Source organism: Sturnira hondurensis, unplaced genomic scaffold (genome assembly GCF_014824575.4).
Source record: "Sturnira hondurensis isolate 20B ecotype Veracruz unplaced genomic scaffold, ASM1482457v3 Scaffold0016617, whole genome shotgun sequence".
Taxonomy (NCBI): domain Eukaryota; kingdom Metazoa; phylum Chordata; class Mammalia; order Chiroptera; family Phyllostomidae; genus Sturnira; species Sturnira hondurensis.
Genome location: NW_028089248.1, coordinates 4695757 through 4977459, shown reverse-complemented (window position 1 = coordinate 4977459; position 281703 = coordinate 4695757). Strand labels below are relative to the sequence as shown.

Genomic DNA, 281703 nt, shown 5'->3' with positions numbered 1-281703 from the left:
GGCCCTCTGAAGGCGGAGTCGAAGGGAAGGGAAAACCACCCGCCCCCTTGGAGAGTGGGGGTCTTCCTCAAAGGCGTGTGGCAGTAACAAGGATCTTTGTCTGTCCCCTGTGAAACATTCTAGAGACCTCAGGGCTTTAATTCTCTTATTTTGAGGTGTGGCCATGTTTTCCATCACCTGGCAGGTAACTGGAGCCCACTGGCCCTGCCCGCCCTGCAGGAGGGAATATTCTAGCAGGTCCCCAGCCCCTCACTGCAAGATCCCCTCGGGGTAGGGCTGCCTCTCTGCTTCCCTCTCTCTTCCACGAAGTCTCAGAGGCCAAGGCCAGTGCCTGGTGACTGTCAGGGCAAACCTGCTCCGCCTCCAGCCCCGTTTGCAGTGGGGACTCATCCCCTGCGAATGTCACGGGGCTCGGGGAGGGTGGAGTGGAGCTGCGGGTTGGGGTCTGCACTTAGTGGAGACGCAGACCTGGCCAGGGGCTCCCTCGTTCCTGCCCCGGACCCCAGCAGGGACAGGAGGTGGCCAATGGGCAGCCACCCCCAAGGAGTCCCAGGGGTCCTGCGGGGAAAGACTGCTTTCTCCTGGACACGGAATCTGAGGGGCCAGCTGATTTAATTTAAATTTCAGACGACAATGCAGCAGCAGCGTCTGTTTCTTGCGCACGACTGCGAGAGCCGAGGGGGATTGGCAGTGCCCCTCCCCGCCCCGGGCAAGTTCAACCCAGAGGGATGGAGACACTCGCCCAAGGCTGCTCACTGAGGGTGGTGCTGTGGGTTGGAGCCACCTGCTCTGAAATCATTCCAAGAAGACATGCGTCCCCCAAATACCGTTCCGGGCACCAGGCCCCCAGGATTTTGTAGCGCCTGCTCTTTCCAAGGTGGGGAGGTTCGTTCAGCTCTGTCCCTTCAAGGGCGAGGGGCCAGGCAGAATACCCTATGTAGCCCATGTAAGCCAGAGGGGTCCCTTGGCCTGTCGTGCAGTACCCACCCCACTGAGCAGAGGGGCAGGAGGCCTGCCCAGGGCCCTGGGAACACGGGCCCCAGAGTTGGGTGGGGAGGACACAGCTGCATTCAGAACGGGGCTGTTGGGGGAGGGGGTGGGCATGGGCTGCCCAAAGCCTCGGCTGAACTTCCCTTTACCGTTATCCTCAGGGAGCTGGGGCCAGAGCAGTGGGGAATGGGAGAGGGGACAGATGCCTCTTTTTTGATGGGACTGGGGTTTATAAATACGCGGGAGAAATGTAGAAGAGAGAGGGGGAGGGAGAGACACGGAGAGAGTGCTTGGTGACCTTTTTCTTCCTTCCAAGACAAGCTATTTGATTTTACTCAAACGGAAAAACCAGAATCCGCTTTGAGTTACCAAAGACTCTATTCAGCCCCCTCAATGCCACTCAGGACGGCTGCTGGTGTCAGGGGGACAGTGAACACCAGGCCCCTTCCCTTCTCCTCAGCAAGGCCCCTGGAAAATGAAGGCATCTACGCCCGCAGCCAGAGGAGAGAGATTCATTAGCAGACCCGGGTTGGCTAATGCAGGAGCTGGCAATTAGCAAGCGCCGTCTGCCTGTGTCCCTCGCTGTGATGCATTAGAGAGAAACGGAGGCGAACGCAGGCTCCGGCCCCGCAGGGCGCCAGGGACGCTAATTCATAACAACCCTGATAAACTGCCAAGGCGACCTGGTGCGTTCCCCCACCCGCGGTTGCCTGCTTCTTCCTCCCGCCGGCCACAGGGGAAGACGAGGCCGGCTCAGTGTCACATTCAATGGGACACGGACGCTGTGACCTGGGCAGGTGTGGACAGCCGGGGAGGGAGCTGTCCTGGGAGCTGCCTGTCTCTCTGCCCACTTGGCGTGTCCACCTGGCGAACTCCGGGGGCCAGTGCAGGACCAGGGAGAACCGAGCTCAGGCAGGACCCACAGGTGAGCCCTGATGGACCACCCACAGCTCCTCAGTGCGGTTAGATTTCGGATCCAGACTTTAATGAAAGCAAAGTCCAGCTCTGGGAGACAGGGAGGTGCGCCACCCAGCTCTCTGTGGGGAAGACTCGCTGCGTCACTGCAGAGGGTGACCAGCAGGCGACTCATTCTGCAGCGGCCAGGGAGCCGCCAGGCCCGGGTCACGCCCCTCCCAGGGCAGCACCAGGAGGTTCTGACCCTGGAGGCACCTAAAGCCCATTCTATCCCCACGTGGGGCCCTTCGAAGGGCGATTTTCCGTCTTGAGCTTCCCCACTGGCTAGACTGGACCTTGGTCAGGGAGTTCGACTTTTCCTGTGTCCAGTCCTTCTTCCTTGTGCCTGGTTCGCAGGCGCACCCCAGCTTCCATCGGCTTGTGAGCCCCTGAGAGCCCAGCCTGCGGCCCCGCCCGCCCCTGTGCAGCACAGCAGGGACGGTTCAGAAACGTCATCGCCGCATCTGTCTCCGTGGATCTCTCCGAATAGGTACTTGTGTATGGAGAGAGACACGAGGTGTCTTCATCCGGAGGTAAACATAGAACTCCTCCACACAGGGGGGCACACAGAGACCGAGACAAAATAACTGTGGCGAAATGGTGCCATTCGTGAGTCTAGGAGAAATGTTTATGGATTCTCATTCTACTATTTCTTCAACCCCCTGTAGTTTTGAAACTTTTCAAAATAAAAGTCAAGAGGGAGAAAAAGGAATCTGTGTACCACCCACAGCCTCAGGAAGGGGTTCAATAGGCAGTAAATGGTCTAGGCTGGGCCCACTGGGATTGTTCTCAGGACTGTTTCTTTTGTCATTGGAATAAGGTTCTGGAAGGAGGTAAATGGGCACATGGAGGGAGCCTGCCGAGGGGGGTGAAAACACGGCCCAGAGAAGCGGATACACGTGGAGAGGGCCGGGGCGCGTCCTGTTCCAGGTCCAGCCCCGGTTCCTGCAGGACTTCCAATGACGCGAGCTGTCCGGGCGTCCCTTCCCGCTGTGGGAGCTGTGTGAGTCTCTGCCTTTCCTCGTTGTCACGTCCAAGTCCAATAGTCCTGACTAACGCAAAGGCTTTGGGGGTGACGGTGGGGAGGCGGCTGTCTGACCCTTTTTAATCTTGTCCACTCTGTCTCCGACGAGGAGGAACTTTCTCCCCCAGGGGGTGGCACCGCCAGGACACTGAGCAAGGTCAAGGGGAACCCTAGGCTTTCGGGGCTTGGCCTTGTGGGTTTCCGGCTCAAGGCCCCAGACTGGAGTGAGTTGTCCCGTGTGGTAGGGAGTGCTGGTATACCTGCTCTGTGCCTATTGCCCCACCCAGCGCAACTCCGTCTCTCCAGTGTCAGCTGCTGCTATTTGAAGGAACTGTGCCTTTCAGCCTCCGGGTTCCGGGCAGCTTGCTCTGCCCCTTCCTCCCCAGGTCAGCACCTCGCAAAGGTGCCCTGGCGTGAGGGCCGGGTGCACTGCCCAGGGCAGCTCACCCAGCAACAAACGGGAACGAATCGCAGGGTGCTCATATCCCACTGCCTCCATCATCCCGGGCTTTTTGTTTTGCTGGACACGCCTGGGTGGATGGGACATCCCCAGGGGAGGCCCGCGCTGCCCTCCCTGTTATGTGGGAGCGCAGGAAGAGGGCTGGTCCATTGCAGTCAGAGATGCGACGGGCTCCCGGCTTATGCCTGGCCTGCAGGAACCCCTGCGGTCAGAGCCTTGCTGCGGCTCGGGAAGCCCGCCCGCCTCCTCAGCAGGAGCTTGCTCAGAACCCGCAGGCGGCCTTCTGGCTCGGTCCCCGTGGGGGCCAGTTCTCCCAGCAAGAGTTACATGTGCCCTTATATCGCTCTCAGCCCCCCCCCCCCCGGGGGCGTGGGGAGGAGTCTCAGTGCACTCTCAGACTTCCTGTGAGAACATCTTGGAAGCAAACACAGGCTAAAGGGCCCACGGGTCGTTTCACAGATGCTCGAGCGTGTCTGGCGCTCCATCGTCAAGGCGGGGGGTAGAGGGCAAGGCATGAGCTTCATGGCGTGTCCTTCCTTAGGGAGAAAGGCCGAGAGTCCTGTGACTGATACTTACGGTTTTTGGTTTCACAAAATTCATAAAGATATTATTGACTTATTTTTAGAGAGATAAGAAGGAGAGAGATAGGGGAGGAGGGAGGGGGAGAGAAAGAGAGAGAGACTTGTCCCATTTATTTAAGTACTCATTGCGTGATCCCTTCATGTGCCCTGAGCAGGGATTGAACCCCCAACCTCAGCGTTGGGATGACACTAACTAGTGGAGCACATGGTCAAGGATATTTTTTTCTATTCACCGTTTCATTGATCTCTGCTCTCACCTTTATTATCTACTTCCTTCAGCTACAATCTGTTAATTCGAGATAAAAAAACTATTTTATTATTACTATTTTTTTTAATATTTTATTTATTTATCTTCAGAGGGGAAGGGAAGGAGAGAAGGAGAGAAACATCAATGTATGGTTGCCTCTCGTGCATCCCCTGCTGGGAGTTGGCCTGCAGGGAACCGACCTGCAACCCAGGCATGTGCCCTGACTGGGAATCGAACCTGCGACTGTCCTGTTTGTACAAGGACACCCAACCCACTGAGCCACACCAGCCAGAGTGAGACATCCCATTCTCTAAGATAAGAAACTTTATTATTTTTTTAACAGTCGTATTTTCTCCCTCTTCCCTCTGGTTGACAAAGGAAATGCCACACTGCTGCCTTGCCGTCCACGTGCAGCAGAAACAACGCGGTAGGAGCAGCACAGGACCAGTCGCCGCGCGATTTCGCCCACAGTGCAGGAGCAGAGGCCTCCCGGAACGAGTTTGCGGCTTTCGGCTTCTCCATCTCCAAGAAAGGGAGCACGAAGCCACCTGAGAGGGAAGCAGTGTCTGCCTCTCGTGCTCTCACTGGTGGCACATTAGTATTCGACAGTGCCTGTGCTCGATTCTGCGGCCACCGCAGGAAGAATGTCCTTAAATGCCACCTACGCCCAGCCAGCACTGCGCCTGCGCGCTGCTCGGCTTGGGCCTGCGAGCAGACGGCCGTCCAGCCTTCGGCGCTCTCGAGCCCCGTGCGCCACCTTCTGTGCAGCCTGCTGTGCCGGAGAGACGCCAGCTGTTCCCCGGGGGTGCCAGGCGAGGGCGCCCTCTGGCAAGAGCGTCGTCCCCAGTACAGACAACGTGCCATAGAACTGAACACCTGAAGCCGACATCGTTTTATTAACCAGTGACCCCAACAGACCCAATTAAAAGGAAACAGCACCCCCAGGCACTGCCTCGGGGACACAGCTTTGGAGCAAGGCTGCCCCTCCGCCTACTACTGACCTGCGCCGTTCAGGGACGTCCCCTCGTTTTTATCGACAAACTTGGCAGTTTCTTCAGAAACGGTTTGGTGGTGCAGTGTCTGCTTGAAAAACTCTGTGAGCATTTGGGGGGTGCAGGGAAGGCACGGCAGGGACCCTGCGGAAAGGAGACAGGACCAGGAGGGTTTGGGACCGCCACGGGAGGGTGTTGCCATTTCAGAGTGGTTGGGGGGGTCGTCTCCAGAGCCCCCTGGTGGGAGGGCAGCTGGTCCTCAGTCTTGCACAGTACAGTGAAGAGCCATGTGGCCCTCAAACGAGGCAGGATGGGACACGCACTTGGGGCCCATCCTGCAGAGTTCAGGGTCCGAGGCTGAGCTCCTGAGGCAGTGGGCAGCATCCTGTTTCTAGAGGCTGGGGTCGGCTGGCCTAAAGTTAGGAAAGGACTGAGAAGGCCATGGGAACCCGCAGGGCCAGGCGCCGTCGGCACCAGCAGCTTGGAAGGAACCGCGACTGGTACAGACACCGTGGAAGGGGCCCTTCGGCCTCCCAAGCAGGTGGCTGTGGCTCTCAGCCAGCCGTTGGAGACAACTGCGGCAAGACCAGCTTTTCCGAGTTGGGTTTCTGATCATTTTGAACAAAGCCAAGCCAAAAAAGAGCATCGTCTTCCAGGACATGTTCTTTTCCTTTTCCTTTTTTTTTTTAAATCACAGCAGAAAATCTCTGTCATGTCTCAGCAAACACTTCTCACCCCGGGGGAGTAGGGTGGGTTCTGGACACGAGTGGCTTGTTTCTTTCCTCAGGGACAGTCCCCTCCACGCATCTACCTCAGTGGCCCCAGCACCACCCTTCCTTGTGGAGAACTGAGGCAGGCGTACACAGCCTTGCAGCCTGGGAGACCGAGGGCCCAGAAATGAGAGCGATGTTGGCAGAAACAGGGCAAAGCCATGGAGAAGCCGATGGAATTTTGACCTTCGGTCACTTTGCAATGATGTCATTTTACTCAAAGGAGACTTGGTGATTAATGTGAAAGGGTTTGGGAGTTCGGATTTAAGTCTGCTCTAATTCACATCAAACGCAGAATCAAGTCTACGCACCTTCTGCCATGCGTGAGAGAATGGATGGAGGTATTTCTGTTAGAGCCCGGGAGGCCAGAACAGCTGCCAGGTGCTCACGGCAGGAGGAAGACCAGCTCTTGTTGTCCTTGCCGCTGAACGATGGTGACACGGCCGCTGCTTGGGTAGCATTTCTGCAAACAGAAAGCACCGTGATGTTCGGTCTCCGTCAGATGCTTTTACTCCAGGGGTGGAATGAGACGTCCGCTTGTCCTTCTCCGCCTGTGTGCTGGCTGTCCATGGCTGTGTAACAACGTACCCCCAAACGTCACGGCTTAAACAGCACCCATTCTTTGGGGTTTCTGCGTGGGCACTCCAGGAGTGGCATGCCGGCTCCCACAAGCTGCAATCACCGTGTCGTCTGGGGTCACCTCGGGGTTCCAGTTGGAGGAGGACCCCACTCCACACCCTTCATGTGTTGCCGGCAAACTTGCTCTTGCCATGCGGCTGATGGTCTCTGCACCACGGGACCTGTTAGCTGGAGGTCCCCCTTGTCACCTGGGCCTCTCCATAAAGCGTCTCAGAGCAGGAAAGCATGGGTACTGGGGGGCAGGTACGGCAGAGGCCAGGCCTCTGTCAGCCGATCTCAGAAGCGACAAGCCATGCTGGCCCTATTCTACTCATTAGAGGCAGGCCGCCGGGTCCAGCTCATACTCACGGGGAGAGGCTAACGCAAGACCGTGAATACGGGGAGGCAGCGAGGACTTGGAGCCACGGTAGGAGCTTCCCTAACACAGCTCTCTTCTCCTGTTCTTCTTGACTTTAGAGAAAGAGAGAAACATCCGTGTGAGAGAGAAACATCTATCAGCCGCCTCCCGTGGGTGCCTGACTGGGGATCGCACCTGCAACCTCTTGGTATACAGGACGACACTCCAGCTGAGCCACCCAGCCAGGGCTGTTCTCTCTGTTTCTGTAAAGAATTAACGGCTGCGTCAGTGAGGCTGCCCCATGACCCAACGTGAAGGGTGGAGGCTCCGTGTCCGAGCCCTTGCAGCAAGCTTGAGGTCTGCTCCCGGTGCAGGCTTCCGGAGCCGCGTCATTGTCACCCGCAACAGAGTGAAAAGTGTCTTCTGCGCACGGAAAGAGCTGCCCCGGCCCCACGCAATTCCCATGGCTATTTTTTGGTTCAAAATGTGTGACTGCTCCTGTGATCAACCACTTAATACAGTAGCACCAAGCCAGGATTGGAAGAAGGGAACCAGAGTTGGGAAGCCCGGCTGAACACCGAGCCTCCTGACGCGAAGCCCTTCTAGCTGTCAGGAGCCCCAGGGATGTGTCGGTAAAGCGTGTGCTGGCTCAGCGGCCTGCGGAGCAGGCCTGACAAGGCGTGGACAGTGAGAGCTTTTCACTCTTGGGCAGAAGCTGTTTCTGGACCCTAAATAACACAAAGGGAGATCGCCCCGTCACTCTCTGCGGGGACAGACCTGCGCTGCCTGCTGTCTCCTTTCTTCTTCCTTTGCCCCGCAGCCTCTGTCTGGGTGACTGGAATACCCCGGAGCTCTGGCGTCTCTCTCTGCTTGCTCCTCAGTGCACACCTTTGACGGGGCTCACTCATCCGTCCCCAGCCATGTGACCGATGCCCTGTGCAGCTCACAAGGACAGTGTGCCATGACAGCCACTCACTCTGGGACCCCGCGTCAGTGAGTCACTGCGGTAGACTGTATCCTGCAGGAAACCGAAGATGGACTTATTTTTTAACAAGTTCATCTTCACTTGAAGATTTGAAACCTTCAAATGGCTTTTAGTGCAGTAGCCTGAGGCTGCTTTAAAAAAATATATATATATATATATCTCAGAACTACAATTATTTTACTTTGGAGGCTTTTAGACAGGAAATGCCAACTTGGCCCTTCGAAGGAAGGGAAGATTCGCGGCCACTTCTCCATACTATGGAAACTGAGGCCACCAAGTATTTTAATCAAAACATGAGTTTTTAGGCCCTGGCTGGGCTAGCTCAGTGGATTGAGCGTGGGCCTGTAAACCACACAATCGCGGTTCGATTCCCAGTCAGGGCACATGCCTGGGTTGCAGGCCAGTTCCCAGCAGGGGGTACACAAGAGGCAACCATACATTGATAGTTCTCTCCCTCCTTCTCCTCCCCTCTACAGATAAATAAATAAAATCTTAAACAAATTATTCTGCCCTCGTTGGTGTAGCTCGGTGGATTGAGCACAGGCCTGCAAACCAGAGGATTGAAGTTCGATTCCCAGTCAAGGCACATGCCTGGGTTGCAGGCCAGTTCCCAGCAGGGGGCGCACAAGAGGCAACCATACATTGATATTTCTCTCCTCCTTCCCTTTCCCTCTAAAGGTAAATAAATAAAATATTTAAAAATTTTTTTTAAAAACACGAGTTTTTATTTCAGGTTCGGGGCAAATTCTTTCCTGTGCAGTGTCAGATCCAAGATTAGCATATGAGAATTCTCATATGGTCTGGAAGGTCACCTTTAAAAGGAAAATCCATTATTTAAAAAAACTTACTCAAGCCAGTCCATACTAAACACGCACCCCAGTTGTTTAGTGTCTTGGGCTTTGGTTGTCGTGAAGCCAATCACAGAAATACATCAAAAAGTTACCAAGGAAAGGCAAATTTGGCATTTAGCATTTGTTATGAGCAGAGGCATACAAAACACAGACACCCGATTTTGCTGGGAGCTGGAAAAGACGGCCACCGATGGCCCCAAACTCAAATCATTCCCCAAACTCGAGACATATGGCACATGAGTGTTTCGTTTCCAGAGGACACACTGTTCCCTTTAAGTTTAGAAAAGATCACAAAAGCAAAACACTGATGCTCCAGTCAGTTCTATAACTGTTAGCAAACATTGTTTTATTAAGAATTCACAGTAATTGTCTTGCCGCGTTTGTAGGTGCCGAGAAATCCCGGCTACACAAATTGCAGAATAACCCAGTTTCCACAGGTAAAGAGCGAAACGGAGAGCATGATGTTTGGATAAAAAACGGTTACGAGATAAATTACACTTTAAGTCAGAACGACAAGCTCACACGGACCATGGGGGCCGCTGTTTAAAACCACCTGGCTTTAAAAACGGTGAGCAGGGAGACAGCGGGACCGAGGGGGCTTGTTCTGAGACCTGGGGCCCCTTTGTCTTCTCCAGCTTCAGCCTCCGCAGCCATGAAGTTGGACCAAATCATCTTTCTTGGATCTTAAAAAACCCAAGACCCAAGATTCCCTCTCACCCGTCTGATGAGTCGGATCCAAGACACGTTCCTTTCAATACCTGAAATAACGACGCAGCAGATGCCATCCTGCAGGAGCGCGTCCTTCTTTGGACCGAAAATCCTTCCCCGAGCCACTCTGGGCCTTTCCTGCCCCGGCTCACCCGGTGACACGCTCCCAAAGTGAGGGAGGACCCTGCTCGTGAGACATCCGTGGATCTAGGCGACCGTCCAGAAGAGCCTGACCCCCACAAAAGGATCCTCACGCTTTGGTCCAAAACACGTTAGACATGGCGGTGCGGGGAGGAGGCATCAGGTTTCCTGGGTGCGCGGGATGCACTGTGTCCCCGAAGGAAGACTGCCGATGCTCCCGTACAGCTGCGGTGAGTGCCCTCCTGCGTGGAGGGCGTGCCCCAGCCCGGCGTGTCCTCGCGCACGTTAACACTGGTCCCCGCGGTCTCTGTGATGGGTGCGCTAACTCCTGAGAGATGGCGGATGTCCACCTCCCACTCGTAAAATGTATGGCTTTTACTTTAGTAAACAGTTGGGAAAGTTCCCTCGCTGACCTCGAAGATAGAAGACTCTATGTACAACAATTGGCGTTACGCTAGTGATCCTGCCCGATGTGTAGGAGTTGTGTCCTCTTCCTGTCGTGCACTGCTGGACGCTGACCACGCGCTAGAGGCGATGCAATGGCCATCTCTAGGCCAACGCAGGCAGCGCCCCAGGGCGGCCTGAGGCTGGCTCAGCTGGCGGCCACCAGTTCTTCAGCCCCGCCCCTGCGGGACGGAGGGCGCCACGACCTGCCTGTGCTGGCCTGAGGAAGGTGTGCCCTGGGCCCTCTCTCTGCGTTTTGCATCTTTTTTAAGTTCTGAGGAAACCGCATCCTGGCTAACGACCCTCTCTTTCTTTAGCTTAAGAGAACACCATCCTCAGCAGGCGTTTGGGTTTTCTGTCGTGAGAAGCAGAAACTGCGTCGTCGGTTCTGCCAGCTGTAAAATGCAGAGCCGGATTTGTCGTCTCAACTTAACCTGCTGTGTTGGGCTGCCTTCGTCGAAAACGTGTTCTTTAACGATGGTGTTTGACAGGTCTCTTCCTGCCCGTTACACGCATGATACAAACTTCGAAAATAAAGCTATAGTGATTATAGATAATGCAGTTCTGCACACTAGGTTATTTTCTACTCTAATTTAGATGTTAAAGATGGAGAACAGCTGTTTTTATAACGATAGTATTATATTTTACATAGCAATATGCTAATTTCCCTTCCAGTATCGTGAAGAACAGTTGTCGTTAAATATTTACTATGTTGTCCCCATGTCGGCTGAACAGTTACCTATGAAAAGGCCCACCTGACACAGATATTGAAAGAACTGAGCTACCTCACCTGGCCCTGGTTCGTGAATTTACTGAATACTACATTTGTGAAGGCGTCTCGCCTTCCCAAGCTGCGTTTTTGAAATGAGAAATGATGCTGACCTAAAAAATCCTCAGATCATGAATATGCAGTGTGTGCATGTGTGCATGTTTTTCTACCCTCTGGATGTTACATACTTTTTAAAAAGTAAAACAGGTGATAAAAGGAACATTTTGAAGGAGTATTATATGTGTATCATTAAAGGTCACAGTTTCCACTAATCTGAGACATATCACACAAATGTGGTATTTAAAAGAATTAACAAAATCCAGTGAAATCTCAATTTCTCAATTCATTGAGAATTTACTACAAAGACATAGGAAATGAGAATGTACTCTGTTTGGATGGCATGTCTGAATTAGTTCTAATTCAATAAACAGATTCCTTTCCCCATCTAAGACCCCAAACCTCAGCGCCATGAATAACATGACTGAAGAATCATGTAACAATGTATAAACCAGGTTTCTGTAGTGATGTAGAACAATAAATACCACACAGTAAAAATCTGTATCATAAACCAGAGCCTGTAACAAAAGGACCCAAGGAGCTGACGCACACAGTACCGAGGTCTTTACAATAAATGACAGGGTGCTCTCCCCGCAGAGCTGATGTGCGCACCAAGCTGCTGCTGGGAATGGCGCCAGAAAATCGGCTGCGTCGGGCGTGCATCTAGCTGTTACTCATCAAGTCTGTCCCGGATCAAATGACATCCAAAGTCTGAAAAAGCGCAATGAATTTTTGCGTCATGGTTATAAATGATTGTTTCTATACCATTAAAAAAAACCCCAGAAGGTCAAAAGTGCATTTAAAAAAAAGGGGAAACTGTCATTCTTGGTTAAGACCTAGAGAAACGCATTGTCCAAGTTCGAAGTGATGGAAAGGCTTCCACGGTTTTGTGGGAGTTTCCTCGAACTCCCAGACATCCCGGGGTGCCGTATGCTACAAAATAGACCAGTACAAAGGGAGCCAAGTGATCTTTTCATGAAAATTACGGGAAACGCATCTCCTGATGAGAACCGCTGGAAATAAACAAAACCACCAGGCTCTCCCCAAATGAAATCAGTGTGACTTTGCTGACAGGGACGGACGGGCTACTACTGGGTGTGACCAAAATTCGGGAAATTTCAAAGGATTTCTAGAAGTTTTCATTTTTTTAAAAGTTTTTAGTCATACTTGGCAATGGTACATACAACCCAGAACTGTGAAATTTTGTACGATAACTAAGACAACATATGGACTTCAAGGCCACAAAGCACATCGTATCATCTGCTTCTCACAGAAAATAAAGACTAAGGGTCCAGTAATTAGAAGGGAACAATCTAGAAATCAGTCAGGAAGAAACAGATGGAGGAAGCTCAATGCTGGGCCTTAATTGGGCTCACCATGGTAACGAGCATATTTGACAGAGTCTAGAACAAATGCTGATGTGGAAATACGTGCAGGGCTTACGCCACGTACACTGACGTAAGAAAATGAAATGGTAAAATCTCTGGCTTACACAACCCATGAAATTGAAAGAAAAAAAAATAAAAGGAACGTAGAGGAAAATCTTGTCTTTAAACTTATTGTGGGGTCAAAATATCGACCGAGTGGTGTCCTCCAAGAGCAGGTTCCTGCCTGGGGTGGTGTGGCTCAGTGGACTGAGTGCCAACCTGTGAACCATAGGGTCAGGGGTTCGATTCCCAGTCACAGCACCTGCCTGGGTTGCGGGACAGGTTCCCCAGTAGGGGGCGCAGCAGATGCAACCACACATTGATGTTTCTCTCTTTTCTCTTTCCCTCCCCCTCTCTAAAAATAGAATGTCTTATTAAAAAAAAAAAAAAAAAGCAGGTTTCTGTCCCCAGGCCCTCAGATGCCATCCGGCTGCTGCGGCGCTAACAGGACACCAAGCAACACAAGGCTACTGTTTCTCACCGAGCGGAGCACCTTCCTTGGTTCATTTAACACACATCGACTGCCTGAGATAATACGAACGTCACCACTGCGGGCAGGTGGCTGGAAGGGAAGTCCTCACAGCCGGATCAGGCAAGCAAGGCTCTCGGCGGACCACGGGGGGCGCTCCAGGGGGAGCCGCCCGTCTGTGCGGGTCGCCTGCGGCCGGAGGCTAAAAATCGATGGAGATGGACGCCTGGGCGGCGTCCTCCCGGCCGCGCACGTAGATCTCGCAGGGGATCTCCTCCATCACGCGGTCCTCCGGCGCCTGCTCCGGGCACTCGCGCGCCTGCTTGAAGGAGTAGCTGCTCTTCTTGAAGGTGCTGTTGAACGTCTGCATGGGCTGGGGCTGGGCGAAGTCGTTTCGGAAGGGCAGCTCCACCGCCGCCAGGTTGGTCCTGCTCGCCCTGCCGCCCCCGCTGCTGCTGCCGCCGCCGCCCGCGGGGGCCTGCGCGCCGCAGTGATGGTCGTGGACGCAGCGCGAGGCGGACGACGTGCGGCGCAGCTGGTGGTAGCCGTCCAGCTCCTCGGCCAGGTCGGCCAGGTCGGCGGCCAGCTCCTTGTCCCGCAGGGAGAAGAGCTCGTAGTGCGGCGGGTCGAACACCTCCTGGAAGCCGGTTTTGTTGAAGGCGCTCTTGCACGCCATGACCTTCTTCCGGGGCTGCTTCACCTGCACCAAGATGGACACGATGAGGAGGACCAGGACGACCCCCGACGTGACCCCGATGATGGTCCCGTGCGTTCGAGTGATCTGCTCGAAGAGGCCTGCCTGTTTCTTCTCTGCAGGAAGAGAAAGAGAAACACGGGGAGTTCGCAAAAAACGGGAAAGGACGCAGGTCTTTGCTCAGAAGAAGACACAGGAACACAACGTGCAAATCTAAGGAAACATGGGCATGGAGCAAACGGCAGAACGCACGCCCCTGTTCCCTCCCGGTGGGCCTTCTGCGCCAGGGCAAGTTTGAGGACCTTCCGGTGTCTCTAGGGACCTCACGGGAGAACCGGAAGCCCAGACTGACCCCCGCAGGCCTGCTGCCCAGGCTGATGTTTCAGATGGTACCCAGGAACACTTCGTGTCCAGTCCTTAAGACGGCAGCATCAGATTCAGTCACTTTTCATAGGGACATATTTACTGGGCCCTTGACGAGCAAAAGGTAGGTAAACTTGAGTCCCAAGACACAGAACAGGTGACCGGCGTGCGGACATTCAACGACCGCTACACCCTGATTTCTCCCTGCGGAATACTCCACGGAGAGAAGGCGCAGGGACCTCTAAGAACTGAAAACAAACCGTTCTTCCAAGGAGCCTGCTTTATATGGTAAGACCGAATCCCTCCATTGACTTTTATTAAATAGTGTTTCCATATAATTTAAAAAATAGTCATACTCAAGGCCCCTTTCTAAATAATTCTGAGAATAGGATGTCTCCACAAGACCAATGACTAAGAGAATAAGGGCAAGGATATTAGGATAAACTTCAGAACAGCTTACGATAAAAAGCAGAGTCTGAGACTAAGTATTTTTTTTTTATCACATCCAGAGGCCTATGATCCATTTCAAAGAATATTAATACACAGGTCTTGCTCTGGCTGGTGTAGCTCAGTGGATTGAGTGCGGGCCTTCGAACCAGAGGATCGCAGTTCGATTCCCAGTCAGGGCACATGCCTGGGTGGCAGGCCAGTTCCCAGCAGGGGACTCACGAGAGGCAACCACACATTGATATTTCTCTCCCTCTCTCCTTCCCTCCCCCTCTAAAGATGAATAAATTTAAAAAATTTTTAAAAATTTATTAAAAAATACACAGGTCTCCATTTCTGCGGCAGCAGCGACCCCGGCACAGGGGCAGACGGGGCCCGTGACGCCTCTCCCGGGACGGCCGAGTGCCGCCCGCTCCGCGCACGGGGCCTCACCTCTGCAGTGGCTCTCGTCCCACGGGTAGGCACAGTTCTGCACGCCGTTGCAGACCAGCGAGCTGTTGATGCACATGCTGCTGTGGCAGAAGAAGGTGCTGCCCGTGCAGGGCGCTGCGGGGAGAGAGAGAACCGCGCTGCCGAGGCCGGGAAGCGCGCGTGTGGCGCACTCACGCCGACTCCTTCTGCACCGACTGCCGCGGGGTCACTGTGTTGCCGCAGGGGTCTCTCCCGGAGTCCCCTCTGCGCCGTGCACAGGGGGAGACAGGGGCCAACGATCCCGGAGGGAGACCCGGGGATACTCCTACTTACCTGGCTACCGAAAGACCACAGATGGTATGGATGCAGTTCCCACAGAGCGCAGCCCGGCACAGTTTGTAAAGCCATTAAAGGACAATGCTGGTGCGGATGCAGAGGCAGGGGAGCCCCTATGCCCTGCGGGTGGGGCTCTGAGATGGTGCAGCCGCCGTGGGAAATGGCCTGCCAGTTCCTCAGAAAGGCACGGCAGTCCCCACGCGACCCAGCACCTCCACCTCTGAGCTCCGCCCAGAGGACTGACGGCAGGAGCTGGGACAGCTTCCTGAACCCGTGGCCATGGCCATTCCCAAGGGCCGAGGGTGGGAAGGACGCCGTGTCTGTGGACGGTGGACGGAGAGCCACCACGTGGGGCACACACACAATGGAGTGTGACTCCGACTCGAGTGTGGAGCAAAGCACGGCTGTGGGCTGCCACGCGGATGAGCCTTGACAGCATCGGGCTGCATGGAAGAAGCCACACGCAAAAGGATCCACACTCTCCCATCCCACTCACCCGAGGCAGCCGGAGGACACAGAGTCGAGGCTGTCCGGGAACAGGGTGGAAGGCGGACAGGGAGGGGGCGTTTGACGGGGATGGAGGTGCAGTGTGGGCAGAGGAACGCACTGGGGTGGGGGTGGCGGTGGGGGCACAGTGGGCACAGCGCTCGGTGCCAGGGACTTGCACACTTAGAAACGGTGCATCTCAGGTTGCACAGATTAGCACGAGAGCAAAAACTCTTTGGAATTTCAAATTAAAAAAACTAAGGTATAGGTGGAGGAGGGCAAAGGGGGAAAATCTGGGACAACTGTATCAGAATGAGAAGGAAAAAATAAAGCTACGTGATCTATGTGCCGTGTGCCCTGGTATTTATGCTGGCTGCTCTTTTGGTCTGATGCGACCCCTTCCTTCCCCGGTGGGGACCTCCTACTCCTCTTCCAGGGTCACCCCAAATGTCGTCCTCTCAGTGAAGAGTCCCCTAAGCCCTCCTACATGGTCTGGGGCACCTGTCCCATTCTAGCCTCCTCTCGGCAGCTCCCTCCTTGGGTGTATAAACGTGTGTTACACTTGACCACAGTGCATGTGCTCACCTCCGTGAGGGAGCAAGTCCTAGATTTCAGCAAAAATCCCGCATGTCAAGAGCTGGGACGGCTTGAATATGATCAAACAAAAGGTAGTCCCTGCCTAAAAAGTTCTCGTTCTCAGAAAACCCGTTTCATCCCGGAGGAAGGGACTGTTGTCAGGCTGCCAGTGGAATGACCGAGGGACCCGCAACCAAGAGAGACGGGCCTGCGTGTGAGCAGCACAGTGGCCCCGGCTGCCTCTCGAACAAGTGGGTGGGCTGCAGGTTACCTCCGGCTCCTGGGGCCACCACCGGGTGAGACTGTGAACGACCCCAATCGGGCTGGCACTGTGGTTCTCAATCTGAGTGCGAGAAAGAGGACGTAGCAAGTGACCCACTCCGAGGGGGGTAACCTGTCAATATCCCTTAGACTCCAGGTAAGCTACATAAGAAGGTTCCGTGGAAGCCACTCACAGGGGGACAGGAGCGCCGAGGAAGGCGGAGGGTGGCATTTCAAGTACAAAAGTAGCCAGTGCGCCCTCTTCAGGCGCGCTGTGGGATCGTAAAACTGCATCGCACGGGTGTGTGCACTTGACAGCTTTTTTTAGTTTATTGATTTTAGAGCGAGAGAAGAAAGAAATAAGGGTGGGACACAGGGAGAAACATCGATTTGTTGTACCGCTTATTCATACACTCATTGGTTGACTCTTGTCTGTGTCCTGACCCAGGACTGAACCTGCAACCTTGGCCCATCAGATGGCGCTCTGACCAACTGTGCCACCCGGCCAGGGCAGCATTCTGAAATGTGACAAATGGCCTGGGGCAGCGATTTTCAACCGGTGTGCTGTAAGAATCTGTAGAACTGATTATGTCGTAGGGGCCTCGACCTCTTTTCCCGTAGATGGTCCAATAAAAAAAAAAGACAGACTTCCGCCAAGATGGAGGCATAGGTGGAAACACTGTGCCTTCTCCCACAACCAAGTTTGAATAAAACAAAGGTTTGGAGAAACAAAGACACAACCAAAGGACAGAAAACTGAATTATACAGAAGTCCGACTACATCTAACCGTTCAACGGGGACGGTAAGAGGGGCGGAGCCAGCAGCGAGCAGGGTCGGGCAGGACAGGGCCCCCGACACAGGCGGGCAGGCAGACGGGAACCAGTTGGGGTGCGGGGCAGACCGCGGGCTCATATTCGCGCACAGTGAGACAGACCACGCAGGCCCCAGGGGGCGAGGGCTGACAGCGGTGGCACACTCGCGTGCAGTGGGACGAAACGCATGGGCCAGGTGACGGCAGCAACTGCGGCACCGGTGAGGGCCGTGGCGGCAGGCAGCGGACAGGACGCCAGAGTCCCTCTTTGACCCCGCCCCCACATACAGTGTCACAGCCCAGCGACTTAGTTGCCCTGCAATACCGGTGAGAGCCATTGTCCTCTTTGGCCCCGCCCCCACATACAACGTCACAACCCAGCGACTTAGTTGCCCTGCAATACCAGTGAGAGCCGCTGTCCCTCTTNCCCTTATTATATGAAATGTTAAAGGGACTTATCTAAAAAAAGAAGATAAAAAATATGAACAGTGAAAGGACAACAAACTCAGTTATTAACAACCACACCTAAAACAAAAGCAAACTAAGAGGACAGCTAGATCAGGAGTGGAACCATAGAAATGAAGAACACATGGAGAGTTAGAAACAGGGGGGTGGGAGGGGGAGAAGGGGGGAGAAGGCACAGAAAATAGCATAGATGGTAGGTAGAAAATAGATAGAGGGGAGGGCGAGAATAGTGGGGGAAATATAGAATCCAAAGAACTTGAGACACGTGGTTATAAACTAAGGGGGGCAGAATGGTGGGGGAGGGAGGGTGCAGGTGGAGGGGAATGAAGGGGGGAATAGAACAACTGTAATGGTATAATCAATAAAACATATTAAAAATAAAAAAAAATGACAAAAACTTCCACAACTATAGCCATCCGGTGCGAATGAATCAAAATTGTACCTATTTTTTCATCAGATCGGCAAAAATACATTTTCTGGTGTGCCGCAGAATTTAGTGATTAGATCACGTATGTCATGAGAAGAAAACGTTGGAAATTGCTGGCTAGAGAACACGGCAATGTTTGAATTCCTCATTTCTAAAACCTGGAGTTTTCTGGGTTTTTTTGTTTGTTTGTTTGCTTCTTGTTATACCAGGATGCTACAGAGTGCAGCACAAATAACGCCCTTTTTTATGACAAAATCACAAGCATGTCATTCTGTAACTCGACAATATCCCACTCAAGTGCACCACAGGACATTGTATAGGTGACATGTTCCGATTAAAACTGTAGATGGTCACACCCGTGGTGTCACCCTCCCAGCCGCACTCGAGCCGGCCTTCCCGCTGCCGGACCCCGTGTTTCGCGCCCTCTCCGAGAACACGCTGAATTCTAACCTCACCGTCTCTTCCAGTTCACAAATGGGGACACAGGACAGAGAGACTATTTTTAAGCCAAGCGGAGGGAGGTTATAAATAGTCCTGGGGCTGCTGGGTTTTTTGAGTCAAACAATCATTAGCTCTTCACGTTTTCCCACAATGCCATTATGTGGCTGCATCTGGGTGGCTCTTGTAGCTTCAAAAGTGGCAAAAAAAAAAAAAGAGAGAAAGAAAAAAGGAAGAAAGAAAAGAGAGCGAGAGACAGACAGGTTTTCTGCTCGGTTTTCCCCACGGGTGGAGCAGCGAGTGGGGAGTGCCCGGCTTTTACCACGGAGCTCTTTACAACCGTTCTGCACGTTCATTAACCCGGTCGCCGTGGCGCTGACCCGTCTGACTGTTTCTCCGACGTGCGTGGCAGATCGGTCATTCCAAGTGGATTAAGCTTTATGGACTTCTGATGGGCAAGCTCAGCTGTCGGCCAGGTGTCTGTTATCCATGTGGCTGCTGGGGACACGATTCAGTGGAGAAGCGCACCAAGGGACAAAGACAGGAGCAAAGCCAGCCTGTTAGGAGCTGCTCCTGCTCCCAGGCCCGGGGTTCCTGCCGTCCTCTCTCTTCCCTGCGGCCCCGCCCGGGAGAGAGGGGCTGGCATTTCAGCTCCAGGTTTGACGAGGTGAGGCAGGGAGGCTGGGAGGCAGTTCCATCCTCCGGCGAAGCCCTCGGGGCGCCTGTCAGCCACGTGTCACTGGCAATCACATCAGGGACTTATTCTGACAAAAAATCTCTTCTCCGGCTTTCACAGTTCTAGTCCTAGAAACCGTTTTCCTGAAACCACGCCGTTCTTGAAGCGCGAGGCGGGCGTCCCCAAGTCTGGGAGGACGCGGAACGCATCCTGGCCGCTGTTCTATTTCGGTCCCCGTAGCCGCGCTCTCCTATTTCAGTCTTGGTGGCAGTCTGCCACGGCCGGTCTGAAGCGAGCTTCCCGCGCAGGGCCGGGCCGTTTACATAAACCTGTCCCGAAACCGGGCTGCCTCCGAGGCCGGGTCCCCAAGGGTCACACATCGAGAGCAGCTCAGAGAAGAGGTAGTTTCACAACCTGAATTAATGAGGAGCCCATAAAATGTCGGAAGCTCTCCAATGTGTTTATCGGAAGGAGATCTTCAAACAGAAACTTTTATAAAAATGTATGGAATACTCTGATCTCCTTTGATATTAACTAAAACGCATCAAAGACTTTTTCACGGAAGATTTGGGCTAGTGCGGCGCCGAATCGATGGAAGGCTGCGCGAGGCGAGGAGGCTGTGGCAGAAACGCTCGTGGGGGTTGAGGACAGAAGCCACCTCCACGCCACGAAAGTGTCAGGGGAGGCGGCGTGGTCCCAGAAGGCCTGGCTGAGACAGTGCACAGAGGTGCCCGTGGTGAACGGCAGGTCATTGGAAGAAGACGCCAACTTGGTGTTCGCCGATACCTAACTAGACTACCATGTGATTTACCTGGCCAGGCGGCACCCCCACTTCCAGGAGTCCTCCTGAGGATTTGCCTCGGAGAAGACAAACACACACATGCATGACATTATTCTCTTGTGACTCAGCTTGTCATTGCAAAGCATTGGGAATGACCTCTGTGCCCGTACACAGGAGACAGACGGAACAAATATGCAGACTGTGCACTGCACGGAGAGCACAAGAAGGGGGACCCCTCGGAACGAGTGTGGAGTGCGTTCCAGGATCCACTGTGGAGTGTGTAACGAGCTTCCCTTCGTAGAAGAAAAAGGGGTGCAGGAGTGAATACGCGTGCGTGAGGAAGCTACAGAGAGAGGGGGAGGAGGGGCTGCAAGGGTGGGGAGGGGCCAGGACCCTGAGGCCAGAGGGGAGGTGGGGGGAAGCTCTCTCTCTGCATAGCTCCCTGCCACTGTCGAGAGCCTGATGATGAGACAGGGTAGCAATTTCTGCATGAACTCAGCTGCTTTACCCACGGCAGGCAACGCCTTAAGAAGAGGGTGAGGACTCTGTTACGTCCCCACCCTGTGACTTGCAGGCTTTGTCAAAGGAAACGCTCAGTAACAGTATCTGAATGGTAACAGTATCTGAATAGTACCAGTATCGTGAAACTGAGGTCAGGGTGCGCAGTGGGGAGGAGCCTCGCCCGTACTTACGCTCCACGAAGGAGGTGAACAGCATCCGGAACCTGCTGAGCCGGCTGCCCTCGTCCGCCCACATTCGGATCACGCCGACTCCGGTTTTGAGCGTGACGTCGTTGGCCACCGTGCTGCAGAACTTGGCCTTGAGGTTTTCGATGGAACTGCTCCCGTCGTAGACGGCCACGAAGTTCCTCTTGCATTCGTTGGAGTGCTCCATCTGGTAGTCCAGGAACCTCAGGTAAATCTGCAGCGGAGACAAAGACGAACACGGCTGCTGAGGAGACTCGGGGACCTGAATTCCCCGGTTCCGCTGTCCGGTCCACACCGGAGATCGAACTGCGTTATGGCAGCTGACGGAGAAATGGAGAAGAGGCTGAGCAGAACCAAGCACTCAGGAACCCAAAGTTCGTCTGCAAGAAGAGACTTTTTGCTCCATGAGGCACAAGTGTGGCCCGTGTTTTCCTCATAAACGCAATCGCACGGTTATTGGCAGATTGGGAAAAAAGAATCAGGCTGTTACTCCCGCCTCTTCAACCTCCCTCGCCTCCAACGTGCATTCTGGGTAATTCTCTTGGTCTACCTTTCAGTAACTACACTGTTCACTTGCAGGAGTTCTAGCTGGTTTTTATTTTATTTATTTCATTTTTTTATGGTTGGTTATTTCCCAAGTGTCCCTGGCCATTGTCCCTGCTCACACCTTTTAGTCCCTTCCTGGAGGGTGTTTAGGGTCTGGCATCCTTCTGACGTGTCCTGTCTGCTGGTGCCATGAAGGGCCGCCCCCTGGCCGTGTGCTCTCACTCCAGCTGTGAGCCATGCTCAGTGGGATCCTGTGGCCTCCACGGTGAGTCACTTTGTTTTTATTGCCTCAAAGGTTTTGTAAGCCCAGTTCCATTCTGTTAGTTTCAAGGCTCAGTGACTCCTGGGTTGACCATGGCCCGTGAATGCCTATCTCAAACTGTGAATAAAGACAGGGTTTGAGGTACAAAGGTGTCGGGGAGACCCCAGACTCCCCCACCCAGAGACTGAGCCCAGGAAGATCAGCTCGCTTGCAATCAGCTGGTGTTGGTGGAAGGATTTTTCCCACCAGACATTCATGGCAGCCATGTCCCTTTGCGGGTTCCAGGTTTACGTGAGGGGTGTCGGTCATGGAGGTCCCCTGAACCCCGGGCCTTGCTACACCTGTCTCCGTGTGGGCTGTAACAGCATGTGCCTGCCCCAGCTGGGTCCTCAGTCCCTCACAAGGCAGCGAGCATTTGTATCTGCAATTGCAGTTTACTGCTCGAGGTTCTAGCTCTCTCCCTTCATTTCTAGTCCATACAAATTACGAATTACGTCTTTTTCGGGGAGCTTATCCATGTTTTGAAACAAATCCGTTACTTTGGACCCGATATTTCACAGTGCTTCTCAAAGGTGGGTTTCTAGCTTTCTACCCTGTCCTGTTAGCCTGACTGCAAACTGGGTTTTCATAATTTCTAAAAGGTGGGCTCCCCCTCTGTGCCCTCTTTTCTATTTTTACACAAACACATATTAAATATAATTCTAACTCTGCTAACTTCCTAGAAGTATAAATTCAAAGCAAGAAACAGGAGTAGTTAGCAACCCGTCTCCATCTGTCAGTTTCTTAGAAACCCCACCCTTGCATGCCCTCCAGGGGAAGCTCTGTGGAGGGGGGGGTGCAGACTAGCAGGGGGGGAACTCGTGGGGGGCACAGACAAGCGGGAGGAGGAGACAAGCGAGAGGAGAAGACCAGCATGGGTGCAGACTAGCATGGGGCACAGATGAGCGGGGGGCACAGAAGAATGGGGGATGCAGACTGGGGGAGCAGACTAGCGGGGGGTGCAGACAAGTGGGGGGTGAAAACGAAGGGCTGGGGAGCAGATGAGCAGGAGGAAGAGATGGAGGGAGGAAGAGACTAGCACCGGGCTCAGACTAGCGGGGGGTGCAGACAAGCAGATCGTGGACTCGGAACCCAGACCCCCCGCGGGTATGTGGGTTCTGATGCACTGAGACCTCTGACAAGACGCCCTAACTTCTTGTGACCCAATATTTCTTCTCCTCACAAAATGCTTTAAATGCCTCCATGAGCACCCTGACCCACACTTGCACGCTTCAATTAGGAATCCACATGTTTTTAAGACCTTAAAACCCTTAAAATGAGAATCTTAATGCATGTGTGATACTTCTGAAATTTACACTGTGGCTTTTCTCATGGTAACAATGCTGAGATCTTAAGAGGTACCTAGTCATGTGACAAAGATACCTTTTAAAAAGTGGGAAGGCAGTTCACAGAATCGGTAAGTATCGGCATAAAGCACAATAAGCGCCTCTGACAAACCACGCCTCCCGTTCCCCTCGGAAGTGACCCGACACCCAGCCACACCTTGGCTTTCGGGGTGGCCCGGATGGTCCAGATGCAGTCCACCGCCTGGCCGGGCTTCGTCCTGTCATCCTGCTCCACCTGACTGGAGCGCACTATCCCATCAGCGCCCGAGAGCTCGAACTGGCAATCTGGACGGAACAGAGAGGCACGGTCAAGGGGAGAGAAGACTGGTCGAAAATGGCGTGAGGAAAAAGAGGTAATATACTAAACCTGGGATGGGGTTTAAAATACCTCCTAGGTACGTAAAGTCTGGATCTGGAACAGAAAAGAGCAGAAGGTCATTGGCATTTGGAGACACGGTTATAGTCACTGTAAGGCTTGAGGTTTAACGTTATGGCTAATGGTGCGTGCGGTAACTATGCAAGGAAGAGCTCTCTGCTTATAGACCCGAGAGCGCTGGTTATTTGTGAGCAACTTCAGACGCTCACTGATAGGATGAATGTTTTTTTTCAAGATGTTATTTATTTATTTTCAGAGACGGGAAGGGAGAGATAAAGAGAGAAGGAGAAACACTGATTGGTCGCCTCTTGAATGCGACCCGGCTGGGGACTGAACCCGCAACCCAGGGATGTGCCCTGACCGGGAATCAAACTGGTGACCTTTTGCTTCGTGGAACGATGCTCCAACCAACTGAGCCACACCGGCCGGGGCAGAATCAATGTTTTTAAGTGGTAACGTATATACCTGAGATCCCATCCTGAATTAATAACTTATTTTTGCTTCCTGAAAACCCCCTACTCTGTCAATGGCGGTGGACAGCCCACAGGCAGATGAACAAAGTGTGGTCCGTACATGGAGTATTTTTATTCAGCCTTGAAAAGAACGAAATCCTAACACATGCTACAATGTGCACAAACCTTGACACACTGCTCGGCGACATGAACCAGACACTGAAGGACAGACGCTGTATGACTGTACTCATTCTAAAATACCCAGACTGGTCCCAGTCAGAGATGGCGAGTCCCAGGGGCTGGAGGGATGGGGACTGGGGACTAGTGTTTCATGGGGACAGAATTCCAGCTTGGAATGACCAAAACGTTCTGCACACGAGTCCTGCAGCCGTGATGGTCGCCGACACTGTGAATGTACTCAATGCCAGTGACTCGTATGCTCACGAAGGGTTAAAAAGATACATTTTATGTTCTGTTCCCGAACTAACGGCAGGGGAAGAAAGGTGACCAGGTGGCATTGTAAGTAAGATATTCTGCCCCATGAAGCAATTCATTGGAGACCGAGAACACCAGTGTATGTTAAAAGGACTGATTTAATTTAATTGTCAGAGTTTGGCTTTAGTTTTAATCCTCACCTGACGATACATTTATTAATTTTAGGGAAGGAGGGAGAGAAACATTGATTGATTGCCTCCTGTATGTACCCCAACTGGGGACTGAATCCGCAACCTAGCTACGTGCCCTGACCGGGAATTGAACCTACAATCTTTCCCTGCATGGGATGACCCTCCAACCAACTGAGCCGTGTCAGCCAGGGCGTCACTGTGATTTTTAGGAACTAAATCCAATCAACCGGAGTAAGTCATCCATGAGTGTCAAAGACCCATGTCGTGAAATCTCGCATTTGAATCAGATCTTTGCAAATACACATAAAAAACAATGCCCTTCATTATTTAAATGTTTCAATATATTAAACGAAATCAGGCAACTTTATATGTGAAGATTCTTACTTCGAAGAGAAGTAGCTCTCTCCCTCCAAGGGCTGTGTGTATCGCGAGAGCAACCTTCTGTGGCTTGCGGTTAAAATGTAACCAAATTAGCACAAAGTGCTCGGGATTTCTAGACTGCATTACCCTACATTTGCATTTCACAGTGTTCCAAGGTTTGACATACATCATGTTTAATATCACGCTAACGAGAGCAATGCCAGGAGGATTAGGTAATGTTCGAGTTTACAAATGAGCGTGAAACGGAGTCAGAGGGACCGGGGTTTTCTCGGGTCAAACTGACGGCGAAGCCGGGGCTCCTCTCCAATTCTTTACACGGCTTTTCTCATCCTGCCACGTGGGTGAGGATGCCGTCGTCTTACCACTAAGAGGAAAAAACACCACGTCACAATAAACAGGCAATGCGTAACTAGCTACATTATAGCTGTCTAGTTAAAATCGCGTGTATAAGATATATTTTGTGTAGGAACTGGTAAGTCTGGGAGAAGCCTACTAACGACGATGAGAAATTATTTAAAAAATAAAAAGAAATTCCTACGCTGCCGGTGATGACTGTTGAGACAGGGCTTCTCACACATGGCCACCTCCTGGCGAGGCCTGTCCAGAAGGTGACCAGCCACGGACTATGAAAAATAGAACATTTAGTGAAGAAGATAGCAGATACAAGGAGCATAGGACATAGGACAATGACGCCTCAGTCCCCTTCCAAGGAGGCACCTTGGGACCTCCTGGTTTTCCCAATGGGCATCAGCAGCCGCGTCATATTTTCCTGACTCTCATCCCTTTCAAAGGCGATTTTAGTTCTGGGAAAAGCAAGAAGTCCAGGGTGCCAAATCTGGGCTGTAGGGGGGCCGAGTCACCTGGGTGATGTGATATTTCACCAAAAAGCTCCACAGGAGACGTGATGCATGAGCAGGCGCGTTGTCGTGATGAAGCTGCCCATCACCAGGTGCCCACGGCTGCGGCCTCTGAATCGTCCGAATAGTTTCCGCAGAAGATTGTTCGAGTTCAATGCAAAATTGTTGCTCTACACCACAGGTGGCAGACACAAGGCCTGTGGGCCTAATCGGCCTCCACCTGGTTTTACCCGGCCCAGCACCTTGTTTCTACCCAGTGGCAGCACTGAGCTCTCGCTTGACGGTTAAGGGTAAGTTACACGTACACAGTCCTGAAATTATATTCGGCCCTTTGAAGGCAATTGCAAGGGTGGTGTGGCCCCCGGTGACAATGAGTTTGGCACTCCTGTTCTACACACGCAGTCATTTTGTATGTGACGGCCACATAGTACACCTGCTCCCTCAAGTGTCTCCTGCCCCTGCTGACCAGCGCAGTGCAGTCGCCATTGTTCACACACACGCATCCTGGTCCCCTCTCCTTGGCTGCCAGGTGACATCGATGCTGTGCAAACCGCTGTCGTTATACCAAGTATGGCTGGACTTTCTCTGGACAGACCTTGTATGTATGGGACTGGGCTAACTGTGGAAGTTTTAACGCAGTGAGGACACTGAGAACGCCTGCCTGCCTAGGAGAAATCCTGATGTTTGCCAGCGGCAAACGACTTTTATTCCAATGCTGTTGAAAACTTAAATTTCTCTTTGACATCTGTCTGCAATAGAGCTGAGGTTTCTTGGCCGCTTCTGCTGGGCTGGGTTCACTGAGTCAGGGCAGGGCCTCTGAGGTGCACTCTCAGTGAGGCCCCCACTTCCCTCCTACTGTTTTCAACGTGGAATGAAATAACTGCGGGAAAGGATCAGCAGCATTAGCAAGAACCAAGCACCCAGTTACACACAATAAACTATGTATTAAAATAGGTTTTTCCTAGCTGGTGTGGCTCAGTTGGTTGGAGCGTCCTCCTGTAAACCAAACGGTTGTGGGTTCGATTCCCAGTCAGAGCATATACCTGGTTGTGGGTTTGGTCCCCAGTTGGGGTGCGTGTGAGAGGCACGTGATCAGTGTTTCTCTCTCAAATTTGATTTTTCTCACCCTCCCTCCCTCCCCCTCGCTCTAAAATCAATAAGCACATCCTTGTCCTCGAGTGAGGATGAAAGGGAGGGAGGGAGGGAGGAAGTCTTAAAATATCTGCCATATGCTAAGTGTGCTAATTGCTAAAACAGGTTCTGCGGTGTCATTAAAGATTCCGAGGCAGTTCAGACTAGCAATTTTTTCACTTTGGCAGGTTGGTGCGTGGAGGCCCTATCTGCATTTTCCAAGGAAGTTCTTCCAGGCGCCTGACTATGATTTTTAAACATCTGTCTTTACGGTAGTATATATATATTTATGACCCTTTAACCGCGTGGAAGAGCACAGGTCAGTGGAATCAAGTGTGTCCACCACGCCGTGCTGCCAACGCCCCACCCACTTCCCCGAAAGTTAAAGACATTTTTAACGTGATCCAGCAATTGTGTCTCTTGGTTAGCACTTGCCGACCCCAAACCCCAACACGGATGTTTATAGCAGGCTTCTCCATAATTGTTATGGCTTGGAAGCCACCGAGAGGTCAGACAACAGGATAAGCACACTGGCCCACCCAGGCGATGGGACATCCTTCGGTGTGAAAAAGAAATGCGTTTCAGGCCATGAGAACGTACACAGGAACCGTGAATGCACGTTACTACGTGAGAGAGGGCCACGCCCCGTGTGATTCCGGCTGCACGGCCTTCCGGAAAGGGCAGTGAAAAATCAGCCGTTGCCTGGGCTGGAGGGACGAAGAGGCGAGCACGGGGGATTTTAGGGGCAGTGAAGCCCCTCCGTGTGCTAACGGAGCCCCCCAGGACACCCACTGCTGAGAGTGGCCCTTACGGCAGGTGTCAGTGCTGCTCATCGACCGTCACTCATGGGCCACCTGGTGGGCGGTGCTGGTTCGGGCGTGGCTGTGTGTGTGTGTGTGTGTGGTAGAGGGTGACTCTGTGTTTTCTGCTCAGTTTTGCTGCGAACCTAAAACTGAACAACGTCCCACTATCGGGATTATCTGTTCTCCGGCAGGACACCTGGGTCGCCTCCACGTTTCAACCATGACAATGAAACTGCTACGAACATCCACACACAGGTTTGGTGTGGAGAATCTATCAGACAAAGCCTATCGGGTACTTTTTAATTTTTGAAAATATGAGACTCCTGGCATTGAGCCTCTAAGTAACAAAGTGACACTTAAAATTCCCATAATATGTTTACGTCGAGGAGAAAAACTGAGTATGCTGTTCAGGCAAAACCAAAACAAAACAAAACAAAAAACCCCCACAGGTAACTGACTTGTATGTACACAAAACAAACAAAATCAGGAGGCCCGGAAAACAGCTCCCCCAACTGCTGGCACTGGTGTTTCTACATAGAGAGAGGGGTTACAAGGTGGACATTTTCTTATCTTCTTTTCATTCAGATGTTTTAACTTCTTTCAGTTAACAAACTTCTTGCATGAAAGCCTAAATAAAAGCAGAAGGAGGGCACACGGGTTACGCTGCGTTACGTTGTCTCCTTGCTACAGTAATAACGTGTCTTTGTGTTTCCATTAGGGACTCGTGTGCTTTCCCAGCGCACGAGGCTTCTCCCTTCCAGGGTGAACAACTAAATTCCCCTTCTCCAGCCTTAGGGTGCGAAGCACAGAGGGGGCTCCTCCGCGGGCAGAGCGGTCTCCTCACCTGGAATAAAGGAGTATTTTGCGCGAAATCCCATGCCCTCGAGTTCGTCGTCGGAACTGAACTTGACCCACATGAACCTCCCGGTCGACCTGATCAGCGGAGGGCTTCGCACGCCGCAGAACCGGTCGACGAGCGGGGAGAAGCCGAAGGGCCCATCGCGGACCTCCAGGTGGTCGAATCGACATTCGAAGGACGGCTCTATGTAGAAGTGCTCATCGAAGGTCAGCTCTACTCTCTGGCGCGGAGCAGCTGGAAGACAGGGGTGAGCGAGTCAGGGCAATGCACCCAGAAGAAGGATCAAGGTCAAAGCCACGGGGCTGTTGCTTTGACCACTTCCTCGCCAAGCACTGTAATGAGGATGTTACACATTAAATTCATAGTAAGTGTTTATTTTACGTGAATAATAATGGTATCTTATGGAACTATAGTAATCTTTCCCATTGGCCTATACTATTTATGAAATTAGTGAACGTATTCAACCGATTAAAATTATAGTCCAGCCCTGGTTGGTGTGGCTCAGTGGATTGAGGTGCAGGTCTGCAAACCACAGGGTCGCTGGTTCAGTTCCCAGCCAGGGCACATGCCTGGGCTGCAGGCCAGGTCCCAGGTGGGGGCGTGCATGGGAGGCAACCACACACTGACATTTCTCTCCCTCTCTTTCTCCCTCCCTTTCCTAAGATTAAATAAATAAAATCTTGAGAAAAAATTACAGTCCAAAAGCTAATGCTTGGTTCATGAGGTACAATGCACCACAATGAACAGAAAAACAGAAGAAATGAAAGGAACTAATGTAACTATGGGCATGAATTTGCATAAAAGCCTAATAAGAGCTGCCAGCTAATTTAAGTTTCTTATCAGAGAAACTTCTCATATACACTGATGCATCTAGATAAATTATATCTCAAGAGGTTTAAAACTCCTACATTATTTCAACTATAATCTTGTTAATGTGTTTGGTATTCAGGAATATTTATAATTACTAGAGTTCAATTCAAATACATGTTTAATTTTGTTCAAATTGGTTTCAATGGGTTATTTTATCAGCGTGTTCAGTCTCACAATGAAGTAAAAGTCTCTGAATAAAAGACAGAAATTGGCCACACACCTTCCAGAACGTAGACACACTCCTTGTTCGGCGGGTAGGAGTCCGGGTAACTGGGGGACGCGAAATGCCCTCCGTTGCTGGTTCGGACCCAGATGCCACACTGGGTGGTGGGAATGTGCCTGATTCCGATATTCTGTCCATCTTGGAGACACAGAGCAGATTAGGGAACCATGGCGCAAGACGGTGCGCTCCTCCCTGAACCCCAGAGCTTCCGGAACGCCCGCCCACCCTGTTACACACACACATACACACACACCCTGCAGGGGCCCCTGGCAGCAGAGAGTGAGGTGTGAGCCTGGGCAGCCTCTGCGTGGAGACCCCCAGGAGGAAAGTCCTCGGACCCCACAAGGGCCCAGCCATGTGGGAGAAGCCGATAAGCCAGTGAACGATAAAACTCAGGACCGACTTGAAATGAAAAGGATCCCAGGAGTTCAGTCAATCGGATTCCAAGCTTCCAAGGGGGTTTTAAAGACTGTAGACTGGACACACGCATTTAGCTCCGCTCCTTCCTCAAAGTCGGCTCAAAGGACGGTAAAAGGTTCTTTCCCAAGGGCATACGCCTCTAAGTAACAGTCAGTGGTGACAGACGGTGGCAGCAGCCCCCTGTCCAGGGGTCTGGGGGAGGCGGGGGCCGAGAGGAAGGGGGGAGAGGCAGAGAGGTGGGGCTTTCTGAGACCCCATGGCTTGGTTACAGTCCATTTAGAATCAGTCTGCGTTCTAACACCCTCCGCACACCACCGACACTTGTAGGGCTTTGCCGCCTCAGAAATGAGAGGATTTCTTGGGAGGGGACAAAAGAGGGTGACTGGGCGAGAGCACACTGGACATGACCGAGGGTGGCCACGCCGGCCTGTGGACAGGGTGGCGAGGTGGCTGCCGACACGCTGACCGATGTCCCTGCCTCCCCCACAGCTCCGCAGAGGCTCCATGCAGGGGACGGGGAGCTCTGTGAGCCCAAAGGAGAAGACGTTTGCCGCTCAGTGACCCAGCGGCACAGACGAAGGGGCGGGGCCCCGATGGCACGTCACTCGCCAGGGTGCAGTGAGCAGTCCCCCAGCTGCTCTTGCAGACAGTGGTTGGGGTGGGGAGAGATGTTGTTCCACGTACTAATGCATCATCGGGTGATTCCTGTACGTGTCCTGACTGGGGCTCGAACCCCGAACCCTGGCGTATGGGGATGATGCTCTAACCAACTGAGCTACCCCGCCAGGGCAGGCAGTGGTAGAGTGTAGTGCTTCTCTTGTACATACGGGCAGACAGTCAGAGGTCACCAGACATTTGTGTAAAACCTCTAATAGGAAAAACAGATAACGAGCAAACAAACAAACAAAAAAGCAACACCAAGGAAACGAAGATTATATAATATAAAAAAAATTATAACAACAAAAGCACAGTGACAGCCACACCGAACAGAACGATGCTTTCATGTCCTCGGACAAAAGGACAGCACGCCCACAAAACAAGAGCGAGGGCACAGGGAACCTAAAGGGAGGGAAGCGCCAGTGGGGAGGTGAGTGCAGAGGCCTGCCCCCCGGGGCCCCGGCCCCGCCCATGCCTGTGATTACAGGGGACATTTTCCTGGACCACGTCCACCTCCACTCTGGTGCCTACTGTCCGCAGCTTTCACATGATGACAGCAGAGAAAAGGGAGGGAAGCATTTCCTGCCTAGAAAGACCTTTTCACGTGGAAAATGTGCGCTGAGCGTCCTGGAGGAAGTCCCGAGCTCTGATGTAACCGGAAGGAGGGCATGACGGTGGGGGGACTGGGTGCAGATTGGAAAGAGCCGTGTGCCCAGAGAGGGGCAGTGGGGAGGGGCTGGGGAGCTCTGTCCTCATCGTCCACCTCGTGGGAGGTCTTTCCCTTTGGCTACCCCTGACGTGAGGAAGAAGTCGCAGGAAGAATCTTGTTTAGCAACAGGCAGGAAACACCAAGAGTCAGCCCCAACGGGGGGCCAGCCTCGGGAGGGGGCGTGGGCGAGGGCGGGGCAGGGCGCCAGGTCTTCCTGGCTGACCATTCAGAATGCTCGAATTCTTGTCCCGGGCATGCATGACTTTGATGAACAGGAAAAGCTAAATCAGACTATACAAGAAATCACTCAGCTCTCACAGGACAATCTGGCTCAGACACCACACTCATTAATCCTCTTTCATAAAAGAGGGGACAATGTGACTGGGCCCACAGACCCCTGAAGTAGACACTGGTGGACATGCATCACTTGCCTATGTGGGAAAATGGGTCTTCGTTTTTGCTCAGTGATAAAGCCCCAACCCCATGCGGCTTTCAGATAAAACCGTGGTGTCCTTGGGGCTCCCAGAGATGCTGATTTGGGAGGTTTCTCAGGGCAGACTTCACCTTTGACAATGCACTTGAGGAAACTGCAGCTGGACCCAGCTAAGTGGGGGTGGACAGCTGGACAGGGAGCCTCAGGCCACTGGACCCCCCAAGCTGAGGACAGAACCAGCTCCCCCAAAGCTGCAGTCCTTTCAGATAAGCCACCCCCGCCATCCCGAACGTGCCCGTGGTCCCCGCCAGCACCCTCCCTACCTTGCGTCTTCTGGGCCACGGCGATCCCTTCCACCACCAGGACCGTGACCAGCAACACTGGGGGAAGAGCAGAGAGACGCCGTTACGGAATCGAACCTACGATGCATTTGACTCGGTTTGTAAGGAGAATCAGATGGCAAAACGAGAGGAGCTAAAACCGCTGTCTCCTACGGACATTCCCTCTCCAGGCTTCTAAGGGTTTGGCCGATTCCCTACTCGACACTTAAGACAACCCGCGAGAAAACAGGCTGGGTACGGTACTCACTTGTACAAGCCCTGAGCACACGTGGCATGCACGTTATTTTTCAGTTTACGATGGGTTAAGAGAATGCACTTTTTTTTACCACTAGTTTGCTGACCCCGATTATTCTCATATGAGCTCTCTCTTCCATCCCCAAGAGCCTACAAGCCCACAGCAGGGCTCTGCCGCGTGCTGTGCCAGGAGACATTCCCCGAGACGGCCCGACTGTCGGGAGCATGTATAATAAAAGCAGAAGTAAGGGGGCAGCAGCCTCCTAGAAATGGAGCCGGCATCTTCCAGCTCCGCCCCGCGAGGCTGAGTCCCGTGTGACAAAGGCTAGAGAATGTAGAAAATGAAGCTCGTCCCCCGACCCCCGCCCCGCCACCCAGGCTGAACATTTCTGAGACCCAATTGAAAACACAATGAATTTTGTGTGCTTGGAAGTTTCTTTTAAATGTCTTATTTTTATGAACGGTGCCCTGGTATCTTTCATGATCCGTCTGAATGGAAACCCCGCTACCGGCCAGCCTGCCTGGAAGTCCGGGGCCGACAACAGTTGTTCTGATGCGTTCGGTCGCTAAGCACCTGCAGAGAACTGGCCCGGGGACTCACAACGTGGGGGAGGAGCCCAGCACGACAGTCAAGAGGGCGGACCGCAGGGGGACCAGGCTGGGGTTCAAGTTTTGCCGCGTCCCCAGCTGCGGGGCCTCTGAGCCCAGTTTTCTTACTATGCAAACATCGGGTGGGAAGTTGCCCAAGGCCCCGGACCCCGTAAGGTGCTCGGGAAGGTAAACAGGATGGCGCACTTTTTGTGGGCAAGGCAGCTGGAAGACGGGGCACTGGGACAAGTCGCCCTCCCTACCGAGCCGCTGCCCTGAGACGATGCCCAGTGGGCGGGGAAGAGGGTGTCGGGGTTCACGCAGAACGTGAGATGGAAGCGGAGGGGGGCCCGTTTGTCCGGCTGTGGCTGGAGACGAACAGGGTGAGGACAGTGCAGAAAGAGATGGCACAACCTGGTTGGACCTCCCGGGACATGGGACGGGAGAGGGAGAAAGAAACAGCTGGAACCCACGCAGAGGCGCGGGCACTCGGGGAGTGAGCGGGCTGAGCGAGGCAGCTGGCAGGGGTCAGAGGGCTGCTGGCGTAGGGGCGCTGGGTGCCGCGCGGAAAAACTTGGACTCCTGACTGTAATGAGCAGCCGCCGTGGGTCTGTGAACCAGGGCGACGTCAGACCGGTCATCTGGACAGTGGGGTGGAGTCCGAGAGGGTCAGGAGACATGAGGAGGTCCTACGGGACGCCCAGGTGACAAGGTCGTGGGGCAGAGTGATAGTGGCAGACACAGCGGGTTCGTAACACAATTCAGATGCAGAGTCCGATGAAGTTGGCGCGGGACAGGAGGGGAGGGGCGCGGCGGCTGGTGGCACGAAACCAGTCACCAGGGGTGGCGCACCACCGCACAGTCCATGGCGGGCCCCGAGTGTCTGCCCCCAAAGTCACCAGCGGGCACAGGCAGCCCTCGCCATTAAGCTGTTCCTACCTTATAATCCAACCCTTGTTCTCTTCATCTTTGGTCCCCCGAATCCTGGTGGACCTTTGTCCCCTCCTAGCGACTTCAAGGTCCCCTGCCTCCCTCTGGTCGCCAGCGGTGTCGAAGGTCTCCTGTTACAAGTAACAATCCTGCCTCCAAACCCTTCACGGCTTCTCGCTGGGTCAGAGTTAGAGGGATGGGATCTTGAACGATGTGTAAACTTAAAAACAGGAGGCTTGGTGATGGAGAAGGAAACCGGGATCACATCAGGTCTCTGACAATCCATTTGTATCAGTTTATCTGGCCGGAGGATGCTGGTTGCCAGGGCCCACCCTTCAGACGACAGGAAACTGGTCGGAACTGTGTACCCAGCATCCCTTTGCTCCTGAGTCACAGGCTCGGCAACTGACCGGTCTCCGTATTTATAATTCACAGGGTGTCAGCAAGTCACGCAAAGCCAGGCAGGCCGGGAGAGGAAGAAATCGACACGCTGAAGACCAGGAGAAAAACAGCAGAACCACGGTGGGAAGATGAACTGTGACAGGAAAATCCTATTCCGTGATGACCAATGAAATTTTGGCCGCGTGCAATGTCCGGTTTATGAAATCTGCACAGAATGCACAGGGCACGCAGGACAATCATCACAAACCTAAAACTGCAAGACCAAACACACCTGCGTTTCTATTCTACTTTCTGCAGAGGGCCGCTCATAATTTTTTCCCTCCAGTTTAAAAAAACCACTCACAACGGACCCACACACGCCAGGCCGGTCAACATGAAAACGATGCGTAAGGACCCGGGCCAATGGGCACAGCCCTGAAGGACAGAGGTCATTCTAGCTCCTCAGCCGGACAAACCGTCTCCTCCCGGCCGAGTGAAAGGACCTCTGCAGGTACCTCGTTCTAGTCGGGCGGGCACATTAAAGCAAATTTCCTGAATGCCAAACACGGGGATGAGCCGGTATGAGAGGCGCCGGCGTGGTGCTGGCCTCTGTCGTTAGTCCCGACCTGGTGCTGCTGCGGACGCAGGCGCCACCCGCCCCGCCGATGCACCTGCACCGCGTGTGCAGGGTCCTCGAAACCTGCGCAGGCCCCTCGCAGCGAGTCCCCTCTGGTCCGGGTGCAGGAACCGAGTCTCCGGACGGCGGCTTCCGAGTTGCTCTGCATCGTGTCACTGCGGGAAGGGGCCACGGAAACACAGATGGGGGGCTTCCAGAGATCCTGACCTGGGGGGGTGTGGGGCTGGCTGGAGCATTGGCTTTGGAACCAGCGCCCGTGTGACGCCGACGCTGCCGGCCCTGGGGTCACACCCTGAAGACCAAGGCTCAGGGCCAGGACTGTGTCCTGAAGGACACGGAAGGAGGCCGCCTGGTTTCTCCTTGGGTGACGTGGCAGGGGCAGAGGTGGGTGGCGCAGGGTACGGGGCGGGGGGTGGTGAGAAGTTGGTGAGCCAGTTTTGGAAACTCTGCTGAGTGCCCTGCCGTCTAGTCTTATAAAGTCCCTGCCGACACCTCCTGTCTCCCCACACCCGCCCCACCAGGGACATCCCTCTGCTTCTACAAGTCCCTGTCCCCCTGTGGAAACCCTGCTTTCTCAGACGCCTTCCCGGTGAGTTTCATCTGACGGCAGCGAGACTCCCCTGGACCACTCAGCCATCCCCTCGCCTGGGCTCACTTCTCTCACCGACCACACACCCCTGGGATGTCAGCGGAAGGAAGAAACGACAGCAGCCACTGCTCCTTCCTTTAAAAACACTTGCCCAGGCCCTGGCCGGCGTGGCTCAGCTGGTTGGAGCGCCGCCCAGTAAACGCCAAGGTCGCGGGTTGGATCCCCGTCGGGGCACATGCCTGGGTTGCGGGTTCAGTCCCCAGAGGGGGCACGAGAGAGGCCACCAATTGATCTTTCTCCCACTGATGTTCTCTCTCAAAACAATGAAAAAATATCCTTGGGTAAGGAGACAAATACAAACACACACACAAAAAACACTAGCCCGGAATTTACAATTGATCACAACATAAATGATTCTGACTAAACGCAAACGCAACGCAAACGGGGCCGCGTCCCCAAAGCGGCACACAGATCCGACCGGCCGGCCGGGTCCCGCAGCTACGCCTCATCCCGCCAGGACCGTGGGAAGGCGCGGCCTTCATCCGGGATGACTGTGCCCGGTGGAAACTCAGAACTACTGGAGGGTCAAATGGAGACAGGGAGGCCGCTGTTTCCGCCCCAGACACTACGTCCTGTTCCCTCTTGAGCCAGGGAGCCTTCCAAAACACAAGTCAGACCCCCTCACTGCCTGCCACAAGCCGCCCGGTAAAGTCCCCTGATACTGAGAGTAAATCCAGACCCCATCCCCCAGCTGCAGAGGCCCTGCAGGATCTGGGACCCGACTGCCCAACCTTCCAATGGCCACCTATGGCCGCCTGGGTCTTCTCTCCCCATCTCCTCAGCAGACCGAGCCCACTCCTGCCTCGGGGATTAGCCTGCCTTCCGCCAAAATCTCTCTGTGCAGCGGGCTCCCTTCCTGCCGTTCGGGCCTTGGGGGACCTCGCTGACTTCTAAAGAAGCTATGCATTTCCGCTCCGTCCTGTTTTATTATACAAGTAATTATTTATTCTGATCACTTATACAAGCTGGATTTTCTGGTTGTTTCTCTGTCTCTTCCTACCAGAAAGAGGGCCTGGAGAGTCTGATTCACTGATGCCCTTCCAGGGACCAGAAGGCTGCCTGGCCCCCAACGGCCCTCAATAAATACTGGACGGAGACAGGAGGGGCCTGAGTGCACCTTCGCTGTGCCCACGCCACATGAGCAGAGAGGCCGCCGCACCAGGCGCGCGGGCAAACCTCTCGGATGACAACCGCCGCCCAGATGAACCAGCTGCTTTCTATCTGAGCATAAACCAGGGGCAGGAAAAGGACTGGTTTATTTGTCTTTCCCGCCACTCAGCCACCCACTCCTCTTACTTTTCTCGAGCTCAATTCACCTTTGTTGGTAACGGACATGCTGTGTCAAGCGCCTAAGTGGTGAACGTAGGTTTGTGAGATCGGTCAGGAGATGCCAGATGTAGCGACCGCCCGGCTGGTCCCCCGGCTCCATGCTGTTCTCAATCATGAAAGCAGAGCAGAGTCAGTTCTGTCCGAGTCCACGGTGCATCGCGGGTCGTGGCGACTTGCTCTGACTAGGGCACCTGTCAGCTCTTTGACTAGGAAGATGTGAGCCATCAGAAAGAGAAACTAAGAAAACAGTCTCGCTGGCAATGGCAATGGTGAAAACATCCCCGGGAATAAATGTAACCACGGATGTAAAAGACCTGGACTCAGAAAATCATAAGGCGCTGAAGAAAGAAATTCAAGATATACATAAGCGGAAGCATATACTGTCTTCATGGCTAGGGAAAATCAACACCACTAAAATGTCCATATTACTCAAAGCCATCTATAGATTCAGGGCAATTCCTCTCAAGATACCAATGGCATAAGTTACAGAACTAGAACAAATATTTCAAAAATGTATATGGAACCACGAAAGACCCAGAATAGCCACAGAAATCTTGAGAAAGAAGAACACAGTTGGAGGAATCACGCTGCTTGATAATCTAACTATACGGCAAGGCTGTAGTAATCAAAACAGCATGGTACCGGCATAAAAACAGACACATAGATCAACGGAATAGAACGGAGAATCTAGAAATAGACCCACACCTTTATTTCAATTAATATTTGACAAAGGAGGCAAACACACATATTGGGGTAAAGATAAGTCTATTCAATAAATGGTGTTGGGAAAATTGGACAGATACATGGAAGAAAATGAAACTAGACCAACTTCCTACACCATACACAAGAATAAACTCAAAATGGGTCGAAGGGTTAAGTGTGAAAACTCCAGATTGTACAAATCCTAGAGAAAAACACGGAAAACGCAATCTTGGACACTTCTCGTAGCAATATTTTTTTCTGATAGGACTTCTTGGGCAAGGGAGACAAAAGAGAAAAGAAACAAATGGGACCACATCCAACTAAAAAGTTTTTACACAGCAAAGGAACCCATCAACTAAATACAAAGTCAACCCACTGAATGGGAGAATGTATACATGCCAATGATGCATCTGATAAGGGGTTAATATCCAAAACTGAAGAAGAACTTAAACAAACAACTTCAAAAAACCCCAAATAAGCCCATTAAAAAACTGGCAAAGAGCCCTGGCTGGTATAGCTCAGTGGATTGAGCGCGGGGCCTGCGAACCAGACGATCGCGGTTCGATTCCCAGTCAGGGCACATGCCTGGGTTGCAAACCGGTTCCTTGCAGGCTAACTACCAGCAGGGGATGCGCAAAAGGCAACCATACATTGATGTTTCTCTCCCTTTCTCCTTCCCCTCTAAAAATAAATAAATAAATAAAATCTTTAAAATAAAAAAAAAACTGGCAAAGGACGTGAACAGGCACTTCTTCGAAGATGCCCAACAGACACACAAAGAGACGCTCGGTGTCGCTCATCGTCAGAGAGATGAAATTTAAAACCACGATGAGACAGCACCTCGCACCTGCCAGAATGGCTGTCGTCAGTGAGTCAGCGAATGGAACGTGTTGGTGAGGATGTGGTGAAAAGGGACCCTCCTGCATGGTTGGCGGGAATGCCGACCGGGACAGCCACCATGGGGAGCAGTGTGGAGATGCCTCTAACAACCAATGGGTCTGCCTTACGGCCCAGTGATCCAACTTCTGGGAATACAACCAAAGAAACCCGAAACACTGATTCAAAAGGACATAAGCACCCTGTGTTCACTGCAGCGTTATTTACAGCAGCCAAGATCTGGACGCAGCCCAAGTGCCCATCGGCAGGTGAGTGGCCAGCAAAGCCGTGGCGCATTCACACAGCGGAATACTGCTCGGCCGTAAGAAAAGAAGGAACCCTTGCCCTGTGTGACAGCCCGGATGGACCTGGAGCATAGTATTCTTAGTGAAATAGCCAGTTGGTAAAAAGACAAATACAACATGATTTCACTTATAACTGGAATCTAATGAAGAAAACAAACAAACAAACTAGAAATAGACATCACAGATACAGAGAACAGACTGACAGCTGTCAGAGGGGGCGGGGGGGGGAGGGCTGCGTGAAAAGGTGAAGGGTGAACAAAGGAAGAAAAAAGCCCTCATGGACACAGATGACAGTGTCATGATGACCAGAGGGAAAGAAGTGGGGGGAGGGAGAGAAGGGTCGGGGGGGGGGTAGGTGGTGACGGAAGGAGACTTGACTTGCCGTGGTGGACACACAATACAACATACAGATGACGCATTCAAGATTTGTACGCCTGAAACCTGTAACATTTTATTAACCAGAAATGCCATCACCCCAGTGGCTTTTCAGTCCCGCACTCGCTCCTGTGTAGTTTACTTTCTTAGGTAAGAGGCTTAAGAATAAAGGACAGGAGGTGGTATTTCTCACGGTTTCACAAAAATTTTTTTTGAAACATACTGCCAAGGGATATGTATGCTTCATCACACCACAAATTTAACCCCAGTCCACGCAGATTTAAATCTAACGGAGTCTAACGGGATTCTCCTGCAGCCAGTGCGCAGAATGAGCAAAAACGGTAACGCAGCGAGTTACAAACCCCACGGAAGCCTTCACGCGGCTATGATGCCGAGCTGTGGCAGACGGCACACCAGACTCTGTAAGGCCTGGAGCGACTTGGCGGCAACAATCCTGGGAAGGTTTAAAAAGCCCGGAGTTGTTCCTTTGTTCTCTTTCTGCTGAAAGCAGCTCGGAGAGCCCTTCCCTCCTTCCCTCAAGCTCTCACACTCGTAACAACAGCCCAGTGGTTTTAGAGTTCCCCGACCGCAACGTCACAAACAAGGCTTCTAGTGGGTAATGTCTGTAATTATGCAAATGGTGAAGAGCTGTTTCTGATAAGAACCTCTTCATGTTGAAGCAATTCACCCGACGGGATACTTGCAAGATACTTCTCCACATCCTGGTGCACACAACGAATGGAAAAAAGCCAATGCTTTTAATAAAAGGCGATTTTTTAAAAAACTTAAAATGTCAATTTTTTTTAAAAGATTTTATTTATTCATCTTTAGAGGGGAAGCGAAGGAGAGAAGAAGAGAAACATCAATGTATGGTTGCCTCTCGTGGGTCCCCTGCTGGGAACTGGCCAGCAACCCAGGCATGTGCCCCGACCGGGAGTCGAACCTTGATCCTTTGGTTCTCAGGCCTGTGCTCAATTCACCAAGCCACACCAGCCAGGGCTGAAGTGTCAATTTTTGTATAGGTCACACAGGCCTCTGGTTAAAAAATTCGAGTGATCAGAGCGGTGTGTGGCGGTATATTCATGGAGATCAGCAGCGCCCAGGGAAGCCTTCCCTGTGCTCGGTGCTCCTGAGACCGGAAATGGGCTTTATTCCGCCTGAGCTGCAGAAGCAACTTTGTCTCAGTCTTTGGGATCTGGGTCTACATTTTGATCTAATGTACACACAGTTAACTAACCTAACATACAGGGTCCGGCACAAATAACATAAAATCTTTGATTACAAAATCATGAGCATGTCATTCTGTAACAGGACAGTATCACACTCAAGCAACCACATGACATTTTCGGTGACAGGTTCCAATGGCTGTCCATCTCATGCAAGGCACCCTGCCAGCCACACTCGGTGGCGGCGTTACTTCTGCCACGCCCTGGAGATACATGCAATCTCACGTTTATATGTTTCACTCCTGCTTCTGGGTGTCAGCAGACTCCCTCCTCAGAAGGCACGAGTGTTAATTCCCCGATGGATACTTGCATCCCCACCTTTACAATCGCAGACACACACATTTTAGACGACTCAACAATCCATGGCTTGCTTTCTGACCAGTGAGCCTGGAACCCCAGCAACCGTTTAGCCTGAGCGTGTAGGAGCAGCGCGGGCTGGGCAGCCCTAGAAGGAGAAGAGCCAGACACCACGCCGTTTCCACGGGAGCCTTTCCTGAAAGTGCAGCCACCACGCGCTTCCGCTCCTGGGCCAGAGAGGGCAGTGGTCACCGGGGAGCCAGGCGCAGGCTGCCGCCTCGACATCCAGGAGCAGGGCCATCGGTCCCGGCCAGGTCACTTTCTGCGAGTTCCGCAGGCAACACAGGGCAGCAAACCCAGGGACTTCTCCCCAGCGCCCACCCCCGAGGACCGTCAGGAGGCTGTTGATAAACCCACTACGGGAGGGGCGATGGAGAAAATTCCGAGGAGCAACACTCGCAGAGAGGCGACTCTGCGTGTTGTATTGTAGAGCAAAAGCTTCATTTCCAAGCAATGGCTATGTAACGGAGGCGTGACGGGTGGGAACAGCTACGGAACTCCTGCGTTTTCAATTTTGATAGAACGAGGGAGTCCCTAGGAACGTACGGGGTGAATGAGAAACGGACGAGCTAGAGACTAGTCCTGGGTTACCTCCGTCCCAAACTGTGGGAGAAGTACACAGCCGGGCAGTTAAAGGCGTCACATTCCATTACTGAAATCTCCATTCCGAGTTGAGGAGTGTCCGGAATAGAGGTCTCCTCCGACTCAGATTTGAACGCAAAATCACACTGAGTTTTCTAATAAAAACAAATTCAAAAAAGGCGTTGGTACGGAGTGGGGGGAAAAGCACCATTCGTCACTGCACACACATCCAGATTCCAGGACAAGCGCCACACGGCACGATTACGACGCCACCCCGCACTCCTTCCCGGGTGGGGAAAAGGAGCGTATTTCACCATGTGACGGACACACAGCTATTCCACGTTCGATCCCAGTCGGCGGAGGACACGGAAGGCTCCCCCGCGGTCTGCGTTCCTTGGGGGACTGGAAATAGGGTTTATCCGGTCCGAGTTGCGGTTGCAACTTTCTGTCAGTCTCCGCGATCTGAATCTACATTTTAACCTAAAACGCCCCCGGCCCCGGGGTGCGAAGCAGCAGTGGGCGACGCGTTCCAGCGCCCGCGCACTCGCCCAGCCCACGACCAAGTCGAGCGCGGACGCGGCGGCAGGCGGGGCCGAGGTCCGGGCAGCGCGGGGCCGAGCGGCGGCGGCGGCGGCGGCCGCAGTGGTGCCGCAGCCTCCCGGCCGCGGCAGGTGGGACCGGGCCGGGCGCGCAGGCCGTCCCGCCGCCCGCCCACGGTGGGCTCTTGGAGACGGGCTCGGCGACGCTGCGGCGGGCTGCCCCGGTCCGCGTGCGCCGACTTGGACGTTCCCTGTCCGGAAAGACCGGCCTTCGCCGCACTGACGCGAACCCGACAACTTTACGGAGCGTGGCCCGCCGCCCGGTCCTGTGGGTCCCACGTCCCCGGCCGGGAGCCCAGCGCTGCGCCCACAGACAAAGGCGCGCGGAAGCCGGAGGGACGGAGAACCGGCCTCGGCCCGCAGGGGGCGCCGTGCTCCGAGCCCCGGGCGCTTACCTTTGAGGACCGAGCCGAGCTGCTCCAGGGCCATGTTCCCGGCGGCCCGGCGCTTGCGAGGGGCCCGGGCGGCGGCGAGGCGGCGGCGGAGCGCAGCGCTCACGGCCCGGCGCAGCGGCGGCCCCGCTCCGCGCCCATCGCGGCCACCAGGCGGCCTCCCCGCCCGCTGCGCTCAGGTCCCGCAGCGCGCCATCCCCGAGCCCCCCGCTGGCCCCCGCGCTGCCCGAGCCCCCCGACGGGCGCCGCCTCGGGCCCCCCGGCGCTCCGTCCCATGGACCGGCCCTGAGCCGAGTGGTGCGAGTGCGAGGGACGACACCAGCGCGGGCCCGACTCAAGTGGCGGCGGGCGCGGGGAGCCCCGGCTCATTTAAGCGGGGAGCGCGAGCGCCGCGTGTCGGCCGCGCAGCCTGCGCGCACGTCCCGCCCCGCCCCGCCCCGCCCGCGCGCCCCTCGCGCCCTCCCAGCCAATCGCCCCTGGGGGCGGTGCCTCCGACTGGCAGCCGCTGAGCTCGGGGCGGGGGTCCCGGGGTCCACGTTTCGGGTCCGGATCCTGCGCGCACCGCCGCTGTGGGGGTCCGGCGCCCCAGGAGAGCGGGCACGGACTCTTGGGCCTCCTGGGACCTCAGTTCAAGGTCAAAACTGTCCAGCTCAGACCTGCTCCGCTACCTGCCTCAGGCAGGGCTCGGGGGCCTGACATTTCACCCGCCCTTTGGCACCAGGTGAATTAACACCAACCACGGTAGCGGCTACTAGCACTCGGTGAACGCTTCCTGCGCCGCCGGGCACAGGGCCAAACACTGTCGGGCCGGCTCCTCCGTCCTCCGGCTCACCTCCTGCCGCAGGCGCCGTTGGAGGCCAGGAAGGCGAAGCGACGTGTCCAGAGCCACACAGCGGGCGGCGGAGGCCGGGCCGGGTACCCGGAAACCCGGCTCCGGACCCTGCGCTCCTAACCACAGAACCTCTTGACATCGCTTGACTCCGCCGACAAAAATATCCAAATTTGCAAACTGCTGCATAGTGTTTGGCGTTAATGACCCTACTTCGTTTTCTCCGTAGTAATTGGATCTCGCTCTGAAGTCGTCTGGCTCCTCTACGTATTTGTTCATCACCTGCACCCCATTGACTCTGTGAAAATATAAGGGGCTTGAAGGCCACGCGAAGCTCCCATATTCACTCACTCGATACTTGCTTGCTGAGTGTTAAGCATGTGCAGAAAGCAATGCTTTGGTCAGGGCTGGGGAACGCCCCTGATGGAGGCCCCTACCGAAATGCCCAGGATTTAAGCCGGAGTCTGACACACAGTGGGAGCTCCGCGACTATTCGTCTCACAGGTTAGGGCTAGGGACAGCGTCAGGAGAGTGAAAGGAAGCTTCCAGGAGTGGCCAGGTCTCCTCTCTGTCCTTCTATCCCTCCAAGAAAGGCAGAGAAGTAAGTATCCACCGGGTCGACTGGTTATAATACACGTTTAACGCCAACAGATACCAAGGTATTGACCCTGTTACCGCGTAACGGGAGGCAGCAAAGCTGTTGAGGTTCAGGTTCATACTGAACAAATCAACTACAGCTAAATTGAGACTGTGTACAAGAACCAACTGAGCTGAGAGATAAAACATAGAAACGCCTTTTCCATACATGTAACAAAGTGACATTTTGGGAGCCCAGGGCTAAGAGTGTTCAGTCTAAGCCGTGGACAATGGTGGGCAAAAAAGAAAAATAGGGAGGAAGGGGCTGCCTCCACGCCGGTGTGGAACGCAACAGGCGCAGTTGTGGACGGAGGGGCTGAGGTCCGGGAAGCGCGGGAGGACTGGGCGTGTGGTGTCCCAGAGAAGGCCGCTCGTGAAGGGGGGGCACACAGAGAGCGGGCAGGCTGTGGGTGCGGAGTGGAGAGGAGAGAAGGGGAGCCTCCTGTTTAGGGCGAGTGTTGTGTTGGGTGGCGGTAGTTACAGCTGACCGGGTGGGCTTCGATTGAGGAGGTCCTTGCTTGAATCTGGGGCAGAGGGCTCTGCACTGGGTTCAGGAGGCCAGAGGCAGCATGGTTTGTTTGTGTTTTTTTTTTTTTTTTTTTTTTTAAACAGTGGAAGATGAACCTGGCAGCTGAGTTGAGGCTCTAATAAAGAAGGAGCGCTGGCTGGTGTGGCTCCGTGGATGGAGCACCAGGCTGCAAACCAAAGGGTCGCTGGTTTGATTCCCAGTCAGGACACCTGCCTGGGTTGTGGGCCAGGTCCCCAGTGGGGGGCATGTGAGGGGCAACCACACATGGATGTGTCTCTCCCTCTCTTCCTCCCTTCCCCTCTCTCTAAAAATAAGTAAATAAAATCCTTTTTAAAAAAGGAGAGAGTAGAGCAACCATAGTAGTAAAGAAGCACACCCCCAGCACTTTTTTACTCGGCCCACTGTCACGCCTCAAAAGTCTCCTGTCCTCCACTACGGCGGCTGGGGAGCAGCGGATTCCCAGGGCGGGGGATTGCAAATGCTCGTTTCGTGGCTCCCTTTTGAGACACTTGCCTCCGGGAGGTACTCGGGTAGCAGCGGCGTTTCCAAGGAATGTGGCGAGGCCCAGGCCCGTGGCTGAGACTACCGTGTGGCCATATGCACACAAAACCCAGAGGACAGCGTTGGCACGGCCCTCTGCTGGGGAGTGCTGCACTGAGTGCCGCCCCCCCCGCCCCGCCGGAAGGCCCCCACAGCACCCAACCTGTTCCCAGATTACCTGCCAGGTCCCAGCTGCCTGGGCTTCCTGGCACCTACCCGGCCTTCCTGGCGTAGGTTGGCCTTGCCAGCTCCTCCCAGAATGGGTCCTGCAGTTTACCTTGGGTTTTCCCTGGCCAAGTCTCCTGATGGGTGGTAGGTACCACCGGCTTACTGTCGGAATAAGTTGCTGTGGAAATGCAGCATTTTATCTCAATGCTTGTGTGCTAAGCAGAGTTTTTTGCTCCCCCCCTTCTCTTTTGCTAGAATTTGGGAGCTTTAACAATTCATTAAAAAATAGTCTCAGGCCCTGGCTGGTGGGGCTCCGTGGATTGAGTGCTGGCCTGGGAACCAGAGGGTCTCGGGTTCGATGACCAGTCAGGGCACTCGCCTGGGTTGTGGGCCAGGTCCCCAGGAGGGGGTGTGAGGCAACAAACCACTGATGTGTCTCTCCCTCTTTCTTCCTCCCTGCCCCTCTCTCTGAAAATAAATAAATAAAATATTTGAAAAAATAGCCCTAGAAGGCAGGTTGTTACGTGTACAGATCCCCACAGAACGAGTGTTCATGTCCCTGAATACTGCTATGTCGAAGCCCTAATCCCACCCCCCCAGGGTGATCGTATTTGGAGATGAGCCTCGAAGGTGAAAGGAGGTCCCAAGAGAGGGGCCCCGATGAGACCCATGTACCTGATGAGACCTGTGTCCTTATGCAAAGAGCCGGCAGAAGGCCCACGCGCACAGGCAGGGCCGCGTGAGGACGGCATGAGGGGGCTGCAGGCTGGTGCCCAGAAGGGAGCCCTGCCCAGAAGCAAGGAGCTGGGAGCCTCGATCTGGGACTTCCGAGCCCCAGAGCCGTGAGAAAACAATGTGTTGCTGGAGCGCGTGGTCTGCGGTCTCCATCCCGAGAAGACTGGTGTGGAGACACACCCGGGGTAGGGCCAGGGGTAACGCAAACTCATGTGAGGCAGAGCCCTGCGCAGTGACGTCAGCACGGGGACACTGTCCACGGGAACAGAAGAGCCGGCTCTTCTGCCTTCAAGGAGCAATTAGCTTTAATGCTCCCTCTCTCCCCTGCCCTCCTTACTGTGCAACTGTAGGGTTTTGAGGGAGAAGGGAAAGAGGGAAATGGTTCATTTTTAAACTCGCTGCAAGAACCTGTTCGGGCTGCCATAACTAACCACCACAGACGGGCGATGTAAGCAGTAGAAGTCGATCTTCTCACAGTGCTGGAGACTGGATGTCCAAGGTCAAGGTGAGACTGGTGTGCAAGGCTGCACGCCGCCTGTGGTGCTTTCCCATGGCCCTTCCCAGCGCCTCCCTCCTTTCAGGGACACTCAGCCTATCGGCTTAGGGCCCCGGCCTTAAGGCCTCATCTGACCTTAATCACCTTAAGGCCGGTCTCCAAATATGGTCAGCCTGGGGTCAGAGCACCCACGTGGGCACTGGGGGCCACGGTTCAGTCCTGCACCCCTGAACCCATTACCCATGTATCAGTGATGATGGGAAAAGCTGCCTCCAGGGAGTCAAAACGGGCTGTCACCTAAACTTGTCTCCACACTTCCACTCCGCCCGATTCCAGAGCAAGGACGTTTTAGAGAAATACTGCCTACTCCGGGGACGAAAGGAATTCAGCCGTGTCAGGAAAACTTCTGGTCATCCGGTCGCTTTCCTTTGATTGTAAAAAGCTAAGAAAGGCCCCAATTCTATTTCTTAGAATAACATCGCTAACATTGATGGTATCTCTTTTTCAAAAAGCCCAAGTCCCGTTTTGAAAGGCGATCAGTTTACTTTCTGCCGAGACCTGTTCATTCACAGCCGAAACTCAAGCCAAGTTAACTGGGACAATGTGAAATCACCACAGTAAAGTGTAAAATTCTCTTTTTTTAACTTAAAAAGATTATTTATTGAGTTTTGGACAGAGGGGAAGGGAGGGAGAAAGTGAGAGAGAGAAACATCCATGTGTGGTCATCTCTCTTGTGCTCCCATATGAGACCCAGGCATGTGCCCAGACTGGGAATCGAACCTGTGACCCCTCAGTTTGCAGGCCGGTGCTCAATCCACTGAGCCACACCAGCCAGGATAGAACACTTGTTTCTTTAAGCGCTTTACTATAGTCCAACCTTTTCCATTAACATGAGGAATAGGTTCGCCAAACCTTTTCTGCATAGAAAGCACAAACAGGCAGTTAAGTCCACAATTCTTTAAATTATCATAAGTTTCAATAATTAAGATTCGAGTGATTTTTATTGAATAGTTCTTTGCAATGCCTTGGTTACACCCAAGGCAAACCTTCAGAAGCACTGGAAAATTTTTGAAGGCAGTGGAAATCTAACCAAATTCTATTTCACTCTTTTCAGACAGTGCCGACATAACTGGTGGAGATTTGATCAAATTAGTTTGTTGAAACAAAATAAAACTGACAAAAAGCCCCCAGTTTGTTTGATGGAATTGAAGAGACACTTTTTTTTTCTTTCAAATTGGCTGAGCCCATACCATCAAAAGAGCCAAATGGATTTGGTTTCTCAAAATACTATTTATTTGAACCGACAGAGTTTTTTAAAAAGAGGTAATGTGGTTGGTTCTCTTTTAAAGGATGCTTTGAATGTTCAGATTACTCCTCGGTGCCCAATAAATTATCGAGGTCATTCTGTGTGTTAAGGAAAGAAATTCTAAGATGTTCCCTCTGCTTGCAGGTTGCTGACAGCACAGTAAACAGTATATAACTGTGTGTGTACATTCGTGTGTGTGTGTGTGCGTGTGTGCATAGAATATCTGAGAACAAAACAGGGTAAGCTCCCTTCATTCTCCTATCCACACATTCAACTCAACTAGCATGGTCTGAGCACCTGCTACGCCAGGTTTTTTTCAATTGCTGTTCAGTTACAGTTACAGTTGCCTCCTTTCCCATGACTCTTCTCCGTACCCACCCCACCTCCCACTTTCAATCCTCCCCCTCCCCCACTGTCCTTGTCCATGGGTCCTTTATACACGATCCTTGATGACCCTTCCCCTTCTTTCTCCTTTATCCCCCTCCCCTCTGGTTCCTGTCAATTTGTTTTTTATTCCCACGTCTCTGGTTCTAGTTTGCTTGCTTGTTTTGATGATTAGGTTCCACTTAGAGGTGACAGCAGAACCCAGACTCTCTCCACCACGGTATTCAAATGGATATGAAGGTGTTTGCATTTGGTTCTGGATGTTCTGCACCTGCTGGCCCTTGATAAATGACCTTGACATTGCATTTGGAAGCTGGTGTCAAGACTGGGAAAGGCGCTGTGCGGTCGCCGTGATGGTCACCAATGTTTCATTTGCCTGCAGCGCTGCACCCCGCAGACCTGGGCTCCCGCGGGGTGTTCAGTCGGGCTGGGTCAGCGGACGGGCTCCCAGCTGTCCTGGGGGACAGGGCTTCGGGTCCGTAGGAGGTGCCTGTCCCGCCCCGACTCAGCCCCTTCCCCTCTGTCTCCAGGTCCAGGTAAGTGGTGTGGACCTCATAATGCCCCTCATGCTCCTAAATACTGACGATTACTCACAGACTCCCCTAAACACTTTGTCTCAATACAGAATATTTATTAAGAGGACATTACATGCTCAGACACAGAGTTAATCACCGACACACCAGCCGTTCTCAGCGAGCAGCACAGGACACAACTGCACAAGTCACAGGCCGAGTCGGCGGCGGCCACGTTTCGGAGCCGCCGCATGCGCGACCGCATGCACAACAGTACTGGCGCCTACCAGTCACAAAGTCCGCCCCCCACCCCAGCCCCGATCCCAGAGTTAAGTCTCAGAGCAACTTTCTGGCGAGGTGAAGTTCTCAAAAAACCCGCTCTGAAGTCTGACTGCAAATCACAGGCCCCAGCGGGCCCTGACGAGACTTGTGACGGAGACGTACCTCCCCAGGTGGGACCGCAGTCCCCGTCAGGAAGTTGGTGCCCTTCGCCGCGTGGTGGGGGTCAGGGTTCAGGTGACATGTGGGGCGCGTTCGGGCTTGGAGGCTGCGGTGTTTTAGGTACTACGGACGCGTGACGAGTCCTTGTATCAGCTATCGCCCATCAAGGATTTAGGTTTCCCAAATATGAGTGCTTAGTGCCTGAAAATAAAATTCTTCGGAGTTTATATCTGTTGATAATTAGCTGTGAAAGTTTAAAGAAACCACCCAAAAGTAGCGATGACCGTGACCTCTCACGGAGCGCTTCTCTCTGCTGGACCCCGAGCTGAGCACTTCACACCCGCCATCGCCGGCAACGGACCGGGAGGGAGGGTCCCGGGGGGCTGTGTGCCAGCCGAGCTCCAGCAGCTGGGGAGGGTGGGGCCGGGAGTGGAAGGCAAGGCTGGCGACGGCGGTCCCAAGGCCGGGCCCCCGCTCACTGCTCTGTCTGCCCCGAGACAGCCCCTCGCCCGCCGAGACACAGGGGAAGGCCAGTAACTGAGCCACCACAGGAGGGCCGTCCGCCGCGTTCGAAGAGCAGAGCGTGGCCAGCCCTGCTCACGGAAATATCTTTATTCACAGTCTTCCCGCCACCATTGCTCTGACAAGCATGTAGAGAGACAAACACCTGAGCACACGCGCCAATCCCCACGGAGGAACAGACACGCAGAGGGCGGCGAGTGGAGCCCCGCCGCTGCACGCAGAGTGCCCCCCAAAGGCCCGCGGCACATTCCCACCGCGTTTATCCGGGCGCTCTCCAGTAATCACCAGAAGAAGCATCAGTTATAAATAATTTCAAAATCCCCTATTTTCTTCTCTAAGCCAAAGGTAGTGTTTCGTGAACCACGCAGAGGCTGGTCCACGATACGGCGTGAAAGGTGAGTCACATGGCGTCGAAGTGGAACCGGTGGGCCTCCTGCCGCTTCTCTCTGTCGTCTGCTTTCTGAAAGACAACATCAGACCGTGACAGACGCCAGGAAATATTGGGAACGGGCGCGTTTCTGAATTGGAGGCGTCAATTAAAAAAGCCCCCAGCATTGAGCAGACAACAGGTGTGACCTCTGTAATAGGCTAAATGAACTATTTTTGAAGTTTACATAGTGATTTTATAAATTAATGATCCACTAAATTGAATTTAAAAACCAATAGGAAATGCTCCTTAAACGCCCAGTTTGTTACATTTCTCCTATTCTTAACACTGAGGTTCACAAGCAAACCTAAGTTAATTAGATCCAGCCATGTTACTTATTTGGGGTTAACCTATAGATTTAGCAGGATTTACTGACTCTCAGCTCCCAGCTAAGCACTGTGCTTGGTATTTTGAGGGATTAAAAAGACCCTCAGTTTCGTGTTTTGTTCTCAAGGAGCTTAAAGCCCGGAAGGAGAGAGGCCAACACGCTGTGTCAGGTCACACGGGGAGGAACGTCCCTGCCATCTGAGACAGGCTACGTCGGGTGGGTGAGGACAGGGGACGTTCGAAAGGACAGCACTGACGGCAGCGGGGGGAGGACGGGTCCCGTGGAAACCTGGTGAGAGGTTGGCAGGGTGCCCCTCGGGGTCCCTGGAAGGGCAGTGAGGCCAGCAAGGGGACAGTCACCGGAGGGCTGAGCAGAGACATGATGAGGGCTGGCAGCAGTGGGGTGAGGGGCAGGGGAGCAGATGGAGGGGGGCGCCCCTGAGGAAGTGATTTGGGGGTGACCACTCTGTAACTATCATACAACCATGAAAATTTTAAAGTGTCCTGCTGTGATTTGCATGAACTGCTAAGACACACAGGAACTTGAGGGTAAAAGAAATGATCATCAATTAGACAGCATTTCAGGCGGAACCTGAAAAATGAGGACTGCAACCGTGTCAGTGGCGACCGGGGTGCGGCAGACACCACACGCTGCCCCACCGGACCCCCGTCACGGCCCCGCGTGAGCGCACCTTCTCCTGCCAGTGCAGGGCACCGATGACGGCCAGGATGAAGACGCAGACGCCGACCAGCGCGACGGCCGTCAGCAGCACGATGTTGCTGGGTGTGAGGTACAGCTTGGCGCTCCAGCTGCGGGCGGGAGGGAGTGGAAGTGACACTTCACTGAGACCAGAGAGCGTACCAATCAGGCCACCCACTGCCGCCATTCGCCCGTCCATCCATCCATTAGAAAGAAGACAGAAGCCACTCAATCTATGCAGAGCCCAGAACAGAGGGGACCCTGCAGGTGCAGATCCACTCAGCGAACTGAAGGAGAACAGGTTTCCCGATGAGGTGCTGCGGTATTTTTCTCTGCTCCTGTGAGGATTATTCTCATGTACGTTTGCAGAGGGTACTTCGACCACTGAGGCACTGTTTTCATATCGCGCCTGACTCGCTTAATTGGGAACCTCAAACCCTACGCCAGGTGGCCACATTTCGGTAAGATTTCTTTGTTTTTTTTTTTTAAATTTTATTTATTTATCTTTAGAGGGGAAGGGAAAGAGAGAAGGAGAGAAACATCAATGTATGGTTGCCCTTTGTGCATCCCCTGCTGGGAGTTGGCCTGCAGGGAACCGGCCTGCAACCCAGGCATGTGCCCTGGCTGGGAATCGAACCTGGATCCTGTGGTTCCCAGGCCCGCGCTCAATCCACTGAACATTTCGGTAAGATTACTGTACCATCCTTTCTGGCCTCTGCTCACTTGCCCACCGTGACCAACTGGCACAGCCACACGTCCAGGCGGGCGCGGGTGGGGACCCGTGAGAACCTTCGGTGGCTCGTGCGGCATGGTGCGGGGTCATGTCACTGTCCTGACACGGGCCTTCTCCCGCAGCGGCCGGCCACCCCGAGCCCGTGCGAAGCCCAGGGAGCCCACAGCTGGGCTTGGGGCTACCTCTGCAGGCGGCTCCGCAGAAACCGGCTGTTTTCATCTCAGGAGGTTAATAAAGGTCGGATCGTTCTGAGTGGTGGCAAGTGGGAATGGACTTATTTGGGGATAATTAAAGCTTACGGACCCATTAGTTGGTCTCTCGTCGCTAAATCTCAGACCACGCCGCAAACTAAAGTCAACTTGTTTTCATATTATGCACATACATTGGAAAAAACATTCCTTCAGAAAGATCGAGAGAGATGTGAGGAGCCCTAGACCTGGAAGAGAGCCGTCAGAATTCTCCCGAATTCGGAGTCAGAGAGCAAGCGTGTCACGCTACCTGTGAGGGACGCTGTGCGGGAAGNTGGCAAGTGGGAATGGACTTATTTGGGGATAATTAAAGCTTACGGACCCATTAGTTGGTCTCTCGTCGCTAAATCTCAGACCACGCCGCAAACTAAAGTCAACTTGTTTTCATATTATGCACATACATTGGAAAAAACATTCCTTCAGAAAGATCGAGAGAGATGTGAGGAGCCCTAGACCTGGAAGAGAGCCGGCAGAGTTCTCCCGAATTCGGAGTCAGAGAGCAAGCGTGTCACGCTACCTGTGAGGGACGCTGTGCGGGAAGGGGATGACGATGAGCTGCGAGTTCGGGATGATGGCCGTCCACTCCTGTCTCCGCACGGCCTGCAAGAGGAGTGATGGACACAGTCTGTGTCGGCCAGGAACAGACCGGCCCTCTTGGGGTTCCCTGAAGCCCTGGGCATGGGTCGGACTGAACCCACGGGCACTAAGTCCCAAAAGGCCCCTGTGCCCTGCCGGCATTTACTGTTTTCATCCTTTTAGGGAAGGATTTCCCCCGTCTCACAATTCATTAACTCTACAGACACCCGCGGACGCCCTCCCGCAGCGGTCACTGCCCTGAGCGCCTGGCACAGAGGCCGGGCCCAAAGCGCAGGCGCGTGTGTGGGGGAGGGCGGTGGCAGGGATCACTCGGTTTCGGGAGGGGTGGTGGACGACTCTACTCCAGAGGGTGATGCACCCTTACGTGGGACAGAGAGGTCACTGCCGGTCAGTTCTCTTAGTTCTTTAAGGGGAACACAGTACCTGAACCACTGCCCTTCAAGTCCACTGAATTCAAAGGACCACATTCGGATGCCTGGCAGGGAGCGCTGAAACACAGACGGACAGTAAACAGAACGTGCTGCGACTCACCTTCTCTCCGGAGGGCCGGGGGATGCCCACGTAAAGGTGGTCGAGGAAGTTCGCGCTGCGGCCCAGGCCGAGAACGCTGTACGGCAGCTGCAGGGCCAGGTGTGCCGACTGGCTGAGCTGTCCCGCTGCGTGGCCAGAGAGAGAGACACCTTCAGAAATGCTGCTCGCACCAAGCAGCAAAGCTACAGGACGCCACCCGTTCAGGGGCTAGAGCTTACTCTTCAAGGACAGAAACGCGACACGCGGTGTCTGGTTCACCAACGATTTGCTTTCTAAAGACAGCAGCATTATCAACATACGACCCAGGCAGTGTGACCCACACTCAAGGAACGTGTGTGGCCAGCTGGCTGCGAGTGTGCTCACCAAGCTGCCAATCCAGGCCAGGCCAACGTTCGGAGTACGTCCCCTGTCCCCGAGAAGCCCATCCCATTAGCAGTTGCCCATCCCTAAGCCCGGCTTCCCAGCGATGGGGAGGCAGCCCTGAGTGTCCCTGTGCACTGGCCTGCTCTGGCAGCGCCGCGAGCCCAGCCACGCCCGGCCCGCCCCAGTGCCGGGACTGCTCTTCCAGACAGTCTGACCGCAGCTTTCTCGGGGCTGCAGGTGGCATCCTGCTGTGCCTTTAACATGTAATCTTGTCGTATCTGCACTCGCCTAAGGATGCTGGGCTTCTTTCCAGGTGCTTATTGGTCACTTATGTAGCTTCCTTTCTTTAGTCTGTAAGGTGGAGTGGTCCCTGCTTCCATTTTGGGTTTTAGTAATTTTTCTTTTCTTCTTGGTCAGCTTAGCTAAAGGTTTGTAAATATTGTTAATCTTTTAAAAAACTTGCTGGTTTTCCCTATGTTTTTCTCTCCCCTACTTATTTCCTCCCATTTCTTGCCTTCTGTTTGCTGGGGTTTAGTTTGCTTCTCTTTTTCTAGTTTCTTAAGGTGGATGCTTAGATCACCAGTTCCAACCTGCTCCTCTCCCTTAACACAGGCATCCGCAGCGTTGAATCCCCGCTGCCCCCGGCGGCAGCGACATCCTGCGCAGTCTGGCACCTTGCGAGTTGCTCTCATTCGTGCAAGTAGTCTCCTTTGTGATTCTGCACACTAGTTTTGATTTCTGACACCATCCAGCTGCTGTTGGGGAACACGCCTGGGGCGCCCTCGCCCCTGCCGGCCACAGGGACTCTCGTTCTGTGGCCTGGCTCGGCCTGTGCTGCAGGAGAACGCAGGGTCCCTGCCTCGGGCACCGCGCCCTGTGTGCAGCTGTCGGGCCGGCGGTTTGCAGCGTCGTTTTCTTTCCTCCTCGGTCCCTGCCCAGCTGTTCGGCCCATTATCGAAAGTGGGATACCCAAGTCTCCAGTCATTTACTGTTGAATTATTAATTCCTCTTCAATGCTTCGTGTCTTTTGGGGTTCTGCTGTTAGATACACACATCTTTATAGTCGTTATATTTTCCTTATGGATTGATCTTTTTATTGTTATAAAATGTCCCTCATCTCCAGTAACAATTTTTGTCTTAAAGATGAGCTTCCTCTGATAGGAGAGCGGCCGCCCAGCTCTCTGCCGGCCGCTCCGCGCCGTGCGCCTCCCCCTTCCCTTCCCATTCTTTCTCCTCGTTTGTGTCCTGAATCTAAAGTGTGTCTTGTCGCCCGCACCCCGTCGGGCCGTATTTTGTTACCCCCTCTGCCCATCTCTGCCCTGTGCCAGGAATGTTTCTGCAGCTGCTGCCCCGGCTTGGGAAAAACCATCAGCTCTACAAAAACGAGGGAGCAGGACCCGAACGACCGAGGCCTCGTGTAAGAGCCTCTTCTTGGGAGCAGACGGTCCTGGGTGGTGCTCCTTACTCTCAGGCCGGCGGCTCCCAGACGAAGCCGCCCTGGCAGCAGTTAGAGGGAGAGCAGGGCAGCGGGGAGGACGAGGGGCCACACAGACCCCTCCGAGCAGCAGGAAAACCAACAGCCGGCGCCGCACCGCAGTGCGTCCCGTCTCATTCTGGGGCCGAGGGCCGCTGTTACCTCCCTGCCTTGAGGAGCAAACCGAGGCAAAGCAGTTTGACCCAAAACACACAGCTGCCAAATAGGGGGCCGGGGTGTTGGTTGCAACACTCTATACACAGTCGCCCCCATTCTCACAGTCATCTGCGGATCTCGGGAGCCCGGGCCCTAGGGCCGCATCTCACAACCGTGGGCCACCTTTGTGATGTTCCCTTTCGGCACCTGAAGCCCGGGCCACTGAGCCGTTCTGGGAGATGAGGCTGGTTTAGCTTGTGGCCCTGCCTCTGATCCGATCACACCCACGCAGGACGAGGGTGAGAGAAAGGCAGCCCCCTGGGGCTGGGCTCCCTGGGACCCGCACAAGGGCCAGCTCGGGCTCCCCGCTCAGCCCAGGCAGTCCACCGGCAGAGCGCGAGTTTTAGGGTGACCCTCTCCCCTGCATGGGCACTGAAAGGAGCACCGTGTTCACGGTGAGACCACAGCAGGAGGCTGTCGGGTGGAAGTCGCGGCTGCTTCCTCGGTGAGAACCCGGAGGCTCGAGGACAGCGAGCTGGGACAGTGTGAATGGAGAGGTCAGCATGGCTGCAGCCGAGGGTCTGCGCAAAGTGGGGCTTCGTAGATGGGCTCAGCGCGGAGCCTGTTTCGTCATGGGGCTCTGACACAAAACCCCTGGGCCTGCGTCTCCCTCTGACCAGCTGACGCGTGCTCGGCGACGGCCTGTGTCTAGCCTTCCGGCTGCCAGAGGGGTCAGGCCGCTGCCCACCACCACCAGGCCTGCCCAGGCCTCTGGGAGTGAGATGCGTCCCTGGGTTCTCGTGCGGGAGCTGGCGTGATGGGTTGGGAGGTGGGGGTGAGTGTTCTGCAGTCCAGTGGCTGGGTCTCACTGAGCCCGTGACCAGGGACGTGACTTCACAGCTGCCTCCGAGGTCCCGCCCCGCAGGACAGGAGGAGGAGAGCCGGCCGGGCCCTGGGAGAGCCCAGCAGCGCAGGCCTGGGTGATGAAATCCCACCTCCGGTAAGGAGAGGGGCAGCCCTGGGAGCGGTGGGGTGCTCACGCCCCCTCCCCGACAGCGGCCAGGGCGTCTTCCACAGACCCAACCCCGAGAACCCGGTTACCAGAGGGGAAACCCAACCCTTAGTCTCTGCAACTGGTGCCAGACCTGCCCTCCAGGCAGGGGTCGCTGCCCTGTGAAGGTCCCGGCGGTGGCCGCAGTCCGCTGTGGCCAGCGGGCTCTCTGGGCCTGCCTGTCTCCTGTTTGGGGGCAGTGGCCGGCCCTGCGCCCTCAGTTCTCTGATGGGTCCAAGAACCGCTGATTTTCACTTTGTTCACCTTTTTGGAGGTGGGGGTGGTGAAGATGGGGGTATGACTTCCAAGTCTTTATCATGTTGGACCAGAAACCAGATGTGCCCGACAATGAACTTGTCAAAAGGAGATCATCTCTCTCCTCCTTCCTTCTCTCTGCTTTCAGAGACAGTTCCTCCTTCCCCTCCGACCGGACGTCTTTCACGCCTTCCCCCGTCTGAGTGAGGCCTGCGGGGAGGACTTCCAGGGCTGCGGGGGGTAGAGGCGGTGACGGTGGCCCCCTCGTCCTGGTGTCAGAGAGGCTTCCGGAATCTCACCGCTGAGGACGATGTTGGCCGTGGGCCTGTCATCTGGGGCCTTTGCTACGCTGAGATGTGTCCCTTCCGTTCCCACTTTGGTGACAGCATTTATCATAAACAGATACCAACTTCCGCCCAGAGGCTTTCCGCACCGTTGAGACCGTCACTTGATTCCGCCCTGGGCTCTGCTGCTGTGGCAGGTCCCGCCGACTGTCTGGCGGGTGCCGGGTCGCCCTTGCACCCCTGGGGTAGGTCCCGCTGACTGTGATCATGTGACCTCTGATGTGCTGTGGAATTCGGCTTGCTCGTATCAATATTCTGTTGAGAATGTTGGCAAAAAATGGGCAACCAGGCCTATTTTAGATTGCTCATTGATTTTTTAAAAAAATATGAACTCTTGAAATAAATTAAGTAGAATTCATATTCTCAATTACTTTTTGTGAACATACATAATTAAGTAATTAAGCAAAATGTAATGGTTAGTAAATTGCTCACTAAAATTTTCAGAGATAACAACTATTTTGTGTAAAGAACAATGACCACACTCAGCCCCAGGTGCCAAGTCACGGGAAAACACCAGAGCAGACAAATGGGACCGACGGCGCATCGGTCCGGGAGCTCGGGTTTTCCCTGGAAAGTATTAGAGCCATTTCAAGGTTCCCAAAATGATGCTTTAACGCCTACAGCTTGGAGTGGTGACCATCTTCTTACCGCACACTGCGGATTTGAAGGATTTTGTACTTCTCCCTCTACAGATAGAGACTGATGGATTTTAGAATATAATTCGCCTCTGTTATGTATATGACAACATCAGAGTTGCAATTTTTATATTAGTAATCTGCCTTACAGCCAAAGCCATTTTATTTCAATAAAAAATATATGGTTAGTGAGAAAACTCTAGTTAATGTGAACAGAGTGGGAAAATACTTTTATGCCTGAAATACACTTAACAACCAAACACTGCATGTCTTTTCCTAGGTGGTGGGCATGTAGACAAAGTCTCCATTTTTATCGTGAATCCGTATCTCCCCATCTTTTGAGAGAATGAGGTGGGTCTCATGGGAGCAATGCGGGCACTGCGAGGCGCTGCGGTGAGCAGGCTCGGTCCAACTCTGCACCACGCATCAGTTTTCCGTGACCTCTGATTCTCTCATTATCTTGGGCAAGAAAGGCCAGGTTAATCACGGGAAAACCACACGAGAGACTAAAACTGCAGAAGTTATTTCAGGGTAGGACTCGACTCAAAAAGCACACGCCTATGAGTCAGCTGCTAAAATCACAATTTCTAATTAAGTCAGCACCTCTGTTCTCTGAGTTCACTGCCCTGACTCTGCCTGACCCTGCATTCTAGTGAACTTAGTCAGTGGTAAAAATTAACTGAGGAGATGCAGACTGTGGTTTTTTTCAAATACTACTCCATTTCAACCTGAGACTCAGCTTGCACTACACCTTTGTAGGGCCAGTCTCTACAGAAGCGTGCGTGGGGCAGTCGTGCTGGGCATTTTACTGCTCCCTTGCATTTGCTCGGTCGGGGGCCGAGTGTCCCCGGTGCCGGCCCTGCGTGCGCAGCCCACCCAGGGTCTCGGCCCTCCCCAGGGAGCAAGGCCGCTTCCCACGGCTGCTCGGCTGGTGCCCGAGGACAGCGGGGACGAAGGGGATGAGAAGGGACACGTCCATGGTGTTGCTCAGCGATGAAACGAGATTTTTAAAAAAGCACATCCCTTTGCAACAAATATACTTGCACAGTAGGGAGGACTGCTGAATTATTTATAACGCCCTGCAGATGACAAAACATTTACCAGCAGAGACCACAGCACAGACACCCCCCCCCCCAGCCTCGGCAAAGCTCTCGTGTAACAGTTTCCTCTCAGTATCGGCATCTACATCGACCGGAATATTAAACTAGAAATCAGTGTGTAAACAGAATTTCATGAAGCAAATCTGTTCTTGCCGGCACTAAACCTTCTACTTTTCTTTCTTTGAATTTTCAGTCTTTGACTCATTTACATCTGTGCGGATGGGGTTCTAACAGCTGAGCAGCTGAATAATTTGCCCACTTTCTCCCAGTTTCTCAGACTTTCTGCATGTTTTGTAATTCACTCACTCATGCACTCATTCGATTTTGGTGGTTATATAAATAGAATCTATCAGCTGTGCCTGGCGCTGTTCCGCATCCTCCCCCTTTCATTCCCCTGGCTGCCCCGCCCCTCCCCTCCCCCGACCTGCTGCCCTGGCGGTCCCGGTTGGCTCTCTAGTCGGCTGAGATTAAGCTGAGGGGCGATTTCTCTTGCAGAAATTTGTTCTTTCAGAGAAGAACAACACTGCGCCTATTCCAGGAGGCGTCACGACTCCTCCCATTTTCTTTTGTTATCAATTTGGTTTTTTGAACCGAAAACATGCCCAGTTAATCTTTGCTCAAGGTAAAAAAAGGCAATACCAGCTGGCCCTGGAATGTTTGGGATGGTTTAACATGTACCCAAACTGGGGTGTAAAGAAACAGTTGTTCAGATTGTCCCTGTCCTCACCCCCTCCACACACCCCCACCGACGCTGCAGACGCGGCCAGGTGACCGTGACCGGCCCACCGCGCCCCCTCAGTCTCCACGGTCGCCTCTGGGTGGGAGCAGGGCGGTGACCGAGAGGCGGGTGTGCACGATCAGCCACGCAGGAAACTGGTGTGTTTATGGCAGGCCAGTACGTCAAGTAAGAGTGGCCACGAGATGAGTCTGTCCTTGTTTGGGGCCCATGAAAATGGAGACGGAAAGCGACTGTCCATCCCCGTTCTCGGTTAGGACCGCGGGCGTCTCAGAGCAGCGCGTCGGCCGTGAGCGCCCTGCCCTGGCTGCGCTCACTGTGACCGGGTCTCCTGGCAGCCGGGAGCCATCTGCCAAAGCACAGTCCTAGGCTTAGTCTCACTGCCTTTTTGTCTTGACTGTACTTCCCTTTATCATCTATTCAAATTATAACTAGACTTTTCTTTATGACCACACACCAAACCACCTTTCTGTAACATTCCGTGTAATGCTCCTGCTCCTACCCCACTAGGAGGGAACGGGGTTAGTTGAGGTTGTGGGTCGGATCCCTCCCTCTGCTCCCAAGACGAGCTTCGTGACCTCGTTTGCCACTTCGCCGTCGGACCGGGACGCTCAAGTGGTCTCCCTCGGTCTCTGTGACTGCGGCTGAAAGGCGGGATGGCGCCTGGGCTCCGTCAGGGCAGGGTACAAGAGGAGTTAATGTCAACACGCCTGTCACGGGCCCTTCTGCACTCTGCTGACGTCAGCCTACAGAAAGACTAGGTCTGATCCGAAAAGGGGAGATTTTTAAGGGGTGTGCAAACCCGCCGGCTGCTGTCACCTACTTCTCCCCGTCCATGTGTCGGCGGCAGGGGCCTTGACCCTGACACCCGCCACGCCAGCCTTACCTGACCCGTTCTTCAGGAGCCCATTTGCGTCCACGGTCGTGTACATGATGTAGGGTCCCGGCTGATTTACGCCAAAGGGCTGCAACAAAACGGAGCAGTGAGGCCTTCAAAAGGGAGGCGTCCCTCTGGGGGGGTTGCCGAGACGAGCGCTGTCTGTGACCGGGGCGGACGCGTTAGGCTGCTCTCCCCAGAGAGCCGTCCCCACGTGCTGTCCGGCACGCCCCGGACAGCGCCGTTCCACCTGACCGCGGCCTTGCCCTGAGTGAACAGCCCGCACGCCAGCCCTCACACCGCCCGATTGTTAGAAACAATCCGTAGCGATTGCTTACACTGAAGCTGCCTCGGGCTGCGCTGTCAGTGGGGCTAAGGAGGAGCTGACCACACTGACGAGGGAAAATGCAAATGAGAAGTTCAAACGAGGGCTTAGAAAAGAGCGCTGACGCGGCCTGAGGTTCTCGCAGGCCACCCTGCCCATGCACCTGCCTGTTCCCACACAAAGACAAGACCCGCCTGTCACTGACAGACACCCCTCTGCAGCCACGGCTGACCCTGAGCTGAGTGCACAGGGCAGGCCCACCGCAGGGGTCCAACAGCTGCGACAACCACCAGGGACCATGGGCCCAGGAGAGCGCGCCCCGGGCTTTAGTGTTATTTAAGACGTCCGGTTTTCAACAGTGACAAAAACCGCACCCCCCGACACACACCCACACCCCCACCCACCCACCAGAGCGCAGTGGAAAAACCCACTGCAGTGGCTCAGCAGCGGATCCCGGGTGTGAGGAAAAAACGGACAAAACCGAAGACGGCCCCGTGAGACCCAGAAACGAAGAGCGCCCTAAAGAGAACGAACAGCGCCCGAGACGGAGGCCAGCGGCCTACGGGACTGCACTGGGTGCACCGGGTGAAACTCGGCAGCTCCCGCCTGGCTGGTGTGGCCCCGCTGGCTGAGGGTCCCCCCCCAGAGACAAAGGTCGCCGCTTTGCCACCTGCTCGGGGCACGGCCTGGGTTGCAGGGTGGTCCCAGAAGGGGTGTGTGCAAGGGGCAACCAACCCATGTTTCTCTCTCGCTCTTCCTCCTTCCCGCCCCCTCTGGAGTCGGGCGGCTCCCCACCACACGTCCCACGGTGCCAACGCAAGCCTCCAAGGGAGTGAGGGGGCGGGGGGACAAAAACACGCGGCTGCGATCCCAACAGCGCGCTTTGCGTTTTCGCTGCACTGCCTAATAGCGCCGTGGCTCTGGACAATTTAATTTCCCTGGGCCTCAGTTTCCTCATCTTTAAATGGGGGGTAATTCCTTATAAAACAAGGGTGACTATGAGGACTCAGGCAAGGGTATACCAACACACACACACACACTTTCAAGTATAACATAACATTCTTATAATTTACACAAACAGGCATTTTAAAAAACTAAGCCAAATTATTCTCACATTTTGTTACTATATTTCACTGAAATATTCCACTAGACAGTAAGTCAATACTAAGACTATTCAAAAATTCATCGGAAAATTCATCAGCTTGACCCTGTGCTGTGTGCCATGCACAAAGACGGCAGGTTCCTGACCCCCAGGGATGACAGTCTAGTTGGGGGGGTTGAAGGTCAGCAGGTCAGGCTGACGGAGCACCGACTGTGCCTGGGGATGAAGGGGTGACCGCTCCCCGACAGTGTGAGCAGAGGCTGTGGGAGGTGACCCCCGAGGGGCGGATGCTTCAGGGAAGGCCTGTGACTTCAGGGAACGTCTCTGGAGCACCGACGGGTGCCCAGGGCCCCCGAGGAGGGATAACCCGCCCTTGGCCCAGGTGGCCATGGTGCTCACTCACCGTGATCCTCCGCGGGCAGTCGCTGGAGCAGAGGCCGCTGAGAACTGTGGGGAGGGAAGGGAAGGCAGCTGGTTAGCACTGGTTAGATGGGGCCTGTGGCGCTCTGTCTCCGGGCAGACGTCCCCACTGCAGTCAGAGGTCCTGGTCTCAGAGTCTGGGCACACTGGGCACCAGCTGGGAGACTATAACCACAAAACCATTGATGGTCTACAGGAACATACAAAAATAACTTAATGACACATTTATTCTACAGTCGCCATAAAAGAAAAGGTTAGAATATCTGAACAGTCTTTACATAAGTGACGTGAGCTCTGAAATAGCCACCCTAGCGCCACTTCTTGCGAAGGGACGCCTGTGGGAGAACGCGGACACAGGGTGCCGGGCGACGTGGACACAGAGTGCCAGGCGACACTCCACATGCCAGCAACTGGCGGACGCTGGCGATTCCGCTCAGCGTGCAGGAGCGGCTTTGGTGACAGGACTGTCTGCCAGTGAGCACACCTCCGCAGGAAGAGGGGTCATGGGCTTGCCTGGAGCCCATGGCTGGGGCAGGTCCCGTGTGTTCTGAGACACGTCACTCGGGCAGGGTCCGAGGGACACGGGCTCTCAGAAAGGACCGCTCACCACGGACGGAGGCGCTGGCCGCCTGCACTGAACACGTCCATGTCATCATTTCGATGTCTGCACCAGACGCAGCGTGAGGAAATGGCCAAGTCACGCTCCACACGTGCACAGCAGCTTTGGGCGTGTATGTCTTTTACCTGGGGCCCGTGACTGGTTCTCACTCTTGTTCTTCAAGTTTTGGGGTTTTTTTGGCCAGTGTGGTGGGGGGGACAGTGGCGGCATTTACCTCCAGGCAGACACTAGTATTTCTTCCCCACTTGTACCAAAATGATCTTCGTAAACCTCCATCTAAACCGTCATTTTGCTGAGTGGTAACTGTTGCTCCCAGTCTGTGTCGGTGACGAGTGTGTGACTGTGGCATTTCTGTCATTTTCCCAGGGCCCGCGCCAGTGTGTTTGCTCAAGAAATACTTGTTAAGGCAGGAAAAAGACAGATTATTCAATAAATGGTCCAGGATAATTGGCTACTTGGAGGAAAATGAGGTTAGACTTTAACTCATAACATAAAAATTACATTTGGCCATGACCCAAATAATATAAAGAACCCTTATACTTCAATAATGAAAAGACAATCAATTAAAAACTGGGCAAAAGATCTGAATAGGCATTTCTCCAAAGAAAATAAAGAGACAAAACTCATGGAAAGATGAGCAACATCATTAGCGATCAGGGCGCTTCAAGCCAAGACCACAGGGTGGGTGTGCTATTCGAGGTACCTGGGGTGGGGGGGGTGGGGACGACCCACACACACACCCGCGCCTCGGGCAGAACGCAGTGCCATCCACACGCATGGGACCGCTCCTGGGCTCCAACCAGGGAAGCAGTCCCGCCACGCGCCAGTCTGAGGACGGCCTTGAGGACGTTGTGCAGAGGGCGACAGGCCACTTGCCACAGCACCAGCCTGGATGGTCCCAGCTCTGGGAGGCGTGTGCAGAGGGCGACAGGCCACTTGCCACAGCACCAGCCTGGATGGTCCCAGCTCTGGGAGGCGCCCAGAGGAGCGAGCTCATAGAGAGTGGGACGGTGGCCACCAGGGGCGAGTTCCTAGGGACTGAGTTATTTCTGGGCTCCATCCTGAAGCTTTGGTGTGTACGGCGTTTTAGCGGCACTCTTTCCCACCCGTGCTAAGTGAGCGCGTGTGTCTGCCTCTGCACAGGCTCCGTCTCCGGCCCCACAGGAGTGCACCTGGGTGGAGAGTCCGGGCCCGCGCCACCCCTTGTTCCAGAAGAGGAGGCAGGAGCTGGGCCAATGCATCACTGGGGTCGCAAAGCAAATGGAATTCTTTCGAAAGACCACGTGGCCACTAGGCACCAGCTCATTTAAAAAACACATTATCCTACTTATACGGGAGATGGGAAATCAATGGACCGTTGGGTTATTTTATTTTCTGTACAAGGGAGAATATCGGTGTGTTGTTTAGCATAGTTGAGAATATTTACTCAAAATTACATAATAGTCTCTTTCATTTTGCATATAGCAGGCTAAAAATTTGCTTGTATCTTGTATCTATTTCTGATTTTTACAAGACTTCCTCTGTCAAATTTGAAGTTTCATTTGCAGCGATGGAATAGAAATGATAAGATTTAAATCATACTTATGTACATATCATATTTATGTCATGGGTGTTTACTACACACATGTTTTAAAAAGAGAGAGCTACCGAATGCAAACAGAACACGCATTCCCTGGTTTTACAGGATTCAAGGAGGAACGATGGTGATGCTTGAGCCTGATGAACATCCGTCCCGATGACACTGTTGAATCAGGACTGCAGAACCCCAAACACCGTCACCGAGGCTGACCTGCTCCTGGTGCGGGACGGTTATTTCACCTGCAGGGAAACCTGACCCTTCCCAGGCGACAGGCACGGAGGGCTGGGGCAGGGGAGGCCCGCGCTACGCGAGGCGGGGAAACTCTGCCGCGCGGTCAGCAAGCGCACCGCCCTGGGCATGAGGGCCGTGGGGCAGCGAAGCTTCGCTCTCAGCTTTGTCTCCATCCTCACATCCCTCTGTGGTCCACTGCTAGTTTCCTGTTGGAAAGGGAAAGGGACCCGCCCACTGACGTGCCTTCTTCCCACGAGTGGACAAAATCAGAAAACGCTCCACAGCAGGCTGCTTTATTTTTGTGACCAGGAAACAAAATAAATCCCCAACCAAAGCTTTAACAGTAAAAAAGAAATAATGCTCTAAAATTCACTTGCATAACCCAAACCACAAAGGGATAGACTCTTACGACATTTGTACAAGTGTCACTTGAGATGACAGCTTTAGGACTCCATAAAACACAACTTAAGAACAGCAAAAGGCTCTGGCTGGTGTAGCTCAGTGGACCGAGCACAGGCCTATGAAGCAAAGGGTCGCCGGTTCGATTCCCAGTCAGGGCACATGCCTGGGTTGTGGACCAGGTCCCCAGTAGGGGACACATGAGAGGCAACCACACATTGATGCTTCTCTCCCACTCTTTCTCTTTCCGTTCCCCTCTAAAAATAAATAAATAAATAAAGAAAGAAAGAAAGAAAGAAAGAACAAGCAAAAGGTACGAGTGGTCTGTCGAATTAGGGTGGGAACGACATTTCTGCAGGGACGTCAGCACGCCACCCCCCCGCCGGCCCCCACATGCCTGTGTCAGAACAACCCTGGCTGCAGCAGGCTCCAAGGCAGGCTGTATCGATGCCACGGTGACAATGACAAAACTGGCCTCCCAGGAGTGGGACGGTCACACTTTTCACAGGAAGCACAGGTCACAGTGATGTGGATGGTCCCCTCCTGGCACTAAGCACCGAGGGCAGGTGTGCAAATGCCTAGAGACTCCTGCATGCAGCGGGGACCCTGCACAGCGCCGGCCCACGACCCTGGCCCCTCCCTGCTCTCTGTACGGCCATCCGTGAGCTTCTCAGGTAGGGACAGTTTTTGTTCGTCTGTGTCTCTCTCTCTTTCTCCTGACAAGTGTCAACAAATGTCTTCCCACCAACTTGCTGCTGTTGGCTGGATGGTGGTTTGATGTTTAGACATTTAAGGATTTAACCATTTCATAAACTTTAGTAAATGATTCGCATTAAGAATCCCATATAGATCTGTATTGCAACATTTTATAATACCCTTTTAAATAAACTGGTCTAAGCAGTAATTTCTGATACTCCAGGATTTTAAAGACAAAGCTGTTTTAGAAGGATTAATGAAATATGAAAACTTAGGCTATTCAGAGTTAAATGAAAAACCATAATTAAAATAATTAATGAGCTATGTGAATTACTGGTTATTAGCAGATTAAATTAGTTGAAAACTTGACTAATGGGAGGTCCAATTCATTAGTTTTCGTTAAAATGACAGTGCTTAGGATGTGACCATTCGTGGGAAAATGACACATTACAACCCAGGTGTTCTCAAAGGTATTTAGGGTGTAAAACCTGCTCGCTTTGTGACTCAGGTGGCTACTTAATAGCAATCATCTTTGAGCATAAGCCTGGCCTGCCTGGGAGGAGGGGGGGGAAGAGGAGGAGGAAGGGGGGAGGGGGGAAGAGGCAGCAGCCAGTAGGAGCAGCAGCCAGCAGCAGTGCAAGGGATGAAGTGGCCTCACTGGGGTTAAGGGTGACTGTCCGAATTCATTCTCTGAAAACGCCTTTAGTTCCTGTTTCTTTAATACACGTGGATACAAAGCAAACAGCCCACTCAGCCGCCCTGTGTGAAACAAGGCCTCCCTCCCGGCCGATCTCCTCACTCAGCCCCTTTGTTGGTTTTAGAGTGCAGTCCACGCTGGGCGTTGGTCACGGCCTGGGCAGGGAGACGGCACAGCGGCGACTGAGAGAGTCCAGGCGAACACCAGTGATGGAGGCAACGGTGGAAGGGCATCTCAAAGCAGCCAGAAGGTTATTTTCCCCAAATGACTGCTTGAAATCGCGTCTCATTTCCCACGGCCTCTCTGTCAAGCACGTTATTAATGTCTAGATAACAGGGCTCACGCAAAGCCGCCTCGCTTTCCAAAACTAAAGCCTCTGGCACCAAGTGGGGGTGTCCGGGTCTGAGTTTCCCAGATCGCGGTCCCCTACCTGACCTGGGCTACAGGCTATAGGCCACGGAGGCTCCAGAGACGCTCTGATTTTTAAAACTTTGTACATGGATTTTTTCAAGTACACAACTTAGAACAGTAGAAGGAACCCTGTGACATGCCACAGAGCTTCTGCTGTCACCCCACATGGCTGACCACGCTCGCCTGTCATTCCTACCCTGGGACCCTTCGGAGAAAAACCTTGGATGTGGTGTTTCCCTTTCGAGGGGTTTGCTGTCTCGTGACTTAATTCTCCAGAGAACTTGACCTTGTCCTGAGCAGGACGGTGACATGGCTGCAGGCGTTCGGTAACTGCAGTCCTGATCTGCATGTCAGGTGGAGGGCAGGCCGGCGCAGGTGGGAACGGGTGACGGTGAGCACGTGAGTGAGTGAGTGAGTGTATCATGGAGAACGGGAGTCGGCCTGGCTGCAAGAGGAGATGTGTGCGCCCAGGAAGACCCTCGGAAATGTGCTTGGCCAACGCCAAGGTTAACATGGTGGTGCATGTCAACTCCACGTGCCGCCCGGTGCGAGGCACTGAGGGGCGCACAGCGCTGCCCACGCAGCAGGGTCTCTGCAGGGGACGCAGGACCCGAGCTGCGCACCAGGCCTGGGAAACTCAGCGCGAAGGGCGCCCCTGGTCACAGCCGCGGGCCAGGAGGAAGAAGTCGCTGCTGGAGCAGAGGCGGGCACAGGACTCGGGCACTGTGCGGAAGCAGTTCCCGATGTGCAGAGCCGCCCAGAGGTCACCGAGGAGCGCAGCATTCCTTCAGGACATTTGCATGGACAGAGAGAAGACACAGTGGAATGCTGATACTCGATAATAAAACATAAAGCACCACTCACCAATGACTTTAACAAAGTAAGCATCTGCTTCAAAGTTATTTTTCAATGCGTGGATGGCGAAGTCACTCTTTGCGGATCCTTTGCTGAGCACCAGGATGTCCAAGATGCCCTGGGAAGGACAGAGACAGACGGTGAGTGTGGTGGGCCGGGCCAGCTGAGGTGGGTGCGCACAGGCGCACTCACCGTGTGCATGCGGACTTCCTTATGCAACTTGGTGTTCAAAATAAAAACACTACTCAAAAGATAGAAGGCCCTGAATAGCAAAATACAAAAAACCGAAAAACACTGGTAATTTTAGTCTCTGGAGAGATCCTGGTATATTTCCTTCCTGTCACATCTGCATGAATTTTTAAAGCCCATAGTCCGGACTCCCGAGTCATCTCCAGGCCCAGAGACACAGAGACCTCTGCCTGTCCCCATCTCCCCTGAGAACAGAGAGGCTTCGCTAATGTTTTCGGAGGGAAGGGCGCACACCCTGAAGTTTCTGTGCCGCCGCCTAACGAGGCGGGTCACTTGCTGCGGTTTTCGTGTTGGCCACTCGGGCTTTCTTCTGTCAACTGGCCACGTTCTGCTTCTCGGGAGGGAGTCTCTGGTGACTGATATCGGCATGTAAACCCTTCTTATATTAAGAATATTCATTATTTGATTCTTTCATAGCAAATTTATTTCCCAGATTTAAAAACAAGTTTAAATTTAATTCATTTAAATTTCATTTAGGATGTGTTTATGTATGGAAATTAAAAACTGACTTGTAGTCAATACCCATGGGATGTTTTTGCCAGTTATTTTTAGGCTTGAAAGTGGCTAATAAAAGGGAAACAGAATGAGATTTGATAGCACAGAGACAGGAAAACAAGGACCTCAGTAACTGTATAATTGAGAATCAGCAGCTTATGGGAAAATAAAGCACCGATGGAATATGGAGAGACAGAAAGGTCCTCGTGGGCATTTAACTTTTTAAAGTAATTTTGCTGTTCTACGGGCGCACTGGGCTACATTAACGCTGGGATTTAACACATTCATACCAGAACTGACTACTTTTCTGAGTGGCAAAGTGGTTGTTTACACTCAAAAGGAGGAAACTGGGGGCCTGAGAGGTGGACTGGCCACCGGAGACAGAGTCACAAGAGCCTGTGGCACTGGAGCTGCCTCCGGCGCATGAAGCTGAGACAGGGCTGGACTCACTCTTTGTGACCTTGAGGGAGTTCAGGGATCTGCTCCCTGTGGGCTGTGCCTCCGTCTCCTGGGGCCCCACACACCTGCAGCCTTGGCTCTCTGGTGGCTTAAATGAGCACAGCAGGGGGTGGAGGCCTTTTCCTGTCTCACTGTGCTAATCAGACGGGTGGCAATGGATCTGTCCCCACTGCCATCTAATGTCCGAGGGGGCTTTCTTCCATGCATGCGTTTGCTTTCCTGACCTCGTCTGCATTTTCTGGTCCAACAGGGTGGCGGGGGCGGGCAGAAAGGGAGAGAGAGAAGGAGAGGGGGAGAGACGGAGAGAGAGATGGGGGTGGGCAGCATTCGGACTCCCTCCCAGGAGAGCTCGGAACTCACATCTTCGTAAATGTCAAAGAAGGTGGCGACCACGGCGTCTCGGACTTGACTCAGGTCCATCAGCTCCCAATAGACCTTAAACATGCGACGCGCACCCTCGCAGCTCGCGTTGGTACAAGGGACGTTCTCCAGCAGAAAGGCCTGCTGGTTGCTGCGGGACAGAGGACAGGCAGGCGGTCAGTGTGCCATCCGTGTGCATCGTGCATCTGCAGGAACAACGCTGTGCTGCGTCCCTGTGGTCACCGGGGAGCAGAGCTGTGATGTTCTCACCGTGACAACAAAACCAAGCAAACGGTAGTTACGTGAGTGGACGGCTGCGACCTTACCAGCGCGAGTATGTCACTGTAGACAGTGGCAGAACTCATGACATCGTGCAACTCAACAAGGCTCCGTCAATGACACCTCACGGCACGGGAACGAAAGCAGTAACAGAGGTACAGGGAAAATCCCCGAAGTGTGGACGTGAAGGCAAACGCCACTACACAGTACGGAAGCAAAAGAGGGAATCCCAGGGGAAAATGACAGGGACCGTGAGCGCAGTTAAGGTGCAGATGGGGCCCAGGACGGGTGGCATGTCAGTCATAACGTGGCATCTACGGGGGAATTTCTACCACTCAACAGCGGGTTAAAAAAGGAGGTCTCACACTGGTGACCTCAGTTTCTCCCTTAAAAAACTGGAAACAGAGGAGCCAATAAAATACGAAATAAGCACAAGGAAGGAAAGAATAACAGAGGAAAGCAATAGTGTAGAGAACAGGAAAAACAACACAGAAAATCAATAAAACAAAAGCAGGTTCTCTGCCTTAAACAATTTTAAAATGGATAAACCTTCACCCAGAATGGCCTTTAAAAACACTACAAAGAGAGAAAACACATAATAAAAACAGCAGAAATGAGAGAAGTAACATTACTACATGTTTTGCTGACGTTAAAAGAATAATAAGGGAACGTGACCAAAAACTTTGCGCCGATAAAATGAGTTATATGACACAAATTCCTTGGAAGTCATAAACTACCAAAGTCCACTCAAGAGGAACTAGATCAACTGACATTGTCCTTTCAACCCCCCCCCCCCCCCGCCGAACTCCAGGCCCAGATGGCTTCACTGATGAATTACGCCCACTACTTAGACAGGAAATGACACGCTACACAACCGCTTCAGAAAACACAGGCGGAAGAAATGCTCCCGACTCATTCCACGATGTCCCCCTGCACATCCAAATCAGACCTTACCGGAACTGCAGACAACATTCCTCACGAACACGATGTAAAAAGGTTAACAAAATTCTAGCAGATCAAACCCAGCAATAAATAAGAATTTGCTTCGCACAACGGTGTTCGCCAAAACCCGTGCAACTTGGAACCGTGCCCCTGCCTCACGGTCATCAGGGAGCCGCGTCCCGAGAGGAAACGGCTCTGGAACGGACGTGTTTCAGCGAGCGCGGCGCCCTGCAGAGTGAGGACGTCGGTTGTAAGAAAAGATAAAAATCATGACCAACCTGGGTTTTTGCAGGGAGGCAAAGTTGCTTTAATGTTTTAAAATGAGTATCACTCACTTCCTGGTCGGGTCTCCGGGGCCTCAGGGACCCCAAGCCGCCCAACTTAGGGTTTACGCTCATCGCCCGACGCTCTTTCCCACCCTGCCTGGGGCGGGACGAAACGGCCAAGTCGTGGCACAGCTGGGAGCACGGAATCTACAGTGAACGTCACGAATAAGCCGTGTGTCCCGTGCCAGGGACTCGCGGCCCCAACTGTGTCGTCAAGGACACTGAGAAGAGACAGCAGAGGGCGAGACCACCCTGCCGGAAGCACCGGGAAGTCAGTGTGAACACCCAGCTACTGACCTAAGGCCAGAGAGCAGGGTGCAGGCAACCGGGGCCCCTGCCTCGGCCTGCAGACGGTGACCGCGGGGTGACGCCTGCCGCTTCGGGGCGCCACTTGGTCTCCGACCCCCACTTACTCAGAAGGGAGGGGACTAGGTTGTAAGACCTGTGAGCAGCAGCGTTTCAAAGCCTCGGCGAACATGGACTTCCTGCCTCAGGATCCTGTTATGTTAAGTCTCCCTTGAAGTTCCTAGACCATTTGCTGAATCTCGCACAGGCACCTGAGCGCGCGTGGAGCTGCTGTTCTGCTGTTTTGTCGGCGAGGGCCGCCCGCCTCCTGAAGGGGCTTGGAATGAAGAAGTCCAAGCGCGTCCCCGGAGTGTGAGGGCCCCGGGCCTCTCCCTGCGTCTCCTCCGCCCCGTGTTTGTGTCACGGAAGACGCCGTGTTTGAATGCTGCCTGTGGGCCCAAACAAAAACGCTAGCAAGTAAATACCCAGATGAGGGTTCGTGAACTACGGTCCTTCCTACACGGGCGCAGGCGCTCGCGTCAGCAGGAAGGGCCATCTCGCGCCTGCCGCGGGAGGCCCACGCGCGGGAGGCCCGAGTCGTCCCGTGGCCAGGGGGCCCTCGAGCGTCCTCGGCCGCTCGCCAGCGCAGCAGCCCGTGAGGAGGCCAGGAAACCGCACTCTCACGCAGCTGCTGCTTTTTCATTCCGCAGTGCAGACAGGGAAGATTGCACAAGTGTGCATATATTTATTTTGTATATATGATCGAATGGACTTTTAAGAGCAACTGTGCCATTTTTAGACTGATTTTAAAGCCTGAACTGAGATTCTGCCAAATACCAAAACACAGACACTGATCATCTCTGGGTGATGTGCTTACGGATGATTTCAATTTATTGTTTTATTTGTACTTTCTGAATTGCTATGATTTGTGTTTGTTAGGCAAATATATGTTCTATTAAATCACAGAATGCCATATTTGCACTCTAATAAGTCATGCCAGCTTCTGTCACACATTAAAACAAACTACTCTTCTGAACAGAACCATAACGTGCAGTCACGGACACGTCAGTGATGCCAGGCAACAGCGTCACCACGACGATGCACGTCTGGCCCTCGCGGTGGGACTGGAGAAGGGAACAGAGAACAGCCGTGTGACAAGCGATCTCACCATCCTTGTTTCCAAATGAAGGGACTGTATGCCCGAGACACACAGGAGAAGCTGCAAGCTCTCAGAGTGAGAGGCTGAAACGAGAGGAGCGAATGCGAGACCCTGGTACCAAAGCCCGCAATCTCGCCTACCAATAGTGACCCCGAGAAAACAGACAGCAAGGGGTCTCACTGGTAGTGACCGTGGAGCCCGTGACCCAGCAGCAACCTAACGAGAGGTGCACAGGAGTTTGATGAAGACAATGACAAAACATTGCCAGAGAATATTTTGAAAACAGGAATAAATGTTATGAACTGAAAGATTCAACACCACAAATAAGCCAGCTCTGCATGAATTAATCTTTAAATACAATACTGTAATCAAATCAGTTCAAGGGCCAACAGAGCTTTTTTGTCAAATACGAAAAGTTAACTTTAAAATTTGTGTGGGTGAACATAGGGACAAAACAAACAAGATGTTTCTGACGAAAACGGTGACATAGGAAGGCTTTCTCTAGCACCTGCCAAGACTCCCGTTAGAGCCACGAGAGTCGCCACCACGCAGAGCCGGTCTGGAGGCTGAGGGCACGCAGCCGGCCCACGGCACAGGGGTGGGCGTGGCCAGGGGTGGCGCAGGAGGTGAGCAGTGGGCAAGACCAGCCAGCCCCTTGATACGGCCCAGCCTGCGGTCCACAGGGAAGGTCAGACAGATGCGTGTGGTGCCACACAGAATACGGGCTGGCTGGAGCGTAAGATGACGTGAAAAGAAGAAAGTTAAAGCTTTAATGAGAAAACACAGAAGAACGCCTTTCTGGCCATGGGCTGTATGAGTCTTATTGAAACAGGGTCAATGGAGCCCAGACTGCGCACATGGTGACCTGTCTCCACTCCCCTCGGACACCCCTCACGTCAGAACAGAACAGACGCGGTTGTGCAGGCTCCCTGCAGTCTGTGCCACACGCGCAGACGCTGCTGAGCACCAGGGGCCGGCATTTGCACTGCGGCGGCTTGCACTAATGACACCAACACACGCTGGGTTACATAGCCAGTTTGGCTACACACCCCACAAGGGACACGACTACATTAGATCAGTTTGCTGGCTTGACCAGAAACCGAGTTCACTTACTCTTAATTCCCAGTTACAAATGTTAAATACAGAGCTAGACCCACAATAAGCACAGTGTCCGAAAGCTCAAAGAGGAGCCCAGACATGGCAAGGTTAACATGCTGTCTTAAATGGCAGTCATGAGTCAAACTGGCTTTGTGACTGTGAATTTGAACTCTCAGGCTGCGAAGAATGAGGACTTGGTGTGACCCTGCTGCCCAACATGGCAGCCCCCAGCCCACATGTGGCCACTGAGCGACTGAAATGCGACTGCCCAGTTCAGACGGGCCACAGTGTGAAACCCATGGGCTCTGAAAAATTAGCACGACAGTGGAGACACACACAGCAGCGACACCCTGGCTTGGAGACCACGCCGTCCACACTCCCGATGCGGCAAGGAGACGGCGGGGTGGCGGGCAAGCACGTTCACTCCAGCCTCCGATGTGGGCGGGAACTCGGGCCCCGGTCCAAGCGCAGAGCTGCCCGTGACCAGGGAGAGCCCGTGAGGGTAATGCATGACCTAACAGTGCACCAGGAGTTTGCAAGTGACACAGAGGAAGAAGTCTGCTTTGACTTGACACCAAACACTTATTCGAGTGTCCTCCTCCATCCGTTTCCTGACGTCCCTACCATCTCTCTCGGTTCGATACACATTTCAGGATCGCTCGTTCTAGTTCTGTGGAGAATGCCTCTGGCGTTTGGACAGGGACCACACCGAACCCGCAAAGCACTTTGGCGCATCGTAACAGGGTCAGTGCTTCCTCTCCAGGACAATGGCGTACCCTCCGTATTCATCTGTGTTCTTCAGTTTCTTTCACCAACGCCTTCTAGTTTCCAAGGTGCAGGTCTCTTGCCTCTCGCCTCCTTGGTTAAATTTGCCTTCTAGTTTCCAAGGTGCAGGTCTCTTGCCTCTCGCCTCCTTGGTTAAATTTATTCCTAGATATTTAAATTAAGTGGGACTGTTATTTAATTTCTCGTTCTGGTAGCTCATTATTAGTGTATAGAAACACAACAGATTTTTATATATTGACTTTGTATCCTGAAACTTTACTGAATTAATTAATTACCTCTAACAGTTTTTTGGTGGAATTTATAGAGTTTTCTGTACATAGTGCCATATCGTCTGCAAACAGTGATGATTTTACTTGTCCCTGTCCTACCTGATGGCCTTTCTTTCTTTTCCCCGTGATCACTGTGGCTCAGACCCCACACTATGTTGACAGGATGGTGAGAGTTGACGGGCCTGCGTGTCTTGTTCTTCGTCTCAGAGGAAAAGCTTCCAGCCGTTCACCACTGAGTGTGTCATCCGCTGTGCGTGTGGGACTTCACTTCGTCGAGGTACGCTCCTTCCACACCCCTCTGTCAAGAGGTTTTATCGTAAGTGGATGCTGAATTTTTTCAAATGGTTTTTTGGCACCGACTGAGATGATCATATGATTTTCATCCTTCATTCCATTTATGGGATGTCACACTGTTTCATTTGTGGATGTTAAACCATCCTTGCATCCCTGGAATAAATTCCACTTGACCACGGTATATGGTTTTTTAATGCACTGCTGAACCTGTTTTGCTGATGTTTTACTGAGGATTTTTGTGTCTGTGTTCATAGGAGATACCAGCCTGGGACCTCCTGTCCCTGGTTCTGGCATCAGGGTGATGTGGGCCCCGTGGAGTGAGTTAGGGAGCAACTCCTCCCCTTCAACTCCCAGGCAAGGTTGACCAGAACAGGTGTTAATCCTTCTTTGAATGTTTGGCAGAACTCGCCTGGAAGCTGTTGGATCCTGACTTTGGTTTGGGGAAGTTTTCTGATTACTGACTCAATTTTGTTCCCGGTAATAGGTCTGTTCAGGCCCCTTTAGCAATGTGACTGCTTTGTCCCCTGCCGCCTCACTTTTCACCCCGCCCCACGGCAGCGGTCCACCCCCTCCTCCCACTGCACGGGTGAGGAGTCCAGGCCGCCTGCGCACGCTCACACCACCAGGCCGCCTTGCACGCCTGTGGCAAGCAGCTGCGCTGGGATGAGGCCCGGTCTCAGCTTTCAACCATCATGATCTTCAGTCTCAAAATGGAACGGGCCCAAAAAACAGCCAAAATAGTAAGGGGTCATTTACTGAGCAAAACGTTTGACCTTTTAAAGACGAATTTTGTTGAATAACAAACAGGTTTTTTACTCTATAGTAGATATTCACTTTTGTCCTGTAGAAGATAAACTGAGCAGGCATCCTAGGCAGCTGGGAGGAGGCAGGGACCTCGCACGGACACGGGTCCGAGCATGTTCCTCCCTAAGAGCGCGCCTGGCGCAGCTGCTGTTCTGGCACAGACGCCGTCGTGACGCCGGCTCCCCACCGCGCCCCGCCCGCTGCGACTCCCTACCTCCCGGACGTGTTCCTCAGTATGGCCAGGGCGTCCGGGTAGCCGTCCATGTTGTAGTCGCCGATGTGAAGGGTGATGGGGATCTCCATCGGCTGCTGCTCCTGCTCCGGCGGCACAAAGCCCCAGAGCGCGCCCTTGTTGCTGAAGTCCTGCAAGACTGGAACCCACTGCGAACAGGAGCAGACGAGGAGACTTTACAGTTATTTCAGAAAGAGTTCAGCATTGGCAAAACAAGCAATCCATTAAAGTCCTCAAGATAAAAATCATCTTTCCGAAGTTCTTCACCCTACAATGTGGCAGGGGTTACCATTTATTTGAGGAATGGGTAACTGATACCCTGGAAGGAAAAGGTCCCCTGTCAAAATGATCGCCAGGGGTCTCCCTCCGAACTGGCACGTAGGGCCTTAGAAGGCACTTCACAGAACCACGGAACTTTAGGGTCCACGTGACGTTAACAATGACGCGGCTGGACTGCCCACTTGAAAATCCGTGTTTACTGGAAATATGACCTCGAATCACTCACTATTTTTTAATATTAGAGCAAACTGTAGTTTCTGCCGCTGCTGTCCCTTCAGGGGACCAGTTGAGGAGCAGCAGAACGCGGCCAAGTTCTGAGGGCAGCACCTGGCCCTCGGGCTGTGCCTGTCACACCTGGCTCCCTCACCCTGGAGCCAGGCAGTGGCTCCGCCACTGCCCAGGAGAGTGGGCCTCGTCACCAAAAGGGCCAGAAGCTACAATCTCAGTAAACTCTTTATTTCTGTGTTCATTACAATGAAGAGAACAGAGAGAACAGGTTGATTTTGAAGGAAGCTTTTGGAAATCCTTCTCTCTCCCAAATGCCCAAGTCTTCCCTTTTAATAACCCAATGGGCGCTGAAGTCTAACGTGTGGACAAATGCCACTAAAATTGTAGCAGTGCCACAGCTAAGAGTGGGGACATGGGTATGTCACCTGGAGATGTCTGCACAGAGCAGGCCCAGCTGGCGGCAGGCCCAGCGCACCCCAGACGGCTTTTCCCTGTGGGCAGGTGAACTACATTACAAATGGCTTCCTGCAAAGGACACAGCAGCCGCAGGCCCCCCCCCTTCTGGGCGTGGTTCACCACGGGAGTCAAGGAAACTCAGTGACAAGGACAAGTTTACAAAGAACAAGCTGCTGTGAGAAACTTGTCCACATCTTTCACCAGCTTTTCCATCTTTCGCAAAGCAAAAAGCTGCTGTGAGAAACTTGTCCACATCTTTCACCAGCTTTTCCATCTTTCGCAAAGCAAAAAAAAAATACTAAATGTCATTAAAATGTTTTAATGTTTCACCTGACTGGGAAAAAAAGTTTCATTTTGGAAGACAGGAAACCCCAGGCGCCCCCCCCCCCCCCAAGGAGGCCGGGACTTGTTAACGAGGGTCAGGGTTCCTGTGTGGGGTCAGGTCAGGGTCCGCACAGTACGACGTCCCCTCACTGATGCCGCGTCCTTGCGGATCACCAGGGGACTGTGGGGCTGCCTTCCCGCGAGAGGCGACTGCGCCCTCTGACGCTGCGCCCCTGTGGCCTGTCACCCGAGGACGGGCTGTCCGCACTGGGTCTGCTCTGCCTGCGCGCCAATGGTGAGGGCTGTTACGCCCAGCAGCTTCAGGGCTTCCGAGTTTTGAAAAGTTCAAGATAATAAAACTTAGGAGTGTAACAGTTACGTGTTTTTTAGAATGCTGAATATAGGAAGACTTGTTTTCTTTTATAAAATTTTTACGAAATTTACTGGGCGACCCTGGTCAGTAAGATTACATAGGTTTCAGGTGTACAATTTATAAATACATCATCCGTGTTACAGTATTTGCGCTCACCATCCAAAGCCAAGCTCCTTCCATCACCGTTTACCCCCTGCTTCCCTCTGGCCATCACCACACTGTTGACCACAAAGACTTGTTTTGTTTTCTTCAGTGTCTTAGTACAAAACGCGGTGTCTCTACTCGTAATGGCTGCGAAAGCCGGTGTGTTATTCTATCCTTCACAGCCCCAAGTAGAAAAGAGAACAGGGTAGTTCCCCTTTCGGGCGCTATCAACACGGAGGGGCTCCCCATGTCACTGCCTGTCTCTCCCGACGGTCCCGGGCTGTGACCCCCCGACCCTGGACCACTCACCTACAAGCTGCGGGGACGTCGGCGGGAGGGAGCGGAGTAGAGCTCACACCCCAGAGAGAAGCAAGGCCAGCCTTGCAAACACGCAGGGGCGACACCCCGCCCGACCCTGTCAGGGTCATAGTGCTTTACCTTTTCCCAGCAGATAAAACGCAATCACGTCATTTAATTACGGGATCAAGAACGGGTTTTCTTCACTAGAAACGATTCTAACAGCACTTGTCTCTCAATAAGCGAATAAAAAAGTAGATTGGAATGAAGTTCACTAAGTGAGGAGCTCGGTAATTTATTTTTGCTTTCTCCGTTCTGATCTTCAGACACCTTTTCTAACCTCCGAGAATTTTTCACGAACGGAAGCCCGTTCACGTTCAAGCCCAGCTGCCGTACCTGCTGTGTCCCAGACCTTGCTAAGTAGATGGTGCTTTTCTGGCAGCTTTTGTCCTCGCAGCCCGGGAGCAAGTGATCCGTGTGTCCGTCTCCATCTGCCAAAGGAACGCGAGTCTATTAGCGGCCACGACGCCAAGCGGTCTCGCACCGCAGGCTCCATCTCCCGTCTGTCCTCGGTTTACACCGGTCTGGGGACGGGAAAATGCGATGCGTAGCTTTGCAGTAAATGGGATTCAATTAAAAAGACAACTCTGGCCCTGGCTTCCTATTACCTGGGCTGCTTCTTGTTTTAAATTGCTCACTTTTCTGTGGTTAAATATTTATCCAGTGCTAGAAAAAAAGACCCCATTTCAGGCTCTGTTAAAATCATCAATTTTTAAAAATGCGGCTTTTGGCTTATTTACATAATTATCACTGCTGCCACAGGAGAAAAACAAGCCTGTCGAGAGTAACCCATGATTATGTGGCATATTTTAAATGTGTGTTTACACATAATTTATCTTTACATGTATTTTTAAGTGTCTTTTGTAAAGCATGAACTTCAGCCCCTGGCTTCTAAACAGCAGCCGTCAGTTTTTATCAATAAAGAAGCCAGTGAAGGGGATCCAGACGTCATTCCCAGCTGCAAGGTTTCTGAAAAGCTGCACGAGGCCCGCAAAGGTCCCTAGGACAAGCTACAGGGGACCCGGAGGCAGCCCCTCCCCCCTCAGTGCCCCCTCCCTTCCACTGTCCCGGTGCCCGACGGGAGGGCCATGCACAGATTTTGATGTCCTCGAGCGAAATCCCTATAGGGACCGTCACTGGAACCGTCACCTAGGCTTTAAATGTGGGGCCTCAAGGCGCACTGCTTCCATCCCTGACGTCTTTGCCGTGGCTGGGGGCATTGATCAGCCAAGGCCAAGGCCACGCCTCCTCTGGGGAAGGTGTGGGAGGGNCTACAGGGGACCCGGAGGCAGCCCCTCCCCCCTCAGTGCCCCCTCCCTTCCACTGTCCCGGTGCCCGACGGGAGGGCCATGCACAGATTTTGATGTCCTCGAGCGAAATCCCTATAGGGACCGTCACTGGAACCGTCACCTAGGCTTTAAATGTGGGGCCTCAAGGCGCACTGCTTCCATCCCTGACGTCTTTGCCGTGGCTGGGGGCAATGATCAGCCAAGGCCGAGGCCACGCTTCCTCTGGGGAAGGTGTGGGAGGGTCAAAGGCGAAGACACGTCCTTCGGGTGCAGGTGGAGGCGCAGAAGCACAGTGAGTGTTCCGAGGCTCCAACACTGTACGCAGGAAAAGAGGACCGCAGGCCCGGGGAAGGGGGGGGGGAGTCCAGCCGATGGGAGCGGACCTCAGCAAGATGCCTTTCACCTAAACGACAGGTGAACTTTCCCACCGAGTTCCACGGCTTAATTACTTGTGATCCACATAATTAGCACCAGTGGCGGTGACACACCCTCCCCGAGAGCGGTGAGCGCTAAGCACAATGCTGACCCGGTAATGGACGGCCCAGCAGGCACCCAGGGGGTTTCTCAGAACTGCGCCTGGCCTGTGTGACTCACCAGGACTGACACCTCACGGGCTCCAGGGGAACCCAGGCCCTGATGGCTTTTGCTGTGGCAACCGCTGCCCACAATCACCGCAGGGACGAGGGACGAGAAGGACATTTGCAGGAGCTGGGCTCACGTGAGAAGACGACCCGGAGGCTGGCGACCCTGCCTTCATGCGCCACATGGCAAGGTGTGCACAGAGAACACTTCCATTCTAGCTGGGCTTTCTAACAGTCTCATCTTCCTTTGGTGGGGTGGGGCGGGCTGAGGGGGACACCGGTCCCGCAGGTCGGAGCAAGAGCTGTTGGGCCTGGTTGCTTTTACTTCGATCGAAGTGGGCACTGGAACCACCCAAAAGGGTGTTCGGAAGCCGTGCCAGTGGCGGTCTGCTCGAGTACTAAAGGTCACAGGTGCTCAGGGTCATGCACATTCTCAGAATTCAGGAACTAGAGCCCGGAAAGACAAAGACTCAGAATCACAGTTTCTACGGGCCTAGGATGTCTCCCACTAAATCAGCACCAATCTGTTTTAGACATTGACAGCAATTTTACTTCAATCAAAACGAGGAAAATCAATGTTAGATCAGTCCTTATCATGTGAATGACATTCAAAAGTTTTGTCTGAGAATTATGGTTGAAGATACTTAAGACATGTCCTAGATTTGGGCTCCAGTCTTAAAAAACCAATTAGTTAAATTAAGTAGGAAGCTTTTCATTTAATTATTCGTTCAGAATCATCCACCGAGTGTCTACAATGGGGCTGCCGCCGCCGCCGCAGGTCTGGGCTGCAGCAGGGAACCAGACACAGCCGTGGGGTGGGGTCTGGAGAGGGTGCCTCCCTGGCATGGGCCCTGACCGCTGCCGTGGAGGAAAACGAAGGGGGAAAGAGGTCCGAGTGCTGGGCCGGGGTGCCCACTTTAAACAGAGCAGTCAGGGAAGGCTTCCTGGAGAAGGAAGCAATTTTAGCAAGACGAGAAGAGGGTGAGGGAGTGAGCCCCGAGGAACACTGGAGGAAGAGCACTAAGCAGAGGAATGAACAAAGGCAAAGACCTGGGGTGGGGGTGGGGCCCTTTGCACCTGGCCTGTGGGAGGAATACCTAAGAGGCCAGTGGGCTGCAGTGCAGGGCCACTGACAGTGTTGGGAAGCGGGGACACTGTGAGGCCCACACTCCCCCACTCGTTATCCATCCTCTGAAGGCATTGAAACAGGGCCGTGCTGAGGTCGAACCCTGTCTCTCCAGAGCCTGTTCCCCACTAGTACCTGGGTTTGGTGTCTAACAGACCCCTCAAAGCTGACCCGTCCAAAACAGAACCACCAGCGGACTGCAAAGCTCGCTTCCTGCCCCACCCCCACCCCTGGGAAGGGGCCGCCCTGTGGACAGTGGCTCCAGCCCCACACCTAGAAGCCGTCCTCACTGCTCCTCCTCTCCCCACAACGGCCACTCCGCCGCAAGTCCTGCCAGCTTCACCCGCAGTCCAGCCTGGATACGACTGCTGCCCTCCACCCCCGGGGAGACCCTGGCTCAGTCCCCCGGCCTCAACTGGGTTGGCCGCACGTCCTCTTAGCAAGTCTCCCCAAAGCTTCCAAACACACCCAAGAATGAAATCGCATGGAGCAAGCTTTGCTCTCGACCACCCGAAACACCACCCTTAAGGGGTTCGATATTTTCCAATATGTGAATCACGGTCATGAAAGGACAACAGCGTCTCTTTCCACTAGAGCCTTTGCTTTCTATAGGGTGGTGCAGGGGACTGCCTGATGGATTCCCAGGCTTCACCAACAGGCAGCCCCCCCACCCCACTTGGAGAATGAAGCGGGATCCCCCGATGGTGGGGATCTACATCTTACCAATGTAGATCGGTAGATCTACATCAACCAGGGACTTGAAGGCATATCTACACAGGTGTCAGCAGACTGCGACCGGTAAGTGTATGTGTTACGAGGGACACAGTGTGATTCCACCTGCAGAAACCGCTGACGTCCTGCTAGGGTTTCTGTCCTCAGTGCTGTAGCTTCTCACTGATTTCCAGTACATCTGGTATTAGATACGAGATTAAAACATGTTTACTCTAAGTCTGGTTGTGTGTCATTTTTCCTTTAATAGAAAAAAAATGCACCTTATTCTTCTTGACTTTTCGGTCCTCTGTAATTTAATAAAGACATAGCACCTAATTTGTAGAAATTCTAGAATTTGACATTCTGACCTACCTGGGAAAAGACTCGATACACAGTTTAAAAGGGGAATCCACGCAGTGTGTTCCCGGAAGATGCCCGCCGACCTGCGGAGGGCACCCGGGGGCTGCAGACGCCCGCAGGAGGCGGGGCCCAGGCCCCAGCAGCACCAGCAGCAGCCACTTCCAGCTCAGGGACGGCCAGCGAGCCCTGTCTAAGGTGTCTTTGAGATCTGCACGTTAAAGCAGTCTAAATCTGCCTCTCTTCGGATATAAAAAGCCTCAGGCATCTTAGAGTTCAAATAACCTTCCCCCGAGTCCCCACTCCATGCGCAGGAAACACTGGTCTCTGCGGAACCCACGGGACAGGAAGACTCTGCCCCACCGCACTCTCTACAGCTGATCTGAAGACTCTAACAAAGAGCGTCCCAGCTGCTGCCACGGAAGGAGAGCAGCACTTGGCCCCTCTGCAACTGACTCAGTCACCCCATGTGTCCACGGTCCACTTTCACTTTTCCACACTTTTACAGACACTCTGCTTGAGCCGGACTGGCTTACCCACTCCCCTCGGTCACACCCCCATCTACATGAGCCAGGCCTCGGACTGCCTCTGCAGCCCAGCCAAACCCCGCCCCCGCCGCGAGCCCTGCTCCCACTCAGCCTGGACTGGAGTCCCTGCCCGGCGCCTTGTTCGAGGCACCAACCGTGGGGTGCATGTACACATACAACCGTGGGGTGCACTCTGGTGTGCCCTGTACGGCAGCAGCTACTTGTGCCTTTATCCTGCTGCTTTTTTCACGTTTGTCTTTTGTCTTCCTACCTAGGCCGCAAATTTCCTAAAGGCAAAGCCCTCACCTCAAAGACCCTGGCTGCCTTCCACGCAGGCAGCGCACCCTCTTAGCCACAAGAGGGGTCCGATGCCCCCGTGAGAGCTGGGGTGCAGGTGCGTGACCTTCTCAAGAGGAGGGGTCAGGGAGCTCGGAGGAGTGAATCGAGGGTAAGACTCAGAAGCAGTGTGACAAAAAACCCAACAATGCTTTAAGGACACACTTTGGTTTCTTTCTGGCCATTATTAACTACTGGTCTTTTCTACTTGACTTTTTCATTATGAAATTAATATTTAAAACAATCGGAACACGTAACAGAAAGTCTGGAAAACAGGAACTAACCTGTCACCCTACTTTAACACGGCCATTATGATTTCGATATATTTCTTTTTGTCCATCTTTTAAAAGGGTGATTACACTGGGCACCGTCTTGTTCCGCTCTGTTCTCTAACAGAATCTTCGCGGTCATCATTTTCATTGGTTCTGTAACATTCTACGGAGTCACTTTATTTTTACCCTCACCGGAGGACGTTTTTTCATTGCTTTTAGAGAGGTAGGGGAGGGGGAGGCAGAGGGAGGGGGAGAGAGGGAGAGCCACGTGAGAGAGAAACGCCAACCAGGGACCGAATCCACAACTGGAGGCGAACCAGGGCCCTGACCGGAGGCAAAGCTGTGACCCTTCGATCTACGGGTTCTCCAACTGGTAGATGCTTCAACCGAGGCCGGGGCTCTGTGGTTTTATTTGGCTGATTTCTGGGAAAGTATTTCTTTGTCTTATAAAGGAAATAACATATCATTAGTTTGAACACAGTCCCTCGTCACATAATGACGTTTGGTCAACGACGTTTGGTCGACAACGACAAGCCCTGTGCATGACTACCCTGCAAGATGAAAGGGAGCTGGAAAGACCTACCACCGAGTGACGTGGCAGCCGCAACAACGTCACAGCGCCACGCAACACGGGTTTGTGGACAGACCGACCACGCCGCCAGTTGCGGACGCGCAGCACGTGCAGTCCCCACAGCACCCTGCGCTCGGTTATACGCAGCCGTGCTGCCGGCTCACGCGTTCACTACGCTGCACTTCCCACCGCAGGTTCAGGGCGTCCTACTCACGTAAAGACAGAGCCCACTGTGCCCCCGTGTGAACGCCAGCAGCTGCCTCGCACGCCATGTGTTCGCCACATCCCCCGACTGCCTCGTTTCCTCTCGTGCTCAATTTGATCTTGTTACTTCACGGATTCCGCGGTGCCGAAGTGCACAGCGTTTGCGAAGTCTACGGCCGTGCGCTGTGACCACGGGCCTTTGTGTCCACGCATCCTCACTCGCCCAGAGCCACCTCCAGTCCTGCAGGCTCCACTCGCGGTAAACACCCTACACGGAGCACTTTCTTCATTTTTTATATGGTGCTTACAAAGGCTGAGATGCACATGTATTCCCCATCGTGCTGCAGTTCCACAGGAGTCAGGCCGCACGCCGCGCCGGCCCGGGCAGCCTACGCGTCCGCATAACGCCGCCATCACCTGACCGCCACTTCCCAGAACACACCCCTGCCGTTCAGCAGTGTGTGACTGCGGTTATTTCCTTTCTTTATCTGCTAAAGAATCCCGAAGTAATTTCGAACCATGCTACCCACATCATTTTGGATATACCAGCATGGCCTATTTTTAAAGCAGATTTTAAAAATATCTTTTAATATTTTATGTTAGGAGCTAAAAACTTCATCATAGCTGTAGAAAACTTCTGTTCCTAGACAACCCAAATGAGCTGGGAGCCGTCCAAGCCCGCAGTTCTGGAAGGGCTCAGCCCGTGAGCTGCAGCGTCTGCTCATTCCAGCGTGATGAACGGTCCGTTTCTGGGATCATGCTGCCTCCCCGCCTGTCAGCCACCCCCCTCGACTTGGTTCAACGGAAGGAGGAGGGTGGGAGGTAAAGGGCAAGATGCAATTCTCAGACTTATCCAAATGTACAGGAAAACGCGTATTTTGTACATATTAATATTCATCAACATATTCAGTGCCATCTGCTTTTCGGGACTCATGCAATCTTACTTTTTGATAACACTCAACTAAGAACACACGGACTTTTAAGCAGACGTTGTGGGAACTCACTTAAAGTTTACTGGTACGTTAAAAACGCCTACTCATACCCCACCTCAGGTTATTACAAACAGGGAAGAGCTACAGTGTTTCTCAACTGACTATATCCTGTATTCCGCACATTTAAAAATACCAACTTGTAAGTGTCCATGTCTAGTGCAATTAAAAAAAATTTGAAGCTGCTAACAACTTTGTTAAGGGCGGGCCCTTAGCAGCCCACGCACAGCCCCAGACGCACGTGGGCCCACCTGCAGACAGGCCTGCCATCACTGATCTGGCCACTCAGGTCAACCAGCAAGTGAGAGAATGATGGCACGTGTCCTACTACGGGGCAGTCTGTGCCAAAGACCGTAAACTGGGCACCAGAGATGTGCTCTAGGTCAAAGTGACACGCAACACGACGAAACTGAATTCCCACACAGCAGGAGACCCACGCTGAAATCTCCGTTAGGCGACTTGTACAACGCCTGCTGCGGCTCGGCCGTGACCAGGCTGCAGTGACGTTCGGGCGCAAGGAAGGACCGCGACCGGGTCGCCGGGAGGGGAGAGTGGAAGGGGAAGGAAGGCCTTACCGAAGTCTGCGAAGGCCGACTGCCCGACCACCACCAGGGTCTGTGGCGCCTGAAGTTCGGTGCCGAGAGAGAAGCTCCCGTCCTGTGCAAGGCGGAGAATACTGGATTAGGCCATCGTAATTACCAAGTGTGAAATACAGCGTCTTAACTAAAGCGGGGAAATAAGTAATTTCAGGCTTTTGCTGCGCCACATAAAGACCGTTGCAATGTGCGGCTCCCTTGTCACCAGGAAACAAGTAAGTGCCACACATGGGCGAGCACGTGTGTCTGCACCGCTCCCCAGGCCGCCTCGTGTCGCGCAGAGCTGAACACCCGCCCTCCACACTGCCTCCAGGGACTGCAGCACTGCCCACTGGGTTGTTAAACCTGCAAGTGTTTACCACTGGAAGTGTTTGCACACGTGACCTCACAGCGTGTCCCCACCAAGGAGCCGCGAGCACCTGCCCGGCACTGTGCCCAGGAGCTCTGGCCACCTGCAAGCCAAGCTCTGCCCCTCCCCCTGCACCACCAGGGATGGCTACTAATGAATCTCTCTCCACAAGCTTGTGCTTCGCATTTCTTACATCGGCTTAGTTTTCACCAGTAACTTATAAATAAAAATCAATAAACGGTAAGGACTTAATGTGGACTGAATAAAAGACAATCACCAGGAAACAGCTGGAAATGAAGAGATATGCCTCTAAAACCTGCCGGTGCCCACGGCATGCCGGGCCCCTCCCACACAGCTCCACGTGGAGCCCTGGCCGGCCCTCCGTGGCGGAGGCCCTCTGCGGGCCGGAGGAACGTGCCTGGGACTGGGTGTGCGGCAGCCGGCCCACCTGGCCCGTCCTCGGGCCCTACCTTTCCTACGGAGCCTGAAATTCAGCTTTAAGATCTAGCTGGTTTATTCTTCATTGATTATTCTTTCATATAATCTGTATCAAGCTACAAATAAAACAAAATCATGACTCCAGTTTGGGAATCTTCTACTTGCAATTAAAACAAAAATACACGTGTGCACACACACACACATACCGAGAAAGACTCCTTAATCTTGGTCACCTAGGCGGTAAGTTTAGTATCTGTTTTCTTCTTAGTTTTTTTCTATATAAGCCTCATGGCAAAGAAGAGGAATTGATCTTTCAAAAAGGCTTTTCTTCTCTACGGCATGGTGGGGACAGATGAAGTGCCAGTCCCCTCTCTCAGCAGCTGACAGCCCAGCAGGCGCCCTGTCAACAGCGGCATGGGCGTCAGCGCGGACCGATGGAGAGACCGGCAGGCCCGCCCAAGCGCCTGCCGAGGGCTGGTGCTGAGTGATGCATTCTCTCCGGCAGCACGGCCGGCAGCCTGAACGCAGCCACGCAGCCAAAGGCTCTTAAAGTTGCTCTATTTAGTGCCGAGACCAAACGGCCAAGCAACCGCTTTCACTCCATTGTCGGAACCTGTGTGCTCTCACTGAAAGTCATCATTTAAAAATGCTTCAGAGAAAAGGCTTCTTACCACGTTTTTCCATATCTCGAACTGGGAGGTACCCGAGGCAGACAATGTCGTGAGGAATAAATCTAGAAGGAAAATAACCGCATTGTTAAGTTTTGTGACTGATGTGTGTGTTTAAAAACGGAGGAAATGCAATACATAAAAACAGCTATTCATACAGTTGTGCTCAAACATATTTTAAGTTATATTTTAATGAGCTTGATACCATCAAAGAAAAGATGACTTTGTATGACTACAATTAAGGAAAATGCACTTAAAGGGAGCGCCCCAGCACCAGGGGGGTGACCTAGGTAACAGGTGGGGGACCTCCATCCCCCCAGAAAGAAGGTGCAGTGTAATAACACCCTTGCCTTTCCCCTTCCCCGAAGAAGAGGTGTCCAGGCGCCCAAACCAGCCCCTCTTCCAGGCCGCACAGCCCTCCGGCGCCCTCCCGGCGCCCTCCCGGTGGCTGGGCGGAGGCTGCCCAGGTCACCCGCCGCTGGACAGAGCCGATTACAGCTTCACGCTTACTCGGTTGAAAAAAATCTTAAACATACGGTAGGCCATATTTTAAGAAAAGACATTCTCATCATAGCCACACTTTGCTTCCTCCCCTAAAGCAGCATCACACTCAGGTTTGAGCACTATTTTAAATGGCACCATTACAGCCCCCACAATCGTCAGCACCCATATTAAATGAATGGCAGGTTATATTTCAAACTTTGAGGAGCAGAAAGTCATCTCCATATATTCTAACTGAAGAAAGTTGTTTTATTGAAAAGCACAATAATGTCAACGAAATTAAAACAACAGGCCAACAGCGAGTTGTATGTGCCACTCCGGCGAAGCTGGGGCGGCCCACAGACCCCTCCCGGCGGCCGAGATGCCCGCCTGGAGGCAGTCCCACTGTGAGACTTCTGAGGGTTTTACAGCGAGGGGTTGACTCACAGGCATATTGCAGTGGCATTATTCTATTGGGCTGTAAAAACGGAAATTATCCAGAGTAATGTAAGACCACGGCTACTTTAAAGAAAAGGTTTTTCCCCCATTAAATACGTTTAGAGAACTGTTACTCGTATTTTAATGTGCTTTCTGTAAAGATTTCATGTGAATTTAATGAAGCTAGTTTAGGTAGTAATTACAATAAATATTTTGCACCCCCCCCCCCCCCCGTGAAGCTAAGTCATTTGCTGGCTTCTATTACCAGTTGGACTCAGCACTCCCGACATGGTGAGTGACCCTGCCCCTGAGGCCCCCGGGTCGCCATCTCTGCACGTGTCCTCACCACACCAAGGTGGCTTTGCCCAGGACGCAGAAACACAGTCCTTTATGAAGACGGTTTCTCTCCTCTGCCAAATGCATGCCCCAGGGAGGGTTTATTCTGCACTCATCTAGGACAGGGGTGTCACACTCATTTTCACTGGGGGCCACACCAGCCTCGCGGTCGCCTTCAAACGCCCGAACTAATTTCAGGACTGTGTAAATGTAACTACCCTTAACTGTTAAGGACGTGAAATTACATCTGGCCCTTTGAAGGCACCTGTGGCCCCCAGTGGAAACGAGTTTGACACCCCGATCCAGGAGGTCTCCCAAACACTGTCCCCTTCTGCACCCCTCCAGCATGACAGAAACAAACAGGTACAAACGAGGTCTCATTCCTGTCTTCCGGGATGCAGGGCGAGCCTCCACACCTGTCCCAGGAAGGCCTGCACCTGCACCCAGACTCACTTCCTGCCTCTCCCTTGCCAGAAAACACCAGTGACTCTGCGTGGCGCCCAGTCACCTGGTGAACTGAGCCTCCAAAATGAGCGCACATGTCCCCGCCCCTCCTGGGGGGGCCCCTGTTCTGTCTTGGCATAGCTTTCCCTGTGCTGTCGTTCCAGGATCATGTCCCCACTGCCCCGGGGCCGAGGACACACTGCACTGTGACATTCTGGTTTCGTTCCCTATCACCCGAGCTCCTTGCGGGGAGGAGTCATGCCCAGTGGACCTTCCTATTTCTCCGGTTCCCATGTGCAGGGACCTGGTGTGTGTTCAAATGGCTGGCGAATGACTGAATGCTACATTGAGGCCGAGTCGCTTAGGCTGTCTAAAATGGTTACTTTGTTGCATCTTCAAGTGGGAAGTCTTGGGAAAAGAAGGGCCTGATGCTTTAGCATTTCATGAAAATGAGTTTTTTAATCTCTACTTATGACAGTGACTACTGTACTAAGAATGTTTAAAAGCTGTTACATTTTTATATTATCTGAAACTGTAGACAATCAGCATTAGGAAGTGATTAGGGATTACCGGCCACAGACATTTTGCAGAATCTCGGAGAGCTGTGTTGGAGCAAGCGCGGGGCGATTTGGAAGAAGCCAAATCCGGGAGAGGGGCAATTATGCTAGTGCTTAATAGGACTCGGGCGAATCGTTTCAAACCGGCAACACCGCACTGTTAAATTCTTAACCCATCTGAGGGGAACCGAGGAGGCGTCTCTGCAGCAGGGGATCGAAGGCCTGCCGAGCAGGCCGGTGGCTGTGCTGCCTCCCAAGGGCCGACTCCCTCGGCACCAGCGGCCGAGCAGAGGGAGGGGGGTGGGGGGGGTGGGGGGGTGGCTGGCTCCCAGCAGCCCATCACCATCCTGGGAAAACGACGGAACGTTTTTTCCTGTTGATGTTGTGTTAGCCTCAACATAGCTGCATAAAAGGTGAAACATGATGGGACTCCTGTGGTTTCATTCCTGTTTAGAAATTTATGAGTTATAACACCTGGTCTTTGCCGATCGTATTTTCATAGTTTCACTAGCTATTTACTAAGACTTGAAAATCAGTGACATGAGACAAGGGATTGGAAGTACCTTGCAAAATTGGTTTTAAAAATTCATTTCACTATTCAATCATGTGCAGAGCTTACAGAAAATAAATGATTCATTTTATGGAGAAATAAAAATAGTGACAATTAATTATTAACAATTCAATATGAAGAACGATGCCTCAGGCTTTGAACAGAATGAGAGTAAAATGAGAGCCAGAAAGTGTCCTGGTCCACGACGCAGTCACACCCTCAGCCTCCCACACGGTTCAGAGCAATTATCCGCACAGCGAAGGGGAAGGAAATGTTCTTAGTGCCCGCCCCGCCCCTCGGGGCTGCAGCACGAAGGCCCTGGGCACTGGAGGTGCTGCTGACCTCGGGAAGCTCTGGCCTTCGGAGCAGCTCTGGCTGGAAGGGCCCCCTGGCCAAAGGCCGCATCCTTTGTGCTGGTCAGCCCAGGGGGACGGGGGCCAGACCCCAGGCACGGCTCCGCAGCCCTGCAGGGCGGCTCTGCCCACAGCCCGACCCTGACTGGGAGCCTGCCTCTGCTTCCTCCACGTCCTTCCAGCGGCACTGCCAGTAACAGTGCTCCCCAAACTCGGCTTCCGGCCCACTAACCCCACCTCAGAGTGTGCTGCCCAGGGAAGCTCCGCCACAGTGGGAGGGGCAGGGGTCGGGGAAGCAGATGATGGGACCCTGGGACCCAGGCACGGCACCCGCTGGCACAGGGCTGGCCCAAAGCAGCGCGGACGGCCTTGCTCTTCTCTCCTGGGGCTGTCGAGGGTGGTGCTCGGTGGGAGGCGATACACCAGAGGGCACAACATGTCAGGCTCCGTGAGAAATATGAGGTTGACTCTAAGGGTGCAGACCACGGAGCCACTGCTATGCTCCACTGAGGAAACGAGGACACAAAGGCCGAGTGTGGCGACAGGAACGCAGAGCAGAGCGTGACGGCCAGAGGCCTCCCGGGCAGCGCACACAGAGGCTCTGTTCTGGCGGGAGGACCAGGAAGCTGTGGACCCACACCAGGGCTTCACGGCAAGAGCAGAGTTGCTCCCCAGAAGGTTAAATGCTCAACCTAAGCAGGTCTGCTATGCCAAGCGTAGGGCCCTAGCTGGGGCATTATGGGCAACACAAAGGAGCCGTGCCTACAGACTCAGTGTGAAGCCTCGGACAGAGCAGCTTCAGGGCGCACTTGTTTGCAGAGGACCAGGCCTGCATCCGGACTTCCCCTGATCAAATCACGCTGCCCACGTGCTGCCCAGGTGCACAGACTCCTCAGGTCAACCCAGGGGCCAGTCTGAATAGGTTCCTGGTGACAAGGTCCCGTTCTTAGAAGGAATCGAGTTCCAGAAACCACTTTAAAGTCTCAGTTTTTAGGTGCATGAGCTCCTATCTAGACTTCCCTGCCCTCTGTCTCTCTCCCCTGCCCTGAAGCCCCCGGCTGGCGGGAGACTCGGATGCGCAGCGGAGCTCTGATCGCCTCTGACGTGGGAGCACAGGGGCACAGGGAGAGCCTCGGATGCGCCCTCTGGGGCAGGTGCATGTCACTGGGGACCGAAAGCCCTTCCTGCTGGGGGGAAGTAAGCGCACTCCTGCCCACCTTCCCCCTGCAGTCAAATCATGGTCAGAAGTCCTTCCGTTGTAAGGAAGAGAAGTTGAATTTACTTCCGATCCCGCATGAACATGAAAATCGTAGGTGAACACAGTCAACTGCAAGCAGCGAGCTGCTGGCCAACGAGCTGATGGACGCCTGTCCAAGGTCCGGAGTGGCACGTGGGAGGGGGGACCCCTGGCCACTGCACGAGCACCATCGGCCGATGAGGAAGGGGTGTGTCCTGACCACTGCGTTCCTATCTCAGGGGCTTAATTCTTACGACTGTGAGTTGAGGTTTTAAGAGAAATGCAGCCAAGGTGACGATGGAAAATTAAAGGGCCTCAAAGGCTCAGTAACTGTTGCAGTCCTGGAGGGGTCTGCCTGTCTCCACGGAGGGCACACTTCCCCCATTCCAGCGAGGGCAGGCCCGAGGAGCCTGGGGGAGTCTGCGGGTGCGAGACTGCCCATCTCGTCAGCTTTCCTCGGATTAACGGACATTAATTCAAAGTCCCGGCAGGGGAAGACACGCCGACTGCCCGCAGAGCCCCGTGTTCCAGGCGCGAAGGAAGGGCCTCATTGGGGTGAGGACCCGCACCACGGCGAGAGCTGCAGAACAGGGACGCGGCGCCAGGCCGCGGAGATTTCCAGGTTTCCTGTCGGTGCTCATCAGAGCGAACTTCCCTGAGTGAACCGGACCGATGGTCAGCACCACAAGTTCTAAGACGACGCTGGCACAGGCGCTTTGTTTGGGCAGGCAAGTCTGTCTGCATCCATTTGGTTTACACGGCACGGTTACCCACCTGCATTAGCCCCTTTCACTCAGAATCCAGATCTGCTCTTACCACAGGTAAGGACTGCTGAGTCCACCTAGGCCTCACCTACAGCTTCATAAAGATGTCACAGCTGCTCGTTTTTCAACAGCTGCTCGCACAAACATTCCTACCCCAAAACGGCTCCTCAGGCAGCGGAACAGGCATCTTGGGTTTCTGGGTACCTGCGGCTCTGAATGAGAAGACCGTGTTTGTGCTGATGGTAAAGTTCTTTCCCGTCAAATGTTACCTTTCATGCATTTCTGTCTCCTGAGTCATTTCATTTCTAACAGAATTTTTAATTTTCGCTACCCGACGGGCTCCTACTTCCGGGCGTGTGTGTTACAGAAGAAACCTCAGTGTTGCTCACAGAAACAGTGGCTAGTCACCCAAAGTCAAACTCAGCCTGAAACAATTTGTTTAAGTGGCACGAGTCGCTCAAGGCGATGAGCGTTCTGCCACACATGTGTGGCAGCTGTCTCTCTGTCTGTCTGTCTGGGACAGCCCCGTCCCAGCACGCCGTGGAGCATCAGGCGGGGCAGCAGGCAGCAGAGGGCGGCCGGCCCTCGGGCGGTGCAGGGACACACACCCAGCCAGTCTTGTGGGTGGCCTGCACCCCTGTCGCTCACAAGCGGGCCTCTCGCCATGGGCCGTGGGCCGCGGGCCCCGTCCAGCCCAGACACCCCCGACGCGTGCGCCGTCTCCTCCCCCAACTGGTCTGTGTCCTTGCTGAGCACCAGACACCAGAGAAGAGCTTCCTGCCACTGACGACAGTGCCCTTAATGAGATGATCCATCTACCGGTTTCTGCACTTCGCTTCTGGAACTTGCTGGAAGGAAGATCTGTGCTGAATCCAGAGCAGTGTGGTGAGAAAACACCCACAGCCCAGTCAGTCCCCGCAGGTTGGAGAAAGCACAGCAAAGCGCCGATCTCCCCGGAGCCGTCCGGCCTGTGGGGGGCGTGGTCGCACAGGAGGGCCTCTAGGGCTCTCCTCGGTGGCGCACCCCCAGCCACCCAGCACCCCCTGCGCCCAGGTGCTGGAGAAGCGCAGCTGAGGCACGCTCCTTGCCTCGAAGGGATGTCTTGTCCCTGGAGGACACGGGTGGGGGGACAAGCCATGTGGGCGAGGCTGTGCTGGAGCTGTGACACATGTGACAGGAACTGAGAGGAAGAGCCCCCACAGCCCGGCCAGTGCTGACGGCCGAGCCAAGAAGGTGACACTCCTGCCGAGTGGAGCCCCGCAGGCAAGGGCAGCGTCCGACGGCACGGCACTGACATCAGGGACACCTGGCAATGACCGACATGTGACGCCGGACTGTGTATGACCCTCTTGATGTATGGAATAAGCCTAAACTAAATAATCATTTAGAAACTTCCAGTTGACGCAACTTATTAAAACAACGAGACATGCTTCTGGCTTCTAACTCACTCAGAAACGAGCACCAGGTAGCGTTCACCTTGTTACTATAACACGCACACCAAGGGCACCCGACCATGAACAAACTGCTCCCCCTGGTTGGTGTGGCGCAGCCGACTGAACGGTCGCAGGTTCGACTCCTGGGCAGGGCCTGGGCTGGGGCCAGGTCCCTGCCTGGGGGCCCCCGAGAGGTACCCGGCTGATGTTTCTCTCCCTCCCTTCCTCTCTCCTCTCTCCAAAAATAAATAAATAAAATGTTAAAATAAAATCGCTCACAAAGCCATACAAAATCTGAGTAAATGATAACTGTGAGAAATAAATAGTTCCTCAAGATTATGAAATTTAATTAAACCCCATGTGTGAAATGATATATTTTTTGAAGCAAAAACAAGTACAGCAGTGATTAAACATGGAAATTAGGTACATGTGAGACGCAGTAAAGCTTCCTTTCACACAGCTACGTGAAGTAATTTAAGAAACTTAACATCAACCCCGAACGTGTATCTTCAGCGACACGGAGAACTGACAGCTGTAATATAAATAGCAAACCTCAGCGACGAGTAAACCTCTGATGAACCTTCTCTTGGCTGTCTTCTCTGCCTTGGGAAGCGGAGTGCAGCCGTAACGGTGGACGCTGTTAAAGGTCATGCGAAGAGCCTTCGCGGCAACGAGGAGAGATTTAACCTTTCTTTTTTAATGTCAAAGGGCCTGACGAGAGGAATCGAACACCACCTACTGAAACTGAAAACCCGACGAAAGCCCAACCAAAAACGAGAGAGAAACGGCTCGTTGAGCCGGACAGGAAAGCTTGGTGAGTTTCTCCCATGTTACCCGGAGAGCGACCCCTGCTGGGCAGAACCGGCCCTGCTGGGCAGAACCGGCCCTGCCGGAGTCGGCGCGGTTCCAGGCGCCGGCAGACGGCCCAACGATCCCATAAACGAGAAAGGTTGGAGGGTCCACACCTTCCGATTCAACACTGACCCCGAAGCTGCAGTGATGGAAACAGCGTGATATCAGCATGAAGACAGACACAAAATCCGCGGACCGGAATGGAGAGCCCAGCGATACGCCCTCAGAATGACGGTGAAATGATTTCTGACACAGACGCCAGGGCTGCCCGGCGGGGGGGTGACAAGTCGCACTGAGATAACCGACTCTCCACAGGCGACAGAACGAGGCTGGACCCCGGTCTAAGGCCGCACACAAAAATTAACTCAGACCCGACGTGGAAAACCCGAGACAACACAGAGGGAAGGCTTCACAACACTGGATCTGGCAAGGATCTCCCGGCCAGCACACCAAAGGCCAAGGCCACAGAGGCAACCGAGGACCAGCTGGGCTTCACGAGAGACTTGAAAAATGGCATCAGAAGGCAGTAGCGACGGAGCAGAGGCCTCCCACGGACTGGGAGGAAACACACACACGTCACGCACCTGACAAAGGAGCAACATGCCGGGTCCACACAGACCCTGCAACTCCGAGCACCGAAAACCGCCTGATTCATACAGGGACAAGGGGCCTGAACGGGCGTTTCTCCCAAGAGCCAGTCAACAGCCAGTAAGCGCCATAAAAGAGGCTGAGCCTTAGGGAGATACGCTTCGAAACTACAGGGAGACCCCGCACTGCACTCTCAGGATGGGTGCTACGCAGAAAACAAAAAGTAACAAGTGTTGGCAAGTCTGTGGGGAGATTGGAACCCTTGCACCTTGTCGGTGAGAATGAGAATGGTAAAGCCATTTTCAACTGAAAACAGGATTGCCAAGTGATCCAGGGATTCTGCTCCTGGATATCCACCCAGACAGCTGAAAGCATCATTCAGACAGCGGAAGCGTGCAAGCAGTCCGGGCGTCCGCTGACAGACAGAGCTGAAAGAGAGAGAGGTGGCGGGTCCGTGCGGTGGAAGGCAGTTCCACCTTGAAGAGGGGATTCTGATACGCGCCACGATGTGGGTGAACCCGGAGGATGTCAGGGCAGTGAGATGAGTGGACACCAACAGCCGGCTCCCTGGTGAGTCCACTTCGATGGGTCGCTCCGAGCGCTTGGAACCCAGGAGGCAGAAAGCGGTGCGCCGAGGCTGCAAAGAGCAGTGGGGGGAGCGGGGAAGTTCTGCTTACTTGGGGGGGTGCGGAATTTCGGGGTGGTGGGCCCTACCAGGAACGCAGTTCACGCCACTGAAATGCACATGTCAAAATGGCTGGGCGGTAGATGTTTATGAACATAAGTAAGCAATAAAACGAAGTGTGAAATTTTCATGGAAAAAGTGACTTTGTTACAATGAATGTAAAGTTTGTCATTACAAGACTGCGGAATTCCGGACAGACTCCATCAAGCGCTCTGCTGTTTCCGCGTTGGGGGAGCGAAGCCGCGAGCAACCAGGGCTCGTTGAAAACAACTTTTCACTGAAGTCCGCTCCGCCACACCATGCCCTCCACTGTGAACACGGGTGGGGCCTCATCCTCCGGGACAGTGAGCATGTGTGTCCTTTGGCATGTGTGCTGGAACGGCCCTGGGCCCTGGGGGGACCCCAAAGATGCTCTGTGGTCGGGGGGGGGGCTTCCCCGGGAGCAGCAGGTGCTCAGAATGCCTTCCTCCGTGTTTGGTAGTTCACACCCACGTGGTTTTGTAGGGGAGCCCACTCAATCCTCTCACCGGTCTCGCATTTTTAATGGTCATGAAAAAGTAACTCCGGCCTGAGAAGACAGAAGTGTTAAAGCTGGGTTCAACCGAGCCACCCTGCAGACAGGGTCAGTGTGGCTTTCGAGAAAGAAAGTGTGCGCACGTTTGGCACACCGATCCTTGTTGCTAATGGATAGGCACGGGGAAGGCAGCTGCCGGCCGCACCGCCCAGACTCGCTCTGCGCTCCTGACAGCTTTGCTTTGAACTCTGTCGTGACTCGCCGACACAGGCTAGTGCCACTCAAGGTTTATTTCAGAANTGGTTTTGTAGGGGAGCCCACTCAATCCTCTCACCGGTCTCGCATTTTTAATGGTCATGAAAAAGTAACTCCGGCCTGAGAAGACAGAAGTGTTAAAGCTGGGTTCAACCGAGCCACCCTGCAGACAGGGTCAGTGTGGCTTTCGAGAAAGAAAGTGTGCGCGCGTTTGGCACACCGATCCTCGTTGCTAATGGATAGGCACGGGGAAGGCAGCTGCCGGCCGCACTGCCCAGACTCGCTCTGTGCTCCTGACAGCTTTGCTTTGAACTCTGTCGTGACTCGCCGACACAGGCTAGTGCCACTCAAGGTTTATTTCAGAAATAAAATCCCACTTCACTTTAGGTCAAGGCCGGAGAAATCAGAGACACAGCGGTCTTGTCCCAGGTACCACGTGGTTTCCCAGAACAGGGCAACTGTCCGGGACGTGTCTGAGGCCCTGCAGCGAAGGTTCTTTCAGAAAACGGAATTAAAAAAAAAAAAAAAGATGATCTCTTGAGTGTGTAGAACTGTCTGTGTTTAGCTCAGTTTGCCCTGGTTTTAACGACCCTATTCCTACACGTGGGGGCTGACGGCACTCTCCAACACTCGCGCAGCTGCCGACTCCCACGTGCGGTGTCCGAGGTCCTTGGCTCTGAAACGACGAGAGGGGGTCCGTAGTCACTTGCAATTCAACGTCTTCTCATTCGGTGACTGCAGCGGGCTTTCCAAGATGCGTCAGTGGGAAACCAGCCCTCGTGGTTTTAGGGAAGGGCAGGAATAGTGCAGCCAGAGGTTCCTTTTTGAAATCCTGGCTTTGCAGGCTGCTGTATGTATGATTTGAAGGCAGAGTCCACTCTGAGCATAGGTAGCTTCTACTACGAGAAATGTAAACATATGGCCAAAATGACTTAAGTAGAGCGTTAGTTTTATATTTTTCTCAATGCACCGATGCCAGTTTCAAGGTCCGGAACATTTAAAATTAACAGACTTGAAGTTCATAGTAAACCAACTACGATGGATAGAAATGGACTTAGTTCATCTTGAATGTGGATCAGATAATAATCCGAACAATTTAAGCTCCTTATTGTACGTCCATTACACTGGGCATTAAACTACGATGAACTACTATGGTTGCTTGAGTCAATTGGCATAACACCTGCTGCTCAGTGACGCCATCAACTGTCACTCGGACGAAAAGACCCAGCAGTCACACTGTGGACTTGGGTGGGGGCTTGGGCAGACGGCCCGACCTGAGTCTGTGCTGCAGCCTGAACCCATTAAGAGCAGGCCAACAGCTGAAAGGTCGGCGCAGATCGACGGGAAGGGGTTTTCAGGAGACGAGTGCGTGCTGTCTGGGGCTTATCCCCCACGCGGGAAGCGCTGTGTGACGAAGTACAATGCCGTTTTTATTGTCATGGAGCCAGTGCAAGGCAAGTATCTAGGGGAACCGAGTGCTGCTTAAAGATCGAGTTTCTCCTCCAGGGTTCTATTAATAGTAGAGATATTCCGTTTCAAAATGCCGTCAAAGAGGCTGAGTCTCAGAAACTCCCCTCCATTGGTGCAGAAAGCCCGGTCCTGCTGTCTGCGCTCACGGTCAGCAGCACGCATCTGGGTGTCCGATGAAAGACACGTCTACATTGAGCGAGCAGGTGTGGGGAGCCGCCCAGCCACGTGCCGCAGCCTGCTCCTGATGTCGCCCCGGCCCCCGGCCCACGCCGGCCCAGTGTCCGAGCTATCTGCTGATGCCCTGTACATCGCACAGTTGCCAGGAAGACTCCCCTACTCAGTGCACCTGCCAGCAGCAGGTCCCACGCGGGGGTCCCTGTGCATCCTCTTAAGCATGTGGGGGCAGGGCAAGGAGGGAGGCCTGCGTCTGCCTCTTGGGCTGCTGGGAGCAAGCACGCATTGCTAACTGCCACCCCAGGACGGAGCGGGCGGGCAGCTGCTGAGACGCGTGCGTCCCCTTCTTCTCCAGGGGAGGCAGGTGGAGGGAGGGAGAAGGAGGAGATGGAAGAGGGAAGGGAGAGACAGCGCACCAGCACGTGTCGGGGTGGGAGCGGGGCCCCCCATTTCAAACTGACAAAATGAGGACACAGCTGGACACCACGAGAGAGCGACAGAGGGCTCGACTTGAGGCTGGTGACCGCATGTGCTCTTGCAGGTGCTCGGGTGGGTGTATGCGGACAGAGTGTCTGCACGTCAGAGTCCGAGGTGCTGCCAGGACGCCCACGGCCGGGGCGAGCAGAGGGCCGTGGTGGGGCCGGGGGCATGAAGCACGACAGCCCCGGGGTAAGAAGGTGTCCAGGTCCCCATGTCCGGCTGAGGGACCCCAGGGAGAGGAGACCTCGGGGCTCAGGCAGGGCAGCGAGAAGACCAGAGCCCACAGAGGAAGCAGGGCGGAGCGCCTGTGGGGAGCTCCGGGAGAAGGCTGGCGCGGAGGCCAGTGGCCCCGGCTGCAGACTGAGGGGCCAGTATGGACTCGGAGGACAGAGAGGAGGCCCTGAAGGTCCCCGAGCACAGCAATCACACGGCACCTTCGAGTTGGGAGGCTGCGTGTCAGACAAGGGCCTTCGAAGGAATTTCTGGTTCACCAGCACGTGGAAGCATGACCTGCTCTCTCGACACTTCCCTGACTCCCCGTCCTGCGGACAGAGTGGCCTGCACGTGGGCGGGCCCTCCTGTCCCACTGGGCACTGGAGGGGGCGGCCTGGAACCCAGGCTTCTAACAGCACGCACCCCTCCACTCCTGCACGTCGAGAGAAACACGGAGAACTGGAATTCCCTCTCTCTTCCTCCCTAGTGCCTGTGCAGAGGCGCTGAGGGACAGTGGTCGGCGGGGGCACGAGGCAGGGAAGGGAAAAGGCGTGCATTCACACGGCGTCTAAACACTCCCGGGGAAACTGCAGCGCTCAAGTGTGGGGCTCCTCGTGAGAGGCAAACACGGCCGCTGAACTCCCTCAGTTGCTCTGACTCTTGCTCTTGAGAAGAGCACGAGCAACCCCCACTCGGGGACCTGCTGCTCTTTGCTTGCTCTGTAAGTTCGCTCAGCTCACTTCGGTTAGCAGTGACTTCCTCTAATGATGGTCATTTGTAAAAGCTGGAAGAGAACCGAGGCGGTCTGTCCCTACGAAGAAAATATTAACTTGATTCAGGTTGCCTTCTCCGTTCCTCTCCCTGAAAATAAATTAGACACCCAGCAAGGTCACCAAGACAATACGCCCCCAGATAAATCAGATCCTGTCTGACAGGCAAGAAATTCAACTCACTGGCGGCACCCCGTTCAGAATGCTAATTGGGAAAGTGCCACCGCCACCTCTGGTGACCAAGTGGGGCCCCGCGACACGGGAGCCGTGATGGTTTCGGTGGCACTCCTTCTACCCCCAGGACTGCTGCCACACCAGGCTGTTTTGGCGAACGCGAATCCGACACAGGAGCCTGGTTCTCCGAACCACATGCACCAGGAAGAACCTTCCGTGTCAGGAAGGGGCGAGGGCTCCTCCCTGCGCTTCCGATCAGCGTGGGTGTGTGGCCCCCTCACAGGTCACAGGTCGAGGGCCACTTGGGCAGGCTGCACAGCACAGGACAAATGCTACCAAGGTGCCAGTGAATTAACCGGTATCATCTGATAACAGATAATAAATAAGCTCAGTGAAAATGTGAGAAAGGGTAAACGAAGCGAGGTCACTTGGTGAAGTACAACAGAGCCACACGCCATTTTCCTTCAACAAGGAGTCACCGTAAGATGCTCGCCTAGGTCACCAGAAGTCTCCAGCAGGCTGAGAAGTCAGCTGCCCTCTCCTACGGTTTCTGGGGGCTGAGGCCCACCTGTGACGGCCTGTTGCGGGCCTGCTGACCCCAGTGTCTCGAGCCCTGCCACGGGACTGTGCAGTCCGCTTCAAAGAGTGCTCTCCAAGTCCACGAGGACAGTGACGACTGGACTCCACCCCAGACAGGCTGTGTGTGGAGCGAGGGTGCGGAAGGGGCTTCCGTGGGGAAGCCCGGGTCCCCACAGTGGGCACTCACTCCCAGTTATGAATGAGCAAGGGCAGGCAGTCTCATTAAGGCAGATGAATGGCCCCGGGGAGTCTCACTGTGGCGTGTCGGGGACACGCATGCAAGTGCCAGGGACGCATGGGCACCTGCACAAGCTCGCCCTGCTCCCCTAGGGTCGCCGCACACTGTCCTCTCCGGGAGCAGGGGACGGCGTCGGGGACTGAGCCGCAGTTCTCAGAAAACAGGGCTCTTCATCTTTCCTGATAAAGATCAACAATTATTCACAACAGGATTTGAATCAGTTCAAGAGGAATGCATTCAGGAGGGGGCTGTAAGGTAACCTTCCGCTATCTTAAGGACTGAAACGGTTTAATTTGTATTTTCCAGAAAAATAGACAGGATTCTTGAAAAAAGGTCTGTTATTTTCTGCATCTGTTTAGATGAAATTCCTGCAGCCCACATTCCAAAGCACTGTTTGCAATCCTGAGATACTCCTCGTGGAACTTTAAATGAAAACCCGTTCAAAAAGGCACGTCTAAACTTGGACAAACAAGTGCCATTTTCAACAAAACTATTCTTTTTAGCCACGAAATCTCGGGTTGAAACAGGCCGGCCAATCAGCGACAGCTGCAGCACCGACCCACACGCTGAGGGTCTTCGGGGCCTGTTCTGGGGCCCCAGTTGTGACTGTGTGTCCCACAGACACCCGCCAAGCTTCTGTTTGGTACCACGCACCAGAGAAGCGGAGATGAGCACAAAAAAACACCCCGCCCCCTTGAGGAGTTCATGCTACAGGGCGCGGAGACACAACAAAGCAGGCGTACAGTCGTCTAGCAAACGCTGTACGTGCCGAGTGTGGAGCGAGGGCCGGGCGGTGCAGGGGAGCTGCGGTTCCGAACCGCGGCAGGCCTCCGCAGGCAGCCGGCGGCGCTGCAGTGCGGCAGGGAGGGAGCGAAGTGCACTTGGGATGCGCCTGCAGGGAGGCAGCAGGGGTCCGGGCAGAGGAAACAGCTACCCGGCCCAAGCCCTGAGATCGGGCCTTTCTTTGTAGTGCTTACCGAAATCGGCAAGTGAGTGAAAAAGTACTTCTGACAGTAAAGACATTTCTGGAACCAGAAAGACAGAAGACTGGGTGTCAGGCAGGACTGCGGCTTCGCCACGGGGGAAGAAGGGGGCACGGAGGCTCCTCAAGGCGCAGAGCTGCCCCGACCCGCATCCCCACCCCTGGGAACAGGCCCGAGGGAAAGACGACACTGTGGGGAGGACTCCTCTGCGCCCCCACGGTCACCGCAGCGTCGTGCACCAGAGCCAGCACGGGGACAGGACCTGAGTGGGTGGCACACAAAAAGGATATTTTCAGAAGAAGCCCTGCTAACACGGGCGGCCCCTGAGGGGCGGCGCCTGGTGACAGGAGCCACTTGTGAGATCAGAAATACAGGGGATTTCACGCACCTGAAGTGTGTGGAACTGTCAAAACCGGAGACCGGCAGGAGAGTGTGTGGCGTACCAGGAGGGGAGATGAGAGCTGGAAGGCAGGTCAGCGAGAACAGCACAAAAGCCCCTTCTCAGGCCCTCCTTCCCAGAGTTGGCCGGCCCCAGAACGCATGGCTGACCCCAGTTCCTTTACGAGCCTTTGTCCTCAGGACCAGAAAGTCACTGCAAGCGCCCTGTAGGTGCAGAGGCTCTGGGGACGCACCGAACGGAACACACCAGGGACACACTGCAACCACCACGACCAGGCCCTCGGCCCCTGGCCCACTGACCACATTGATTGCAGCCCGAGGGCAGCTCCCTGCCTTGGCCCATCGGGGCTGGCACTGGAGCAAAAGCTCAACTCCACCCCTGGCCCGGCCCCGCCCTTGGGAGAGTAACACAACTGTCACTCTCCCGCCCTCTGCCCTTCAGGAACGCTTTCACTGCTGCGCCACCCACCGCCCGACAGCCAGGTGCTGATTCAGTGTGCGTGTACCGTACTACCTGGTTTACTTTTCTAGGTTTAAAATTTCCTATGATAAAGTGTTTTAAAACCTTTGAAATTTTAAATATGTAAACTAAATATTTTTCTTATAATTAAATTGACAGCATTCATTAGCCAATACTTTTTAAGTGGAAAGGGAAGGAAACGTGAGGCAACAGCTGTCTGAGTTGTCACGGATGCTCAACCGCCAAAACGCTCAGCCTCTCGAGTGCCCCCGCCCCAGAGGTGGGGGGCTCGTCACATCCAGTGCTTTTCCACGTGTCCAGCACCACAGGCTTCCTCCTGACCTTCAAATGTTTTGGTTTGAACACAGTTCAAGAGAAAATGTTTACTAAGAAAACAGTAAAAATCCCACAATGCTCTAGCAGTTCAAAAGAAATATTTTACATTTATGTGCAACTCACCTGCTGTGAAGTCTTCGGTCAGATCAATAAATGCATGGGAATGTGGAATTCGCATTTTCCTCTTAGTGGTCAGGGCGGGGTGCCACGATAAGTTCCTAGAAAAGAGAGATTTTCTTGAGGTGCACATCAAACGAGCATTGTTTTAACACACACACACACACACACACAAAATCTGTGCATGCAAAATATTTTTAAAATTCATTTATTTTCACTGGGCTATTCTACATATCCTAAAATTCACTCTTTTCGAGTGCACGATTTACTGTTTTTAGTATGTTCCTGGTGAACGACCATCACCAATATTTAATTGCAAACATTCTCGTCACCTGAAAAAGAAACTCCACCAATTGTCATTTCCCAGGTTCCCCGCCCCCCAGCCCCTGGCAACCACTGGTTTGCTCCCATCTCTGTGGGTCCCCGTCCTCGACGTGTCCTCTCAACAGAAGCACGCAGCAGAATGTCTCGGCTCATCCGCGCTGTCAGACGCAGCAACACGTCCACTGTCCCTGCGGCTGAGTCGCACTCCAGTGTCCGGCTGCACTTCCGTTTACCGGTTCCTCTGTGGGTGGACACTGGGCTGGTTTCCGCTCTCGGCCGTCATACGTAAAGCTGCGACACACATTTACGCCCAGGCTTTCAGGTGGATAGCTCTTTGGGGCACATTCCCGGGAGGGAACTGCGGGGGCATTTGGAAACCGCAGTTTGGTATTTTGAGGAACTGTCACACAGTTTTCCCAAGTGGCTTCAGCACCTTCCGTCCTTGCTAGCTATGCAGGAGGGTCCCCATGTCTCCATTTCTTTGTCAACACTTATTGCTGTCCATTTGTCTTATCAGAACTCTTCTCAAGGGTGTGGTATGCTTTCTCATGGTTTTAATTTGTATTTTCCGAACGGCTAATGGTATTGAACATGTTTTTACGTACTTACTGGCCATCTGTATCTTCTTTGGAGAAATGTCTACTCAAATCCTTTGCCTATTTTAAAATTGGGTTCTTTATTGCTTTATTGTTGAGTTGTTAGAGTTCTTTACACAGACCAAATAGTAGATCTTTATCCAATATAGGATTTCCCAATATCTATCTTTTTATTTAGTTGCCTTTTCTTTTGTTGTCATATGTAAGAATTCATTTTCAAATCCAAGGTTATAAAGATTTACTGGTATGCTTTCTTCTAAGATTTTTATAGTTTTAATTCTTATTTATATATTTTATTCTCTTTTAAATAGAAGAAAAATGATTAAATGTTATAAATTATTTCTTAGACTGTAGAGAATGGTTATCTTTCATGAGTATTAATTCTGAGGTTCTGAACCATGACAAAGAATGAATCCAGAACCTACCTCACACCAATAAACAAAAAAATCAACTTGAAATGGATCCAAGACCTAAAACTATAAAATTCTTAAAAGAAAACAGAGTGATAGGACTTCCGCCAAGATGGAGGCATAGGTGGAAACACTGTGCCTTCTCCCACAACCAAGTTTGAATACAACAAAGGTTTGGAGACAAAGACACAGCCAAAGAACAGAAAAATTGAATTATATGGAAGTCTGACAACGAACTGTTCAACTGGGACCGGTAAGAGGGGCGGAGCCAGCAGCGGAGCAAAGTCAGGCAGGAAAGATCCCCTGACCCAGGCGCACAGGCAGCCCCGGACCCAGTCGGGGTGCGGGGCAGACTGACCGTGGTCGCACATTCACGCACAGTGAAACGGACCGCGCAGGCCCCAGTGAGCGAACCCAGTGGTGGAGGGCTGACAGCGGTGGCACATTCATGTGCAGTGGGACAAAACGCACGGGCCCTGGTGAGGGTGGCAGCTGCGGCGGCAGGGGCGGGAGGCGGCAGACAAGACCGCCATTGCTCCTCTTTGACCCCATCCCCATGTACAGCGTTACAACCCAGCGACTGAGTTGCCCTGCTCTGGTGAACACCTAGGGCTCTGATCCTGCTACGTAACAGGCACGAACACTCCAAAATATGGCTCAAGAAGAACTCAAAGCCCCAGAGCTGATAACTCTAAGCGACCAAGAAATAGCCAGCCTCTCAGATGCACAGTTCAAAACACTGGTCATCAGGATGCTCATAGAACTGGTAGATTATAGTCACTAATTAGAGGAACATATGAAGGCTACACTAATTAAAATGAAGGGAAATGCACAGGAAACCAATAGTGATGGAAAGGAAACTGGGACTCAAATCAATGGAATGGACCAGAAGGAAGAACGAAACATCCGACCAGAACGGAACGAAGAAATGAGAATTCAAAACAATGAGGAGAGGCTTAGGAACCTCCAGGACATCTTTAAACGTTCCAACATCCAAATTATAGGGGTACCAGAAGGGGGAAAGAAACAGCCACGAGTGGAAAACGTATTTGAACAAATAATAAAGGAGAACTTTCCCAGTCTGGCAAAGGAAATAGACTTCCAGGAAATCCAGGAAGCTCAGAGAGTCCCAAACAAGTTGGACCCAAGAAGGAACACACCAAGGCACATCATAATTACATTAGCCAAGACTAAAGTGAAGGAGAGAATCCTAGAAGCAGCAAGAGATAAGGGGACAGTCACCTACAAAGGAGTACCCATCAGACTATCAGCGGATTTCTCAAAAGAGACCTTATAGGCAAGAAGGGGCTGGAAAGAAGTATTCCAAGTCATGAAATCCAAAGACCTACAGGCAAGATTGCTTTATCCAGCAAAACTTTCATTTAGAATGGAAGGACAGATAAAGTGCTTCTCAGATAAGATCAAATTCAAGGAGTTCATCATCACCAAGCCCTTATTATATGAAATGTTAAAGGGACTTATCTAAGAAAAAGAAGATGAAAAATATGAACAGTGAAAGGACAGCAAACTCACAGTTATTAACAACCACACCTAAAACAAAAGCAAACCAAGAGGACAGCTAGATCAGGAGTGGAACCATAGAAATGAAGAACACATGGAGGGTTAGCAACAGGGGAGTGGGAGGAGGAGAAGGGGGGAGAAGGTATAGAAAATAGCATAGACAGTAGGTAGAAAATAGGGGGGAGGGCAAGAATAGTGGGGGAAATATAGAATCTAAAGAACTTGAGACATGTGGTCATAAACTAAGGGGGGATGGTAGGGGAGGGGGGATGGTAGTGGAGGGGAATGAAGGGGGAATAGAACAACTGTAATGGTATAATCAATAAAATATATATATTAAAAAAAGAAAACAGTGATAAATCCTCATGACCTCAGATTTGAAAATGGATTCTTAGTTATGATGCCAAAAGATCATGCAATAAAAGAAAAAAACAGATGAACTGGATTCAATGAAACAAAAACGTTTGTACATAATAGGACAATCTCAAGAAAGAGAAAAGACAACTGCACAGAATGGGAGAAAACACTTGAACCCCTCATCTCGCTGAGGCCCTAGACTGCACAAAGAACTCTCGCAGCTCAGCAACAAAGGACACCCGGCCTAATTCAAAAATGACAAAGGACTAGACAGGTCTCCTAAGAAGATATGCAAATGACCACCAAGCACAATAAAAGATGCTTAACGTCACCAGTCCCTGAGGAAACGGAAATCAAAACCACAACGGGGACCCCCTCCGCACCTCCAGGACAACAAGAATCGAAGCCAGAAGCCAGAAAGTCACAGGCGTCGGAGAGGATGTGCAGGAGCAGAACGCATCCTTGTCGGCGGGAGTGAGAGACGGTGTCACAGTTGCACAAGACAGCCGGCAGCTCCTCGGAAGTTAAACACAGCGTCGCCACGCGTGGGTGTGCGCCCCAAACTGGAGGAGGAGCAAGCTTCGATACAACCACGGCCCCACAACCCCTCCTCGCAGGCGGTCCTATTTACCAAGGCCCCACCAACCCGGCTGCCTCCAGGGCCCTCCGTTCCTCCCTTACGGCTCCGGGACACTTGCCCTGCCCAGGAGCGCTTGGTTACGGGAGGGGCTGCCTCCTGGAGAGGGCCGACTCCACTGGTGGGGTCTGCACCGCCATGCTGACCTGGCCTGGCCAGGCTGAGCCAGCGTCTTTCATGGCGTCTCCTATTCTCTCCTGGGGGTCAGAATTTGCTACGTTTTTTCAAAGCACAGTGTTCCAGTCCCTATGGGAGTGCAGATACGTCATCTCTGAGGAGTAACTACGACTAATTATGTCCAACTTAATTATCCACACAGTGTCCAATTGACTGTGTGGCAAACAAGGTTTATTTGAGAACTTAGCTTTGATGTGTTTGGAAAGTGGAGAGAAACAATTCACTAATTTGTTCTTGGCAGGCAGAATCTGGGAAGAACATTCATTAGGAGAAACCTCCCCCCTCAGGGAGGGCTGAGTCCCGCAGACAGGGACCTCCTCCCAATGGTCCCTCTGCTCCGCCCCCCACCCATGCACACCGGGCTCACCTGTGCGCTGAACACGGGGGGGGGGGGGGGGTGAGGGGGACAGGAGCCAAGCCCATTCACGGCCTGTAACTTTATTACTCCACCCCAACCCCACGACATGGGCTTGTAAGAAAACACTGAGACACATTGGGAAGCCATATCTGGCCTGTGTTGTGGGTAACTCATCACTCAGCATTGGGGTCACGTTCTTCTTTCAGATGACACTGTATCAGAAATGCTTAAGATAATTTCAGTTCAGTTCAACTTAACGATGGCTGGTTCACTTCTTTTTCAGACAGGCTGCTCACTCATCAGTTCTTTAAACTTAAGCATTCATGTATTTTTAATCACTAACAAAACAATCAGACTCAGGCTAGAGATTCTACAAGTTTAACCCAAAGTCATCTCCTGGTGTTCCCAACAAATTTGTAATGACAGGTCAAAAGTAAGTTAGAAAAACACGCCTCTCAAAGCAGAGACCAGAGGGCTTGACCACACGGCGGACTTTAATCCCCGCCGGAGCAGTTACCGGTCTGGTTCCCTACAGAATTTCTGGCAAGTTTGCTTTGAAGCAGGTTATGACCAGCGTTTGGGAAAACGTCACATCGTTGGTAACATCTGTCTTAGGAACTGGAGGACAAGAACGCACACTTCCAACACAGACCCTAGAGCAGGGTGACATGGAAGCCACACAGACAGCGGCCACACTCAGCAGAAAGGTGTGTTCCAGTGGACCCTTGCGTTGTTTTAGAATTTTCAAATTCACTTAATTGTCAAACTTATATAAAAAAATCAGATTTCACAGAAAAACCTGGGCTTCCAGCTTCTCTTGACATCTCGGAAGGCCTGGCGACCAACTGGCGAGAGCCTGTGGATGGCGGAGGCCCAGGCCTTCCCGCCGGCCTCCGGGCCTGGGTCGCCCTCCGGCCCCTGAGGACAGAGAGCGCCCCCGCCTCCCCCAGACACCCTGGACCAGTGCTGGTGCTCCCCCCAGTGCCTCACAGTCACACCTGTTGCCTGCACTCAGTGAGTCTACACAAACCCTCTGGGAGGCAGTTAGCCTTGAATTTTATGTGGGGTGACTCTTCACCCATGTAAGGTGTACCAAGGGGGGTGAGGGGGCTGCTGCTTCTCCTCCTGGTGTGTTTTAAGATGGTTGAAAACAAAATATGTGCAGTTGCCTATCAGAATTTAATTTTTAAAAATCGTTTAAAATTTCATAGTTCAAAATAAAATTTATTTCTCCTTCACTGTAGCTCGTTGTACACATAGTTTTTCAATATGAAGCAGACGCCGTACTTTTCAAGCAACTGTGCTCATGTAAACTATAATCTCATCTGTGCTCGGTTTGAAGGCCAAGGTCGCAAATACAAACTGCTCTGGTTACAAAGGAAGAAACAGCAGGGATGCGGAAGTGGGCAGCTCTGAGCCGGGCTCAGTCTATTCACTGGCATCTCTTGACCTCTGTGGTGAATGCCAACCCCGAGCTTCCCCCCAACAGGACACATGGCCGTGTCAAGGTGTTCTAATCCGTGGGCATCGCTGCCCCTCATCTCAAAGGACAGCATTTATCAGAGAACAAACGGAGATGTAATTAATGTCAACCGTAGCTCTTGGTTGCCCATGGTAACTGTTCTTTGAAACGACTGCTAATCCGCCCACTGTCCGACGACGGCGCTGCACTGAATGGTCACTACTGAAGGTGCTCCCAGTAAAGGCCGTGACCAGCAGGTGGGTCCAGTTAGCAACAGGGTGGGTGCAGCGGACTGCTCCCCGCTGCCCAGTTCTTCAGTGCGGTGGTCTTCGTCCACTGTCGCTCCCACAGGCTCTAGAGGAATTCTGAAAATCTCTGTACCCCTTCACACATTTAAAGTCATTTCTAAGAACATAATCTGTTTTCATTAGCTTATACGGCTACGAAATAGGCAATCTTCAAATCTCGGGATTGTGGAGATTCTAGAATAAGATGGCTACTCTTACACAGACGCGCCCGGTGGAGTGTCAACCCTACTCTGAGGTGTCGCAGGTGCCTCTGCGCACACACACACGAGCCACCGGACAGACTCCTGGTGACAGCACAGCTTCCCCTTCACCCTCAGCCGGTCCTTCCCCTTTCTCAGGGAGCTTTGCCTTGATGTGACATCTTCCTACCCTGAAGTCTCCTTAGTGATCACACTGTCGCATGTCTCTGAAGAAAGCGAGGTGTGACAGTGTGATCACCTGTTTTATTAAGCTCTCCTTGGAAGTACTGAGACATTATTCCTAATTTCTTAAGTATGATGTACTGGGATTATGTATGTTTAAATCTTTCCTTCTTAGAGGCACATACGCTGAAATCACTTGTAGACAGACGGTCTGGGCAGAGGCTACAGGCGACAGGGGTGAGGGAGAAGGCACCAAAGAACCAGGACCGGGCAAAGCTGCGGTGACGGGCGTGCGCTCTAGGGGTCCCTCAGTCCCGTCCCTCTGCCTCTGTGTGTGTTTGCAGTTGTTTGTAACAGGGTGCGCCCAGCGCTCCTCCGGCACCCTGCCCAGGCCTCGCCGGCCCGACCAGCAGACCGTGGGAGAGGCACGGCCTCACCGCCCGGTCTGAGAGCCCTGCTGCTGCCTGCCCCCACAGCTCCTCCTTGGGAAGCAGCCCCCGGCTGGGAGGAGGCCCAGGCCTGCACCAGGTCCCCGGATGCCCGAGGTGGTCACTGCGGGGTGGCCGGCTGGCTGTGGGTGCACGGCTCCCACCCAGACCCACCGTGCGTGGATGCTCCTCGAGTGTGCCAGGGCCCCTTGGCCACCGAGAGCGCCTGCTGTGAGAAAATCCAGAAAACTGTGGAAAGGGCCAGCCCAGCCCAGCCCAGAGTTGCTCAGGGGCCACCTCTGCTAAAGGCTTATGGAAGCCCCTTCCTCTGGACCCTCCCCCACCCCGCCGAGTCCCTTCTGGAGGGGCCCGGGCAGAGCTGGGGGGAGAGGGGCCCTGGAGACAGTGCCGCCCACTCCTTCCCCGACAGCCGGGCCAGCCCCTGGGCCTCTGCTGACCCTCGCTGGGGGCGGCCCAGAGGACCCTAAGGCGCTCTCCTACACAGCGTCTGACGGTCACCGGGAAACACGCACAGGCCTCCATCCACAGACCCCGGGTCTCGTGCCCCAGCGGCTGCCCCGGGGCGCCTCCCGCTCTGCTCCGGACCCGTGGGGACGGAGCCCAGGCCTCCAGAGGGTGAGAGTCTGATGTTTGTGGGGCATCTTCAACAGTACACACATTTTTAAAAGCTGCAGCAGGAATCTAATGAAAGAGGACTTGTATTTTCAGAAAGTGTATTTGCCTTTTACTCCAAATGGAGATGATGACACACCCTAGCCTCACTCAAAGCGTGCTGCGTCAGTGGTCTCTCCAGCTACCCTCGCTTTTTTCTTTTCCCAGACGGCGTTACTGCGATACAGTAACGCACCGCGCACCGTCCTAACCACTGTAAGCGCACAGTTCCGTGGCATCTGAACCACGGGGCGGCCTGTTTTCAACACACACGCAGACGGTGATGGGCCAAAGATGGCTTCTCCGTAAAGAAGAAAAACACACTTTGGACATATGCTAATAGGAAAGCGCTGACTCAAGACACTTTTAAATACCAATATTCATGATGAAGTTCTACAAATTTCTTTGCATAGAAACTATAAAATCATGCTTTTCTCAAGAGGCTGATACCTTTCTGAACGATGACTTCAAAGGATGTATGTCTACAAATGGTCAGGTTGAACTGGGAGCAAAGCGAATGTATTTTGAGAAGAACACCTTACGTCACTGATTGAGCAGCAGACAGGAGCTCGCCTGCACCCGCCTGGGACAAGGCAGCGGGGCGGGTCCCCAGGGGGACCGGCAATGGGCCCCTTACAGCCCCAGGGGGCTCCAGGAGATACAAATACGAGTCCTTCAGTAACGCGGGGCAGGCGAAAACCACGGCATGTATCGTTTTAAGTCATCTGCTAAAACTTTTCATTACTTCTGCGGCTTGACTTTGAAACAAACAAACAAAACACATCAGGTGAGAAACAATGGGAGAATAACTCATCTCCAGTCACAAGATTCCTTAGGAAAAGATCAAAGTTAAAAACGGATGCAGTGTTTCTATGGAAACGCCAATAAAAGTCTTATTTCTCAAGTAGGAAATACGAATGGTGTGTGAGGGGGCAGGGAGGGGCTGCTAGGGAAACCCTAAGAGCCTGAGCCTCGAGAGCCCCCACTTCTGCCGCAACGGGGGGGTTCCGACGCTAGGCACCACGGGAACAGCTCGCTGCCTGGAGGGTTATTTGGTTTTCTTTTGTGTGACAGCCTTATCCTAGTTTTCATATTCTTTCCAAACAACAGAGCTAAGTGACATGGCATCGTATTATCATTCCATTAAGAATAACTACTTGCAGCATTTTCCGGGATGCACCCGCAGACACAATCAGCGGGAAGACGAAAGAAAGGTGCCTGGATAAATGAGTCCCCGGTTACAACAGGAGGCGAGAGGGAAGGCGGCAGGGGGAACAGGGGTGCCTTCACTTCGAGCTGAGGGTGCTGCCTGTGCCCAAATAAAAGGCGGGGTCTTTTCCAGGGGCGGAGAAGGCCTCGCCCAAGCCACAGACAGCTGAAGCTGTTGCCCTTGATGCGACACTCCATTGAGTCACGTGGTCACCGGTGAAGCGAGCAGCACAGCACAGCGGCGGTCCATCACACGCCTGCATCGATGCCCCGAATGCAGCCTGGGCCCAACCCCGCCGTGGCTCTGAGCCCCGTGTGCCAGTCAGAGAGTGTGAGCTGACAGTGCACTCACTCACTGGCTTTGATGGAAGCTCCTGACGCTCGCTTTCTCCCTCAACGCTGAAAACATCCTTCTGGACGCTGGCACGATGCTCGTCTCCAGCGCCCTTTCTGAGCACACGCTCCTGACAACGACCTCCTGCCCCTGCGAAGGCAGGCCCAACGCGTCACAGCTGGGCTGCGCAGTGTGGGGCACACCCACATCGTTCCCAGTTGTTACACCTGGAGGCCTCGCCTCTGACCACTCGGCCCACTTCGCTGGCCCCTGCGCCCAGCAGACTCAGCGCCATCCGGTCCCCGTCCGTGACGTCACTGCCAGGTACCAGGAGCCACCTGCCTGTACCCCTGCCTGCCACTCTGACCTGGGTGCTCTTCCCGCGGCTGGACCGGTTGCACTGGTTTGACTTGTGGGAGTCTCCGGTTTCCGAGCCTGCGCCATGCCAGGGGACAGCCAGGGGCTTTCCAGCACAACCCTGTGGGGACACTCAGCGCTCTATTTAAAGATCACTGCAGACTTTGCGTTAAAGCTGAGCTGCTGGCCACACCGAACGAAATGTGTGGCACTCTGGGCTCCGGCTTACCCATCCCTCGTGGTGTCGACACTGCAAACGGCAGGCTGGCTCTTCTGACGAGTCAGACCGGGCTGCCACAGAGGCCCCATCCACAGTCCCAAAGGCCACTGCTGACGGCTCTTCCACGGACGCCCTTGTGCGTGTGTCTAAGCCTCATGCGGCTGCCACGGCCTAAGTGCATCTTTCTTAATTTAGTGACACGTCCCTGCTCGTCCCCGTGGGGGCACATCCCTTCCTGCCGTCTGCACCCCAGTACTGCTGGGCCCCTGCCACGCTGACGGTGCTGTGGCTGGAAACCCTTTCCAGCTGAGTTATGCTTCTCCATTTGTTAAACTGGCATCGGGACGAGGCTTAGGAACAAACTCGTTACTTGCAATATGGTCAGCTACTAGTGTTTAATCTGGAACAGCGATGTACATGAAAAACAACATCGAACTCAGAGCGCCACTCCAGGGGCCGCAGTACACCAGAGATGGACGCACAAAGACCAAAAGCGAGCGTGCCCTCAGGCAGCACCAGCTGTAGAAGCTGGAGTGCGTCGAGAATCCGCAGGGGGGTGGATCTAACGCGCGCTCCCGATGTGTCAGTGAGCTCAGCCACTGACACGCGACAGTCGAGGCGGGCTTCTCAGGGACTCAGCAGCACGAGCACGAGGACGTGAGACAGGCTCCCGGGCCATCCCGGTGCGGGCCAGGCCACCTGGCAGGCCTTGCCGCAGCAGGAGCGGCCGTGCTGTCCCCAACCCACCCACACTCGGTTCTCAGCCACAGAGGCAGCACAGGGCCTGCACCCGACTGGCCTCAAAGCAAGTCCTCCAGGGGCTTTTCAAAGTTTGGGGCAAAAACAGGCTTCCCATCCGGGATTCAAAGCAAATAATTCACAACAAATTCTTTCAAAGAATTCCATCTCTGTGCCTGTGACTCACATGTCAAATGCTATTCATAAAAACACACGTCCGCTGGCCAGGCCGCTCGCTGGCTAGAGCCCGGCCCACAGGCCCAAACACGCCCCTCTCCGAAGCAGAGGGGGAACCGGCACTAGATTTCCAAACACCTGGGAGGACAGGCTGGTGAAGGTGCTTGTCCGCACTTGCTGGGGAGTCAAAAAGGCAAATACACGTGTCCTGTCCTGAACTGAAATCCTGCCCTCTCAGGTACGAAACAAGTTTCCCGGGCTGAAGGTGTCTAATGAAAAGCATCTTGTCACGAGTTCTTCGGGTGGGCGGTTCTATTTTAAGCCTGGAGGAATTATAATGCAGATCTTTGAGGTGCAAACCTCCAGGCGGCTTTTGCTGAGGAAGGCACTCTTGGATGGGAAGAGTACAGGGCCCACGTTGGTGAAGTGCACCCTGAGCACAGAGGAGGAATGTTTACACGTGTGGGCAGTTATCCACCGCTCACTGAACAAATCAGAGAAAAAAGGAACAAAGCTTATCACCAAGAGCCTGGGAGCTAACGCGGCCACGGTGGAGAATCCCGGCAATATCCATCCCGTTTGAACTGCAGTTTTCCATCTCTGAAACCATCCAATGAGCCACCAGGTAAACGGAGACCTGGAAAGCCTGTGTCTCCCCCGCCCAGATGGACAGAGAGGCAAAGCTGATTCCCTCTTCCCAGAGTATGCTCGCCGATCAGATCCAGACTGTTTGGGAAAGCTCATATTGACCAAACACAGGATTTCTGGGCCCTGGCCGAGTAACTTGGTTGCTGAGAGCATTGTCCCTACACTCCAAGGTTGCGGGTTCGATCGCCGGTCAGGGCACATATATGAGACTCAACCAATGAACGCTCACTCTAACTACTCTGAGGTGGAGCAACAACTCGATGTTTTTCTCTCCCCCCCCTTACTCTCTCTTGTTAAAATCAATCAATAAATTTTTAAAAATTGGAAAAAGAAAAAAAACAAGGATTTCCAATGATGTGGGCCTTTCCCAACAGCTAGAGCAACCGCTCACACAGACACACAGACGCGCAGCCCCGCAGCCGCGGCGCCCACGAGGAAGCAGGCAGTCACTGCCTCGTTGTCTACTCACCCTCCCAGCAGGATCTGGGGCTGGCTGGATCCGTTCGTGACCCCAAACACGTCAGGAATCAAATCACCATTGAAGCTGAAAAGACAACACCGGGCAGCGTTTTATTGAACTAACTCGAGGACCTATGGGGGCGGGGCGGACATTCCCATGCTCACCAGCACCTGCTGTGGTCCGTGGAGGTCAGTGGAAGGGACATGTCACTTCCAGGCACAGGGTGTGATTTTTGTGCCTGGACCCTCCAGCCCCTCCCCCATGCGTCCCACAGCCCCGCTGCACAGACGGCGAGGCCACTGACAGCTCGAGTCTCTGCGTGACGGCCCAGAGCAGGGCCCAGTGCCGACCCGCATGGGGCATGCAGGGTAAGCAGGCAAGGAACTTTTGTTCCAGTGTTGTCTCTGACCCCTGCCTGACCTGGCCCAGCCCCGAGTGGCAAGGCGGTGGCTCTTATTTCAGAACCATGGCCCACCTTGTCTAGTTAGATGGACCTGGGAGAATAACCCACAGGCATGACCCTGGGCTGGGGGAACAGTCCAAACCGGCAACAGTGGAAGAAGGGACCCAGGGAAGGAAACCCAGCCGAGTCCCTGCAGGAGGAGCCCACGAATCTGCAGACCTCCAACAGCCAGTGACCTACTGCTACTGTGACTGCGACTTCAAAAAGGACGAAAGGACAAGCATGTGGCCCCAAAGGGTCTCTACCCTGTCACCAAAACCCCTGAAATCTGTATGCATTTTATGCTGGTCCGAGTCTATCTGGAGGCAATAAATGACCACACTGAGGAAGAGCTGTAAAAAAGGACAAAAGTTTTTCCTCGACACAGAAATCTGTGTGAATCCTCTGATACCTGTCAGTTAAGCACGGACAGCCTCACCCCCGAACACTCTCCTTAATTCTTTGATTTGCGACACGGGTCGAATCGATGCCGACCCCTGGCAGACGCACTCACAGTGACCAACACGCCAACCAAACACAATCCCCTCTTCTTCCTAAAGGACTGAGTTCGGTTTTTCTCTTTCCTCCAATGGGGAGAACAAACACCATGTAATAGAGAGCACAGGCCCCACCAGCTCTAAAGGGAGAACGAATTCAGTGTCCGTTCTACAAGGTAGTTTTATGTGAAAAGCTTTAGGTTCTGTTTGCCGGTTTAAAACCACCCGAAGGGACGCAGCATGTACTCACTCCATAATCAGAGGTTCGTCCTGGAAGGTCCTGCTGAGCACGGTCCTGTTTCGGGGGTCTGTGAAGAGCAAACACACAGATTACGGGCGCTTTGTGTTACTTCTGATATCTGCCCTTAGGGAAACACATTCTCGCATTTTCTTCAAAGTCATCTCCAACTGTCTCCCTCTATCACCGCTAATGAGACCGTATGGATCTAACTTAAATGGATGCCAGGTCTGTGAAGACTGAACCCTGGGGGGGTCCACTCCCCAGTGAAGACTGGCACCCAGCAACTTCCATGAGGGGTTTCACCCTGGGAACCTCTCGGTGAGTCTTCTTTCCATGCAATGTAGCAGGAGAGCAGGTGACAGTTAAGGTTTCCTGGGGGAGGAGACAAGGCACACGAAACTCGAGAATGTCCGTGTCGGTAGACCAGCTGCGCTTTCCCCACGGCCCTCCTGCCGTAGGCCCTCCCCGACGGAATAAATCTGGAGTACTGAGATAACTGTCTTCCCCGATGTTACAGAAAATGCAACTGTATCCTCCGTGCTGGGCCTTGAAATCCGACTCCATGGACAAGGCCGTTGACTCTGGTGTGATGACTGGCTTTTCAGGTAAGACGCGGAGGTAAGTGTGCCCGGTGGGCTGACCCTTGACTCCGCTTGTCCTTTGTGCTTTCCCGCATGGCATTTCCCAGACAGCCTTGTGGCCGAGCCTCTGAATGGGACGCGGGCCTTGCCCCCCTGACACACTGAGTTTTGGAAGGCAGGGGTGTGGGGAAGTAGTGGTCCGGCTGTATCTTCTCAGCATCGGACCGCTGAACCAGGAGTCTCGGGCGGGTGCAAGGCACTGGGCACGTGGCCTTCATGGCCACGTTCTGACAGCGAAAAGGCAGTAGCTTCCGGAAGGCCGGGGATTGTTCCAGAAAGTTCAACTTAGAGTCTGTTCTTCTGCAGGCCACTGACACTCTTTAACAAACCTCCCTCTTCCTTACACCAGACTGAATTCTGTTTTCTGGAACCGACCGCAGACCAGCTCTCAGGTGATAATGGAAAACCAGAAAGTGGACTTCCGCAAAAGCTTGTACAGACAATCACTGACACTTAAGAACACTTATTTCGTTTCAAATGGACTCAGAACAAAATTTCTGGTACTTAGCAACAGCAGGCATGTTCTTTCTTCAATATCCAACCACAACTATCAAAGACCCCTCACACAAACTCACCTAACGTCTGATTCTGTCCCCAGAAGATAACAGCTCCTAATTCGCTGCTGGCATGATTCTTGGGCAGGTACGTCAGGAGGACGTCCATCTGTGAGTCTCCGTCATAGTCCCCGGGGACGACGCCTGTGATCAAGGCGCTGTGGTTCCTGGAGAAACGAGCGGGGACACCGGTGAGGTCCCCGTGGGAGAGGGTGCCGCCCTACTCCTGCTGCGGCAGACGGCTTCCGGTGGTGACGGGCTTCACGCCCTTCTCGGTGGCCCAAGTCACGTGTGAGGCCTCTCTGGTCTACGGAAGAGTTTGGGGTGGACGCAATGCTGCCTTATGAGATGAGACCAGTCTGCATTCTACCAAGAGGAACCTCGGTTTTACGTTCAAGCACTGGCCAAGATGGAGCCTCTACTTAGTTTTTCTGTGCAGGGCACTGAGATAGTTGGAAGGTATTTCCAGCCAACGGAGGCTCCTAACGAGCTGCTAAAGCAGCATTGCGTACCACTGTCAGTGGTACGTCAGTTACAAGGTATTTTTAAAGTATTTGGTTGGGGATTTTAATGCAGATTTGAGATATGGAGTAAAGACTAAAACTCATTTTGCTTCTGAAAGCTAGTCATGATTCACGATGGAAAGTAAATTCCTTTATACCGAAACTGGCAATACAGTATCAATACACGCACACCTAACTTTACATTTTTAACTTAAAAACTTAACATTCTGAAGCCTTGTCACATGTTTGAGTGACCCAACCCAAAAGAAAAGGCCTTAATTTCAATTTCTAGTTATTTCTACTTAGAGCAAGCAGCAAGACAGCAAGTTGCCAAGCAGACTACGAGAAATTACTTCCTGAACATCAGCAGAACCTCTACACGCACATGTACACACACAGTTTAAATGGAACTAAGGGAAACACTGAACAAGCGCTGCAGAAGCACCACACAACAGCCCCGTCGTGCTGCGGCGGCTGGTCTGCCCCAACACCACACCAAGTGCTCGGCAGCCACGCGCCATCCCCTCGCTCAGCCCCCACCCCCAACAGGAGTGTCCCTCACTGACCAGACAGGACCCCGATGTGCAGAAATAATTAAGCAGCTCCCAGTGTTACATGAACAGCTGGGATTCAGACTCGGTGTGTCGGCCCCTGAAACGGCTCCTTATCACCACGAAGCGTTTCTGGCTGGCCCAGTGTCCTCCAGGGACTCCAGCAAAACCGGAACCGCTCCCCCCCCCCCCAATGGAGAGCACCTGGTGTGTACAGACTACGCCGGATCAGCCACTCGTGTGCCTGTGCAGCAAACTGTGTTTGACCCATACACCTCTGCGCGGGTGCCTGTTTGTGTGCGAGATTGCAGTAACGCACCCTGCACACACTCGCCAGTAACTGTCCTAAAGCACTCACCATCTGGTGGCAAAGAGTGCCCTGAGACAGATGGGAATGTGGGATGCAGGCTTAGTGGGAACACCGACAAGGGCGTCAGGAAAGGATGGAGCAGACGAGGGTGCAAACGGCCTGAGCAGGGCGAGGGCACCATTGGCTGCAGCGTCTGGAGAAAAGGGCTCAGGAAGGCGGCTCTTTGTCTGAATGCACCCCAGGCTCAGACTGGAGGAGTCGTCAGAAATAGTGGGAGGCAAGAGTCCGGCACCAGGCTGCAAGCAGGTTTAACTCAAAGTCTGCACTGTGAATGACGGTCCCTTCCACCTGTCCCCAAGGAAGACAAGAGCAAGCAGTTTCTTTCCGGTAAGTTTTAGGAGTCGGAGATGTAGGTATAGCCATGGCCAACGTTCTGGCTTCAAGCTAACGACAGGGAGGTGATGGAAAGGCTAGGAAGGTGCAGTCCGACACCTTGCCCCCCATTCCTGGAAGCGCAGTCAGCCCAGAACACACCACAGGGCACGAGATAGTTACCGAATTCGCTTTCTGGTGCCTTATTCTTAATTATGAACAAACACCCTGCCCTTTGAAGAAAGCTGGATGTTAAAGATAGCCAAAAACAGACAGTAAGAAATATGAAGAAAATTGAGATACTAGAACAAAAGAAAACCTCAGAACTACCCTTTGAGACATAGGGAAGTACGTCCACTTAAAAAAAAAAAACATCCTAAGGCCAGCATGGTGAGAGAAAAAAACCAGTAAGGGAAGAAAGAAAACTTCTTGCAGATGAAGGAATATGTCAGGTAACACAAACAGTTCAACAGAAGGATTAAGATAACATTGAGCCCTGGCTGGCGTAGCTCAGTGGATTGAGCACGGGCCTGTGAACTCAAAGGTCACCAGTTCAATTCCCAGTCAGGGCACATGCCTGGGTTGCAGGCCAGTTCCCAGCAGGGGACACACAGGAGGCAACCATACATTGATGTTTCTCTCCCTCTCTCCTTTCCTTTCCCTCTAACCCTAAATAAATAAAATCTAAAAAAAAAAAAAAGATAACACTGAGAAAAACCCCTGGAAAGGAACAGAAAACAAAATGACAAAAATGCAGTTAAAATAAAGGAATAAAGGAGGACCCATGTAGTCTAGTAACCAACTGATAGGCATTCCTTAAGGAGGAAACAGAAAAATTACCAAAGAAATAAAGCCAGAACCTTTCAGAAAGCCCCCAGGACAGAGACCTCCGCTTGCAGGGGCCCAGCTAATGCCCAGTGTGACAGTGACACATGACACACACCGAGACACACCACCATGGAATCGCAAAGCAAAGGGGTGACAAAGAGACCCTAGGAGCTGCCAAAATTTAAAATAAAACAAGTCACGTTTGAAGGATTCAGAGAAAGAAAAACACCGACTATTGAAGCAGCAGCCAGTGGGGCGGGCAGAGAAGGCCTCAGACTGAAGGGCGAGCTGGGCCTCCTTTCCCAGGAACCTCCCCAAGGACGCGCTCCCTGATGGACCAGAAGATGCCAAGAGCGAAAGGGCCCAGGATCCAAGGGACCAGGACGGCAAAGACCAGCACAGGGGTCGCCCCACGGGGTGACTCGGCCGAAGGCCTAGAGCTGGGCCTGTGGGGGCACAGGCACGCAGAGGACACAGTGGGGACACGAGGTGCACGGAGGGCCTGTGGCAGCACGAGGGGCCACCTGCAGAGAAAAGGAGCACGCGTGCACAGAAAACTGCGCTTTATCTTGTCCAGAGCCATCCGTTGCTCCAGGAGGGGAGACTGCACGGAATGGGAACCGTGCGCCACCTGGCTCTGCGGCACAGAGTCTCCTGGTCCAAACGTGAGTGATGATTACGGCCCCAACTGGGAACCTGCGACAGCGCCTCGGAGATCAGTCAAAGTGACAAATCCTTATCCACACTAACAAAAATGCCAACAGATGAAGACGGGAACCCAATCAGTGAAAGAATGTGTTTTGGGGGCAGGGCTGGGAATATAAGACAGAAAACAGTACTTGAACAGTTTTAAGAATTAAATTAAATTAAAATTAATTAAGTTAAATTAAATTAAATTTTATTTAATTTAATACTTAAATAAAAAAAAAGACTGTGTTTTAATGTATGGAAATAAACACCGGAAGAAACAGCCCAATGTTTTAAAAATGTCTGCAGCTGGGGGGAGGAAAAGGGTGAAAAATACTAATTTTTATTTTAAAAAATACTCTAAATAAATTAAATTAAAAACAAGAGTTTCAAAATTTTAAAAGGACAGTAAGTCCTCACTTGATGTCACTGGTAGGTCAACATATGACGAAACCAGTTTTCTCACAGGCTGACTGATAGAACGAGAACTAAGTCCCTACGGCATTTCATCGACGTTACAATGAACAAAATAGAACAAAACAACACTATCCAGGGACCTGATACATATAAAACAACACCGCACTAAAAAATATTAATTGGGATTTAAAAAGGAACTTAGTGGAATGCAAGTCCTTCATATTCCATAAATTTCTTTAACTTTCAATCGTCCAGGAATACTCATTTCTTGTATACAAGACAATTTCTTGCACACGAGGCAATTCACTTCTCGTATATAAAATCCACCAATTTCTGCCCCCTCCCCACTGCCAGGATGCTGACGTCCAGGACTGAGAGCAGTTCTCCTGTTTATTCACCCACGACTCCCCCTCAAAGTTCTAACTCAAGGCCACTTCTTGTTACACGTTCGCAGTGAAATGCTGTAAAGTCTGAGCACTTGTTAGCCCATATGGGGATGGATTTTTTTTTTAAATAGAAAGGAAAGGAAAAAGATAGGGAGAGAAACATTGACTGGCTGCCCCCCACATGTGCCACAGCTGGGGACAGAATCCACAACCCAGGCGCCTGCTGTGATTGGGAATTGAAACAGCGCCCTTTTGCTTTGCGGGCTGATGCCCAACCAACTGAGCCACACTGGTGAGAGGTGAAAACATGTTTTAAATGCTTCCTAAGTAATCTTTTATCTTCCCATGTACCCGTTCATCCTGCACGTGGTTAACAAGTACATCACCTTAAAACACTTTCATCATCCCTCCTATCAACAAGAACCTGTAACGATTGCCCACATCTGGGGGGGGGGGGGCTGAGTCCAAACTCATGCTGATATCGAAGGAGGTGCCTCGTGGCCCTGATGGCGCCTCCCCGCCCCCAGCTCCCCAGGGTGTGCCCCTGGCTCCCATCAGGGACACCCTCACAGCTCCTCTTCCCACTGCGCTGCTTTTACCGCTGCCCCTTGGTAGGGCTGAGTCTCTAGCTGGCAAGTCCTCACCTGAGGTTTACTTAAGGTCAAGCTGACGTCCCATAGATTTCTAGAAGCGGCCCCTGCGGCCTGCGTTGACTCATGGCTTCTGCCCAGAACCAGCCAGCAACCAACCCTTGCTCTTGCAGCCTCAAGAGTATGTGGGCTCACCATTGGTGGCGGTCATTGGGTTTTACACAATCCAGTCACATTAGAGAAGAATTGTTATTTGGACATTTAAAAAATTTATCCTGATTCGAATGTGTTCAAAATTGACCTTAAAAACTCACCACCTACCAGTCAATAAACAGAGGAAAAATAAGAAGAGGGGGACTGGCCTTTCCCTTGCCCCCATGGAAAGCTGCCCCCCCAAACACAGCTGACCTGGTAACCCTGTGAGTGAGCTGCACACTCAGGCTGAGGGGCAGGCAGCCCGCAACACACCCAGGAAAGCCCACCGGGCTGCAAGGGAGTGGCGAGGGACAGCAGGAGCTAACCTGGGCCCACTCACTGCGTGCACTTGCAGAGAAAGCCACGTGTAAACCTGGACACAGTCAGCACTGTTCCAGACCAATGACATCCCATGCACTCCTTCGCGTCAACACTGCGGGTGGGTGGGTGAAACTGACGTCAAAGACCAGCTATTGCACATCTCTTATCACACTAACGAGCGCCTCACAGAAACAAATAAACGTGTACTCACTTCAAGGACACCTTCACTCTGGGTTTAAAATAGGGTGCGTTCTGGTCTGCCAAAAAGACGATCAAATCGTTTCCTAAAAGAAGCGGATATAGGACATTAGAATAAGGTTCCTTGGTAAGACATCCGACTAGTGTTTCCAAGAATTTTCTGGGCACCGTTTTCAATAAGAAAACTTTATTTGACTTCAGTTCACCTGCCCTCTCTGGGTCAGCCCTACTGTCCCACAGAATAGAGATTCCCAGCAGCGGGTCACAATCCAGTCGTGTTCAGAGGTAGCTCGTCAAGACAACCTGAGCCGATTAATGGCCTCTGCCCCAAGTCAGAGCGGTTGACTTAAAAGAACCATAGAAAGAGCCTGCCTTGCAACTCTGTGTCAAGCCTCGACTTCCCCAAACCCAACAATGAAGACCCCTGTTAAGGCTGTTTAGTTCATCAGATGCATCACGTGAAGGACACAGAAGCTCGGACAGTAGGCATCTGACTAATAAGAACAGGATTACGTATTTAGACATAAAAAGTTTAATCATGTAAGACCCTCTTGTGGCTCCTATAGAACCTTCCCCTGGGGTGATGCATTCTTGGAACTCAGTGAGCATTCAGGGGCCCAGAAGTTTAGAACTGTTCAGTCAAACACAAGTCACCCATAACTTTAAAAGCCTCTGTATCCATTGTGGATGGAGTAGCCTCAGGTTGGGGAGTATGCACCCTTTTTGCAACTCATGGAGCCCCACAAAGACAGGGAAAACACCCAGGGGCCTGAAGGGGCTCTGGGGCCTTTGCCGGGAGGGGTCTGGGCCAGGATCCTGTCTGGGAGGCTCTGCACTTCAGTCCTTTCTTTGTAGCCTTGGCCTTAAACAGCACCTGGCTCTGCGGGTTCTCAAGAATGACAAGACCCTCTAATGCCTTTTGCCAGCATCGAAATAAACAAAACAAAACAGAACATTGTTTTGGGATGGGTAAAGCCTGGAACTCCCAAGCACCTCAAGTTGGCAGAGACAGGGGAAAAAACTAGGGTAGCGACGGAAGCAAGGAAGGAGCCCAGGCAGCTGAGAAGGGGGGCGGGTCGGCAGGTGGAGAACCCTTTCCCAAAGAGTTTATCCGCAGTCGGGGTCCCTGCAAGACGCGCGTGCCAACTGCGGAGAGTTTGGGGCGTTGGGAGGAAAGCTGGGACCCTGACAAAGGGAGGGGCGACGAATGAGGACAAGGTGGAGGCAGGGAAAAGGCGCGTCTTTTGGGGGAGAAAGGGGACGAACGGGTGGGGGTGGGAGAGAAAGGAAGGAATGCGGGGGCCTTGGCGGGGGGGGGGGAACCAGGAAGGGCTCTGGGAGGTGGGTGATTCCATGGGGAGGAGGCGGTGCAAGGGGGAAAGCCGCGGGCTTCTCAGGAAGAAAACTGGGGTGTTTCCAGGGCTTTGGGGCGGGGTGGCCAGGCCGGGACCTGGGGGAGGGGGAGGGGGAGGGGACGGAGGGACGGGCCAGCTATCACGGATGCTGTCACGGATGCTGGAAGGAAAGGGCGAGGGAGCCGGGGCTGGGAGAGAGGTCCGGGCGACCGCGGGGGCCCGCGAGGCGCACGGGGACCCGGGGGAGGGAGGGAGGGCCGCAGGCACTGACTTTCCCGCAGCACGAAGAGGTCCGTCTGCTTGTCCGAGTTGAGGTCTCCGAAGGCCGCCAGGGTGCCCCAGGCCTCGGCCCCGAAGAGCTCGGCCGTGACGTTGTGCAGCGCCCGAGCCGGGGCCGGCCCGACTCCCAGCAGCGCGAGCCCCGCGAGCAGCGGCGCCCACAGCATCCAGGCGCCCGGCAGCCGGCCCGCCGCCGCCATGGCCGCCCCTCGGCCCCGCCCGCCGGCCCCGCGCCGCGCTTGACGGCAGCCGGAAAGCACCGCGCTGCTCTCGCCCTCCCGCCGCCGCGCGCCGCCCCGCCGCCCGCACGAGCCGCTGCCACCCCTCGCCCTCGCCGCCCCGGCGGCCCCTCGGACTGACGCGGTGGCGGCCGAGCGGCGAGCGGGGGGCGCCCTCGCGCGCACTTCCGGCCGGCGCGCCTCGCGACAGTGTCGCGCGGGGGGGGGCGGGGCCGGCCGGGCGGAGTTGACAGGCGGCCCCGGGGACGGTGGCCCAAGCGGCGGCCCCGGCGCGATGGCGGGGGCGGCGGGGCGCATGGCCGAAGTGAGCTGGACAGTCTTGGAGCGGAGAGCCCGGGCCAAGCGCTCAGGTTTGCCAAGCTGGGGCGCCTCTACCCCCGAGCGCCCCGGGCGGGGGGCAGGTGGGGTCTGGGGGTGCCCCCGTGCCCCCGTGTGTCCCCCTGGAGAACAGTCGGCCGTCCGGCCTTCCGCCGAGGTCTCCCCCGCGCCCCAGGAGTGAGGGGGTGGCCCCAGCGTCACTCCTTGTGGATCCCCCCATAAAGTAGTGGTAGCACCGACTTCGCCCGGAGGCTTCCTCCTTAGAAATCAGACCCCCGTCCCTGCCGACCAGAGGGTGTCCTTCTATGTGTTCCCAAAAGTCAGATGGCTTCACTCTCGGACAGGACTACGACCTGCTCCTTGCCTTGTGTCAGGTGTCTTTTACATTCCTCTCAAATTCTGAGCCCCCGGGCAGTTTGAAGGGGGACAGGGCTCAGGCCACGAAGGGGGTCACGTGGACCGCAGCTAGGGCTCAAGCGGGTCCCTCCCCAGGCAAGTGGCCTCAGGGCGCCTAGTTCCCCGGGCGGGGCTCGAGCCCGAGGCCACCGCGGTCCCACGACGCCGCGCGGGCAGGCAGTCTTCAGTTCCAGTGTCCTGAGCTGGCTCCTCCAAACTGCAAAGTCACACTTGGAAGTTAGCACTTGTGGCTGACAAGTCCCTCTGAGAGCCAGGATGGGAACGTCCCTGACTCCGCGCTGGCTGCGAAGGATCCTGAGCTGAAAGCGAGCCTGTAAACAGGAACGCCGAGTCTGCAGAGTGCGCAGCCGAGTCTTGGTTACTATGTGTCGGGAGGGGCCACTGTCAGCGTTGCCGCCCGGAGAACAGACGCCCAGGCCTAGGAACACTTAGCTCTGCGTTGGCATTGACGGTCAGAGAGAACAATTACTTTCTCAGCTCATGGAATGTTTTGGGCTATTCCCATTTAAGAAGGTCTTAGCTACCTGTTGTTCATTCTGCCCCCCCCCCTTTTAATTTGAAGAAATTATCTAATTTCATAAATCACACAGAAAAAATGTACCCAATCTTTGTCGCTAATTTCATTGTTTTTAACCCTTAGAAAAGTTCCGTGCTTTTTAGGCTGATAACAAAACTCCCAAGAAAGTAGAAGTTCTTAAAAAGTTGTACATTTGAGTCAATACAGGTACTTGGGAAGCCACATATATTTTTGTTTCACACTTTTTCTTAAGACCATTGTTTCATACCGAAGTACTGAGTTAACCACTAACAGCATATGTGCCTGTGTTATAAAGAATTAATGGATTGATAATATTTGATCACAGAGACCATCTGAGTTTTTAACAGGAACTGAGTTCGGCCCTCAAAGTATGTTTCAAAAACCTTTCTCATTCCCCTTAATAAGTATACAGGGTTTACTTATTAATAAGTAATAATTACTTAATAAGTATACAGGGTTTACTTTCTCTTCTAGTCTTTATTTTCTCTGAAGTGCACGTCATAACAATAAGCTTTGAAAACCTAACTCCCCTTTCTTAACTGAGAAAAAGAATTCCAATTTTATTTAAATGTTGTTGAATGCAGTCACTTAAATTCAGTTTCATGTGCAAAGTAGTTCAGCACTCTGTATAAATGTTGGATGTTCTCATACGTTTACAGCATCACAGTAAAAGAGATGCCATTTGAAGTCATTACTCCAAATTAGTTGAGGTTTCAGATTCTTCTAACTGCAGTATAAACTACAAAGTTTCCCCAGTGAGTCATTGACATCCTGTGTCATTAAAAACAATCAATCTGACTCTCGTTACTTTTAGGAGACTATCTAAACAGAACTTTGTTGGAAACTCGGACTAATCCGATTCTGACAGAGACGTCACCGCAGAGTTCTGAGCTTTGTTACGTAGATATAGTAACGAAATCGTAGACGTAGTAACATAATCGCTTCACTGCTCAGTGGAAAAGGATACTCTTAGGTAACACTTGATAAGTGGATGTTTTGTATCTCTGCCTAATTTATGTAAGCAACTGTAACTTACCAAAGCAAAGCACATTTTCAAGTCATAGAAAGAAAATAAAATGATAATGAACCTTGATTATTGTCTTTGTTGCATACTGCATCATGTTAACAACTGCTCACATTGCTTTCAATTAATCTAATGCTGATTGCTTCTAACCCTCACTAAACAGTCGGGAAAATCGCTGTAGTTTTAGCCTGACGCTTATGATTAGAGCCAACACACTGAAATGGCCCGCTCGCCTGGTGCAGTCGCCTCTTCTCCGCCAGCTCTCTTAAGGTCTGGTAAGTGTGGAGACCCCCCCAAAGGGGTTCATTTTAAATACTTTTGTTTCTGAGGTTCGATGTCACCAAATGGTAGCATTTTGCTTCTGTCCGTCTTTGGTGGGCCCCAGCCCGGACCCCACTGCTCTGCGTGAACTGCTCGGCGCAGTTGCACACTGTGCCGAGTGTGGTCTCTCATGTTGTCGGGGTGTGTGGGGGGGCACGAGAGGTGACGGTTGAGCCGCAGTTGTCCAATGGGGACATGGAAAGCATGTTTGGTGATTTCTGTCTTCTTGCACGGCGGCAATGGCTTTCCTAAGTTAGGAATTTGCGGTCAGCGCCCAGTTACTGACTCTTCACCAACCCCCTGTGAGTAGGGCATCTTTATACGTTTTCACGGGCAGGGGAGGGAAGCTCGCCCGGCACAGAGAGGCAGCAGCTTGCCCCAGGTCCTGAGACACGTTTCAAAGCCCCGTGCTTTTTTGCCCTCCCACGGCTTTTTGATGTGAGGCTGTGGGAGACAGTGGCACAGTGGCTCTTAGGCCGTCACACTGGTAAGACCCCTTGCAGACAGGGTGGGAGCTGTGGAATTGCCCCCCAGATGCGGGCCCAGTTTCGAACACAGGGTGGAGGAGGCTCAGGCGTCCAGGGAAGACCATGTGGGGGTGGATCCCCATTTGGAGCCCAGGCCTTTGGACGCATCCGGCCATTCCAAGTGGCCACGGAGCAGAAACTAAGGCGGGGGTCTCCACGGCTGCTCTCTGCAGGCTGTGAGCCACCTGTAACCTGCTGGTGGGTGAACATGCCGGGAGAAGCCGGTTGGCAAGACGCTGCTTTGCCCTCAGGTACGCAGAATATTCAGGCCTTGGGCCCCACTCACAGGTCAACGTGAGGTGAGGTGAGCCCGCCAAAAAGTGACAGGAAACGCTTTCTCTCTAGTTTCATCGTAACCATTTATTTCCATTTGTATTTTGAGTCCTGTTTTGGCAAGATGGAGGAGACAAATCTCAAAGAGAAGAAAGAAATAGCACAGGGAAGAATCATGAACGGGAGATAATGGAGCTTCTACTTTATCCCCAGTTGTCATCGGCTAAATGACAAAAGGGTGTGCGCAGCATTTCCAGGGTCTGGTTTCTGATTGAACCTTTGAGCTGAGGCAACGGGGGAGCATCTCTGGGCTGTGCCGTCCTGCTCCAGGCGCAGGTCTGGCTCCCCTGCTGGCCACCTGCACGGGGCGGGTTTGCAGCAGCAGTGGCGTCGTTTGGCCGTTATGGGGAAACCGAATGCTCAAGATACGCTTTCGTGCATCACGGTGCTGAGAGTTCCGACACCTCCGAACGGCGCTTTCGCACCACGCGGTGTTCGAAGGCACCCACAGGAAGCCTTTCCAGTGCCACGGCGTTAGATTGAGACGGAATGTGCTGAGAAACAAAACAGAAAGGCTCTGACCTTCACTGCTGCTGGCCGCTTTAAAGGCTGCTTCTTATGAATGACTTGCAATTTTCACCCTTTGCGGAGGTTCCTCTAACCACACTTAGCAGTGACTCTGAGGAAATGCTGAAACCTTCTATCTGTTAAATGCGCAGGGGGCTTGCATTTTTAGGTTATTTACTGTTTCAGAAGGACTGCCTTTGTGATAGAAATGCTTGTTCTCCCCACCACAGTTCCTGGGACATTGTTGTCATAGGAGAATGTTTTATGGAGCTGTTTCATTTAACAGTGATTTTAAAGCATGGGGTCACAGCTGAGTGTTCCCTGCTGCTTTTGGCCAGAAACTATTCCATGTGACCCAAAATGAAAGCCATGTCTTGCTTTTGGAAAACTAGTTTTCTGTTTGCCCAGGTTATGTTATATGTTTTGGTCCCTTTATTCCTCCCGAGTTCGTGATCGTGTCTGTCTCTGCTCTCTCGCGCATCAGTGTGCCTCCTGCGTGTCTGCGTGTGGGCCGGAGCCATGCTCTGACTGCCGGGGTTGGCGTGTGCTGTGCGTGAGTGTGGCTCGTCTTGTTTTCACTGCTCACACCCAAAGGGAGCTCTGGGCATCCAGGCCGGCCCTCCTCCCTCCTTCCCTCCCTCCCTCCCCTTTGTTCGTTCTTTCTTTTTATACTAGTTCTCTTCAATCTCGGTCTCGGTTGGTGCACAATACTGTGGCAGTTCCAGGTGTGCGGTGCACTGATTAGACACTTATGAAGTGACCCCCCCCGCACTGGTCCAGTGCTCACTGGATGTCCAGGTTTTCCTTTAAAGTGCCTTGGAGTGAAATGGACAAGATAAGGAATTTATGGGCAAGTCTGCAACCAAAGGGAGCGGATTATTAGGGAAGGAGCGTGACGCCTAGCTCGTCCGGGTGCTGTGGTTCTCCTGCGGCCACGGCAGGCGCCCACGGCTCGTCCGCCTGGCGGAGCCACTCAGCCAGAGCGGTTGGTGCTGCAGCGATGGCGCCGTGGGCCGAGGTGGGAGGCGTCTTGGCGTTCTCACGTCTTGGATGATACTTTAACAATGAGTCTTTCTCGAGAACAAGAGGCACAGAGTTTCAGTCGCAGGGGTGTGTGTCCAGCATAGAGAGGGGAGCAAATAGTATCGTAATGACTGTGCGCCGTGGCAGACGGGGACCAGACTTGGGGTGGCGACCTCGTCGAGGCTGGCAAGGGCGCGGCTACTGCTGCACCCCTGACGCTAATGTACTGTGCACGTCGACTATGCTCCAGTCCAAACTATATGTTAAAGAAGAAATTATGTCCTTCAAAACTGAAAAGAAATGACTCCGTCTTAAAACGAACGCTCAGCTTATCTCTGTCTTGGCTGCCCGTTTCTCAACATCTAAGTGAGTTTATCAGCTTGTGACTTGAGTTTTTTCTTTTACAGATTTCTTTTTACAGGTTCTTTGAATAGTTTCTTTTTTTTCTTAAGTCAAGTCTCCTTCCATCAGCACCTACTCGCCCTTTGCCCTCTTCCACCCCCAGCCCCTCTTCCCGCTCCTACAGATGGCCACGCTGTTGTCAGGTCTGGGAGCTCTTTGCTCCCTACTCAATCCCTTCCCCTTGTCCCCTTGTCCCCTTGTCCCCCCAGGCCCCGCCCCAGCCCCACCCCCACAGCTGTCAGTCTGCTCTGCATCTGTGAGTCTCTTTCTATTTTGTTAGTTTATTTTGTTCATTAGATGTCACATATAAGTGAAATCATGTTATACTTGTCTTTCTTTGACTGGCTCATTTCACTCAGCGTGATAGTCCCCAGGTCCATCCGTGCTGTTCTCTCCTGTTTGGTGGCCGAGCAGTGCTCCGTCGTGTAAAGGTGCCAGCTACTCGGCTACTGACGGGCACTGGGTCGTTTCCCGATCTTGGCAGTTGTAAATAATGCTGCCATGAACACGGGGCGTATTTTCTTTTATCAGTTTGATTTGATGGGAATATCAATATCTGGTAAAGCTTTTATGGTATATCCTGGACGAAACTCAACTTTTTATTTTAACACATGGCATTCTTTTCTCTTTAGACATGACACGGTAGCCCTATTTTGGGCCTAACTTGGGCAGTCAACGAATCACAAATTCTTGTGGCATAAAGAGACTGTGGGCCTGAGGCTTTCGGGATTTTTCCTCTAAGAGCCTAAGAAGAACCCGTGGTTTGTGTTCAGCTGCGCACGAAACTCACCCCGCCGCTGCTCACTGCCTGTCTGAGCTTTCGCAGTCTTCTGGACTTGGTCTCCTTGTCTGTGAAGGCAATCCCAAAGGGATTATCGCGACGGTTAAGTGAAACATTGCATACAAAACACTGAATATGTGGACGTTGGCCAGTACATTGTGAACACGCTCTTCTCTTCCCTGAAACTGTGTCTCGTGCAGCGCTGCTTACGTGTGTTTGGAAGCGGGACTTACACCGACCCCAGCGTGGTCGCTTCTCTCTCTCCCTCCCCCATTCTGGGTCCTACCCTCTGCGTAGCCATTTGATTCCGAAAACTGGTCATGCCAGGGTCCAGCGAGCGTGAGTCAGATTGCTCAGAACGGAGCGTTTACCATCCTCTGAGTCTATTTCGCTTTTGTGGATAATCACTGGAAGTCTGTAAATCGTGGTAGTTTCCGCAGGCACTCCTGTCAGACCGCAAGAGGGCAGCCATCATTTCGTACGTGGGCAGCCGATATTTTTGTCCTATGTTGGATGTGCCGGGCGTCTTAGAGTCGGGTGGCATTTTCAGAAGCACTGGCAGAGTGTGTCCTGCTGGGCGCTCTGGTTTCGTCTCCCTGTGCCCTGCCATCTCGAGAGAGTTAGGAAAGAGAAGCCACACGGATGGTTTCACTCCCTGGCGTGAATCCCATTGACCTTGAACCTCAGGCCTTGTCCTCAGCAACAATGATGCTTTTCAGATCATGTTGGTGACACGGTTTCACGAAGATTCTAACGGCTCATCCCGGTGCTTTACATTGTTCCGGAATGTTCACGCCGCGCACCCTAAGAGCTGTTTTTTCTCTTGCTGTTTTCGTCATCTTCAGTCTTCCATGAAGCCAGGCAAAGGGTGAGCGGAGCCCCCTTGGCAGGGGCTCCCAGGTGCCTACCGAGCATGTGTGAACGTGTCTGCACTGGCGTCTCCCGTGTGACCGGCCAAGACGGGGCTCTTACTTTTCACCCCACTCCGGCCGCGGAGGCCCTGCCCGTGCCTCCCCAGGCTGCTCAGTTCAGCGGCTACACTGTGACTCTTGCAGCTGCTCAAGCTAAAAATAGAGAACTTACTCTTTCCCTCTCCCTTTTTTGTTCAGTTCAGATCCTTTTGACATCACCTTAGAAGCGTGTACCAGAATCTGTTCACCTCCAGACGCCCCTGCTAGTCTAAGCCGCTTACCTCTCTGGTGCGAATTACTGAAATAGCCCGGATTTCTGTCTTTGTGTTCTTGCCTCTCTGAAATAGTTTTCCACCCCATCATGATGAGAATCTTTCAAAAATGTCAGTCCGGTCACACCACTTTCCTTTGCTTCTGAATTGCCTTCAGCAGGAAATTCACAGTCCCCTCGTGGGGGCCCTCGGGGTGCCTAGCCCCGGCCTGCGTCTCCCGTCTTCTCGAGGACCACTCCTCCCTCCCCGCCCTCTTCGGCCGGGCTGGGTTGCTTGCTTCCTGAAGACAGTCTGTTTCCCTGCGCGTTCTCTGTTGCAGCTGTGTCCCTGCCCAGAAAGCTCGCAGCCCTGCTGTGTGGTTCGCTCTGTCCCTCGTCGTCGTCGTTCAGGTGTCCATCGTGAACTCAGCCTCCTTCGGAAGGCTCAGACACACCACTCTTAATCTGGACTCTCCAGCAGTGCGCTCGCACTGCCTGACTCTCGTCTCCAAGCTCTCCTGTCTTCCCCGGCTGGGTGCGCTCCTGCGCCCTCAGGCTCCAGAGGCACGCCTGCTGCAGCGGGCCTGAGGTCAGTCACAGAGCTCAGCGAGTCCTGCCCCGCATCCTGCCCAAGTCCCTCCTACCCGCCTTGACAGTGGCACAATGCGGTTAGTGCAGGGCCTGCGATGCGCACAGACGGGCCCCACCCCCAGTGTGGTGCCGCTGAGGAAGCCTGGTGAACCGCCCTTTGGACCTGCCTTTCTCCCTGCTGAGCACAGGTAACCTGTCCTTTATGAAGATGGAGTAATGCCTTCGGGGTCCCCTGGCGGTTGTCTGGTGTTGTGGTACTAATAACAGCAGTAATGATGTGATGTTGATGTTGACAGTGGGGACAGTTTCAGTGGCTGCATTTTGCTGATAACTGTCAGCCGACGGCCCTTGGCGTCAGCACCACCAGGAGCCCGCAGCCGGGGTGCCGTGAAGGGAGCCTTATTCACAGTAGCGCCAAGGGCTCTGCGAGGGTGCAGCTCGGTGACGAAGCAGCACAGCCGTGCGCAGCCCTGGGGTGGGGGGCCTTGCTGTGTCCCGCTCCGGGGAGACGTCCTTGGTGCTTCAGCTGCAGCGGGGGAACCGTCCTGTCTTTGGTGGAAAAGGAAAGTGTGCTTTTGGAGGCAGAGGGGAGCCAGCTTACAGAGAGAGAAGTCCCCACTCTGGTCTCTGATTAGTCTTCCCTCATGCAAATGGGGAGTCCAGATTCTTGTAGTTTGGTCTAAAAAGCTCTGTTCTCATTGGTCAACATGGAACCACTCTAATTGGTTGGTGAAGATGCTGATGGGGATATAGCACCCGTCTCTGATTGGAGAGAGAGCCCCAGCCCTGTTGGTTGAAATACAGCTCCAGAGTTCCCTTAGGCTGGCTCAGAAGGCAGGGACCCGGTGCAGGTGGGCGGTTCAGGGCCGCGGAGGCACTTCAGTCCGTGCACAGGCAAACCGTGCAGTGCCCGCTGCTCCCCGGAGGGAGGCCCGTGCAGAAATGGCTGCTAGACTGATCTCATTTGCTGGCTTGCTTTTAATTTGAGCCCAGCCGGCCACTTCTAGGAGGCAGCTCCTCTCAGAGCCCACACCACTCACTGTGTGATGTGTGACGGGTGGTGGTCTCAGCACCTCACGTGCCAGTCTCGCAGCGCTCCTACTCTGTGGGAGAGAAGTCAGACCAGAGGGGTGAAGTCACGGACCTGAAGTCACGGACCTGAAGTCTCGGCTGGGATGCGAACTGGGGCAGAGCCCTGCTCCCTCCTCTGCCTCCTGAAGAAGGGGCCCTGATTCTGACTGCGCCCCAGGCGTGTTCACCACCCTTGGGTCTCTCTGATGTCAGGGAGCTTGGGGCCCGCCAGAATGGTGCCCTTGCCTGCGCACAGTCCCCGCCTCCCTCCTGGACGCGTCCAGTTGTTCCTGCTGCATGTCGCCGCCTCTGCCCATCAGCCTCCAATGTGTCCCGCTCTGGCTCCCGCTCTGCAGTCCCTCTGGGGATTTTTCTCATAAAGCGCTGAGCTGTGACTCCCTGGCCTACCTGCACTCATCAGCTCCCCGCTCCCTGCAGGGCTGTGGCGGGGTTTCGGGGGGCCTCTCTGGAAGTGACATTTGCGCTGACCGAGAAGATAGGAGCCCAGGAGGAGTGGGGTGAGGAGGGTGCTGGGGTAGGATCGTGGGCATGGGGAGAGTGGACAAGCGAGAAGCACTGGGAAGGCCGAAGGGCCGAGGCTTCTGCCCAGGTTGGTGCTGCGGGTTTGGGCGGGCGGCTTCGTCGGGAAGTGTGTGGCGAGAAGCCTGGAGAGGTTCTGGAGAAAGCGGGCTGTGCGTGGTGAGGCTGTGCTCGGGGTATCGGGGGCACTTCACACCTGTGCACTCCCACATACCTGTATTTAAAAATCACAACCGTAGAAATCTTTTTTTTTTAAGATTTTATTTGTTTATTTATCTTTAGAGAGGAAGGAGAGAGGGAGAGAAACATCCATGTATGGTTGCCTTTTGTGCATCCCCTGCTGGTAGTTAGCCTGCAAGGAACCGGCCTGCAACTCAGGAATGTGCCCTGACTGGGAATCGAACCTCGATCGTCTGGTTCGCAGGCCCGCGCTCAATCCACTGAGCTACGCCAGCCAGGGCGTAGAAATCTTTAATGTGAACAGTTCCATTTGGTGTTAGGCTGGGCATTGGCAGAGAGTGTTAGTCGTTTCTGTTGGTGTGCTTTCTGCTCCGAAGGGAGTGTTTTCCATTCAACTTGAACTCCTTGTAAATATGGCTCATCTAAGCTGGGTGGTTTCAGACTTTTACTTCTTGTTTGTATTGAACATCTTTTAAATGGCCTTTACAGTAGAGATATTCAAAATAAGAGCAGCTTTCTTAATTTACATATTTCTGAGGGTAATTATCTTTGCTTTGTGGCATCTTCCTGTGAATTTCTGTGTTGTTTCTGTCAGTTCAGAGATCCTTGGGTTTGCTTGTTATCTTGTTTTCCTGGAAAGGCACAGTGAAGCTCAATTAATTTTTTATATCCATTTAATCCCAATTCTCAGTAGGCTTGTAGTTCTAATAATTATCATTTGTTCGATAAGCCACAAGGATAAAAAATACCTAGCAGAATGTAAAGCTCATTATTATAATTTAACAGATTCAAAACTATTTGAGAGTTAGAAATCATCACTGGACTTTTTCTCCCGCTGTACCACACTGTGCAGCGTGGATGTTTGTACCAAATCTAAGCCTTGCCTCAGTCTTATTTATTCTCCCGTTTCAATATTTCTCGACTGTTTCCTCCCCTCTGCATCCCTGCTGTCACGCTTTTAATTGAAGGCGTGGGGATAAGCGCTGCAAGGAAAGGAGGGCCCAGCACCCACGGCTTACCGCCACACTCACAGCCCTTCACCTCCTCCAGTTGGGGCCAGGGCGCCCTTGTCCTAACCCCCCCAGGGCTCCCGTCACCCATCCAGAGGATGACAGCAGCCTGGCCTAGGGTGTGCTGTGCCCTCCATGGTTCGGCATGGCTCCCTTCCCCGCGTCCCCCAACCCCTTCTCTGCTGCGGCGCTGCCCAGCCCGCTGCAGCTCCCAGACGCGACACCGTCTCCCTGGCTTCGGCCCCTCGATCTGAGGCCCCCTCTGGGGTAAGGCGCCTTTCCTGGAAGCTTGGTGCTCGCCTCAGTCTTTCACTCCGCTCCAGTGACCGCGCCCCTGTGCGTGTTCTCTGACCAGCCCTTCCCCCACACCTGGGGTTCAGTGACTTGCTCTGCTGGTCCTGGTGTCACTTCCTACGTGCTGCCTTTAGCTCTGAAGCCATGGCCTTGCCCTCAAGATCCGTCTTTTTCTAGGTTATGAAGTCCTTCAGGTCAGAGACTGAGTTGATTGTAACTTCGAGTCGGTAGCCCTGGAGACAGGGCCTGGTGCTGGGGACTTGACGTCGAATGAGTTAACCCATCACGCTGGACGGAATGACTGCACGTTTGATATGGAGTGAACTCTCCAGAACTTGGCGTTGCCTGATCATTTCACCTTTTTATTCGCTAAATGAACTTTGGTGAATTTATTTTTCAGCTGTATTGGTAAGGACATTTTCAGAATACATTTCCTCTACTGGTCAGTCCAAAAAGGCTCAATGTTCAAATTCAAAAAGACAGAATGAGTGAAACGAATAGTGACCTCGGTGTGTGACAACCTTATGACTCGGGGGTCGTCCTCGCCGTGGGTGGTCCCCGCGGGCGGAGTGATGGGCTCCAGCCGCCCGAGCCCCTTGCAGAACAGCCTCAGCAGCCTGGGGGGGGCCCGTTTCTGCCTCCCCAGCGGGAGATGGCGGCATTCGTGCAGGTTATTCCCCGTTGTCAAACTGAGTCATCAGGAGTGTGTTTGTCTTCACACTCTTTAATAGGCTATCACAGTGTAGGCTTTGCCCAAGGTACCACGAAATTTGAACTTAGTACATTTCAGAAATACAGTGAAGAGGGAGGGTAAAATGAGAGACTTTGAAATGGGTTGGGAAGAAATTAGCTTCCTGAATCTTGCCATTGGGAGTTCAAAATTTGTCAGAATAAGAAGCGATGTGACGTGTGTTTCTGTGAGAGTCCTAAACGCACGGCTGACTAGTGCGCGGGAGAGGAGTCTGTGTTTACCCAGCCCTCTTCCGAGCAGGGCCACACAGCCATCAGCCCTCTATTCTGGGAGGGGCTCCCTTTGTCCGTTCGCCTGCGGGGTCCTGCACCGACAGAAGAGGGAGGGAAATCTGGGTGGTGGGCGGGCGCACACGCCCCGTGTCCCGTGGCTGAAGGACAAGGCAGGGTGCGCAGGAGTGCCAAGTGTGCTGGGGGGCGGCTGCTGGTGTGTGGAGGCACACATTGCTGTGAGTCTGTTATTTCCATTTAAGAAACAAAATTTCTAAGAAGAGACCCGAAATGCCAGCTTTGTACTCATCTCCTGGTTTCCCCTGAAATGATAGCAGCAAAGCCCCCAGCCACACCTCGGTGTGGAGTCTTGGCTCTCCCACTCTCTAGGGCTGTCGCCCTGGGGGCTCACCTGACCTCAGCTGCTTCCATGGGTGGCACAGGGACAGTAACGGTGCCCACAGGGCAGAGTCAGGGGGGTAAGTGGCGCTGTGCGCAGGACGCCCCCGGCACAGCGCTCTGCACGTGATGAAGGCGCAAAGCGTCTCGCTGCGGTCATGCTGTGCTGGGATTAACGCGACTGCTCCGCTCTTTGCCTATAGCATCTCCTGAGCCGGAAGTACTGACGTGTCTGCGTTTGCACTCCCTCGTTCCCACCCAGTCCAGCTTGGGTACTGGCAGCTCTCGTTGAGAGTGGCCTTCTGGGTTCACGGGTAAATTACATTAGGATTAATAGAGGCTGAAATAGTGAATGTGAATTTAAAAAAAACCAGACCCCTGAAGAGGGCATCAGGAGATGTGGCTTCTTACACAGAATAAGGGGCTCAGACCAGACGCTCACTCATCATGTTCCTCTCGGCCATGAAATGCTGTGGCTCTCGGCCCTGCCACCAGGTGGTCAGGTGGAATGGTGGTGGGCGTTCCCTGCCCTCCACGTGGTCGGGTGGAATGGTGGTGGGCGTTCCCTGCCCTCCACGTGGTCGGGTGGAATGGTGGTGGGCGTTCCCTGCCCTCCACGTGGTCGGGTGGAATGGTGGTGGGCGTTCCCTGCCCTCCATGTGGTCAGGTGGCATGGTGGTGGGGCGTTCCCTGCCCTCCACGTGGTCGGGTGGAATGGAGTGGGGCGTTCCCTGCCCTCCACGTGGTCGGGTGGAATGGGGTGGGGCGTTCCCTGCCCTCCACGGGGTCGGGTGGAATGGAGTGGGGCGTTCCCTGCCACCAGGTGGTCAGGTGGAATGGTGGTGGGCGTTCCCTGCCCTCCACGTGGTCGGGTGGAATGGAGTGGGGCGTTCCCTGCCCTCCACGTGGTCGGGTGGAATGGGGTGGGGCGTTACCTGCCTGCCACGTGGTTGGGTGGGGCCTTAGGCCCGGGCCGGGTGGTTCCAAGGCAGATACCTCGAACTGGGAAACCAGCTGGGATTACACAGAGTTGGTGACGTGACAGTTTAGGATTGATTGTTACAGTGACTCAGGGTCTCAGGGAACAAGACTTAGTGTTGATGTTAAGCTCCTTTGCTTGGCTCAGGGTCTCGCCTTCTGGAAGTAGAGTTGGGTTTCCTGAAGAGGACATTNTGGTGGGCGTTCCCTGCCCTCCACGTGGTCGGGTGGAATGGGGTGGGGCGTTCCCTGCCCTCCACGTGGTCGGGTGGAATGGTGGTGGGCGTTCCCTGCCCTCCACGTGGTCGGGTGGAATGGAGTGGGGCGTTTCCTGCCCTCCACGTGGTCGGGTGGAATGGGGTGGGGCGTTACCTGCCTGCCACGTGGTTGGGTTGGGCCTTAGGCCCGGGCCGGGTGGTTCCAAGGCAGATACCGCGAACTGGGAAACCGGCTGGGATTACACAGAGTTGGTGACGTGACAGTTTAGGATTGATTGTTACAGTGACTCAGGGTCTCAGGGAACAAGACTTAGTGTTGATGTTAAGCTCCTTTGCTTGGCTCAGGGTCTCGCCTTCTGGAAGTAGAGTTGGGTTTCCTGAAGAGGACATTTTTTATGTCACGGAGTGACCACCTCCCTAGGTACCTGGATCTTCTTAAAGTAACCCGGCAGGTCTGGGCTGGGACCCCGGCGTCTGGGGTTCGAGCAGGCACCCAGGCGGGCCCTGCTACTGCCCTCAAAGGAGGAGAAGTCCGTCTGTCTCCCCGAGTGTGTCCCTTATAGCATCCTCGTCTCCCTGCATCCGTATTTCGGAGTCCAGGCTGCAGGCTCCGGTGTAAGCTGCCTCACATTCCCAGCCTCCAGCTGAGTGTTTGCGTGGCCATGTCGGTACCAGCACCTCTGATTTACAGAGGTGCGGCCCCCAGACCCTGTGTGTGACCCTCGCTCATTCTAGGGCGGCTCTCGGGCCCTGCCTGCGGGTCTCTAGGCTTTGCCTCCTGGCGGGTCTGCCTGCACCAGACCCCGAGCTGGGGAGCCGGTGCTTTGGTCAGCGGAGCCGGGCTCCTGATGGGAGGCCACTCTCCAGCAGGCGTTACTGGAAACGAGGGGGCATCATTCGCAGGCCCTCCCTCTGGTCCCCATGTGGGAGTTCAGTGGCTGCCCTTGGCCTCCAGGGGGTCGTGCAGGCTCCATCTCTGCAGGCAGCTCTGCTTCCAGAAACGGCAGCTGCCTGCATTTGTGGACGCTGCCTCGCCGACTGAATGGAAGGGAGAGGCATGATTGGTCAGCACTAGAAGTTAAGCTGATTTGCCCCGGTCCAATTTACTTTCTACGAGTATTTCTTGGAGTAATTGAAGTGCCGATGGCTCTGGGAGGCCCTCGGTGCGCGGGGCAGGTGGAGAGGCGGGGCTTTGCCTTCCTTGCCGCCTTCCGCAGCTCACCGCCATCAGCAGGACGGCAGTGGACACGGCTCCGAGGTCTTCCCTCCCCAGGCATCCTGTGAGACCGGGCTCAACAGCCATAGAATAAACTGAAAAAAGAGGCGAGGCATGTCGAGTAATAGAGTGTAATTGTGTTGGAAAGGACGGGAAACAGCAAGCAGGCTTTCCCTGCGAGAAACTGGCAAGGTCCCGCTGCCCTCCATGCGGGGGCTGTGCCACCGCGGCATCCGGGCCATGTGCCTTCAGCATCCATTGTCACCACTGCTGTTTGCACTTCAGTTCTTTGCGGCAGTAAAATCCTTATAACAAAATTACAATGCAAATTAAAGTGCAGCAAAACCTTAACCGTCTTAGTGTTCACCCAGAGGTACATTCCTCCAGTTCCACATCACATAAAAAACTAATAGTCCATAAAATGTGCGGCTAAGTTAAGCTGTTACTAGAGCAGACACGGAACATTTTAAGCCAGACTCAGCGGTCAGGGCGGAGCGTGCCCCACGAGCACGTGGAGAGCTGCGGCACGCCCGGTGCAGGCGTCGGCCCGCAGACTCAGTGTGCGCACTAGAGAGGGCGGTGGGTTGCGCTTAATGCATTTACTACAACATGGGTGTGGCCGCCTGATGCTCATCCTGCACTTCTTTTTTAAAAGTTTTTTTTTAATTTGTTGACAGAGAGATCAACTTGTCATTCCACTTATTGATGCATTCACTGGTTGATCCCTGCATGTGCCCCTAACTGGGGAATCAAACCCGTGTTACATTTGTTTCATCCTGCCCTTCTCAGTGAGAGATTTGATTCTGCTCCCAGGGGTCTCGAGTGTGCTCTGTCTCCCCAGAGACAGAACGATTTTCCGGAGTGCTGGACAGTGGCCCTCATTGGGCTGGGAGGCTCTCGGGGACTTCTCGGTGCAATTAAGGTTAGCTCTGACTAGGCATGCTCCAGCAGTAATTCATGGTGGTCACAGAGTTTTCTTGCAGACCCGTTAGCGGCCCTCTGCAGCACAGGGGCGGGTTTCCGCGGAACTTCTGGCCTCCTCCACCCCAGGGAAGGCTGTGTCTCTGGCCACTCAGGACACCGGCCATCTTGGTTTTCGGCAGCCCTTGCTCATGGGCACTGACCCACCTAGCGGCCCAAGGAGAACTTTGTATCCATTTACAGTTCAAATTCTGCTCCACTAACTTTTATATTGCTTAGCAATTGCTGATTGTCTGCACTGCTGACCCAAGCTCACTGTGGGGCCCCCGCCCGGACCAAGAGGGCTCTGAGGCTGACCCAACAGAGCCAGTCCACGACCAAGTCCTGCGTTTCTCGTTTTGTGGCCCGTCCTGTGCTCAGTGTTGGCGGAGATTCAGAACTCTATGGATGGGCCCTGGCCACGTGGCTCTGTTGGTTGGAGCGTCGTCCTGTAACCAAAAGGTTACGGGTTTGATTCCTGATCTGGGCACTTACCTAGGCTGCGGGCTTGGTCCCTGGTCTGGGCGTGTGCAGTCCCCAGTCCAGGCGCCTAGATCCCTGGTCCAGGTGTGTACAAGAGGCAATCAGTTGATGCCTCCCTCTCATATCGATCTCTCTCTCCCTTCCTCTCTAAAAAGCAATGAAAAAATGCCCTCGGGCGAGGATAAAATGAAGGTGAAGGATGGGGAAGAGCAGACAGTTTGCAATTAGTGTCCCAGATGGGTGGCTGCACTGAAAATATTCATTTAAACCTCGCAGCAGCCCCGCGGGGACATGGAGCGCCCCCACTTTGCGGGTGAGCACACCCAGCTGGAGAGGGCCCGCGCCCTGGAGGCTGTGAGGTGACGTGGCTGTGACTGCAGCCCCGGTCTGTGTGCGCAGGTCCCCGGTTCTGCCTAGAGCCTCTTGGGAAGGAAGACAGTCTCTCCGCCCAGGAACATGGTGCCTGCTGGGGCCAGGGGTTGGGAGTGGCAGGGGTGGAGAGCAGGCAGCGCTTTTACGTGATGGGGTCTGGAGTTTGCACTCATTCACCGAGGAGGGGAGGCTGGCTTGTGACATGCGCGCCTCGGAGTCCCTACCAGTTCAGTCAGTGAGTGATCGTGGCGCAGGAGGGCCTTCACAGAAGGCCGTCCGTGGACCGGAGCCTGGGGACGGCCCCGCAGCCGGTCCCCGAGTGAGCGAGTCGGCGGAGTGGGACACGGCAGTGCCGGCCTGTGTGCGGCGAGGGGAGCATTCGCTCGCAGTCTGCACCGTAGATGGCACAGAAGGGTTTTCAGGTTTTTCCTGCGTATGGATGGTTTTATTGCTACAGTCATCCTACTTTACTAATTCATGGCTTCCTGATTTTTTTTTAAAGTTTATTTTAGTTGTTGTTCAAGTACAGTTTTCTGTCTTTTACTGCCATCCCAGCCCACTCCCTCCTGTGATGTTTTTGTTGTTGTTTCACATTAAAGACTTTATTCATGCCTACTGTACAGAGTGTTTTTAGGGCAACTTTTAACTAGTAATAATAACATTCATATTGGATGCATTGTTGAACTTGGCCAAGACCAGAAATACCTGCCTGATTTCATTCCAGTGTGAATGAGAAGTGGAAATGGCTGGTTTCCCCTTCTCCAAATGCGGAGTGGCTTGGAAGTATGATTTCTGTGGGACTTGTGCAAAGTAACATATATATCAAAGTGCCTAATGTCACATTTTTTAACAAGTTTAATGAAGATGGCATAATAAAATTAAATATCTCTTGTAAAGATTGGGAATGGTAGATAGTGAAGTCTTTCCCCGTCATGTAATTCAGTTCGTATTGAACTAAGACTCTGCCATTCAACTCAGAAATTTGGAATTTAAAGCTTTCACTTGTAGTGGAAGTATGAAATGATGACGCCAGGCTTCTCTCGAGAAACCTGGTATCTTCAAATTTGTAGTGTCCTTTATAAAGTGACTGACTCCCTTGTAAGGTGACGTTTATTCTCGTGATCCAGTAACTTGTAACTCACGCCCTCTTATGCCGTCGTTCACATCCTCCGTACCAGCAGCGGGACAGACCCAAAGAGACGAAGGGGAAGGGGACAAGTCGAATCGCCTCATGGTCACAGCCAGGTGGTCGATGAGTGAGGCCTGGTTACCTTCGTCTGTCCGGGTGAATCACATTAGCATCACAGCCAGTTCTGAGTAACTCCAGGCAGAGGTTGGATATCACAGGGTGTTCACTCTTTTTGCTCAGTAAATATTGACTGAGTGCTCCCTGGCTGCCGGGTGCTGCTGGCCTTGGGGTTATAACAGAGAAGGACAGACTGCTGTTGAGAAAATTAGTAACGTGCTGAAGAGGAGTTCCGAAAACTCCTCAGAAAGATTAGAATTGTTGGACTACGGCCCTGACCTCTTAGAAACCACGCTGTGGCCAGGCGCCGGACTGGCCTGCCAACGAGGGAGGGAGGGAATGGCTAATTGGGCGATTGGTATTCACGAGGTCAGCCTGTGAACTTCACCCACATTTAATGCCCTAAAGTGGGTTTTACGGGCTGCGCTCCTTCCGGACAGGGCACCGGGAGGGCAGCACGCGTGTTCACTGGACATGAAGTGGGAACGGCCTTTTCATGCCTTATTTGTTTAACGGCAAATTTTACTTTATTTTTATGAAGTTGTGTGGTTTCCTCTTTGCCATTTCATATTTTACATTTAAAGTACGCGTCTTACCCAGCTTGCCACACAGAAACAGGGAGACTTAAAAAGTTGAGGTTTGGGTGAACTGGGGTAGTGAGTTGGGGTTCAGGAAGGAAAGGTGTACGTGTGTGTACACACATGTAGGTATAATTTTGGAGCAGGGGGGAGTTTGAGGCAGAAATTGGCAATGGGGAAGGGGCTCTTAGCTCTGCTCAGCCGAACCCCTGCGTGGGGTTCCCTGGGGCAGGAGGGGCAGACGCGCGGTTTGTCCTCACGGAGCCCTGGGGTCCGGGGCAGACTCCCACCGAGTGGCTCTCTCCCTTGTGGCTTGGTGCGGTGGGTGCCGACCTCACAGCTCCGCTGGGGAGATGCCAGGGGACCGTGTGTGCCCAGTGCGGTGGTGGTGGGAGGCCTTCAGGGTTCCCCTTCCTAATTTGAAAAGGCGTTGTGAGCAGTAAAAGGATGCTTTCTTATGTTGCATTTACACCATCAGAAATACGTGGAGGAAGAGTCCCGAGTGGTAATTAACAGCTTGGCGTGTGTCCTTTTAGACGTCCTAAAGTGCTTAGTTTATCTGTTATGCAAATACATTGGTAGGAAGTGATTTTTGCTTGGTTTGCAACATATATAGTGTCATACTGCATGCCTGTTCTATGACATTGCTTTTTCATGCTGAATTTTTTTTGGTCTTTCATGGCATTAAAAATGAATCTGCCTCATTCCTTCACTGATTCAAGGTGTTTTGGTGAATGGAGATGCCATAACTTATTCGTTCCTCAACTGGGGGCACTTCTGGTCCCTAACGTTGTGCATTTCTGTGCGTAGACAGGCCGGACAGTGAAGACGGCCGTGGTTTCCACCTCGTGTCCTTATTCTGCAAGGAGACGTCCACGGTCTCGGACGTGCTCAGTGCGCTGACTCAGGCAGAGTGCACCCAGAGCTTTTCACCGCCTGAGTCAGCAGCAGCCTTTGTAGAGCACCTGTGAAAAGGATTCCAACTTCCCTGGTCACGGAATCTGAGGGCGTGGGCCTTGACTGCTCGCCGACTCAGTGGGGGGGTGGGGCCCAAGAGAATCCAGTTGCGACCGGCCATCGAAAGCTGCCTGAGACATGGTTTTGTCAGCCTCTCTCCTTTCTCTGCCCTGCCACCAGACATCACTGCCATCTGCCGTGTACCAGGCACGGCCCCTGCTGCCGATCAGCCTCCAGTGCAGCGAACTCGCGAACACACGGGGATGGCCCTGCCGTGACAGGGAAGGGCTGTCGCCGAAGGCGCTCGCTCGCCAAGGGCTGCAGGAACTCGGAAGGCGGCACGCGACCTCCCCCGCGTGAACCATGCGGTGTGGCTCAGTGAGCATTCGTGGAGAACTTCCTCGCGTCAGCGTTGGGGGTGGGCGGAGAGTGTGCTGGCACCCCTTGGCCCCTGTGAGCGGTGACCTAGTTTGAACCAGCGGAGGGGAAAGGAAATGGCACAATGAAGGTAACGACGTAACAGATGTCAGGGCTGTTTGAAGACGTGTGTGTCGTGTGTAGGTGTCACGTGCTGTGTAGGAGAAGCACACAGATTGTTGTCCTATGGGGGCCCTTGCTGTCCTAGTAGCTCAAAAATTGAAGTTCTAGTGGTTTGCAGATGAACCACAGGTGCGGTTTGCCTACGTTTTGCGTGTCCGCGTACACGGCTCTTTGCCTTCCGTGCCTCGCCCTTCCCGCCCGGCCTCGTCCTTCCTGCCCAGCTCACCTCCTCTCCGTGGGTACACGAGTGCAATGAGGATTCTGCAGACCCGGGAAGCGGGGGGCAGCGGGCCCTCCACAGCACAAGGTCCTCGGATTCTGCTCCGTCCTCTGGGAGCTTCTTGTGGGACAGGTCCGCGCGGGGATTTTGCTTCTCCACTGCTCATACACACCGGCTGGCTCGTTGCTTTCTTAGCCTCTCCCGTCAGTCTTCAAAACTGGATGGCTAGGCTCCTCGCCTGACCTCCGCCTGACCACTTACGGCTCCCAGCGTGCCTGCGCCTGGGGGAGACGCTGCTCGGCCCAGCTGCGGCGGGAGGCGGTCCTGAGTGTGCGGCCCCCCAGACTGGCCAGCTTCCCTTTGCTCACTCCCCAGTGTCGCGGGGTCATTGATAAACTGCAGATGGGAGATACCGGTTGGCTCCTTCCTTGGGCCGGGGGTCTGTCTAGTTTCACCCGTTTTGTGTGGTTTTCTGCTGGCACCCGAGACCCGTGGAAAGTACGCTGCTCACTTCCTGCCTCAGCTCTGTGATGGTACCCAGCAGCGAGGGCTGCCTTCGATGCTTCCATCCAAATCAGGGTGTGTCGCCCCAGGTGACGGCGACTTGGGGGGCCTTGACTCAGGGACGTGGAAAGCTGACTGTGGCACCGGCTCCCAGTGCACGCCCTGCGTCCACGGCAGGTTAGGAACCTTCCAGAAAACTCCTCCAGCTGAGAAAACGTGTGGGCCGAGCGCTGCACTGGTAGATACTAGAGTTGTAATAGAATTTTTGAAAATTAAATTGCAGTTATTTCTAGAGGAAACGCTCTATTTGAATCCCATAATTTGGGATGTTCTCTGCTTATAATTAGGGTGAATGGATCTTTGTATTCAATATTTTGTAAACTAGAAAAAGAAAGGGGCCAATTTGATTTTTAAAAAAGTTCAGACAACTATTTATTTTGAAAGCAGTTTAGAAAAGAAATTCTTAGCACATCAAATACCTAAGTGGAAAAATGTATTTACCTTTTTTTATGTAATAAAAAACTTAGCAGAAAATGGAAGTGGCTACAGAGGTGACCTGGGGGTCGTCAAAAACTTTTCTGAACAGAAAGGACAACTGGAACCCAGTGAGGAGAGTCAGAGGCATTCGATCATTAAAACTTTTTATTGTGACGTTGGTGTACTGATGAAAGCTCAGGGGACAGGCGGCAGCTGACGTGGAAATGCTAAATAACCACCGAAGTGCCTACAGCCCCTCCGAGAAACTGGCGAGGAAAGCCCCTGCAGAGCCCCGGCCCCTGGCGCCGGGACCAGGCCGTTGGTGGAGGGGGAGCCTCAGGCCAGTTCGAGAGCCGCACGCTCACCGCCCCGGGGAGAGGCGAGTGACGGAGCGTGCGGGGTGCTCCTGTCCGGTGGGGGCGCTTCAGACAGTGGGGGGCTGAGGTTTCTGGGAGGAACTCGAGTTGTTTCCGTCCTTTCAAAATGTGCAGGTTGCCATTGTGTCGTAGAAGCGCACTCACCGTTCAGTCAGTGCTGCTCGGGCACTGAGGGCGGCGGAGGTGGGCAGCCCCCCCCCCCCCCCCCCCCCCCCCCCCCCCGGGATGGTCAGGCAGCACCTGAGACCGCGACGACCCTACTGGGCTTGTCGAAGCCTTAAACACGGAGCGCGGCCGTGGCGCTGGGGTGGGACGAGACGCGCTGTGAGCCGGCGCACGGCTGGGGACTTATGTGCACGTGTGCATGTATGAATAGACATACATGTGTAGACGAACTCGGGGGCGTGCGTAGCAGTGAAGCAGGCGGACTAGGGCGTGTTGTGTTTTCACTGTCACCTTCGTGCTCCTTCACTGTGTAGTTGTGCTTTTACGTCACTCGGTTTTCAGCTCTGGCTGTGTTCCAGAGCCAGCCCCGGAGCCAGGAAAAGCGACCAGACGCGCCCCCCCCCACCCCACGACCCCAGCTGGCACCTGCTGGCGCCAGCATCTCCACGCTCAGGATGTTCTGCAGTCTGTGCTGATGGCAAGCTTTGGCGCAGCTGGGCGAGCCGCACCCACGGGTGTTTAGTGGCCGGGCGCCTTGGGGGGTTCCACAAGTGCCATTCAGTGACAGGGTCAAGAGGCAGGGATGGCTGCAGGCCGTGACCCCGTGCTTATAAACCAGATAGTGACGTGTTCCGCACTCTTCCGAGCGGCCACCCTGGTGCCGCTGTGGAGACTCAGAGCACCTCCCCCCTCAGGGTGGGTCATGTTCTCCCCCGCCGTGTCCCCCCCACCCCTGTGCCCAAGTCACCCCTTGCCAGCAAGAGATAGTGGGACTGTGGCCTCCATGGGTGGACCCTCACCTCACTTCATCACATTGACTGTCTGCCTGGACACGGAGGGGCACCCAACACCTTGGCTTCCAGCAAGTGTGCTGGACACAGCAGTTCTATGAACGTGAATTCTGTGATTTTTAGAGTAACAGATTGTTAGCGTGTGCCAACAGGACCCCCATCAGGCAGACCGCAGGTGTGTCCTTGTGCTGTGTTGGCCAACTCTGTGCCTCCGTGCCCTGAACCCGGTAGGGGGACTCGCTGTGACCTTGAGTCGGGGATTTCCGAGTGCCTTCAGCACAGCGGGTGCCAGTCCTTGGTCCGACGGCGAGGGTCCAGGTGATTCCCTTCCACTCGGCACTTGAGGGAGCTCAGCGGTCAAGTGAGCGGTTTCTGTGTCCGTTTGGTGGCCCATCGCCACCGTTGCTGTGTGTCCTGCAGCTCTGGGTGCTGTGCTCTGCGGATGTGTGGGAGCAGTTTGCGTGGCGGAGAGGGAGAAGTGGCGTCTGCCCTCGGTCTGGGTGACAAGGCCAGAGCGCCACCGACTGGGGAGGTCGTGGGGGCTTCAGACCTTCAGTAGGGAAACTTCCCGAGTGTTCGCGGAATGATGGCTTCGCCACGCAGCAGCGTTGTCTTCCTCCCCTGAGGTTTTTGGGGTGCCAGCGTCAGACAGAAAGGTTCCTGAGGGAGCACGGCCGCAGTGCGGGTAAAGTTTGGATCTCAGGGCACGAGAAGACACATTTCTCGTGTGGAACAGAAATCACCGAGCTGGTGCCTCGCATCCGGGTACGAGCGATGCTTCAGTTTTGGGGACCGGTGTGCTGCACGGGTGAGGCGTGAGGGCCAGTGTGCCATGTGAGTGAGCTGGCAGGGTGAGGGGGGTGTCATCACATCCAAACCACCTGAAACCTGTTTTGGGGGTGCTTTCTTCTCCTTCCCACCAAAAATGTGAATAGTAGTGAAATATATATACATCAGATTGCTAAGTAGCGCATCTTCGTCTGTCTAGAAGTGTTCTTGGTTTACCTGGTGAAAATGACTGAATTTGAGGAGTTTTCCCTTTTCTTTTAGGCTCAGTCTATGAACCTCTTAAAAGTATTCATCTTCCCAGACCAGACCATGAGACTCTGTGGGACAAGCTGGATCGCTACTACAGAATCGGTGAGCAGGCCGGTGGGCCCCTGTCCTGGGGGCCCCGCGCTCCGCCTGGCGCGTGTCACGCACGTCCACGTGGGGCGTCATAACTGAGGAGGCTGGCTGGAGTGGCTGAGCATGAGGCTGTTTGTGCCCCTAAGCTAAGGATCGCAGAGTCATCAGAAGTGGGTTGAGGCCAAGGCCAAGGCCAAGGCCGCGGGAGCCTGGGACATGGGTGGGTACAGTCCGCGCTCCCTCTCTCACCTTCCATTGCAGTCAAGTCGACGCTGCTGCGCTATCAGAGCCCGACCACAGGCCTCTTCCCCACGAAAACATGCGGCGACGACCAGAAGGCCAAGGTCCACGACAGCCTGTACTGTGCCGCGGCGGCCTGGGCGCTGGCGCTTGCGTACAGGTGAGCCGGGTGTGCGCTCCCACTCGCTGCGGTCTGCCCGGGAGGGGCCCACCCCGATGAGCCACTCCGCTGTCCTGCAGCTCTGCCACCAACTCACTGTGTGCCGTGTGACTGCTGACGTCTCCTTCCAGGCCTCTAGTTTCCCTACGGGTCACATGAGACTAGGTTTAACAGGTGACCCAAATTTCTCGTCACTAGGGTCTGCGCATCGGCCCTAGTATTGGCTGGGGGAACAGCCATTCTCGTTAGGTCAGCTGGCGTCACGTCACAGAGGGACTCGGTGGTGGCTGGACTGTGCGGATGATGGAAGATTTGTTCAGAACTGCACGGCTGTTATGGCGCAGCGGGGCTGGGCCTGCTTCCCGTCCCCTCCCCACCCCAGTACAGCGTCTTTCTCTCTGTGCTTCATCGGGGGTCACTGGTTACGTCTGGTTGAAAGTGAAACCATTTTATAAATGAGAAAAAATCTTCGTACAATGGAGAACTTCTCCTTACTTTACTTATTTTATTACACATCGAAAGCAGCCAATGTGGGCGGGCCCTGGCACGTCACTCAGGTGAGGTTCCCGAAGGTCCGTTCTCCGCAGGTGACCTGCACTGGTGCCTCTGATGTAAAAGTCACATCTTTCATGTGAACACGATTCCTTGGTCTGAAGTCCCCGACCTGTGGCGTTTGTGAAGGGAAAGCAAATACCAGGATGGCACAGAGCACCCTTGTTCCAAGGGTCACTGCAAGCATTTCTTCTCACAGTCCGTGGGAGCACAGTGTGACAGTCAGGCTGCCACTCAGCCTGGAAGTACTGGGCGCTGTGGGCACCTTGCCCCCGGAATTAGGCTGGTCACGGGGCAGACTGGCACCCGGCGCCTTCTGCTGTGACACGGCGGTGAGCAGGCATCGCCCACGTGGACTCCCTCCCAGAAACGCGCAAATGGACCTGCTGTGAATGAAAGTCAGATGAAGTCAGGCTGTGGCTGTTGACAGACCCGCTTGCCAGGCCCCTAAAAATGGAGCTCTCGTTGACGATGAGGGCACAGGCGACGAAGTGGCCAGACTCGGGAGACTAAGAGAGGTGTGACGCCCGCGCGCAGCGCGTGGCTCTTTGTCGAATGTGACCAAGGTCATGCGTTGAAAAGAACACTGGGAAGTGTGTGTTGGGGACAACTGGGTGAGGTTGACACAGATCGTGTGTTAGTGTAGTGTAGTGTCAACATTAACTCCCGCGGGCGTGACGGTGGCGTTGTGGTTGTGTAGGAGAGTGTTCTTGTGTTAGGAGACACTTCTTTAGTGTGTAGATGTGAGGGTGTTTGTGGTTTTCTTTCAAAAAGTGCAGAAAAATAAATTAATAGGCAGAGAATGCAAGCTGAGTTTCACAACCAGTAAGTCCGGGTGAAGAGTAAAAGATGTATTCATTGTAGTTCCTCTTAGCTTTTCTATAGATCTGAAATTCTTCTAAAGGAAATATAGGAACATTGCTTAAAAAATACAAGAAAATAGAATTTTCCCATGAGAATTTACACATCTGATACTAACATCACATTAATAAAACAAAGGATAAGAAACATATGGTCTCAATAGATTCAGAAAAGGCATTTGACAAAATCCAACATCCTTTCTAGAACAAAACCTCTCACCAAAGTGGGAGCAGAAGGGACATATCTCAGTGTAGCAAAGGCCCCAGATGACAAGCCCACGGCCAACATTGTCCTCAGCGGTGATACGCCAGAAGCCTCTCCTCTGAGACCAGGACGAGGGGGCCACCGTCACCGCCTCTACCCCCCGCAGCCCTGGAAGTCCTCCCCGCAGTCCCCACTCAGACGGGGAAGGAGTGAAAGACGTCCGGTCGGAGGGGAAGGGGGACACTTACTACTTGCAGATGACACGATGCTATAGAAGGATGACCCTAAAGACCCCGCCAAAGGAACGTTACAGTGGACACACGACTTCCGTACAGTCGAAGGGGGCAGGATCAACACCCAGGAGTCGGGTGCATTTCTGTGCGCCAGTAACAAATGATCAGGAGAAATTAGGAAAACGATACCATTTACAGTGGCATCAAAAAGCATGAAATAGCCAGGAATAAACTTAACTGAAGGGGAGGTGCTCTGCCGCAGTGGTCAAGGAGGAGAGGGGCGCCCTCCTGCAAGGCGCCAGTCTGTTCCCTCAGGCGTCACGTCTATCGCTGATCGAGGGGTTGGATAGGTGGCCCTAGTTAGGGCTGGTGAAGAGTGACGTCACCAGCTGTTTCTCTGACGTCGCTTTCCTTGGAGTTTGCCTGGAGTAAGGCACCAGCGATAGGGTTTGAGTGTCTACTTTATTCGCTAGCGATACATTTGTAAGTAGGGAATTCTGGTTTAGATATGAAATTAAGACTTCATGTTATAGAAATATCCGATCAATACTTGCATAAAACCTGTGATCAATAGATTGAATTAAATTGAAAGTGGTTTCATTTATTTTTTAAAATTAAAACTATTCTTCGGCTCATACTAGAACTTGAATTTGCATCCATATAGCTTGCTAACAGAAGTTGGCTTGCCAGTTCCTGGTAGAAGATGGAGGAGTCACTTTGGCTCCCTAGACTGTGCCGTGCGTCCGAGGCCCAGATGCTCGAGCGCGGATGCGCCTGCTCCATCGTCTCCTCGCGCAGGAGGGAGCGTGGCGGCTGCTCTTCCATCTGCGGGAGCAACCGGGCAGCTTTGTTGAAACAGGTTCTCCCCTGCGGCGGAACTCCGCCGAGTGTTTCATCCCAGTTTAATGCTTGTTGAAATTAGCGGCAGGGAATGACTCCAAAGACGATTTCGGAAACCCTCGGTGTATTTCACTCTGAATCAGGACCGTATGTTGGCCGGGGTGGGGGTTGTACGCAGCCCTTTCCGTGGAGCCCGTTCGTCCCCAGGTGTGCGGCTGCCTCCACGGGTGGCCCATGGCTGTCCTTGCTCCCGTTGGCTTCCATCGGACCCCTCATGTCTGACACAGGGGCTAGGTGGAGTGCAGGGCACGGTCACACTCGTCTTGCTGCCTTGCCCACCTAGGAAGGGAGGGGTGACCTTCCCACGGTGGGTGGCCTGCCTCCTCACTGACCCTCACCACGCTGTGGTCCCTGCTCTTCCCAGCAGGGGTGGTGCGGTCACTCCGGTCCACTGGTTGAGGAGACGGGGACACTCTTTGTCAAGTGGGGATGGTCACCAGACATCTCAGTTCAGGTTTAGTGAGACGAGGAGTGAGCCCCTTTTGTTTTTCAGTCCTGGGGACTCTCATCTCTGGTGAGGACAGAGGGGCCCCTTGGCCACGCCCAGCAGTTAAGTGTCAGCTGTTCTTTCTTTTCAAAGAGAAGTGACGTGAACTGTGGTCAGCGGACTTTAGACCCAGACCTGAGAACATACAACTTCCTGCCAGATCCGTCACGCGTCTCGCTGGGTGTGTCTGGTTGAAGGTGTGCCGGGCTGAAGTGCCCACCTTTCATCGTGAAATAGTTATTTGACAATGGGCGGCAGGGCCAAGAAGGCTGCGCCACCTTAAGCTGTGCTTCCTCCCCGCCAAGTGGCCGTTGCATGACCTAAAGGGGTTCTTATTAAAGACCGCCTCTACCCTGTGAGTTTAAAAAACCTTTTGGCAGACTTTTCCAATATAGAAATCTCCTTGAGAATTTCAGCCAAGTCAGTGTGGAAAATACTGTGTGCTATTTTTGAAGCAGTTGGCCTACTTCCTCAAAAGGAGGAGAAATCTCCACAGGTTTCATCGTGGGATTCTTCTCCTTTTTTGCAGCAACTCTGCATCTGCTGGGAAAACGGAGTTTCGCTGTCCAGAGTTAGTGGATGTTGCCAGAGCCCGGGGTTAGCCACCTAGTTAAATCCTTAATTATCAGAAGCCCTGCTCCTTGCGTCCCTGCCCGGCTCCAGCCCCTTGACAAGCTATCAGAAGCCCTGCTCCTTGCGTCCCTGCCCCGCTCCAGCCCCCTGACGAGCTATCTCGCTCCTGCAGGCGCATGGACGACGACCAGGGGCGGACCCACGAGCTGGAGCACTCGGCCATCAAGTGCATGCGCGGCGTCCTCTACTGCTACATGCGGCAGGCGGACAAGGTGAGAGCGGGCGGGCCGGGAGGTCCCGCGGCCTCTGCCCTCCCAGCATTTCAGGCTTTGAAAGACCAAGACCGAAGAAGCCCCGGAGCGTGGGCTGGGCCGCATCGCGCTATGCAGCCTGCAGTTCGCTTGTGTTTTGCTTCTGGCGTTCGCTTGATGGAGATTCAGTCTTGGGGGGCCCCACCACACCCACAGTTCTGCCCGGTGTTGTGTCGCTCGAGAACATCCTTACCACAGTTCCCTCTGGACACGGGAACACGCCGGCCAACACAGACGCTGGTTCAAAGTGGTAATGCTTCATCTCCGTGCGGGGAGGGCAGGAATTGCAGACTCAGAACCAGCAGACCGGACGGGCCGTGGTGGAAGTTAGTGAGACTTTGTGGGCCGTGGAGCACCACGCAGTAAAATGAACCGTGTCCCTGTGTGCCGACCTCTCTGTGTCCCCAGGTCCTGACACCACATGTCCACATATGTGACAAGTGTGTCGTGAGTCCCCAGGCCACCCGCCCAGGGCAGTGGTTCACCAGCGGATATGCACGCCGGCGTTTCTGCTGGCAGTTTTAACTATGTGGCATTTCGTGTGTTTTTATCATGGGACTACTGCATGGTTTTAATTTATGCTTCGAAAGGGTAGAAAATGGGATGGCCCATCTGCTTCTTAAGACCTATATCTGAAGTTAAAACTTAAAGAGAAAATCATCTCTATCCTGCCACCAAAATATGGCAACAAGAAGTTGTGACTCGGCAGAAGTGGGTGGACACGCCAGCGGGTCCTGGAGCTCCGTGACGAATCGATGCGTCACCTGCCGAGGGTCGGCTCTGCAGACCGTTATCCTGAAGGGGTGTCGTTGCGAGGGGTGAGGTCCCATGGCCCCCCCGCCCCAACGTGCTCCGGTTAAACTAGTGTGTCACATGCATGGAGTGATGTTGGTCGAAGTCGCTGCTTTGTGTGCGCAGTGTGCCGTGCACTCAATGCCGTTCAGCAAATGGCTGGCGTCCCTGACCCTGACTCCCTGCGAGGAAGTGCTGAGGGCCTGGAGCTTTGCGTGTTTGCCGCGCAACCGGTGGCTGTCCCCAGAGTCCTTTCCTGGAGGGCGTCCTGTCATAGATGTGCTCTGCGCTCCAGTTGGACAGTGCAGGGGCCACTTGTCACGCATGGCTGTTGGGCACTCGGAGTGTGACCAGTGTGACCGCGGGCCCGAACCTTCAGATTTCATTTAATTGTGATTTAATTAGTCCCCTGCGGCTAGTGGCTACCCTACTGGGTCTTATAGCTTATAGAAGCTTGTAAAATTGTGGTGGGGGCCAGCACTAAAGAAAACAGAAGTGAGCAGAAACAACGGAGGGGCAAGCGCCCTGATGAGAGAGTCCCGAGGGCAGGATTCACTTGGGGTCAGAGGGGACTTGGCAGGAGTAGAGGGTTCTGTGGTGGTGGAAGGGGCCCGTGGCTCTCGCAGCCCCGGCAGCCCCAGTGGCCCCCGTGCTGTTTGCACCTCCACCCTTTTGGAGACGGGGCCATGCTGTCGCCCTCACACAGAATCGTCACACGTCAGTCTGCTCACCCTCTGCTCCTGACGTCTCCTGCCCCCGGGGACCAGCCTGGCACTCGGCACACACTCGGGGCCAGTGGACGTCTGCCTCTCTGAACTGGACAGGTGGATGGGCTTTGTCATCCTGGGGGGCTGTCTGTCTGTTAGATCGCTCTGTGACTGCGCCCTCCGCCCCCAGGCGCAGCAGTTCAAGCAGGACCCGCGCCCCGCCACGTGCCCGCACTCCATCTTCCACGTGCGCACCGGCGACGAGCTGCTGAGCTACGAGGAGTATGGCCACCTGCAGGTAGGCGCCCCGAGGGGCGGGCTCTGCTCGACTCTTCTCCTCCCGCATTGCCTGTGGCTTGCCGGCGGACGCCCTGCGGCCCCCTTTCTGGGACGTGGTCACTGCCGTCTCCCGTGGGTGCCCCCCCCCACCCCCCCCCCCGCTTATCTTCTGGTTCTGCAGCCTTCGGGAGAAGACACACATTAGTCGCTATTTCCTATTGAAACGAGAGTATCTTCTTTTTATGGTCGCTCTCTTTCCAGCCATAAGAAATGTCTTACTTTAGGGTGACTTCCAAACGTAGTACAACGCCCCCATTTTGACACAGCAGAAGCTGTTACACTTACTTGTAACCATCAAATGGACACATTGTTTCTCAGCCTTCTCTTTGTACTCACCACGGAATCAGGGTTTGTGCGCCCTTTGCTCTGACAAGTATTTATGTGCCCTTTGCTTTTCACCATTGCAAACAGGGTTTTCAGGAGTGAGGGACACATCTGTCTTTGTATCCATTTATTTGTGTCCCAGAATGTAAGCTCAGCTGGCCACGTAGCAGGTGTTCAGCAAACGCTGGCCACCCAGGTACTGGGCAGTCCCTTCACGATGTGTCACTTACTGATAGTTTCTCACAGAAGCATCCCAGAAGTCAGAGCAGAGAGCTCCTGGAGGTGTGTCTCTAAATGGTGGCCCGTAGGAAAGAAATTTGTCCAAGGCCGTCTCGACAGGCCAGCGTCAGCGCTGTGACTGGACACTTGCGTGCCTGGCAGCAGGGGGAGGCCCTTCACCACGTTCTGAGAAGGGTCATTTAGAAGTTCACGGCCATCGGAATTGCCTTAAACAGGACTCCTGCACCCTTCTGTGTGGCCCATTGGGTCTGAATGAGCCCATGCCCCCCACGAGGCGTTAGGGGCCAGGTAGAGTCAGAAGCCCTCTGGGGTCGCCCCTCCTGCCGAGAGCCCCCAGTGCCGCCCCCGTTGGCCCCTGTCCCTGCAAACCTGCCTGTTCTGTGCGTCCCTTATAAACGGACTCGTGCAGTGGTGGGCCTTCTGGCCAGCTGCTTTCACACCCGGCATGATGTTGAGGTTCGTGCCTGTCAGAGTATTTCTCGCTCTCTGCTTGTCGGCCGGAAACCGCTTCCAGAGCCCATTCGGGAGTGGGGGAGCATCTCCTGTTGTTGGAGTAGATGTTGTCATCTTCGTTTTTTTAGATCATATAATGTCCATCTTTAATTAATAGACTAAAAACAGAAAACCTAGTTCATAAAACTCGTTTGTTCATAAGCAGATGTTAGATTCTGGGCCGTGTACCCCTGATTAACATTAACACGTGCCGCGGCTGCTTCACAAGTCCTGTTTTGTGAAAGGGAGGCTGCTCCCGAGACGTGTGCTGTTTGCGGTGTGTGGGCGGGTTCCCCGTGGCCTCCCGGTCAGGGCTGCCCTGATGTGGCCGCCTCGGGGGCAGAACCGCCCCAGGGCAGGAGAGGTTTAGCCCCAAGGTCAAAAATGAGTCTTTGAAAAAAAACTGCAGTAGAAACACCTGCCCAGAGTTCCCCCTATGGCTGTTTCCCTGATGGGTTCCTGGCCTCGGGAATGGGAGCATAGCAGGGTCTCGATCCCGAACCCAGCCCACAGCTCCTGTGTTTCCCCGTGGGAGGGGAGCCAGTTTCTGTGGGCCGGGCGAGGGCGCATGCCTGTGACTCCATCGTCACATCTACCTCCATCATGTCAGGGCCGTGTTGGCCGTGCCTCTCACCCCGCACCGGCTGTCGTTGCAGATCAATGCTGTCTCACTGTACCTGCTCTACCTGGTGGAGATGACCTCCTCCGGCCTGCAGATCATCTACAATACGGACGAGGTGGGCCGCCCGCGGGCGCCGCGCCCCTGAGGGCGCCTGGGGGTTCGCTTCTTAAAGCTTCTTACCAGTTTCACAGAGAGTGGCTTATTCTGCAATTCATATAATCAGTTACTGGATTTGGGGTATTGGCTTAGAAGGCCTTCATATTTTTCAGTGCGAAGCACTTTGAAAATGAACATATAGAGACCAAATCATAAAAGGGTACTTCCTAGGCAGGCTGTGTTCGAGGTGACCTGAAATGACTGACTTTCAGAAAATTTTAGTAGCGGTGAGCATAAAATAGCATTTGCAGATTTTGTTATTACGTTTTTTTTTGTTTTTTTTTAAACATCAGGCCTGTTTGTCACCCATCCTTTTAAAAGTAGAAGGACACTTTTATCATACTGTATGTTTTATCTGCAGGGCCTCTCAGTAGAGTTCCTATAGTTTTCAGACACTAAATACCACGTCCCGATTCTTACTGGGAATCTGGACTGACTTTCTCTGTCCGAGTCGCATGGAGTTTCCTTCCTGGGCAGCGAAGCTGGAATACACACAGACGCCCCTGCCAACACCCCTGGAGCCAGGCCTGGCCGGACCCGGGATCCTGGTCCTGTACTGGGCAGGGCCCTCAGGGGAGGCACACTGGCATGCTGGTCGCTTTTCCTGTCCTGGCCTCCAGGCAGGGGACACGTGGTCTCACACCTGCCACCAGGGTCATCTGTGGGCTGCACGCAGCCGCGGGGGGCTGACCCGTGCAGTCCTATTGCCTCGCACACTATGGTCTCGTCAGACCCTCCAGCTGTGTCTTTTCTTTACGAAAAGACCACTTAGAAGTGAGGAGAAGTGACAAAGAAGAAAATACGATGTGAAGAAATGAATTATAGCCACTAAGGTTTCTTCTGTTTGTTCATCAAAGAACATCATGCTGTCATTTCCTCTAAATTGTTCTCATTTTTAGTAAGATTGTGAAAAATACTGGTGTTCAAATACTCTTGGTAGAGGAGAGGTCGGGGCCTCCTATTTCAGACCAGTCTTAGGCAGGGTCCTAAATCTAAAACAAATACGAGAAGTGTCACTCTCCAGGGGCAGGGGCCTCCCGGAACCAGCCCCTTGAGCTTTTTGTGTCTCCTCCCTCTGGGGCGCCCCCTGCAGCCCAAGAAGAGGTGGTCAGGCCCTCCCTGCAGAGCCCCGTGAGGACCAGTCACAATAAGGAGCCACTCGTGAGGGCTGCTGGTGGCTTCCCGTCGCTGTTGCTAACGGCAGCAGGGCCGTTGCCCTCATCCGCTGTGGCTGTGTTTTATTTGGTATTTTATTTTCATTTTCAGTTTTTAATGCTTATTTTTTGCTCTCTCAGTATCTGCCATAGTTTATTTTAAATCTTCATTTTCCAACTGATATTTTTTGTAAATACAATATTGCTTGAAACATTGCATTCTGTTTTATGTGGCTTTGTTACCTGTAAGCAGTTTTGCTGTTTCCTTCTTAAATGTATATATTGGTTTATGATGCTTTTCTTGACCTTAGAGGTTTCACTGGGTAACGCACCACTTTTACGTGGCCAGTGCCCACGAGCCTCCCCACGTGCACGTGCAGTCCCAGAATGGTAAGACGGGCGCACGCCACTCTGCAGCTTCGCCCTGGAGGTTCTGGGGACCGGGTCAGGGACCCAAGGGAGAGGCCGGCAGCTGCGGGCCTGTGCAGCATCTCCCCGGGGATAAGTGCCTTGTGAGATAGGGTCTTTTCCGCTTGGACAGGAAGACTTCGACCCGTCCTACCAACCCGGGGGTGGGGGAGGCCTCTCACCACTGTAGAGGGCTCCTGTGATGGGCGCAGGCAATGCTGGCGCTCAGCTTGCCGTACAGAGCCAGGCCTGAGCATAGACCGAAGCCCTACAAGCAGGGCCAGCAACCCTGTGGGAGAGCGCCTGTGTGAAGATGAACACACTTGCACTGCAGAAGAACTGACCATAATCCTCACTCTCATCGCTGTTTTCTAGAGCGTAAATTTCATTGACTGTCTGAAGTTTTTACTTGGAAGCCCTGTGGCTCCTGGGCTGCAGTCTGGAGCCCGCCTCCGCCCGCCAGCCCCGAGTTAGAGCCGGCGGCTGCAGCTGAGGACAGGCTGCAGCTGAGGACAGGCGGGAGTAGGGCCAGACTCGGGGGCAGCAAGCACAGCCCCCCAGGGCAGGCTTGTTACAGAGCTGAGCATGCCTTTCTATTGCCAAAGTGTAGACTTACTCAGCACTTCACGTGGGCATTTCAGATTCCAAGTTGTATCTGCTATAAAACAGTGCTTTGAATTTTTCTTCATTCTTAGGAGGCCCAGCCCTCATGAATGGCAGTAAAGGCACCCGGGAAGCCTCACCAGTGCCGCAGGGCGGGGCTCCAGTCTTAGTCCTGGGTGGTGTGATGTTAGGGCCTCGTTTAGGCCCCGTGTTAGAGTGGCCGGGCCCAGCGCAATGTTCGCAGTGACGCAGGCCTCCCGGGGGCTCGGCGTGTCAGANCCCTGTGGCTCCTGGGCTGCAGTCTGGAGCCCGCCTCCGCCCGCCAGCCCCGAGTTAGAGCCGGCGGCTGCAGCTGAGGACAGGCTGCAGCTGAGGACAGGCGGGAGTGGGGCCAGACTCGGGGGCAGCAAGCACAGCCCCCCAGGGCAGGCTTGTTACAGAGCTGAGCATGCCTTTCTATTGCCAAAGTGTAGACTTACTCAGCACTTCATGTGGGCATTTCAGATTCCAAGTTGTATCTGCTATAAAACAGTGCTTTGAATTTTTCTTTATTCTTAGGAGGCTCAGCCCTCATGAATGGCAGTAAAGGCACCCGGGAAGCCTCACCAGTGCCGCAGGGCGGGGCTCTAGTCTTAGTCCTGGGTGGTGTGATGTTAGGGCCTCGTTTAGGCCCCGTGTTAGAGTGGCCGGGCCCAGCGCAGTGTTCACAGTGACGCAGGCCTCCCGGGGGCTCGGCGTGTCGGAAACGGGTCTGGAGACAAGGACGCATTGGGGTTTCAGATGGCATCTGATTGGTCCTGTCACCAGCCGAACATCTGTCACTGCATGGGTGCTCACGCTTCCTTCCTTCCTTGCAGGTCTCTTTCATTCAGAACCTCGTGTTTTGTGTGGAGAGAGTGTACCGGGTGCCCGACTTCGGTGTCTGGGAAAGAGGGAGCAAGTATAATAACGGCAGCACAGAGCTGCATTCGAGGTAATTTGCTGATTTCTGGGTTTTTAAAAAATTTCAAGTGAGTGAATTTGAATATGAATAAGAATCAGAGTATTAGATTGGAGCTGTAGTTTCTATGTAAATTTCCATCTCTTAAAATTAAAGCAAAGAGTCAGCTCCCAGCACCCATGAGGGATGTGGGGGTGGGGGGTCGGGAGCAGGCGTCTCTCCCAGCCTCCCGGCATCAGAACGGCACGCCGGCCACCAGGCCCCCAGCAGGCCTGGCCCTTCCTCCCTTCGCAGCGTGGCCGTGAAGGATCAGGTCCGTCGCGGCGGCCAGACGCCCGCGTGCGTGCACTGTCTGCGACTCTCCCTCCGGGGTCCCAGAGCTGGTTTTCACCCTCACCAGACGTGTTCGTGCCTTTCACGTCCACTTGACTTGCCTAACTTTCTGGAAGGGCGCGATCAGCCCCTGGAGCTGGGGCCCTGTGGGTTTGGAGACACCACAGTGGCTGACAGTGGACATCGGTCGCTTTCGGGCTCCCTTCACCCCTTGGGCTGGGAAAGGACCTCAGGGCCTGGCCGCTCCTCTCAGATGCTCTCGCTGGACGCCCAGGAGCCCCTTTTCGGGTGAGAAGGGCCGCTCGGCTGGTCCTGTCTGCTGCACACTGCACGGTTTGAGTTTGAAGGCTGGGAGCTGTAAGTCAGCGTTGAGCATTGGGGCTCCAGTGAGGCAGAGAAACGGCCTAAAGGGCACTGGTCAAGGGGAATCTGCCGAGCTGTACTTTTCGGCTGGAAGGGCTGGGTGCAGAAAACCCCAGGCTGATGTAAGATATTCAGTGAGTGCAGAATGGCTCCTTATAGCTGTGTGAGGTCTCCGATGCTTCAGTGTCCTTGTCTGCAAAGTGAAGATAGTGATGGGTTCTCCTTTATGAAGTTGGGATGATCTTGTTAACACACATGCATGCTAACACGTGTATGTGTACACATGCGCATGTGCACACACATGTTTTATATGTATACAGCATCTGAACGCCTGCCATAAGTAAGCCCTAGAATACAGTGCACGCACACTTTTCACAGTATTTTAGTAACAAAGCTTGAAACAGAAAGGACCTTCCAGTTAAGGCCAGTAACTGATGTCAGAACACCTCTCTGTAAGGTCTGTCATTCACCTGAGGCGTTTCTGCAGGGCAGAGCCGAACAGTGGCAGTCCCCGAAGGCCTCGGTGAGGCGGGGACGTGACTTGCAGGAGAGTGCAGTTCCGATGTTAAACGAACTCTGACAGGTAAAAAAGTGGGGAGATAGTGTTAGGCTTCAGCAGTCACCTGAATTCGGTTCTCAGCATTCCAGATCATCAGATGATAAGAAAAAAGTGGGCTTCGCTAGAAAAGGGGATTTTGAGAAATGTACTTGTTGCCGGGCCCCCTCTGCTTTTTAATAACCATGTAACGTACAAGCTGATGCAATCACCCTGTTATTGTTTTTGGTGTAAAGTGTTGGGAGCAGGGGTTTCAGTTTACAAAAACCGCGGCTCAGGATGTCCCGAGACATCCTGAGAATGTGGGAAAGTGACTGGGAGAGTGACTCTGAGGGAAAGACGCGTGACCACACTGTGGGGACCCAGGCCAGTCCACCTGGACAGAGGTGAGCTCCTGGGGCATGCTTCTGGTCCCAAAGCATCACCGAACTTCTAAACAAGGACCCTGAAAGGCATGGGAGTGATGCGCACGTTTAAAACAGACTGAAAAAAAACAAGTAAGAGAAGGGTCTTCTGGCCTGCTTACGTCATGTCGGGGCACAGGGCGGGGCCCACCGGCCCCACCCGGACAGGGCACCTTCCACAGCCGGGCCCCTCACACGCACGTCCTGCCCCCGGGACAGTGTGGAAACATCTGCAGGACTCGGGAGGACTGGGGTGCCCAGAGGAAGCCCACACGATGGTACTTGAGGACCTACTGTGAACCCACAAAGAACCTGGGTAAAGGCCCCCTTCACTATAGGAGCTGAGGGTGTTGGAAGGCGCCTGGTGAAGAACATATGCTCCGAGTCGTTTTCCTGTGATCCAGGTGCCGGTCTTGACAGCGACTTGTGAAGATTTTATTTCAAGGCTTGGAAAGTTGTTATGTGATAATCTNCGCACGTTTAAAACAGACTGAAAAAAAACAAGTAAGAGAAGGGTCTTCTGGCCTGCTTACGTCATGTCGGGGCACAGGGCGGGGCCCACCGGCCCCACCCGGACAGGGCACCTTCCACAGCCGGGCCCCTCACACGCAGGTCCTGCCCCCGGGACAGTGTGGAAACATCTGCAGGACTCGGGGGGACTGGGGTGCCCAGAGGAAGCCCTCACGATGTTACTCGAGGACCTACTGTGGACCCACAAAGAACCTGGGTAAAGGCCCCGTTCACTATAGGAGCTGAGGGTGCTGGAAGGCGCCTGGTGAAGAACGGATGCTCCGAGTCCTTTTCCTGTGATCCAGGTGCCGGTCTTGACAGCGACTTGTGAAGATTTTGTTTCAAGGCTTGGAAAGTTGTTATGTGATCATCTCTGCTACCCTTTGCATGCTAAATTAATCTTAATTTTAGCAAGCCAATTTTATGCACATAGATGGGAAATGACGTTTGTCTTTTAGATTCGAATGATGGGTTTTATACGTTTAACATTTTTCTTCTAGTTTTCTGTAGTGAAACACTGTCCAGTTGCCCAAAGTGACTTGAACATATTTTCTCAAACATTCTGGGCTCTGATCTCCCCAGCCCATTCTGGGTGTGTTGTGCGGGTGCCCGAAGCTGAAGGGGCTGGTGAGGTGGAGAAGTAGTTTGGAGGAAAGTTCAGTTCAGTTTGAGGGTGCAGGGAGGCTGGCTCCTGGGTGCCGTGATGGGAGTGGGGGTCCTGGGTGTTGGTGCAGGGCCACCACCGTCCGGGTGGACTCACCGTTCAGTCCGAGAGTCAGCCTTTCGCTGTGTTCGTCCTCTCGGGCCCCTGCACTGGGCCGCCCGCTCCGGGTCCAAGTGCACTTCCACTGCCCTTTGCCCCTGGCTTCCTGTGTGTCCACCCCGCAGTCCACACCTGCGCCCCAGAGAGAGCAGAGCGTAATCTGGTGGTCGCCTTGGTGCTCTCGGGGGCCTTGGCCAGAGGGACTGGCCGAGTAAAGGTCCTTTCCCCGCCCACCCACAGCCGTTCCTCCTCAGCTGCCCTCTGATCAGAGAAAGCCGCCCTGAGCCCCCCACACTGCACGCAGTGTTCTGGAGCCGGAGGCCAAGCTCTTCAGCAGCTGCGCCCAGGGGTCCTGTAACAGTTGCAAACCTGCGTCTTGCCCAGCTGGGACGCCTGCGGTCCTCTGCTGTGTCATGGGGCATCTGAGGCCTCGGAGGATTCTCCCAAGCTGGGATGCACAGGGGAGCGGACTCACTGGGCGCAGTGTGGGGAGCTCCAAGGAGAACGTCCACCTGGCAGGCAGCCCAGCCTCCCCTGGCTCTGCCTGGCCCCTCCCCGACCTGCCGGTCTTCCAGCTCTAGGCGTGCCGGTTCCACTCTAGTTCAAGTGCCTGGATCGTGGAGTATTTCTTAGCTAAACCCGGAAGTTTTCTTTTGAAAGGCAATTTCATTGCATTTAGCTGAACCCGTTCTAGCGGCAGCCTCACCCCTCCCAGGGCTTCCGGACCTGGGCTGGGTGCTCTGCGCACCGTGATTCTCTTAAACTGCCTCCTGAGCAGCCGCTCTCGGCTCTCCTGGGTCGCCTGCTTGGGCCGCAGGCCCCTTTCCGTCTCTCCCGGGGCGTGTGCGGCCGCGCCAGAGCTGCCTCTTCTCCGTGCATCTCAGTCTTTTAATAAATGCTCACACTTTTGTTTTATCTTATTTTGAATGACACTTGACATGCAGTATTATATTAGTTTCAGGTGTACAGCACAGTGATTAGACATTTATATAACTTACAAGGCGACCCCCCGATGAGTATAGTTCCCTGGTGCCATGCGTAGTCATTACAATATTAATCAGCACCATTGACTGATTAGTACCATGTATTCCCAAGGCTGGACTCGCCATCCTTGGGACCATTTTGTCACTGCCAGTTTGTGCTTCCCAGCCCCCAACGCCCCTCCGCTCCGAATGCCCGTCCATTTAAAAGCCCTGTGGTGTCTGACTAATGACATTGCCTCCCTGTATCGCGCTTTGGGACCTGTTTCTTGTCGCAGTGATTCTCAGCCCCCAGAACTGCAGATCCAAGTGGTCGCAGCTGCTCCGAGTTTTTCCGTCTTTCCGTTCCCCTCTCCTGACTAATGTGAGGAGATGGCCGCTCCTTGGGGCCACCTTTGAACCCACGCTCTGTGTTCTGGAAAAGGGGCGAGTCTTCTGTAATACGTGAATCACATCCCAAACCTGACTGTGAATTTGGTGGCTGTCGGGAAGCAGACCGGAACGTGGTGCTTAATGAACTAACAGTGTGGATATGTGCCCATGTGGGAAGAGACGGTTCTGAAATATGAACTGCTAAACAGAACTTTACAGTTAACAGCATAATTTAATTTTTTACTATTCGAAGTCTGGTGTTTGTAACACAAAGACTGTAGATGCAGAGAGAATTTAAACCTGATTTTTAAAGGGTTTTTTTTTTCCAAGCAGCTGTTACATTCCACTCTCCTGGCTTTTCCAGTGAGAAAAGCCATCACCAACCCGTCAGATAAGCAGCCACGCAGCACCACGTACCCGGCGGAGGGTGCTTTTAGTGACCGTTTCACGCCACCCGGCGCTTGTCATTGAGTCACTACTTAGCCTAAGTCATTTCTGCTGTCCGGTCTTTGAGCTGTGATAGAGCAGCTGTCTGCTCCGCTTCGTTGTGCATGTGGTTGCCACACGGACCGTCCGCGAACACCCACTGTGACCGCAGTCCCCGGAGCCCCCTTTCTTTGAGGAGGTTGGATTGGGTGGCTTGGGGAGCTAACGCGCAGCGTTAATCAGCAGGGGCTCTGAATTCGGTTCCCACGTTTGCCAGCCAGTTTTGGGGCTCCATGGTGGACTGGTTAATCGCCTAGTCTGCAGGGGCCGATTCACACAACAAGTCACCTCGTCACAAACTGTCCCCAGGCAGCCCTCCCTTTACTCCAGCCTCTGAACTGAGAGGCGCTGTGACGCTTTGCAGAAATCAAAGTGGTGAGCGGTCTGTTGGTAGTAGTCGCTTAATATTAATGCATATTCAATACCTAATAATAGCATGATTTTAAAGAAAGTCTGTGCTGGTGAACATTTTTAATTCTAACATTGTGTGTTGTATTTTCCAATAAAAAGATCTCACTGGGAGTGTGTTTCATTTTCTAAATAGCGTGCCCCTGCCAGAGTCTTAAATATACAGCGGGTAATAAATTACCGTATTTGTACATTTTCATCAAGTCCAATTATTTAACGATTGCATTAGGGAAGAAGATTAAATGGAAAGAATTTAACGTTCCCTCTAGTCTGGGAACAGCGTTTGTTTCTCTTGTGATGCTTGAGTGAGGAGACTGTTTCTCGATTCAGCGCGTAGCCCTCTTTTTGCAGGTTGTGGAAGAGCCTTGGGCTGGTAGCTGTGCGTCTCCTTCAGCACAGACCTTCGTGACAGGTCTGTCACATTGTTCAGACAATCTGGACAACTCAGGCACCTCAGTGGAGGCTTTCCGCTATTCCCCAGCTAAATGCACGCAGAGTCTGTGCACGGGGCGCTCCCGGGGGAACTCCCAGGGCTCGGGAACACATCCTTCAGCAAGAAAATGAGTGGACAATGCAGGTTTCTCTGTGGACTGTCAGGACACACTCCCCTAACCCGCAGCGTCCAGCACTCTGGACTTCCCAGGCAGGTGCTGTTTGGTGTTTGTCTGTAGTGTGCGAGGCTAAGCAGGAGGGGCAGAGGGAGGAACCCGACGTGGGTTCTTCTGGTTCCCTGTTGTTGCAAACAGATCACCCAAATTCAGAGGCACAGAACAACAAATAAAAGCTCCGCGTGGAGTTTTTCCGTACAGGCTTCCTGACAGCATGCAGGCTGGGTTCCAGGGCCCTGCACCCCGACGGGGAAGGGGTAGCCTCTGGGGAGCCGCGCCGCCTTCACGACTGGTCTGTGAGCGCACTTGGCCTCACTTCCAGCAGGTCCCAGTCAGGCACCAGCGAGACTGAGTCATGTTCTTCTGGCAGCACCGTAGCTGAGGGGGTGCGGTTCCCCCCGACAGTCTCGGTGTGGAAGTCCAGGATCCCTGCCCAGCTGGTACTGGACCGGTGGGGATGGGGCCCCTGTTTGGTGTGGGTGCGTATTGTCTGAGCATTTTCTGGTCTGCTAGGCTCCCCTTTTCTGGGACCTTCGGCTAGAGAGAGCAGGCGCTGGGGGCCTTTTTCTTTCGTTAGGCACCTCCTGGCATCCCCTGGTTCTTGCGTCTTTAGCTCTGGTCTGGTGCACACAAGGCGGAAAGGAAACCCGGACCTTAGCCAGTGTTGTATCTAGAACCCTGAGGCTCCCCACCAGCCTGCCTCCCCCTCAGTCTCCTTACCGTCCTCTGTGTGGTCCCCAGGGCTCTTGGTGGCACTGAGCCAGGGGAGAGGGGCGTTGCCTACCCCACTGGTACTTTAAGTCTGCCATCGCTTACTCTGCTGTAGTGGCAATAATGCCTAGAACACGTCTGGGGACGCCCACAGAAGAGGTGGGTCGCAGTGGCAGGAGAAGCTGAGGACCGTGGCCTTCAACTTCCAGGTGCGTCCAAGCACCTGGAGGGCCTTTTCACAGTGATTGCTGGGCCTTGCCACCAGGGAGGGGGGACCTGGCCTTCCTCCCGGGTTCCCCGGGTGACCCTGCTGCTCTGGGGACCCTGCTTCGTGAGTCACTGCCTGAAAGATGTGCTGGGGTGGTAGCAGATCATCATTTTAAATGACATTAATGGTGCATTTGGTTGCTTTCAGAAGAACATTGCAGTAAGTAAAGTAAACAGGATATTAGCTCTAGAAACCCTTAAAGGTCGGTGTCTGTAAGATGACGTGTTTGTAATGAAACTGAGGCCTCTCTTTGGCTCTGGTGTGTGTGTGGCCTTGGAGAGTCCAAAGGAGCACACCTCTTGTCACAAAGAGAGTATATCAAAGAAATAAGTTAATGAAAAATAAAGGGGAGAGGGAGTTACGTATCGTGAGCGGCTGTTCCGTGAAGGAAAAACAATACCAATTTCATCAGTCTCTCAGCAAAGAGTATTTGAACGGGTGGATCCAACCATGCTCCGTGGTGAACTCCTGGCACGTGAGATCTTTTTTAAGGCTCGGAGTGGACGTCAGAAAAGCTCTTTTACGTGGATCCGAGCCGACGGTGCCAGCCCGCTTTCCTCCGAGCATGCGTTGCCGGGACGCACCATCCTCTGAGCTCACCCTCTGCCCGAGTTAGCGAGGGAGGACAACACCAGAATTAAAACCGCTCGCATCCCTAGTGGGGCCGTGTGTCTAGCTCAGGTGACCTCAAAGGTGTCTCCCCCCAAAACCACGAACTATGAAAAAGAGGAATAAAACAGTGAACCGTCCGGCCACAGTCTCTTGGCCATTGTTCCTCTGGTCGGAGTTGTTCTTTTCGAGAGCCTTGCTTATGAATATTCATCAGACCGGGGTTCTCATTCGGGGGCCAGACGTGTCAGCGCTGTGAGTGCTTCCTTCTCTCTTCCAGCTCCGTCGGCTTGGCCAAAGCTGCTCTGGAGGCGATTAATGGATTCAACCTCTTCGGCAGCCAGGTAAGAAAACGGTAGCAGCAACAACAAACTTTGATTATTTTTTTAATGACGTGTTTAATTAACCTGGCCATTCATTAAGCAAATCATTGCTTATGATCAGAGAGTGTCTGAAATTTATGAAGCAGCTCATGATTGAGTAGGCTTCCCTTTGAATATGATTTGCCAGTTGAATTTTCATTTTCTAACTAAAAAACATTGCCTAATTAAAAAATCTTTTGATAACAAATTCTCATTATCTTTGTTCAATACCTTTTCTCTCAAGCCCCTGGATGAGCTCCCCTATCAGGTGTTTCCACTCCAGCTTGCATGTTGGTTTGGGTGCACGTGTGGCAGCGTGTAGCCCATGTGGAGGGGCGTCTGTGTGACGATGTGCAGCCAAAGGGACGGAAGTTTTGATCCCAGCCGAACCCTCAGCTGGCTGTGATCATCTGTCTAAGCCTCATGGTCTTTGGAATAAAAGGGAAACCGTGAGGCTGCCTTAGGTTTCCGTAAGATCTTTAACCAGCTTCTGCACGTAATCAGATGAGCACGATCGGGCTGTGATGGAGGGGGTAGAACAGAAAGAACACGGGGTCCTTCTCGGGATCAAGAAGTTGGCTAATTTTCTGCAGCAGTTTTTGGAAAGACTTCTAAAGAGGAAGGACAAAGGAGGTTCCAGCCATGTTATACTCAACCCTGAGCCATTACTAAAGTGCCAAGTCAGTAAAGCTGCATTGGAGGGTCATACAGAGCTGCAAACGCCGACGCCTTCTGTCCGGGCAGTCATGACCCTGCGCGCCCTGCGCGCCCCGAGTGCTGAATGCGGCGAGGCGGCTTCCCCTCCCTGCCGCACGGCTCTGCTCCTCTTGCCACGCTGCCTCTGGGGGTTGAGCCCCGTCTCGTCCAGAACCGGGGCAGTGCAGAGCACTCCCACGAGAGGGTTGGGGAAGGGGCACGTCACCTCACTCTGGGTGTGCGTGTGGTGACCTGAAATTGCCCACTTCCCCCACGCTTCTCTCTCAAGACCTTGGGCTGGAGAGAGGAGGGATCAGAGTGGGGGGTGGGAGAGCCCCTCGGGGGTCCCGGGTGCTAACGCTGCACCTCTCCTGGAGGTTCGGGCGCCTCTGCAGGGGCCCCAGCCTCTGGCAGCCTGTCTCTCTTCCCAAAGAGACCAAGACTCATGGATGCCACATGTATCTGCCCACATTTTCTACTTCCTTCCCCACCCCCCACCCCCGCCTCACTCTCGATATGTTCACTTAAATGTGTGTGTGTGCACCTGTGTAAGACAGAGAACTTGGAGGGCAGGTAGGAAGGAAGGAGGGAGTAGGAGGGTAACGGGGCATGAGGAATGGTAGCCACGTGTGCAACAGCGGAGGACAGGGACAACCCAAATGCCTACTGACGGACAGATGGACAGAGGAAGGGCGGTGGGCACACTCAGCAGAGTACGATCCAGCCACAGACCAGAATGAGGTACGGACATCTGCAACAACGTGGCTGCACCGGGAGGGTGCTGCGCTGAACGAAACAGGCCCGAGGGGGAGACAGACAAACACTGCACGACCTCACGGACGTGTGGAATGCAAATAAGGCAAAACAACAGCCAGAGCCCAAGGTCCCAGAGGCAGAGGGCCAGCCGATTGGCGGTTGCCCTTGGTTGGGGGGGCACCTGAGTGCAGAGGTTCGCAGGCGCACACTCCCAGGTACACCGTGAGCCAGCCGTGGGGGCGTGCTGCGAGGTCATGTGCTCGCTCGCCAGAGCCCAGTCACGGAGCTCGGGCTGTTCGGGAGGCAGGTCCGGGCTGCCAGTCACCGTGGGCTCTCCGGGTGCAGTCGAGGTGTGCGGGCAGGGCTGCGACAGTGCTGGGGCCTGGGCGCTGAAGCACGGCGTCCACAGTCAATCGGGTGTTCTGGACGACCTGTCCTCACAAGGCATGCTTTCACACCGCTGTCTCGAACGGGAGAAGTCCACGTGCTGACGAAGCCGAGGCCTGGACCTAGGCGAGACCGCCCAGGCCCTGCAGAGTGTTCACGACACGTGCAGCCGAAACCAGTGTGTCTGACCCCTTGACGTCGGCGATAATTAGTTCCATGTGTACGTCCTCCTTGATGATGTTTTTTAAAAACTTGCTTCCGAGTGTTTACGGCTGCCTAAGGCCCTGGGTGCATTTCTCCCCCGACAAATCTGGGCCGTGAGCCAAAAGCGGGTCTGTGTTCTAAGAGGATAGCAAATAGTACAGCTAACTGGTCTTTGACCTCAGTGTGAAAATAGAGATAATATGACATTATTTTTCCCCTTGCACATATTTCTTAGAGGCTGGTCCAGGAACAGACCTCAACAAATAAGCCGTTTATTTTTGGCCAGAAAATATAAATTGGCTGCTTATATTAAGTAATGGCAAGAATTGCCAAATTTGCCATTCTACTTCATTATTTATAAAGTATCCTACTTAGATTGTGTCTTTAAGAATTCATCTCAAGCCCTGGCTGGTGTAGCTCAGTGGATTGAGCATGGGCCTGTGAAGCAAAGGGTCGCCAGTTCGATTCCCAGTCAGGGCACAGGCCTGGGTTGTGGGCCAGTTCCCAGTGGGGGGCACATGAGAGGCAACTACACATTGATGTTCCTCTCCCACTCTTTCTCATTCCCTTCCCCTCTCTCTAAAAATAAGTAAATAAAATATTTTTAAAAAAAAATTCAACTCAAGGCAGACTGACATGGCGATGAAGTTTATTCGCTGCCAGCCTAAGAGTAAGTCAGTCCTGTTATCTTGGGCATTCGTAGACTGCCGACAACTGGAACCCCCTCGTGTCTGCTGTTTTCTTCATCCCCGCCCGCCAGCTGCCTCCCAGATCCGGATCCCAGCTGTGGTCCTCACCTTTTCCACGAAGCAGCCACGTGCCCTGCTTTGCTTTTCCTGTTACCTCGGGGGTCCCCTCATCACTGTTCCTGATCTGAGCCCCTCAGCTGGCACCTCGCCGCACCCTGCGCGGACGGCCTTTCCGTTTCAGTGCTTGTCCCGCCCTGGATGGAGCATCCCCTGGGCGACTTCTGGGGGACAGAGGCCAGGTGCCGCCTCTTCCCTGAAAGTGGAGAACGCAGACCTGCCGACTCAGTCCAGTGAGCGAGAGGGCGGGGAGGAGGGCTGCCTGTCTGCCCGGTTGCTGAGGCTCTCTCACCCCTCTGTCCCTCCATTGGCTTGTCGGAGTTAAAGGAGACGTCAGAATGATACTGTGACTGACAAGTCATTCTACTTTATGAGCTGATGTTCGTGCATGGACGTGGGTTGGCAGGGAAGATGGGCACGTATCGGCTCTGACACGGGGACCTGGGGCCCAGAACTGCCGCCCGCATTGCAGGCCAGGCGGCGACGGGTGCGGCGTATTCTGTTTCTAGGGTGAGAAACGAGAGATTTCGAAGGCCGCGTCGAACCAGCGTGGCTTTCGTGCGAGTTCTCCTCCTCCCTTCCCCACGTAGCTTTCCGAGGGTTCTCTCGTGAGGTGGTCTTTGTATGCCCATTCCACTCCCTTTGATTTCCAGAAGTACTCAGCTCCCCCGCAGCAGTAGAACTAACCCACGTTTACTCACGGCTCTGCTCTCGACTACGGAGGGCACTAATCATGGAGTAGATTTTTTCAGAGTAAATCTACTCTGAAGAGTAGATTTTTTTAACTTGGTGAAATGTGGTTAGTAACCAGTGATCATTCTTTCGTTCAAGTTTTGGGTTCTTACTTGAGTGATGTGTTTTAGTGTGGGGAAGTTGTATCACGTAGAGACTTGATTTTGAACCCTTGCTGTATAAGGCTTAGCATCCCTTTTCAGTAACATGGGAATGGTAACATCCACCCACGAGGATTAAATGAGACATCCACGAGAAACAGAGAGCTCAGTGCCTGAGGCCTGGTGCAGACCGGCTGGCGTGACTTACATTACTATTATTATTTCTTCTCCTATGTTCATATTTTAATCAAGTAGTATTTATATCCATATTCTGGGTTGTATTTAAATTTGTTTAGTTTGAGCATATAATCAGCATTCTTTACTAGGACTGTACAATGAGATTTTATAAATCTGTATTAGTTTTTGCATTATCCCTGGTCAAACATGTTAACTAAACTAGTATTTTTATTTTTATTAAAGAAAATATAGCTGATTAGTTATCTTATAATCAGTGCATTTGGGTTTATAAGAAAACTAAGGAGAAATGGGGAAAATAGAAAAGTAACATTTTTTATTATAAAGTTAGTATGTTTATTGCAAGGCATTTGAGAAATACTGACTGTGTTCAAAATAAAGCTAAGACCCTCTGCCACGCTGCTCTGCAGTGCGGCCAGTTGGTGTTTCCGTGCAACTGCGGGACCCTCCTCGAGGGCGGGGGCCCAGACGCTGCCCTCCCTGCTCTAAGTTCCCTCCCGCTCTCTGTCGCCCAGGGCTGCTCGTGGTCGGTGATCTTCGTGGACCTGGACGCCCACAACCGCAACCGGCAGACGCTGTGCTCGCTGCTGCCCCGGGAGTCGCGGTCACATGTGAGACGCCTCCCGACACGCCCCTGCGCTGCCTCGCAGGGCGTCCCCCTCTGACACGCTGGTAGACCCACCTGTGGTAGACATCTGTGGGTTTTCTGTCGGGGTTATCTGTGGCTCCACTTTTAGAAAACACCCAAAATGGAATGATTTTAATGACTTAACAATAACTGTCATGTTGAAGTAAAGAAAGATTTTGATAAAAGGAAAGTAAAACTTGCAAATATGCAAATAGTATGTTCTCTACTCATTACTTCCCCACTCAGTTATCGTCCTGGGGCAATGCATTTGTGTTTACAGGCTTCCACACATTTTATGTGCACATGTAACACTTTCACTTTGCAAAACTGGAGAACAGTGTTCGTGGTGCCTGGCAGCCCCGTTCCGTGAGCAGGGCCGTCCGCATGTCAGCGAACCCTCTGCCACGGAAATGGTGGTGGCTGCTCATTTACCCACCTCGTGGTGGAGCGTTCAGGTTGTTCTGCGTTTTTCACTATCGCAAACCATTGTTAGGACAAACGAAGTTGTAATGACTAGTCATCGTCGTTAAATTTTTACGCACTGCCTTAAGGAGTATCAAGTACAAGCTCAGGGTCGAACCCTGAAAAAATGCTCCTCCTTAACGAGTAAAGATTCCACCGTGCTGGCGCCCCTCTAAGGCTTCCCCCACACTGCACCCCAGAAACGTCTCTGTCCCCCAGAGCCCACGCTCTCGCCAGCGGCCGTCTGTGGCCGCCATCCGTCCCCGTGGGCGCTGACGTCCCTTCTTCCTCTCGTTGCCTCAGAACACAGATGCCGCCCTGCTCCCCTGCATCAGCTACCCGGCCTTTGCCCTGGACGACGAGGTTCTCTTCATGCAGACACTCGACAAAGTGGTTCGGAAATTGAAAGGGAAATATGGATTTAAACGCTTCCTGAGGGACGGGTACAGAACGTCCTTGGAAGATCCCAACAGACGCTACTACAAGCCAGCCGAGATTAAGGTATCAGGAAAGTGCCCCATGTGGCCCGAACACCAACCGGGGGCAGCCTTCCTGGGCGCGCGTTCCGGCCCTGCCACCTCGCAGCCGTGGGCAGCTTCGTTAACCTCTCCCGGTTCACGCTCTCCACCCGTGAGATGACAGTGCGTGCTGCTGTTGGTCCTGCTGTCGGGGCCTCGCATGGGTGAGATGAGTTGATCCGTGTGAGTGTGTGTAGGGTGGACGCCAGCACCTGACGCCGGACACACTTGGTGCGGGCAGCTGCCACGCAGTTTGCTCACACCGACACGCTTCCCTCTGCAGAGTAGCCTCTGAATACTGAGTTTAACATAATTTGTAGTTCAAATATACACGCGTAGTGCTGTATCTAGATTTATACTGGCTGACTTTTAAAATATTTTATATATTTGTTTTTTTAGAATGGGGAGGGTGAAAGTGAGGGAGAGAAACATCAGTGTGTGAGAGAATCCACACTGGGGGCCTTTCTCGTGCCCCAAACTGGGGACCTGGCCCGCAACCCAGGCATGTAGCCTGACTGGGAATCAAACCAGCAGCAGCTCAGTCCACTGAGCCACACAGTGCTAGATTGACGCCAGCCGGTTTTAAGCTGTGCAGAGAGCTGTCCAGCCCACACAGGTCAGCATCCCTCCACAGCGCTGCGGATTTGCTCTAGTGGGCAGACCGCAGGGCAGACCACAAGCTACACGCATGGTCACAGCTGTGGCTCACTCACTGAGAACAGGTGTGGTCTCGTGAACCTCTGTGCTGACAAGCCCAGGCCAGGGACACTACTGACCACCCTCCAGTGCACAGGACAGATCCTACAACAGGGGATCGTTTGGCCCAAACTGTCACCAGTGCTGAGGCTGAGAGACAGCGGTGTGGACTAACAGGCCGTCACTGTAGGTTGTCCCCAGTGGTCTGCCGGCGGGAGCTCCGATTGCCCTAAAACTCCTGTCTGCACTCCCAGCTCTCTGCCTGGCAAGTCAGTCTGAGGAGCAAATTCTGTCTGGCTCGGAACTCAGCAGCACTTCCAGACCGCAGTCTCCTCGTGCAACTTCCCAGGCCCTTCCCGATGTGGCTGGCCTGGCCCACTCGTTGGGCTTCCGCTTTCACTGTCCTTCCTTGCCCCACACCCCCCCGACCCCGCCCGGACCACAGGTTCACTGTCAGTCCCTTTAGCTGACTCTGTGCCGCATGCCTGTTGTTCGCACAGCCGCGAGGCTCCCTGGGCGCGTCTCCCTGGAGAAATCTGCCCGGCGTTACTGGAGGCCGCCCCTTTGTCGTACACCCTTCCCGGACCCTGGGCAGGCACGAGCGTTCACTCCCCGCGTTCCTGGTGTCCCGTGGACGGACCTTTCAGAGGGGTGGCAGCTGCCTCCTCCCGGCCTGCCACCGCAGGGGGCTGGGAGCCTCCCGGGCAGGTGCCCTGGGGGTCTTCGGAGCCCTCTGTCCAGCCATGCTGGCCAGTGCCACGTTCTTAGGGAATGTTATTGAAGGGTGTGTGCTGCGTGATGGGTTAAACAGATGAGCCCTTGAATAATGAGTTTGGAGGATGTTTTTTTTAAGAAACACTGAAAGTACGTGTAGAGTCAGCCCCATTTTGTTACCATCAGTGCATGTTTTTATATATCCTGAACAACTATCATTGTTCCAATTAACATAGCTTTCTAACAAAATTGTTCTAATTAATTGCTTGTGGAATACTTAATATTCTGTTTTCTGTTTTAGCTATTTGATGGCATTGAATGTGAATTTCCCATATTTTTCCTGTACATGATGATTGACGGTGAGTGAGCTCCTCTCCTGAAACTTGAGCTGTCGGTGGGGTGTTGAAAGACGGGCAGAAACGAACGTGACTTTGTTCTGCTGGCGGGACGGCCCTGCCCCGGGGACGCTCACGCCTCTGCGTCTCGCACGCTTCTCCGCTTTGTGGTCGAATGCTAGAAAATGTAAAGAATTGAAAATAGTTTGACTTATTTTTAAAATGGTACAGCTATCCTTTCATGTTTACAAAGAAGACTTTTCCGCGTGTAGAAACCATGAATACTAATTTAATCTGCGACATTGCGAATACGCTAACGTTTATACTGATGAATAGAGAAATTTCAATTAAAATTCAGCTCTCAGTTCTAAATGCTAACATGACCTTCTGAAATTGATTTCCTGGAAAAATATCACACATTTTCATTACCTTTTTCAATTTTGTTTTTATCCTTTCTGTAGAAAATTACCAAAATAATTATAACTGGGGTGATAGAGTTTTCCGGGGTAGAATTTCTTGGGTGCTCACTGGGCTCAGATGCCGTTGGATTTACCGTTTATGTTTCAGGTGTTTTTAGAGGCAACGCTCAGCAAGTCAAGGAGTATCAGGACCTCCTAACTCCGGTGCTTCATCAGACCACGGAAGGTATAGCTGGGTCATTTTTTCAAGAAATTTGTCCTGCTAATACTGCCTTCATGTTCCTTTGAAACGTATAGATGATTCCTTATAAGCATAGCAATTTATATGAAATGGAAAAAATGAGTGGGGCCCTGAATAAGTGAGGAAGAATATTCTATTCATTTGTTTTGTGAAAGGGGTCCCTTTGCCAGGACAGGGGTGGGCAGGCACTGGGGGAGCCACAGCCACGGTGATGGTGAAACCTCCCGCCGGCGGGCAGGGGCTCTTCCCCGTGACCTGCTGCCGCTGCTTTCCTCTCCGGGGCACACCAGCGTGGAGGGGGGGCACGCCAGCGTGGAAGGGGCCGGCTTTCACCCAGGTCACCAGCAGCGCTGTGTTCCTGCAAGTGCCGCCCCCGGGGGCCCCCTGGAGGCTGTGCCTGAGCCCGACAGCGCAGCCAGCTGCTGGGAGCCGCCCTGCCTCCTCTCTGGAGCCAGTGGCCCCTGGGGCTTTGGTGTGGGCTGGAGTGCCCTCTCCGGGGCGGGGCTTAGTGTTTTAGGGAGGGTCAGACAGCCCGTCTGAGGAGCAGCATGCTGGCTTCCGTTAAACACCCTCCAGCAGGGCCCCAAAGAGAAGGCACCAGGTTTCCTGTAGGACGCTGGGCTGCTCGTCAGAGGAGTTTGGGAGAAGTTGCATATGTCTTTGGGGTGGAACTGTTTGCAAATAAGACTGCGTTTCCTGGGGGAACAGCTTTGAGAGCGTCCTTGTGTGGATGCTCCCATAGCCGCTGGGGGTCAGCACCAGGCGGCTGGACTTCCCCTCTTGGGGACTGGGTACTGCACGGAGCCCCTTCACGTTGCCGGCGGGACTTGTCCCCTTCCTTTGGCGTTTTCCACCAGGGAGGGTCTCGGCCTCAGTGTGTCACACTCTGTGCTCACCCTTTAAAATACTCATTAGAGCGGTGAGATGTTTGTGGATAAACTGAATTCCACATGTAAGTTGATGTTCAAACCAGTCACTTATGTCTTTATACTCCAAAGAGCCATTGCCCAGGGTGAGAGGTGACCTAGCGGGTGTCGCGATGGTGTGACTCTCGCTGTCCCTGGGCTGTGTCGTGGCGCATGCTGCGGGCTGCTGTGTGGCAGGGAAGCAAGCCCGCCCACCTCATCACTCTCGGATCGATGCCCAGACTGATGCCTGGACGGGTCTCCGCAAGTGGCAGTTGGTCTCATGGGTTTGAGGCACCAACACCACACTGTCCACTGGTCCACAGAGGAGGAGTTTGAAAGAACCCCGTGCAGTTTCATTAGACAAATCGTTTCTCATGGGCTGGTGCTACAAAAAGTCTTAGAATGTTGTTTTCCCCTTTATATTGTCCACGAAGATTGTAGTCTTTGAACAATAACTTTTAATTTCTACTAAGGAATATTCTGACCGGTTGGTCGCGGGAAGGTGGGTTCCCCTCTTCAATGACGGTGAATGGTGGGCTCAGTGTTTAAGGGGGGTCACTTAGTGCCGCGCAGCGGCTAGGGCGGTAACTCTCCGTGTAGGGTGAGCCTGACCCTCACCACGAAGCTCCCACGGAGTTGCCCTGTCACACACAGCTGTTTCCGTGTCTCCAAATATTGGTGCACGATGGCAGTCTTTGTTGGCTCACCCCGAGGGGGGAGAGCGAAGGGCTGCCAAAGGGGACTGCTCAGCGGTGGCCGGCCCGGAGCGCACGCTGTCGCATGTCAGACCGTGGTGCAGGGCGGAGAAGCACTGCCCGGCTCTGTACGGCCCCTCGGAGCCCTGGCGTTAGCTCTGGTGGCACACTGCCCCCCTCTGCTCTCTGCTCATTGCACGTCATCCTCGAAGGGAAGCAGTGGGGAAGGACACTGCCTTTCGGTATTTTAACTGCTTCTTTTTCAACGCTGAAGGTCACCCTGTCGTGCCCAAGTACTACTATGTGCCCGCGGACTTTGTAGAGCCCGAGAAGAGAAACCCTGGCAGTCAAAAGCGATTTCCTAGCAACTATGGCCGTGACGGAAAGCTGTTTCTTTGGGGACAGGCCCTTTATGTCATCGCCAAGCTCCTGGGTAAGTGGAGAGGGCTGGGTCCATTCCCCGTGTCATCAAGCCTGTAGAAGCAGGTCCCCGCCGACATTTTTCTTGAACTTGGGCGGAGTGCAAGCCGCTAAGAGGTCCTAGGGGAGTTTCGTGGTACAAAAAGGTCTAGAAGTATGCCTGTCTCACTGAAGGTGACGGACAGTTTCTGGGACGACAGTCAGACAGGTTTAGGGGCCGCCTGCCGCGGTCACTCGGGGCCGCCTTCAGCCCAGCAAGTAGGTCTTCCGCAGAAGGCTGTGGCACTGTGATGTACTTCCTTACACTGTGATAAAATTCCGATTTAATATAATGGGCGCATTTGGTCAAAGCTTTAGTAAACCACTTGCCAAAAGGAATCGGTTGTCTCCAAGTTCTCCTCTTTCCAGTAAATACGCAGCAGTTTTCCTCAGCTAGATGCCAAATGGAACCATTACTCACAATTCTCTGAAGAATAGTTTTTCAGCCACTCCGAATACTTTAGCTGAAAAGGTCTACTCCGGCCACACCGAGATGCAGGCTGAAGTGACGAACCGAAAAGGGTGCTCCGCTCCTCGCCGCACCACTCCTTGCCGAACTCCGAACACCATTGGCATTTGCATCGGGAGGGCGACCCTGCTCGCGCCGGAGCCCCTCTGCGGCCCCCAGATGAGGCCCCGGGGGTGTAACACCACCCGCCCCGGGAGAGCCGCTCGCTCCGGCAGGTGCTGGGCGTCTGGGCTCCTTGTGTCCCGTGGGGCAGAATGTGTCTAGGTCCGGGTTTCCCAGTCAAGCTTCACACAAACAGTTTGTAACGGCAAATAGAAGCTCCTGAGGGAGGGAGAGTTGAGTCAGTGCTATTTTCAGACTTCTGGCCTCCTGGCTGCGTTTTCCAGGTCTCCATATAAACTTTTCATGCCAACTTGAGAACCTGTAGAAAAATTTTCTTTCATCAAACGGACAGCTTTTGATAAGGAATTCATGTTATTTATGCAGACTTTGCTTTTATGTTTTCCAAAAGAAAAAAGATACATACGTAAGTTAGTTTTCTTAGAATCAAGTCCTGGTTGGTAAGGTTATCGCTGGTTAGAATGTTATTTTTCTCTCTCTAGCAGGAATACAAAGGAACCTTACTGATACTCAGAGCTAAATAAAAATTTTAGGAGAGAAGTAGCTAAGCTGCGTAAGGACAAGAATCTTAATGCTGGACTCACGAATTTCTATGCACTGGTGCTATACTTGGAAATTACAAATGAGCGGTATGAAAACCTGTGACTCTGAGCTGGGAGCTGCCCCTGGGATGGGAGACTTGGGGTCTAAGCCTCCCTCTCGCGTTGTGCGGTGTGTCCGGCCTAAGGCTGATGGGCGGGAAAGAGTGCTGTTTGAGCGCAGCCTCCGGGTGAAGCCGAGAAGGCTCATGAGTTGGGAACGCAGGATGGACCACACTCGATGTCAGCACACTGAGCTTTTAAAAAAAAGATTGAAAACAGTAGCAGTCGGTAAAGAAAGCACGGGCCCTTCCCTGTGCCAAAGTGGTTGTGCTGAATGTGGAGAGATGTTCGATGTACATAGCATTTTCTTGTGTGAAGACCAGAGTGAGCAGAAATAGCCCAGGTCATGCTTTAATCTCTGTTTCATGATCAAAAAGATGACTTCAAAGGACAGTCTGCTTCTCTCTTCTCTGCCGAGCTTTTAAAACCAGACAGCATGCAGAAGGTGTCTCGCACTGTGAGGCTGCGTCCTTACAGCCTGGGAGGACGAGACACTGCGCATTCCCGAGCACACAGGCCCAGCAGTGGCCCCTGGTTCCCCGCTCCTGGCTCAGGGGGAGCAGGTCTCACAAGGCTGAGTCCCCTGGTTGCTCGTAACGATCGGGCACTTGCCCCGAGCACCATCGGCTTCTGTGGAGGTTCCCGAGCTTCCAGATGCGACCACATTTACAAAGTCTCACTGGCTCATGAAAGGAGCCTTGGTTGGATAGTTACTTGGCAATATTTTGTGGATAGTTAGTTAGAGTTACATGAAAATAATAGAACAGAAAAAAATCTTCTGAAATATTCTGCAGTAGTGTATGGCTCTCACTGATGCGTGCAAGCTGGTGTCCAGTGAACCCTGGTTGGACTCTCTTGCTCTCCGTGTGCCCCAGTGAATAATCACACACCAGAAACTGTGGGACTTTGATTCCACTGTCAGAGCAGAAAGGCTAGTACGGGGCAACATTTCCCGGCCAAGGCCTCAACCCCCCACTCTGTCGTCAGAAGACAATTATTGCGGCATTTTCCTTTCTTTAGAAAAAGTAGGCCTTGAGAAAATCAGTGTTTGCTGTAAAATAGGAGACTAGATTTTAGACGTGTCCGTTTTTAAACCAGGCATGACATACTTTAAGATACAACATTTGACTTGTCTTAGAATAAAATGAGCATTCGCTGCCTTCACTGGTAAATGTGGCGGTTCAGGAACTCTCCAAGTGAGAAATGCGGTGTGCCGTCACGGTTCCCAGGCAGAAGTGACTGTAGGGGTGTTTATCACATGAAAGTCACTTGAAAAGTATCTGTGGACTGAATGTTATGTGGCTGAGAAAACTAGAGATGTAGAAGATAACACAAGATTAATGATAATTCGCAATGTCACCAAAACCATTATTACTTAGGTTTAGCAACATATTTTCTCATTCAGTGTTTTTTAAACAGAGGAGATAGCATGCCAGGTGTTTGGCTTTCAAGGAAGCCTGACTTCTAGGCAGCAGCCGTCTTCCCCACACGCCGGTCGCTGGACACCCTCCGTAGAGGGGCTGCTGGGGAGCCAGCTCACTGTAGACCGGAGCCGTGCACGGCCATTGGCGACTGGGGAGCTCTTTCCAGAAGGGCGCTTTGAAAGCACCATTAACAAGCGTCAGGAGCTAAAACAACGCATGTTCTTTGAGTAAAGCTGAAGTACTGAGCAATTTTACTTAACTACAACTTTCTAGTACACACGAACTCCCCAAATAGTAAGATGAATGAAAATTTCCTTGAATTCACAAATGACTCTTGTTTTCTTTTTGCGATAGTATTTTTTAATTTCCTAGGGGTGTTAACAAGAGACTTTTAGGATAAAAAGATACAGAAGTACGTTAAACTCCCCCAAACGTCATGGTGGACATGTACAGAGACACGCATACGGTGCTGGGCTTGCCGCCCGCGCCCTCCCCAGCTCAGCGCTCAGCGCCCGCGCCTCTGCTGTGCGTCCTGGCCACTGTGGCTCAGCGAGGCCGGGAGCTCCCCCTGCGGGGTGCCTGCCGAGCCTGCCGGAGTGTCCTCTGTGATTTTGGTGACAGAAACTCACTTGCTCTGTTAAATGTTGTAAGTTGTTTCATTAAAGAAGCAAAAACTCTTAAGACGTTCTTTTTAGCCCCTACAGTTGCTGTTTGAGCGACACGCAGGGTGTATTTCACAAACTCTGTTTATGGCGGAGCAGACGCGAACCGCCCAGTGTGTCCTGTAAGGTGTCAAGGCTGCTGTCATGTTTGCGGAACGCGTGCTTGTCTGTGCGCCGGGAGGTGCCGAAAGCTGTCCTGCTTTGTCCCTGCTCCACGCTGCAGCCGTTGTGGGGCCATCAGGTGTCGGCTGTCTCGGGCTTGTCCCTCTTTACCCGCAGACCAGTGCCGCAGACGGGGCACAGCAAGGACCTCTGCTTTGCTTCCCGGATGGTAAAGGTCACTGCAAGGAGAAAACAAAACAAAACCATTGGCCTGACCTGTGAAGGGCACAGTTACCTTCACGGAAGCGAAGACAGTGGTTACAGCACTCACTGTTTCTGAGTGTGCTCACCCCCCGGTTCGGGATTCCGTTATGAAGTTGCTTGAGTGCCTACTACGTGCAGCTGGGGAGCAGCCACGAGTGAGGTGCATGCCGCCTGCAGGGTCTCGCCGCACACCTTGGGCAGGATGGGCGGTGCCGCACAAGGAATGGGGTGGGCGGGGGGAGAGTGCGGAAAGGTTTTTCAAAAGGCTCGGTTAACTATTTTGTTCATATTAACTTTAATAGGTTAACACTTGTGCTTTCTAAGGATATGATATTTCTTAATTTATCTGTCATCATTTATAAATAACAAAATAATAAAGAGAGAACTTCATTTCTGTGGCATATGACAGTGAAACATTAATTATGTAAAATGCTTCTTGGCGGAGTGGAAATTGTTGCACATCTCAGTGAGCAGACAGATGAGGTGGGGAAATAATTTGCTGCCACTTAAAATACCACAGTACTAATCAACCTGGCATTATGAGCTAAACCGATATTAATACATTGAAATTATAGGTCGTTATTGGCCATAACTAAGCCTATATTGGTTCAGTTTAAATTTTGCAAAAGTATGTTCTTTTCAGAGGGAGAAAAGAATGTCCTGTGACGTGTTCCCTGCCCTGGTCAGGAAAGCTGTGACCTGTCAGGTCTGAACTGTGTTGTTTCCTCCTGACCCACCCCTGTTACGGGGAGTGTCCGTGTTCTTGCGGGGCCAGGTCTGTGCACGAAGGAACCGAACCCCAGGAGAGCGAGCCCCCCCGTGTCTGAGGCCAAGCTCTGCCGTCCACCGGCCCGGTGTGCCAGTTGCGGAACCGCTCGGTGCCTTCACTTCGCCGTCCGTTAAACGACGAGGCATTGTGGGGATCAGTGAATTCACACGCGCGAAGTGCCCGGGGAATGCCCGGAACGTAGGAAATGCCGCTAGTGTTGCCGCATGGTGACTTCTGTGGCTGCCACCGCCACTGCCACCGCCGCCGCTCCTTCTTGTCCTCGTTATTCTGTTGTTGGTACTACTTTTGTTATTATTAAAATAGCAGTAGTATGTTCAATAGCTCCCGACAGTCACTGAAAACTTCGTTGGTGGTTTCGTCCAGTGGCTGACGCTGCCTGCGTGCCTGGAAATCACCCCAGACTAGAGACGGGGTGAGAAGAGCTCCCACGTTTCAGAGTCACTCGCCGCCTGGACGTGGCGCCTGCGGGGCTGAGGCCCCGGGTGAACTTGGAGGGAAAGGCCCCATGGTGCCGGTTTCACGTGGTTAGCACAGAGCCGGAGGAGGAGTGAAATCGCACACTTTCACGGCTGACTCACTCCGGGAGGAGTCTCTGCCACCGACATGCGGTGTCACCCTTCTGCTGTGGCCTGGGCGCCATTGAAAGTGGCCAACAGGAGCGGCTGCGTGGGAGGCTCCAAGTTCACAGTGGCCGTTGAAGTCCCTGCCCCACGCTGGCCGGGCCCCCAGCAACGGTCCCGCCCAGACCCCCTGTAGGATTTAGCGTCAGGAAGCACTTTGCCTCCTTCACAAGCCAGTCTCCCCTCCCGAGAAGGCGTGCACGTTCTTTTTAGATCGGCCCTGGGGGTGTGATGTGGGCACCACGCGTGTTCACCTCGGGTCACAACCCAGTCGTTCTGGACACTCGGAGAGTTAGCTGTGCAGCTCTCACTGCAATTCCAGAATGGCTTCCCCCGCCTCCAGCCTCGTGCTACCTAGCGGTCAGTACCCACCTCCCCAGTCACCTTCACTGTCCCCCCCGGCACCAGACGATCATCCATCCGTTCACCATTGGCACAGACCTGCCTCTTCTGACATGTCGGCTGCCTCAGGTCCTGTGATGTGCGGCCCTTGGTGACTGGCTCCTTCCACGCTGCTTGTGATCAGGGTTCATCAGCGCTCCATGCCCTTTATAGCAAAATGACAGCCCCGCCGTGTGTGTGTACAGAGCACACCTGCTGTGTCCACCCAGCTGACGGTGGCCATCCGGCCGGCTCCGCCTGTTCATTGTTACGGGTCATGCTGCGATAAATGCTCGCGCACAGGGTGTGGCTGAGGTTTCCTTTTCCCTTGGGCGTGTGTGTCTAGAGGTCAGACTGCTGGGTCACGTGGACGACATTCCGTTGTCCCAGCACTGTTTGTGAACAACTGTTCTTTTCCCCATTGGATTCTTCTGACACCCTTGTCAGAAATCGGTTGACCATAAATGGAAGGGTTTGTTTCTGGGCGCTCAGTCTTGTTCCGTGGGTTTGTCTTTCTTCCACGTCCACGCTGTCTTAATTGCTGTGGCTTCTTCCTTTTAATCTAGAAGCCTTTTGTTACTTTCCCTTGCTTAGTTTATCCGGCTAGAACCTCCAGCACAGAGTCAAACAAGTGACACTTCTGGAACAGACAGCGTTGTCCTCTTTCTGGTCTTGGGGGAAAAGCCTTTGGTGTTTCCTTCCTTCCTTCCTTCCTTCCTTGAGTGTGCCATTAGCCATGGTTTCCATAGATGCCCGTTACCAGGTGGAGACCACTTGGTCATGGTGTATGACCCTTTTATATGTTGCTAGACTTTGTTTGCTAGTATTTTGGTTGAGGGGGTTGTGGCTCTATTCAAAAGGGATATTGTTCTTTAATTTTCTTGTCATCTTTAATTTTGGTGTTAGGGTAACACTGGCCTCTTAGGATGAGTTGGGAGGTGCTTCCCCCACTGTGTTTGGGGAAAGTTGGTTCTAACTCTTCCAGCTGTTCGGTAGAATTCACCAAGGAGACCATCTGTCCCAGACTGTTTTTCTTTCTAATGGGCGATTTTAATCACTTTAAGCGACTCTTGAGTTGCTTCTTGTACTGAGTGTCTTTCCGGGTGTTGTCCGTGTCCAGCTGGGCTCTCTAAGTGACCAGCACTCGAGTGTCCCTTACGGTCCCAACGGTCGTCAGCAGTGTTGCTATTTCCAGCCCTGGGTCAGCAACTCAGATCTGCCTTCTCATTCCCTTGGTCAGGTTAGTTAAGGGTCTGTCAACTTTCGATCCTTCCAAACTCTACTTTTGGTTTCATTTATATTCTCTACTGTTTATTTATACTCTATGTCATTAATTCCCACTGTAGTATATTATTTTTCCTGCTTGCTTTTGATTCACTTAGGTTTTTCATCCACTGTCTTAAGGTGGAAAGACAGGTTACTGATTTGCGATTGTCCACTGTCTTAAGGTGGAAAGACAGGTTACTGATTTGAGATTGTTCTTTTGGTTTAATACAAGCAGTTACAGCCATAAATTGACCCCTGAATATTGCTTTAGCTGCATCTGGTAGGTTGTGGTATGTCGTGTCTTCATTTCTAATCATCTCATCAGAAAGTACATTAGAAATTATTTTTTAATTTCCCTTTTGGTTTCTTCTTTGACCCTTCTTTGTTATTTAGGAATATGTGTGTTAGTTTTCACATATTTGTTACTGGCTTCTGATTTCATTCTGTGGTGGGCAGGGAGCGTACTTTGTGTGGTTTTACTCCTTTTAAATCACCGAGGTGTGTTTTGCGGCCTGCCTGCGTGTGGAAGCTGTGCCCTGTGCACTGGGAAGGGGGTGGACTCCCTTCCTGTCGGTGGAGTGTGCTAGAAATGTCGGCCAGCTGTGCTGGTTTCCCGAGCTGTCCCGATGCACTCTGGGTAACGGCCTTGCCCTTTCTTTCAGCTGATGAGTTAATCAGCCCGAAGGACCTCGACCCCATCCAGCGCTACGTCCCGAGGCAGGACCAGCGGAACGTGAGCATGCGCTTCTCCAACCAGGTAAAGGGGTATTTTCTGTGTGAAGTGACTCGCCTGCAGGCACCGAAAGCTTAATTGAAGAACTTTTATTCGGAGTGGGGTTTTGATTGCTCCTGCTGAGGGCAAACCTTCTCTCTTTTGGTTAGTCAAGATTTACCTGTTTGTATGTCGGCCGTACTCTACTTTCTAGAGAGTGCTGGGGGGAAGGCTCCCCGTGGATGAGGAGCGTGGGTCCGCCGTGCCCGACAGGGTGTCCGCCGGGTGGACGTGGTCCTCCTCCCTGCGGTCCCGGTTGAGGCGTCTGGTGTGCGTGGGGGGTGCAGTGTGTGTGGGGTGGGGCAGCCGAGATGGACCGCCATTGCAGGGAGTGGGCCCGGTGAACGGCGCTGTGCTCACTGTCCCTCCAGGGTGGCGTCTCATGGTCTCCATGGCAGGATGGGCAGGTGATGTGTTGGGGGAAGGAGTAGTTTCTGTGTGTACACTGAGTCCTGTGGATTCAGGCTGAATGCGTGTCAACAGAAGGAGTGTTTGCAGGATCAGCAAGATTGGTGTCAACTTAAAACAACCCTCAACTCAACGACCGCAGCCGGGAAGGCCAGCCAGGGACAGCTGCTTACCAGGACTAGCAGGCGTCGGCACTCACAGACGTGCCCCCGAAATTTAAGGGCTCCTTTTCTTTAAGAAAACATTTATGTACAGAACGCACACACAGATAAATGCTGGCCCAACCAGAGAAAGGGAGGGCCCGGCAGACCCATGGGGTCCCGTCACACCGTCCCGCTGATTCTTCCGGTGGCCTTCAATGAAGTGTTATGACTCCGAGTGCTTCATAGACCAGAAGCTGTTCGGGAGACTTTTAAATGAACTTCAGGTTTTCCCAAGAACGTGAAATCCCCGTGTTAGCACATGAAGGGTCTCTACTGGCCCATTGGCTGCTCTCTCGGGCGGGACGTGGCCTCTGCCTCAGTCAGCACCTGGGCCTGCCCAGGGCAGCGTGCTGGCCAGGGTGGGGCCTGCCGACGCAGGGAAGGGGTGTTCAAGGAGGGGGAGCTAGCACTGCGTCAGCGGGTGTGGCGGTGCAGAAATCCGACTTTGAGACAGTGGTTCGGGAAGGCTGGCTACCTCGCCGTCGGAGGACGAGCCCAGCAGAAGCAGGAATGTGGGTGCTGGGTGTCAGAGCGGCTCACCTGCGGGGCAGTCTGGGCGAGGTCGCCAGGCATTTCTGCAGCCAGTCCACCAACCCGTGGCGTCCTGTTGCTGGGCTGGGTCTGTGGATGTGATACTCAGCCGCGGGTGCCACCGGCCAGGTCCCTGGAAACCTCGGAGTGGTCGTGGTGGGCAGTGTGGCCAGAAGCCAGTGGAGAGGCAAAGCACCCATTGGTGGAAGACCAGCTGTTCACACAGTGAGCTTGCTGCACCCGGGCCCCGCCCGGTCCGGTCGGTTCACCGTGGAGTGCGCCTGCAGCTGGGACCGGTCCCTGTGTGCCCTTCTGTTCTTGTGCCGCGGCTCTTCACAGTCCGTAAAGGCTTCTCAGCCTCAGGTGATCTAAAGGAATTCTGCACGAGGCTCAGTTCTGTTTGCCTCACTTTATTCCAATGCCCTCAAATAGTTTAACCAATTTGAGACAATTTCTACTTAAAGGATTAAAAACAAAACTTCATTAGCTTGGCAAAGAAAGAATTTGCATGGGACCATAGAGCCTAATTTATCTGTCAGCATGGGGGTGAATTGAGTGCTGAACAGTTCTTACGATGATTATAATAAAACAGCATAAAGTAGCCCGGCCTCCACGTGCCACAGCCTCACGGAGGTTCTTCCAGGCGACTCTGCGTTCAGTCTGTATGGGAGGGGAGTATCCTCTCGGAGCTGGTGAAAATTGAATGCCTTGATCAAAAACACCCAGAACGGAGAAAAGCTAAATTGGAAGTTGAAAAAAATGAGCTCAAACACGTTTAATAGCATCGTTCCAGGGACCTCTCTGAACTTATTTAAATGAAAAGTTCCAATGACGGGCATGAGAGATAACAAAACACTTCACCTACCAGATGGAGACTTTTCATGGTCAGGGCCGGGACGTGAAGAGGAGGGACAAGAAAGCGCAGCTCACAGAGCCGAGTGGAGGTGCATGGGGGTGTCATGGTGTCACTTTAACCCTGGCCTCCGAGGGGCCTCGGCTGCTCATTGTCGGCGCCCTCCCTCCTCTCCCCGCCCCCTCGCCCCCCGTGGCCTAGCCGCACTGTGCCAGCCAGCCCCGCACACCGTTTGCTAGTGCCTCACGGGGCTCAACACAGGGTCGCACGAATAGGAGCGATGGGTTCCGCACGCTGCACGCATTGATGAATGAAAGAGGTAATTTAAAATCTAACTGCCAAGAACTGAAGGACTGTGTCCTACCTAAAGCAGGTAAGAAAACGGGTGGCTTGCAGACACAGGTGGAGCTGTTTTCCTGCAGCTGACTCTCCCTCCGGTGGGCGAAGAGTGGACTCTGACCTGGTGCGAAGGGCTGTGTGCACCTCTCTGCTCCTGCAGCTGTGACAGGTTCTCACAGCCACCTGGTGGTGTCCGTCGCATGTCTCGGGGCACCCGGATGTCTGGTCGGACGTTGCTCTGGGTGAGGTGGGCGTCTCTGCAGGGGGCTGGACCATTCAGTGAGTCCAACCGGCTGCCCCAGTGCGGGTGGGCTTCGCCAGCGAGGCGCACACAGAGCAAAGAGCCTGGCCTCCCCCGATGAGCACACCCCTCGGCCCGATGGCCCCCTGCCCGGGCCCGCGGCCTCTCTGCTGCCTTTGGGTTGGCACTGGGTCTCCAGCTGCTGTGCCTGGCGAGCTGCTCTCGCCCTGCCCCTCAGCAGTCCTTCCAGACGGGGACCAGTGTCACACTCCCTGCTGAGTGGGGCGGTCCCGTATCCATCGAGATACACACCCCTGTCTGAGATGAACGACGACATAGCCTGTAAAATGGCCCCGTGGCCATTAAACAAATGAGGTAAAGTTATCAGTGAAATAGTTTGACATGGTGATGCACACACGTGGGAAACTTACTGTTGTCCATCTGCCCCGGGAGACTCCGGGGGGCCCCCTCAGGGAGGGACACGGGGTCACGGTCATCCTGTGACGCCAGGGCCCGTCAGGAGCCTTGCAGGTGAGCGCGCCTCACCTGGTGACCAAATGAATTGGTACACGCGTGCGTGTGCAACGGAGGGCATGTGTGCCATGTGGGTTCAAGGAATGTGTGTGTGGATACGTGTGTGTGTGCACGCTTTGTGAACCTGAAAGCAGAGACTGCTGTTAGGGGAAGCGCTATTCTGAGATGCAAGGTGTCATTAACATGAGGACATTTGGGGGGGGTTCTGTGGGTTCAGGAGGCTGTGTTAGTGCACTAAACACGTGGCAGGTAACGAGGAAAGATGCCCCCCACCTCCGTCAGCGGTGGGAGCGGCTGGCGTGGGGCTGCCCCTGCTGAGGGTTTCCGTGCATGACACGCGGGCGAGGCCCACCGGCAGGGTGCATGGTCTGTGCGTTGGAAGTTTCTGGGATGCTGGGTTTTTACAGTGAAAGTTGTCTTCGTCCAACAGCTCCCTGACCAGACGCTCACCGTGGCCTGGGCGTCTTAGGCCCAGGCAGTCTGTCGCACAGACGGACACAGCGTCAGAGGGAGGGTACAGGATGCTAGTTAGGCGCTGCCAGCTGCCTTAGTTATTGTGATTGAAATGTCATTTCCACTCGAGTGTATGCATTCGCTTGTGTTTTAAGTAAGAGTCCCTGCCTGGCCCACAGGTCCACTCTCAGTCACCCCCGTCTGGTGGAGCACACCCTCAATTTCCCCTGAGAGAACGGGGCTCAGTGTTTCCGTTTGCTGGTAGAAATCCCCACGGACCTCTGAATGCTTCATTTTTCTCTCCTTTTGGAGTCATATGAACTGTTAAGGCCTTTTATCAAATAAAAGTAGAATGTATAGCAGTTTTAATGTATATTTGTTTTGTTGGGTGGCTCCATTGTATTTGTGTCATATGTTCATTTAAATCACACCGTAGTCTGCTGAAGTGGCATTTCCATGATTTTTACTGCCGATACACATCTTCCGGTGTTGCCTGCTCCCATCACACATGCGTTCTAGTGGCCCCCTAAAAACCACGGAGCGTTGTCTGCTGGAAACCCAAACGGTTCACAGCCTGCTGTTGGGCACGTTGGGTTCCTCACTACAGAGAAATCGTATTTGGTCGGTATCTGCAGAGCTTCCTAATACAGTCATTTATTGGAGCTTCTTAATCTTTTCTGCCATTATAACACACTCAGTGTACGATGCACACTGCAGTGAGCCCTTTCACAAGACAGGGCAGCACACACCCGCCTGTACCTGTGATCGGAGCTGCCAGGCCTGGCAGCCTGCACTCAGCGGGCACAGGGCCAACGGCGCAGCCCCCGGGGGGCCCCCTCTCCAGTGGGAGCTGCGGGCTAGAACAAAGGTCCTGTGATGCATAGGCGACAAAGAACAATTGGCTAACAAGAGAGGGAACAGCCTTAGATGTAGTTAAGATGTCAGATGAATAATTTGAAGTTACAATCACTTTTTTACACGGAATGGAAAAATCGGGCGTTTATTTTTAGCTCCTTTTTCTTCCCTTCCGAGTGACATGATGGAGATGGATGCCCAGGCCCCAGACCACTCTTACTCGTCATTCAGAAGGGTGCTGACGGGCTGGCTGTGCTGGCCATGGTGTGATGTGTGCCCCCGCCCCGTGTCTGTTGCTCTGTCTGCACCCTCTCGTGATCAGCGGGCAGCAGAGAGCCGGAAGCGGAGGTGGCCGTCCTCTGAATGAGCCGCTCAGAGACAGCTGACATCTCTGACCCCATGGCTGCCAACGAGGACCAGGTCTCCTGAAATGTCTCCTCCCTGCCCCTTCTGCGTTGCAGGGCCCGCTGGACAACGACCTGGTCGTTCACGTTGCACTCATAGCAGAGAGCCAACGGTACGGAGTCCGGGTGGGATGGGGGGTCTGTGGGGGGTCTGAGGCAGGCTGCCGCTCTGCGCTTTCGGTATTGAGTATGGTAGCAGTGGCTCGTGGGCCCCTTGACAGGGCGTGAGGATGTCGTGCGTGTCACTTGAGGGGCCAGAGCAGCACTCCCTCCATGTCTAACGGTGATTTTGCTTCAGTCGGTGCCAGTGTGAAAGGCCGTGCCCCTGCCAGTGCTGCCGCGGGCACGGTGCCGGGACGTGAGCCCAGACGGGTTCCGTGCCCGTCCTGTTGCCAGTCCCCAGGGCCCCCGTGTGATGTTTGCGAGGAGTCCCGAGGGCCTCTGGCTGCAGCGCAGATAATCGTGAACACAGGCTCCGAGTCAGCGCGGCCCCACCCCCCCTTGACCGTTTCCAGACTGGGCGATGCGTCATCGCAAAGCGTCCAGCTCTGTCTCTGCCTGTGCTCCCCAGCCTGCAGGTCTTCCTCAACACGTACGGCATCCAGACGCAGACGCCACAGCAGGTGGAACCCATTCAGATCTGGGCGCAGCAGGAGCTGGTGAAGGTCGGTGGCCGTTTCCTTCCTGCCCACTTTGGGGGGTGGGCGGCGGGCCGGAGCCCCGCGACTGGACTTAGGGTCCAGTCAGGACGCGCAGGGAGCCTCTGATTCTGGGGCGGGGCCCTTCCTCCACGAGTCTCCCGAGCGAGTCGAGACCCATTGCACCAGCCACCATTATGAAACAAAAAACAGCTGCCGCGCCCTGTGTGGGCTGCCTTTGTGGGGCCGGGGGACCGCGGGGCCCCACTGCTCCCTGGAGTCTGTCACCAGCGGGGCGAGCACTCAGGCACACCGCCTTCGTCGCAGTGCGTGTATGAAACCACCTTTACACCTGGTCTGATTGTGTTCCCTTCTGTTTACCGGTAAAGAAGCCTTCTCTTCTGAATACTTGTCGGTAATAAGTACTTTCCCCCCATTGCCTTACTGTTTACAGTCTGAAGTAATCCCTAGCCCTTCGGCGCGTTGGGTCTCGAAATAGTGATAAAGCAACGCCGAGTCTGCTTCTGGTGCCGTCACACCCCTGTCTGCACGGGGTTAGAGGGGACTTCGGAGGCCTTCTGCGTGCCCACTCTGCGGGCGGGCGCAGAGGTGCCGTGTGTCAGGATGTCCCCGCTCCTCAGGGCCAGGAACTTGCTGGATTGCACTGATTATTTGTGAACTGCTGCTTTTATCTGGCAATTGCTCAGTGCAGAAACGCACTCTGCCCTGGTGGGAGCATTTACAGCGTCTGCCCAGCGCTCAGGACTCGGTCGGCTGGGTTGATGTGAGCGTCCGCGGTCACCACCTCATTGCTCCAATGAAGAGCAGGAGCTCAGAGACGTGGGTGTGCATGCCCCGGGGGACGCAGGGCCCGGAGAGAGCGTGGCTGCCCTCAGGCCAGCCCGTCTAGGAGGTGCCCGAGGAGTGGTAGGGCGCTGTCCCAGGACGCCTGCGGCGTTAGTGGGGAGCAACAGGAACAGGGCCACGTTCCTGGGGGGCTGTGTGCAGGGGCGAGGAGGCTCCTGGGTCGGGGTCGGTGCCCAGCTCGGGCACTGACTGACCCCGAATTCATTTCTGGTCCAGAGTTTTCTGCTTCACCTGGACAGCTTCCCTTTCCCTAAAGCTTCTGCAGACACATCCCCGGTTTCTGTGTTTCTTCAGTCACTCCCACGTTGGAGTGGAGATGAATGCCTGGGCAGTTTCCCCTGTTGGGGCTGAAAGGCCACAGTGATGAGTCTAGGAAAATGGGACACCCACCGGATTCTGTGGCGCGTGAGCCCTTTTGTGTGAACGGGCTGTGTGTGTGGTGTGGGCAGGCGGCCATCCCTGTCGTGGGTCCCCGGGCTCTGGCAGGGGTCACCGTGAATCACTGTCCTTTCACCAGGCACCGAAGTTGCCCGGGGCTTGTGAGAGTAAAGTTTTCATGAAACTCATGTCGTCAGAAAAATCAAAAAGGCATTTCAGCTCCAATAGGAAGAGCTCTGAGGTGGGTTTCTAGTATGAGACGTAGGCCCCGTTTAAACCCTGTGCAGCCGGGTTTTCTACCATGCAGAAGGCACTTGTCTCTTCGTGTTCTTTCACAGACCAGACATGGCCAGATAAGTATGCGTGTCACATGTATGACACATGTACCACAGTCTTGCTCTCAGGCCTCCCCGGGCCCAGGATCTAAGTTGGCGTCGTTGGCGAGCTCGTGTGCCTGCGAGTCTGTGGAATAAGGTCTCCCCACCTCTTTCCGGGTGCAAGGCCAATGCCGTCAGCAGCGCAGAGGTCGGGGCGGGAGCGCGGGCGGCAGAGGGGGAAGCACGCCTGACCCTGATTCTCGCACTTGTGTCTTCCAGGCGTATTTCCACCTGGGCGTCAACGAGAAGCTGGGGCTCTCGGGGAGGCCGGACAGGCCCATCGGCTGCCTGGGCACGTCCAAGGTGCCCGAGGGCCCTCCCGTGGGGCGGGGACGGTCTCGGGGCTGCAGACTGAGGTGCCAGTGCTGGGCTGCTTCCCCGATCGTCACTTTGGCATCAGTTCTAACTCTTATCGGGCTTCTGTGGCCGCGCCTTTGGTCGGTCTGCTTTCACTGTGGTCGTCTCCCCGCAGATCTACCGCATTCTCGGGAAGACGGTGGTCTGTTACCCCATCATCTTCGACCTGAGCGATTTCTACATGTCCCAAGACGTCTTGCTGCTCATAGATGACATCAAGGTAGCTGCCAACACCTTACTGAATGGGGTGACTTTGCTTCGACTAGTTCTTTTGTATGTGCTGACGTCGGGTGCTCTCGGGCCTCGGACACTGGGTGCCGCTGAGCAAGACATGCTGGTGAAGCAGCAGCCGATAGGCCTTGGGGCAGGGTGAGGTCACCTGCAGCCTCAGATGATGGGTGGCGCCTGCCTGACGCCAAGCTGGGTGGCTGTGCCTGTCGTCCCTGTGACATCGGTCCGGACAAGCAGGCGGGGACTAGTTTGAAACCACTTCCCCGTGACACTAAGGGATGGTCTCTTTGTAAACAGCAGTGCATTTAGCAAAACTGTGTACTGGTGAAGAATGTCCAGGAAAACACCCAGCTATCGAAAGCTCCCCCGCCTGTCCCCTGTCCCCTGTCCCCTGTCCCCTGCAGAGAAGCTCCAAGGACTGGAGCGCGGCACCTGTGAAATCTTGGCCCCGCTGTTCACCGGTCGTGTTATCCTGGGCCAGTCCTTAGCTTCTCAGTGCCCCGATGTCCTCAGCATTATGACGTGTAACTGAGCTCAGAGACAGCTCTTGTCAGGGCTGATTGGGTGGATGTCTGTGCCGTGCTCAGAGTAGAGCGCGGCACACAGGAAGCATTGCGCACGCCTCCGGTGCGATGATGGTGGTGATGAGGATGCAGGCTGAGTCGGAGGAAGGGCTCGCACGTGTCCGCCCCGCCCGCCTTCTGCCCACGAGTTCACAGTGACGCAGACGGGGAACTCGTCTCTGGCTGACAGCCGGGTGGACTTCTCCTCCCCGGGACTGCCCTTGACCCGCATTCATTGAGCTGCACGCACAAAAATGCCCCCCGAAGTCCTGGGGGCTCTGATTATCTTAAAGGACAAAGTGCCCAGTCCACATGGTGTCCAGCTGAGTGTGTGCACATGCACACTCGCACGCTTGCCCGTGCTGGAACACCCCTGCCCCCGAGCGGCGTGCTCTCCAGGGCTGGGCCGCAGCCTGCCGTCACGTGCCGGGGCTGTACTGGCTCCTCGCCACGGGCGGTCAGGCGTCCTGGCCGGCTCGGGCGCGGGGCCTTCACCCGGCTTTGCTTCGGCAGAACGCGCTGCAGTTCATCAAGCAGTACTGGAAGGTGCATGGCCGCCCGCTCTTCCTCGTGCTCATCCGGGAGGACAACATCAGGTGGGTCAGAGCGGGGTGAGGGGCCCGCACCCCCGTCAGCGCGGCGGGCTGTCGGTCGGGGGCAGGCCCCTCTGTGTCTCTCGTCCCTCTCGGGCTGGCAGAGTGCCGCACGGGGAAGGGCTCTCAGTGTGAGGCGGTTGGTTCCCCCTCCCGCTGTTGACACGCCGGGTCGTCTGTCTGTTTCTGCATTCAGAGGCAGCCGATTCAACCCCATACTGGACATGCTGGCAGCCTTTAAGAAAGGAGTGGTCGGAGGGGTCAAGGTCCGTGTCGACCGCCTGCAGGTAGGCCTCTGAACCGCCTGTGCCGTTCCGCCGTCGGGACCTCGACCCCGTGCAGGCACAGCTGCGCTCCCGCTGTGTGCTGGGTGTGTGGGCTTGCTCTCTGGGCCGTGCCCCGCACCTGCCTCCCTGTCCCCGTCGCCACCGCGCTGTTCATTCGCCTGGTCCTCCTGACCTGGTGCTCGAACCGTCACTGGGATCGCCAACCAGAGTTTCAGGCTTGGAAGGCGCACCCCCAGCCTCGCTCCCGCCTTTGAGGGAGCCGGGCCCGCAGCGCTGGCGTGGCCTGCTGTCTCGTCCTGTGCATGTGGGTGCAGATGCATCTCCCAAAACTGAAGCTCCCTGCCCGTTAGACAGCAGCCCCTCAGCCACCTCCCCGCCACCCAGCCTTTGTCTTCTCTGTGACGTAGTAGATGACAGTGGCCCGTGTGTGTTTCTCTTGGCATTTAGTCCAGGCTCTTCCAGGTTCCCCGAGCCTGTGGCTGGGGCTCAGCCTCCCCTCCCAGTTGCACTGCACCCCCAGGACCCCGGCTCATTCATGCACAGCCCTGCCCCCACCCCCAAGTGCCCTGGCTACTTCCCACAGCTCTGAGTGTCGTCGGGGCTGTCTCCTGCCCCTGCTGCCCTGTGTTCTGGAGCTGCCTCCCGCCTCAGTCCTACTTCAATGTCCTAACTTGGGGCAACGTCCCCTCACTGGTGGGGTCTCCAGGAGTGGGATTAATCTCTCCTCCCGCTGTGCTCCCGTGGCGTTTCACCCAAGCCTTTGCTATAGCTCTCGTTTTAGGTGTAGCAAGTTCATCATGTCTGCCTCTCTCTGTGGGCTGAAGAAGCCCTTTGGGCGGAGCCGACTCACGTCCCCCTCACAGAGTGCTCACTCACTCTTCGGCTCCTGTAGGGAGCAGGCGCATACTGGCTCCTTGTTCAACCCATATTGAATTCAACCCACCTCACCAGGCACTGGAGGTGCAGTGGGGAGAAGGTGTACCAGGCCCGCCCTCGTGGGGCTCACTCCTGCAGGAGGGCCTAAGGGAGAGCAGGCCCAGCGGGGGTGCAGAGCGAGGGTGCAGAGCGATGGGTGGGGCCCTGTCTTGGGGGAATGTTCGGTGGCAGAGGACCCAGCAGGACACAGCTGAGCATCACGGAGCAGGAGGCGTGTTTGAGTGTCACGTTGCAGCTGGTACACCTGTGGCCATAGTTGTTTCATTGCTGTCACTAAGGTCTTAATGCCTATGAAATTGATTATACTGGTGTTTGTAAAACTAATTCAGGAGCCTCTGCAACCAACTGAATTTTTTAATTAAGTGCTCTAGCAACTATTTATGGAATGTAGTATTTGCCTATTAACTCTGATTTAACGTATATTTTATGGGCTAACTTAGTATCTAAATATTAAAATTAATTTTCTTATGTTTTCCGTATTAGTTACCAGCTTTGAGATTTAAATAATTCGACTCCTCTCTGCCCACGTCACAATCCATTAGCACCTCGGTTCCCCTGCTCTCGAAGTGTAGCTGGGATCTGTCCAGTCCCTGCCCCTCCACCCCCGGCAGCACGGTCCTGCGGCCCCGTCTCCTGCCTGCCTGGACTTCCACAGTCTCCTGCCTTCCTAGCGGCCGTGGGACCATTGCCCTGTCCCTGCTCTGCCCGGTCACAGGGCCATTAGGTCACGTCCCATGTCGTGAGCCGCCCACAGCTTCCTCTCATACAGGCGGGCACCAGCGTCCCCGCCCCGGCCCCCATGGCCCGGTGCTCACTACCCTCAGCCTGGACCTAGTGACGTCACACTGGCTTTTCCCAAAACCGTTGTAGTATTTCATGTTTTCTTTCCATTTGAAAATACTTTTTAATGCTTTCCTAGGCAATGAACTTTGTCTCAGCTTAAGAGTAAGCACACGTGTGAGGACACGGAGGAAGCCCCCTACCTCCTCTGACGTCCTTGTCCACACCTGGGCGGGGCCTGCACCCCAGCTCGGCCGTTTTTCTGTGCGAAGCTGTCTGAGTGTAGTGCGCCCACTAAGAAACGACGTGAGCGTCGTGTAGGTTGGCCCTTTTTTGAAGGATCGCTGTTTTCACAGCAGAGCGCACACCCGGGGCGCGGTGTCCGGGCGGCGGGTCTCAGAGCCACGCTGTCCCCATCCCGTTTCAGACACTGATCTCCGGGGCTGTGGTGGAGCAGCTGGACTTCCTGCGCATCAGCGACACGGAAGAGTAAGTCCCCGTGGGCGGTCACTGTGTCCCTTCCGGTGATGTCTGAAGTGCAGGCAACCTGGAACTGGCTCATTTGCTCTCTAGGCTTCCAGAGTTTAAGAGTTTTGAGGAACTGGAGCTGCCCAAGCATTCAATGGTCAAACGGCAGAGCAGCGCCTCCAGCGCTCCGGAGCTGGAGCAGCAGCCGGAAGTCACCGCTGCCGAGTGGAGAAACAGACCCACCCAGGACATCCTGCAGAAACTGCAGGTGAGGAGGGTGCTGGCTCGGGGGCCTGGGGGAGGCCAGGTGCTCGGGTGAGTCCTCCCGGGTGGCCAGGTGGCAGAGGCCTACGTGCACCGGGGCGGAGTGTGAGGTAGTGCTCCCAGGCTGGGTCAGCGTGAACACCTCACGGGCGCTCCAGGAGGGGGGATGCATTGGGCTTGGCTGAGTGTGGAGGTGTCGCTCGGGCCACTGCAAGGTCAGGTCAGTGGTGTTGGCTGCGGGACCCCCACATTCCTCCCCAGCGCCCTTGCCCCCCTCTGACAGCACGTAGGGCTGATGCTGGCTTTCCTGTTGGTCTCGGAGGAAAGCAACCCTGTGACCACATCCATTTGAAAATATGATGTCAGCAACCTAATATGATAATGTCCCTGAGGCTGTTTGCATTTTAAAAGAGAGGGGGTTAGAGAGCAATGTGCCTCCAAGGAGATGAAGTTTGGATGGGGGAGCTGCAAATGCCACCAGGGCTCGTGGGCCTGTGCAAGTGTGAGTGTGGGGGTTAGATGTGCGTCCTGCCAGCCAGCACCTGCCCTCGTCACTGGGCGATCCCAGCTGGCGATGCTGTGCTGGACCTGGAGCGCGAGGCACACCCCTTCCCCCTCGCACCAGCAGCCTGAGGGCAGCAGGCTCCCCCACCGAGGAGCTGGCCACCTGGGCCGAGCCTCTTGGCTTGTGGCAGGACGCATCTTCACACTCACAGAGAACAGCTCGTTTTCCATTGCTTACCTCGTTTCCTAAACGATCTGATGATTGACTCCTAGTGCCCCGGGGAGCCGGCTTGTCTGCCGTCTGTCTCCTGGGTGTTTAGACAAATAGTCGTGCAGTGCCAGCCCCTGCCTGGGAGTCCACCAGTGGCGTTCCTCCTTCCCCGGTCCAACAGCCAGCGTTTCCGCTCCGCATCGTGGGGTTTCGCGCTGCACTGCCCCCTGTGGTGACCTCTGCACCTGCGGCCCGCGGTCGCCTGTGGTTTGTGCTTTCAGGACTGCGGCTGCCTGGCCAGCCAGATCATTCTGCTGGGTGTGCTGCTCCGGAGGGAGGGCCCTGACTTCATCACGAAGGACGGTAAGCGCCCCTGTCTGAGAACTTTCCAGAACAGCAGGACTGCTCTGTGGTCCAGCATGCACCAAATGTCCGTAATGAACACCCACTAAGCATTACTAGTTACTGTCTTCTCCTTCAAATCCTTTGTGAGAACGGCCAAGTGGAACAGATTGTGTGGCGTCCAGACTCCCGCCAGGCTTGGGGATGCCCGGGCCTCTCCGCAGTTGTCTGGGCGCGAGGGGTGGGGGTGGGAGCCCGGACTCTGTCTGGGACCCTCAACCTCTCGTGGCTCCGCAGCTGTTTGCGGGCCAACTCTGTCCCCATTCCCTGTCCTGTGTGCGTCCACGGACAGCGTGGGGCTGCTGCGGCTCTAGAGATCAGCGGCCTCGGGGTCTGCAGCAGCCCGGGGGGGGGTCTGGCGTGTGGCAGAGCTGTGTCACGTGGCAGGTGGTCGGCAGACGTGAGTCGCTTCTCGTCACGCCCGTGTCCGCTCTGCATCCGTGATGAGCCCGGTTGCCCCGGAATCCACAGGTGTGTGCTGAGTTGGGACTTGAAGGGATCATCGAGTACTCCATCAGGGTCTGCCCTGGCAGTTTAAATACAGACAAGCTGGGGTGCACTTTGGGTGGCATTGTCTAACTACCGAAAGTGTCCTGGTTCATCTGAAAGTCCCCTGTCCAGAGGGCCACGTTGGTTTGGTTAGAGTTGGAAACTGAGTCAGTCATTTAAATGTCAGCGTGACTGCCGAGATGGCTTTGGTAGTGAGCAAAATGTGACGACTTATTCAAATAAGGCCTACGGAGGTTTTACATTATTGAAGCTAACAGATGGCCTTCTTCAGGGTTGTAGATGCAAATTGAATAATCTTGAGTTTTCTTAACTCACTAAAGGCAGAAGAACTTCAAGCAGATTTCAGACAGAATCATTCATTTCTAATTAGTCCTGAAACTAAATATAAGCAGAAGCTCAGTTACATTGAGGACATTCATTGTAGTTTACACTTTAAAACAACAGGATTTCAGAAAAAGCAAACACTTCGTTGGGAACCTGGCTTTCATTACGTTTGTTTCAGCAGGTGCTTTACAATAAAACGACATTCGTATAAAATAGCTTGTCATGAGAATGCGGGGGAGATAACTTAAACCAGTTTTGTGAACTCGGGAGTCATGCTCGTCTCGCGCATCGGAAGCACGTGGGTGTCATGCAGCCGCACGACACGCGGGGAAACCACAGCCTGGGCAGAGCCTGAGTGTGGCTTTATCCAGACTGCTGCAAGACGACAAGAGGAAGTTCAGGGTCAAATGGAAACCTCATGCTGTGTCCTGTCCTGTGACATGGTCACTCACTGGTGGACGGGCCGAGCACAGCCCTGAGCGGCCGTGCCGGGGCGCCGTGTGCACACCGCCTCCGCAGCGCCATGCGCTCGGATAAAGGGAGGATCCAGTCTGCTCCGCATCTGCAGCTTTGGGTCGGCTGGCTCCTTTCTGTTTTTATTTTCTGCAGTAAATTAAAATATCTCATTGTTACTCATTAAAAACTTAGATTGCCTGTTAAGAAAACCGTAAATTTCTAGAGACACTCACTAGATCACATACTCAAATGAAATAGTAAGAAGGTGCACACACGCTACATGTTTGGGTCGCATGGTCACATTATGTCAGGCAGCTCAGAGCGCGCGTGGGTGCGGGGCGCCTTCTCTGGTGGGACGGAATGAAGTTCAGGCAGCGGTGGCTGGTTTAAGGAGAACGAGCGCCGTGCGGAAAGCCCCCCTCAGCAAGGTCTCTCTCGCCCGACGTCTAGGCACCGTCTCCGACCACATCGAGAGGGTCTACAGAAAAGCCGGCAGCCAAAAGCTTTGGTTTGTATGCGTGTCCCTGTCACTGTGTGTCCCTTCGTGTTGTCGTTTGCGGTAGCCTAAAGGTAGTGGACCAGTCCTGATGCTGGCTGTTAGCCTCATGTCTGCTGTTCAGCTCCCAGGATATTTTTTACAAACCGTCTGGGAGTAAAGGCCTCCATAGGAAGAGCCCCTGCTAATGACTCACGGGGCTGACGTGCAGCTGGCTCCCCACCCCCCTCCCTGCCCCCTGACCCAGGAAGGGGCTTCTGGGTCCGCTGTGTGTGGGGAGCACGCCTGCTGGCAGGGGCGGCCACACACAGAGACCAGGGCTGCGCTGGTCGGGAGCGGTTCTCACACTGCTCAGGGTGAGCGAGCGCCAGGGACTGGTCGCCCCGTGGAAAAATCCCAGTATGCTCTGCAGAGGTAGTCTCGTCCCGGGGTGGAAACCAAAAGTCGGTAAGTTGAGACAGGGTCGGGGTCCACAGTGGGGCGGCGTGCCAACTGCGTGGCTCTCCGCATTTTGCAGTGATTCTAACAGTCTTACTAGCAGAATCCAGCATTTTGAAAGTCAGAGTGTGTATATTTCTAGATGCCTCATTATTTTCTAATTTTGAAAGAGTCTAAAGGGATGTAAGAAACTCCCTTAACCCAAGTGAGCCTCGTGTTTCTAAGCTCTAAAGTAAGGGTGTGGGTGGAACAGGCTGATAGCAGTATTGCAGCTCAGTGACCACAGCTGTGCCCTTCCGCCCCAGAAGTAGCAAGGTAGCCGTCCCGCGGTTACAGCGCCCGTCCTCGGCACAGCGAGGCGTGCGAGCACAGCGAGGTGTTGCCTACAACCAGTGCGGGTCCAGTGCGGTGCATAGTCCTCTCTTTGGCCGAGCAAACCTGTTTTTGCTCTGCGAGTTGCACCTGCATTCAGGATAAATCACTAACCGGCCAGCATTGACGGTGCCGCGATTATGTTTAAAGGAACAAACTCCTGGAAGTTTTATCTGTTGTGTTTTCCCCTCTATGGCTGCACACTGACACCCCCAGGCTGGCGGTTCGCTACGGGGCTGCATTTACCCAGAGATTCTCTTCCTCCATAGCCCCGCACATTACTACCTTACTGGTCCACGGGAAGCAGGTAATAGGCGCACAGCGTGCGGATGCCAGCGCTGCTTGCCATGCGGGGGCTGGTGTGCATCCTGGGGGTGAAGCGGAGCTGCCTTACGGTGTGCGGTTGGGAGCTTTCCTAAAAGTAGGAGGTGTCTGTTCCACTAACTCTGTCAGTCAGTTCAGTGCCCCGATTCTCACTGCTCCGTCTCTGTTGAGGTTGAGAATGGAAATGCTTTTTATAGCTCAGCCCTCAGAAATAGCCTCGAACACGACGAGAAAGCGGTGTTAAACCCACATTTTAACTTTATTTTTTTATCTAAATGTTCCACATGGATTTTCATTTTTGAGGGGAAGAGAGGTCTTATGTGTTGCATGTGCTGTGCTTTAAAAAAAATCAGTTCCCCTTATAGTCTCAGACTTTCCCAGAAAAGTAAAAATAGCAGCATGATTTCCTTCTGCCAGTGTCCTGCCTTTGTCTGTCAAAAACGTTGCCGGTACTTCATTGTATCGCTTCCTAGAGTTCAAGACTGAGTCCTGCACCCCAGGGTTTGGCTTTTGGGGCACAGGAGAAGCAGGGTTCGGAGTGGTTATAGGAACAGAGGACGGCACCACCACAGGCTTCACGGTGAATTTTGTAGTGCAAATCAGAACACTCAAAGGGAGTGTCCCTCCTCAAAGGGACCGTCAGCCCACTTTCTTCCTGTCACCTTGCTGATGGCACAGCTGGCGGCCGTGGGCTGTGGCAGAGGTAGGGGTGAAGGACCCGGCCCGGCCCCTGGGGGCGGTCCCTCGGTCCGGGAAGTGTCGGCCGTCAGGGCCGACGCCCTGGGCCCAGTGTCCCCACAGAGCACTGTTAGGCGAGGACCTCGGGGGCATGTCCTCAAGTGCCCCTCAGGGCCTTTTCCTGCTCTGTTAGGGTTGTGAACCTCTGGCCTGCTCTCTTCTTGCCCGCAGGTCAGTTGTGCGCCACGCAGCAAGCCTTTTAAGTAAAGTGGTGGACAGCCTGGCCCCGTCCATTACTAATGTGTTAGTGCAGGGCAAGCAGGTAAGTCTCCCCCCTGAGACTCTCGCGCGGCCACGCCCCCAAAGGCTTCTGGTAGGGCCCTTGCCTTCCACCCCCGGGAGCTCGCAGTCGCGGGCCTCTCAGGGCCCGTCCGCAGCAGCTCAGGCACGACTGCAGAAGGTCTCTTCCCCAAGCAGAGCCCTGCCTCAGTTGCAGCCACTGTCCTTCCCTTTTCCGGCTGCACCTCGAGCCGTGACTCCAGCCCCTGTGTGGACGCGAGGCCCACGAAGACGCCGACGCGGGGGGAGCTCTCCCGCTTTTCCTTCATGGGAGGGCCTTCTGCCCTGGATCCACAGCCCCCTGATCCTCCTGTCCCCTTCCTCCCGGGGCCAGCTCTTGTCTGATGCTCCCCCCAGAGCTCCTCCGCTTAGTGGTCCTTGTCTGGGTTCTCAGGACAGGCCGGAGACCCTTCTCACAAGCTGCCCTGCATCCCAGCTTGTGCGAGGCCTGTCTCCCAGGCAGTGGTAGGTGATGAGCCCCGGGAGGAGGGGGCCCAGGTCCTGCCCAGCACCATCCCAGGTGTCCCACCTGGGCCCGGCCTGCATGGGGCCCCAGCGAGTGTGGCTGGGCCTGAGCTGGTGCATGCGCTGCTGTGGAGTGGGCACGGCTGCTCGCTTCGTGTGTGCTTCTCTGCGCTCCGGTGGCCTGGCTGGGTGGTCCTGCGGTGGGAACGAAGACCTGTGTGCCTGCTTCCTCTGCTGTGGGGAATGCGAACTTCACTGGTATGATGGCTTGAACTCTTTCCTCTCCAGCAGCTTCGAAATGCTGCCGTCCACTGTTTATTTTGTCCTGAACTTTTAACACCGACGAGAAAGTGATCGTAGTAACATGAGAACTCCTGAAAAGAAGTTCAATCACATTTCACGTTATTTTTTCTGTTTCCTCCGTGTCATGAAAGGCAGGGTGTCCATCCCCATTTGCCCAGGCAGTAACCTGTCCAGGGCCTGCCTCCTTGCATCCTCGCCTCCAGCCGGGGTGCAGACAGTAACCTGGGCCACGCCCCTTCTCCAAGAAAGTGAACAGGCTTCAGGGAGCTGCTCTCCCCTGGGTTTCAGGGCCCTGTGCCACATCCTAAAGTGCAGTTTAATTCCACTCCCTGTGAGCACACGAGAAGGTTCTAGAGATCTTCGAGGTGGCCAGTACCTGGTGCCTGGGGAAAGGCTAGCTTAGAGAGGGCCAGGTCCCTCTGCACAGTGTCCAGAGCCAGCCTGCAGTCTGGGGTCTGAGACCCTGCACCCCACCTCGTGGAAGCCTTGGAACCTGCCTGGAGGCTATGGCTGGCCCACTGTCCCAGGGCACCAGTCCCGGTCAGGGCTGCCCGAGCCTGGCGGCTGGCAGCTCTGCTGTAGGGGTATGAGGTCCGTTCGCCGACTGCCTCTTACCCTTCACACCAGAGAAACGAGTGGAGCCTCCAAAGTTCGCATTCGCTCCTTTCTGAGAAGGGAAATCATATTTTACAAAGCGCCTCCCGGTCACCTCGAGCTCTCTGGGATGAACCGGGATTTAGTTGTCCCCTCTGGAGGCCGAGTGCGCCTTCCGACCTCTTAATAAATGTCCTCGCACTTGGGTCGACTGGTCGGTACCACTCACAATGTAATTAACAAAGCAGCAGTCCCCAATTTTCATCCATCACAAAATGGGGGCCCAAGGCCCCCCTGTTCTGCCCCCTCCTCCATCCCTGCAAACACAAGGGCCCCATGCTGTGCCTTCTCCCTGCCTTTCTAACCACCCAGCCCGGAGCACTGAAGGCAGAGGCAGGGGAGTCCTTCAGGGCCTTCGGTGGCTCACTGGTGAGGACGCCGCAGGGACCAGAGGTGCCTCGTGCCGGCCTCGGCAGCACCTTCTGCTTGGAGCCATCATTGCCGCTCCTCGCCCCCAACCCCGTGCTTTCTTGTGTCCCGCCTTGCGGGGAGCCCGGTGGACTCCCATTGGCAGGTGAGGGGGCCAGCACATACATTAGAATTCACGAGGCTCCCAGCACTTGGCCAGGACAAGCGGGGCCACACCAGAGCCAGGCGCCCTCGCCCTTAACCTTGAAAAGGCTGCAGTGTTATTAAAGAGCAAAGTCCCACATGAGGAGCCACGGAAGCAGCAGGAGACGCTCTCCTCTGTCAGGCTGTGGGCTGGGCCGTAAGGCCAGACTGCTGGGTATGCTCTGGTCCCTTGGGCCTTCAGTGCTGCAGCCGTGCTGAATCGCTCTATCTCAGGAGGCGTTGGCGCTCCTTCCCAAACCGGGCACCGCGCCTGCCCTTAGACCTCAGACCGGCCTCGGGCCATCAGGACGTCTGGTGGGAGCTGCGCTTTGAAGGTTACTTCAGTGAAAAGCAGGAGCGGCGGCAGGAGCCGCCGTCCCTCCAAATCCCCTGGCTCGGGGGGGGGGGGGATAATTTCTGCCTGCCAGTTATCCTGAGCCCTAGGTTTTTTTTCTTTTATCTTTTAGCAGCTAGGAGATTTTTATAATAAAATCCTGCCGCTTCCAGGTGACTCTGGGTGCCTTTGGGCACGAAGAAGAGGTGATCTCGAACCCGCTGTCACCAAAAGTGATTAAGAACATCATCTACCACAAGTGCAACACCCATGACGAGCGGGAGGCGGTCCTTCAGCAGGAGCTGGTCATCCACATCGGCTGGATCATCTCCAATGACCCCGAGCTGTTCAGCGGCATGCTCAAAATACGCGTGGGGTGAGTGGCGGGCGCCACGCGTGCGCGAGAGCTGTGCACGTGTCCCGCGCGGGCACACTTGTGTCTTTCTCCCTCCCCCCCCTCAAATAAATATGTTGTTTTAAAAAGCTTCTCAGATTAAAAAAATTAAATTACTCACCCATAAAATAAGTAAATCTTTTAGGCACTTCCGGGCATAACACTACACCAGCTTGGAACGTGCCAGACGCACAAACAGCGCTCTGTAAACACTGGCCTAAATAATTCTTCTAAAACTCTATCTGTAATAAAAGTCATCACATGAACGGCATTTGAGTACCTATTAAAGAATAAACTCCTTAAGAATAGTGCGTGAACAGCATTAAATACCCACATTCAAACATCTGCAAGGAGGGCTCTGAAATCTGGCGTTAAAGCAGGTTCTCTAACGTATCAGCCAAGTGACGACTGCATCCCTGTGTTTCGGTGGTGGGCACGCCTGCGATGTCCCCTCCAGTCACAGGGAAGTGAAGGAGATGGGAAATGCCCGACCTCCCTGGGAAAGGAGCATTTGTGTAGCTGCACATGTCAGCCCTGTCCCTGAAATAGCCGTTTTTGTTGTCTGGCTTCTGCCCACGCCTCGTGTGGAGGGGCCAGTGTGTCAGCCCCCTGTACAGGGCGCGGTTGTGCCCAGCGGGTGCGGTGTTGTCTGGCAAGGCCCCAAGCTCCAGACTCCCTCCTGTGGGCTGCCCGCCCGCACATGCGAGCGCAGGCGTGGTGTGTAAGAGGCTGAGTGCGCCCCTCAGCCCCCATGTCGGGAGCTGCATCAGAGGCTGGCGCAGCCCTGCCGCCGCTCTCCGGCCCGGGGTGGCTGAGCCCCGCCCTGCTCCGCTGCAGGTGGATCATCCATGCCATGGAGCACGAGCTGCAGATGCGCAGTGGGGACCAGCCAGGCAAGGACTTGTACCAGCTGTCGCCCAGTGAGGTCAAGCAGCTCCTGTTGGACGTTCTCCAGCCTCAGCAGAATGGAAGGTAATGAGGGGCCCCCGTTGCCTGCCGGTCCCTTGAGATTCACGGCCGCCTCATCCCCAGTATGTACCTGGAGCATCGGGAAGGGACACAGAGTAGTGGTTGGAGAGCGCACAGAGGTCCCGATCCAAACTCCTGTCTTCCCGTGAGGCCTGGCGTCCATCTGAATTTCACACATTCCCCAGGGGGAGTTTGTTGGTGTTTCCTCACTTTGAGTGTCCTGTGCAGAGCGTGGAATATCACACCACTCCACAGCCACCCCGCCACCTCCCACCGTCCTGGCATTGGCTTTGCTTTGGGTCTGTCCTCAGTATGTCCTTGCCTGTCCCTCCGTCCCCCCAAGGAAACAGTGAGGCTCCTTGGGGCCCAGCCCTTCCATAGACCTGCCTTGTGCTGAAATTAGAATAAGAGCAATAAATGCCTGTGGATTGGAGGGAATTGAAGAATTTTTTTATAACAGAAAAGGCTTTGATATAATGACTTAAGCTGCTCCTTTTTCGAGGAAGCTGCTTTGGGTGTTCAAGTCATTTAATCACACGGTGAGATTTTTAACCTTGTAACTTACGAGTGAAGAACGTTTTGTCTGTTAGATTTTTTTAAATCTAGGGACTTTCCTTCCCTGCAAGCCCTGTTTTCTCTACGAAATGTTTAGTGGTCTCCGTGGCACACACTGGAAGGCACACAGTTGAGGGGTCGGGCACCCACTGCCCACCCAACTGGAACGGCCGGTCTGCAGGGAGAGCCCTGCTCTCTGCCAGCACCGGCTGTGTCTCCACACTGAGGCCGCCCCTCTGGTCTGCAGGTGCTGGCTGAACCGGCGCCAGATCAACGGGTCCCTGAACAGGACGCCCGCGGGGTTCTACGACCGCGTGTGGCAGATCCTGGAACGCACGCCCAATGGCCTGGTGGTGGCCGGGAAGCACCTGCCACAGGTACGCACCTGCCGCAGGCCCCGCCGGGCGTGTTCCAGTCGGGAGGGAGGGTGCGGGGCTGGGGCAGGGCAGCCCCCCCGCACCGCAGGGCCCTTCTGCTCCTTCCGTTTTCTCGGGGAGCCTCCCTGAAGCATGGAGATGTGCTGACATGGAAGTAATGCTGGTTAAAGAACTTTCAGGCAAAACGTCCATTTGGTAAAGCTGGGCTCCTTGTGGAGGGGACTACCATTGGAAAATGGAAGTAACTCAGACTGGGAAAAAAGTGCTTCTGGTCCAGGTGGTTGGACTTGGTTCCCAGCACCTCCCCTGCAGGTGTGCGGACAGCCTCCTCTCGGTGCTCGTAGAAAAGGGAACGTCAGCACCGTGTCAGCGGTGCTGAGTGCAGAGTGCGGTGGGGGGCCACACTGAGTACAGGGGCCTCATTGAAGTGGGTGGAGCAACGTGATGGGGGCAGCACATCCCTCTGGTCCCCTCTGGGGCTGGAAGTCAGTCTCATTGTCCCGAGGCTCTGACGACGCTCCCTGTGAACCCTCCCTGAGGGACAAGCTCACAAGTGTGACTTGTGTCCCTGGGCCTCCACTGGCAGTCCTGGTGACTCCCCGTGCCTCCCCACATGCACCCCCCACTGCTCTGCCCTCTTCGCCCAGATGGAGGCTCAGTTGGAGCATGTCCTCTGCTCCGTCTGCGGGGTAAAAGATGAAAGGTGAGCAGAAGCTCTGCAACACTCGTGTCAGGAACGGAAGGCAAAGGGTCAGAGGGCTGCCCAAACCAGGGGGTCCAGTTCCGCCCAACAGTCCGCTGAGCACATGGAACCTGGTCCCGGCGCCGTAGGTGCTCTGGGGCTTTGCAGACACAGGAGGCGACAGCCAATTAGCCGGGATGCCCCTCTGTGCGGTGGGGGCCAGGGTGCAAGGAGCCGCCCCCTGACACCGAGCCGCTGCTTCCTGCAGCAACCCACCCTGTCGGACATGACCATGTACGAGATGAACTTCTCGCTGCTCGTGGAGGACATGCTGGGGAACATCGACCAGCCGCAGTACCGGCAGATCGTTGTGGAGGTGCGTACCGCAGCACAGGCCCCCCGAAACTCATGTGCAGGGGACCAGCCGGGGGCCGGACTTCTCACACCCACTGGCCGGGAGCCCCTGCAGTGGGGCCCCGAGGACGGGTGCTGCCAGAGCCCCACCAGGGCCCAGGGGTGAGTCGAACCCCTGGAAACCTGCAGGGCGCAGAATGGCCGCCTCTCCCCACGCACACTTGTCCCCACTCAGCAAGCGTGTCCGAGCCACCGCTAAAGACAGCCAGTGGCCGTCCTCTGTCTGTGTTCTGTGCCGCTCCCTCTGTGACCGCAGTAAAGCGTGATTTCCGCAGAGGTGCCGAAGCTCCGGGCCCAGGTCAGGGAGAGGTGGGGCCGTGGGAAGGGCCAGCGCCTTCCCCGCCCTGTTAGCCTTTTGGTGCCTCCCACTCGGCCTGGACCAGAGCGCACTCACATCACATGGAGGTCAGAGCCAAGTGCAAGCTTAGAGACAGTGCCGTCGCCAGGGCGGTGCCGGCACAGACCCAGATGGGTCTCGCCAAAGAGGAGTAGCGGTGAGGACGAGCTCCGGCGCTCACGGTGGAGAACCGCAGATGGGGCGGGGAGTGTCCTTTTCCTAAGTGACTGGTTTTACGTCATTGCTGGGCCGCACTGCGGCAGCTGCGGGTGCGTGCAGTGACAACACTGACAACACAGCGCCCCGCCCCGCAGCACTGATGCCGCCAGCAGGCCCGACTCGGAAGGCTCCGTCCATAGGAGGTCCTGAGCCCAGCATCGGGCAAGTTCGGGGAAAGGGGGTCGCTCCACAGCCACTTCATGGTGCGCCTTGTCCGTCTCTTGCAGCTGCTCATGGTCGTGTCCGTCGTCCTGGAGAGGAACCCGGAGCTGGAGTTTCAGGACACGGTCGACCTGGACCAGCTGGTGCAGGCGGCGTTTCGGGAGTTCCAAAGTGACACGGGGCGCCCGAGCGAAGTGGACACGCAGGTAAGTAGAGCAAGCGGCTCCTGTAGGTTTGCCTGCACTGTCTCAGTTTTTCAGAATCTCCCTGACGTGGCCCCGTCAAACTCACACAACAGACTAACCGGGTGCAGAGGAGAGTTGGGGGGACCCCAGGATGGGGGAGGGCTGACTTCCTCGAGGAATTAATGTTCCTTGTTAGTGAGTCGGTTCGACTGTGAAGTTATGACTAACACGACATTGAGGACAAGACGAGGTTCCTTTCTGGAGGCAGCGGTTGAAGTGTGTTTTGTGGGGAGGGGTCTGGACCCCCAGGGGCTGTAACCGCCCCCCCAGGAGGGGGCATGCGCACCAGGCCCCCCTGAGCTGGGACGGTACGCGGTGCCTCGGTCATGTCCCCCACAGAGAGGGTCCCTAGGGGGCCAGCGGCATCCGCAAATGGGAGGGTCCTGGGCATCTGTCTGCTGTTCACATGCTGGGAAGCCGCCTTGGGAGAGGGGGTGCGGGGCCCTGGAGCCCCTTTCTCCACACGGAGCCAGTCTCTGTGCACCAGTCCTCTGGCTGACGCCCGTTCCGCTTCTCACCGAGCACGACACTGAACACCTCGCTTCCCGCCTTCCCCTGCAGGGCGGCATGACCTCCTTCTACAACACGCCCCCGCTGGGCCGGAGGGGCACCTGCAGCTACCTGACCAAGGTCGTGATGGACCTGCTGCTGCAGGGGGAGGTCAGGCCGAGCGGCGACGACCCGTGTCTGGTCAGCTAGCGAGGCGGCGGTCGGGCTCAGCCGGGGCCCACCTTCCCAGGGCGCGTGCGGTCTGCGTGGAAGCCTCATGGCCGTGCCGGTCATGCTGGGGAGGCGGTCACCCACCTCCGCCAAAGCCGTGGGGCCTGCTGTCTGCGTGGGCCCGCCTGGTGGTGAGGAATGCTTCTGCCCCCGGACGGACGTGCTCGTGGTCCCGCCGGCTGCAGCCGTAGTCTTCACTGTTCATAGCGTTCGTGACTTGGGAGCTCCCCACTGCATGTTTTATGATCAAGTAGCTCATCAGAGTAAACTGCCGCACTTTGGACTGCATTCCCCACTCACTGCCCTGCAAGTGGGTGTGCTGAGCAGCCGTGCACCCTGGAGTGGAGAGACTTCGATGGACGGTGACCGGTCCCGGCGGCGCTGTCACGCTGGGAGGTACGCAAGTCATCGTGAAGGAACCAGCCAGCGGACAGGTTGATTCTGAGAAACTGTATTATTGGTGGAATTTTAGTTCACTGGACCGCAGGGGTTTTGTCCTGTAAACGTGACCGTGGCTTTGTGCCTGTGCTGACTGTGGGGCGGGGCAGAGCTCAGCGATAAACCGGATCAGAACCTTATGACGCGTGTGGGGCAGGTACCAGCTGCACCTGCTCAGACGTCTCCTGCGAGTTCTTGCCAAACACAGGGCGTGTGTGAGGTTGTTCCGAAGTGGGAGTGGGTAACCTAGTTTGTAGTAGTGGAAACAAAAATAAATGTCACTGATTTTATTTCTGAATGAGTGGTTGCATCCGGACACATTCTTTGTTCCCGGTTCGTAACACCGAGTTGGCTGCTCCTGAGCTCTCTGTTCGTTGACGTGGAGACGAGAGTCTACGATGCCTACTGTGAAGTGTATTTTGCTACCAGATTTCCTTAAGAAAACTTCAATACAAATGGAAAGTAAAGTCACATTTTATGAATTCGTTTTCTGAGTGTTCCAGCGCCGCCCACGAGTTAGAGAGTTTTCTTACCGGTCCTCTTAGAGAGAAGTCAGACTTGCCACCCGGAACGGTGCAGCCTCCTGCAGGGTCCTGACAGGGTCCAAGACACAGAGGACAAGCGGTGTCCGTGACAAATCGACATCAGTAGTGGGGCGCGTGAGCACACGGGGAATTGGAGTCAGGCAGCGCGCACCGCAACTCTGAGGGCGCCGCTGTGACCCTGCCCAGGAGGCCCCGCGCTTGCCGGTCCGCCGAGCTGCGGAGAAGGCGGGCAGGCGTGTCCCTGTGGAACCCCTTAATGAGGATGCAGACAGAGGAGAGAGTTCCCTAGCCTGACATATTAAGAGAGAGATGAAGCTGTAAGAAGATAATGATGAATCTAGTTTATAAAATAAGCAGGGGAAAAAAATACGAAACCCATGGAGAGGGAACTGAGGACTGATTGACACTTCCTAGCTGGGGAACTGGAAATAAAGGACAAGAAACACGTGAATGATTTAATGGTCACTGAACTCTGGAGACAATTAAACTGTTGTATTTTTAAGGATGTTTTTTTAAAAGCCTGATTAGCCCTCAGTGGTGTGGCTCAGCAGATCCAGTGCTGGCTTGTGAACCAAAGGGTTGCCGGTTCAATTCCCAGTCAGGGCACATACCTGGGTTGCAGGTCAGGTCCCCAGTAGGGGGCACATGGGAGGCAACCACACATAGATGTTTCTCTCCCTTTCTCCTTCTCTCCCCTTTCTCTAAAAATAAATAAAATTTTTAAGCCCTGACTGGTGTAGCTCAGTGGATTGAGCATGGGCCACACGATCGCAGTTCGGTTCCCAGTCAGGGCACATGCCTGGGTTGCAGGCCAGTTCCCAGCAGGGGACTCATGAGAGGCAACCATACATTGATATTTTCCTCCTTCTCTCCTTCCCTTCCTCTCTAAAGATAAATTAAAAAAAATTTTTTAAAGAAAAAAATATTTTAAAAAAAGGAAAAAAGGTCTGATTAGCTGAGCAGCATTGCCAGAAACCTGCTTCCACAGTGGAGATCAGTCATCACCTGAGCGTGTGTTTTCCCTCCACAAGTTTTAGCTTCCTGCTTCCACGGTGCTCCCATGTGCTCCTGGAGGCGTTTGGAGTGCGACACACGTACCGACTTCGGGTATTGGCGGAATTCAAAATTCACTGTCTGGAAGGAGACATCGGCACCTGGAAATCTTGATGTTCACCTCCATGGAATCCGGGGTCTGTTTTCCTGTCAGAAAAGCAGAAGATGTAAGAAGTAGAACACTGAACTCATGTCCCTTAGCCCTACAGAGCCAAAACGCTTCCCCGCTGTCCTAGAGACGGGCGGACACGGCGAGCGCGGGTCCCTGGGCGTGGCCAGCGTGAACCCCGATTTAAAGCTTCCCTGTTCCAGGGGCCGAGTCTCTGTGTAAGTTCATCATACAAGTGGTGTCTGTTGGCCACTCCTGACTGCACATCCAATTCCACTACATTTCCAGATCATTGTTCTTAAAAACGAGGTATTTTCCAGATTCTGTTCCCTCTTAGTAAGTCTGAAAAAGTCGAATTTCAGTTTTAATAAGTCAGAGTGTGGGATCACCCAGATGTCGCCTTCAAGGTGATCAGCTGGCAGCACCTGGGGACAGCAAATGACACGGAACACCCGGACAAACTTACCTCCACACGAGAACTCACAGGCGCCCCGAGCCCTCCTGGAGCTCAATGCAGGAGAGAAGGCACTTGGCCGCGGTGCAGGACGGGGACCATGTTCACAGTGAGGAGAGGCCCAGTGGCTTCGTCGTCCACAGCTGGGTCATCACACTCCTCTGTCTCAGAGACTAGAGACGTGAACGGGAAACGAGGGGGCAAGTTCGAGCCAAACACCCCCCGCAGCAGCCCTCTGCCCGCGCTCAGAGGCTCGGGAAGGCAGAGGACAGCTGAGACTGATGGGGCTGTGCATGTGGCCCCCCCACGGGCCCCCCAGAGTCTGGGCAAACTGAGGACAAGACAGTGGGCAGGTTACAAAACACCTGACGCACCTGGAGGGACTCGGATGCAAGCTTGAGTCAGCACCTAGGGAAAGGGCAGAAAATACCCTTCCAGGCTGTGGGCTCCTCCCACACCGCACAGGCCACGCCCCCATCGTTCTCCCCTGTGTTCCCACCAGCCTGCAGGGCCTCCGTGTGGCTTAGAACCCCACGCCCTTTCTGGGCGTGGGAACAAGGGCTGACACCGTTGTCACAGACGGTCGTTTCTCTGGGCGGAGACGGCCTCACAGCAGAGCATGCAGCTGCTGGGAGAGCCAGCGCAGGCCGGGCACCTCGTGCCGAGTGCAAACGGCGTGACCATCACAGCCGTGCTCCCCAAGGAAGGGGACAGCTGTTGGGAGTGGGCATTTCGGTCTCTCCCCTGGGAGGGAGGGAGGCAGGTGAGGAACGAGGGGCCGTGGCCCCCAGAGCTCCTTATCCCCAACAGGAAATGGTCGGAGAGCTGGCCCCCACCTCACCCGCAGCTTGCTGCCTGTGAGGGGCTTCCCAGCAGCGGTGAGGGGGTGTGATGGCTGCCCGTCTGTCCCCTGTGATTGTTTTCATACCACGGGACCTGAGCTGACTGCACTTAGGGGCGCCTCCTGGGTCCAGGGGCAGTGCCCCACAGGGTCGGCTGGTCCCTCCAACAGGGTGCACTCGGGCCCTTACTGCTGGAGAGGGAGGGACACCTGGAAATGGGCCGGAGACAGCGACAGGCTCCTCTGGGGAAGAGGTTCCGAGGCGCCCTCCAACGCTGTGCCTGGGCACCCACCAAGGGCCGGTCCGCGCACAGATACACTTTATGAAGTTGACCCTCCTCCACAACGAATGCTCTGGGGGAAGTTAAAGGGAAAAGAAGCCGATGAAAGAAGAAAGCACAGGCAGAGTCGGACAGGACAGTGAGGAAGAGAAAGGGGTGGAGGAAACAGGTTCCATAAATCAGAAACTGCCAAGGGCGAGACACGCCCCACCGAGCGCCACAGTGCCGACCCAGGGGAAGCCAGGTGCCAAGGGCACACTGGACACCAGCTGCCACAGCGGCAGGGGAACAAAGACGAACTTCCTCTCCCGGTGGAGCTTCGGTTCTAGTCGGGGGAGGGAACCGGGGGCGACAGAAAGCGGTGGAGAAAAACGGATGGGAGGGTGCGGAGTGGCCAAGGCTCCCCGTGGTTCAGTGGAAGGGCCTCTGACAGGGCGGCACCCACCGGAGAACTTGTGACTGTGAACCCACTGGGAATGACCAGACAGGGTGAGAGCGAGGCTGGCCGACCTGGAGAGGCCCAGGCACAGCGGGTAGGGAAGGCCGTGCGTGGCTGACGCAGGAAAAAGGCAAAGGGGTGACAAAGTTGTCCCTAAATGCAAACCGAATCTTCAGGTAACAAGAGCACTCTGTGTGTCAGAAAAACCAGAGCCGCATCGAACGTCATGGAGAAGTAGTCGGGACCAAGGAAAAAGGAAAAGTGTGCATGTGAGAGCCATTATCTGTATTCCAGCCACTTAACCAGCATAAGTATCCAGATGCATCGCAAATGTCTGCAAATGCACGGAGAAAGGAAGAGAGAGTAACTTACCTGGGACCAGTGAGCTGGACAAACGTAAGTAATGATGGCATGGGATTAATATGATCGTCAACACAGAAATACTCCATTCCGTGTCCAAACAGGTGACATTGCATCTCCTCGTTCCCGTGGCCACGCCCAGTCTACAACAGTCCTGTAGCCTCGGTGATGTGTGGGGTGGGGGGGGATCTGGGGAGCAGCGCCGTGGGGACCCAAGTGGGCAGTCCCGCGGCAGGACAGAGCGGAGACGGATGCATGTGCTCCGGCCCCTGGCTAAATGCTGCTCCTCCCCGCTGGTGAGAAGGCCGTGTGGGATGCACGTTCAGCGGGCAGCAAAGGCAGCCCCAGTGCCACCTCGCTGAGAGCGGGCAAGGGGCCCAAGACGCGTGAAGACCTGGCGTGAGTGTGTGGACTCACTGGGAACCCACAACAACGGGAGAAGCAGAAACGCAGCGCCACCTGCCTCCCACCTTCCAGGTTCCTGGGTGTGGTAGAGAGGTGCGGGGCAGCCGGGGCTCGGGGGCTCCCGTGGCGGGCTCTCGGTGAACCACGGCGGCAGGTGGAAGGGGCAGTTTGGGCTCGGTACCCGCGGAGCCCACCTGTGCAGATGAGCAGGTCCTGGGGGCTGGGGCCTTTTCAGAGGAGTTTGTTTCCTGAGGCTCCGGAGTGCGGAGGTCCCAGGCGCCCCACGTGGTCCTGGCTTGTTGGGGTCCGTGCGTTTTGATGGGGATACTAGGGGTTAGGAGAGCGCAGCCCCCGACCTTTCGTCACCCTCACATGGGGCTCTGCGCTGAAATGGGGCAGGGTGAACGCAAGCAGAAGCCAACTATTTTGAATGCCATTTTTTCTGCCACTTTCTTATCCCGAAAAAAAAGTAGGGCAGAGATTTTCCAGCTTTCGAGACCACAAATCTGCCCTCAATAACAGAAACATCGTTTCATTTTAAGATATTGTTCTGGTCTTACTTGTTTCTTGTTGACCCGTTAAAGGACGAAGCTCCTCCCTTTTTCAGAATTCATAACCCCTGGACTCCTCAGTCCGTTTCACCCTGACCTAGGAGCTCACTGGTGCCAATGTCTTCCTTGTGGTCCACCATGCACACGTTCTGACCTTGTCCGTCCAGGGTCAGGCCTCAGGTCTGGTTACCAGTTCCCTTCCTGCCCTTGCCAGACACACTGAAAACACCTCGTCCTCCTTGTCAACAAGCCTCCAGCGGCCCCCTACCCACCGCCTGCCCGTCTGAGGCAGCCCAGGCCATGCCCATGGTCTCCAGACAGGTGCAGATAGGGTCCTCCTACCTGAATCGCACTTCCCATCCCCCTCGCTCCCTGTGTCCTCCTGTCCCCTCCTCCTCCCACTGGTCTCTGTCTCGGCGTGCCCAAGGACACCACAGAGCCCCGCCCGGTTGCAGACGGGGCACAGACTGCACTGCTGTGTCCACTGCTCCAGAAGGCTGAGGCCTGCAGCTCAGGCCTTCTGAGGCCCAGCCCCCATAAAGGCTCCACAAATCAGGCGTCTCCCCTCACGACCCTGCGCAGTGTTCCAGGCAGCAGGAGCTGGACACACGCTTGGTGACGGACAGAAAAGAGTGGCTAGGAACTATTTACTATGCATGGGGGTCTCCCCAAAGGGGAGGCAATTGTCTGGTTGCCTGAAAATGGGAAAGGGGCCGGGGGCCGTCTTGGGAGTTTTGTGTTACCAAGGACTGTGCCGTGAGCGTGGGAGAAGTCCTCTAAACCCACCCTTGTTTCTCTCCCCTGGAAAATGAAAGGTAAAAAAAAAATGGTGAGGTCAGTGCTTGTGAGAACCGCTGATGAATCATGTGAGTCGATCGACAGCAAAAAGCTGAGAACACCACAACTTTGTAAAAATAGCTTTATAGTCACATTCTGAAGCCGGAAGCTTTTACGCAAATGAATAATACAAGTGCTTTTTCACCTTCCTCGGAGCAGGGAGGCGCACAACGAGAACGGGCAGAGCCAGCAGGAAGGGGACCCTGCGGGTGCACCGGGGCCATCGGCTCTCCCTGCTGTGCGGAGGGCCACCAGCCCGGGCCCTGCTGCTTCTGGCCCAGCGCCCCGAGGCCCCGACAGGAGCCGGAGGCCACTGCTCAGTTAAAACGCCTTCCCGGGGTCCCCTTCCGGGCCGTTCCTGCCTCAAATACGTGTTAGGTGGGCGTTTGTGTGCGTGTGTGTGTTGGGGGTGGGAGAGGAGGACCCTCCTCCCACACGCGGTGCATGGTGAAGAGCCAGGGATGCCCATGGAGGCTTTTTGTAGGCGTCCCCCTCCAGGGGGCGTGGGTGCCTCCCTGGCTAGAGCCGAAACCCAGGTGTGCTTCTGGCTGCCCAGGGCAGAAGCAGGCTCCCCTGCAGCCTGGCCAGCCCCTGCTGCTGCACGGGGCCTCCCCCAACCCTGTCCTCTCAGGCACGGTCCCCAGCTGCCATTGCCTCTTTTCGGCTCCTCTCTGAACCTGTCCTGGCAGCGTTAACGTTTGCTCAGCTCCCTCCCCTCTCAGGGTTCCTCCCTCACCCCCAGGGCCTCTCTCCACTCACCCCGCCTTTCTCCTCCATTCACGGCCCAATTCCTCACGTCCACTCACATTCTGTTTTCCATGTCCCTGTCTGTCACTGAAATGGCTCTTACTAGGGGCACTGATAATTCTCCTGTCACCGAGTCCAAGGACATGTCAGTAGCCTTCATGCCCAGCAGTGTTTAAACAAGCCCCTCTCCGGCCTCAAAGCCCCACCCGCCCTGGTTTCCGGGCCCCACACTCCCTGGCAGCCCTTTCTCAGCATCTTTATCAGCCCACTCCCTCCACCCACTGTTGAGATGTTGGCGTGTCCCCCACCCCCACCCCGGCTTGGCCCCCTCCTCTACTCTGCCGGCTTTCCCTGGGTGGTCTCACCTGCCCACCGGACCTCAGTGGTCAATGACCTATGATCCAGTAACCCCTTTGTCTGCCTCTCCCGTCCGGGTCCCCCTTTGACATTGGACTCATGTCCGACCACCGACTTGACTGCTCCGTCTAGAGATGCTTCATGGCTGTAAACCCAGGGATTGAACTTGGAACCGTCTCTGTCCCAACTCCCAAAACCCACTTTCCTTCCAGTTCCCTATCTCCAGGGGATTCTTCGTGCCTCCCACCACCAGTCAACCACCAGGGCCTTTCAGTCCAGGTCCTGACCAGTCCCCAGTCAGCTCTCAGCACCCATTTCCACGGTCCTCAGCTCCCATCGCCGGCTCCGTCCCTCAGAGGCTGGGCTTCCGTGGGGGGCTCCTAACCAGCCTTCCAGCTTCCTCTCTGCCTCCCTCCACTCCATCTTCCTGCTTCCGGCAGGAGATATATTTTTGACATGAAAATCGGAGCGTGGGGGTGGGAGTGGTGAGGGGAGAGCAGGGAGACTTAAAACTTTCTTTTTTAAAGAAAAACAGTGAATTTTTCTAAAGTAAAATCCAAAATTCTTTCCCCAGTCCCTCGGATTCGGCCCCAAACGCTTTGCCCCGTTCCCTCAGCCCCCTCCTGGCTGCACACGCTCTGCTGGCCCTCCGCTCCCTCCCCAGCTCTCCCTGCAGCGGACCCTTTGTGGGGAGCCTCCTCCCAGCCCCAGGACCAGAGAGCAAGCTCCTCGGGCTTCCTGCTTTCCCAGGAGCAGGAGCCGTGGTTGCAGCTGCCCCATGAGGACGCGAAGGAGTGATCAGCTCCTTAAACCCCTGGCCCACCTCTTAGGGGAAGGAGTGAGTTCCAAAGTGGGTGGCAACGAGGGCCGTACCACTTTGCGGACACAGGAGAAGCCACGGCAGTGTGTGCTCCAAATGGGCGCGTCACCGCTTGCTTGTCTGGGAAAGGCACCTCGGTGAGGCTGTCCCTTGTCTTCAGGAAGGTAACTCGGCCCGGCACTGGGAGGAAACCGTGGGGGCAGGGAGCTGGCCTCTTGTCCATCACTGAGCGCCCAGCGCGCAGGCTGCCTGCACGTGGCCATCGTCCTTTACAGTTGGGGGACCGGTGGGGAGGGGGGAGTAAAGGGCAAGGCTGCTCTTTCGAGTGGGTGTGCCCTTCTCGATGTTTTCCCTTAGATTTGGGAAAGAAAGGTTGGCTTGGCCCTGCCCACCCTGATCACTTAGATGCATCTTACTGACGCCTGCAGACCTTCATCGGTTACACGGCAAAGGGAACTGTGGCCCTGACCCTGGGGCTCTCTGCAGAGGCCACCCAGGGTCGCCCTGCACCTCGGTCCTCTCGCAAGGTCGATGCACAGCCCTGCCCCCAGGTCCTGAGGTGCAATGACAGAGGGGGAGCAGCTACCTTGTCAGCCTGGGCACGACTGTCACCCACAGGAGCCGGTGCATCAAGGGGGCGTCCTGGAGGATTCAGACTGGGCATGTGCCCTTCCTCCTGCGAAGCGTGGATGTGCGTCTGGGTCGGCATTGCCCTGCAGGGAAGCAGATTCCGTCAATGAGCTCGGCCCGTCGGGCTTTGTCTCCTTCTCCTTTTCTTCCCAGACTGTTGAGTTGAGATGAGGCGAAATGCGCTCCAGGGAGACGCTCGCCGTTTGCGTCCTAACTAGAAAAACAGCCTCATCTGCGTCCGCTGGGTGTGTGGGTGGCATGGAAGATGACATCTGGGTGGGAGAGGCGCAGACAGGCAAGTGGACCTCAGGAGGGGTCTGATCCCCAAGTCTGCATTTCATCACGCACGCCGCCTCCCCCCAACGGCGGCACCGCCGGCTCTGAGACCGCTGCCTGCCTGAGACACTAGTTTAAAGCCTCTCCAGCTGCTGCCCCTTGGGGCTTGTTTCTGCGAGTTGTTGGCAGCATGGCTACAGGGCATGTCTGTGGGGACAAGCTCCCAGGAGTGCCAGTCAGTGGCTCGGCGGCGTGGAGACCGGAAGCTCCGTGTTTGCTCTGATGTGACTTCCCACATGTTGCCTCTGTCCTCTGTTGTGGGGGGACGGGGGCGGAGCAGGGCCACAGGGATGCTCTGGTCGGGATGCTCTGGTCGAGGGGCGCGTACAGTCCTCTGCAAGGCATCCCGGGTTGTGATTCCACGTGTGCTTGCCTGACCACGGAGCTTTAAAAGATTCGTTTCAGGCCCTGGCTGGTGTGGCTCAGTAGATTGAGTGCCGCCTACAAACCAAAAAGTTGCTGGTTTGATTCCCAGTCAGGGCACATGCCTGGGTTGTGGGCCAGGTCCCCAGGAAGGGACGTGAGAGAGGCAACCACACACCAATGTTTCTCTCCCTCTCTTTTTCCCCTCCCTTCCCCTCTCTCTAAAATAAATAAATAAAATCTTTTTTAAAAGTCCCATTTCTGGATACCTAATGATTGCGACTCTTGTAGCACATTTGTGTATTCATTCATTCATTCGAAAATGCTGACTGAGCCCTGTGCTCGGTGCCAGCAGCTGGGTGGTGACACGGGCCGGGGCGTCTCTGTTCTGAAGGGGCACGTACACAGACAGAGCGATAAACCAGTAACGGGCAGCATGCCATCAGACCGAGGACACGAGGAAACGGCCACAGGACCGTGGTCATGCGCCGTGGAGGGACCAAGGGGCCTGTTATTTCAGGAGGGCCAGAACGTGCCTGGGAGCCGGGGACCTTGGAGCTGCGTGGAGCGAGGGAGAAGCCCCGTGGAACTCTGGGAGAAGAGCAGCCCAGGAGGTGGGGGCTGGGAAGGCCAAGGCCTGGAGCAGGAGTGAGAAGCTGATTTGGAAGAGCAGAGGGAAGCCCAGAGCTGCAGGGCTGAGCCCAGGGGGGCAGGCGGAGGCGAGTCTGGAGGTTGGGGCTGGGAGCAATATGGGGGGGGGGACCCTGCAGCCTCGGCTAAGGGGTTGGCTTGTAGTGTGAATGCCATGGGAAGGTGTTTGACGGTTTTATGCAGGGAGTGGCCATGAATGCCTCGGAGTGGGGAAGAAGATTTGGGGGACTCTTAGTAGGATCGGATCTAAGAGGGACAACCCCCGAAGGCCAAGCCCAGTGGGGGTTTGTGCGGCGTCCATCCGGCCTCCCTGGGGCCCTGTCATCCACTTGGCTTTCAACCTGAGGCATTTTGAGAAGCCACCGGGACGTCCCCCCCACGTGTCTGCAGCCAGTGTCCCCATCCCCTTCCCGCTGGCAGTGGCGAATGACACTGCATTTGTGAACTGCAGTGCCGTCTGTTTTTAACCCAGAGGGGCTTGGCTTTATAAAAACAACTCAGGCATGTTTGCGGAGTCAGCTTCCTACCTTTAAAGTGGCTGGCACAGAAGTCTGGGGGCCTGGAGCCAGCCAGCGGCCCCCGCCAGAAGCCCCTGTCCCCCGGGACCTCCGTGGCAGGGGACAGACAGGAGGCACTGAAGGGCTCCCAGGGGGACCTCTCACTGAAGTGCTGGCCAAGGCTCTGCTGAGACACTGGCCATGGTTTTTAAAGGCAAAGCATTGCCCATCATCCTTGTCGTCTGCTTTCGGAGTCTGGTACCGGCCTCCTTTCCTCGGAGTCCAGCCAGATGGTAGTGTTTTCTTCTGCTTGTTGATAGGAGAGCGTTTCTGAAAGCCGTCCCTTCTTTCCGGGGGAGAAATGAAAATCCAGACACTTAGAGAAAACAGCAGCAACCGGCCCCAGCCCTCAGAATGGTTTTCCCAGGATGCAGGAGCAAGCCTTCCCGTTCCTCCTGGCGGGGTCGCCGTCTGGGTCACCGCGGAGTGGGGTAGGTGGACATGACCCTGTGATGGATTTGGATTCTTCCGGATTCTCCACCTATGTGCCATTGCAGCTCCCATCAGTGTTTTTCTGGTGAGCTAACGCTGAATTATAGCATTCTTTTCTTTAGCAAGGTCTCCCGACAGCCAGAACTAAGATAATAGAAAAGGAGGGGGGTGGGCGGGAGGGAAAGGGCTGTCTGACCTGCTTTCATGTCTGCCGAGATGGGGACAGGAGGGCACAGGGCCAGCTCGGAGGCAGGCCCAGGGAGAGGGCCGGGCCGTAGGGCTGACAATTTCATAGATGCTATTTTGCACATGAAGAAACCATAATAATCAAAGTGCTTCCATAATACTGCCTCAGAGACAAGACGGGATTCTGACTCTGTTTCAAGGAACCAGCAAGAAGGCCGTGCTAACCAAACACTGTGGCAGAAAGCGCCAGGGAATAGAGGACCAGGACGCCCCTCTCTGTCTCGGGGGGGCACCCCCTCCCCCCCCCCGGCTGCAGCCTCACCCAGCTCAGCAAGGCAAGGGGGGAGGCGTTACCAGGGCTCTGGAGCTTCAGCGCCTCCCTTCCCAGAAAGATTTCCCCACCCAGCTGCGCACTGCCCTGCGGGACGCTTTCCACCTGGAGTAGCCCTGTGGGTAGGAGCCATTATCTCTTAAGATTCTTAGTCATTGCAGGCTCCAGGCTGATGGCACCATATTTACGTAATCCTCCAGGCTGGCTAACAGTACGGCCTGAAGGCAATTTCCAACCCACTTCATGCCCTCAGTGCCTCTCACCTGACCTGCTCTTCCCAACAGCTTTCCACACCTGGGTTTTGTCCTTGGGGCCCAGCTTCCCTCCAAGCAGGGCATCCAGTTCAAGTTCGCTTTCCCTTCTGCCCAGAAAACTTTTTTTTTTGTGGTTTCCCCACTGTTCACAGAATACTGTCCAGATTTCTTCAGCTGTGTCTTGGGAAGAAAAGTCCCAAATCTGCCCCTGGCACCCAACTCACTTTCTGCTCACAGGGTGGGGCGCTTGCAGCCCTGGGCCCGAAAGCCTGTGTCCCTGTGCCCACGCTGTGCCCAGCAGACACCACTGTTTGTCCTTTTTGCATGTTTCTGTGTGTAGATTTGTTGGAAGGCCCACGGTGGGAACAACCCGGAGTTTCTCGATGTATTTTCCTGTTTCCAGCTTGGGCACAAACACAATACCCAACCCCCTTCCTGCCACTGTAGAGGGGGCTCCTCTCTGTCCTGACACTTTGCCCAGGGGCTTGCTGTGAGGTAACACACACGGCAGTGACAGTCTGGGGAACCCAGTCCCCACATGGTAATCTCCTCTCTGCCACCCAACCAGAAGTGGCAGGTGGCTGGCCCTGGGAGCCAGCAGCTTGAAATAGGGTTTCTTGCAGCACACCCTGTGTTCAAGGATTGCCTTGTTCGAGGGTGCAGCCCCAAGGAACGGAGCCTTAATCAAAGGCAAAGCCATGGGGGGTGGGGCTCCCCGTCCTCACAGCCCTGCACCGCCCTGCCTGCAGCTCCTGCTCTGATAAAACAACAGTAGTGAAAGACCGCAGCCCCTACTCGGCCCCTCCCGCCTGGCTGGGTTTGGGTGGCGATTCCAATTTAATTGCTGCTCTGTCACCAGCGTGGCAAATGAGTTCCAGTTGCTTCTCACATCCATCTGTTGCAAAGTGGTGTTGGCCGAACCTCTCCAGCTATACCATGAAGGGACTGGAAGGCGATTAAACCAAGGGAAATGGTACCATGAACCCTCAAAGGCGGCACTGACTGGACACTCCGTGGTCAGAGACTGTGCGGAGGGCTTTGCAGGGCTGGCTACTTCCTCTGATCCTCGTTGCAACTTTGTAAGGTAGAGGGGCGTGTCTCCAGTTGAGTGCCAAGGAAATCAAGGCTTGGGGTTCCACAGCTTTGTCAAGGTCATAACGTGAGAGCACTAGAATTTCCGCCCCAGTGGGTCGGCTTCCAGAGCCCACGCTCCCAGGCCCCTCTCACTGCCCTCCCTGGGAGAGCTGGACCCGCCGGGGCTTGTTTCCTGAAATTGCCATTCTGTGTCTTCTCTCTGGGTTGTCCGTCAGCAAATTACTGACCCACTCTGAACTCGGCTCCTGGGCAGCAGTGACCACACGGGAGATGCTTCTGTCACTCTTGTCACGTCTTGAACAAAAGCCCCTACGCATGTCCCTGTGCAGGCCACCCCTGTGGTGGCTTCGCGATGAGGAGTAAACGGAAATGCCCTTGGCCTTCGTTTCCCTGGAGGAGAGACTGATGTAAATCTGCCTTCCCCAAATGAACCTTCTGCATCTTCCGGCTGCTTCTTAACACTCTCAGCCTCCAGCCTTCCTCAGAAGGCACAGATGGCCTTACATTGGGATCGTGTTCCTGGTTTTGTTCCCTTCTTGGCAAATGCAAGTCAGCTACAGAGGCTACGGGCGTTTTCGGAAATCTGGCCTTCATCCTAGCTACACTCAGAATAATCTTCTTTTCTACAGAGCTGCCTGCTGTTGAGTAAGTAACTGAGTGCTACTCCCCACTTGTTAGGGGAGGGAGAGGACTAAGGCTGTGGTCCATGTGGTGTCTTTTAATTTTTATTTGTTGATTTTAGAGAGAGAAAGAGATAAACATCAATGTTGCTGTTCCACTTATTTATGCATTCATTAGTTGTCTCTTGTGTGTGCCCTGATTGGGGATCGAACTAGCAACATTGGTGTATCAGGACATCACTCTAACCATCCGAGCTACCTGGCCAGGGCCATGGGGGTATCTTTTTTTTAAAAAAAAGATTTTATTTATTTACTTTTAGAGGGAGGGAAAAGGGACGGAGAGAAACATCAGTGTGTGGTTGCCTCTCGTGTGCCCCCCTACTAGGGGGGCCTGACCTGCAACCCAGGCACGTGCCCTGACTAGGAATCGAACCAGCGACCTTTTGGTTTGCAGGCACTCAATCCACCAAGCTAAACCAGTGAGGACATGTGGTATCTTAAATGCTGACTTTCTTCTTGTATTTTCTCTTGCCATTTGAGATTTACAGAACCAGCAAGAATATTGAAACAAGTTATTTTCTGAAACTTCAATTTTTTTAAGGAAGTTTCTAGAAAGTCTTAGGACACGTGGTGCTGCTGCTGTTTGGAAAATCACACTAACCTGAGAAGGTGAGCATACCTGTGAACAGTGGCGTGTAGATCAGTACTGCCAAGAGGTGTGGCCCAGGGCTACCAATGCCACTTTTGAAGGGGCCATCTTCGCCCCTTTGTACAGATTTGCCTCCTTCACCACAGATTAATTCACCGTTTAAGAGAGAGTTTATTTCTGGGGTCTCTATTCTGTTCTCTTGATCTCTTTATCTGTTTTCATGCCAGCACCATGCTGTTTTGGTTATTGTAGCTTTGTAGGACAGTTTAATATCAGAGACAGGGATATATGGTATGTAATCTTTTTAATGTACTCTTGAATTTGTTTGCCAGTATTTTGTTGGGGATTTTCGCATCTATGTTAGTCAAAGATATAGGCTTGTAATTTTCTTTTTCTTTTCTTTCTTTCTCTCTTTTTTGGTATTGCCTTGGTCTGATTTTGGTGTCAGGGTAACATAAACTAAGTTCGGAAGCCATTTCTACTCCTTTAACTTAAAAAGAAAACTTCACCCAAGATATGTTTATTGATTTGGGGGGTGGGCATCCATCAGTTGCCTCCTATACCCGCCCAGAAATCCAGCCTGCGCCCAGGCATGTGCCCTGACCAGGGATGGAACCTGCAACCTTTGGGTGCGTGGGGTGACACCCCAACAAACTGAGCCACCAGGCCAGGGCCCAGTTCAATTTTTGCCATAATTTAAGAAGGACTGGGATTAACTGTGTGCAGTGGATGGTTTGGGCAGGCTGCTAGGAGCTGTATCTGGGACCACATGGTGGAGACCTTGCCGGCAGGCCAGGGCCCCAGGGTAGAGGCCTCGCCTACGCTACGGGGTGGAGAGGGCCCCAAACACCGCACTCGTTTGGCCCTCGACTCCCAGAGACTCCGCGGCTCCCAGTCTTCTCTGTGCAGTTTCTCCCTCTCTCCTCCGTTGTACCACAAGCAGTCAGTCCCCTGTAGCAGCGGCCTCTGTGCAGGCTCCTCGTGAGGGCAATTTGGGGGGCGGTTTGGAACCTGCACGATCTTCCAGCCCCTGAGCACCAGCTGGTACTTCCATCGCACGTGCTGGTACTTCCATTGCACGAGAAGCCACTTCCGACTCCAAAGCAGGCACTTCCGGCGCCCGGGCGGGTTCCTGGGGCGCGCGGGCACCTCCGCCCTCAGGAGCATGCGCGCTCAGCGCAGAGCAGCCAGGAGGCGCGTGGCTGCCGTGTGGCCTATCGCTCCACCCGCTGGGCTCGGAGGGGGCCCTGGGCTCCAGGCGGCGGCACTGCAAGCACGCGGCGGGGACCCTGCGGGCAGGTAGGCCAGAGCCCACATACAGCCCAGCCACGCCCTGGGGAGGTGGGGTTCACAAACAAGGGGGGCTCGCCTGCTCCCCAGTCTGGGGACTTCCCGCCGCTCCCCAGGGGTCCCCGGCTTCTGTTTTGGTCTCTTTCTCTCGTTTGTTGTGCAGAGCCGGTCTCTTAGCGCTCTGGTGTCTGCGGGAGGAATTGCTCCCCGTGCACGCGCGTTCGCGGGTGGGCAGTTGGCTTCTCCGAGTGGTTCAGACGGTGATTGCGGTTGAGCCTCAGGGATTGTCTGCGTCTGTGGACCTGGTGTTGTTGGGAACGAGATCCACTGCTCACACGTCAAGTTGGCCTTCTAGTCGCGATGCCTCATGACCGCGGGAGGACGATTTGAAAGGAGCAAGAGTGGCTGTGGCATTAGGAAGTGGGTGGCGAACCACTGCCAGGGGTGGGTCACTAGGGACCTCCCCCCCTTGCACAGCCTCTGGCCTGCTGGCCGCAGGGGCGCCCGCGGCTTGACCAAGCGTAGTAACACAGCTGCACCAGCAGGGCCTTGCCACAGGCCTTTCCTTTGTCTTTCCTAGTTTGTCCTTATGGTTTTCTAGTGTTTCTTCGGATCTTGAAGGTGTGAGTGGAAATTCTCTGTGGCAAGCGGGTCACTGAAGAAGCTCTGGCTGTATTGCAAACGACTTTGGTCTGTTTCTCTCCTTTGAGACTCTGCAGGCCTGGACCAGGCTTGCTCTCTGTATCTTTGCCGGACTTTGGATCCGGGCATGGCTCCGCTGATAGCGGCTGGCCTTTCTCAGCTGTTGTGAGTCGGGAAGGCCTTGGGTCTTCTCCAAGTTCAGCTCGCCAGCTTGCTCACGGGGCAGCAGCGAGGGTCTGAAAGAGAGAAACCGTGAGCAGGGTCTCCTGAGGCTTGGGCTCAGAACAGGCAGGTGTCACCAGGCCAGCCCAACTTCCCAGGGCGAGCGATGGGTTCCACCTGGTAAGGGGAGGGGCCCCAGTCCCATGCTCGGAGCCAGGGTTCGGGAAGGTAGAGAACTGCGGGGGCGACTAGTGTTTGCAGGTTTTCCCAGCAGGAGGGTTTTACTTGTACACCCAGATACAAACCACAAGAGCCTGTCCTCACTGCTGGATGTACAATAAGGAGCAGTGTGCAGGACCCGGCGTCAGAATTTAAAAGACGTTTTTCGAGGTGTCTGGTCTCTTAGGGTTGGACATTGGTTACTTTGCTGTCACCTTGTCTGCTCATTTGGCTACATTTTCAAAGGCGTGGGATCTTCAGGTGCCCAAGGTCGTCGAAGGTACAGGTCTCCGCCAGCCTTGTGTGCTCGGCACCTTTGGAATGTGTCCCAGAGCAATTTGGTCTCCGAATAACCGTTCACTCAGAGATGCTCCTGTTGGAGGTTAGCGCCGCCTGGCAGTGTTTATGCCCCTTGGATTCACAAGTCCTGTGAGAGTCTTGGGGCCCCAGAAAAAATGCAGATGCTGAGTCGTCAGGTTGGGGGCGGGTCTGGGACTCTGCATTTTCAGTAAGCTCCCGTGTGGAGTCCGAGCTGCCGGTGCTCAGACCGCACTGGGGACAGCAAGGTCCAAAATAAGGGTCTCATGCCGCCCACGGTCTGAGTCATGGGTTCCTTTTGGGTGGGGTTGTTTGGTCTATGGCATGTGGTAAAACAAATTGAGTAGCTATCGCAAAATAAAGAGATTTCCCATAAAAGGTATGTATCTGATAGCCTGTGGCAAAAATGAAGGATCTGATGAGACCAGTGCTGCATCCCCATGTACACAGGCAGCCAAGGGTGGCCGACCTGACAAAGGGTGCGGGTGAGACCCAGGGAGGCCCCAGCACGCAGCTCCCCGAGCTCGTTGACGAGCGGGATAAATGCATCTTTCCCCACGTGGACCGCCAGAGCCGCAGACAGTCGTGAGTGCACGTGTGCAAACTCAGCAAAACCCAGGGAGGCAACAGCCAAGCAGTGAAGGGGGGACAGGGAAATGGGAAAAAGAGCTATTCTTTAAAACTTCAGGACGTTAATTCACAAGGACCCCATTGGTTGCGTCTGAAGCTGCAGCTGATTGGGGGGGGGCTATCGTAAGTCTGTGAGACGGGAGCTCATGGATCCAGGATGTGGGCGAGTTTCACAAAGAAGGGAACCCAGGGGGGTGCTTGCTTGGCCTTCACCCGGCTGCACTGCTGCCTCTGTCCCCCAGGTCACCTGGGGGGAGGCGTGGCCACCAGTCAGACCTGGTTTTTCGTGCTAGGGACCTTGCTCTGCAGCCCTGTTTGTGTTCCAGAGGAAGGGACCGTGGTGGGCTCAGGCCAGGGGGGCCGGAGGAGGAGCCCGGAGGCTTCTGCTGCCCCCAGAAAACTCAGTTGAACGTGAAGTTGAGCCCTCCTACCCGAGGGTGGGCGGGAGGGGCGATGGCTAACAATGGGGCTCTGGAACCCCAGAAGGACCCCAGCCTGTCCTAGAGGCAGGGGTAGACAGAGGTTATGTGGATCCTCCATTCATGAGGCATCTTTGCTCTTACAGGAGGACAGCCTGTCCAGTGGCAGACACAACTGTTTCTCAGTAATAATAATAATAATAATGCCTGAAGGTGAAGCCGGGGGAGCAGCAGCGACTAGCTTAACTGATCCCTTCCCTCTCTGAAATACAACGCCGAGCATGAACGTTGTATAAAGACACCCTCCCCCCCAGACGGCCCACTGGAGGCAGACCTGTGTTCCGAGTGTGAGCGTGTGGGTAGAATTAAGTAAATGACCCACAGAAACGGTCTCTGGCAGGGAAGTCACAGGGACACAGCCAGGCTGCAAGGACAGAGGTGCCCCAGCTGCATCGGAAAGGGTGAAGAAAAGAGGTGAGCAGGGAGGAGAGTGTTAATAAGCCAGGTTTACTGAGGATCCTGGGGAACCTGAGGCTTCCTCCCCTGTAATGAGATCGGGGTTGTTGGTAGAAACACTTAGCTCTGAGGGCTTTAAAGAGAAGAGATGAAATGTTTCATAAGCGCCCTGGAGTGTGCCTTTCTTCCGTGTTGTAAGTGATAATCCTAATGAAACACCTATAACGTGTAAGAGATCAAGCCAGCACTTCCCATCAGCGAGAGCAATTGAGAACAATGGCACAGATGTTGGGTGTTCAAACGGCGAGGCGAGAGCTCATTTGCGGATAGAGGAACAGAGGTGCCTAGTGGAAGACATCCGTGCAATGCCCCTCCTCCCCCCGCCCCCGCCCAAGGGCTCGCCTGCTGACCTTGGGCAAGGTGTTTCCTCGCACACCGGGCCGAGTGCCAGTCCACCTTCTGATTAAAACTGTGCCCCGGGCTCTTCCTTGACACGGGGAAGGATGTGACCGTGCTGATAATTCTGAGTCCCTGGGGCCCAGGCCCCGGGTTCTAGAACTCAGCCTTGGAAGGCCGGGGAAACGCACACCCGTGTGTAGGGAGGAAATAGTGAAAGGACTGGCCCCCCTTGTCTTGGGGTAAGATCTTCATTTCAGCTTGTCGGGGTCTTACCGGTTGTCTTGCTCTGGTTCCATGAAATCTAAGGGTGCAGGCCAGCCTCCTGGGAAAACTGGAAGCCGTACCTTCTCCCAAACTGTCCCAGGCTGGTGGTGGTTCCTTCCTCCAAGGCCCAGGGGGCTCCCAGGCCGGCGGCCCCTGCCGTCCACTGATGGAGCTGTAAATACTGCGGCTGCTCCAGGCAGTAAACACCGCAGCCTGCCGTTTCTGCCTTCCCTCCTGCGGGACCGGAAGTGGGTCTTCCCACCCTTCTGCGGAAGCCAAGGGGTCCAGAGAGTCTGAACCACTGTCTCCCTTCATTGATTACTGCGACTCCTGAAATGGCGAATGCTTTAAAAGTGGATCTAAAATGATTTTATTATTTTTTTTGCAAGAAATTGGAGTGTATCGCCATGTGCTCTGTCTTAAGAAGGGAGGAAGGAAGCGACTGATGACAGACGAGAAGAGGCAGCTCCCTCTGGGGGGGCTGGACACACGAGTGGACAGCGGCCTGTAAACAGACATCAGTAGCTTGTCGTTGTGAACTAAGGGTAGAAAAAAGCAAACATATTTCCAACAGAAAGGGGGTGTGGTGGGGTTCTTACAAGTACTCAGGACAGGTGTGAGCTGGGGGGCGGAGGTGCAGGTGGGGCAAACAGTGTGGGAGCCTGAGAGCGGCAGGGACCCTGAGGCGGACCATGAAGAGGGTGAAGGGTGGAGGAGGAATCCACAGTGCCACATCGCGTGGGCATCACATGGCCGTGGAGCAATCAGGCCCACCACAGGCCTGCTGCTGAAACGGCCCTGTCATAATCGCAGTGGGATTTAAGGGCGAAAGCACAAAATAGGATTTTAAAAAAAGGAGTATTATGTAATGATAAATCAATGATATGTGCACCCAAACAAATGGCAAATAAATAAAGTAAGGGGGGTGTTGATAAAAATTTCGTCACAGCAGGTACCTCAGCCACCTCGCTCAGAGTGGAGAAGATGGCGTTTAAAATGTGTTGTCATCTTAGGAGAGTTTTAGACGGGAGAAACACGGTGGCCCTGGGGCGGAGGGTTCATGTGCCTCCCGCACGCAGCCTCTCCGGCCATCGGCATCTCGCTGGGACACTTCCGTCCATCCGTCACGACTCACTCACCATCACTGCTGTGCTCCTGTCGACCACGCACAGACGCTATTCCTGGTTATAACTTTCAATGTTTTTTGTGTGTTCCTGTATCCTACCCACCGCACCGCATTGTTTTTTGTCATCATGCTTTTGTCCCCAGGTTCCTCTGAGGTGTCCCAATTTCTCAGGCTCCCCTAGTGTCTGGTGGCCGAGACAGGTGTTCATTATTCGGGTGGGTAATGGCCTTGCTGAGATATAATTCCCATAACTGTGTGACCCCCCCCCGTTTGCCGTGCACTGGCGAGTATTTTTAGTGTGTCCAGAGTCATGCGACTGTCGCCACCGTCTACCTTAAATCACTGAAGTCACCCTAAAAAGAGACCCTGTTCCCTTTATTACCCCCCAAAGCCCCCTCCCCTCACTCCGGGCAACCTTGCCCCATCTCTAGTTGGTCTAGTCCGGACGTTTCGCGAGATGGAGCCACATACTGCGCGGCGTTCTGTTCTCACGACCCACTCGCGTGGCACCGGCAGCGGCCCTGTGCCCCTTCTGCGGTCACAGCCCCCGTCGTCTGTGCCCGCGCTCTGTTCTTCAGTCGGTGGACGCCCGGGGGCTTCCCTCCTCTCGAGGTTGCAGACGCTGCTGCTGGTGTTCATCAGCGTTTTGTCATGTTCCGTGTGCACGTCTTGGGCGCCTTTCAGTTTATTCCTAAAGCGTTTTATTCTTTTTGAGGCTATTGTAAATAGAATCATTTTTCTGGATTTCATCATCAAGTTGTTCGGCGAGAGTGTATAGAAATACAGCTGGTTTTGCCTATTGATCTTGTACCTGATAACCCTGATGAACTAACTCCTCTATCAGCTCGACTCGCTTTTGTTGGGAACGGAAGTAGCGATGCCACCTGTGACGTCATTCATATTTAACTGTAGCCGCGTAGTTAACGTGCCTGGCGCCCTTGACTTCCCCGCGTGGGTGTGACTTCCTGTCTGGGGTCCTCATTTCCCGTGGGGCTGCTCTGCTCGTTTGCAGCGTGTGGCTTGGGTGGTGTTCACCTGATTTTTCCCCTCGTGATTCCACTGGAGCGATGTTTTCTGGGGGAGAAACACCGCAGAGGTAAGTGCCCTCCTGTCACGTAACGTCTAAGGGACACACCGTCAGAGCGACGCAGCCTGGAGCTGCTTCCCTTGGCTGCGGGGCTCGGCGTCGGCCACGCTTCCACCTGCTCTCCACGTCGCTGCCCACTGCCTACATCAGGGGTGGGAGCTCCGCCGTGCCCCCGGGGGAAGATGCGTGACAGGGACCGTGTGGGACTCAGCGGGGAGACTTGTCTGTGCCCCCCCCATGTTATTTCTCCAGCCACTTGTTCTTGTCACTGTAGACGTGTATAAATTTAACGTGTGTTCTCAGTTACAACCCAGTGCCGCTATCTTATTTATTGGTTGCTCGCACTGTTTCTAGTTCGGGCTGCTGGTCCCTCTTTCAGTCGGCTCCGTTCTCCCCTTGAGGAAGGGTTTTTTTTTTTGTAAAGAAATGACATAATGGAATTTGGCCACACTCAAATCTGATTTAATAACTGTTTGTAGAACTTTACATCCTTCCAACACAAAACAGGATTTGTCTGTGTTCATGTACATGTTTAAAAAATGAGCCTGGCCGTGGATAAACCCTCAAATATTTCTGACCATGTTCTCTGATCGTAATCCAATGAAATGGGAAGTAAATAATGAACAGGTGATTCTAAAAATCTTAATTACTTGGAAGTTAAGAAACACGTTGTTAGAAGACTCTGAATTGGAGAAACAGTGTGAAAGGAACCGCAAACAAAATGGAAAGACCCAGCTCCGTCGGACTCTCCAAAGTCCAGAGCTTTGAGTGTCTGGATTTTCAAAGAAGAAAAAGTATCAAAGGAACAAAATGCTTATCCTACCAACTTAGAAAAAGCACCCAAATAAACTAAGCAGGAGTCAATAGAGATAAAGGTTGAAATAATAAAAGTGAAAGAGAAGAAAGATAAATAAACCCTGGAATCGGTCCCTTTGAAAAACCCAGTAAAGCAGACACTTGTGAGCCTAATTCAGACGAGACAGAGGACAGAAACGGGTGGGATTCGGAACGAGGGAGGGGCCGTACCCACGTGCAGGAGACAACGCCACCTGCAGCCCCGTGACCCCCGGAAACAGATGATTCCTAGCAAACGGGTCCCTCAATTTTACTCAGGAACTGGGACGGTTGAATAAAAGTCACAGGAAAAACTAGACAATTATTGCTTTTCAAGGTCATTCCACAAAGTCACCGTGTTTAAATCGCTGTGATGCTGTGTCTGGGAACAGACACAGCAAGGAAATAGAGCGGGGTCCCTTCACACGCCTCTCTGTGTATGTGTGCATGTGTACATTTGTATGATACGAGCACAAAGGAAAGCCGAGGAAAGGTACGTACCTGGCTACGATGTCCTCCTACCAAGGTAACGTCTCTTCTGTGCATTACGCGCGGGCAGGTTGGGGTGTGACCCAGTGGCCAACCAGCCCGCCAGACGAGAGAGCCTGCCTTCGGTCAGCCTGTGTGTGATCGGATGCGTATGGTGTCAGTGTCAGTCGGGTCCCTCTTCGGCAGTAAACCGTCTGTTTTCTCGGGGCATTGCTACTATTGCTACTCAGCACGCAGAGCATCCGGGCGGCCCTCCAGCTTTCCCACCCTGGGGGACTCGGGCGTGCAGGCCACGCAGGTGTCGGGGTCTGCCTGTCAGCCCGTGCTTCCCGATGGCTGCTGCAGGGGAGCAGGGACACGGGGGACCGGGCACCAGGGGCGCTGGGTCTCCCCGGACTCGGTGTGTGTCACTGTCCTCTGCTTTCCTCCCCCCACATCGAGGTCCACGGGGTTCAGGAACCACACTCCTCTGGATGCAGAGGACGGGTGGGAGCTTCCGGGAGCGGCACGAATGTCTGTGATTTACGCACTTATGTAATGGTTTATATAAAGACACTCAGCTTTAAAATGGCTTCTACTTTATGAACAAGCAATTTACAAAATGTAAGAAATGGCCAATAAATATGAAATGTGTTTATCTTTGCCTATTGGCTAAGGTTATAAAGGTGGATGAGGCCCAGAGATGATGACAGTCTGAAAAAACAGAAATTCTCACATCTTCCTGGTGTGAGGATAAATTAGTTCCTGTTTGAAACATAATCTGGCTGAGTATATGGAAGAGCAACTTCTTAATTATCTTTGCACCCAGTAATGTGACTTGCAAGAACTCCCCAGGGCGCAGGCACAGAAATGCCCGCCGAGCGCTAATTCCAGGGATTAAAGGGAAAACAGGCCAAGGGGGATGAGATCTCTTTTAGCGTCTCCTGGGGGTGAGCTCCCTGACCTACGGTAGGAGCACATGACGTGGGAACCACTAAGAGATGAGGTGGATGCACTTGTTTTCCCATATAAACATTCAAGAACGTGTGGACACATTTTAGTTGAGGATCTCTCTGGCCAAAGTGCGGGGAGCAGACGGGAGGGGGTCCTGCCTGGTAGAGGGTCCCACGGGGGGCGGGCGGGCTGGGCGAGGTGAGCAAAGGCGTGTTGCATTTAAGTTTTCACACAGTATTCTGTAAGTAGTGGTCATCCTATTAAAAATGGCTTGGGGATCATTACTGAGCGACAACTGTTTTCCTCTGCTTCCGACCCTGTGGATCAGGGATCAGGAGGGGCCTCGCTGGGTGGTTTGCCTTTCACCCGCCCACCAGTGCCCCGCTGCCCCGCTGCGGCAGCTGGGCGGAAGGACCAGCTCCCAGGGCGTCTTCTCCTCTCCCGGGTCTGGTGCCTTGGAGAACTTGCCCTTCACCTCTCCACGTGGACCCTCAGCCTCCAGGCCTTGTTGGGCTTCCTCATAGCCTGGTGGTCACAGGAGGGTCCTGCTGCTTACAGAGTGGCCACCTTCCAAGTCGTAGGGAAACTGTGACAGTCACATGGTATCGATTGTCACCATCAAAAGGCCAGCTCGGGTCCCAAGGCCGGGAAAGAACGGTTCTGGACCAGAGAAAGGCAAGGACCCTGGCGGAAGAGCCGGCAGGGTGGGGCTCCCGTGCCGGCACCTTTGGAAAATGCATTCTGCCACCGTGGCTCGTGATCCCACTCACATAAATGTCCAGGCTTCTTCACATGTAAAATACTACAAAAATATAGTCACAGATTTCTACTTTCGATTCTTCAGCGTTTGATTTCTTTCCGCATTAAACGTGAATTACTTTTATAAACAGCAAACTGCTTTAAATGTCAGTCCTGAAATTAAACAGATACCAGTCCTTTTAAAGTTGCTTGCTGAAAGAACGCGCAGTGCATCGAAGCCCGCCTTTCAACGGGTGACATTTTCGCCCGAGGAGGGGCCTCCACACTTAAGTTTCCGTATTTGCAGAGGTAGGAGGCGTGGCAGCTTCTCCCCAGAACTGAATTTAAATCACGGAAGCTGTCATTCAGGACGAGCTCGATTGGGTCCCCACCCAGCTGAGAGGTTCAGGCGGTGGAGTGGAGCGCACTGGAGCCGCGCAGCTGCCCCCGGCAAATCACAGCGAGTTAAACGCTTAAATAGGAAGCAGCCCCAAACCTGCAAGGAGGAAGGGCGGAGGGGTCGGGGTCCTTTGCCGCAGCCAGGGGAGTGGCCTGAGCCTTCCATGGGCGCCGGGCTGGTCTCCCCGTTCCGTCTTCAGCTTCTCATCCTCGAGGCTGGGAGTCATCAGGATGGCAGCCAGGTGTCTGTCAGGGTTTTCACTGCCTTCTCCCCTCGTCTCCGACGCAGCCAGAAGTCGTAATGCCAGACTGACTCTGACACAGTCATTCCCATGGAAACAGAGCCCGGTCTCATAAACGCGGCATTAGGACTTCTCGTCGGGAGCAGGCAGATGGAATTCTGGCATCGAATCTGTGAGATCTATTCTGAACTCAAATGTCTTAGAGAGAAATGCCAAGGCAGGGGGTGGGGTGGGGTGGGGGTGGGGACCACGGAGCTGCCCTCACACTGTGCACGGCTTGTGCTTTTGTTTCTTTGCTTTCCATGTTTTCTCCAGGGCCCTGTGCACCTCCGAGGACACGGGAATGTTTTCCTGTCTGGTGTTGTGTTCGGTGCTCTGTCTACCTCGTCGCTGTCCGTTTTGACAGGGGCTGCGTTTCCGCTGGGGTCGGGCCCCAGGCTCTCCTAAGGGGTGGACATGCTCTTAGGAGCTAGGAGCCCGGTTGAAACTGGGGCCCTTCCCCTGACTCGGAGCCACAGGGTTTGTCCCCAGTTCATGTGCCACGTTTACTTGGAGATCATAATTCTGCTCCAACATTGCTCCGGCCGTTCCAATGAGATCCCCCTTTAAATAATTATTTTAAAAAGTTTTAAGATAGCAGGTTTCTTTCTCTCTGTCGAAGCAGCCCACGGTTCCTGAGGTCTGGGCCTTTCCATGGATGTCCTCTGCTTTCTCTGCACAGTGTCCCCTCACCTGCGTGCAGGACTTCAGCAGGTGACTGGGTCTCTGCACTGGGAGGGAGGCAGAGCCCAACACCCCCACCGCCCCCAAGGGTGTGCAGGGGTTCAGCCCCCCGTGGGAGGAAGTAGATGGCCTCCTGCAGCCGGGGCTGTTCCCGGACTTTGTTCTGTCCTGCTGACGCCCTGCCCCGTGGGGAGGGTGGCATCACGCCCTTCGGGTTCCTGGGGCTTTGCAGGGAACCTGGAATTCGGGTCAGGGTGTCCTCTGTCTTTGAAAATCATTTTTCAAAATGATTTTGGTTGCTTCAGGTCATTTGCGTTGTGACACAGGCTTTCACATCAGTCTGCTCATTTCTGCAGGTGACGCCTGCGGGTTCTGGTGGGGACGGCGTTGGGCCCGTGTGCAGCTGGGGAGGGCTGGCCCCCGGGGCACACAGGGCCCGCGCCCCGACCCCTGTTGGGGTGTCTCCGCGGTTCCCAGTGCATGGGTCTCGCTCTCCCTTTGTCAGTTTTGTCCCAAAGTTTCACAAATGCTATTTTGATATTGTAAGTGGTGTAATTTTTTAAATTTCAATTTTGGCATTCTAAAAAATTGTTCAAGGTGCCCATAGGAAGGCAGGGGAAAGAAAATGAAGAAGCAAAAAACAGAGCGAACAAATGGAAAATGGAAAAAATGAACAGATGTAAGCCCTAATCTATCAGTAACCACATTGAATGTAGACCTTCTCGGTATTCCAATGGGAAGACAGAGACCGGCAGCGTGTGGCTCTCTGAGAAGCTGCTTTGAACGGACTGGCCCAGGCAGGCCCGCAAGTGAAGGGTCGTGAAGGGAGAAGGAACTGCCCTGCCCTGCCTCCCGGGCCCCTTCTCGAGCCTGGCTCTCCCCACGACCGCACCGCCTCCCTGGTGGTGACCTGTGGGCTGATGGAGCCCGAGGCTCGGATCTGACGGCTGGTTTCTCTGTCGGCGAAGTCAAGCCCCACCCCCCGGGCAAGGAGAGCACTGGCTCAGGACCCAGGGTGCCCTTCGTTTCCCGAGGTCCCTCGTCCTCCCCCGTAAGAGCTGACAGATGCTTTCAGCACCTTCCAGACTTGCTGGTGCTCCAGCCTGTGTGTGCAAATTGAAGACCGGACTCCGTCCGGGGCCCCCGCCCTGCAGGGGGGCTGAGTTTAAAGCACTACCCAGGCCCTTAAATAAAAGACTGGAGAAAGCAAGTTGCCTGTGAAGTGGTTTTATTTGTTTGTTTGTTTTTTTCCCTGTTGAGGAAGTTGGGATTCTGAACGTTCACACGTGAAACCCAGCTGCAGCGTGGCTGGGTATAAATAATACATTGCAGTTTTTGTGTGGTTGAGCATTACAGGAGTCAGCCGCTCTGCATGGATTTGCATTTCATTCTGGTTTTTAAAACATGTGTTTGCTAAAAATAAAATAATTTCAGACCTACAAGGTAGCTGAGACAGTGAGGAGAGTTTGCGACAGGAAATGGTTCCTTCAGTTTGCTGCCTGGGCTCGGGGAGGAGAAAGCTGCTCGGAGTCACGGAGCAGGACGCTGGCCTTGCCCCCTGGGTCCTCTCTTGCTCTTCCCTGCCCTTCACAGGGCCAGCTCCCCTTCCGCTGAACAAGGACAGTGACAGAAACACTGAAGCCAGAGAAGCCACAGATGTGGGCAGGGACAGGGGCTGGAGGGGAGGGGGAAGGGGACAGCCTGGAGGCTGAGCTCTCTTCCCCCTTCACCTTCAGGTGTCACTGGGTGTCCTCCTTTTGGGGGAGGACAGGTCTGAGCAGGGAAGCAGGCATCCGACACCCTCTTGGTGACTGTCAGTCTGCTCAGGCGGCCGTGACAAACACCACAGATGTGGCAGCTTAAACAGGCTGGACGTCCAAGATGAAGGTGTCGGCAGGGTTGGTTTCCCCGGAGGCCTCTCTCCTGGGCTCATCAGTGCTGGTCTCCCGCCCCCCGCCCCCCCCATGGCCTCAGCTGGCCTTTCCTCTGGGTGTGCCCCCCCCCTCACAGACACAGGTCCTGTGGGACGGCGGACCTTAGGGCCTCACTGAACCTCGCTTACCTCTCCGAAGGCCTTGTACCTGCAGTCACGTGGCTTCAACATGCGGAATCGGTGGGGGCAGAATTCAGTCTCCATCAGCGACCCTGACCTCGCAGGTGCCGAGCTGCACAGGTCTGCAGAGAATCCGCCCTCTCATTCCATCCCCACTTGGCCTGAGGGAGCCCAGTACCCAGCTCTCTGGTGGTTTTCCTCCTGTGAGAAGGGGGGACCGCCGCGTGCTGTCTGGGACCCTTCTGCCAAGTGGGGGTTCAGATGGCCCTCCAGGCTCACACCTCACTCCCACCAGACAGGACTGTGTCTGGGGCTCCCACCTGGCCCTGTGCCCAGCTAACTGGAAAGCCTGTGGCAACTCCCTGCCCACCCGATAGTAAATGTGTACCCCAGGACCTGTGCTGGGTCCCTGGGACACTCAGCTGGTCCCAACCTGAAAAGTAGCCCCCAGACAGGCAAAGCTGGGTCTGATGAGGGGAACAGCTCCTCCTGGGGGCGGGGGGGCAGAGCAGTGCGCGCTCCGCTGTCCGCTGTGCCAGGTGCCTGCTAGCCTGGCAGGGCCCTCGCCCACCCCATGGGCACCACCCGGGCGCGATCCCCTGGCCTAATCTCACCGTGGCATGGGCCCTACTTTTCTGTTGAGATAAATGTTATATAAGCTAAACCTCACTTCTTTAAATATTTTAATAGTGCAATCCAGCTGGTAGCACATTTGCAGTGTTGTGCAAACCTCACCAAATAGCCTAGTTCCAAATATTTTTCCCAAAATGAACCTCTGCCACCCCCACGCCCCCGGCCCCCAATAACCTCTGCTCGCACTCCGCGGACCCGCCCACTCCGGACACAAGGAAACCGCACCAGACGTGGCCCTTTGTGTCTGCCTGTTCCACTTGACGTATGTGGCGTTTCGTCCGCGTTGTGTCACGTGTCAGCACCTCAGTTCTTTCCGTGCCCGAGGAACGTTCCTTCTCCTCAATGTGCCCCGTTTTGTTGGTCCATCCGTCAGCCCATGGACATTGGGACTGTGTCCCTTCTTTTGGCTATTATGAATAGTGCTTCTGTGAGCATTCGCATACAGGTTGTTGTGGGGGTATGTTTAATTCTCTGGGATGCGTGCCGGGGAGTGGAATTTCTGGGTCCTGCAGTAGCTCTGTGCTCAGTGTTTCGGGGAGCCACCCCCTTTAAGCGGACGCCGGGACACAGAGGCGTGGGTGCTTTAGGTCAGCCGACAGACACTGTGGGTAAATGGCGGAGCTGAGACTCCAGCCGGGGGCCCAGCCAGGCACCGGCCCCTAGTCACCTGCTTGGAGGCGATGGCACTGTATGTCATGTGCAGAAGTTGAGGGAGGGAGGATTTTTAGCAAAAAAAAAAAAAAGAAGTATGAAAAATATCTCTAGGTAAAACAAAGGTAAAACTTACCACTCAAAGGAAAAGACAAACACACTGAGAAAAAAAAATTTCCAGGCACACGACACTGGGTTGGTAGCTTTGTTATGCGAAGAACTAAAACCGATCATGAAAACATTTGAAATGAACTAAACGAACGGGCAAAGGACACGGACAGATGATTCACAGAAGAAGAAACGCAAAGCAATAAACAAACATATGGAAAAATTTGCACCTTCCAGTATAATCAAAGACCCGCACATTTAAACAACAGGAAGGGGGCCCTTCTCTTCAGAACAATAACAGCTTGTTCCAGCTGGAACAGGATTCCCGCACCTCCCGGGCGTGTGCAAACCCGGATGCCAAACGGGCCTTTCCCCACAGCTCCCCGACCCTGGTCCTGGCTGTCGGTTCTCTCCGCAGGTCCACCCTGTGCAGGTGGACAAGAGAGACTTGGGAACGAGAAGGCAGAAGCTGCGGGGTTCAGAGTTCAGAATGCCACTCACAAGTGAACGACGGGGGTGCCCTGGCCCTGAGTTCTCTCTGCAATTGCAGAACCACCGGAAGCCAAATTCTGCCATGCCCCGAGTTCAGGTTTCCTTCATGGTGTCACTGGCTACACTGTTACCCAGGCTGGAGGCGTGGGTGTTGCCGGTCCCTCCTTGCGGTGGTCTGAAAAAGTGTGTCCCCCCCACTCCGTGTGGGGGCTTCAGGAGGTGTTTGAGTCGGGAGGGTGAGTGAGACCCTTAGAAGCAGGGCCCTTCTCTCTCTTCCCCAAAGCTCGTGCCTCTGCATCCTCACTGCTGTCCGTGTCCTGGACACTTTGTCCAGGTTCCTCAAGTTGGTGTTTCATGCACTCATTTCTTAATATTTATGAATTCATTGGGCAGGCAAATGTGGCCATTACAGACGAGACGGATGACGAGGAGAAGCCCTCCCCCGCCCCGCTCCTTCCCTGAAGCAATGGAACGCACGACACACGTTGGTCGAATGAGCAGGCGCTGGCCTCAGCTGTAAGCAGCTCGCAGTCAGGACCCCTGCCACCTCGCCCGGTCCCCTGGGAGTCAGATGTGGCTTCCAGCTCACCTTGCTCACGAACTCAGAAGCAGGAGACAGCCCCCCAAACTCCTTAGTGGAGGAGCATCACACAGACAGTTAGAGGTGCTTGGAATAGACACCCTGCTGTATTTAGCTTCAGTTTCTTGGCCAGAGTCTGTTTGCAAAATTTCATCACTTTCTGAGAAAAATAGTGTGCGTGGAAGCATGCGGTATTATTGCCGTTGGTCTGATTCATTTTGGAAACCCGCATACCTAGCACAGCTCTAGAAATACTCTAAACACGCAGTTGTTACGGCGTCTAAATTCTAATGGGTTTGTGGCACACAGCAGTCAGTTCAGGAACTCACCGGGCGATGGAGGTGCATTTTAGCACAGTTCCCAGGGGCTCAGCTCAGCCTGCTGTGGCAGGACGCTGTGGTCTGGGCAGCCCGGGAACCACAGAAGTGAACCAACCGCAGTTCTGGAGGCTGGAAGTACAAGGTCAGGCAGGGTGCAGCAGGGTTGGGCTCAGTGGGGAGGGCCCCCCCTCGGGTGCAGGCTGCCGGCTGCCGGCGTTTCACTTTATCCTTACCTGGCGGAGAACAGAGAGCTTTCTTTTTCTTTCTTCTTCCTTTTCATCCTCACTCAAGGATATCTTTATTGATTTTATTTTTTATTTTTTTAAGATTTTATTTATTTATTTTTAGAGGGGAAGGGAAGGAGAGAGGGAGAGACATATCCATGTGTGGTTGCTTCTCATGCGTCCCCTACTGGGAACTGGCCTGCAACCCAGGCATGTACCCTGACTGGGAATCGAACCGCGATTGTGTGGTTCGCAGGCCCGTGCTCAATCCACTGAGCTATGCCAGCCAGGGCTCTTTATTGATTTTAGAGAGAGAGGAAGGGGGAGAAAGAGAGAGAAATATTAACTGGTTGCCTCCCGCACACGCCTCAACTGGGGATCAAGCCCACAACCCTCTGGGGTGTGGGGCAGCACTCCGACCAACGGAACCACCCGTCCAGGGCGAGAGGAGCCTTCTCATCATCGGAGTTCTGTGTGGGCGTGGGGCGGTAAAGTATTTTTATTTTCTTCTCTGCCTGTCTGTATTTCCAAAACTTACCAGTGACTCTTATAAGGGCACTGATCCCGTTCATGGGGGCTCCAGCTTTGTGACCTCATTTTGTATAAATTCCTGATCGTCTCCCCAAGGCCCTGCTTCCCAAAACCATCACATTGAGGAAGTGGGATTTCAGCACGCCTGTTGTCCCCAGAGAGAGAGGAGGAGCCGACACGTTCCGGGCGGACCGTATTTTCCTGACTAAATGGATTAACTGATTATTCTGCAGCTGCTTTAATGAAATAATGTGTTTTGCATTAACTGACACACAGCTGCACTAAAAAGCTTGTTTAAAATTCATGTGTTTTGCCCCGAAAAGTGGTTCGACATAATTGGGCAGCTTCGCTGTCCATGGTGCTGAACCCCCCCCCCCCCCCGAGCTCGCAGCTGAGCAGAAACAGCGTTTCCGCCGCCTTTGCCAGTGAGAGATTTATGAGCTTCAAAACTCTGCCAACACTTACGTTACTCCTGTGAGTTTAGTGACCACTGTAGAGAAGGTGGTCCCCGGCCCACATTTTACAGACTGGGAAACTTTGCCTTGAATGAAAAAAGCTCTGCGCCTGTGAGAATTTCTGTCCTTCTGACAGATGTCTCTTAAAACAGGTTTTTATATGCGTGCACACACAGAGAAGAAGATAAAAATACTTTATGGTCCTTGCCCAGACAGAACCACCGGTCACACTTTGATAACCGCTCTTCGAGGTAGACAGGTAAATGGGTAGAACGAAGCCCATGACCAAACGCTGTTTATACTGTTTTACAGAAGTAACTTTTATTTGGAAAATTATTAGGTACCTTTTTCTATGTTAATAAGTAAACTNGCTGTAACCCCCCCCCCCCCCCCCGCCCCGAGCTCGCAGCTGAGCAGAAACAGCGTTTCCGCCGCCTTCACCAGTGAGAGATTTATGAGCTTCAAAACTCTGCCAACACTTACGTTACTCCTGTGAGTTTAGTGACCACTGTAGAGAAGGTGGTCCCCGGCCCACATTTTACAGACTGGGAAACTTTGCCTTGAATGAAAAAAGCTCTGCGCCTGTGAGAATTTCTGTCCTTCTGACAGATGTCTCTTAAAACAGGTTTTTATATGCGTGCACACACAGAGAAGAAGATAAAAATACTTTATGGTCCTTGCCCAGACAGAACCACCGGTCACACTTTGATAACCGCTCTTCGAGGTAGACAGGTAAATGGGTAGAACGAAGCCCATGACCAAACGCTGTTTATACTGTTTTACAGAAGTAACTTTTATTTGGAAAATTATTAGGTACCTTTTTCTATGTTAATAAGTAAACTGCAGCATTTCAAAATAGGGGTATAAGATACAATTGTGGGTTTGTGCCATAATTTGTAACCGTTTTGTTTGGACACCTAGGTATTTGTATTGCTTTTGTGATTATAAGCAATTCTGTAATAAGGACTCATGTAGCCCAATGTTTATGCGTATCATTATTTATTTATTCAAAGAAGTGCTGGAACCGGAACTGCCGGCCACGTGATTTGAAGCCTTCCATCCGTGTTGCGAAATAGCCCGGTTGGTACAACGGTCTGCAGCTCGCTTTTTCCTGTTGTCACACACACTGAGCACCGAGTTCAGGGTGAAAAGAGCATCTTTCTGTTTTAATTTGCATTTCTTATATTACTAGGGGGATCGGATGTTTTTTTCCAAAGTTTTTGGCACCTGGAATCTCTACCACGTTATTACTCACAGATTGTCTCCATTCTCACGAGGGGCCTGAGAGGCAGATGAGCAAACCGTGGTGTCTGCGCGGTGTCAGCCTCTCTCCAGTTGTCTTAGTTAATCTCAGAAATAAAAGGCCTTTCAAAGTGAGAGGCCAGGTGCATTTATGTGAGATGAAAAAAAATAGCTCTTTGGGAAGCGCTGACTCAGGCACAAGCCCACACAGCGTTCCAACGAGGAGCCAAAGGCGAGGGGTGTTTTCGAGGCAGGAGGGGGAACAGGTAGGTGCATCGGAGCAGGAAGGCGCCTCGGCGGTGCGGATGTGGCGGTGCGGATGTGGCGGTGATTCTGAACTGTGGCTTCCGTTTTCAGTCCTGCAGCCGTCAGCCCGGGAGTCAAGTATCTGCCTCCTTTGCAAACTGTTCTCTGGGGGGCGTGGTGGTCGGCTTTTGCAAAGGTTGTTTTGCCATTTTCACACCCCCAGGGTCTGAGGCCTGAGACACGCAAGGGGGTTCCTCGGGGCTGCAGCTCGGGCTCCGTGGTGGTGGTTTCCACACATCCTTTATGCAGACATCTGTCTTCTCCATTTCCTCGCAAACTCACTCAGAGCCTCTTTCCCTTTACTCTGAGGTTAAGGAAGGACCAAGCACCTCTCAGAAATGTTCTCTCAACGCCTGGAAGAACAATACCTGGGGCGTGGGCTAGCTTCTCTCCGCAGACCCAGCGTGCGCAGGTGGACCTGGGCTCCCCGGCCCACAGATGCAGTGGGGCAGACCCCCACTCTGTGCCTCAGAGTGGGCAGCGCTGTCTCTGAGCCCATGGCCCGGGGCTCCCAGTGCGTGTGGCCTCTCACATGGCTTGGGATGACAAAGCTGTAGCAGGACCCCCTTCCTTCCCTTGGATGCTGGCTTTCCATCCACCGCGACCTCTGCCCCAGTCTTCTCTCTGGTAGCTTCTGCCGTGGCGACTTTAAACATTTTTATGAGAGGGGGCTTTGTAATTTTTATATGTGTGATCATTTTTGCAGAAGCTCTTCGGCAGTATTTTGCTGATGCCTTTAACGGTGGTGGAAGAGAATCGCTTATTTCGGCGACTATCCAGCGCCTGTCCGTGTTATCTTTGCTTGTCTCTACCATCTTTCGGAGAACCTCCTGAAGGTCTTTGTAATTTTTGTGGAATTAACCACTAATGAGGAGGGAACAGGAAGGGTCTCATATATCTGGGGGGAAGTGGTCAGACAGCAGGTGACTACCAGTAATTGCCACACCACCCACTCGTGTGTGTACACAGATGCGCACGTGTGTGTGTGTGCGCGCGCGTGCAGCAACAGGGAGATCAGACTCGATACAGAGTTAGGATCAGTCCTGACTCATCCTGGACCTTTGCACCGTTCACGGGGTTCTTCTTCGGTTCCTGGGGATGATGGTTCCCGCCTTACAGACCTGCTGGGGGTGGGGAGCCAGTTGAAGGCGGGGGGCCTTGGAGAAGAAGGCTGTGTTGCACAAACATAATGGCCTTTGGTCCCTGTTGTCTATTGGGGGCGCGACTGGGCCCCCGCAGGGACCTGGAGTGCCGGCAGGCAGGCGCACCCCAGCTGGGCAACTGGGACAGCGGGGGTGAGGCCGTGGGGCCCAGACTGAAGTGCCTGCTTCTTTGAAGAAAACATTTAGAAACTAGAATGACTGATGCTGAGCATCAATTTTGGAAATGCAGCCTTTCTCCAGAATGAAAGGAGCCACATGATTTGCTTCAGAGAAAGGCTTGTCACAGCCATGGCTCTCGGGGACTTGGCACTGGGGGGCGGCGCCGCCCAGGGGTGGGAAGGCCACCAGCTCATGCTCCTGCTGGACCCCGAGCTCTGCGTTCCCCTGGTCTCAGCAGAGACTGTGTTATTTTGGCAACTCTGTGTTCCCCAAGGCAGCTTTCCCCATAATTACTGAATGCAATTAGGCCTTCTGCGCTGCATAATTACTCAGCTCTTGGTGCCTCGGAAAGACAGGGAAGCAGATGAGTGACAGTTACTGCTGGTGAGCGCGGCAGAACACACCGGCTTGGCTGGCGTTTCTGTGCCTGTGTCCCCTTAAGCCATGGCTTCCTCCTCTGGTTTGTGCAGACCGTTCTGTGGCGACTACAGAACAGGTGGCGACTGAATCTGACCTGGGGCCCTAGTGACCCAGCCCTGGCCTCGTTCTGTCTAGGTTAGCAGTTGTTTCAAATTTTCTACAGTGAAACACTCAACTTTTTGTGCCTGAAGTTATACGTGATCATTTCTGAAAAGGGGAGGTCGCAGTTACAAACTTCCGCCCCTCGGTTGCTGTGCACAGAGCAGAGGGTCACGGAGCAGCCGTCACGTTTTGGATGAAGTCAGCTTTTTCCCTATGGAAGAAGCGCGGAATAGCCAGCAGTTCTCTGCAAACTGTTGGAGACAACCCAGTAGTTTCTGTGCACTTGGTTTAGAAAACCTCCTTTGGCCTGAATCGATGAGACCAAGAGCTGGACACGGGCAGTCAGACCCGGCAGAAGCCCTCTTCCCTTCTGGAGTCAATAACCCACACTCGCCAGCTGCATGCACATCTGACCCACGCCCCAGGCTGGGCAGGTGCGGTTCGGGGGCACAGCCCGCCCTCTGCTGCTGCCGCTCAGCAGAGCCCTCTCCCTCCTCTTCTGTTTCCATGGAAACGGTCACGGGGCTCAGCTACAGCCCGGAACTGGAGTTTTCAAACACTGACTGTGGGGCTCAGTTTCTATGGAAATCCCAGTCGGCCGTCCGGGATGACCTGCAGGTCATGACCCAAACAGCCTCCCGTGGCCAGTGTCTCCCCATCTCTCCCCACCCACTGTCTCCCAAGAGTTAGGTCCCTACTGGGTATCCTAGGCACAGACTTCCTTAGGAGGATGGGTGAGGCATAGGGGGGCCGGGCCGGTAGCTTCTTGTCACCGCGCCTGTGCCGCCTCCACACAGCTGGGTGAGCTGCATCCCCCTGGAACATGGCCTTGCAGGGTGCCTCAGGCTCCACGGGTCCCACAGGCCCCGGGCTCAGCCCTCCTCGAGGCTGTGCTGGCCTCAGACCCCAGCGGCACTGCGGGCCCCCTGCCCCACCGGGCTGTCCGTGGGATGCACTCAGGGTCGATCCCTAGAATGACCCAGAGCTCCGGGACTGCTGTGCACACAATCACAGCTGTGCTGCCCAGGGCAAGCTCTGGGCGCATCCTCGAAGCAGAACTTCTCGCCCCCTCCCTGTGCGGTCAGGGCCCATGTCCCCTGGGGAACATACATGTGCTCACTCTGCAGGAAGCTCCTAGTGATTTAGAGCCGGCACAGAGCTCTTATTGGGGTTCCACCACACGGGCATCCCTGTGACTGAGCCCCACCTGCAGCCCCGTGCTGTTCCCTGGTGGCTGCTTTCACTGAAGTCACTGCCCTGTGCCCCGCTGGCTGGCCTTCCTGGTGACCAGCCCCCACCCCGCAGCTACAGAAGGGCCCACTGTGAGTCCGCCTGTTGGAAGAACAGGGCACCCCTATCACCCAGGAAGTTCTAAGGGTTTTAGAAGCTCCCTGCCAGGAACCCAGGAAAAAGTCAGACTAATTCTTCATTAAAAACCCTGTTGGACTTGACCGGAGCGGCCCCCGGGCGGGGAACTTGCTGCTTCTGGGGGCCACCAGCCTCCCGTGGAGACAGTCCCATCTGGGGGCAAGTCCTCCGGGGACTGGGAGCCGACGGCAGCCCCCCCATGCTTTCTAGTGGGCGGCTCTAGCCCTGGCTCTCAGAATCTGTGGAAGGAAGGCCTGGCTGGGGCCCGACCAAGGGCCGGGATGTTTTGCCAGCGGCTCGCTGGCGCGAGGACAGACACTGCGCAGGGGTCTGGGGAAGGTGGTGGCAGGGGCGGTTCCTGGCTCTTCTCAGTGTCACCTGGGGAGTTTTAGTCCCAAAACTTGATGAATTGTCATGATAAATACATACATGGCCCAGCACAAATAACGCCTCTTTTTTAAAATTTTAAACTCTTTTATTACAAGTCATGAGCATGTCCTTCTGTCACATAACAATGTCCCAACCGAGCACACCATATGACAGCTTAGGTGACATGTTCAAATTCAAGCTCTAAATTCTGACACCCACACGATTGCCTGACCAACCGCAGTCGGGCAGGCGTTCCTTCCACCGTCGAATGACCCCGGCTGACCTTGCTGTGAGTGCGCTGGCTGCTGTGGGCCAGGCCCTGCCCTCCAGACTTCCGGGCGTGGACCGACTTAACTTTGAGAGCGGTCCTCTGTGTGGGACTCTCTGTCGCCCTCCCCACTGCGGGGTTGGGCTTACTGGGGTTCAGAGAGGTCACATAGCCCTGTCCAGGCCCCCGAGTGAGGTGGGTGCAAACTCTGGATATCAGCCCTCAAACCTGCGTTCCTGAGGTCGAACCCACCCCACATTCCACTTTAATTTCAGTGTCGCAGATGGGGTGCTGATAGGCTTTGCCTGAAGCTAAGAATCTTATTTCTCCTGATCTGCCTGTTTAACTAAGTCTGGGGAGAGTTGCTGTCGCCTGGCAGGGGGGCCAGTGTGTGTGGCTGGCATTTGGGGGGACACGGGAGCAGCCACACAGGGAGAAGAAAGGAAATCCAGGGAGGTCCCAGGGCCACAGTCCAGTCCTCCCATTGATGGCTTCAGAGTCCTTTCTTCTTCTCTAGACAAGTTTCCCGGGACCAAACTGTCCCACCCAGGGCATGGGACCAGCTGGACGCCACTTCCCAGCAGCGTGCCCAAGGGGTCAGTGCCTCCAAGAGCATCGGCCTGAAGTCGCCTCCAGAGCAGGCCCTACCCAGGGCCTGGTAACGCACTGGTGAAGGCCCTTCTGCGTTTTGGACGACCAGTGGCCTCCACAGTGAGGGGTGTGGGGGTGGGGCCCCGAGAGAGGCTCTGAGAGTCCCAGCGGGGGTGGGGGAGCCAGGGCCTTGCCCTCTGTTCTCCCCCCAGAGCCTTCGTGCCTGTCTGACTGCGCTTGTTCAAGGGGTCACAGTCGCTCATGCACAGGGTCTGCCCTGCGCACTCTCTGCCCAAAATCTGTCCAGGCNGTCCCACCCAGGGCATGGGACCAGCTGGACGCCACTTCCCAGCAGCGTGCCCAAGGGGTCAGTGCCTCCAAGAGCATCGGCCTGAAGTCGCCTCCAGAGCAGGCCCTACCCAGGGCCTGGTAACGCACTGGTGAAGGCCCTTCTGCGTTTTGGACGACCAGTGGCCTCCACAGTGAGGGGGGTGGGGGTGGGGCCCCGAGAGAGGCTCTGAGAGTCCCAGCGGGGGTGGGGGAGCCAGGGCCTTGCCCTCTGTTCTCCCCCAGAGCCTTCGTGCCTGTCTGACTGCGCTTGTTCAAGGGGTCACAGTCGCTCATGCACAGGGTCTGCCCTGCGCACTCTCTGCCCGAAATCTGTCCAGGCAGTTGTCTTCCGGCTGTGGCTTAGGGCCTAAGTCCGACTCCATTGTCGGGGTCCCCAGCCGAGCCTTACCTAAATAGCGGGTACGCCTCTGGACCGCTCAGTCACGTGGGCCGATTTCTCCCTCTGTGTCCGCCCGTCGGGATTGAGACTTCTGTGTCTTGCAGCCAGAAGCACCTGGACTGCTTGCTGTGTGGGGTTTGCAGAGTGCCTCCCCCATCGGAACCTCTGTTTCTTTGTCTGCACACGGGCTGGGGTGGCTAGTGTGCATTCGAGCACTGAGGTTCTGAGGCTCTGGTTTTTTGCTCCCAGTTCAATACAAGGCACCTGGGCGTTTCCCGATGGGCAGGCAGGAAGTGCAGTGACCGTGGAGGTTCTCACTCTCCTGTCACTGGTGGCTGGGCCTGGTCAGGAAAGGCCCCTCTGAAAGCTGAGGGTGGGGAGGGCGTGGAGCACGGTGTGTCCTCTCCAGGCGGCGGGAGCAGCCAGGTGTCAGCCGGAGCTCTGGGGACAGACTGGCTGGGTGTCAGGTCCTCACTGGGAAAGTGAGCACCATCCAGTCCTGCGCTGCGTGAGCCCGCCCTGTCCTTCCCGAGGAAGGCCCACCCTCCCTTACGGGGCACCTCCCATTGCTGCCATGGCTGCGGGCTCCTCGAGACAGTGGTCACGTCTTAGTCCCCTGCTGCCTCCTCGCACAGGGTGCCTGGTGAACTGCATTCCAACTCACAGGCTTGCACAATGACGGGGTGCCGGGGCTGGTGGGGTGGGGGCTCAGGTCAGAGGGGAGGCAAAGCAGGGCTGCACCATGACATTTGGGGAGAGTCTCAAATGCCACGGCAAGGCGCCAGGGCCGTGAGTCACCTTTACAGCTGGTTCTAAATAATAAGGCTGTCAGAGGGCGGTTTGTGCAGCCCAAACACCCTGTCTCCCTGCCTGTCCAGGCTACTGACAGATCACTCGGCAGTGGGGGTGCGTGCGTGTGGGAAATACATTACGCTCTGGAGACAGCTTGGGGGCTTCTGGCATGAGCTTTGGCCCTTGGCACCCTCCCAAGAATAATCAGCTGTATATTTAGGCTCATCTGTCACAGGTGTGGACAGTGAGGGTGGGGGAAGGGATACATTGTGGCGGGGACCCAGAGCGTCAGGGGGCTGGAGGGGCGCCCAGAACCAGCTCGGCCCAGCCTGGACCTGCTCCCTGATCTCTCTCGAGTCAGCATCGCCCATACGTCCCAAACCAAAGTCACCCTTGTTCTCCCTCAGCCCCGATCCTCCCCCGATGGATGTGTTTTTACTGTTCTTTCTCTGAAAAACACCAGTGTCTCAAACTCCAGGCCTGGAAGCTGACCGGTGTGTCCACCTGCGGTCACTGCCCCTCATCCACACAGTTCCCGAGTCCCACCGACCTCACCCTCACCATTCTGTCCTGTCCCCACCCAGGACTCTGAGGCCTCTGCGCTCACATTTTTACGGCGGGTCCTCCGAACTACCGGGGGTGTGGGGGGCGATGCTCCAGAGAGACAAGCGTGGACCATGTCTCTTGTGTCTCAGGGTTTGTGTCTGTTTTCTAAAGGTGGGGATTTTAGGGCAGAATCGTCACCAGCTTTCCAGGTGTGTCCTTTCGGGGCTCTGGTCTCCGCCGCCGATTGGTCATCGTCGGAAAGGTCATTAGTCATCGAAGCTGGTCCTGGCGTCAGCCATGGCGTCGTTTTGTCTGGTTTTGCAGCTTTTCTGCGCCTGGAGCTGAAACACAACCGCGGCCGAGATGTTATCTCTAGTCCGACCACAACTCCGTCGCTGTGGTCAGCAGACCGGAAGCCCCGCACCTAAGATTACGTGATGATGATCGGGCTGAAGGCGGAAAGGGAGGGGTCCTGCCAGGGCTCCTGTGGGGGTCGTAGGTGGCTGTTCCCCGCCCCCGTTCCTCCCCGGAGGGGGTGTAAACCACAGGAGTTGCAACAGGCTATGGGAGGAAAAGTCGCCCTGGGGGTGAGGTCCCTCTCCACCACTGCCCTTTGCTGGGCACCCCAGGCTTTCCTCCCTGGTGCCCAGTCGTCGCACCTGGCCCACCAGCCTTGCTCTGCTCACGCCCGTGTGCCTGCTGACCACAGAACCCGTGCTCTGTGGGCCTCGCTGCTTCCCGGGAGGCCGAGGAGAGATCGGTGAGTCAGCCTAACTTGAACCACTGGTGAAACAGCGGAGCAGGTGGCCCGTGCACACAGTGAAAGCCCCAAATGGCTAAAGGTTGAGGAAACGGGGCCAGCCCATGCGTGGCCTTGCCCTCAGATGGGGCTACAGACCGATGTTCTCAGCGACGTCTGGAAAACAGCATTTTCCGGAGTCATTCTGCATTTCCATCTCCACGATCAGGAAGGCGTGGGGTGCACTGGGGAGGGAAACGCAGGCGTCCCCACTGTGTCTCAGCGGGTCTCTGGGAGCGGCCCGTCCTGTTCCGTCTGCAGGGAGCACATTGGCTTGGCAGCCGGGCTCCCAGCAGATGCGGTGACTGCGGTGGGGTGGGCAGACCAGGAGCTGCAGCCTGCCCCTCGAGTGCTTGTGAGAGGCCTTAGGGGTTGGCGGGGGGTTGGTTTGCTTCCCAGCACCAAAGCCGGAAGCCCTCCTTTAAAAATGTTGGTGTGCTTAAAGCTGACCTCACAGCAGGTGGGGGCGGGGGCTGCAGTGGTGTCAGTGTTTCTGGAAAAGTCTTTGCCTCACAAAGGGTGGATCTCAGGGTTCCTTTCAAACAGCGCATTTCATGCATTTTGAAAGAGGATTTGATCGACGGGAAACTTCATCGACGCAGCTGCTGGGCCGAGAACACTGTCCACCCCGACTCAGAATCCGTTTCGGGACTCCGGTGCTGGGCACTGGGGCGTGATAAAAGTCCTTCGCATGGTCGGGGGCCTCCGCGCCAGGCCTGGGCCGGTGCAGTTCTGCCGTAAATGTGTGTGAATGTGCTACATGCTGGAGTATCGATCTGTTTCTGTCCCGTTTGGCTTTGCCGTGAAGGCCTTTGTTCTGTGCGGCATCAGATACAGCCAAGCTCGCTCTCACAGCCGCCTGTGTCGGATGTTCCGGATCGTGCCGCACGGACCGTCTACTCAGAGGGCTCTGGGGCGGGGCCAGCCTGCATCCCACTGCTAGGAGCTGGCCCAGGGATGTCTGTCTGTCTGTCCGGGGGGAGGAACAAAAGGGGGAGGAGCTGCCACCTTTGCTTGGACACGAACCTGAAGATTCCTTCGAAGCCTCTTCCCCTTCTGTCCAGACTGATGGTGGCCATCGTCCTCACACTCGTCCCACTCCGTGGCTTTTTATCATCACCTCTGTCTTGCAGACGTGCCACCGACCCCCGGGGTCCTCAAAGACCCGCTCCCCTGCTCCCTGGCACAGAGGCTCAGTGGCGGAGGGCCAGCCTGAGAGCGTCCCAGGGGGACAGACGGACCCTCGCCGAGCCGCACAGCTGGACCAGGCTGAGGGAGCCACAGAAGCCTCTGTCCCACGGGTCTCGAGACCCGCCGTGAACACCAGCCGCAGGTCCGCCCTGGAGCTGGCGGGGCGGGGGCCCGGGAAGGACTGCTCTCAGGGCGGGAGGGCTAGAAGTTCGGTTGCTGTCCGTGGCAAAGATTTACCGAGGGTCGGAGAGGAGGAGCTTTGGGGCCGAGGTGGTTTTTGTCATGGGCAGGGCACCCGAGGGGGTGTGGGCAGGTTTTAGGACAGCAGGTGGGCACCCCGAGCCTCCGTGGGGAGGTGAGTCCTGAGCAGAGGAGAAGCAGGTGGGGACATGTCAGGCAGGGCCAGCAGAGAGGCATGGGGCCCCCCCAGAGTCCTGTGTCTCTGGACCCCAGAAGACGAGGAGGTCACCAGGGATGAGCAGGGGAGGTACCGGGCTGGGTCACAGAGGACCGAGGGAGGGCGCAGGGAGGGCGGCCGTCGAGGATTCCGGGGGGGGGGGGGGCAGGCATGTCCCTCCTGCCGCCTTAACAGCACCGTTCTGCCGGCTGGGTTGAGGGCCCACGGGCCAACCCCCCATTTCACCCCATTCCTGCCCCAGACTCACGGAAACTCCCAGGACCCTCCCCGACCCACACCCACAGTCCTGCCTGGCCTGCCCTCCCCTCCCCTCTGTTCCCTCTACCTGGGTCGTCGCCTTGAGACAAGGAGACTCGAGGTGGTGAGGGGACTGGGTGTTGGGCGGCCACACCTGCCAGAGTTCCCCGAGGCAGATGCACCCCTGGTGCGTTCCAGGGGCGGGGAGCAGGCCGAGTCCTGAAGCAGAGAGGTGGGGGGTGGGGTCATTCCACCAGAAGAGAAGAGGCCCCGGGTCGTGGGGCTCCTGTTGGCCGTGACAGGGACTTGGGGCTGGACTCTGGGTTTCCTGGTGAGCCTGGGGGAGGGCTGAGTGGAGGAGTGACAGGCCCTGGTTTTCTTACTGGCAATTACACACTGACCGCAGCAGGGTTGGCTGGCTGCAGGGAGGCCAACTAGGAGGCAGTGACAGCCAGTCCTGCAAGAGGTGGTGACAGTGGCCAGGAGGTGGCGAGGGGCTGGAGGGCCAGCGGGGTGTCCTCGCATGTTGCGTGCGGAACGTGAGAGTAAAGCAGAGACGGTGCCAAGATGGGGGCCCGAGTCGCTGGTCACATAGACGTGACGGCCACTGGGGAGGAGGCTGGGGCTCAAGCCTGTCTTGGGGGGAGCAGGGCTTAGCCCAGAGCCTGGGGTGTCTGCTCAGTGTTTAAGTTGGGGTGCCAGGTAGCTGTTGAGTGGGTGAGTGGAGTGTGAGGGAGGAGTCTGTGTGGAGGTAGAAATAGTTCACAGCGTTCGTTCTAGGTAAATCTGCAAAACAACTGGACAAGACAAGAACTGTGGCAGTTTCTCAGTTGCAGGAGCATCCGGGATTCTCCCCCAAATAAAACCAAGGCGTCTGAACACATAAGGGGCAAAGGAGGCCAGGCACGTGGAGGAAGCAGAGACGCCCATGTGGGGCCAGGTGCTCGGTGGCGTGGACGATCGGTTTGCACGTCTCCTGTCGGTGTCAGAGCAGGACGAGCGATGTTCCCAGCAGCCGGCTTCCCTGTCTGCTCCGGAAAATGGTCACATCGGGGAAGAGCGATGGCGTGCTTAGGCTATCTCATTAAACGCGGTTTATCTCCTAAAAGCAGTCCGCAGAGTATTTAATCAAAGGCAGGACAGGTGCGATATACAACCCCCAAAGTCACTTTTTCTCTCGCTCTCTCGCCCCTGGAGAGAAACAGCCCCTCAGTCCCACCCGGGTCCCGATCAAAAGTGACATTCCAGTAAACAGGACGTCGAAGTCCGGGGTCCTCACAGCTCCACCCCCTGACCTCCGTCTCTGGAACTTCAAATATTGGAAGGAAGGGGGAGCCTGGACTGGGCGTCCAAGAAGCCCATAGTGACCCTAATCCTACTCCCACGAGGAGAGGAAGTTTGAAACCACAGAAAAATGGAACCTCTGCTTTTCCCAGCTTGGGACTTCCCACCGGAGGCCGTGCTGCGTGGAAGGGACAGGTTCCATTTCTCTTGTGTGTTCCAGAGATGAGAGCTTTTGACGTTTTGGAGAAAAATAGCCAGTGAGTTTCTGCTTCTGCGCCTTCCATTTCTACCCATAAATATCCAAGGAAATTGGACCATCTGGACACACACAACCTTCCAAAACTGAACCAGGAGGGATCAGAAAATGTGAAAAGGCAAATTATAAGTAATGCAATTGAAGTAGTAATAACAAAAAATCCCCACCAAACCAAAGTCCTGGACAGGATAGCTTCACGGGTGAATTTTACCCGACTTTGAAAGGAAAACTGACCTCTATCCTTCTTAAACTAGCCTAAAACATTTAAGAGGAGGAGAAACTCCCAAGCTCATTTTTGAGGCTGGCATTGTCCTAATTACTAAACCAGATAAAGACATTACAAAGAAAGAAAATTATAGGCCAATATCCCTGATGAATGTAGATGCTAAGATCCTCAACAGGACAGCAGCAGACTGGATCCAGCAATACATTAAAAAGATCACATGCAGAGCCCTGGCTGGTGTAGCTCAGTGGATTGAGCGCGGGCCTGCGAACCAGACGATCGCGATTCGATTCCCATTCAGGGCACATGCCTGGGTTGCAGGCCAGTTTCTGGCAGGGGCCAGTTCCCTGCAGGGGATGCAGGAGAAGCAACCATACATTGATGTTTCCTTCCTCTCTCCTTCCCTTCCCCTCTAAAGATAAATAAGTAAAATGTTAAAAAAAAAAAAAAGATCACATGCAGTGGTCAAGGAGGATTCATTCCTCAGATGCAAGGAGCCTCACTCTGTGTGGCTGTGCCGTGGTATCGCTGAAGTATTTCATGTGATATTACACAGAAAGCAAGTCAGCAGTGGCCACGGGCAGACGCAGAACACGTGAGTCGGAGGCTCTGGTGGGCGGGGGGGGCATCGAAGCAGGACCTGCACCAGGGCCCGCTCCCCCGAAGGTGAGCACCGAGTTGAAGGGGCACGACCCAGGCTGGCTCACAGAGCTGCAGGGCGTCTGCCGCAGGGACTGGCAAAGAGTGAGCACTGTGCCACCCTTTTACCAATTCAGAAAAACCCCCACACGATTTATAAAGTCAACACCCATGTCTATAATAGAGCAAGCTCTCGGTCAGCTGGAAACGAAGGGCAGTTCCTCAGTTTGATCAAGTGCAGCCTCCAGAAACCTCTGACACGCCGCCCACTGCGCGCCGACCAGTTGCAGCCTAGTTGCAGCGGAAGGAAGTGTGGAAGGTCGGGGCTGCATTGGGAGAGGTGGGGTCCACAGAAGCCCCTCACCTGTGGGCTGTGAGCTGGAGGAAGAATGGACGACGCGGGCGGCCTCTGTGCCTGGGCACCCGACGGGGTGGGGTGGGGTGGGCTTGCGGGGGGCAGGAGCACGGGGAGAGCTGGTCAGAAGGGCACTAGAAGGGGAGACACACCACGGGCTGTGTCTTGGCGGGCTGGCTGTGAGCGCCCACCAAGGGGACAGCTGGAGAGAAGATTCGGAGTGGGAGAGAAGTCCGAGCCGGAGGTGGAGATTCCGGAGAAGCCGGGACAGGGAGGGCGAAGGAAGCTGCGGGCGTGTGTGACATCAGCCGGGAAGGCAGAGGAGGGTGCTGGGGGGGCTCCGGGCCTGCGGCCTCCCCGGGGACCCCCTTCCCCAGCACACGTTCCCTGGCCGACTCTTCCTCGTCCCTCGTGATCACCTTAGTTATCAACACATCCTTCTCAGGTCAAACCCCAGTAACATTGGGTCCCACCCAAAGGGTCAGTGACCCCAGGCAGGGAGTGGGGTAGGAGGCAGGCGTGCACAAGGCTGAGCCGAGCAGCCCATTCAAAGCTCTGCTTCCTCACATTTGCTGCACCTTCCATCAGCCCATGTGAGTCTTATGGCCAAGTGCAAAGTCAGAGGGACAGAAAGCACACTCCTACCCAGACCACAAGGCAGAGGTGTGGTCATACAACTCCTCCTAGGAAGGGAGCAAGGAGCCGGAACAACAGTTGAACCTACCATATCCGTATGGAGCCAAGTTTCCCCAGAAACCCAGTCTGGAAACCTCTCCCGTGTCCCCGCTGCCTCCGTCCCACACTTGCCCCTTCCACAGAGAAGCAGGGCAAATGCCCTCCACCTGCCCCTCCACAGCCCAGACAGGAAGGCATGTGTCAGAGGCCAAGCAGTGGGAAGGGGCTGTGGAGAGCCCACCTGGCTTTGTGACACCGTGCACCCCAACAGGGGGTGGCAGCCCAGGCCCCATCAGACACGGGCGTGAGAAGCACACCAGCAACACTCCATTCCGGGGCTCGCCAGCCTGGGTCTCGGGTATCTTAGGTGCCGGTACTGCCTCCTTCTACGTGGGCAAGAGGACCCCCGGGGAGCGGGCATGGCAGGGCCTTGCAGACCCGAACTGCTTCAGCTGCTAGAGCACCCTTCGCATCGGGTGCCGGGAAGCCCTTCCCAACGGGCTGAGCAGTTCTCTGTGCGCCCCAAACGGTCTGCATTCTCCTTCTCCCTGACCTCCAAGTGCCAGCAGGCGGTGGCCCCGAGGTGGCCGGGAGAAGACTGGTTCTGCAAACTGTGTCCTGATCTGATGCACACACACAAACGGAATCACTGCGGACTGCTTTGGGGGGTTCTCGTTCATCTGAGGGTTTGTTTGCACACCAGATGCACGCGGTGTGATTCACATCACCGGACCCCCCCATCTTATTTGCCTTAATGTAATTGTTTGTTCAGATCCACTGATGGTGAAAATTGTGTTTGTCCTGTCGACGGAGGATACTCAAATGATGAGGGGTGCAAGGAAGGCAGGGGCTCCGAGGTGAGGGGGGGGGTTGCCTTCTTAGCGCCTCTGAGACGGTCCCGTTGCCCTGGATGGGGTGGTCTCTGCAGAGCAGCAGCAGGGGTGCCTCCCCGAGTCCCCCTACCAGGGAAGGTGCAGAAACCATGGCCTGACTCAGAGTCCTCTGTCCATTCAGCGGTGTTCTTGGAAGACTTGGAGGTTTTCAGAGGGCCCCGTAGAGGGTGCCTTCCCCTGAAGGCACAGCCACACCTTCCCGTACCAGGAGGCACCCGAGGCAGGGACACACAGCAGGGGGCAGGGGAGACATTCCCCACTGGGCGGGGCTTCTCCGTGGAGGGTCAGTGCCGCAGGGCCGTGTTCACAGGGCTCTGAGCGCCTGCTTCCTGGCAGTGTTCGCTGACAGCATCCATCAGACTGGGGGGAGGGCCGCAGCTTCCCAGGGAGGCTTGGGCGGTCAGCTCCGTGTGGGTGGGTGACATGGAATAAAAACGGCAGCCCATGTTCCTTATGTCCCTGTGCCACGCCCTGTGCGGAGGACTCAAGGCGAGCCCCCTCCCAGGACCTCCAGCAGCCCTTGGAAGCCCCTCGTGGTTGGAACCAGAGAAGCAGCTTGACCCCAGGTGACGCAGCTGCTCGAAGCGCTGGGACTTGAACCGGGGGGCACGCCAGACTGTGTGGCAGCGGTCCAACCTGTGAGGTCAGCTGTTCCCAAGTGCTGGACGAGCCGCCAGCTTGCAGGGAAAGCCTCTGAAGTGTGGGGATGAGATTATGACGTGTCCCTGGGGGTGAGCCCAGATCACCGCACGCTGCTGGCCACATTGCGGGAGCCGGTGGAGTGATTTGTTTTTATCCTCTCGAGCAATCCACGGGCGAAATATTATCAGATTTGATTTTTTTCCTAAAAGGCTGGGAGTGCAGTTATTTAATTAAGACGGTGTCCAAGCACGGCTCCAGGTTCCCCTTAGGCCCTCTTCATCGCAAACATGGAAGGGCCCCGCTGGGAGAGCAAGGGGGAGCTGCTTTGTCTCCATGGTTGCGGACGGACTCCAGCTCCCAGGGGGTGCGGGTGACCAGGGCTCTCCTATGCGGGGACGTCCGATGGGATATAGTCTACGCTGGGGCGGCGCTGAACTGCAGTTTATGCCAAAACCTCCAGGTGAGACCATAGTCCGGGCGGGGACTTTAACCCACCCACTCGCTCCATCCGAACCAAGACTGTCGGTGGTACAAGACCACGGCGTTGCAGCCACAGTTAAAGAAAGGGCGCTCTGGCGATCCCTCTTTCAGAAGGCCTTCGTACTGTGGGCAACTGTCAGTGAAAGAGAAAGGGCTTGGTGCCACCTCTAGAAATGCCCCCTGCCCCCCACGCGCCCAGGCCTAACCCATGCTGTCAGGCCTTGTCACGAGCCAGCCCTCCCCCCCAAAGGTGTCGTTCCTTACTCGGAAGTTCTTGCTTTCCACCTGAGTTTCAGCCGTGTAGTCTGTGCTGCTTAACTGTAGGTTTAAGGATCTGTTATCTTATTTCTGAATTAAACGGAAGCTTTTTCTTAGGGCTTAGATCGCACCCTCTACTTCTTTGTCTCAAAATGTCTGCCGCCTTTATGCTTCACAAGGGAGTGGGCACTGACTTACTTGGAAATGAGCAAACCCGATGTCCCTCAGACGATCCGACGGGGCCACGAGGGTCCGTGTATGTCCACCATTCACCCACTGCCGTCTGCCGATGCCGTCCGCCATCCGTCCACCCACCACTCATCTTTTCCTCCCCCGCCCATCTCTCTGCCCATTCATTCAACAGTCCACCCGATTCCCAAGAAAAGCCTATTGCAGTCAGCTCGGTGTGGCAAGAGCTGCAGTTTTACAATCCTTTCATCCTGTGACTAATATTAATTGCTGTATCGAAAATGTTAAGAGGGAGAATTGGCCCAGGAAGTGGGGACCCAAAAGGGGCGCGGGCACAGAGAAGCGTCCCTGGCGGCCTCTGGCAGCTCCTCGCACTGGATGTGGCCCTGGCAGTGACCTTGTGCGCATCAGCCAGCAGGCACGGTGGGGACTGGGAGTCTCTGGTCTCTGCTTTCCCAGGGTCTGGTAGTCACCGACATCGGTAGCCCAAGCCATTTAACGTACTCCTCACACGTTCTCCGTAGCAGCAAACAATCTACGCCGATATAATTGTCATATTAAAAATGGCACTAATTGACGCCTTCGAAGAGCACAAATGCACAGCCCCTAATTGTTGTGTTATCGCCCGTCACGCGCAGGAGAATACGGCACAAAGTAGGTACTTTGTCTCTTGGAAACAAAGCCAGCTGGAAAGAACAAAAGAGTGCCCGTCAATTGCCTTGTAGAAAAACACCAGCCAAATGGAGTGTGTCCTATAAAACATTAGCGACAAAGGAAGATGGAGAGGGGACTGAGCTGGAGGAGGTGGGGAAGGGAGAGGGGTGGGGCGGAGAGGCGTCCTGAGTGGTTGGGAAGCAGAGAGAGACTGGAAGGGAAGCGGGCTCTCACAGGGGCGGCGGGGCGGCGCTGCTGGCTGGAAGCCAAAACGAGCTGAGCCCAGTCTGCTCACCGTGGCAGGCCTGCCTCCTCCTGTCGCCATTCAGTTCACCCCAGCCAGGGGGGCAGTCCCTGTCCCCAGGAAGCCACCTGACTCACTCCTCCACCGAAGACCCTTCCCTCACAGCCAGGCTCACAGTCCCCTCGGCTGGCCCACAGGGACCAGCCCAGTGGCAGCTGGGCGTAGGTCACCGACTCAGTGCCAAGCGGGGATGGACAACAACGAGCCATCAGAAGAGCGATGTGGCTATTCCTTCACGGGAAAGAGGGCGGTCGGCACCTGCTGCCGGCTCGTTCTGGACCAACAGCCCGTCCAGAGCCTCCAGCTGAGATAAAACGAGAAGACAACTCCTCTGGTGCCTGAGATGAGGATTTTATTCGCACATTTATTTGAGTGGCAAAGGAAGAGATTGGTGGACAAGACCCCAAGCTTAAAAGAAACATGCTTTTCTGTTTTCATCTCGGAGGTTCTGATGGCCTACCTCGCTGGGTTGGGGGACTGTCCCAGGACATCCGGTTTTCTGGGACGAGCCCGGCAGGGGCTCTGCCACAGGGGAAGGACAGGCAGGGAGAGCGGCTTGCTCTTCCAGGGGCAGGAGTGCGCCGGGTGGCCGAGCGCCTGGGGAGAGAAGAGAATGTTTAGTCTTTCTGGAGTGGGGTTGTGTAATCATTTTAAAGTATTTTAAATGATTACATCGCTGAATTTCCTTTTTCCGAAGGAGGTTGAGAAAAACATGTAAAAGTAGGGCTCCTTTCACTTGCCCCCCGGTTTTATTTATTTAGCTGTTTGTTTACTTGTCTGTAACCTGCATGTAGAGAAAGGCCTGGGTCCCTCTGACACCCCTGCCGGTGGCTGGGAGACTCGGAAGAAGCCCGAGGACGGGGACACGGCCCAAGCGTGACCGGCCCCAGAGTGAGCCTGGCTTTCCTCCTGCTGCTGCTGGCGTTTCCTTCTCCCCCCAGAAGAAAAGGAAAGAAAAAGGGTCGCTTGGGCAAAGCCATCCTGCTCGCTCTTGTTCTTGTGGGAATATCAGCTCGTCGCTCAAAGTTCTCTCTGTCTGCAGCCACGCGGTAGAAAGTTAGGAATCGTGGGCAGGGAGAGCAACAGCACTACGGCGAGACGGGCATCCCGGGTTTGCCAGGCGGCTCCAGGGCAGGTTCCTGAGCTGGGCTGAACCTGCCGTCGGGGCCGGAGACTTTGCGGGGTCTGCGGACCAGGCGCCCGGTCCCAGGGCTGCCTTTGAGTTTCTTCAGCAGCGCTCAACTCTGTTAACTCTCCGTTTCCAAAGTTGTCTCTCTGTTTTCTTTCTTACTCACACAGCAGATGTTTTCTTTACAATTTGCATCACAGGTTTGGTTTTTTTTGCAGCCATTGTTGGTTCACTGAGTCTATTTAGATAGTCTTTCTGCTGTGATTCTTATCAATAGCCCTTGACGAAATCAAAATTAAAAAAACATTCTTGACACGTGCAACTGCCTTAGGTTGGGTTTCCTCGCCTCAGTTATTTATTTAGATGGCTCACTCTGGTCCGGTGTTTAGTGGCATTTTTTTTTTAAATCTGATTTCCATTCCGGAGACTGACATCTCCACATCCCTCCATCTGCGCTTCCAGCCTCCCTGAGCCCGCCACGACCGTGATTCTTTTCCTCCTCATTTTGTTAACGGCGCAGGGCACCGGATGTTGGACCTCGGATCTTGATTCTGGCTCAGAAAAGAATTCAGGGCCAAGGAACTCAAATGCAAAGTTTATTTAGAAGTCACAGGGGTAGAGGGAGGGAGCCATGGAGGAAGCGAGCCAGCAGGGCTTCCCACGCCTGGGGGATGGTGAGGGGAAAGCTGTGGGTGTGCTTTTGGGGTGGGGGCAAGGGGAGAGGGAGAGAGGGAGAGACTGCTGGGTCCCTCCTCTACAGGGTGTGTATCTGGAGGTCTGGGGGTTGAGAAGAATCTCAGTAGGATATTCATCAGCTTTCCAGGTGTGCCCTTGCAGGGCCCTGGCCTCTCCTGATTGGTCGGTGCCAGGGCGGGGCCATTAGTCAGCCGGGGCCCCGCCCCACCTGGCCTTGCTGCTTCTCTGGGTCTGGAGCTGATGCCCAGCCGAGGCCTGGATGTTAGCTCTGGGGCTTCGTGCTGAGGGGAGCGGCCCTGCCAGGCCTTGTGTGGGGTTCCTGTATGGCTGCGCCCCAGTCCCTTGCTCCCCCTCTGAGGGGTCTACTTCGAGACCAGTGCTGTGTCCCCCGGCCCCCGCTGGAGGGAAGGTCATCCTGGGGTGCCAGCTCCCACCCTGCAACGCTTGTTTTCCCAGTTTTTCTGGTCGCTAGGCTCTGGGGGCTCTCCGCCCTGGTGACCGTCTGCTCCTGCCCTNTAGTGGCATTTTTTTTTTAAATCTGATTTCCATTCCGGAGACTGACATCTCCACATCCCTCCATCTGCGCTTCCAGCCTCCCTGAGCCCGCCACGACCGTGATTCTTTTCCTCCTCATTTTGTTAACGGCGCAGGGCACCGGATGTTGGACCTCGGATCTTGATTCTGGCTCAGAAAAGAATTCAGGGCCAAGGAACTCAAATGCAAAGTTTATTTAGAAGTCACAGGGGTAGAGGGAGGGAGCCATGGAGGAAGCGAGCCAGCAGGGCTTCCCACGCCTGGGGGATGGTGAGGGGAAAGCTGTGGGTGTGCTTTTGGGGTGGGGGCAAGGGGAGAGGGAGAGAGGGAGAGACTGCTGGGTCCCTCCTCTACAGGGTGTGTATCTGGAGGTCTGGGGGTTGAGAGGAATCTCAGTAGGATATTCATCAGCTTTCCAGGTGTGCCTTTGCAAGGGCCCTGGCCTCTCCTGATTGGTCGGTGCCAGGGCGGGGCCATTAGTCAGCCGGGGCCCCGCCTGGCCTTGCTGCTTCTCTGGGTCTGGAGCTGATGCCCAGCCGAGGCCTGGATGTTAGCTCTGGGGCTTCGTGCTGAGGAGAGCAGCCCTGCCAGGCCTTGTGTGGGGGTCTTGTGTGGCTGCGCTCCAGTCCCTTGCTCCCCCTCTGAGGGGTCTACATCGAGACCAGTGCTGTGTCCCCCGGCCCCCACTGGAGGGAAGGTCATCCTGGGGTGCCAGCTCCCACCCTGCAACGCTTGTTTTCCCAGTTTTTCTGGTCACTAGGCGCTGGGGGCTCTCTGCCCTGGTGACCGTCTGCTCCTGCCCTTTCGTCCCTGCTCCGCACAGGCCTGTGTGCCTGCCCCTCTGTCTGGTGAGCATCCTCACAGGGACCCTGGCAGACCCACTTACAAATTGGTGGCAAAAGTGCTTCGGGAGGTGGAGAGCGTCTCTGGGGGAGAGAGGAAAACACAGGCTGTGGAAACCTCACACCTTTCTCCTGGGTTCGGGCCTTTCCGCACACTGCCCCTAAGGAGCATTTCCAGTTGTCACTGAGAATCCTGCTTGGTGGCTTTGATCCCCTGATTCCCAGAGCTCCCTCCCTCAGTCGGAGGTCTGCATCTCCGCTCCTCCAGGCCTGCTGTGGAGGTCGGTCTCTGTAGACGCCCCTGTGGGGTTAATTGGCAGGTCTTCAACCCACTGGGCTGCCGCCAGTCCTGGACGACTCTGTCAGGCCCTGTGATTCAGGGTCCTCCTGGCAGGAGGTGGGAGCCACTGGGCAGAGCCCCGGGCAGGCTCCACATTGCAGGGTTGGAAGCTGAGCCAGGAGGTTTTTGCTAGGGGTCTGTTTGCCTCCGAAGTTTCCTCCTGTGGTGACAGTGTCACTATGGAGAAGGGAGGGGACACTGCTGGCTGTGCCGAGGGCTGCTTCTCTTTCACCCAGGAGGCCCCCTGCCGCCCCGCCCTCCCACCTCCCAGGCACACCTTCAGGCCCTGCAGCGCCCCTTCACTTGGCCCTGCCAGGCCCTGGGAAAGCTGGTAGCCTGGGGCAGGCACAGCTTTCCCCTCCCAATGCCCGCCCAGCCTCATCTGTCAGTCACAGAGCCCCTGTGCCCCCAGCCCCTGCGGGGAGCTGTCCGGACCTCTGGGTGCTTCCCTGAGCACTTGTCCACATGTGCCAGCGTGAGGGCTAAGAAATAGAAAGACTTTTGCTCCCTCCTTCTGAGTCACCAAATTAACAGAGACGGGTTAACTGGAGAAAACCGAGTTTACTACGTGTGCATGGGGCGTTCGCACAGACATGATAAGTTCATGAGAACCCCCAAAGGCGGGCAGCACTGGGTATGTAAGACGTGTTGGACAGAGTGGGGGTGGAAGAGTTGGAGGGACTGACAGGCGGCTGAGGAAGAGCGGAGCTTTTGTGGCAGAAGTGTCTTTGCTAGGGACTCGGGCCCTGCAGGGGACGCAGGGTGTCACACCAGCAGGCACCTGCCCGAGCTCTCTTGCTGGCACACCCCCTGGCACCAGGCTCAGGCAGCATTCTTCCCAAAGCGGGTTTCTCTGCCTGAATCCCTTGGGCAGGAAAGGCACTGGGGTCCCAGGTTCTGCCTGAGCCGCGATTCTTACTAAACAGAGTCAATGCCCCTCAGAGCAGCGCGGGGTGGCGGGGTCCCTGGTCCCTGGCTGAGGGAAGACTGCTTGTATGAGGGTTGTTTGGCCTCATCACTGGGCACAGGCAGTGCTGTGGGACTCTTCCTCCGATGTGGAGTCCTCCTTCACCTGCTCACCTGCTCACCTGCTCACCTGCTCACCTGCTCACCTGCATGGCGTGGGCGCCTGCAATGGGGGGCAGGGAGTTGCAGCAGGCTCACTCACCTGAAAACAGTCTTGTCCCTTCCCCCCCGCCTCAGAAGGGTAGATAGAGGGCCCTGTCCAAGGTGGGGGACGTGGGTGTGGAAGGAGAGGGCGCCCCGCCACCCGGTCGCAGACACTCCTCCCAACGTGATATATCTGTGGGAAGAACCATTGGGAGTAAACTCAGAGCTCAGCGAAATTCTGGCAGCACCATTTCCGGTGGACCCTCGGGGTGAGCCACGGCGGGCCGTCACTTTCCAAGTGGACGTGTGTGTGCACAGAGCCGTTTATAGAAGGCAGGATTTTAAATATCCTGAGGGGAAAACAGAGGCACTGAAAAGAAACCCCTGCCTTCCATGGAAGGCTATTCCCCAGAGGAGACTACATCAAAACAGCCCAACTTGTCTCTGTCTCTTTTCTGATTGTGAAAATCCCTTTGTTTTTTGCCCAGGCATCCCCGGGGGTGCGGAGTTTGGGTCCTGCACGCTCAGTGCAGACATCCCCACCTGTGCTGGCGTATCAGGGTCAGGCCCAAGCCCAGGCTGCAGAGGCAGCGGGTAGGTGGGGAGCCTCAGGTTTGCACCCACAGTGCCCTGAGTTGGACTCGCAAATCTGCCACTTACAAGCAACGCCGACTTGGACAAGACATTCGGTTTCCCAACCCCCAGCTTCTATATCTGTGAAGGGGGGTTAATGCTGCTTCTCTCTTAAGGTCGTTTTCAGGATTAAATGAGACACAGCCATTTTAAAAAGTCAGTCAGATCCTGGCCTGCCCTGACTCAAAACCCCTCATGGACTTGGGAAGTTTGGAGAGCGGTTCCTGGAAGATGCTCTGCCTCCAACCTGTGGGACCAGGCGTGGCTCCCTGGAAGCCCGGTCCCAGGTCCTGTGTCCCGGCCCCATGTGGGCTGCTCCGCCCCAGGTGACCATACCACCCTGGCTCAGTCGCAGCTTCTTGGGGCCTCAGTTTCCCCGGATGATCTCCGTAGCATTGCCCTGCTCCGACTTTCCTATTCGGTCACGAGCCCCAGTTCTTCCCACATGTGAAGTCCATGCGAGCTGGAGGAGAAGACAGCAGGGGCCTGCTAGCTCCGTGGGGCAGGCTGTGACCTGTGTCAGTGACCGGGATTGTACTGTACCAAGGGCGCAGGGAAGGACAGGCCCGGGGCGGGGGGGTGGTGCTGGGATGGTGAGGGAAGAGAGTAAGTTTGAAGCGTCCAGCAGTTTCCAGGCTTGCAAAGAGAACAATAAAAATCGGATTTCGCAGCAGGAAGAAGAGGCTGCCCCCAGTTCCATCTGGAGCATAGGGAACAGGCTTGGCCAGGGGAGAGCCTTGGTTGATTAAATATGAAACAAAAAATGGTTAATGATCTGGCTTGGTCTTCACGGCTGTCCCTGGGCTGCGGCAACGCCTAGTTCAGGTTCCCCACTGCGCTCAGTTCAACTGATGTTTGACTCTAGGAGAACGTGTTTCCTCCCAAAAGGCAGGCTCCTGAGAACTGTCTCTCTTTTCCTTGGCAGTGTAGGAGCTGAGGTTTGGGGCATCAGGGGGGATAGGAGACCCCTAAATACTCCGTATTTCTGGGCCGTGAGAGCAGACCACTGGTCCCCCCTGAAGAGGGACGGGCTGTCAGGAGCCCGAGGTTCAGGAGGGACTGCGTGGGTGGCCGGGGACGGAGGCACAGGCTCCGTCAGCCTCCAGTTCTACAGGATCAAAGAGCCAAGTGAAGGAGGTAATGAGAAGTGGCAGATCCTGCCAGGGGACACCGAGGGCTAAGCAAGATTGCCAGGGGAACTGACATGGAAGTGACCGAAGGCGAGCTTGAGTGACGGCATGAGCAGGTGGCGAGGAGTTTCCGAAAGCGTGAGATCGAGGCGTTGTACGGAATGTATAAAGGTGTCCGGCGCCCGTCTTGATTCCCATCCACACTGAATGCCAGCCACGCGCACTGTCTGCGCCACTCATCAGGTGAGTGGAGCTCCCTCCCGGAGCTGCACGGCCCTCCAGGCGTGGTTCCCCGGGACTGGCAGCCACGTTCTAGGTTCCTTTGCCACGGGAATGCTCGGAAAGCACCTCTGAACAAACAAGCAGACACGTAGCTGACATTTTAAAGTGCAAACCGCACCCCCAGAGAAACAGCAGCATGTTAACAGTTCTTTAATAAACGCGTGCACTCTAAACGCCTGAACGTACACACTCGTTTGAAGAACGTTTCATGAAATAGCCTACTTCCAGTCCGTTTTGAATAATTGCACAAAGATAGTTCATACGCATAATACATCTTTAACATCGCCTCTTCTTTTTTTTTTTTTTTAATTTTTATTTATTTATTTATCTTTAGAGGGGAAGGAGAGAGGGAGAGAAACATCAATGTATGGATGCCTTTTGTGCGTCCCCTGCTGGTAGTTAGCCTGCAAGGAACCGGCCGGCAACCCAAGCATGTGCCCTGACTGGGAATTGAATCTCAATCGTCTGGTTCGCAGGCCCACGCTCAATCCACTGAGCTACGCCAGCCAGGGCCAACATCGCCTCTTCTTACAAGCTGTTCCTGAAAGTCTCCCGTGGAAGATTATGCTTAATGGACGTGTCTGTCAACTCCAGTGGCTGTCATCCAGGGGTCGATGGCCCCATGTGCATTTCGTGTGCAGAGAAGCCCAGCGCATGTGGTGACAGGGAGTGTCCCCTCCCCCCCCGGGGAACAGGCCCCTCCAACGTGGCACTTAATGAATCACTACAAATGATTATGCTCAGACGAACGTTTTCATGTCCTGTAATTTGCTTACCTCACATATTGGCATTTGCTACGGCCCCTCACAGACCCTCACTTGGGGTCTGTTAGGTAGATGCCCGACTTAAAGGAGGGCGTGCAGAGCAGACAGGGCCCCGGCCTCGGTGGGTGGTGGGTGGCCCTGGCGGTGCTGACGTTCTACTTCCTACTCAGAGATGGCAGTGGTCTCGGGGCCTCCGAGAAGCCCTGGGCCGGACCCAGAATCTGTGAGTGCTCGTGGCGAGAGCCGGCAGGATGAGAGTCGGGGCTCGTACAGGACCGTCCACCTGAGGCCGTGGCCACTGTCCAGGTAGCGCCCTGGGAGTGGCTGCCCGAGGCGCCTGGCGCAGAGGTAATGAAATCACTCATTCACCTCCAACACCATCCCAAACCTGTCACCTCTCCCATGCTCTGCTGGGCCAGGGGCACTGCTGGTGTTTACGAGATGAGCAAATGACATCATTCAGGGCAGGGGTATTCTGTGAAAAAGGCAAAGCGGGGACAGGGATGGAGTGGCAGGGTGGTATGTTTGTTAGTAAAGCCGTCAGGGAGAAGTTAGGGAACAAGCCATGAGAGGGCCCGGGGGGCAGGGGGAGAATAGTCTGGGTGCAGGGGTGGTCAGGGGCCCCAGCGGGGGCCTGGAGGGCTGAGTGCAGGGGCGGGAGGCATGGCCCGGCTGGCCCTGTGACTGTGGCCTGTGGCTGGGTCTCACTCCCTCCGGGGAGGGCGGCTGTGGGTGAGAGCCAGCTCTTCGGTGAGAGTAAGTCACTCTAGCATGTGCCAGACACGGCAGGGGACAGTAGGGTGGCACTTGTGGGTCAGTGAAGCCCACTTGTTCTCGTACTGTTGTGTATTTATCAGCCCTGCGTTATCATTGTTAGCCTCCCTGCCCACCCCCGCATGTATGTTCTAGTTTTCGGTGCTTCTAAGAGTCCCGTGGGGTTTTAAGGATTGAAGTTCGGCGAGCTGCTCCAGGCCACACGGGCCCTGTGAGGGGCTTGTCTTCCATGTCTTCTGCCGGTTCCCCAGCACTGTGCCCTGGGTGCCCACCTGATGGAACCTGCCTCTCGGGGGTGTTCTTTTCTTTTCTGTCCACCTGGCGTAGCGTTCAGTCCCCTCCACACCTGCTGCTCCTGGGTGGCTGGGCTGCAGGGCCTGGGAGCAGGTGGGAGGGGACCGTGCCCTTTTGTCCTGACTGGTCGCTGCTCCCTGATGTCTCCTGCAGGCACACGGCTCCTCTGGGTCGGTGCTTCCAGACGCCGTCTGCCTGCAGGTGAGTGCAGGCCGGTCCCGGGGACCCTGGGGTGCCGCCACCGGATGGCGAGGAGGAGGTGGGGGCACTGTCGTTTACAGTTTCTCCGTCTCTGAAAATGAAGCCACTCATGTCGACAGTTCAAACTGAGCCTCCCCGTGTGGCACCCGGAGCGGGAGGCACTTCCTGTTCCCTCTGCATTTAGACGTTTCCTGGGTCAGCTCGCCCTCGAAGGCTGGCAACTCCTATTCAGAAGCTCTATGTTCAGCGAATGTGCTTTCTCCTAAGAGCCCAGGAGCAGAGCTGTAAGAAAGTTGCCTACCAGTCTCGCAGGCCATGTGGGTTTGGTCCGGACACACTCAGGGGCGTGGTGAAGGCAGGAGGCACTTTGCCGTTCACTGACCGCAGGGTGGACCAGCCTCGGGTGGGCGTGCTGCCTGCTGCCCCCACTTTGAGGAAGGAGGGCACCTGGCCAGAGAGGCGTCCTGCCCAGGGCACAGGCAGGGGGGCCGCAAGGAGCCCCAGGGGCCTCGCTGGTCCACTCTGCAGCGTCTGCCGTGTCCAGGCTGCCGCAGGGCGGGGTCCTCAGAGGTCAGCAGGGGGGACCCTGAGTCAGTTTTAATGAAAGGCCAGAGCTGGTCGGCTTCCCTGCGAAGGGGCCCTGGCTGCCTGCGGAGAGGCAGGCCCTCGGGCTAGCCCTGTGCAGCGGCTTTAGAGCAAGGAAGGGGAGGAGGGATCGGCCCGCCTGGGTTGCGGTGCCGGGACAGGGGTCGGACCTAGGTCACGGATGACTCCCCCGAGGCTGGAATGGGGCCCTGGGGGTCCCTTCCTTCAGTATTTGACTTCAGGTAGGAGAACCAGGCTGACACTCGAATGTCCCTCAGCAGTCCCATCGAGGGACGGCCCCTCAGGGGGGTGTGCTGTGTCACTGATCCAAGAGAGAAATGCCGGTCTCGGGTGTTTTGGGTGAGTCGCTGTAGCTTTGGTCACTATAGCCGGTTTCCTAGCTCCTTGGGCACAGAATGCAGCCAGGAGTCAGATCTGGGAGACCTGAAGGTGTCCCTGAGTGGTCGTTGCCGAAGTTGTGACCCAGCCCTCACCACACTTCCGTTGCACTTGACCTCCGCTGAGCCTTGGGCTTCTGTTGGGAGAAGCATAGAACTTTCTATGCCCATTACATTTGTACTGAGGGGGAAATGCATTATGTGTGTGTGTGTGGGGGGGGGGGTTGTGATGAGAAAACCAGTGTCCTGGTGAATAGTGAGCTCACCGAGGTCAAGACTCTTGATACCTGAGGAAGGTGACCCCCATGTCATCCTCCCAGAAACCTGAGTAAAAGCGGGGCCCAGCCCGCTGAGGAAGCTGTCCTTCACGCTGGTCAGGCCCGTTCTGGGGGACAGAAGGGCCTCCGTAATTTCTTAACATTTGAGAAAATTATCATTTGATTAAGGCGTCTCGTCTGCAGAAGTGGTTTGAGGTCTGAGGCCACACGCTGCATGGAATGAGCATCTGAGCTGTTGGAAGGGGCCGTGTGAACAAAACTTAATCAGGAGTCCGGGCTGGCGGACTCAAGAGGGAGGCAGGGTGAATTCATTATGTTAATAGTGAACCTGAACTTGGGGAGGGGCGAGCAGATGGAAAGAGAAGAACGCAGACTGCATTACGTTTCCTTTCTTCTGTGTGAAGTGTAGTGCGCTGAAATGTAACGAGACGATCCATCCTCGCCATCTGCTTTGGTCTAAACAAATTCAGGTTCTTCACAAACGTAGTGAATTTTCACCTCGTGACTTGCTGTCTGCGGCGTGTGCGGCTGGCATGGCGTGTGGGGACGGGGAGACCCCAGGGGCCCTCTCCAAAGCCCGGGGGCTGCGCCCCAGGGCCTGGGCCCTCACAAAGTGTCAGCGGCACCTCGGGGGAGGGGAGTCACCTGGCACAGGCTGACGGTGAAGGAGGGTGGCCTGGACGTGGGGTGCGGGGCTCGCGTGGCCCAGCGGGGAGTGCGGTGGAAATGCGTCCGGCTCCACTCCCTCCGCGGCGACCCCTGCTTTGCCTGCCCGCCTCTCCAAGCAAAGGGCTCTGCTCCTCAGTCAGTACTTCCTGTGCCTTGACCCCGCTGCTGGTAACACCCCCTTGTTTCCGGGTGTCTTCTTCGGGGGCTGAGGACACGTTGAGCTCTCTTCGCCCGGGATTCTGGTGGCCCTTTCCCTTGATGAGACCGACTCTGTGCTCAGTTACTGGGTCCGTGCAGTGCTTCTACCGAGTGACATGGCCGGGTCCTCCCCTGTCCTTCCCGCAGCGAACGTTTGCTGACTGCCCTCTAGTGCGGCTGGTGTCTGGGGCAGCGGGGCTAGAGGGTGAGCCGAGTGGGCGTGGCCCTCGGGCTCGGGAGGGCTGGAGAGGAAGTCACGTTAAGTAGGATTCACCTCCTAAATAGGTGACCATGGTGCTGGTTAATTTTCTGTCAGCCTGCCCATCTAAGGAACGCCCAGAGAGCTGGTAGACGTGATTTCTGGGGGTGTCTGGGAGGGTGTTTCCAGAAGAGGCGAGCATTTGAATGGGAGGACCAGGTCAAGCATCCGGCCCTCCCCCATGCAGGGCATCGCCTAACCCACTGGGGGCCTGAGGAGCGCAGAGAGGCGTGGGAAGGGCCAGCTCTGTTCTCTCTGTGGGACCGAGACCACTGCCCACTCCTGGCCCTGGACTTGGGTGCACCTGGTGCTCAGGCGCCCAGACTGAGTCTGAGGTCTAAGCACCTGCTCCCAGGCCTCGCCCGGTCTCTGCAGAAAAGCAAAGCCCCTCCTGGGGCTGCCACAGAGCGCAGTGTCCGATTTGAGTCCATGTTACTGGGACCTAATTGAGTACAATCAAATCCACAGGTTTGGAGTGTACAGGTCAATGGCTTTGACACTCGGAGCCTCCAGCCTGTTAGGGTGAAGTGCATTTCCTCCTCCCTCTCTGGTTCCCAGGCTCCCTCTACCCCAACCCTGCCCGCCTGCCGACCTCCTCGACTCTGACTGGCCCCCAGCAGCCAGCGGGCGTTGTCACCTCCCTGCAGAATCTCACACGAATGGAGTAAAACAGTATTTACTCCTCGGTGTCTGGCTCTTGTCACTCAATCTAGTATCTGTGAGATTCTTCAATGTGCTATTTGCGAGCAGTTTTTCCTTTATGTTGCTGAATACATTCGTGGGGATAGACATCGGGGTACTGTTTATAGCTTGTGAAGAAGGCTGCATGAATATTTGTAGTCCAGGCATACATTTTTATTACTCTTGAATAAATACCGCAGAGTGGGGTTGCCGGGCTGCATGGAAAGTGTGTGTTTAATGGCAAGAAACCGCCACGGTGTTCCCAAACGGACCACAGCCTCAAACAGCAGAGCTACAGCTATAAAAACTCCCGAAGGAAACGGGAGAGAGAGTTTCCATGACCTTGGAAGAGACCAGGATGTCTTAGACACGTTTTGTTCTGACACAAAATATTTTTCAAAAGCCTCACAAATTGGACTTCATCAAAATGAAAAATATCTACTTAAAAAAAAAACCCATGGAAATTTTAAAAAGGCAAGTCACAGATTGTGAGAAAATACATGTGAAATGTACTTGGCAAAGTACCTGCATCTAGAAGAGATAAGGGACTCTCACAACTCAGTGATAAGGAATCGACTGAAAAAAAAGGCAAAATATTTGAACAAACACTCCCCAGGAATGACCAAAAAGCACATGGAAATAAGCTGCCTGTTCTTAGTCTTCAGGGAGGTGCAGACCCCAACCGCGGTGATTTACCTCTTCGCACCCACTGGAAGACGCTCGAGAGAACGGGGACCCCAACGGGAGGGGGCCTGGGAGATGAGCAGGCACGCCGGTCAGGCACGCCGCACCTGGCAGTCCGACCCGGCGCTTTCCCGCTCATAACCGACCCCCTGCCCGGCTGTGCGGGGGGGGGGGGGGGGGGGGGCGGANGGGGGGGGGGGGGGGGGGAGGGGGAGAAACGCAGGCTTGCTCCCCACGGATGCTCCTCGAAGCTTCCTTCGAGAGAGTCCAAACTGGACGCCATGGAAATGCCATCGGCCCAGATGTCGTTCCACCGTGGAGGGACAGCACTCAGCGAGGGAAAGGCACAAACATCACAGACATGGTGGGGAGAGGAAAAAGAATCTGTGCGCTTTGGCAACAAGGGGGAAATTCGTAGTGATGGAAACGGACAGGCGACCCTCCGGGGCTGTGGGTGGTGGGAGGTTTACTGCCAGGGGCTGGGGGCCCTTTCTGGGGTGATACTTTGTTGTGTGGGGGCGAAGGCGTTGCCTTTGGACCCGCGCACTGGAGGTGGGTGCAGTCTGTTAATGCACGTTGCACGGTGGTGAGGTCAAGCAGGGCCATCTGGAAGGGACCCTCCTCCTTCCCTCTGTCTCCCCAGGGACAGGCAGACGCAGGGAGCGCGGCCTCGAGTCCTGTGGTGGTGGCTGCTCACCCGGTGGGAGCCCGTGGGCCCCCAGGGCACAGGCGATGTGTTGAGGCAGCAGCCACAGAAAACAAAGCGAGAAGCAGGTTCAAGGGACTCGCGTTTGTTCTCGGAGAAACAGAGGGTCTGCGTGGGAGTGACAGACACTCTGTCGTGTGGACGTGGCTTCTGGCTGTCAAGCAGCAGGAAGCGCTTGGCTCGGCCTTCAGCGGGTGGAACCCGAGACAGCTGCACCCAGGTTCGTATGTTCCTCGTGTGGCCTGTTGAGCATCCCCTTCAGTCTGCAGAGCGGGCTTCCCCGATGGCCTGGCTCCTTTGGGATGAAAGCTGAGAACTGCCCTCAACCAAGCACCCCCCCGGTCTGGCCCTCTCTCCTAGGTCAGCTGGAGTCTTTCCCTGGGGCATCCGGAGGACCAGGAGTGGCAGTCCGTCTTCGTTAGAGTGACATGTCCACTGCGAGATGCCGAGACTGGGCCGATGCTGGACCCGCCCTCCGCAGAGCTAGTCCGTCCTGCTCTAAGCGGAGGGGCCCCGGGAGAGCTCGACACCCCGTCCTTCCTCCGCAGCAGACGCTCGGCTGGGAGCGAAGCTGTTTCCCTGAGCACATGTGCCTTCCGGTCAGGGTGGGGGCAGCAGAGCTGTGCGGGCCCCTATCCCAGAGGACTGCAGCCACTGGCAGTGACCGGAAGTTGTGTGATGTTATTTGAGCAGAGACGAGGGGAGCAGAATCACCCCTGGAATGTCCTGGGTCACTTGGACCCGGGCATCTGCTCCTCACAGTTCATTTGAGTGACTGGGACATTCCACGCGGCCTGCAGAGCAGCCCACGCCCTGGAGTGTTTACCGTCCCAGTGGGGATGTAGCCTAGGAATCCCCAGAGCACCCACTGAATGTAAAGGACGTTCAGTGGCTTCACTGGTGGGTGGGTGAGGGGGGACAGGGAACTGGGTGATGGCCCCGCCGCACCCAAGGGACTGGATGCGTCTGAGCGAGCGTTCATGTGAATGTCCCTGTGCGAGGGTCCTCCCCACAGTCCCGGCATCCTCGCTCCTCTCCCTCCTCCGGGCACATCCACAGCCCGGCAGTTCCGCCTGCCCCCCCCCCCCCCCGCCCTGCCCCCCTTGCTGACCCGGGCTCACCCAGGTGCTCAGCGCGCCAGCGGCCCCGGGGGCACACTCCCTCTGAAGGCGGTGGCTCGGTGGTCCTCCCTGCTCGCGTGTCAGAGCTCATCCGGTGAATCTCCATGTTCCAGCAGTTGTAAGACCAGGATTATTTTTTTTGTGGTTAGTGTCTCTGAAGTTCAAATTGCTACTTAGAATAGAAGAAATCCTAACGATTATAAATGACCACATTTTTCTTCCCTAGCATCTTAGATTTGATTCAATAGGGCATATCTTCTAGCTGAAAACAGGGCGATTTCTCTCCAAGAGCAATTTCATTATGATAAACTTATTATGTAAAGTGTTCTCTGTCTCAAAACAAAACAATATCTCAAAGTCTATGGGATTCCGAGGCCTGGGTAACAGGTCGTGGGCACAGGCGTGCCCAGCCCTGCTTCTGACTCCCTCGGGTCTCACTAGAGAGGACAGAGACGGGTGGCAAGGACCGGGGACAGGAAACCGTCTGTGCAAGGCTATGCAGTAGCATTCTGTTCAGCACGAAGAGGTCGTCAGTGGCATTGGGAGTCACCTGACTAAGAGGCGGTTGTCCATGTGTGCCCCCAAAACCGACCGCACCAGGGTCTCCTGGTGGGTGGTTTAAACGTGTGGCTTTCTGGGCCGCATTTCAGGTCACCTTGGTCACGTCTTCACAGGTGGGGCCCTGGCACCTGTATTGCAGACAAGCTCGGCAGGAAGTTTTTGTCTGAAACAAGAGGACTGCTTTGCTGGGAAAGTAAACCACCAGTCGTAGACCAGGAACTTTCATTTCCATTCGCCAAGATTTAAAACTCTCAAAGACCCTCTAAGCAATAAATCCTTACCTGAGGACGTGCTTATTGATTTTAGAGAGAGGGGATGGGAGGGAGAGAGACACCAGTTGGGTGCATCCCGTACACTCCCCAACTGGGGATGGGACCCACGACCTTTTGGGGCCTGGGGATGATGCCCCCACCAGCGGAGCCTTCAGCCAGGGCTCAAAAATCCTTTAAAGATGGGCGTCAATCTGCTGTTTGCCGTGGGTGACTGGGGGCACAGAGAGCTCCCGTGAGTGCCCGAGTCACCCCCCACCCGGGAAGTGGGGGAGGCTGGATGTAACCCCGCCCACCCGACTCCAGCATTTTCTAAGCCCCGTCTTGTCTGCAGGGAACATAGGACGTAGTCTGTGTTGGGACACAACCGGACAGAGGCCATTGCGTCCGACGTGCCTGCTCCTCTACCCGGCGATTTCATTTCCAGGAATTACACGGCTGAAACGTCGGGTGTCCGTCCAGAGACACCTGTGGGTGTGAGGGCGCAGCGCAGCGTTCCTCGTGGCAGTAGAGAGTGGTCAGAAACCACCTGTCGGCCCTTCAAAAAGAGGAAGGTCCAACGATGGTACTTCCGTTCTGTGGCATACAGCGTCGCAGCAAGCAGACGGCACATCTGTGTGTACCAGTGCGGCGCCCCCTCTGGGGCATCCGAGGAAGTGGAGGAGGTGGACTCAAGGACAGAAGTCTGGAGACGGCTGCAGTGTGTACAGAACGAAATGGACTTCCGCGTGTTTATGCTTCAAGTACGAAGGCCCAGAAAAATGTCTAGACAGTTATTTTCTAAAACCGTGAACAGTGATTGTCTTTTAGGAGGCGAGCAGTAGGAGTGGAGATGTATTTAATATTTATTTATTTAATATTGAGTCCTATAACTGGACTGCGTTAATTTTTCCCCTGAGAACTCAGATTTTCAGGAAACTTTTAGGCGAAAAAAAGGCGAATCCCACAGTCAACTGCACACGCACGTCTCGAGGCGCAGCAGTGGCCGCAGGCTGGGGGTTCCGCGGGGCAGCTCGTGGACAGGCCTTTGCTGTTTCTGGTTGCGAACCATGTTCTCTGCCTCATGGGTAGCTGGTTTTTTTTTTTTTCCCGAATCTCAAATCAGAGCTGTGAAGTATAAAATTATAACTCAGCAGAACTGACAAGTGCAGCCTGCGTTGGTGAAATGTCCCTATTAATGGGCATGTTTTTCTTGCTGGAAACTAGTCATAGCTCATTTTATGCATAGTTGCTCCCAAGTTTCAATAAAGAGCCCGTAATATCTGCTGTTTACCGAGGGAATTTAAGAAATCTCATCAAAACGTACACAAAAGAACAAAGATGAGTTGCATGCAATGAATCGCCACGCTGTTCCGGGCATATTAATGGGGAATGACAACTTTTCTGGAAATTACTTGTGTCCTTTCCCTGTTCCGAAAAATTCACATCGACCCCCAGCCCCGCATTTCAATGCCTTGCCCTTCCTCGAAAAGGGGTCTTTCCAGGGAGCCTGCGCTCCCAGGCTTTGTGTGGTGAATCACCTGGTGCTCAGTGAGGAGCAGGCTCCCGGAGGAGGTGGCTCTAAGTGGTTTTCTGACTCACCCTGGGGCAGCGGACGACACCGACTTACCCGCAGCACCAGTGACTCCCCTTACCCTCCTCTGTGAGTTGTCTCAGTGGTGTTAACCCTTGGACCTTCCTGTCTGGTGCCATCAGCCGGAGACAGGGAACGGGGTGCACCTACCAGCTGTGGGGCCTTGTCCGAGTCGCCATCCGCCCGGACCCCCATTCATAAAACAAAGGAGGTGCTCAAAGGTCAGTATGCCCCCTTCATTCTGGAATTAAGAATGCATGGCATCTCCTGCAGAAAGGTCATTGGGAAGGGTCTAGGCTGGTCTTGGGACTCGCTGCAACTGGCAGCACTTGGCGGAAGTGACACTGAGCCAGTTCTGAGCCTCCAGGGACCTCACTGCTTCCATGGTCTCTCCTGGAACCTCCCCGGTTTCCATGGGAACAGGCCCAGGCCAGCCTGCAGGAGAGCAAGAGGTCCTGTGGAGCAGAGAGGAGCCCGGGGGAGGGGGACCCCCAGTGGGGCCTGTTTTAAATGGTCAGCCTGCAGAGCCGAGTTAAATAAGTGGTGGTTATTTCCAGCCGTAAATTAGGGGTGGCTGGTTCCACGGCGACAGCTGATGGGCACAGTGACGGGTACAGAGAGGAGCAGGAGTAGTTCAAAGGCACCAGGTGGAGGCCGTGGTCTGAGCAAAGACCAGCAATGTCTTTGCACCAATTCCTAACATGTGACGCTGACTAGAAAGACATCCCACTAGAAAAAAGGCTTCCTAAAGATCAAAAGATCGACCAGACATGTTTTGGGTGAGGGAATGATAAAATGCACACTCACGTCAATCGGTGCGACCTATTTGAAGGATAATTTGGTGATATCCATCCATTTAAATGTGAACGCAACTTTTCCCAGGCATTACCTGGAATTGGTCTTCCAGATATACTTCACAGGTGATGTGTGTAAGGGTGTTCACTGCAGCAAGAAACTGGAAACCTTGTACATTTAAGAAGGACCTGGCCCTGGCTGGGGCGGCTCAGTGGATTGAGCACTGGCCTGAGAACCAGAGGGTCGCTGGTTCGATTCCCAGTCAGGGAATGGGTTTTGCACATGCCTGGGTTGTGGGCCAGGTCCCCAGTGGGGGGCTCATAAAAGGCAGCCGCACATTGATGTTTCTGTCCCTTTCTTTCTCCCCCTCTCCCCCTCTGTCTAACATAAAATCCTAAAAAAGCAAAAAGAAAGGAGGACCTGGCTAACTAATCACGCACTAATCACGCAGTGAAACAATTGCAGATACTGAGAAGGGTCCGCACTGCTGCGGGGTGATTGATCCATGTCGTGGACGGAATGTCTGTGTCCCCCCCAATTCAGACGTTGCCCCTCCTCCCAGCGGGATAGCCTTTGGGGGAGGCGATCAGGCCGTGAGGGTGGAGCCCAGGCGGCAGGTTTGGCGCCCCAGGAAGGAGAGGAGAGTGTGCTTCCCCTCCATCTGCTCTCCACCACGGGAGGGCACGATGCAAACCGGGAAGCGAGCGCTCCCCAGGCCCTGACCCTGCCGGCCCTTCCCAGCTGGGAGCCACCTGCTCTGTGGAGTGCCGGTCACAGCTCAAAAGGTGTTCTGTGGGACGAAGAACAGGTTAACTATGCTCATGTGTCAACATTCATGTACGCGCAATGAGAATAAACGTGGACCTGCCTACGAGAAGGAGGGGATCGCCCCTCACGTCTACGTCAGCGGACCGTCTGGTGCCGACGTTCACGTCCGTCCTTCATGCTGGGCTGACGGAACACCGTTGAGATGGAGAGAGCGCTGTCTGTGTCCCTCGGGAGAGCCCTTCGGAGCCCCCTCTCACACAGCAGGGCGCCTGGCATGGGGGCAACGTGGAGTTGTCTTTGATGGAGGCTTGGCGCCCCCTACCCCTGAGCGAGGGCCTGCAGGCGGGGGCTGGGGGCGCATTCCTCGGAAGGACGCCTTCTCCCACTGCTGGTGCTGCCCTGGAGTAGTAATCAGAGAGCGAGGCCTCGGAGGTCGGCAGCTCAGGTGTAGGGGCCGCATCCTCTCCGCTCCGCCCACCTTTACCTGTCGCTGTCGTTCTGGAAGGTGGGGTCATGCACACACACACACACACAGCATTGTCCTTGGAAGCCAGCGGGTCGGTCCCTCTCCTCCCTGCTGTGACTGTCTCCTTCAAAGCTAGGGACCTCTTGGCTCCGGCGGGGACAGGTGAGAAGGGCCGGGGTTTAATGCCCCGCTTCATCCTTCAAAGGGACACTTTTGAGGTGCTGTCCCTCTGAGAGCCCCCAGTGCGGCTGAGCCCATGGCCCCCAGCCGGTCAGCGTGGCACTGGGCCTTGTGTGGGTTCTGCCCACGGCAGCTGTCCCTTCTTCCAGGGACTACCCCAAAATAAACGGTCTGTACTCGTCTTCGCCTCAAGTTCTGAGTCAGGGACAAAGCACTCCGCTTACCCGACTTCTCCCAGCTTTGAACTTTCTCGTCAGTGAGGAAAAGATTATACACAACACATGTGTGTGAATATATATGCATGTGTATTTGTACATAACTGGGAGGCTGAATCTCTCTCTGTTCTCACTCTACCTACCTTCTGTTTCTCACTCTGGAACATAGTAGGTGTTTAATGATTCGCGACCAGTCCCCAGCCAGGGAGTGCCCTTCCCTCAGTCCCGACCCCACCCCTCAGCTCCCCGCGTCTGGGAACCTCCTCTCTGTGTCCCCGGAGCTGGGCCTCCGCATGCAGAGGCCAGAGGAGGACAGGCATCTGGTTGGAAACACGTGTCTTGGCATTTGGAGTTTGTCACCTGACCTGCTGTCTGCTGTGCCGAGTCTCATCGGCGTGAAGAGAACATGTTTTGCAGGAGGCGTGGCAGGGGGACAGCGACATGATGTCACCGGGTCACCCTGACTCCCAGGGCAGCCCAGCTGGCAGCCTGGGCGGTGGCTTTCAGGAACCAACCGCTGGATGTCCAAGGGGAAGCTGGCGTGCGCCGCCCTGTGGAGGCCAGAGCTGTCTGCCCGTAGCCGTGACCCTGGCAGGTAGAACTGAATGCCAGTTGACCCCGCTGTGCTCGACTGAGGGTTGCCTATGTTCCATGAGAATGGCCGTGTGTCCTACTCTGTCGCTTTGGGGGAAAAAATGGGTATATTCAATGCAGCAGCCATTTCCCAGGTTGTCACGCACCATGAGAGTAACTTGGCGTGTGTGTCAGACAGACAGAGAGACAGGGTGGAGGGAGAGATGAGAAATGGCCTGTGAGTGACCTTTCACCTCTGACCCTGGGGCGCAGTCGCTCCTGAGGACAGGTCTGTTTTCAGAGGAGTTTCCTTCCCCACCCTCTTGTAGAAGCAGGATAACGTTCTCTGACATTCACTGTGAGACTCTGGCTGTGCCCCCCTCCCCATGACTGGGTCCCCTGGCATTTTCAGCTCTCACATCCCTGGGCACGTGGTCCGCCTGCGGCCAGGGCCCCGCTGTTGGCTGTGGTTCACGCGCTTCTGGGTGGGGAGGAGCAGCTGTTGGGGCTGCATGGAGTCAGCAGCCGAGGGCAGCCTGTGCCGACGTCCTGGCCTCCCCAGGGACAGGTGTCCATGTGGCCCCTGTGCAGGCCTGGGGCAACATGACCGCCCTTTGGCTCATTCCCCCTGCCCCTCATCCCTGGCGCTGCGCCCTTCCTGTCCCCATAATGCCCCCCCCAATCTCACTGAGCTGGGTTCACAGCCCCACCCCCCGCCATGCTGGTCCTCATCCCCTCCCTCCTGTGCCGGGGCCCACTGTCCCTCCCTCACTTTGCAAAGTCTGCCCTGCAAGCGTGGAAACCAGGAGGACCGGGCTCAAAGACACAGAGAGGTTCATCCTCCACCACTGGTGTGTGTGTGTGCGTGTGTGCTTGTGTGTGTGCGTGTGTAGGGGCAGAGAGACAGCGTGGGAGTCAGTGAGCCCCCGAGTCTGCCCCCCTCCGGTGGCTCTCTGGGCCGCACGCCCGCGTCCCCTTGGCACTGGGTCTCCTCTGGGAAGTGCCCCCCCACTCCACGCTTTGGGAAAAGGGCACTTCCTGTGCCCTCCACTTACCCCGGAAGCTCTGGGGCCTAAACCTTTCTCCGCCTTTCCCCTCTCCCCAGCCCAGCAGGGACAGGCATAGACGTGATTCTGGTTGAATGTGGCTTTTCTGGGAGGACGGGGAGATGTGCGCTCCTGGGCCCCTTTCCAGCGGGCGGGGGCCGGGGTGCAGGCTCGGGGCCCTGGCTGAGGTTGTGCCTCAGCTGCCCCTTCTCCAGGGGTCGCACTGCTCCTCTCTATTTAAACTGCTCCTGTCGCCTCCTGGTTTCAGTGTGGGGTCCCGACCCCAAGTTCTTCACAGGAGGTTCCCACACCCCTTCCTCTTGTCACCCCGTACCCCAGGCCACCAGGGCGAACCCCTGAGGGCCAGCTTTGCGTCTCCCCAGGGAAGACTCCCCCACCCCCATGGCTTTATAGACACAAACACAGTGTTTAAAGGGCTCCCCGTGAGCAGAGCAGCGACCCCCCATTTCTTGTTCTTCCTCTGTGGGCCTGACTGAGAAGGGACGGGATCTGAACATTTAAAGAGAAGCCACTTCCTATCTATTTCGAGCGGCAATGCAGGAGAAGGGCCCCCTCCACCCGCCGCTTTCTGCCTGTTTTGTTCTTCGAATAGCGAGGAAGGGTGGGATTTTAGTCACGTCTCCGCAGAATGGCTCTCTTCACGCCTGAATCATTTCTCATTTAAAGGCTGTGGGAGATGCTCTCTCCTTTTTTTCTGTGGAAAATGATGACTGTTTTCATCGCCAGACTCGTCACTGTCAGAGCCCACGAAGCTGACGGGCGGGCCTGCTTCCCACAGAGTCCCCCATCCCCACCCCAGGCCGGTTCGGCTTGTCCCAACCCCGAGGCAGCGGAGCCGCGGGCGCAGTGGTGGGCAGAGGGTGGCTGCTGGGCAGAAAATCGGGGAGTCGGGGGAGGCAGCGGAGGCCACTCCCCCCTCCTTCAAGCCCCGTGAAAAGCTTCGGCGAGTGGGTGCTGTCCTCGTTGTTTGTACCGAAGGAGGGCCAGAGCCCCAAGGGGTGCAGACCGCCCCCCAAGGCCCCCAGCCGTCAGTGGCAGACCGGTGTTTCGGTCGCACCGTGCTGCTCCCCACGCTTCCACCTCCACGAGGCGCTGCCTTTCCTGCAGGGGGACGATTTCTGAGGGGCGTGGGCACAGGGTGGGGACCTGCCAGGAGCCTCGTGTCGTGGTGCGCCCGGCACTTCCGAGACTTCATCGCAGGGAAGCCTCGCAGCGCCCCCACTGTGCAGACGCAGGACCCGCTCGCCGTGCTGTGCGTCCGACCTCCGGCCCCTCCCGTTTCCAGTCGCAAGTCTGTGACCACTAACTCCCACGCCCAGCCCCCCGTGACTGAGCACCATTCCCCTCTCTGTTTCTGCAAGTTCTGTCTTTTTAGGTTCCCTACCTAAGTGAGGTTTCCTGTGTCTTTCTCCGTCTGACTTACCACCTGTCACCGTAATGCGCTCAGGCTGTCCAGTTGCTTGCAAAGAGTGTGATTCCTTCCTTTTCATGTCTGAATACTATTCTACCGTGTGTGTGTGTGTGTGTGTGTGTGTGTGTCTGCGTGTGTGACGTCTGCTTTACCCATTTATCTGTTGCCCTTCAAAGTCGCCAGGAGACGAGAAGTTACATGTTCTCACCACGGAAGTGAGAGATGATTACCTGACGTCACAGAGGTGTCAGCTGACGCAGTCGCCGCACCGTGGCAGGTAAGTGTTGCAAAGCAGCACCTTCTAAACCTGTAGCTGACACGGTGCCCGTCAGTTACATCTCAGTTACAATAACTTTGACAGGATAGAAACACTTGAGGCTCACAGAGTTTGTGTGACTCGCCGAGGACTGAACAGCCTCAAACGGGGCTTTGCAGCCGAGAACCGCCGCCCTTCGCTGTCCGCTTTCCCGAGGCCTCCATGGCGTAGTCCCTGAGCGCAGACTCTGTCCTCGGGGGTCCGCGAGATCATTTCAGAAACCATGGACAAGTCCTTTTCTGATTTCAGTGGGGCGCTCTCATTATAATCTGTTCCAGAAAGATGTTGCCAAAGCACACCAAGCCCAGAATTTTATGACGACTGCTATTTGGACCGAGGTCAACATTTACAGGACTTAAGTAAAACAAGCGAGATGATCTTTAAAAGTTACGCGGAAAGGGGGAGAGGCGGCACTCGGAGATGGCAGGCGCCTTCAGGACGGGCTCTGGATGACAGGCCCGGGGAGCAGTGTGGCCAACGTTAAAGAACGGGATTTTGTGTGCCAGGTGCCGACACGGCAAGGCCACGGTCCTTCTCTGACAGCTGTCCCCTCCCTGTCCCCAGCTCCTTTTCTACAATGACATGAGCTGCGTCCCCCAGCATGGCCTTGGCCCAATCCACTGCCTCCCAGCAAGCGCAGAGCAGGACCAAGGTCCGGCGGGGTGGCCCCGCTGGAGGGAGGCCCTGTGCACTCAGGAGCCGCTCTGCCGTGCGGACAGGGAGCCCAGTGCTGCTCTGGGGTGAAAGAGGGTGCGGGCAGCGTGCTCCCTGCAGGTCTCCCGCACCGCCCCCCCNCCCGGCCGGTCCCCCGCCCCCCCCCCCCCCCCCCCCCCCGCTCTGTTTTGTTCCCGAAACCCTGTGGGTTCCATTCGACGCTCGGGCTTCTTCCCATGACGTCCTCTTCTTGCCAGCGCAGCTCCAGTGAGGGTCAGTCCTGGCAGCTGGGGAGGTGCAGCCTGCACCGCCGCGCTGCTCCGAGACGGTGGGATGCAGACCACCCACCTTTGCCGGCTTCCTCCCTCACCACGTGCCCTTCCCTGTGCTGTTTAACACCTGACCGCCAGGCGAGGTGGTTGGGCGCTCGCTCTATGCCCGCGCAGGCTCTTCGAGACGAGACAGGTCTGTCCCACTCCTCCAAACGGCAGCTGGGGCCAGTGGGCACAGCCCCACCTGGAGGCCCTGGAACCACGGGGGCACCTGCCATGGCTGCTGGGAGCTGCGGAGGTTATGGCTCCTTGGGGCCACAAGGAAAGGCCCCGAGGGAAGAGGAGGTGGGTGCCGGGTTTGTGGACAGCAGGGGAGAGTCCACGCTGGGCTACTTTCTGACACCTTCTAACGTTCTCCTCTGATCGCAACCAAGCACAGACCTGGGGTGCAGCTGGGGAGAGCGGGCCTGGAGCCAGACACGGGCCGTCACTCAATCTGTCCTGTACTCCGTCTCCTTGTCTGTGTCGTGGAGGTAAATTATGTCCAGTTGGCGGGTTTTGGGGAGGGTTAGAGATGACCTCTCCGAAGGGCTTTGCCTCAGCCCTGGCCCGCAGCAGACCCCAATGAATGACGGCCACTGCACCTTTCTCAGGAAGCAGCAGCAGCAGTGACAGACCCACCCTCTCTCCCTTTGCCCCCATGGGACCCCTGTCCTTCCCCCCTGACGGTTGCTGAGTCACCGGCTAGCTGAACAGGACAGGCACGCTTAGTGCCATGCGTGTGAACTGCGTGTGAGCCGCGGAACACACTAGGAAGGGGGCGTGCCCGGCAGGGAGCCCCTACCCGCCCCAGGACGAGGGAGGTGGCCAGCTCCCGGAATTTGGGGAGGAGGGGCTCCCGTTTCACACCCAGGCATCGCCTCAGAGCACAGATTCCCTCAGGGTCCCTGTCCCTTCCCGCAGGACGCCAGCTCCGCGGCCATTCCAAGCTGCAGCTCTGCCTGCGGTTACACCCCTCCGCTTTCATGTCCCAGCTTTTCTGTTCTTTACACAGACCTTTGTTCTTCTCCTGTGTTTCATGCGTTTTGTCCCTCTACAAGCAGAGGGTGAGACCGTACGTCGACGGCGCTTTCGTGTCGGGCGCAGAACGAAGCCTTTCCCTGGTCTTTATCGTCCCGTGCTTGAAGGGACAGGGTGGCTTTGTCCTGGGCG

The 281703-nt window shown here is 54.7% G+C and overlaps 3 protein-coding genes and 1 long non-coding RNA gene across 7 annotated transcripts; 2 read left to right on the top strand and 2 right to left on the bottom strand.

The window, feature by feature from the left end:
* Positions 1-12737: 12737 nt before the first annotated feature.
* NETO2 (neuropilin and tolloid like 2) lies at positions 12738-42278 on the bottom strand. Of its 2 annotated transcripts, none has more exons than XM_037066473.1 (9): positions 42221-42278; positions 32038-32094; positions 29493-29633; positions 28388-28636; positions 23285-23329; positions 23075-23202; positions 20710-20938; positions 14782-14895; positions 12738-13655 (listed from the first exon to the last, which is right to left on the bottom strand). In XM_037066473.1, exons 1-9 carry the CDS (start codon positions 42252-42254, stop codon positions 13048-13050), a joined length of 1605 nt encoding a protein of 534 aa, XP_036922368.1. In that variant the 5' UTR covers positions 42255-42278; the 3' UTR covers positions 12738-13047. The 2 variants fall into 2 exon arrangements, with proteins under 2 accessions (XP_036922368.1, XP_036922369.1); XM_037066474.1 differs by having other exon boundaries at positions 23306-23329.
* Positions 42279-48454: 6176 nt separating this feature from the next.
* Positions 48455-123629, bottom strand: ITFG1 (integrin alpha FG-GAP repeat containing 1). The gene is made up of 18 exons (XM_037066382.1): positions 123409-123629; positions 121796-121868; positions 116446-116591; positions 115239-115296; positions 114059-114133; positions 102301-102395; positions 86419-86480; positions 84940-85021; positions 77738-77832; positions 75223-75389; positions 68767-68917; positions 67213-67321; positions 61700-61743; positions 59879-59957; positions 52879-53003; positions 52268-52350; positions 50762-50879; positions 48455-49775 (listed from the first exon to the last, which is right to left on the bottom strand). The coding sequence occupies exons 1-18, from the start codon at positions 123614-123616 to the stop codon at positions 49716-49718; spliced, it is 1830 nt and encodes a 609-aa protein (XP_036922277.1). The 5' UTR covers positions 123617-123629; the 3' UTR covers positions 48455-49715.
* LOC119001152 (uncharacterized) lies at positions 50410-65937 on the top strand. The gene is made up of 3 exons (XR_005069495.1): positions 50410-50424; positions 57630-57634; positions 65860-65937. It is a non-coding gene; the product is annotated as an uncharacterized LOC119001152 (long non-coding RNA).
* A 256-nt stretch (positions 123630-123885) lies between the features above and the next one.
* On the top strand, positions 123886-208634 carry PHKB (phosphorylase kinase regulatory subunit beta). 3 transcript variants are annotated; one of them, XM_037066381.1, is made up of 32 exons: positions 123922-124005; positions 126116-126227; positions 147185-147274; positions 147524-147662; positions 151645-151744; positions 153473-153580; positions 155334-155414; positions 158478-158593; positions 166212-166275; positions 170686-170781; positions 171564-171761; positions 173490-173547; positions 174091-174168; positions 176061-176219; positions 183647-183741; positions 188635-188690; positions 189149-189242; positions 191057-191140; positions 191310-191414; positions 192502-192584; positions 192778-192868; positions 195012-195073; positions 195158-195320; positions 196313-196394; positions 198174-198231; positions 200263-200353; positions 202852-203054; positions 203910-204044; positions 204844-204973; positions 205924-206031; positions 206853-206993; positions 207594-208632. In XM_037066381.1, exons 2-32 carry the CDS (start codon positions 126173-126175, stop codon positions 207729-207731), a joined length of 3261 nt encoding a protein of 1086 aa, XP_036922276.1. In that variant the 5' UTR covers positions 123922-124005; positions 126116-126172; the 3' UTR covers positions 207732-208632. The 3 variants fall into 3 exon arrangements, with proteins under 3 accessions (XP_036922275.1, XP_036922274.1, XP_036922276.1); XM_037066380.1 differs by lacking the exons at positions 126116-126227; positions 200263-200353 and adding an exon at positions 199246-199336 and having other exon boundaries at positions 123886-124005; positions 207594-208634; XM_037066379.1 differs by lacking the exon at positions 126116-126227 and having other exon boundaries at positions 123886-124005; positions 207594-208633.
* Positions 208635-281703: the final 73069 nt, after the last annotated feature.

Coding starts and splice junctions, on each gene's coding strand:
- NETO2 (XM_037066473.1), bottom strand. CDS start 42,254: ATGGCCCTGGAGCAGCTCGGCTCGGTCCTCAAAG. Junction 29,634..32,037: donor CGTGGCCCAGAAGACGCAAG/GTAGGGAGGGTG, acceptor TGTGTCTCCAAG/ATGGACAGAATATCGGAATC. Junction 23,330..28,387: donor AAAATACTCCTTTATTCCAG/GTGAGGAGACCG, acceptor TTTCTGTTCCAG/ATCCAGACTTTACGTACCTA.
- PHKB (XM_037066380.1), top strand. CDS start 123,930: ATGGCGGGGGCGGCGGGGCGCATGGCCGAAGTGAGCTGGACAGTCTTG. Junction 192,869..195,011: donor TCCGTGTCGACCGCCTGCAG/GTAGGCCTCTGA, acceptor ATCCCGTTTCAG/ACACTGATCTCCGGGGCTGT. Junction 195,321..196,312: donor ACATCCTGCAGAAACTGCAG/GTGAGGAGGGTG, acceptor TTGTGCTTTCAG/GACTGCGGCTGCCTGGCCAG.
- ITFG1 (XM_037066382.1), bottom strand. CDS start 123,616: ATGGCGGCGGCGGGCCGGCTGCCGGGCGCCTGGATGCTGTGGGCGCCG. Junction 121,869..123,408: donor CCTCTTCGTGCTGCGGGAAA/GTCAGTGCCTGC, acceptor CGCTTCTTTTAG/GAAACGATTTGATCGTCTTT. Junction 50,880..52,267: donor CCGCACAGCGTCCCTCACAG/GTAGCGTGACAC, acceptor TCCCGCCCGCAG/CTGGAGCGCCAAGCTGTACC.